The 266,061-nt window shown below is 54.0% G+C and overlaps 3 protein-coding genes and 2 long non-coding RNA genes across 7 annotated transcripts; 1 reads left to right on the top strand and 4 right to left on the bottom strand.

The window, feature by feature from the left end:
- Window positions 1–47,212: 47,212 nt before the first annotated feature.
- LOC123599884 lies at window positions 47,213–49,638 on the bottom strand. The gene is made up of 3 exons (XR_006713336.1): window positions 49,464–49,638; window positions 47,810–48,842; window positions 47,213–47,778 (listed from the first exon to the last, which is right to left on the bottom strand). It is a non-coding gene; the product is annotated as an uncharacterized LOC123599884 (long non-coding RNA).
- A 52,457-nt stretch (window positions 49,639–102,095) lies between these two features.
- LOC123599885 lies at window positions 102,096–125,776 on the bottom strand. Its single transcript, XR_006713337.1, has 5 exons — window positions 125,246–125,776; window positions 121,075–121,190; window positions 115,857–116,219; window positions 102,781–102,933; window positions 102,096–102,667 (listed from the first exon to the last, which is right to left on the bottom strand). It is a non-coding gene; the product is annotated as an uncharacterized LOC123599885 (long non-coding RNA).
- A 21,140-nt stretch (window positions 125,777–146,916) lies between these two features.
- NDUFA10 (NADH:ubiquinone oxidoreductase subunit A10) lies at window positions 146,917–198,468 on the bottom strand. 3 transcript variants are annotated; one of them, XR_006713338.1, is made up of 11 exons: window positions 198,315–198,448; window positions 194,774–194,942; window positions 193,830–194,045; window positions 191,391–191,477; window positions 188,289–188,410; window positions 186,985–187,064; window positions 181,646–181,700; window positions 180,004–180,089; window positions 171,612–171,720; window positions 156,515–156,756; window positions 146,917–147,314 (listed from the first exon to the last, which is right to left on the bottom strand). XR_006713338.1 is itself a non-coding variant. In XM_045482346.1 (10 exons), exons 1-10 carry the CDS (start codon window positions 198,381–198,383, stop codon window positions 147,246–147,248), a joined length of 1,062 nt encoding a protein of 353 aa, XP_045338302.1. In that variant the 5' UTR covers window positions 198,384–198,468; the 3' UTR covers window positions 146,917–147,245. The 3 variants fall into 3 exon arrangements, 2 of the variants coding, with proteins under 2 accessions (XP_045338302.1, XP_045338303.1); XM_045482346.1 differs by lacking the exon at window positions 156,515–156,756 and having other exon boundaries at window positions 198,315–198,468; XM_045482347.1 differs by lacking the exons at window positions 156,515–156,756; window positions 171,612–171,720.
- Window positions 198,469–209,235: 10,767 nt separating this feature from the next.
- LOC123599887 (olfactory receptor 6B2-like) lies at window positions 209,236–211,161 on the bottom strand. The gene is given in 2 exon segments (XM_045482348.1): window positions 209,236–210,480; window positions 210,483–211,161. Coding segments are annotated over 2 exon segments (918 nt in total). The 3' UTR covers window positions 209,236–210,241.
- Window positions 211,162–260,462: 49,301 nt separating this feature from the next.
- Window positions 260,463–263,428, top strand: LOC123599889 (olfactory receptor 12-like). The gene is given in 3 exon segments (XM_045482349.1): window positions 260,463–260,819; window positions 260,822–260,954; window positions 260,956–263,428. Coding segments are annotated over 3 exon segments (894 nt in total). The 5' UTR covers window positions 260,463–260,569; the 3' UTR covers window positions 261,467–263,428.
- The last annotated feature ends 2,633 nt before the right edge of the window (window positions 263,429–266,061 follow it).

Consider the following 266,061-nt stretch of genomic DNA (forward strand, 5'->3'; position numbering starts at 1 on the left):
CAGCCTGCTCTCCAGCATGGGGGGCCCCGTGTGCTGCTGGCCTGGAACCACAGGAGCTCCGAGGGACGTGGCCCCTGCCTGCTGTTAGACAGATGCCTGGAGACACGGCCTCCTGCCCTGCGGCCAGCAGAACGTCGGGCAGAGGTGGTGGGTGGCCCAGGCTGGGGATACGTGGGAGAGGCAGGCACGTGGCACAGTGGAGACATCGTGCCCCACATTTTTTTTAATGTTTATTTATTTTTGAGAGAGACAGAGCATGAGCAGGGGAGAAGCAGAGAGAGAGGGAGACACAGAATCTGAAGCAGGCTCCAGGCTCCGAGCTGTCAGCACAGAGCCCGACGCGGGGCTCGAACTCACGGACCGCGAGACCATGACCTGAGCCGAAGTCCGACACTCAACCGACGGAGCCACCCAGGTGCTGTTCGTGGCCTACATTTTTAACGGACACAAGGGAGGGTGGGAGCCCCGCAGCATCCACGCTGTGGATCAGCTCTCAGGGACAAGAGTGCAGGGGCCCAAGGACAGGGCCTGGCGGCCTAGCCAGGGACGTGGTGACACCCGCGTGGTTGCTGGGAGCCGCCACACGGTGTCTCAAGAGGGTAGGAGGCTGGGGACTGCCTTCGGGACTCACCGCCCACCACACAGACGCGCATCCTTGTCACCCTGTCTTTTGCATCCCTTAGGAAGTGGCCCTCCCTCCCCCGTACGTACAGAAGCTGTCCTTAGGGGGCGTTAAGGTAGAAGGACAGTGATGGTCTCATGAGGCGCTGGACCCCGAACCCGAGACTCGGAGCCACAGCGGCACTCCCGGGTCAGCGGCTGAGCGGGACCCCCGGCCCCCACTCCCCCATCATCTCTAGGCTGCCGCCCAGTGTTGTGCATCCTGCTTGGCCTTCCCACTCTGCACCCCTCCCTGACTGCTGCAGCCTGGCCCCCCCTCCCGGCGCCCAGCCCCTGTGAGCCTGAGCACGAGCCCGCTGTCGATCGACCGTCCTGGGCTGGTCACACATGGCTGTGCGTGTGGCCAAGCCCGGCTCCCAGGCGACCCCCGGTGCCAGGTGGGGCCCCGTTCCCACTCAGCTCTGCGAGGCTGGGGCTGCCCGGAGGCTCCCACGGTGCCTGCTGCAGGGACCTCGCCAGGGAGGACGTCCCCCCCGGAGTTCCTCTGTCTGGCCGCTCCCACCACCTCCCCTCTGCGGAGGGCTGACCCCCCCCCCCACCTCATCCCGGCTCCCCTGGAGGAGACGTGGGCGGCGTGGGGCTTGCAGGGGGGGAGCCCGAGCCCGAGCCCGAGGCTGGATCAGCAGGGAGCTCCTTCCCCAGGAGACAGGTGGGCGTGCAGGTGTTTGCCCCGAGGGACTTGGCTGGAAGGAGCCGCTGAGAGGGGAGGCTAATTGGCGTCTCCCGCCCCCTGCAGGAGTTCTCTGGTGCGGGGGCCTGGTGAGAGGTTGCGCGTTCCGACGACGGGTCCTGGCTGGAGCCCGTTGTTGGCTGGCCCATCGGCGGAGCGCGGGAAAACAACCGCTGCTGAGATCGGCCCCATTGTTCCTCAACCGTCTCTGGGAATGGCTCAATCCTGCCCCGCCTGCCAACTGTGTGGGCACCCATGCCACCTCCCCACTGCCAGGAGAGGCCGAGGCAGGCAGAGGCCAGGGGAGACGTCAGCGGCCTCGAGCTCAGGGCACGCCCACGGCCCACGGCAGTTACAGCAGGTGCCTTACGAAGGCTTCCCTGCAGCGCCCCTTGAGTGCAGGTGGGACTTGGGGACGCCCCCCCCCACCCCGGGGAGAGGTCCTTCTGCACTCCAAGGGTCTGGAGTCCCCACACGAGCTGCGGGGACAACTGAGCAGAGGGCACCCGAGAGGCGAGGAGCAAGGGAAGGTATATCCACCGTCGTGGATCCTCTGTTCTGTGGCCTCAGAATAAACCTGAGCTCGAGTGGGGGGAGGCAGCTGCCAGCATAGGTGGGGGGGTGGGGTACTAGACTTGGGGCTATCTCCGTCAGCAGCGGCCCCTCGAGAGACCTGGGTCCCCTCCTAACACCAGGCACAGAGGTGTTGGCCCCAGCATTTTCCCTGGATGGCTGCACGGCCCGCTGCCTGGCTCCTGGATGAGGTCATCTGTCTGGGCCTTGCATAGGGTCACCTGCCTTGGTCTTGGATGGGGCCACCTGTCTAGATCCTGGATGAGGTCCCCTACCTCTGTCCTGTATATGGAACCACTTACCTGGGTCCTGGACATGGGGTCAATTACATAGGTCCTGGCCGGGGCCACCTGCGTGGGTCCTAGATGGGGCTACCTACCCGGGTCTTGCGTAGGGCCACCTGCTGGGCCCTTGGGCCACTACGCTTCTGTTGGCTGTCCAATGACCAGGTTCTCCCACAGCTTGCTCTGACGGGTACCCCCGTCCTGAGCCCAGAGACATGTTTGACACACATGGGACCTCTCAGCATCAGGTAACCATCCACTCCGTGGTCAGGTCACCCGGTGACAGGTCACAGGTCTCCGTGCAAGGGCCTGCCCCTCCAGCTCTCCCGGACCCTGGGTCGAGCTCTGATCCAGAGGGCAGGGCTGCCCCAGGACTCGGGGCTGGTCGAGCCCGACCCCGTGGGTGACACGGAATGCTAGAGCCGGGCCCCAACCTGTCCCGGAGCTGGGCCAGGCGCGCTGCTCTATCTAAAGAACTAAGCGGTGATGCTGGGCCTGGGGGTTTGGAATGGAGAGAGCTCATCTCAGGGCTTGTCCCGGTGGGCGTGATTCCAGCTTCTCTTTGGGGGGCCCTCCTCTTGGGACGTGGGGGTATCTGGTCATCTGGACGGGCTCGGGGAGCCCAACTGTGGGCCAGCCATGCTAATGAGGGACGCACGACAGAGTCAGCGTGGCCCCCGCGTCAGGCAGCTGGCAACCCTCTGTGCTCGGGAGAGGAGACAGAAGTGCACCCGGGACAGTCAACGCGGTCAGCCGCCGGGTGTGTGGGAGCTAAAGGAGGTCTGGAAGGGCACCTGACCCCATCAGAGGGATGAGAGGGCTCCCTGAGGGAGGTGACCCTCACGGGAGGGCCTGCCCATGAAGCTGTTCTGATTCTGTCCCTGCCCTGACCCCACAGCCTTCTGACCGCATCCATCAGTCCCCTGAGTTGGGCTCATGCCCCGCGGGCCGCGCTCGGCTCTCCCTGTGCGGGAGGGGTCCAGTCTCTGCGCTTGTAGGACTGAGCCCACGGGGTGATGGGCATGTGGGGGCCCAGGGTGGGGGCTCCCAGGTAGAGCCGGCTCTCGGGACCAAGGCCGAGGCTGAGGCGATTCTGCGGCCTCTGGTGACTTCTGCAACCACCTGTCCCCACCGCCCCCTGTCCCCTTTGGGGGCAGCCCCAGCCATGGGATCCAAACTGTGAGCCATGAGCAGGAGGCTTGTCGTGGGACACCGCGGGTGGGGGGCAGGGGGGTGGCCTGGGGAGAAACCGTGTCTTCAATGCGTCCCTGCGCTTCTCCGTCTGACCCTGTAAACACTGACAAGACTCTCCTGTGTCCTGCCCACATGGGCCTCTTTGCCCAGGTCCAATCAGCCAGTCTGTGTCCCAGGGCACCGGAGGGCCATCTTTCCTGAAAGGCGTGGGCATCTCCTCCACCAGCACGGACCGCGGTCCGCAACGAGGCAGTGTCTGTGTTCTCCAGTCGCTGTGTGACCTGGGGCGATTGCCCTGAGCTGTCCGGGCTGCAATTTCTTCTTCTGTGAAATGGGCGTAATAATACTTTCCACCAGATGCGATCTGTAAAGTGGCTGGTGTGACGTCTGGGGCTTCATCAGTGCCTGAAAACGTAGATAACGTCCTTGTAATTATTCCCCACCTCTCTTCTCTCCCATGTGTATATCTTGTCTGGTCCTGCCCCACGGTCACTCTGTGTTGACTGTGGCTAAAGACCCCAGTTGCCCGGAGTCTGCCAAGCCCAATGGCCCCTCCGCCACCCCCCCCCACCCACCACTGGCGCCTGGAGACCCGGCTCTGGTCCTGCTGGTCCCTCTGCCCCCCGAGCCCCTCTACCCGTGTCCTGCCTGTCCTTCTAGCCCACTGCCAACGTCGACACCTCCGTGGGCCCTCTTACGTAGCCGTCTCCCTCCGGACGGGGGTCGCCTCCCACATCTGGATGCCCACGTGGTCTGTCCTTCCCACGCTGCTCGCCAGCAGATTTGCATCATGGCGCATCACACCCATGATGTGAGTCCCACGAAATCACGTCTGAGTCATCCTTGAATCAGCAGCGAGGCTTTCCCACAGGGGGGCAGGCGGGGGGCGTCTCTGGGACAATCTGCCAGTGGAAGCCGGGAAGGAGGGGGACAGGAAGGCTGGTCCTCCAGGTGGCGTGGGGCCTTCGCTCGGGCAATGGCGAGCATCTCCTGGGGCGCAGGGGTGGGGGGCCCCCTCACCAGGCACCTGTTTGTTTGTATTCTGGCTCATGGCCGAGTCCGCGGCCACAGGGTCATCAGTGCAAGTGCTGCCGTGAGGCTCTGGCGGCCGCTGGGACCCGCGTCCCTGTGCCAGGAAACCCTCCCGGCCCGTGCCGGGCGGGGGCCCCGTGCCCTCCAGGGCCAAGGCCGCTCAGCAGGAAGAGCGGCACATCTGTCCCTTTCCAGGTGTCTGGTTGTCATCAGTGGGCAAAGGCCTGGACCCAGCCTCTCTCGTCCCCCGCCGCGCACCCAGACTTGGCCCCTGGGGCAAAGGGCGTGTCCTGCTTAGTGCTGACATGACTTCCTGTGTGACTGCGGCCGTATCAGCGAATCTCTCTGAGCTTCGGTTTCTCCTGGAGGCAGTTGGGGCCGGATCAGAGGGGACACCATGCAGTGCGTGCAGTTTTGGAAATCACAGTGACCCTTGAGCTGCCCCCGAGCCTTCCTGGCTGGGGCAGGGACAGGCAGGGTGTCTGGGCCCCCAGGTGGAGGGACCCCGAGGAAGTCGAGGCAGGTGCTGAGCCTGGTCCCTGGCTGCAGGGGGAGAGGGGTCGTGAGCAGAGGCGAAGTCGGCGGCTTCCGCAGGCCTGGGGACCAGAGCCCGCCTGCTCCTCCGAGCCTCCTCTCAGCTCCCGGAGTGGAGGCAAAGCCGTGGCCACTTTACAGACGGGGCCGAGTGGGGTGGTCCGCCGTGACATGGGCTGGGACCCAACTCCCTGTGGCTCCCTGTGGGCTCACAGCCTGCCCTGCCCCGGCCTGGCCGGCTCTCCCCGGGGGAGGGGGGACCCTGTCCCCTTCCCCTCTTCAGGGAGCACGGACGGGCCGGCAGGCGGGTGGCCCGCACGGCAGTGTGGACAGAGTCCAGTCCCCGCAGGATGCTTAGAGCAGCATCCCTGGCCTCCAACTCCCTGCCAGGCTCTCCAGAATCAGCCCCAAACGGCCCCCCCACGAGCTGGGGGTCAGCCCCGACAGGTGGTTTCCCCTGTCTCGGGTGCCTGGTGTTCGGCCGGCCCCTCTGTCTGTGGGGAGTGGCTGGTTTACGAGGCTTGGAGGGAGCCGTCGTCACGTGAGGGATGTGTGCAGCCACGGGGGGGACACGCACAAGCCTCCATCCCACCAGAAAGGCGCGGCACCAGGGCGATGCCCCCAAGTCACTCCTGCCTCATCCAAGAAATAAAACATACTTTCGGGGACCTGGCAGCAGCGAGATGAGAAGATTGTGCCTCTCCCCTCCCGGCCGCTCAGGCTGTGCGCTGTAGGCGGCTGGAGTTGGGCTGGGGTCTTGGCTGCACCCCGGGCCTGGGCCACGCTCCCGGCTGCCTGGGGAGGCCACGTCCAGCCCACCATGTCCGTGGGTGGCATGAGGTCCCCAGTGTTCTCCTGGGTGGCCGAGGGGTTTCGGGTCTTTGCAGGAGCCTCTGACGAGGAAGCCTCCGCAGGGCTCCAACGGGGCGGATGGCGGGAAGGCAGTGGGCGGCGGGCGGCGGGCGGCTGTCCCTGTGGGACTCTAGGGACGATGCATCCAGTTGTCGGGGGGGTGGATCTCTGCTCGGCCATGTTGCGCTTGAGGTCGGGGTGCCCTTCATCCTGGGCCCTAGGAGAGGCACCTGTCAGTGATGCCAGGGACGGGTGGGATCCCCCACAGGCGGGCGCCCCCCCCTGCCGAGAGCTTCCCGCCCCAGCGTCCAGGGTGGAGACGTCTGCTTGGCCAACAGGCAACGTTGAAGAGCACCCATCTTCAGGGAGGAAGTGTGATACCATGCGAAGCAAGCCGACGTGGCCACGCTGCCATCCCGAGGAGCGGGCATCTACAGGTGGTGAGGGGATCCAGGGGCAGGAGAATGGAGACCGCTGCCTTTGGACCCAAGCAAGGACTCCTGAGCACCTCCTTCCCCCCTCCCGCCAGGCCTCGGGGCTCAGCCTCCCTCCCCAGCCCAGCAGCACCCGGCAGTGAGCAGAGGGGCGTCCCCCCCCCCCCCCGCAGTGCGTGTGCCCAGCGCGCCCAGCCCCCCGGGCTCACTTAGTGATGGCTCCTGAGGGATCAAGTCCCCGTGGAAAACCTGCCTGCCGAGGTCCGTCTTCTCTCTGTCTCTGTCCCCGTGTCCCCCGATCTCCTTTGCACCAAGCAGGACACCACCTCTGGCTCCACCCCCTTGTCCTGCGTGGTCCCGCTCTGTGGAGGTCCACCTCGTGCTGACTTCCAGAACCGTCTTCTGGCTCCTCGGCTAGTCTGGTCCTGACGGGCGGCCATCCACCCAGGGAGACCCAGCAGAGGCCTTTCACGTGGGGCGGGCAGTGCTAAGTTGGAGGGGTCTCTCTGAGAGCCCCCCAGATGGGATGGGAGGGTTCTCTCTGAGAGGGCCCCCAGATGGGATGGGAGGGGCCCAGCTCTTCTCTGAGGGGCGCCCTGGGTGGGGCCCGGCCCAGCCCCCCAGCTTGTCCTTATCGGGATTCCCCCCGAGCCCCTCGTTCTGACCGCCCTGCAGTCTTCTCCTGCCCACGCGGTGGCAACCAGGCCCGCGTGTGCCTCCGTATGCAGGTCTCTAGTCAGGTGCCCTTCGCCCCTGGTCTCGTCAGCCCCGCTGCATTTGTCTGCCCCGTCGGTTTGTGGGCCTGCCCACGGGACAGACCCCGCGCCTGCCCCAGGGACAGCGGGCTCCCGCACCTGGACGGTGGGAATCTGGGGACTCCTGAGTTAACTGCCAAGGGCTCCGGGAATCCCGGGGGGCTCGCGTGAACCACACGTCCATCCGGGGCTGGTGCCCCCACCGGCCCGACTCTGAGAGGTGGTCCCGGCCTCTGGGCCACTTTGGGGTCTCTCGGAAGCCAGCTCTGCCAAGCCGAGCCTGCAATGGCTCCTCCTGTCGGGGGGCCCCTCCCCCGCCCCGGTGACACAGGCCTGTCCCCTCCTGCTTCTCAGCCCAGTGCAGACCAGCCTCACTCTGCTGGAGCCACCAGAGAGCAGGGGGACGTGCACGCGGGGAAGCAGAGAGCCTCGCACCTGCTGCCCTACGGCCCACGCTCAAGCCCCGCCTGGCCCGCACCGGGGGTCTCTGTCCTTAGTCCCAAGCCTACTCTTTCTGTCCTTGATCTGTGTTTTCCCAAGACTGGTCCTTGGGAAAATGACCTGTCCTGTCCAGAATGGGCCTTCCGTGCCAGGTAGCAACTCTGCCCTCAGGCTCACGCCAGCACGAGCGTGGGGGAGGTGGCGACCCTCGCAGGGGCTGCTGCAGGGCCTGGGAGACAGGGGCTCGGGCAGACCAGGCCACTCTGCTGGGCGCGCCCCGTCCGGCACCAGCCTGGCCACCGGGGGGGCCTCCTTCCAGGGGGAGGGAGCTCGGACCCCCAGCGGGCCTCTGTGTCGGCGTCCGGAAGGCACCTCCGTCCCTGTGCACTGGCGGGATGAGGACGGTGCTCACACGCACCCACAGTCACGCGCACGCTCATGTATACACATACACACGCACTCGCTCACACGCACGTTCACACTCGCACACGCTTACACACCACACGCTTCCGTACGCCCACCCACACACTCATCGGCCGACACACCCACGCACCCTCACCTCTTCTAAGAACAAACAGTCATCTTCAGGAACAGTGCGGATTAAATCCATATTTAAGAGGAATTTCCTCAAGAAGACATAATCCGCCAAGATGCCATCCCACCCCAGGAAGACAGCCGCTTACCTCATTATGCAGAGCAATTTAGCTCCTTGCTGACGAGAGCTTTTCTGCCGCAGAGTATAATATTTGCTTTCCCTTCACATAAGCAAAAGCCCATTACGGTTATTTTCCCAAGACAAAGAACTGTATGTCCTTGAAAGGTGAGTTGAGCCACCGCCTCTAGAAAGTCAGAAAACTCACCATTTGTGGTCGCCAACTTTGAGGACGCTGGGATCTGACCTCAGCCGGCAGCCCCAAGTGGTGGGTTTGGTGCCTCCACTCAGGGACTCCAAAGGCAGGGTCTCTGTCCTGGCGTCCACGTCCGGGCTGCAGGGCTGCCGTGGAGGGACGCGTGGCGATGTTTGAAGAGCCGGCAGATTTTCTGATCATTTTCGCGACTATTTCCAGCTGAGGCTTTGAGTCTGGAGGCGAGGTAAGCGAAAAAACAAAGAAACCAAAACAGGCGAAATGGTTTCCGCACGACAGTCACAGAAGAGATCAAGATGGCCTCTGTTACCGAAACCGACTCGTAAAACTAAACGTTCGCTTACCTTATGACCCAGGATTTCCACCAAAGCGCCGGGCAAGATGTTCCACAGCTGTGTTACAGGAGCCGAGCACTGGCCCCAGTCCAGTTAGCCATCAACAGACGGAAGGCAGATCACGTTCTGCGGGACGCCCGTCCAACGCGGTACGACTCAGCTGCACACAGAAGAGTCGTGCGCACACGCAGAACAGTGAGGCATTCTCTGAAACGAGCCTGAGTGGGACGAGCCCCGCATGACAGAGCACACACTGCCCAATCCCGTGTGTGTTAAGCCCTAGAGCCGGTAAAACTGACCGGCGGAGGACAAATCGGAGAAGGGGCCGCCTCTGGGGGTCCGGTGAGGTTCAGCCGTGAGGGAGGGGTCAGGGAGAACTTTCTGGGGGATGGCCATGCTCTGTGTCTTGTGGCGGTTGGGTTCCACCAGTCCAGGGTTTGTCAAGGCTCGTCGAATGGCACACTGCGGGATGCCGCGGAGGAAAACGCGTAGCTGTAAATACCTACGTGAGAAAAGAAGAAGGACCTCAAATCAATAACCCGACTTTCCATCGGATGGAACCGGGAGGAAGGAGAGCACACTGAACCCTGAGCCGGAGGAGGAAGGGGACAGAGTGACTGGAGCAGGAGCACAACAGCAACGCCAGAAGTCGGCTCTTGGAGAAAGTGGGCAGACGAGTCTTCAGCCAGACCAGCTAAGAAGAAAAGAGATACTCATTTCACTATCTGTAGAACTTGCCCAAAAACCCATAACCAGTCATTGAGCTCCGGGTAATGCTAATCATGCAAAAATCCTCGGGAGATGGGGACTGAGGTCTGTTCTTATTTCAAGGTGCATAAACTAGAAGACGGGTTGATGAAGGGAGAGACAGACAGACGGGCAGGTTGGTACGTGATGATGCGGGTACAGCGGCTGGGTTTCTTCTGGATGTTCGTTACGACATGCTCTCACTGCTTCTGTTTGTTTGCAAAACTTCGCAAAAACCTTTGGAGGCGTGACTGTCAACCTATCACCCCGCCCCTGGTACCTTCCCGGCTCCGGAATGTGCTTCCTGCCCTGGACGTCTCCTCCTTCTACGCCACCCTGAGTGTCCACAACCGTGGGCAGGTCGCTGGTCCAGGTGCCAGGACCGGGCCGGTAAAACAGACATCACCGGGCTCTGTGCTCGGGGAGGTTGGGGTGAGGAGAGACGCACGGGACAGGACCAGTCAAGCTGCGTGCGGGGTTAGGTGGCCGATGACCAGAGCGTGTCTACTTGGACATTTCAGAAGAGTGGGGGATTCGGTGTCGGCTGGCAGGTCAGCTCTCCTCGAAGCCCCTCCCCGGCCACTCGTCGGAGCCTCCCCCACCCCGCGAGCCGAGGTGGTGTCCCGGAGAACAATCCTTTCGCTCCTACGGGGCACGCAGCAGGTGTCCCAGAGAGAGCGGTATGACCCCTCTTACGGGAGGGGCGGGGCAGAAGGAACATTGAGAGAAGCGTTGTGTCAGAGGTGAGGCCCGTCTCTAAGTCAGCGGTGTGGGCTGGGAGGGGTGGGTGCTGGGGGAGGCACGCGGTCGCTGGTGTCTGACCCCACTCGGGACAGATGCCCAGACCCCGCGTAGCCAAGCTAAGGGATTCGGCAGGTCTTCTTGGAGCGTGGGTGCCGAGGTGGCCACAGCTCCAGTGAAGACATCTTGGGGGACAGGGGCCTGACCCCGGCCCGCCCGTCACAGGGGGACCCTGCAGGAGCAGGTCAAATGCGCCCCTACTCCAAGACGCACGCGGGCCAGAATGAGCCCCAGGGGGACGGCCTGGAGGGCAAAGCCTGCTTCAAGGCCCGGCCTAGGGCCTCGGGCGCCTGCTTACTTAAGGCCTTTCTGGTGCCGCTCTGGTTTGGTGCAGACTGGCCTAATAGACCACCCATAGTAACAATGGCCAGAAAGTATCGCTTGTCGAAGTAAATGAATTCAGCAGAGGCGTCAGGGGCTCAGCAGCTGCCCACCTGCTGGGGGGGGGGGGGGCCACACCTGTTCACCAACCCACGGGAGTGTGCTGTGCCAGCCACGGCTAGACCGCACGGGGCCGCGGTCAGGGGGTGCGAGCGGGGCTCTGTACAGGTGCGTGCTTTCTTCCTTTGGGGTGGACTCTCTCTACTTCTATGTGTTTGAAGACTTCATCACACCAAGTCTAAGAAACAGGGTTTGAGGGGAGCCGAGAAAGTGCCCCCCAGCCGCAGGAGCAGGAGCGGGTGATGAGTGCTCCCCAGGCCAGAAGGAAGAACGCATAGCTGTTGGGAAATCACCCTGTGTAGACGGCCTACGCGAGTGAGCAGGGAGCCTGTCCCGTTCCCAGGTCAATGGCAGCGACACTGCAGACCGAACAGGCACTGCCGGCGGGCGTGGGAGCTCAGGGACGGTGCCGTCCCCACGCCAGGCGCTCCTGCCCAGGGTCACGCTGATGGACCGCGGTAGACGGAGGCCTGAGCAGGGCGGACACGCCGGGACGGGAACCCGCCAGACGGGGTGTCCGGACAGAGCCTTGTGGAAGTCTCCTTGGAGGGAGGGGCTGGGGGGGCAGAGGCTGAGGCCACAGGGGAGGGCTCGGAGGTCTGAGTTCCTCCCGCAGGGACCCACGGTGCCACCGTCCTCCCGCCCGGGCCTGGAGAGATGCATTCATGGCTACCAGAGTTTCGGCTTAAAAATGTGAAGCTCTTCTAACAGAAGACAGGTCGAAAGTGACAGAGACCACAGAGGACACACCAGGTCTTTCTTGCCGTAGAAAGACCAGGCCTGGCCAGGATTGTTCTCATTCAGGGGGAATCACTAGTCAGCAAGTAAGCCAGCCCTAGAGACACCGACAGGCATCTAAGAATTAAAGAAAAACCATACTTAAAACAAAGTTTCTTTGGAAAGCAGAGGACATATTTTTAAGTCTGTGCCATCTCGTCCCAAAATTTAGGAAGACACAGGCAATCCTGAAGAGAGAGGTCGTCCGATGCTCTGGGGGGTGATGGCTAGACAAAAGACGTAATAAAAGCAAAAATTATAGGAAACAAAGTGACTATCAGGCACAAAAACAGTTTGATAAGGCGGAAAACCAAACCAGCGATGTGCATAATAACCTGGGGAAGCACTTTCGGCATCCAGAAGACAGGGACACGGAGGAGAAAGTGGTGAGGTGTCATACATACGGAGGGCAAGGAAAGGAGCCTTGGAGTTAAGCTCTACATATGCGAAAGAGTCCTCAAGAAAAGGCAACGTGAAAATTAAAAACAAGCAGCAAAGGTTCAAGTGGGATAAAAAAAAATCTATCCAGAGGAAGAGAAAACCCGAATTTGTAGGGTTTTCTGAATATCACACAATTAAATAAAAGTTATCCCCTAGCTACAAACAGGGACATTTTAAAAATTCAGATATGAAGCAAGCCACAAAAGAAGGAATCCACAGAAGGGAAAACACCTTTTCGATTCAGATTTCTCCTCCACTGTGGTGAATTGAAGAAAACGGCAGCTTATTGATTTGAAAGAGCTCTTTATATTTTAAGGCTAACTACAACCTGGCATGTTGTAGTTATTTTCCTCACTTGCCTGTTGCCAATATTTTCCTCACTTGCTTATTGTCTTTTGGGTGGGCTTTTTTTTTTTTGCGAGGAAAATTTTAATTTTTTATGTAGTCATAATCTCTTCCTTTAGTGTTATGTTCAGAAATATCTTTAACCATGCGTAGTGGATTTAAAATATTCACCATATTCCTTTTGGGGTTGTTTGCGGCCTCTTTAAGTTTTTAAATTACACTACATGAGCATACTCTTATGGTAAAAACTACAAACAATATGGGAACCCCCTTTCCTCTTCCTGCCGGGCTCTGCCTTTCGCTTTCCCACGAGCGAAAACACCAGCTACTTAGTACGTGTTCCGTCAGAGCTTTTCCGCGTGCCGATGTACACGTATCTGTAGGTAGAGTTCCGGAATCACTGTGCATGCACAGGAGAGTGCTTTTATGTAATGGACGCCTGCTGAATGCGTTGTTCCATAGTTAGCACTTTTACTCAGTGTTGCGTCCTGGGCTGTTTCCCCGTCCACGCACACCTACCTCCCGTATTTGCTGTAGCTTCTGCACAGCGTTTCAGAGTGTGGATGGCTGGAGTGCATTCACCCGCCTCCTGACTGGTGGGTATTTATTCACTTTTTTTTATTAAAAACTTTCTTTAATGTTTATTTTTGAGAGAGAGACAGAGTGTGAGCAGGGGAGGGGCAGAGAGAGAGAGGAAGACACAGAATCCGAAGTGGGCTCCAGGCTCCGAGCTGTCAGCACAGAGCCCGACGTGGGGCTCGAACTTACAGACCGTGGAGATCGTGACCTGAGCCAAGTCAGGTCCTCAACAGACGGGACCACCCAGGCGCCCTTGCATGGTTCCCTGTACCAATTGTCCATGCGTCTCCTTTGTCCGTTCACTTTTTTTTTTATTTTTATTTTTGTTTATCCTTTGTCCATTTTAAATTTATGTTTGTCTTTGACGTATCGCTTTTTGGGAGCCTGTTATACTTTACAGCTACTTATACTGTGTCTATCATTTAAGCTGCAAATATTTTCTCGCAGTTTGTCACTTCCTGTTTCATTCTAGTGACAGGGGATTTCATTACATTGAACTTTCAAAATTCCAGGTGATCAAAAATTTCCCGCCTTTTCCTTTATGGTTTAGGGATTCCAGATGGACGTCTTCCCTCAAGCTTACACGACGTTCTCTTCTGTTCTTTTGATGGGGCATCACCTTCCGTGCCTAGACTAGTGCGGAGATGGGGTGGCGCTTTTCCATGTGGATGTCCCCTTTCAGGAGGATGTCAGCTCATTGATCGCTTATCAACTGTTTCGATATACTCATTTTTGCCCTTTATTAAATTTCATATATACAGGGGATTCGGTCCACTGACATATTTGTTTATGACCGTGCCGATAACAAACGTTTTATATAACCGATTATACATCAGTCTGTGTTGAACACATATATAAGCGCATATACACACATAATTTATGTGTGACTATAGATATATGAAAATCTGTGTGTATTCTATGTGCATATGTGTGTACATACACAATCTAAGTATATCTGTATGCCCGGAAAACAGATTGGAAGAATATAATCATGGTTTTCTGGGAAGCGATGATCATATGTAATATAAATATAATGTAATCGTGTGTATTTATATACTATCTGCATCCATACAAATGTACATCCTCACACCTGGCATGCATTTGAACACAGCAGACAGGGCTGACACCAGCAGTGCTGTGACTTGGGGGCCCAGGAGGCTGTGTGCCCTGGGACTGCAGGGGCCAAGCCGGGGGGCTCGCGGGGGTTACAGTTACGCCTTAGGACTTGTCATGGGACAGAATGTCCAACGATTTCAGCGTTCCTGCACACAGCACAGCCAGAAGACTCTCCAAGTGGACCTTCTAGGATATCCTTGCAAGATCACAGGAGTCCTGCCATCTGGAACCTTCCCTCCCGGGCCTTCAGCTCCCCAAGGGACACCTGAACAGGAGCCCGAATGCCAACTCATAAGATCAAAGGCGACCTTGGGTGGGTGTATGACCTCCTAGTTCACGTGGTCAGGGAGTAGCGGGAGAAGATTAGACGCTGGGCCCTCTGCCCTGGCACCTGTCCCAGATGCGCGTTCTCCTTGCTCCAAAAACTGTTTGCGTGCATGGCATCATTTTCCTCGGTGTCGGTACAGTGAGGGCTGACCTGAGAACGATCGTGTTTTGACCAGGACAGCGACGGTGACCACATCTGATATTTATTCAGTCTCACGCTGTTCCATGCACATTCCAGCTGTTCCCAGCCGCAGGAAGCCACCTCACCCTCCTCCCACCTGGCAGAGAAGTCTGTTTAGATCACGTGTGCTCCATCCGTCCTCCCCACGGCCTCCCTTCAAGGAGGCTGACCCTGAGCGATCAGGCTTGGACTCAGTTATGACCAAGAGACAGCAGAGTGGGGAGGAGCCAGTCAGAGGACCCCGGGAAGGACTCCCTCACTTTTCAGAAGCATCAGGTACAATTTGAGCCTTAATAGGATAACTTGAATGGATTATAGCACTTCAAATGTATTTAAATCTGGGAGTTTATAATACCAAAAAAAATGCAACCGTAAGTGGTCAATGTTGGCTGCTACTGGAGAACCTTCTCATTATTCTGAACAGTGGTAAATAAACCATACAAATGAAGCATTTATCCTCCCTTCTCTGTGCAAACTGTCCCTCGGGGCAACCGAATTGTCATTATGGGGTGGTTTGTGGAAATGTGCCGGCTGATAAAGAAAGAAGGACCGATAAAGTCAGTGTGGGGTTGTCTAGCCCCTAAGGAAGGAGCAGGTCAAGACAACTGACCGTCAACGGCTGCTCACCCGAGAGAGAGAGAGAGAGAGAGAGAGAGAGGGATTGGAAGCCAGGTGTCTCTGGAAGCAGGGAGCCACATCACCTGGAAGCGTGGCACCGAGAACACCCGCTGGAGCCTTTGGCTCGAAGTACCATGGTTCAGGGACTACAGGGGGCGGAGGAACGGGTTGAATGACACCCTGAGAGTGTAATGGGCAAAAATCAGTGATTCCAGCACAGAGCCCGGGGGAAAGTAACAGAGGAAGGTCAGTTTCTTATTTAATTCTCCCCCAACTGTGATGCAGGAGAAAACTGAGGTTTACAGAAGTTAGGGCTACTTGAGGTTGGTGATCTAGAAGTGGCAAAACCCAGAACCAGCCCTGTCGAGACTCCTTGTCCAGGGGTGGCTGTGATTGGGCCCCAAAGAGCCTGCTTCTGTGGAGACCGCCAAGGTCGGGCCCACACCCACCGTAGAGGTCATTGTCACGATTACCCCAAATCTCCCAGGGTAACAAGGCACACAGGATTGTATGTTTGTCATGCTCCCTATCTCCATACACCCCAAGGCACTCACTGTCCCCACAGAGCTGGAGAATTAAAGGAAATTTCTTAATTCTCTCCCGTTGGAGCCACGACTGAATCTCCTAAACCCTCCAGAGAAGGCCTCGCGTCCTGTTCACTCCATGTGGGGTGTGTGTCTGTGTGTGTGTGTGTGTAAAACTGCCCCGTTCTTGCCTGAAAAGATCAGGGAACAGCAAGCATCAGCCAGACAGCCGTGCGCCAAACCTTTGATTCACCGATACGGCCATTCCTTCAAGTATGTGCCAGGCCCTGTTCTAAGCCTGAGGGACAGGACAGAAGACACCTTTGTGGGCAGTGGTCAGCCTGCCGTGCCAGCTCCCCTCACTACTCACCTTGGGCTCTCCCTGCTACCCCCGGCCCCCAGAGATCAGCTCCAGGAGACCCCATAGGCCGAGGGGCAGAGGTGGGGGTCACCGTCACTGAGTACATTGGTCCCTCCTGCCAGAGCTCAGTCTCGTTCTCCGCCGAGACACCAACGCGGCCGTACGTTTCAGTCTACGTGTTTTCTCGTCTCTGCCTCAGTCAGTCAGGAGTGACGACCCTAGGTTGGCCACAGATGGGAGAATTTCCAGAAAACCTGATGAAACCCTGCAGCATCACCTTATCTGCAGCTGTGTGAATGTTCCATGGAAAACGGGCATCAACCGAGTGCCAAGAAACAGAACACGGATGGACGGAGCTAGACCACGGGCACGGCTCAGCTCCACGGGCCATGAGGGGGCGCAGGCTTGGCTCCCCACTTCCTTCTAGACGTCTGCTCTGAACACCCCTGCTTCATGGGGGACGACCAGTCCCCGTTTGACCTCATTTGCCGTTTTGAGGTCTGAGAACGCACGTGGAGGTCAGCTCCGTCCGGATTCTCAATCCGCTGACACCCAACATCGTTGCGATTGTGGGACCGGGGCCTGAGGGCGGTGGGGACACGGTTTCCGCAGATGTGGACCAGGGGGCTGATGAGAACCCATGGGCGGGACTTGAGCCCGACTCCTACAAACGCTTTGGGATGACAGCCGGTTACCCAGCCTGGCCCTGAACAGCCCTGCCTGCGGGCCGCAGAGGGGCTGCGGGGGTGTGAAGATGGCCCTTCAGGGCTTGAGTCTCCAGTCTGGCCAAGCTGGGCCGCCGTGGCGGGGCTCACGAGGAGACTCCGTGCGTGTGCCCTGCAGAGAAGGCCCTTCCTCCCAGCCAGCTGGCCGCTTGGGCCTGGGAGCCATCAAAGCATCTCCCCATCTTCCTGCTCTGCTGGATGGGATCCCAAGCCCTCGGGGGAGGCTGGGGTCCCAGGAGAGCCCCCCACCCAAGCTCGAGCTCAGCCCCGGGGAGCTGGAGCCATGGAAAACTCGTCCAGAGAGACGACGGGCCCGCGGCGGCAAGAAGGCCTCCAGGGGAAGCCCTGCATCCCAGAGAGCTCAGAGGTGGCGCTGCCCGGGGCTGTGGGGTGCTGGGGTGCCACCACAGAGCAGGGATTTGGGGAGCAGGCAGGCTTCTCTTCCCAGAAAGCACACGGACGGGTTTCTCCAGCCCCGTGCTCCACTTCCACGGCAACGACGACCAAGTCTCCCTGCCACCTTGGGAGGTCCGGGGAGCTAGAACGTGGTCCCTGAACGAGAACCCCAGCATCTCTCAGAACGGCGCCAGCGCTGAGCTCTGGGCTGGCGTGTGGCCTGACTGCGAGCTGCCTGCCCCCCTGCTCTCGGCACCGTGGACGACTGTCGCATGAGGACTGCACTCCGGGCTGGCCAAGGCACGAGGCCGTCTGTGGGCCCCACAGGAACGACGAGGGGAGGAGCTCTGGGGAGCCACCGGGGTGACGTCCCTCCAGCCCCCTGGCCTCCCTCATCTCCACCGCAGGCGGTCCCGAGCCACTGGCGCCCTGTGCCCCCCCGGGCCCACCCAGCTCCCACCTGGGCACCACCCGGCCTCCCGGCCCTGCTGCCGCTTCCTCTGCTCTCCTTCCCAGCTGCCCCTCTGCATGCCGCGGGATGGGGCCTTCGAACCCAGCCTGGCGTGGTTCCCACGAGCGCCTCACTCACCGGCTCCCGTCCCTCTGGACCAGGCAGATCATCCGTCCTCCCGGGAGCACCACCCGTCCCCGCCACCGGCCCTGCCTTGCGGCCCATTCATTTGCAGGCACCTTGGAAGAGTCCTGGGATGCCCAGCCCCCACCCGGACACCTGCACCCTGGAGGGAACCCCCAGGGCCTGGCCTGGCCTCCTCTGTGCAGCCTCCCGGGGCTGTGGGAGACGTCTCACGGATGCAGGAACCCCGTGTGCATGGTCCCCGTGAGCAAGGCTGTTTTCCCTCACCCCACCCTCGCTTTTCCCACACAGAGTCCAGCCCCCTACGCATTCTGGAGCTGGCCCACAAGCGCTGGTTGTTCCCATCCTGGTCCCGGGTCTCTGCACTTTACCAACAAGACCTGATGCCGGGAGACGGCGTGAGCTGCCCAAGGCTTTTCCCAGGGAGAGCGTCCTGGGGACACAGCCACACCTCCGCCATGTGGGCGTGGACAGGCCGGGGGTCAGCTCCTGCGTGGCCGTGTCTGCCGGGTGGGTGTGTGCGGGCCTGGAACCACACACGTGTGGTCCCCAGGATGCTCTCCGTGAGCCTCCGAGGTTCCCTGCAAACCCTGTTATCCTCCCCACGTCCCTCCCCCTCCCCCGGCCGGGGGACCTTCGCCAGGACCTGGGCAGGAGATGGGAGTCTGCTGCTCAGTCCCTCGACACGGCCGAGAGCTCAGCCCGAGGACGGAGGCTGCACGCCCAGAGCCGCAAGTGAGTGAGACCAAGAGCGCGTCCATGCACACGAGCCGGGCCCGGGGACCCCGACCTCCTTCTGCGTCCTTGAGGGCACCCTGGCCTCTTCAGGACGCTCACTCGTGCTGGGCCTTGTCAAAAGCATTTCACACGTGACCCCAGGTAGTCCTCGCCGCGGCCGTAGACAAGGTTCCGGTCCAGACCAGAGACGTGACGCCTGGGGACTCATGGACCCGTCGTGACAGCACGTCCTGCTCCTGTCACAGCTGAAATGTGGCCGGGGCACAGGGGCAGCCGCCGCGGGATCCCACGATGGAGCCCCGGGGAGGCTGGGGGTCCCCGGCCAGAGGTGGAGCCCTCCCCAGCAGTGAGCGTGCGGCTCCACAGTCACTGTGAGCCTCCGGGTCTGTGGCAGATGTCACCCCAGGGGCCCCGGGCCAGGCAGGGTGTCAGCAGGGCCCCCAGAGCGGGAAGTCAGTTGCATTTTGGGCAGGGAGGGGTCTCTGAGGGCAGCACCGGAGCCTCGGCCCTGTACTACCGCCGGGCCCCTGTTGAGAGCTCCCACAAGTGCCCGCGTATCCCGGGCCTGACCTGGCCCATCCCGACCCGAGGCCGTCCGTACGGTCAGCACGTGCTGTGTGGAGGGTGGGCAGAATTGGCAGTGGGACTGACCACGGTGGCCGAGCCGAGGCACGGCGCCAAGCAGCCTGGGAGGCGGTGAGGAAGTCTCCGGGGAGTGCGGGACCTTCGGCTCCGCCGGGAGGAGCGGGCTGCTTGGGCAGAGGGATGGCTCCCCGACCCCCGCCCCAGCCAGATGAGGTCTGTGGGCCGCCCAAGAGCCCACCTCCTTCCCGGGCCCCCGGAGACCACGACAGGAGCCTGCGGACCCCGGGCTCCACACTGCGGGGGCGACACTCGGGAAGCCGCCCGCTTTGAGCGGCTCCCGGGTCAAGTGGCCGAGAGTGGACGGAAGCTCGCTGTCTGCCCGGTGAAATCAGTTAACTTAACACACATGCCATCCGGCATCTGCAGAAGAAATCGCAAAAGCCGCCAGTGGGTTTCAAAAACTGAACCCTACACGTCGTGAACAGAGCAGGAGATGGGAAGACTCAGGAGAGAAAGGCACCGAGGTCCTGTGTGCGTGTTTGCTCACCGAGGGCAGGCCAAGGGGCGGGACGCCCGGAAAAGGGACCTAACAGCGGGGCGGGAGCCCCCACGGGTCCTCGGGGAGTTCTCTGGGCTGGGGAGCTCGTGCTCCTGCTCAGCCCCTCGTGCTGTGAGAGTTTGGGCATGTTGCAGCACCTCTCTGGGCCTCTGGACCCCAAGGTGAGGGTTCAGTTAAGAATCCAGCCCCTTCAAGGTGGGGGGCAGGGCCTAGAAAAGGCAGGTGTCGGCCAACTTCCCTGAACGCGGTGCAGCAGCCCAAATGGTGTGGCGGGTCCAGGCCCCACGCGGCCGCTTACCCTGCGCGTAGCCACGGCCGGGGCGGTATTCTCACTGAGTTTGCAAGTGGGCCCTGAAGGGTGGGGCAGGCTCACCCTTCCTGCCCAGATGCACCTTTGCTCCACTGTGACAGCAGTGAGCTGTCCACGGTGTGTCCACTGTGACCGTCACTGTATCCCCCTCCGTCTGGGCGTTTCCAGTGCCGCGGCCACCCGGGTCCCGTTTCCCGGGCAGCCTTCTCTACCGTAACGAACACCCACCCGGTGGCTCCAGAGTGGCTCCCGGCTCCCGCAGAGCATCCGTGTCGCGTCTGAAGACAGCGAGTGGGCCAGGTGGGCCCTGGGCCGTCCACGCCCCAGCATCCCCCCGTCACACGTGCCTACAATCTCCTCCTGCCGCTGCAGGGACACAAACCAATGTGCCACATGCTTACACAGAACGCGCGCTGGAGGGGAATCTGCCTCCAGAGCGTCCCTGCAGTTTGGGGTTAGGGAGAATCTCTGCTTCCTCAGAAGCGTCTGCCCATCTGCGCTGGGAGCAAGGAAGGCATCAATCATCAGTGACCTCATCCCCTCCTTGATAAAATATGCATTATTCCTCTTTCCCTTCTAAGACATCTCGAGGGGCCCGCGGCGGCTGGCTGCTGCTTATTCCAGGCCAAGCAGGAGGCGGAGGTGGGCCAGCCCAGCAGCCCCAGGCGCGCACTCCCTGCCCAGGCCCTTGACCCGCCAACCCCTCCCAGCCTCTGGTCTAGCCCCTCCAGGGCCTTCTCCCGCCACCCGTCTGGGTGGCTGTCCCGTCAGGACCCGCTGCTGCCTCCTGTCTGTCTCTTCGTGCTGCCACCACGTAGGTGCACGTTTGATTTGCTGCACACCTGTTGTCTTTCTGCACCAACACACGCTCGGCCCCTTGTAAGAGCGCGATATTTGTCAAATGAACTGGTCAGCGAAGGTACCAAGCGGTGGGCCAGGTGCTTGATATACGTTGTTTTATGTGCCTCGACATTTCTAAGATAAGTATAATTATCACTGTTTTACAGCTAAAAAATTAGGTTCATTGAAATTAACAGCCCAAAGCTGGAATTTCAAACCCAAATATGGTCTGTATGAGGCATTTTGTCCCCAGATGCCCTAGATGTAGCACAGGAAGGAACGGTGCTCAGATGTCGACCTCGGTCAGCTTAAGGAGCAGATGTCCAGTGACCAGGCCAGGATGGGATCTTCACGTCAGGAGCAACTACTCCCTCTTGTTCAATCCCAGGACGCCTGGTCTGTGCTGCCCTTTGACCTTTCCTAGTGCAGTTTCTTACATCATTTGTGACTGTTTTCTAGGCCTCCTGCACAATCTCAGCTGCTGGGGGCAGAGGCCACATCTGAGTCGTGCTCACAGTATCCAGGCAGAAGGATTTTCTCCACCCCACACAATTCTGTATTGAGATAATTGCATGTGTCACATTATTGTAGGAATTACTTGTCGTCATGTCTGTCTCCCTACTAGAATGTGAGCTCCTGGTGGTCAGAAGTCGTATCTTATTCTCCTGTTTTTTCTGAATCCAGCATAGGCGTAACTGAAGTAAGGCTTCCGTAAATGTTGGATGTATGGATGATGGGTGGATGGATGGATAGGTGGGTGGGTAGAGGGATGGGTGAATGGATGGTTAGTTGGATGAGTAGATGAGTGGTGGGTGGGGGGGATAGAGGGATATATGGATAGATGGATGGATAATTGGTAGGTGGGTAGATGGATGGATAGATTGATAGACGGGCAGGTGGACAGATGGATAGATGGATGGATAGGTAGATAATTCGTGGTTGGGTAGATGGATGGATGCATAGGAGGATAGATGGGGGGATTGATGGATGGATTCATGGATGGATGGATGGATGGATGGATGGAGGATGGATGGATGGACAGATGGAGGGGTGGGAGGATGGGTGGGTGGGTGGATGGATGGATAGATTGATAGACGGGTAGGTGGACAGATGGATAGATGGATGGATAGGTAGATAATTCGTGGTTGGGTAGATGGATGGATGCATGGGAGGATAGATGGGGGGATTGATAGATGGATTCATGGATGGATGGATAGATGGATGGATGGATGGATGGATGGATGTACAGATGGAGGGGTGGGAGGATGGGTGGGTGGGTGGATGGATGGATTGATAGATGGGTAGGTGGACAGATGGATAGATGGATGGATATGTAGATAATTCATGGTTGGGTAGATGGATGGATGCATGGGAGAATAGATGGAGGATTGATAGATTCATGGATGGATGGATGGATGGATGGAGGGGTGGGTGGATGGATGGATGATGGATGGATGGACAGATGGAGGGGTGGGTGGATGGGTGGATGGATGGATAGATTGATAGATGGGCAGGTGGACAGATGGATAGATGGATGGATAGGTAGATAATTCGTGGTTGGATAGATTGATGGATGCATGGGAGGATAGATGGGGGGATTGATGGATGGATTTATGGATGGATGGATGGATGGATGGATGGATAGATAGATGGATGGATGGACAGATGGAGGGGTGAGTGGATGGGTGGGTGGGTGGGTGGATGGATAGACTGATAGACGGGTAGGTGGACAGATGGATAGATGGATGGATAGGTAGATAATTCGTGGTTGGGTAGATGGATGGACGCATAGGAGGATAGATGGGGGGATTGATGGATGGATGGATGGATGGATGTACAGATGGAGGGGTGGGAGGATGGGTGGGTGGGTGGATGGATGGATTGATAGATGGGTAGGTGGACAGATGGATAGATGGATGGATATGTAGATAATTCATGGTTGGGTAGATGGATGGATGCATGGGAGAATAGATGGAGGATTGATAGATTCATGGATGGATGGATGGATGGATGGAGGGGTGGGTGGATGGATGGATGATGGATGGATGGACAGATGGAGGGGTGGGTGGATGGGTGGATGGATGGATAGATTGATAGATGGGCAGGTGGACAGATGGATAGATGGATGGATAGGTAGATAATTCGTGGTTGGATAGATTGATGGATGCATGGGAGGATAGATGGGGGGATTGATGGATGGATTTATGGATGGATGGATGGATGGATGGATAGATGGATGGATGGACAGATGGAGGGGTGAGTGGATGGGTGGGTGGGTGGGTGGATGGATAGACTGATAGACGGGTAGGTGGACAGATGGATAGATGGATGGATAGGTAGATAATTCGTGGTTGGGTAGATGGATGGACGCATAGGAGGATAGATGGGGGGATTGATGGATGGATGGATGGATGGATGGACAGATGGAGGGGTGGGAGGATGGGTGGGTGGGTGGATGGATGGATAGATTGATAGACGGGTAGGTGGACAGATGGATAGATGGATGGATATGTAGATAATTCGTGGTTGGGTAGATGGATGGATGCATGGGAGGATAGATGGGGGGATTGATAGATAGATTCATGGATGGATGGACAGATGGAGGAGTGGGTGGATGGGTGGATGGGTGGGTGGGTGGATGGATGGATAGATTGATAGATGGGTAGGTAGACAGATGGATAGATGGATAGATAGGTAGATAATTTGTGATTGGGTAGATGGATGGATGCATGGGAGGATAGATGGGGGACTGATGGATGGATTCACGGATGGATGGATGGATGGAAGGAGGGAGGGATGGAAGTCAGGCATGCTCATATGTTTGTGATTATGCTCTTTTCTCAAGGTTTTTTTTTTTTTAATTTTTTAATGGCTATTTATTTTTGAAGGAGAGAGAGACAGAGTGTGAGCAAGGGAGGGAGAGAGAGAGAAGGGAAGACAGAATCCGAAGCAGGCAGGCTCCGAGCCGTCAGCACAGAGCCCGATGTGGGGTTCAAACCAATGAGCTGCAAGATCATGACCTGAGCTGAAGTCAGATGCTTAACTGACCGAAGTCAGATGCCACCTAGGTGCCCCTCAAGGGTTTTTGCTTTTTTTTTTAAGAGATACTTGGGGATGTGAGTATCTATGAACATAGCCAACTGCCACCATCAGTAAGTAGAGAATCTTTCCCAGCTGGGGTCAAAGACGGATGTGACAGCAGGAGAAGGGCTGAAGAGAAGCAATGTTGCTAGCCTTCAAGATGGAGAAAGGGGGCCACAAGCTAAAAGGTGTGTGCAGGTTCTAGAAAGTGGAGAAGACAAGGCAGTGGATCCACCCCTGGAGTCTCCACCAAGAACACATCCCTGCAGACACCTTGATTTTAGTCCAGTGAGATCCATGTGGGACTTCTGACGAACAGAACTATGGGATGGTAAATGTGTACTATACTAGCCACCAAGTTTGTGATAATTTGTTACAGCAGAAATGAGAAGCTAATACAGGGGTTTGCTATTAGAGAGGCAGGCCAATTGTTCAGGGGACGTCTCGAGCCCCCAGAGAGCAGGCCGTTTCCTCCAAAGGGCACTTCTAGACTAGTGATCACAACCAACAAGAAGGGAGTGAGCATTGATCCTGGGTCAACTCGTCCCACAGGTGTGGACACCACGCTTCCAAAGCACTCTAACGCGTGCTGTGGTTCATCCAGCCCCATCACCTTCCCGCGAGGTTTGGCCATGTGGCCTCTGAACAGGGCCCTGTGGCCCAAGAGCAGGGCTGTTGAGCCCCTCCACGGCCCAGGACATGGGGCCCCACGCAGCTGAGACTCACTCGAGGACATGTCACCAGCCAGAGGCCATGTGGCTTCCTTTGATGGCCTCTACCCTGATTGATCTAAGTACAAACGGTCAATTGAACATATGCCATGACATGAACCCCTGGGTGTGGTTTTCAGGCCTGCTGGGATTCCCTCGATCATCCGCCTGGCTGAAAATATGGGGCCCAAGGCCAGCCCTCAGAGGTGGCTGACGCTTCTGTCCCGGCCACTCCCTGGGAGCTGCACCGCGGACACGTGTCCACAGGCCAGTCCTAACTCTCCTACGTGAGCTTCACCCAAGGTCACACCCCGTCACCCGTTCCCTGGATGCTCCAACAGGAGCTACACCCAGAGCGGCACCAAGACTCAAGCGGCTGGTGGTTCAAGCATGACAAGTGTCAGCACACCGAATACCTACCATTCGCAGCGACTGCGCGGCCTCGCTGGGGGGGCAGGGCGTTCGCATCCCGTTCACCAATGGAGGCGTAGGTGTTGAAAAGTCTTAGGCCTCTGCCAGCTACAGTTTCCTGGTGGCTTGCCGATTATTGGCTGTGCACGTGCGTGTGTCTGTGCCTGCGTGTGTGCACGTGCACATGTGTGTTTGTGTGTGTGCACCTGTGTGTGTGTGCCTGTGCCTATGTACATGTGCGTGTGTGTGCATGTGCACTTGTGTGCGTGTGTGTGTGCATGTGTACCTGTGCGCGTGTGTCCACGAGCCTCTGTGTGTGCGTGTGCACCTGTGCTCCACCTCTCTCACTGCTGACTCTGCCGTGGTCGATGGCTGTCACTGTGTCCCGATAATCGCGCAGAGAGGAGGGGGGCAGGCAGAGACAAGCACCTGGGTGACACAGCCTCGTCACCCGGGTCTCGCCCCCGACACAGACGCGCGTCCTCAGCCTGTGTCCCTCCACATGTGTCTCTGTCAGCTAGACAGCGTTGTCCTCTGAGCGTGAGTGTTCAGTTGACAAGAGCCTCGTGCTCGGGTCTCGGTGCTGTTCTTTACTCTCTCGGCATCCGCGTCCGCGATCGCACCTGTGTGTACTTTACTGGTTCCGACCCCTGCACGGCGCCCCGAGCGTGTGCCCACGAGCTTCGATGATGCGCGCTCCTGGGGACGGGTACCCAGCACGGGCCCCGGGGACAGCTCCAGCTCCCGCTGTTTGAGTGTCGTTGGCTGACTCCTCCTGTGTGCCCTCTGGGTCTGCACTCACCCCCGGCCCCCACCCCTCTAGGGGCACTCAGGCACGAGGCACTCCAGGTAGTTCTGAGGTGGGGACCGAATTTACACCCCGTGTGAGTTCCTGGTGCTGCCATAACAAAGGATCAAAAACTCAGTGGCTTAAGAATAACAGAAAAGCATTCTATCACAGCTCCAGGGCCAGAAGTCCCAAATCAGCATGTCGGCAGGGCCGTTTTCTGCTGAGGCCGTGCGGGAGAATGTTCCAGGCCTCTGCCCAGGTTCTGGTGGCTGTTGATAATCCTTGGCCTTTCTTGGCTCATGAACGCATCACCCAGACCTCTGCCCATCTTCACACGTCATTCACTCTGTGTGTGTATCTGTGTCGGGTCCAAATTTCCCTGTTTTATACGGACAAGGTCATGTGGGATTAGAGCCCACCCTCATGACCTCCTCTTAACTTGACCATCAGGAAAGACCTTATTCCCAAATAAGATCACCTTCACAGGTACTGGGGTCAGGACTTCACCAGCCACTGAGGACACAATTCAGCCCATGATAGGGTCTGCTCTCCCTCTGCCTGGTTCTTCTATTTTATTTAGAAGTTGACTTAGAGGTGCCTGGGTGGCTCAGTCAGTTAAGGGTCTGACTTCTGCTCAGGTCATAATCTCACAGTTCATGAGTTCAAGCCCCACATCGGGCTCTACTCTGACAGTGTGGAGCCTGCTTGGGATTCTGTCTCCCTCTCTCTCTGCCCCTCCCCCACTTGTTCACATGCTCTCTCTCTTTCTCTCTCTCTCTCTCTCTCTCAAATAAATAAACTTAAAAAAAGTAAAGTTGGTCTATGGTAATTCTACTTTTATTTTTTTGAGGAACCTCCATACTATTCTCCAGAACAGCTGCACCAGTTTGCATTCCCACCAACGGCGCACGAGGGTTCCCCTCTCTCTGCGTTCTCGCCAACACCTGTTGTTTCCTGTGTTGTTGATCTTGGCCACTCTGACAGGTGTGAGGTGGCATCATGGTTCGGATTTGTACTTCCCTGATGGTGAGTGATGTTGAGCATCTTTTCATGCGTCTGTTGGCTGCCTGGATGTCTTCTTTGGAGAAATGTCTATTCGTGTCTTGTGCCCATTTTAAATTGGATTGGTCGACTTTGGGGCGTTGAATTGTATCAGTTCATTGTTTATTTTGGATACTATCACCTTATCGGGTATGTCGTTTGCAAATAACTTCTCCCATTCCATAGGTTGTCTGTTTTAGTTTGTTGACTGTTCCTTCACTGTGCAGAAGGCTTTTAACGTTTATTTATTTTTGAGAGACAGAGAGAGACAGAGCATGAGAGGGGGAGGGGCAGATAGACAGGGAGGCACAGAATCCGAAGCAGGCTCCAGGCTCTGAGCCGTCAGCGCAGACCCCGACGCGGGGCTCGAACCCACAGACCACAAGATCATGACCTGAGCCGAAGTCGGACGCCCAAACGACTGAGCCACCCAGGTGCCCCTAGAAGGCTTTTATTTTTATGTAGTCCCAGCAGTTTATTTTTGCTTTTTTTCCCCTTGCCTCAGGAGACATATGGAGAAAACTGTTTCTGTGGCCAATGTCAGAGAAATCACCGCCTGTGCCCTCTCCTAGGATTTCGGTGGTTCCACATTTAGATCTTTAATCCACTTTGGGTGTATTTTTGTGTATGGTGTAAGAAAGTGGTCCAGGTTCATTTCTTTGCATATGATTCAGTAATTCTACTACTGGGCATTCGCCCACAGAGTATGAAAACCCTAATTCAAAAAGATACATGCGCCTCTGTTTCCGGCAACATCATTTACGATGGCCAAATTGTGGAAGCAGCCCAAATGTCCATCGACTGATGAGCGGATAAAGCGGTGCACACACACATACGCACACGCTGGGATATTATTCAGCCATAAAAAAGAGACCTTGTCGTTTGCGGCAACACGGATGGATCCAGAGGGTGTAATGCTAAGCGAAATGAGTCAGAGAGAGACAAACACCGTAGGATCTCACTCATAGGTGGAACTTAAGACACAAGGCAAAGACAAAAAAGAGACAAACAAAAGTCCAGACTCTTCGATTTGGAGAACAAACTGGTGGTTGCCAGAGGGGAGGTGGGGCCCCCGTGAACCAGATCCCGGGGAAACAGGGCGCAGTCCTCATGATGAGAAATGAGCCGACCTGTTCGATCTCCACATTGTACTCCTGAAACTGATAGAACTGCGTGCTCACGATCGCTCGATAAGAAAATAAATAAATGAAGTTGAGTTAGGGCTGTTTCTTGCAAAGGAGAAAATGGGGAAAAGAATGAAATAGAAACTGTGGATGCATAGGAGGATCTTCGAGGCCTCTGGAAATGACTGGAAGGGTTTCCCGAGAGGTCAGCGCTGGCCCGTGGCAGCTGGGCCAGAAACACGCTGGGCGTTGTGCCCCTCAGGTGTCCTCGGGGAAGCTGCTCAGGTCCCTCAGAGAAGCTCCTGCCGGGCCTCAGGGCCATACCACCCCCCACCCCCACCCCCTGAACACTCAGGAGGATTTAGAGGCAGGGTCAGGGCAGCGGGAGGAGGCGGGCACGGTATCGGCACACCAGCCCGCCTGCTGCCGAGGCGCCTGGCCTGGGTCTGTGGCCCCGCAGCTGGGGCCCCGCTCCCGCCCTGAGCTCGGCAGACATGCTCCCGGTCACCTGCAAGGCTGGACGACGCTGGGTCGCCCCAGCCCTGTGATCCCGTCCACAAAGAGCAGAGCTGGTCTGCTTCCTGCGGGCGGAAGATCCCGGGGAACCCGGGCCGGGTCCTGGGCCCGGCCTGCACAGCCCGCTCCCCACCCCTGAGTCAGTGGGGGGTCTGTCTCCCTGGGGAAGCCGAGCCCCAGCCCCAGCCCTCCTCCTTCCCAGGGAAGCACGGAGCCAGCGGGAGGGACTTGCTGTGCTCACGCGCCACCCGCTTGGTTACCACACTGCTGAGACAGCGCTGTGTCTACGGAGAGGGGCCAGAAGGTGCATCCGACCTGCCCAGGCTCCAGCCAGAGGCCAGGCCACATCCATCCTGCACACAGAGCGGGCTCCTCCCACCCCGAGCAGGGAACCCAGGACGGGACCCACCCCTGCCTGGAGCCTGGGCTGCGCACCTGCCCTCAGGCTTATTTCAGAGATTCTGTGGCAGCCGCTGAGCCCCCCCACCTCGCCCCCAGACTCTCAGGGCCTCTGCAAACCCTGCTGTGCACACAAGTCCTCACGTCTCCGGGGAGACCCGACTTTTCAACCCGGCCGACACCGTGTCCTGAGCCAGCTCACAGCAGAACGCGCTCCTGTCCACAGGGCCCCGGGAAACTGGAACAGCCGCTATTTTTAACACAAAACCACTTCCTGTTGCCATGACAACCCGATTCTAAAAGTAGAAACGCCACACACTGCGGGGTAGACGCCGTGGCAAGAGCTGCTCCAACTGCCTCAGTCGGTTCCGGGTGGGGACTGGCCTGGGGTCACTGCCCCGTGTGGCCAGCCCGCGGTACTCAGGCCCACCCCCACCCCTGGGATGGACGGTGCCACCAGGCCCGCCTCCGACCACAGGCTGGGGGGGGGGGGTCACCGGTCACGGCCTCGGGCCTTGCAGCCCTCACCCCTATGCCGCTGGGTCAACCTGGGGTGATGTCTGCACCTCTCAGACGCACGTGGCCCCCTCCCTCCTCCTGAGGCCTTCTGGATTCCTCCTGGGCAACCCTTCCCCTTCCTCCCTGGGAGTCCTGAACCCGCCCCTTACCAAGGTCACCCCGGAGGGTCCCCCTCCAGGCTCCATGCACCGCACCACCATTGCCCGGAGGAAAAGCCCGAGGAGCCCGAGCTCTGCTCTGCACCTGACCTCTGCCCTCCCCATGACCTCTGCCCGCACTGTGACCTCTGCTCTCCCCGTGACCTCTGCCCTCCCCGTTGCCTACTTGGGTGAGGCTCAGAAAGGCTCCGCCCACAATGACTGCTCATCTAGCTTTTTTAAGTTTCGCACAGTAACGTGTGTGCGTGTGTGTGTGTGCGTGTGTGTGTGAGGTTCTATAAATTTCAGCAGACGAACGTATACGTTTATGGAACCACCATCACAGGTTGTGGACACCACCCCACCCCATCGCCCCATAGAAGCGCCTGGTGGTTCTGCCTCATGGCCACACCTTCGCCCGCCACTGACCCCTGGGGACCACTGACTGCCCTGCCATCACCACAGCGGTGTCCTTCTGAGAACGGCTCGTCGACGGAATCCCACGGCGTGGCGCGTGTGGAAGCTGGCCTCCTTCACTCAGCATCAGGCCTCTGGGGTCCCTCCGCGCGTTGTGTATCAGCGGTTAGTTCTTTTTATCGTGGAGCGGTCTTCCGGGATACGGGTGCCCCCGGGTTTCCTGCCCGTTCGGCTATGAACGGACGTGGAGATTTTCAGTTTTTAGTGGTAACGAACAGAACCGTTAGCACAGGTGTACGTGAACGTAGTCATTTATCCGGGGGCAAATACCCCCGAGCAGGATTGTTGAGTCGTCGGGTAAGTATATGGTTAATTTTCTAAGCCACCGTCCACAGCGGTGGACCCTTTGGCGCTCCGCCTGCTGGGTGTGACCCCGTCGCCCTGCATCCCGGCCGGCACGTGGAGACACCACACCCACCCCATTCTAACAGGTGCATCTGGCCGTGCCGCCAGGACCGTCCCCGGTTTTTAAGCACCGTGCTTTCTTCGGAATGACAGACCCTTTCGTTCAACGGGTGCCCCATCCCCTAATGGATGGCAATTTTATATCATTTGTACAATTTTAGCCAGCTAAGGGGGGGCCGAGGCCTGTGTTTTAGAGGGGATCCATCCAGGGTGCTCAGCACACGTGACTGTCGCACGCTTTGTAGACTCCTGGAGGGGTCGGCCAGGGTTACCAACAACAGCCACACGAAGGACAACGAAACTCACGTTTAGCAAGCGTGTCCCCGTGGCCTGGCGCCCACACTGCTTCCTGGCGTCGTCTAGCATCGTGCGGCGGGCGCTGTCGCGGCCCCGCTCTTCTGCTGAGACCCGTGATGTTACGAGATCGTATGAGGAGGCCGTCAGAAAGCGTACAGGCAAAAATACGCAGAGAGAAAAGTGTAACAGCAGATAATCATCGACGGTTAATGACGTTATTCTTCTGGTTCTTGTGATGCTTGCCCAGCTTTTGAGGTATGACAACCGGTTGCAATTTTTTTTCATTCTACAATGTTGATTTATTTATTTTGAGAGAGACAACGAGCACACACGTACGAGCAGGGGAGGGGCAGGGAGAGACAGAGAGAGAGGGAGAGAGGGAATCCCAAGCAGACTCAACACCACGAGCTCAGAGTCCCATGTGGGGCTGGGACCCACGAACCCCGAGATCAGGAGCTGAGCCGAAGTCAGATGCTTAACCAACTGAGCCACCCAGGCGCCCCTCTTTATTTTTTTTAATACTGTTCCTTTTCTTCTGTTGTCAATGTTTTAATTTTTTAAGTTTATTGGTTTATTTTGAGAGAGAGAGAGTATGAGCAGGGGAGGGGCAGAGAGAGGGGGAGAGAGAATCCCAAGCAGGCTCCACACCGTCAGCACCGAGCCCCACGTCGGGCTCAACCCCGCAGGACGTGAGATCAAGACCTGAGCTGAAATCAAGAGCTGGACACAACCGACTGAGCCACCCAGGAGCCCCAGTTTTTTCTCATTCTAAACAAATACTTACTTTTGTATCTAAATTTGTATTTGCAATTTTTCTCTCTTTTCCTTAGAGGGCTCCCACGGTTGTCCGATCTTCAAGCCCCGCACAGCTGGGGCGCAAGATCTGTCTCCCCTGCTCCAGAGGGAGGGTGCAGGTCTAGGAGGCAGACGATGGTGGGAGGGCCCAGCACGGCCTCTGGACCACGCGTGCGGGGACAAGGCCCACGGGCCCACCCAGCATGAGCGGCAGCGGGAAGTGGCTCCTGGCAGACCGCTGGGGATGACGTCCTCCCAGAGGGACTGGGGGTGGTTCCCTCGAGTCCCCACAAACGTGCCTTCGCTTCATTCCCTTGCCTCCTGGGAGCACTTCGGCCAGCGTCGTGGAGTTGGATGTGAGCCCTTCTGCGGAGATCAGGGACAGAAGCATCGTGTGGCATTTGAGAGCCCATGTGCCAAGCCAGCCAGCATCAGAAGAGGGTCTCCCGGAATCTCCGCGTGTTCCTGGACACACCTTCCCCGCGCCCACCCTCTTCACGGTCACAGGTGTCACCGTCACGGCTGGGGCAGCAGATCCCGGCCAGGCTGTGACGCCGCAAGGCAAGTGTCCTGAGCTGAATCTGCTGTTGTTTGGGTGCTCTCTGGCACTTACCTGATTTATGGTCACCAGTCCCCCAGGGCGGGGGGTGCACCTGCACCGGGGGGGCCTCCCCTGCCTCCTGCAGCACATTCGCAAGTGTCCACCTCGGGCAGCACACTGGGGGCCCCTGGCCACAGCCGCCCAACGCTTCGCAGCAAACCTGCACATTCCTAGTGCCCACGACAATGGCAACCAGACTGCGCTCACAAGTCTGTGATTCGGGTGGGGAGGTGTGGGGCGGCCCCCCGCCCCGTGCCCTGGAAGGGGGGGTGTGGGGCCACCTGCGGGCTTGCTCACTCGCACGTCGGGGCTGATGCTCCCGTGCGCGGGAACTTGGCTGGGCTTAGCTGTCCATCGGCCGGGACTTCCTCACAACATGGCGGCTGGGCGGCGAGTGTGTCCGGAGAGAAACATAAGCCAAGGGGGAACCGCCTGGTCCTGGAAGTCACGCAGAGTCGCCTCCATCGCAGGCTCCCCGGGGAGCTGGCCACCAGATCTCATGTCTCAGGAACAGAGGAAGGAGACCCCACCTCTCCACGGGGCCTGGAAAATTCCGGAAGGACTGGAGCCCTTCTGCGGGAAAACACCGACCGGCCACGAGGCCCGTGTGTCAGTCTGGGTGCCCCCCGGCCCCTCACTGGGGGCTCTCACAGCTGGCGATGCACACAGGACACCATCCGGGATGTGGGCTGGAGCCGCCCAAGATCCTTTCTCGGGGAGCACCGGCCCCGGTGTCGCTCTGCCTCCTGAGGGCTACGGCCTGGCCTGGTGCTCCCTGCACGGTGTCCTTGTCTCCACGAGGGTGCACAAGGCCCACCCAGTCCCAGCTGACTGACGGGAAAGCGCGCAGTTCCCCGATTGTCTCCCGCACGCAGGGAGCGGCCTCGGGTGTGTGCAGGGTCACGAACCCCACGTGGCCGCTGCTCCAGATCCCCGCTGTCCCGGTGGAGGGAACCAGATTCACACGTGTCCCCTGCTCTTGTCCCTCTGACTCCCCTTCCTTGCCCCTCTGGTGTCCAGCAGGCGGTGAACAGGGCACTGCTCTGCTCGTGGAAGCAGCGATCTCCTCCTCTCCAGACTTCCTGGGTTTGCGCCCAAAACCCTAGGCCCTGAGTCGGAGACCCTCCCCCGAGGCTCAGTCTTCACCGTCGGCTCACCCTCATGACATCACCTGCCAGGTTGTGAGCTGCCCTCTGGAGAGGCCCCCGTGGTCAGGACTGAGCCGGCTGTGACCACGGTCAGTTAGGAAATCAGGGGCCGGTGGCGCTGAGGACCTGAACTCTACCAACGGCCGCGTGAACGCGCCTGGAGGCGGACGGTCCCGCGTCCTCCCGTGAAACCAAAGCCCCGGCTGGCGGCTCAGCTACAGTCTCGTGGACCGCAAGGGACAGCGGCTCCCAAGTGCCCCCAGATTTCTGTGGGATAACAAAACGTCTGTCTTCTTGGCCGCTAAGTTTGGGGGTAACTTGTTTGCAGCAGTAGATAACTGTCCCATCCACCTGCCGATTGCGGAGGACCGCCCCCACCCGGCGGGGGGAGCCACAGGAAGGAAGGCTTCCTGCCGACCCCACCGCCAAGGTGGACAGTCCGTGGGCAGGAAGCGGTCCACGGCCGCACGCCGCGGGGACGCGCTGGTTCCGGCACACCCCGTTCCCCTCCTTGGCGACGGTGGCTGTGGGGTGGCTGCGGAGGGGGGTGCCTGGGTCACACGAGAGCCTTCTCGTGTAGCGAGCAAATCTGCATGGGTGGTGGTGGGTGCTGACTGTGTGCTGGGTCTCAGATGCAGCCGTGGTCCCCGGGCATTTCTCTGGCCCCAGAAAGATGCCCGCTGTGGTCCTCGTGTGTGAGTGCCCGCCAGCTGCTTGGCCCTTCTCAGCTGTGCCCGGCAAGCGTCCGCTGCTTCTCGTCGGTCAGCGCCGTGTCACTTGGCAACTCGAGGCTGACTCCCCAGGGGGAGGAGGAGGCCTTCCCGGCTGATTTCCCCACAGACACCCCGTTGCACAGTTCGTCCTGTCGCACACACCTCCTGTCTGCCGACATCTTACCCCCTCCTCCAGGCAGCACGCCTGATTTCCAGTCGGTGCTCAGACCTTGACTGCGTCTGTGACGCTGGCCAGTCTTCATTTCTTCTCTGGGTTCTACCTCCTCAGGGATAAAACCCGGCCGTGGGGTAATCTGAGGTCCCTTCCAAGTCTGATCGTAATGTGATATGTGTGTGATATTCTCACGTACGAGGAGACCTGGGTGGAATCTGTTCCAAGGGCTGGCGGAAAACCTTAGAAATTTCAAGATCCTTGTAGAAACGGAAACGGAAAAGCAGCAGAATGAATATGAGAAGTTTCAAAACATAGATTATTTCCAGGAGCAAGAACACAGTGTGGATGAAATCCCTCTATTTTTATCAGAACAGCCACTAGGAAAGGCTCGAGGTGAGGTTGTGCGTGGAAATCCCTGCGGCTGCGGGGCCCGTCAGATGGCAGAGGCGGGAAGAGTGTGGCGGACGAAGGGCCGTATGTCAGCGACAAGAGCTCGCCAGCACGAGACCGCCCTGCCGGCTGCCTTGTGATCAGCGAGAGTTTCTCTGCGGCCAGATGACAGATTCCTGGGGAAGGAGGATCTGGGGGAGGAGCCCCGGCTGGCACACGTGATTTGCACTCCTCCTCTTCCACACCAGGGAGCCCCTGGGACCCGGCAGGAGATCCCGACCCCGAGGGCGAGCACCCCGCGGTCCCCTAGAGCCCCCACCCCGCCCCCGGAAGTCGCCCGACTCCCAGATGGGCCGGCTCCCGGGAAGCCTCACTTTCCAGGTCTGTGCAGGGCGTTCTGCTTTGTGCCGTGTTTCTGCACACAATTTCGTGTGACCCTGACCGCGGCTCCTGGGAGGGTACGGCCCATTTCTCTGAAGACCCTGGACGACTGCCCACCTGGGCCGTCGAAGGAGCCCCGTGGGGGTCCCGCCGGACGTGGCAGTAAGGGAAGGGGTGAGGCTCCCCCCCTCGCACGCTCGGTAGCCACGCTGACCTCGGCGCCAGCCCTGACGTGCTCTCGGGGACCCGGGGCAGACCGGAGTGACCCGGCGGGTGACGAGGCAAGTGCAGCCACCCGCTCTGCGATTCCAGGAAACCGGAGGCGCTCTGGGGACCTGCTGGCGCACCGTGTCCGTGGGGACACGTGGGGCCCTCACCCCTGTCCAGAGAGGCCCTCACAATTAATGCCTTCTTTCTCCTGTGCGACGGCCTCTTTCTTAGAGGCTCCGAGGGCTGAAACAGATCCAGTGTCACTCAGGACTGGGGAGGGTCCAGGGCTGGAAATGAGGGACCCGTGGCTCCTGTCCACTGCCTGGTGGGGATGAGGAGGCCCCGCCCCGCCGTAGGTCACATGTGCCGCTGTGGGGGTGGGGGTGGGGAGGGGCAAGAGGGCTGACGTTAGCCAGCCTTGGAAGGTGGGGGCGTGAATGGGACCTTGGGCTGTGCCACAATGTCAGAGACAAGGTGCGGCCTCGAGCGAGCCAGGCCGCCCCATCGAGGGGGGAGCACGGTCCCCAAGCCATCTTCTGCACGAGGACACCAAGCTCAGCATGTGCAGGGGCTCAGGAGCTCGTTCTCCAGGCCTCGGGGCCAGCGTCCCCTCCAGGGCTTCTGGGACCCAAGCCTCCTCTGGCTCGGGGACCCACAGCCCTGTTCTCCTGCCAGAGGCCAATCCTCCCACCGACCTGGTCCTCCTGATCTGCCCCTCCCCGCCTCATACCCCGGGTCCCCAAGAGTAAGGCCTTTCTTCCCTCCTCCCTGAGACGGCTGAGCAGATGGCCCCCTGGCCCCTCTCCGTTCCCTGCCCCCACCCCTCTTCCCTTCCTCTGTCTCTGTCTCCATGTCTCTCTGTCTCTCTCTCCATGTCTGCATCTCTCTCTCTATGTCTCTGTCTCTGTCTCTGATGTTTGGCTAACCCCTATCCTGTTGTCACTTGAATCCACCAAAATCAGGGCTGATGTGACCCTAGAACACCTTGTGTCCCCACTTCCCACGTACAGGCTCATCTAACGTTTATCGAGTGCCTTCTGCATGCCCGTTCGGTGTCTTCGCTGGCGCCAGGGCAGCCGACCACGCTGGACCGAGTCACGGCATGCGGGCAGGTCCACGCCCCAGGCCACGTTCAGCTGCTCGCGGATGAGTGTCAACAGGTGTGTCGAGGCAGGTGTGCTGGGCGTGGCAGGTGTGAACGGGGCTGCGAATGGAGGCGTGACGAGCCGTCCACCGGTTTGGCCGCCTCGTTGGGCCAAGGGGCAGGTCCTCCAGGCCACGCCGTCTGGCCTGCTTGCTGCCCTCGGCTGGAGACCGCAGGCCCTCCGCGACCGTGGAGGACGGGGTGTCTGTCACCCCCGCGCACAGGACCCCGTGTCCTGGCCCTCTGCGCTCGTCACGGCACACTGTCCCGTCAAGGTGAGTCCGGGCGGGTCTGGGAGGCATCCCAGGGCAGGGCCGTGCCGGGTTCGTCTCTGGGCGACCCTCCAGGCACGTCGTACGTTCTCGAACCTTGCGTTCCAGCAGCAGCCACCTGGAGGGTCTAACTCTGGGCCACACGAGAGCCGCAACGTCACCGGATGGGGTAGCCAGCTTAGCGCTTGTGATCCACGCGGGAGCACAGCTCGCGCTTGGCGCAGACGGTCTACTGTGATCCACGCGGGAGCACAGCTCGCTCTTGGAGGCACCTGCTACCACAGGGCCCAGGGAACACGGCCGCTTCCCCTGGAGACAGGCACTGCCCGGCGCGGCCGCAACCCCCCCCCCCCGCCCGCCCCTCCCTGTGGCTATCCCTCCTCCCTCCTCCCTCCCCCCCTACATGGTTGCCTCCAACTTCCCTTCTCTTCCGGGCGTCTCATCTGCTGGGGGCGCCAGTTCAGGCGGAAGGAAAGGAGGACAGATGCTGGAGGTGACACTTTCTTGGCAATCCCAAGAGAAGACAGGAATTTGGACTCACGAGCAAAGCTGTGCGCAAGGGAAGATTCCCGCCCGGCGGGTCAGAGTTTGGGTCTGACGGGGGCTCGCCCTGAGACAGTGTGCACGCCCAGGTCACGGCGTGGGGGCCTGGACCGAGCCCGTCCTTGCCCACGCCCCACGAGCTGGGTGCCCGTGTGTGCACGCGGGTTTGGCTTCGCGTTGGCCATTGGCAGAGATAAACCAAAAGGGTGTTGCCAAAAGCAAACCGTAGCAGATATTGTCTGCGGGGGAGGGAGGTTTCAAATGAATCCGAATCAATTAATCTTACCCCAACACCCTTTGTGGCTGAATATTCATATCACACGTGCGTGGTGGGGGATGCAAACTGTCCCCCCTACACTCACCTGCCACGTGCCAGGGAAACGTGGCACCCGTGTCTCTCCATCCCGGCCTGGGTCTTGCTCGAGAGGCCCCGGCCACGGGGCGGAGGTCTGTCTGACATCAGCATCGAGATTTGCTCATTGGGTCGAAGTGCAAGCTCTCCGGCTTCACCCCGCCCCCACCCGTGGCCCCGTGCCTCGTGGCCACGGTGGCCGGGGAGGTGTGAAGGCTGGAGTTTCCCGGCCTCTGGCCGGGGTCCCTGGGCGGGGCCAGCATCCCTGCCGGAGCAGTGGCCAGTGTGACCTGTGCTCAGCTCCCTCCTAAACACTGGCTGCTGTTCACATCTCATGCCTTCAGCCTCCGGGGCCGCTGGGTTTGCCCCCTCTGCGTCTGCGTAGGCCTGTGATGGAGCGCGGGTAGCCAGGTATCCTTGCCCAGGGCTCCGGCTTGCTCGGCCACACTGACGACAGCCCGCGCTCCGTCGTCACACTGGCCTCACGCGCCCCAACACGCAGCCGCATCTCTGACGTGCCATTCGCCCGCTGGAGGCTTATTGCGACGGACGCCGTCAGGGAAACCGCAGCTGGGGAGGCACAAGCCCATCGGCGTAGCCGACACGGGCTCTGAGGCCATAGATGGTGGGGAAGATGCCACTGAGCAGACAGACGCCACGCGTGGGATGACCCGGGTGGGCGCCCTCAAACCCGTGGACGCCAGCCACAGCGTGGGAGTGGCAGCCCGGGAGACCCCCCTCCCGGCCCCACGTCAGGCTCCCGAGAGTGGCAGCCTTCGAGGCCCATAACTGCAGGGCACACGGCCCTCTGGAGACCCCTCCCACGCCTGCCAGATGGAGAAACCGAGGCAGAGCAGAGACAGAGCCTGCCGGCTGACCGGCCGGCCAGGACCGTTTCCGCCGAAGGCGGGTTCTGACGCCAGCAGCATTTAGATTTATTTAAGTGTAGTTCGCATGCCACAAAACCCACCATCGTCACCTACAATTCCTTGGTCTTGAGGAAATTCTCAGATTTGCAAAGGCCTCGTCACGTGCTCCAGTTTTATGACATTTCCATCACCCCCCAAACCCGCCTGCAGCCGGCCGAGGTCAGCCCCGGCGCCCCTGACCGCTTGGGTCTCCCCCGGCGCCCTCGGGGCCGGAGCGACATCACCACACGCTCTGCCGGCCATCGCGAGGGCCTCGCACTCGGGGTCCAGAGCCTGCCTTCCCCACCTCGGAAGGCGGTGGTCTCGGGGCACACGGCCCGCAGGCAGAGGACCGTGCCGTTAGGAGGTCTGTAATGAGCGCCATTACACGTTTGTCCCGCCCCCGAGCACAGCAGCAGGCACCCGTGTCCTGCCGGGCTGCCGAATCCTGCCGAGCAGCAAATAAATCGCAAACACCGCCACCCGCGGGAAGACGCGGGGAAATCTTCATGTGGGTGCAGCAGCCTTCGTGCCGGGAAACGCGGCTGTCTGGATCGCAGGTGGGACTCGGGGCGCGCCACACCAGTGCCAGCCAGGGGACGGAGGCCCGGCTGAGCCCTTGCCCCGCGCGTGGTCCTGGCAGGCCCCCTCGGAGCACAGAGCGCAGGGGCGGGGTCCAGGCACTCTGGTCGCTGGCCGCCTCCACGCCGTCTACCTGCGGAGGAAGGCCGCTGTCCTCATGGCGCCCCGGGGATCACATCCCACAGCAAAGGGGGAGCGCGGATATTGGCCTTTGCGGGCTCCGGCCGTGGCCGTGGCAGACAGGTGCACGCTGCTGCTTTCCCGAGCCCCGCGCGCTGAATCAGCATCTTCCCGAGCTCCCACTTCAGGCGGTGGGACAGCAGGTGTTATGATCCAGCTGGAGACACCTCGGCCTCTCTCCAAGTTCAGGTGCCCCTGAAAGGCAGCCTGGAGCCCAGGTGACCTCCCCTGGAAGTGAACTGAGTCATCCGGCCCCCAGAGAGAGGCTGAGAAAGACTTGGTCCACTGGGGGCCTCGGGCCCCGCCCCCGGGGTCACCGCCTGGCCTGTCACGTGATCACCCAGGTCGCAGCGGCACCTCAGTGATGTCTGGTCAGCTAACCCCTGGAGGTGGAACCGGTGACCTCCGGCTCGGACGGAGCTCCGCCTCCGGGCTCTCTCCCCATTGCCCCTGCCCTCGGCCCGTAGATCTCCTGGTACTTAGGGCCCTGAGACGCTCAGACGCCCTCAGAGGCGGGCGGGGGCTTTCTCCACCGCCCAGCCCCGCAGGTGGGAGCCAACAGAGCCAATGTTACCGGATCTACACGTGCACACTAGGACACACTGAGGGATCCCGCGTGCCGGAGAGCTTCCCCGGGCCTGGCGTCAGCCGAAAAGGCTTTGGCAAAGGCCAGCGCCATTCTGAGCTCCGTCCCTGTTGGAAGCGTGCGCGTCAGCCGTCCCGTTTCCTGCAGCTCCTGGGATATGGATGATGCAGAGCCTTGCTGATCAAAGGCACCCGAGAAGCATCAGCTGAGTTTTTGAGACTTCGCTAACTGCAGATTCGAAATGGAACACAGAAGCCTTGCGCTGCTTTTTCCCGCGACAATATGTACTCAAAGTACAAGTTTTCACAATTTCCGAAAACAGTCGGCCTTCCCTACCTGTAAAGGAGGACCAGAGTAATTATGACGTCACGTGATGAATTAGATCTATAAAATTGATCACAAAAATACAGCTGCACAAATCAATAATAAAAATTTGAGAACCACCCTGCAGAAAGTAGCTGGTTCCCCCATACAGAGAACCATGGACTACGGAGTCTGCCCGGAAGGGGTGTGGCCGGGATGGCGGGGCTGTTGACGCACAGGTCTCACCCAGAGGGCCACCCAGCTCCAGCTAATTTTGTCCCATGCAACAGTGAGCCCCGTGTGGCTGGACCTTCTGATTTGTCAAGCCAGAATTTCCAAATGTATTAAATGTTCTCAGCCAGTATAAACTTGTAGAAATAATGATCGGAAATGTATCTAAAGTTCAGAGCTGGGAGACAAAGCCACCCGCTTGTGACTTTGCTCAACATAAATAACACAGACAACACCATACCTCCTGTGCACCCTCCACCCTGGGCCCCTGGGCTGCCTCCCCATCACACAGGTCACCCCGACCTCTCTCCCTCTATGACTTCCTCCCCCGCGCACATTCCAGAACCAGACGAGCCTTCCACAGATCACACAACCTATCCTCAGATCCTGTTTTGCCCCAGAGACCCACAGCCGGGCACCAGGAGCCAGGAAGCACCTAGTTCCCGGGCAGAGATTCACGTGTCTATGACAGAGGTACCCAGGGGTCAAACCATCCATGACGTCTAGGGGTTCATTCCCAGGCTGGCTCCAGAAGCAAGGAAGAGGGCCACCTGGAATTTCCAGAAAGAGGAAGAGAGTATCATTTCATGGGCGTGAGCTGAACCACGGAAATACTGTGTTGTTAGGGTGATTGGTAGGAGTGAAGGAGCCGTTGTCTTTCTTGTGTGGTGATGTATTTGCCGGGGCTCAAGGGCTCCAGGGGCTGAGTGCGGGCCCTGCAGTCAAACCATGCGAGTTCAAACCTCACTCCATGTGGCTTATCAGTTACACGAACAGTCCGTGCCTCTATAGCCCAAAGACCACTGTTTATTTATAGTGTATCCATCTATAAAATGGACCTTATGCTAATATTTATCCTACGACCGTTAGGAGGATTAATCAGCACACGTAAGGTTTTTAGAATGCTGCCTGGCACAGAAGACCGTCCACGAAGCTTGGCTGCCACTCTCGTTACCGCGATCGCTCTTTCCAATCGAGGTCCCCAGGAGACGGACGCACGCAGGGACCACAGCAGAGGGACGCTTCATCGCCTGGGCCCTGGCCCCAACGCTCCCACTGCAGGACGAGCTGGCGAAACGAGCCGCGGCCTGTGTGAACCTAGAAGCCCCACCTCACACCAGGTCCCACCTCACTGGGCAGACGCGAGGGCAGGATGTCAGGGGGCAGCTGCCCCGGAGCCCACCAAGAGAAGGCATCGAGGCGGCCCTGAGCCCCAGCCCCGTACCAAGGAAAGCGGTGACCTCACAGTGCCAGCACGCAGATCCAGGGGGTAGGCCTCCCCCGACCCCAGAAAGCCCTCCGCACAATGACATGGCCCAGACTGATGATTAGGGAACGGGGAGAGAGGCAGCTGGCAGCTAGGACCGTGGGGCCACCTGCCCAAAGCCTGCACCCCAGACCACCGAGCGGTCACCAAACCCTGGCACAGCCACACTTCCCACGCCCTTGAGATCAGCAGTGGCCACGGGGCTCGTTCTGGCCAACGAGCGTGAGCAGAGTGAGAGCCTCCTCCCACAACTGCTGGTAACAGCCCGCGCTGGAAGCCAGGCACGAAGATGGACGAGACTTCACCAGCTTGGGAGCCTGACTGCCTGCGTGGAACGTGGGACCCGTCACCACTGCCCGGGCCGTGCGGGGCGTGCATTGCATCTCATTGTGACGAGCCACCGAGGTTTCTGGATTTTCCTTGACAGCAGCCTGAGTGACACGACCTCGGCCCAGGAGAGCCGGTTCAGCCTCCTAGCTGAAGGGTGTGGACGCACAGCTCAGGTGCACTTCTGCGGGTGATCCCTGCGGCCCTGTGCCTCTGTTTCTCCACCTGGGAAATGGGGATGAGAGTCGTCTCTGCCCTCATGAGAGCTGGCAGGAGGATGGGGGTTTGGACCCGTGCTGTGTTTACTCCGCGCAGGGCCCAGAGCCATGCTCCGTGGGGCGTCCCGAGGGCGGACCCCACACACAGCCGTGGGATAGGGCCCGCTGGCCCAGCTGGGGGTGTAGAGACCCCCCCGGGTCTGGCCCATTGTTGTTTTTCCTCTGGCTCACGGCCCGTCTGCCCGACTTAGTAGGAACCCCAAGGTCACCTTCTCCACTTGCCCCAGAGCCCCTTGCCTCAGTCCCGAAGGGCCCCCCACTCTGGATCATTCGTGTATGTGGGCGGGGGTCTGCCCACCATCACCCCCGTTCTGCCCCCACGCAGGGGAGCGCTGTGACCCTCACCCTTCACAGCCCGAAGACCCCTGCACACTGGAGCAGGGTTCAGGGACAGGAGGTCTGGCTCGGGGTTGGGTGGTTCACCTGCCAGAGGCAAGCTCCTGGTTGAGCCCTTGGCTGTGGGGAAGAACTGGCTGGCCCTGGGAGGGGCCGTCTCTCCCCCGGGAAGGTTTGTAAGGTGTGCGACATCAGAGGAAGGGCAAGGATGGAGGTCAGGTGTGGGCCGTGATGCTGGGGGGCGGGGCTGGGGTGCTGGGCGCAGGGACCCCCACTTGCTCACCCAGTCGTGCACACGGCCTGGTTTCTGCGGGCCCTTGAGCACAGAGTGTCTGTGACCCCGTGGGATGGGCCACGACGCTGTCACGGCAGGGTGACGCTGAGGGAGAGGGGCGGCTCGGTCCCAGTTCCGGAACACGAATGGCCCAATGGTGCGGGGGTGCTGCACTCACCAGTTTTGACCTTGGCTTTCCCACCTGCAAGGTGAGTGTTCAGCAAGGTTTTCTCAGAAGTGTCTTGTGGTTTAAGCAGGCCTGCTCTAGAGCTTGTGGGCCACAGGTGGGTGCTTGAAATGTGTCCGCTCACGGAGTGAGATGCCCCCCTGGGGGCTCCAGGGAGACTCCCTCCCAGGTCCCCCCCGCCGGGCTCCCAGGGCCCCTGGGCTGTGCGGAATCGCTCCACCTCTGCGCCCTCCCCTCTCCTTCCGTGGACACTGGCCCTTCCCTGTGAGGCCCACCCTAAATCCAGGCTGATTTGAGCTCAAGATCCTTGGCTAATTACATCTGCAAAGACCCTGTTTTCAAACAAGGTCCGTTCTGAGGTTCCCGGAAGACGCTGTTCAGCCCAAGACAGTAAGTAGCCTGTGACCCTAAAGAAGCAGCAGCGGTCACTTCAGGAGGCAGGCATAGAGGTGGTGACTCCGGAAGATTCTGCCTTAGCCCGTGGAACTGGGGAGATGGGGGGCAGCCTGTCATCTGGGCGTGGGAAGACAGAGGCGGACCACCCTCAGCAGGGAACGGGCAGGGAGAAACCCTGCAGGGGGAGTGACCACAGGGCCGGGCATCAGGACGGAGGAGCCGGGTCTGGGCACGCGACGGAGCTGGCACGTGATACAGTCTGAAGCCGGTCCGTATCCTGATGTGGACGAGCTCCACGGAATCAGGAGGAGGACTGTGCTGGCCCCAGATCCGGGACCGTCTCTGGCGAGAGCCTTCCCCGTTACTCGATCTCTGAAGTCAGTCTCTCGGGTGTTCGTGGACGGACGCCCCTTCCAACCTCTCCAGCCGCGGTGCCTGAACGCTCCTGCCTCTCTTCCCGCACAGATGTTTTCAGGGGGCCCGGCCGCGTTCCCCCCACAGCAGAACACGACACCTGCCCCCAGGAGAAGAGCCCTTCAACCACTCGACTCTGAAGAGGGGTCCCTCTGGGAGGGAAAGGGGTCCCGCAGAGGCTCCCAGAACAGCAGGGCTGAAGGCGCCCGCCCGCGGGCCTCAACCACAGGCCTCGCTGGACGCACGTGGAACAGATGCGGGTGTCTCTGAACTCAAAACCCACCAGCCCCGTCTCGAAATTGGTACCATGTCAGGAAACCAGAAAGTCACATCGCCCGGCGGGGGCCAGTTTGGGTTTCCTCCAGCCGCCCCTGCAGGGACAAGGCCGAGAAGCTGTTACCACCTCGCCAAGTGCACATGCCTACTATCATCCTCCGACGGTGACACGAGGACACGGAGTCTGCCCGAGACTTGCCCAGGCGTCTCTCTCCATTCTCCCTCCAGCGCTCTGGCCGCCGGTGCCTCTCCTAATGGGAGGACTTTCCTTTATTGCCAACGGCTGACCAGGTTGAGCTCGACACGATTTCAACGTCCTAGTGAAGTCCCGGAAGATGAGCTAAAATCAACTCGGGCAGCAGCAGAGAGGGGGGCTCGGGGGGCAGCTGGGGTGCGGGGTCCTGCTTGTGAGCACGGCCCTGAAGCCACCTCCCCGCTCACAAGCCCCTGTGGACGCTCCGGCCTGGGTCACCTGCAGAGAGGAGTCACAGCATCTTTACATTTTCTCTGCTTCCTGCGTGGCCTCCAACCCCCTCGGACCCAAGTCTGCTCTTCTGGGCCTTTCCTGTGCAGACGCCCTGAAACGTCTGAATGGACAAACCCGGGACGACCCAACACTTGGAAGAAGGGAGCGAGGGGATAGCGCTGGGGGCAGGGGTCTGACTGATGCCAGAGCGTGGTCACGGCCACACAAACTATTTGGGCCTCCCGGTCACTCAATAAGACTGTGCCCTAAGCGATGCATTCCACTTCTTTCCAGAAGAGCCGCCCCTCTTGTTTTGCTTGGGGAGATGAAAACCTGCCTGATGGGAGTTCCGCGTCCTCGGCTGTGGGATGGGCTTGGGGATGTGGACAGACGGCCAGGGAGGAGCCCTGTGCCCCCTTCTGTCCCCATGCCCGGCCTGGAGTGTTCCAGAAGCAGCGCCCTCCACTCTGCCTGCCGTCACCGGATGTCACCTGCCTTACACCCACTTTATCGCTAGGAGAGTATGTTACCACTGTCTTCTCTGTCTTAATGCCATGAGGGCCGGGGAGGAGAGGAGCGGGGGGGCTGGGTGCAGCCTTCATCAGGCCCGTCCAAATGTCCCCCCTGGTCTCAGCTGTGCACCAGGACGCCCGGGGGACCGTGTTAGTGTTGACTCAGGCTGGAGAAACATCCTCCTGTCCCAGGGAGACGTAGGGGTGAGCAGGCAGCATACCTCGGCCACAGAGAGGCTGGGGCGGCCCCCGCACGGCACACCCTGGCCCCGGGGCTCCTCTTGGGAGCTGAGGCCCATGCAGGCTCTGTGGCAAAGGGGTGACAGAAGTGCCCTCCGACCACTGCCAGGATTAGGGTCAGATCCACCTCAGCTACGGGTGCCCGGGAACGCGGGCACTCCTCTGGGCCTCGGTTTCCTCATTTCAAGCGGAGGATACAGACGTTGAGTTGACACGCTCGAAGAAGTTTCTGCTGCGTCCTGCTCGTGGTATTTCCTGAACAAATGCTTGTGGAACAAATGAATGAGCTAAGAACGGCGGCCGTGGAGGGAGGCCCGAGCGCACGCAGAGCGCCCGTGGGGTTTGCATAGCCGGTCTAAACGGATTAGGTTCAGAACCGGCAAGGGCAGCACGGGAGACGCCCCAGGGCTGTGTTTGACCCGGAAAATCAGCAGCCTGGTAGAGATGAGCCTCTTTGGAGCTTAATGGGCCCTCGGGGAGGCTTGGGGTGCGGTGCAGAGAAGGGGCCAGCCCCACCGTGACCACCAGGGGGCCATCAGGAAGAACCCTACCAACCAGCACCTGCTGGGCCTGCACACGTCACCCCTTCCCCATGGCCCTGGGAGGGAGGGGAGCCACAGCCTCCCGGCTTGCAGACGAGGAGCTGAGGCCCAGACGGGAAAAGGGCCCGTCCCTGAGGGCAGAGGACAGCCCCGGACATGGACTCCGGCCTCCGACTCACGGCCAAGCTCCGGTCCCCCAGCCAGGGCTCCCTCCTCCCCTCTGGGGAACGGGACGGCCGATCACGTTCCGAATGCACTTCCAGACCTGTGGCCCCAGGGCCCACTTGGGACGCTCCATGCCAGACCTTGGGCGTGACGGGGACGCTCGATCCCAGGAGGCAGCTTATCTTCAGCCTGAGACCCCTGAGCCCACGGAGGGATGCTGGTCTGCTCGGCCTGGCGGGCGGCCTGCAGGGAAACAGCCCTCCAGGTTCCATGTCTTCGACTACGTCCTATGCCTGCAGCCCCCATCAACCAATCACCACTCCTGACTTAGCTGAGCCTCCAGCCCCCGATGGGGCCCCCTGAGTATTCCGTGGGGAAGGAGGTTGGGCCCCCGCTCCGACGTGCACACCCTACCTTGGGGTAGACTTCCCAGCTCTGCGGTCCCCAGACCCGGCCCGAGCCAGCTCTCACCCACCACGAAGGGCACCTGAACACGGTCCCTGGAGCCGGTGAGGGCTCAAACGGCAGTGACCATCACCATTGGCCCGTGCCTGGCGGCCTACTTGAGGCCTGCCTTGCCCCCTCGACTCCGTTAAAGGGCCGGACGCTGGGTCTGCACCCCCGGGGCCCCCCGGCACCGGTGGACACTCAGTGCTCTTTGCAAAAACGCTGCTTCGGTGAAGCAGCGACGTTCTGGGGTAAGCCTAAAACTTTGTCCGTCTGTCTTTGTCTTAGATCTCCTTCAAAAGTATCCGGGATACCAGACAACTGAAGTCATATAAAGGTACGCGTTGGGGACACCAGAAAGCACCCAATATGTATCCTGCAGGCAGGAAACAGAGCAGAGATTCGAGCCACGGGCCGGTTAGCCACACAGCACACGGAGGTCTGGGCTCCCAGACACTCACTGCCCCCGAGCCCACGCAGCTCCCCACGCAGCCCTGAGCCCGGCTCCTCGGCCAGACGAGTGGATGGGTCCCGCAGGGCTGAGGGTCCTGGCAGAGGCCCGGCCACCAGAGAGTTTCTGGCCCGAAGAGGGCTGGGAGTGTGGGTGAGGCGAGGCTGCCCAGGCTGGCTGTGCCGTGCTGTAAGTCGCCTCCAGGAGCCTGGACGGAACGCATTTCTCGTGCCGAGGGGACTCCCGATGGGCCTTCCTTCTGAGGTTAAAAGGAGGAGGAGAACTGCTTTCTTGGGGGTTTGAGAGAGGAGGAGAAAGTGAGCCGTGGGGTGAGTCTTGGTTACAGTTGGGCCCCCTTGGCAGCCGTCAGCCCCAGCGGCAGCCCTCTGGAATGGTGGGAGAGCCCTAGCGGCTCGAAGCCCGAGGGGCCGGGTTCAGGGCCGGGGACCCAGCCTCTCTGTGTGCAGGCCCCGGGCCACGTGGTTTCCAGAGCTGGCATGTGGCTCCTCACAGCGGCCAGAGTGAGCTGCCCCCGCCCCCGCCACCGAGGGGCCCTCGCAGAGTCCAGGCCGGCGGGGACAGAGGACGAAGCCCGTAGGAGGCTGTCTTCCGGGGACAGAGCAAGGCTGGCTCCTGGTAGGTGACCTCAGAGGAGGGGACGGGGTAGAAGCGGGGCTCCCAAACCCGCCGAGAATGAAGGGAGGGTCATAGCGCCACTGACACTTCGTGCATCCAACGGCGGTTCTGAGCGTCCACACTGGCCTGGGCAGCCCCAACGCTGGGGCCAGGGCAGGGGGTAGAGTGAGTGCGAGGCGGCAGGAACCCCGGGGTCTGCGGCTCCGGGCAGCGGCAAGGTGGGTGGGGGGACCGGACGGGCACAGCCTCGGTGGCCTCTCCACCCCAGGGCACAGCAGGACGAGGGGCTGCCCGGACCTCCTCCTGGGCCAGGGGGCAGAGGCTGGGACCGGCCTCCCCGGGAGCAAAGCAGGGACAGCGCCGGCGAGGTCAGCAGGCGGGGACGCGGTTCCCACGTGGACGCGACCGGACGTCAGACGACCCGCCTTCGCTCATCCCTTTGTCCTCACACCTTCCTGGAGGAAAATGACCAGCACCCGACAGACCCTCTCCTGCAGCAGACCCAGGCGCCCGGAACCTCTCCTGTAGCAGACGTGTTGTCCAGCGAGAAACCTGCTAAGTTAGTTCAGGGAGAATCCCCCACCCTGCTCAGCTAGCAAATGCCTCGCCCCTCCATCCCCCCCACCCCCCCACCCCCGCCCCTTGTGACGTCTGATGGCCTGGCCTGATCCTGCCTGAGATCCCGTCAAGCCAGTTAGCCAGGACTACCCTGCTCTGGTGTTTCCTCTAGCAGTTACTGCCTCAACCCCAGACCTGCTCCTTGGCTATAAATCCGGATCCACCTGCCCCTGCTTGCTCTGTCCTGAGCACTCTTTCCCCTCCTGCAATATTCCTGAATAAAACCTGTTTCACTGTCCAGCTCTGGGTTCTACTTAAAGCCCCTCTTGGGGACGGTACACAGGCTCTCACATCCGCAATGTGGTGCCGTGATCAGTGTTAGCTGCTGTCCCGACGGCCACTGGGTGACCCAGGCGCTCGTGCCCTGGCCTGTGGCCCTTGCTGCAGACTGTGAGAGGCCCAGGGACAGCGGCTGCCAGACCGGGGAAACATCTCAAGGTGGGGTGAGTGGTGTCCCCCAAAGATATGTTTAAATCCTAGCCCCCCTACCTGGAGACGTGGCCTTATTTGGAAGCAGGGTCTTGGCAGATGTCATCAGGGTCATTAAGTTGAGGTCATTCTGGAGTAGGGGGCCCTGAAGCCACCGCAAGTGTCCTTACAAGGGGACAGAGAGGACATCTGAAGACAGACCCACACAGAAGAAGCCACAAAGATGAGTCAGAGACCCCAGTGAGGCATCCACAAGCCAGGACGCCGGAGTGGCTGGGAGGGCAGGTGACAGATTCTCCCTTGGAGCCTCCAGAGGAACCGGCCCAGCAGACGCCTCCACTGTAGACTTCTGGGCTCCCGAACAGTGACAGCACAAACTTCTGTAGTTCGAAGCCCCCCAGTGTGTGGTAATTTGTCAGGAAGCCCCTGAACACTGACACTCGTGTGGGGAAATAGTGGCTGAGGGCGCTGCTGGAGAGATCAACAGTTTAAGACCCTTGCTCCTGTGGAGAGAACGCCAACAATTCATTCAATTCAGCATTTGGTAATATCTTTCAAATTTGCCACAAATCCTTTCAGCACAAAAAGCTTTAAAAAGTGTACAATTACTGAAAAATTCTACCTCATTTGTCTCTCAGTTAACTGCATAAAATGTATGTCGACATTTTATCACTGTGGGACCTTGGTAGTAAGCCTGAACTCATGAAAATTAGGAGACACAAATCTCCTGAAAAGATGTCAGCATCTACTTTAAAACCTAAGCTGTAATTCATATAAAACTGTGGCCAAAAATCATAACATAGCACGCAGATACAAAAGGTGGGTTTGTGTATACTAAGAAGCATGACTTTTCATTTAGGTCCATTGGTTTTTCTTCTAATTTTTTTTAATGTTTATTTATTTTTGAGAGAGACAGAGACAGAGCGTGAGCAGGGGAGGGGCAGAGAGAGAGGGAGGCACAGGATCCGAAGCAGGCTCCAGGCTCCGAGCTGCCGGCACAGAGCCCGATGGGGGGCCCAAACCCACAAACCGTGAGATTATGACCTGAGCTAAAGTCGGACGCCCAACCGACTGAGCCACCCAGGTGCCCCCGCTGGTTTTGCTTCTAAATTCATTTTGCTTACCGTAAACTCTAGGCTCCAGCATGCGTGCAGGGCGAGTGGGGCAGGAACCGTGCCTGGCGGCTGGGCTGGCAGAGGACAGCCCTACAGATGATCTAAGGAGCACCATCAGATCCTACTGACAGCAAACCTCATGTGTGCATTCCAACACAGGATTCCAGTTTTTTTAAAAAATGGAATTCCTAGAAGCAAAGAAAAGCCTTGAGAAATTCATCCTTTCCTTTTTAAAAAAAAAAAAATTTTTTTAACGTTTATTTATTTTTGAGACAGAGAGAGACAGAGCATGAACGGGGGAGGGGCAAGAGAGAAGGAGACACAGAATCAGAAGCAGGCTCCAGGCTCTGAGCCATCAGCCCAGAGCCCGACGCGGGGCTCGAACTCACAGACCGCGAGATCGTGACCTGAGCCGAAGTCGGACGCTTAACCGACTGAGCCACCCAGGTGCCCCGAAATTCATCCTTTTCAAAAGTAAACATTTATTATTGTGAATACAATTCAGTCAAGGAGTTCAACGTTGAAATAAAGCTAGTCGTTTGAAATGATGACAGTTTGGTGGGAAAGTAATGTTCTTGCTAAATTAAGGAGCTTAGGGATAGGAACCTGGTGTCAGTTACAGTGCAAATGTAATTCATAATTTTGTCCAATGAGCTATGATAATCTACCAACTGTAATGGAAGCTACAACCATCAGATTTTATAGTATTACAAATACATATATGAAATATGTATATGCATATATACACACAGAGTTAGAATAACTAGACTATAAAATTCTTGTGGTTAAGCTGATGTTGAATAAGAATATACCTATCACAGCAGCACATTTTTTCTCTCTTTGGTACCTACCATGAATCTGAGTTTAGAAATACATGAGGGGCTCCTGGGTGGCTCAGTCAGTTAAGTGTCCAACACTTGGTTTTGGCTCAGGTCATGATCTCACTGAGCCCCGAGTCAGGCTCGAGAGCCTGCTTGGGATTCTCTCTCTCCCTCTCTCCCTGCTGCTCCCCCACCTATGTGTGTGGACTTTTTCTCTCTCAGAATAAATAAGTAAATAAATAGAAATACATGAGTTCTGCAGGATCTGAATGCCCTATAATGCTATTAATGACCCTTCGTTTTTTAAAAAAATGATATTTTGAAATATTTAGAGTATTAACCAAAGAGATTGTCAAGGAACTCTAGCTTCTGAAGATTTTATGAAGTACAATTATTCAAAACAAAGCCATAGGAAGGCACTGAAACTTAGCTGTAAAAAAAAAAAAGTAAAGGGAGTTTCATTTTGATCATGTAGCTAAAATAAATAAATAAAATAGTAGCTTTTATTGCTCTGATTCTCCTGCCAACAGTAATTGTAAAACTTAAAAAATCAGTTTATAATGAGCTTTTTCAAGGTACTGGAGAGAAACAAAATCAGCAAGAAGCCAGAAGGCAGACAATTCCTGACATAAAAAAAAAAAAAAAAGGAAGCTAGAAAATGTAAACTCTTTGGAGAAACTGGGAAATCTACCTACTGGATTTAAAAATATCTTGGACACTGCAGAGGACAGGTAAGTTAATAGAAAATCCCCACGATGGAACAGAGAAATAAAAGAAAAAAGTAAAACACAGAATATGAGAGCCATAGAATAATAGTAAGTAGTCTAATGGAAGTTGAATGGCAGTAAAATTATATTTTTAAGTGAAAGGTGGGGTGTGGGGGGAGGGAATCCTGCCAACCTAAAAATCTATATACATAAATCTTTCCAAAGTAAAGGTAAAAATTATGACATTTTCAGAGAAACAAAAGCAACGAGCATTCATTGCCAGCAGACCCATACTTCAAGAAATACTAAAAGAAGCACTTCAGACTGAAAGAAAACAATCTGAGCTAGAAATAGGAACTGAGAAAAAAAAGTCAGAGGAAGCACAAATACTGTGTGTAAATACTTGAGAATAGTAACTGTCTAAAACAACAAATGTCGTAGACTATGAGTCTGGAGTTCTCGCTTGTCCAGTAAGAGAGTGGACGCAGAATTGAATACAAGAGAAGCTAATGTCCAGGAGGAGACAAGAGCCCTGAACAGGGGTTTCATCTCCATATTTGCTGAGCTCACAAGATCTTACACACATGGTGAACATGGAGAAAACAATCAGACAGCAATCACTAACTTGAGCGTGTAAGAAGCAAAGGGTCTGGGGGGCAAGTGGATTTTGTGATCAAAGCACAACCGTATATTGACATCAGATGGAAAGTAATTTCCTGCAGGTGAGAGAACAAGTTTCTCGTGACCCCATTTCAATATCTCGCTAGCTAACCTCTGGCGCTTTCACCCCGTGGTGGTGGCCTTCCGCCCTAAGCTTTTTTCTATCCCATTTATATAAGTAGAATCTATTTCCCCACAAACAATAACTTCCATGTTTCTCAGGCTTTGAAACGGGACAGCAGCAAAAGGGACGGGGTTGGAGGAGGGACACTGGGTAAATGGAGTTACATTCCTGCAAGAGTCTCCTGTTGTCCCTCTGGAACTAAGATTTGCAGAAGATTGACTGGGGACACGTGTGAAGGACAAAGGAGCAGGGGACAAGGGCTCTCAAATCATGATGATGTTTTGACCCTCTAAGAGATGGGAAGCGGAGGACTGGGTAGGAGGAGGCTCGATTGTGGCACAGCCCAGCCACTGGGGCCCCCAGTCTAGACCACCTGTCAAAGGAATCCTGTGCCCAGGAAGGAGGTGGTATTGCTCTCTTCCAAGTGCCATTATTGGCTGAGAGCCCCTGCGTGGAAGACCGTGACCTCGGCTGGATACTGGACACTTCCCCACACCTTCCCTGCAGCAGGGTCTCTGGAACCCCCAGGACACCTCACGGATGCCATGATTGATTGCTTTGGATGTGGCAAAAGTTCTACTTCAGGGTGGACTGTGATAAACTAAGGATGCATATTACAATCTTTAGACAACCTCTAAAATGAGAAGACAAAAATGTCGTCTAAATATCCATAAAATAGAATAATAAAAAGCACTTGATTAATAATATTTTTCAATGCAGTGAGGGGTGCCTGCCTGGGTAGCTTAGTCAGTTGAGCATCCAACTCTTGATTTCAGCTCAGGTCATGATCCCAGTGCTGTGGGATCAAGTCCTGCACTTGGCTCTGCACTGACAGCGTGGAGCCTGCTTGGGATTCTCTCTCTCCCCGCTCTCTCTGCCCCTCCCCCACTCGTGCTCTCTGCTCTCTCAAAATAAATAAATGAATAAACTTAAATAAATAAATAAATAAATAAATACAGTGAAAAGGAATAAAGGGGCAAAAGAGACGGGACATAACAAGCATCAAGATTAAAATCAATTTGTTCAGTAATTCCATTAAATGTAAATGGGCCAAAGGCAAAGAAAGTCCTGAGCCATTAAACTGATAAGAGCACCAACCATGTATTGGATTTAGTGCTGAAATTCCATATGCTGTGATTTGGTGTATTTCAATTTGTGGGAAAATCTTTTCAGGAAACACTCGTTTTTAATTGGATAAATTTAACTCCATACCAGAATGGGATTCTGTTGAGAAGTCGCACAATTTTGCAGCACGTAAATATGGTGAAACGTTCAAATGAATCATGAATACAATTGCTTCGACAAGTCTTATGTTATAATTATATTTGCCAAAGAAACGTACCCTGAAAGGAGGCATAGAATACCTATGACAACATCTGGCCTGAAATATTGACACACTTATGAAAAAACAGAATTAAGATTAGCCTTCCTTTAGCAGAACCATTCTGAGCTTACTTAAACCTCAGCGTTGATAGAATATTTCCTCCATTAAAGCATAAGGTGATCTACACAGAAAAGTCCACTGAAGAGTCTACAATTTAAAATTTATGGACGACAAAATCAGAAGAAGACTGCATTTTTATGACGGGATGAAGAGATAAAAGAGAAAAGATAACATGAAAAGAGAAGGGGCTAGCAGGGAATTGCACGGTACCGAATGCATGTCAAGGATAATGTCCTTATGACATTAGGTTACCATTCAGATAACCAATGTGCAGAGGTTTTATTTTGCTTTAACGAACACACACGTGTTATTTTTGACAAGAGTTTTACTTCTGAAACTTATTTATTGACAGAACTATCTTAGAGATCCAGCAATGCAATGTTTAATTATTCTGTTGGCCACTACATCAATATTTCAGAATTTCCATATTTTCATCATTTTTAGCCCCCCTTCACTCTCAGCGCTGCTTTCGCGTGATGGCCCCTAGAGGCCCAGCAGCCACAGCTCCACTGAAAGTTGGGGTGATGGTGGTGGTCTGGGCGAGCCAGTGTGCGTCGCCGTGGCAGGGTGTCTCTCTCAGGGACAGTGGCACGCATTTACGGGAAGCAAGCTAGGAATGAAATCAGGATGACTGCGGGGCACGTGGTAGGTTGGAAGAAGGTACCCGAGGAAGACTTCAGGCGAAGTGCAGATCCCAGCAGTCCCCTCAGGGCACTGGCTCCTTTGGAACGGTCAGCACAGTCAGGCAGGGTGCCAAGCTGTCACAGAGGAAGGCAGCCTGGTTGGTAGCAAGGACGCAAGGCGGTGACACCTGGGACCTCGTCTACTGTACAAGACATTTCCTCATTATCTAAACCCAGCGCCTCGAGGAATTCATAAAGAAGGTGGGTCACAGATGAAGAGATACACTGTCAAGAATCTGAGATGCCGAAGGTCACCGTTCATCTTGGCCCCGGCAAGTCCCTCTGTGGCCTGGGAGGCCTCGTGGTTGATGGGGCCCTTCCTGCCCTCACCCTCCGCAGACTGAACGCAGATGTCAGCGCTGAACTGCACGGCGACTCAGGCGTCCAGATCCGGCAAATGGGAATGCATTAAGATAATTTAGTTAAATTCCCACGTTTCATCGAAGTGGTGGGTGGAGCGTCTGAGCCCAGCCCCCCCACCCCTCTCCCCTTCTGACAAACCTCGTAAGCGTCGGGGAAAAGCGGGAACGCTTCAACAGGGCTCCCTTTTCCCATGAGGAGTCGTAGGCTCTGCTGGCTTATGTTTATTCTAGATGAATAGAGCAATTGTTGTAAAATGTAGGCTAAGGAAATAAGCTGGCGAGGTTTAATAAGAGGGAACATATTAGCCAGAGTCAAGCATTGTGTGTTCCAGCTACTTTATTCTAATCACCGTGCTTCCGTGTTGCTAGTAAAGGAATTGCCTAGATCAACAGTGTCCTAAATTAACCGAACATGACAGCTGGACTCCCTTCCCTCTGCAGACGCTCGCCGAGACCAGCGTGGGCTCCGGGTGGGGGTGCTGGGGGGAGCAAGTGTTGGGGTTCCCGGGGGGGAATCTTGAAACTCCCTCTGAGGCCGTGTGGCCCAGGGTGACGAGCCATTTTCCTGGGTCTCCGTCTCCTTCCGCAGAGTCACAAAGACATCAAAGGGACGCTTTCCATAGAGCATGAGGACAGTCCCCAATACCTGGTGACGGGCCAACTAGCACAGCTCCTGTGCGCCCCCAGAAAGTATTCATGGAGCGGGTGTAAGGCCCACCCCGTGGAAGTGGACACCCCACTTGGAAAGGCTCACACGGCCTAGAGAAAGGTGATACGGGAAGGCCAAGACCGGCTCTGGGGGCCAGATTCTCGCGGAAGCTTCCCGGCCGGCCTCCGGGGCCAGAGTCCAGCCCACAGGCCTCCCAGAGTGACTTCTTTTTCAGAAGAGAAAACCACTGTCACGTTTTTGGACTTTCTACAGCTGCAGACTTTAGGAGAGGCAGATCATGCTGAATCACACCTGCCCGGGTCCAGCCCCGGGGCACCGTGCCGCGGGTCTGACAGCGGGGGGCTGTGGCCCCTGGTCCCGGCCCCGAGTCCCGGACTGTACCTCTCACGCTGCCCCAGCCACCTGGCCCAGGCTTCGCTCATCTCTGTGGACAGCACGGGGCTTTGGAAGCTCTTTGTGACTCCTTCCTGTCTGGAAAGTGAGGGGACCACAATAGAGTGACCTCTGAAGTGCCCCGGTCAAATTGCAGGGAGGCAGCATCCTGGGGTGGAAGGTAGTCACAGTGGGGCCACTGTTCCTCTAGCCACCTTTCCTCTGGGGGCGCGACCACACCCCAGCTTTGAGGGGCAGGACCCTGGACTCAGCTGGACGGGGCTGACTTCAGGCGGGCTCGCTGCAGAAAGAGAATGACGGATGAGGCCCGTCCTGGAGAAGGGTAGGTGAGTGCAGAGTGAGCTTCCGGCAACGTGTGTCCACAGGCACGAAGGGGCAGGCCCGGCGTCCTCCGGGCTGACGGCAGGACCTGGTTCCACACTGTACCTTTTACACCTTTGTGCCCCCTGGCACCTTGTTTAGGAAAACTCCTTACGTTATAAATAGAGACTCGTAGAATTTGTTCACCTTGTGGCAGCTGGGGCCAGGCGTTCACAGGCTCACAGGCTATCGGATCCTGAAGGAGAGCTGGGACCCGCTGGGTACCACGTCCCACCCAAGGCGACAGTCCCCTCGTGCTCTCACTGACCCCCCCATAGCAAAGAGCTCGGCCGCGGCCCACACTCAACCCTCGGAAACACATCCACGTCGAGAACCACTGAGTCCGCGGCTCAGGCAGCTGACGAGTCCTGTCGATGTGCCCGCTCTCCAAGGACAGACCCGTTTCAGGCCGTTCACACGTGGGAATCGTGGGGTGGGATCCTGACAGGCTGTGGTCAAACTACCACAAAAGGTTTATGGCTACCTTTGTGGTTCCTCCCCAGTAAGAACTCTCCACTGTACGAGCTTACTCTGGCTGTTTCTCGTACCTACGGGGGGGGGGGGGGGGGGGGGGGGGGAGACAGTATTGATTTCTGTAAAAGGCACAAGGCACCAGGAAGCAGCTGGGAAGTCTGCCCAGGCACGTTGACAGCGGGCTTCGTGAATGAAGACAAAGCCGGGTCCTCGCAAAGGGACATTTCCGAGGGCCGCGAATCAGAGCTAGAATCTGTCCGGGCCCCAGCCCTGGACAGTGACAAGGCTGCTGAACCAGAGCCCCCACACTCCTCATCGCGTGTGCCCATAACCGTGGCCAGTACTAAGTCGTCTGTAGGCAGAAACTGAACATAACAGGAGCCTGCTGTTTGGGCAAACCTAGACGTGGTCTTTTCGAGGAGCGTGCCTCTGTTTTCCTATTGTGTACCCGAATGCCAGCAGCACTGTGCGGCATAAATGTTACATAAGGTCTCTCAAAAGAAAGAGAGACAGAAAGAGAGGGAGAAAGACAGGGAGAAAGAGAGAAAGGAAGAGAGAAGTCAGGCCTGTGAAGAACTATTACCGAGAACAGCAAGAGGTATTATTCACTATTAGCCACTTAATTCGAAGGATTAGGGCCCGCGCAGAATTCCACACAGGCAGTGAACACTGCCTAATTAAAAACTCTTTTATAAACTGCACCATTAACGCCGCTATGGCTACTGATCTGGAGCGTTTCCATTACGGAACACCATTATCGGCCCTAAGAAGCTTCTCTGGAACATGATCCGGAGTTCATAAACCCAGCAAGGACCCGCGCTCCCAGCTCCAGCCAATTTCCCAAGTGCTGCGCAAAATACAATGCGGGGTGTGCTTCCTTACCCCCAGATTGGTGGTTGCTGTTCCGTTGACAGGGATTGAATACACCGCAGAGCGAGCTCGCGTGGCGGGGGGGGGGGGGGCGGATGTGAGGAACCAGCTTTGGCTGGAGAACGAGACCCCAGAGGCCCAGCCTCCAGCCCCCTTATGTGCAGGGGTGGGGGCCGTGCGCTGCGGAGGGCGCGCACGGGGCCTCTGGAGCACAGCTGTCCCTCACGGTGCCGGGGCAGACCCCACCTTTCAGGAGGGCCCAGGAGCCTCTGCGTTGAGCCGCTGAAGGCCCGGCTCTCCCAGTGGTTCCTCAACCAGGGCTGCCATGAATAACACAGACGAGAGAGCCAGGCCTCACGTGTTGGGACACACTTCTGTCCCTCCCCAGGGAGGGAGCCCCAGGCGCAGGTAGCAGACAGCCTCGGCATCTCTCAGCCTCTCGTTCCTTTGTGTAGCACCAGTGGCCTGTCTGGAAGCCGAGTCCGGGCGCGGCTCAGCCAGGTCAGCCCAGCTCTGCTCCTCACCTCCTCCAGCAGAAGCCCACACCCCCCGCGGCTGCTCCTCACCCCTGTCTGCATTGGTCCTGGGCTGGGTTCCTTCAGCGGGGAGTTTCTGTGCCTGGAGCCCGAGACGTGAGCTTGTACGGACCCCTGGGTCAACCGGGCAGCTTAGTCAAATCAGCCAGTCCGAGCAAATACACAAGGGAGTGAGACCCGAGGCCAGCCATCCTCGAATGACCAAGCGGGGATCCGAGGAGGCTGTGCCACCGTAACTTGCCAGCTCAAGGACAAGGAGGGGCCACCTTCTCCCTGGCACTCTACCCCAGCCCCGCCTCGGGGAGTGCCCCTCCATTGGTTGAGGCAGCTACTCCTTCTGGCCCCGGCCCCACGGGTAAGTGCAACGCCAGGGCCCTCTCCGCACTAGGCTTGCAACATTATCTGACTGTTCAAATCGCTGCGTTTTCTCAGAGCAGTGTGCTAATGGAATGACATCATCTTGTCTCCAGACCATGCTTTTAATCACAAGTTTCCCGGAATATCTGCAGTTACATAACCATAACCCCCAAATGGCCCTTGGCCTCTTTTATTATTTTAAACACACTCTTCTATTGAAGTTTAACTTCCATATGGAAAAGTACCAAATTGGAAGCCTGTGGCTGGTTGGATTTTTCATCAAGTGGACATACCTCTGTTAGCCACGTCCAGATAAAGAAACAGAGCATGCTTGGGCCCTTCCTGGTCGTCTCTTGTCCCTCCTTCCCCAGAGAAAATGTTCTCCCTATTTTCACACCATCTACAACACCTGCCTGACTTGTACTTTATATGACTGGAAAGGTACAGTGTATTCTTTTGGGTCTGACACCTTTGCTCACCATCAGGTTTGTAAGATTCATCCCTGGGATGGAGTGTACCAGCACCTCATTCATTTTTATTGCTGTCCGAAACTTAATCAGATGTCATAATGTATCCATCCTACTATTGGTGGGAGCTTCTTTCCTGTGCGTATGTCTGTATGTCTACGTGCACACATGTGGGAGTTTCTGCTGGGTATCTACCCAAGAGGCTAATTTCTGGGATTGAGGATATGAGCATGTCCCCTGCAGCAGGGACCCCTAATGCTTTGTCTAGTACGTGTGCCAACTTGTGCTCCACATCCCTGCCAACTTCGGTACTCACCATTTTTCGTCTTGTCTCTCCATCACACAGTGCTCTTGCTTTGTCTGTCCCGTAGCTGAGGCTGAGCACGTTATCTGTGACTATTTGGGTGCCATTGTTGTGAATAGCCTGTTCAAGCGTCTCGCCCATTTTTCTGTTGGGCTTTCTTTTTCTCATTGATATAAAGGAGTACTTCATATGCTCTGGATTTGAGTCATGGGTTATGTGTACTGCAGATATTGTTTCCCACCCTCTGATCTTTAAAACTACGGTTCTATTGTTTTGTTTCTATTTTCTTCAACTTTTGCGACCTTTTCTCTTCTCTTTCACCTTTCTTAGTATTGGTTTTCTTTTTAATTTCATTCTTTCTTCTATCAGCTCCTTAGCTGTACATTCTATTTGTTGCTCTATTTGAGATACTCTATTTGTTCTCTCAGGCTTAGAGTTAAAAAATGTAGCCTTCACTTATAAAATTATAAAATAAAGTAATATTTTCAACACAATGCAAAGACCTGAGAATTCTCAGATCCCATTTATTTCCATAGTTTAATTCTACATCCATTTTAATCTCACAGGAAATGATTATAATTGTTGTAAACATGTGGTACTCACTTAGACTGACCCATGCTTTTACATTTTTATTCCACCCTTCATTTCTGTGCTTTCATCTGGGATCATTTTCCTCCTACTGGAAGAATTCCTTTTTACAATCCTCTTAGTTCATGTGTTTTGATCACAAGTTCTCCTAGACTTTATTTGAAGTTGTCTCTGTTTTACCTTTATTTTTAGAGGATGTTTTCACTGAGCATAGAATTCTAGGTTGGCGATTATTTTCTTTTAGAACTTGAAAGACAGCATTCAATTGTCTTCTGACTTCTATTTTCTTTCCGTTGAGAAAGAAGCTGTCAGGTTTATTTCTCCGAAAATAATGTAACTTCCTCACTACCAACAACGGTTTCTTGTTTTTCTCATTTTTAAAAACTGTGATAAAATACACACAACATAAAATTGACCATCTTAACCATTTTGAAGTGTGTAGTGCAGCAATATGAAACATTCACGTTGTCCCACAACACTTTCATCTGCAAAACTGAAGCTCCATCCTCACTGAGCTCCTTACTCTTTTCCCCCCTGTCTCTGGTGCCCACCATTCCACTTCCCGCCTCTATGGATTTGGCTCCTCTAGAGACCTCACACACGTGCATTCATACAACATTTTTCCTTTTGTGTCTGGCTTATTTCACTGAGCATAATGTCCTCATGGTTTAGCCATGTGGTAGCTTGCGTCAGAATTTCCTGTCTTCTCAAAGCTGAATAACATTCCATTGTATTTTTTTTTCCTTCTTTCTTTTAATTTAAATTTTAGAGAGTTAACATACTGTGAAATATTGGTTTAAAAAGGGGCATTCAGTGATTCACCACTTACATACAACACCCGGTTTTCAGCCCAACAAGTGCCCCCCTGATACCCATCACCCATCTAGTTTCCCCCCCACCCACCTCCCCCCCATCAATCCTCAATTTTCTCTCTATCATTTAGAGTCTCTCACGGTTTGTTTCCCTCTCTTTTCTTTCCTCCCTTCCCATATATTCATCTGTTTTGTTTCTTAAATTTCATATATGAGTGAAATATTATGGTATTTTTCTTTCTCTGGTTGACTTATTTCACTTAGCATAATACACTCTAGCTCCACCAACGTCTTTGCAAATGGCAAGGTTTCATTCTTTTTGATGGCTGAGTAATATTCCATTGTGTATATATGCCACATCTTCTTTATCCATTCATCAGTTGATGAACATTTGGGCTCTCTTCATAGTTTCACTACTGCTGTTAATGCTGCTATCAATATTGGGGTGCATGTACCCCTTCGAAACTGTAGTTTTGTATCCTTTGTGTAAATGCCTAAAAGTGCAATTGCTAGAACATAGGGTAGTTCTATTTTTAGTTTCTTAAGGAAACTCCATGCTGTTCTCCAGAGTGGCTGCACCAGTTTGCATTCCCACCAACACTACAAGAGGATTCCGTTTTCTCCACATCCTCACCAACACCCGTTGTTTCCATGCTGTTGATTTTAGACATTCTGACAGGTGTGAGGTGGTATCTCATTGTGGTTTTGATTTGTATCTCCCTGATGATGAGCAATGTTGAACATCTTTTCATGTGTCTGTTGGCCATCTGGATGTCATCTTTGGAGAAATGTCTGTTCATGTCTTCTGTCCATTTTAAATTGGATTATTTGATTTTGGGGTATTTAATTGTGTCAGTTCTTTGTATATTTTGGATACTAACCCTTTATCAGATATGCCATTTGCAAATAACTTCTCCCATCCCATAGGTCGTCTTTTTTAGTTTTGTTAATTGTTTTCTTCACTGTGCAGAAGCTTTTCATCTTGATAAAGTCCCAAGGGTTCATAATTTGTATTCATATACTGTATTTTTCTTATCCATTCATCTTTCAATGGATGCCTGGGTTCCATGTTTTAGCTATTGTGAATACTACTGCTAGGAACAATAATACTACAAGTATCTCTTTGTGACCCTTTTTTCAATACTGGGGTATATACCCAGGAGCAGGATTGCTGGGTCATATAGTAAATGTATACGTCATTTTTTAAGGAACTGCTCGACTGTTTTCTATAGCTGCTGCACCATTTTACTTTCCTACCAACCATGCACAAGGGTTCCAATTTCTCCACATCCTTGCCCAAAATATTTATTTTCCGTTTTTGTTTTTGGCATTAAAAAAAAAAAAATAGCTATCCTCACAGGTGTGAAGTAATCTAAGTTTCTTTTAATATTTTCTTGTGGTCCTTGGTTTTCAATAGTTTTGCTATGTATGCTTAGTTGTGCCTTTCTTTTTATTTAGTCCACTTGGGGTTTGTAACATTACTTGGTTCTGTGACCTGATGCTTTTAGTGTTTGGGAAATTCTCAGCCAGTGTGTCTGTAAAAGTGTTCTGCCCCATCTCCCCCTCCTCTGGGACTCTGGCTGTGTGCGTATTAGACTTTTTCGCCACCTCCCATATGTCTTTTTTTTTGCTTTTCTCATCCTTTTGCCTCTCAGTGCCTTGTTCTGGCCGTTTTCTACGGGCCCATCTTCCAGTTCACTCATTTCTTTCATTGTGTCCAATTTACTGTAAGACCCCTTGAATGGTTTCTCAATTTAGTGATTTTATTTTCCAGTTCCAGCACTTCTGTTTTATTCTTTTGCATTAAAAAAAAAAAGAGGAAAGTCTGTGATAGCTCCTATATCTGCATCTTCTCCAGATCTGTTTCCATCAGTTGTTTTTCTTGCTTGGATTGTAGTCATTTAGCATGGTCTCTGGCATGTCTGGTAATTTTTGATTACACGTTTGACATTATGTATGAGCTATTTGAGGCACAGTTTGGGGTTCTGGATTACATTATCATCCTCCAAAGAGACTTTTGTTGGCCTCTGGTGGTTAGTTAATGGGGAGGGAAGTTTGCCTAACCCCACTTGGAGGTGAGCTGAGTGGGTCTCCGGGAAAATGGATCTATCGGCTTTGGCTGAGTGCTGAGGTTTCGGCCACACTCTTCCTCTCTGGGAAACACTTTACTAACTGCTCGCACCCTATGGGCTTTCTGGTGCTTCAGCCACTCAGTGGGGCATTCTGCTCAGTTGTCAGTTTTGGGGGCCAGTGTTGGTGAGTGCTGAAATACAGGAAGAAGAGCCAAGTGTTGGGCTTATTTCTGTGGGATTTTCTTCTATCCAAGATCCTGACCTCTCAATTACGCTGTACCTTGGCATCTCTATGGTATGTTTAAACTGATTTTTAAAATGTGTTTTATCCAGGGGCACCTGGGTGGCTCAGTCGGTTGGGTGACCAATTTCGGCTCAGGTCGTGATCTCGAGGTTTGTGAGTTCAGGTCCCATGTTGGGCTCTGTGCTGACAGCTCAGAGCTGGAGCCTGCTTTGCATTCTGGGTCTCCCTCTCTTCCTCATGCTCTGTCTCTCAAAAATAAATAAACGTTAAAAAAATAAAATAAAATAAAATAAAATAAAATAAAATAAAATGTGTTTTTTTTTTTCAACGTTTATTTATTTTCGGGACAGAGAGAGACAGAGCATGAACGGGGGAGGGGCAGAGAGAGAGGGAAACACAGAATCAGAAACAGGCTCCGGGCTCTGAGCCATCAGCCCAGAGCCTGATGCGGGGCTCGAACTCACGGACCGCGAGATCGTGACCTGGCTGAAGTCGGACGCTTAACCGACTGCGCCACCCAGGCGCCCCAAAATAAAATAAAATGTGTTTTATCCAGATCTTTATGAATGGTTCTCAGTGGCAGAGGTGAAGATAGTTCACCATTATAGAAAGTGAATGTTTTCCCTTTGACCTTTCAAGGCCTATTCTGGCATAGGTGGGCAATAAAAGTAAACTTTGTTCCTTCTTCCTTTCTTCCCAAGCTAGCGGATTGCCAGACCATGAATGGCAAATATTTGTTGAGCCTATTTTACAAGGTACAAGAGGTAAAGCAAATGACTCCTTTCTAGGCTTTTCCCATGGAGCTTTCAGAGCAGTAGGAAGAAGGGTGAATGCTTTTTGACAATTTAAGGACAGTTTTAGGTTACATAATTTTGTTCTGTTAAATGGGCAACAATAAAACCAAGTGATAATCCGTTTAAAAAACTAAGCCCAATTCGTGGCACGGAGCTGGTGCTCAATCAGTGTCACTTATTCGTGTTGACTTCCTGCCCCCCCCTCTGAGCTTGGCCCTTCTGTCTGCCATCTTCAGATGCTATTCTGAGAAAGTGGAATTAAGTAAGTCTCAACCCATTCTTCAGACCGTCACAGAGAGTTGAAATATGAGCCGTAGCCAAGAGCAAAGAAGGTCCAGAGTGTACATGTCTCAAAGTTCTCTTCCTTCTCCCTTTTGAAAAGTCATAAGAAACCACGTTTGTCAAAAACCCAGAAGAGTTACGCTGGACCCAGACTTTCTTTCTCTGCTTTCCTCCTCGACTTGAAATATAATAATGAATACACAAAATGAAATATGTCAAGAATGCTTTTTTCACAGATAAATTGCAAAAAAAAAAAACCCATATATATATATATATATATATATATATATATAGGGAAGGGAAATCTACAGATTGAAAAGACTTAAAAAGCATCAAGTAATCACACTGTGTTAACCTTATCTGGATTCTGATTCAAACAATATATAAAAAGAATAAATTGACATTGATGAGGCAATTGAAAATTTGAACACTGACTTGATATGTGATAGTAAGAAATTTTTTAACCTAACCACAAAACCATTATCAAGCCTGAAGATGAGTTCTTATCTTTTAGAAATATATGCAGAGACATTTACATAAGATATAATGTCTTGGATTTGCTCCTAAATAATAAGGAGGAAAGAGGAAGCAGGAGGAGGTTTAGATCAAAAAAAAAAAAAAGATTGGCCATGGCCGACACTTGAAGCTGGGTGTTGGGTATGTGAGGGTGCGTTATAGTATTCTTTGTGGCTTTTGTATATATTTGAAATGTTACACAATAAAAAGCTAAAAATATGCCAAGAATAAACAAGTCTATCTGTGATATCTGTCTTTGGATCGGCGACCACTTCGCCTTATCTCTTGTGTTTTCATTCTTTGAATTTCCCAACAATTAACTTCTGCACTAACTCCCTGTGGAGAGCACTAAGTCTGCTGACGTTGACTCAGATAATCAAAGTCCTTGTTTCATTTCCCTCTTTTCCCATTAAGAGAAGGAGTCTTTCCTCCCAACAGGCTCCCCGCACCTCAGAAGTCAAGGAAGACACAGCGACGCTTCTCCTGTTTCCCAAAGAGGCAGGATTTCGTGGAGTCCCCAGACAATCGCTAAGCAGCCAACCATTAGGGATGTTAAGCCGAGCGCTGGAGCTGGCAAAGCAGCCCTGGCTTCTGGGAGGAGTGGGGAACAAAATAAATTTTATGTCTGGAGTTCCAATTTCTGCTGTAAAGGTGTTCTCATAGGGAAAAACCCTAACCCTAACCTGCCCTCCCTCACTTACTGGAGACAGCACAGCTGGGGGCTGCTCAGTAGGGGGAGCACGGAGCTGAAGGCCAAGTTCGGAGGCTCACTTAGCCAGCAGCCTGTGGAACGCACTTAATCTGCCTAACCATCAATGTCCTCCTTTGGAAAGTGAAGCTAACATTCTTCCCCTGCCTTCTTCCTTAGAGCAAGCTAAGGTCAGAGGTGAGAAATCCCAGGAACAAATACAGAGACCTTCAGAGCAAAGCATCATACAGAGGGGAGGGACGGTTGCGGGGAGTCTAGAAGCTCTGAGTAGGTACGAGTTGTGCGTGAGAAACACGGGCTTGCTTAGATGGAAGAACTCAACTGCGATCTAAGAAGCTTTTGGCATCAGAGTCTTTCCAAGGTGGGACTTGGGAAGAGCATACCCTTCACCCAACAGAGGAAGCCAAGCTTGGGCACTTCTGCCTCAATCTCCGCCACCCTCTGAGACAGGAGTCCCACAAGCAGGGCTCGTTGTGCTGACACCCCCACCCCCACCCTGCATTGTTCTGTAGTCCGGTGATGACATCTCAATCCCGGTGGGCTGACACATGACCCAGCCAACACTTGGACCCAACTGTCACCAGACTCAGCTACAAGGAGACTGGATAGAAACGCAGTCCTCGGGCTACCCTGGCAGGCACGTCATTTCCGCCCGAATGCAAGAGCCTCTTCACGGTGGGCCCGTTGGGTGTGCAGCTGACTCAGAAGCCAGTGAGGCACTGTCGTGCTTTAGGCAGCAAAATCCCCCCATCTATTTCCATCCCAGGCCCCTGCCTGTGGAAATGATCCACAAGAAGGAAGCGAGGCACCTGCATCTGACTCAACCTTTAAATCTCCCCGAGGAAGAACTCCCATAAAAGCCTCGGGAACCGGGGATACTGGTCTACCAGGGGGCTTTCTGTCGTCTGCAGCCGTGATCACTGAGATGAGAAGCAGAGGCACAAAGAGAAAAAAGGAACGGGGAGCAGACATCGCCCCAGGCAGTTCCTGCCTCAGAAGGGCAGCCTGTGGGGGATCTGCAGGGGGTGCGGGAGACCCCCAGCCGCAGCCACGCTCTGTGCGTGAGCCACCTCCCCGGCCAGGCCAGTCTCCTCATGCCTACTACCCCCACGCCAGCTCCATTCTCTGTTCCGCCTCGTGGCTGGGAGGGACGTGGGCAGCAGGTGTATGGAGGTGCCTCCTGGGAGTGGGAAGCTGGCAGGAGGAAGGGTTGGACGCGGAAGCAACTCGGGGCTTCTGGGGCTTCTTCTGCTCTCTGGCAAGAGGATAATCGTAAATTTTCAAGTTATCGGGGAGTAGATCCCATTCTTCCTGCGAGATGGCTGAGGGGTGGGGGTGCCGTCCGGCTGGGGGGTGGGGCTGGCCCCTTCGTCTGCTCCAGATGAACGCCTGCGGACAAGCAGATGCTGGCTGTGGGGCTGGGACAGGGAGAGAGCCCCCCCCACCCCATGCCTGGGGGGAGGGGGCTCCTTGGAGAACCCGGCTGGATGAACGCAATTCTGCAGCTCGCGTGATGACTGTGTCACCACCAGATGCAGAGGAAAAGCTTGCTCAAAAAGAACGCGCGTGTGAGTATATATAGCAGGGAGTCGGCGCGCAACAGGATGAAGGCAGCGCTTAGAAGGCATCTGCCCTGCGCTCTCAGCTCAATTCAAGGAACTCTGGTGACAGGTGAGGAGAGACGACAGAGTGACAGCCGGGGACGAGCAGACTGTCCGAGGAGCCGGCGAGGGGGGCGGACGTGCTGCCCTAGAGCTGCCGCACAGAGCCCGGGGCACGGGGGCGCCAAGCCCAGGCCGCCTCGAGATGCCCCAGGGCGGGGAAGGCGACCGGATGAAGGCGGGACGTCGGCCGAAAGGACGGCCACTCTCGCGGGCGACACGGGATGGGACGGGCCCCGGACAGTCACCCGCCCGCTCTGAGCAGGAGCGGGGCCTCGGCCTGGCCGTCAGGAGAGGTCCTGCCCGGTCCTGGGGACAAACAGGAAATGACCCCGACACCCGCATGCACACTGTGCCCTCGTTTCCGGAAGCTTAAAGCAAGGAACGGGCCCCAGAGCCACTGGGCCTGCCCGGTGAGCGGAGCCTCTGGCCCGTCTTCTCCCCAGGATGGTGTCCAGCCCCTTCCCGCCCCCATGAATTGCTCTCATCGTTACAAAGAACTATATAGCTCTAAGGCTGGGCTCCAGCTGCTGCAAAACGCGACAGACAACCCCCGGATACACCCCAACCCTGGCGCACACCTGTGCGTGGGCCCGCTGTGCCTTTCCCCAGGACGCCCGCTTCCCCACTCTGCCGCCCAGGGAGCTCCCTCTCATCCTCTGCCGTCCCCTCCAAGGACACCTCCTCCGCGAAGCCCTGCCCGATGCCCCCGGGCCCTTCCCCACCTGCGCTGCGCTCTGCGATCCGCACACGCGGCACCCAGCACGCGCACTGCCTTCCGCTGGCTGCCGCGGTGGCCCCAGGGAGGAGCCGGGCCGGGTCTCAGCCGCAGCTGCACCTTCGTCGCAATTCTTAGCACGATCGGGAGGCACCCACGTGATGACCTCCCAGACTCCAGCTGGCGGGCCGGCACCTGGCCCCCGGAGTCTCCCCCCTGGATATCAGTGCTCTCCCACAAGACTCTGCACCATCCCCGTCCGGCAGCCGCGGTGCAGCCACATTTGAAGCGGCGAAGGGGACCTACGGCGTGCGGCGTGCCGCGGGGAAAGGGGACAGATGGCCTTGTCGTCCGCGGGGAAGGAAAGCAAGTTAAAGACGCTGAGGGCAGAAAACCCTGAACTGTGGCCACCCTTCCCCAGGGAGGGACGCTTGTCAGCGCCGATGACAAGGGCTGGTCAAGGAGGCAGCACTGGTCAGCAGAGCCTTCGGGGGTGCAGTCCAGGTTCGGAGCGTACGAAATACCTTGAGGCTTGGGAGGCGAGGGTGATTCGTGCAGGCGACAGGTGTGTCCCAGCGAAGGCCGGATGGCTCGGAGGGGCAGCCTGCCCGCACGCACCCTTGTGCCCGCCCCGTCCCCAGAAGCCGCGTTGCAGGGGCCCGCGCGAGCGAGAGCGCCATCCAAGGACGTGGCTGGGACACGGTGATGCTGCGGGGTGTCCACGTGGGGGCCTGCTGCCTACTCTGAGCCTCAGTTTCCCTCCCTGCAAAACACAAGGACTTCCAGAACGTCCACGATTCGACTCTCATTTCTGCTCAGCCCTTCATCTGCTTCAGATGAAGGAACCGGGGCCCCGCGGCTCACCGGGCCTTGCGGGAGGCGGGGGCGGGGCCGGGCAGGGCATCCGCCCGAAGCGCAGAAGAGACAGGGCTTCGTGAGGGGTGACAGGAGGAGGTGAGGGCGCCGTGCAGGTCTCCCCGGGGCCCGTGCACCTGCCGGTGCCCCGTCCGACTGTGGCTGAGACTGAGGAGGGGCTGAGGAGGCCGCGAGGGCCTGGGCCGGGAGCGCGTGCCTCCTCCCCGGACGGCGCTGGTGTCTGTACCCACGCACTCCCGCGGAGGGACGCCCCTAGCAGCCGGGTCACTCACACAGCTGCCGCGTGACCGCTGACCAGCATGAGGTCAATGACAGCCTGTGTAGGACAGAAGGCAGGACAACACAGCTGAGGTCTCTGGGTGGGGCCCAAGGGGCGTCGTGGAGCTTTGCCCTCATCACTGCGGTCTGCAAGTTGCCCGGGGACTCTGACCGGCGGCAAAGACGACTCTGGGATGTGCCTCCTGAGGCCTGTTTGCCTGTTACACCTGCTTCCCGGGAGCACGGGGCCCAGGGCCCAGGATGCACGCTGGCCTGCAGGCAGGGCTGAGCCGGGGTGGCGGGGGGGGGGGGGGACCCGGCCAGCGCTGCAACAGCAGATGGTCGGGGACTGTCCCTCCTCCTCCGTCAGCCCCTCCCTCTGCACAGACCTCAGGCCAGCAGGCCCTCGGGGCCCATCTCGCCAGCAGAGAGAGGGAAGCCATGGCACATTTCTCCGTTTCACCCTGGAAAGGACTCTGGAACGCGCGGGGACTTTGTGCTGCGTCCGGGCCAGCCTGTCCCTGCCGCTGGGCCCTCCACGCCAGGCCCGGCGCCCAGGCCTTGGGGAGGCCCTGCCGGTCTCTCTGAGCCCCGCCACGTCTCACCACCGCCCTCCTGGCGCCTCCGAGGGTCTGATCACAGGGGTGCGCTGCTTTGAACGCCAGAGCCCAAGAAGCAGATGAAGGGGCCACCGCGTCCCAGGCCTGGCGGCTCAGAGCCACCAGACGCGGCTCCAAATCCCTCCAGGGCTCGATAAACGCTCTGCACATCTTCAGACACACTGCCTGGGGTCGGGGGGGGGGATGTGGGCCTCCCACACCCAGCCCTGCGCTTATCTCCGAGAAAGGGTTCTTTACTTCGGTAGAAATGGTACGTGCCCTAAGTGAGAAAAACATAAAGCAGCCCAACAAGTGGAAAGTAGGAATCCTCAACTGCCTGGACACGACTGGCCTGGCTGGGCTTGCCTGGGCGCACCACCCACATGGGTCCGCCGTGGGCCAGGGAGCGGCCCGTGGCAGGCGCAGCGGGGAGCACTTGAGACCCCCTTCTTTCCCAAACACGCTCGAGGCAGATGCCTCGTCAGGGTGGCCGGGAAGGGCTGCTGGTCTGCGAAATTCAAGCTTCCGGTTTCACGTAAACTGGGACATGGTGCGCGCGTCGTGCTGAAATCAGTGTTTTCCATCAACAGCAGTGTCAGAAATAGGGCGGCACCTACAAATTGCACGTACGTATCGCCTTTAATTATGGTCGTTCCGATGTGTTTGTCGCAGCCTGCTCAGCCGAGCCCCGGGAATGGCCACTCCTGCTTTCTGTTGCTTTCCTTTTTTCTTCTTCACTTTGTTTTAGAAACGAGATCCTGAGAGTGTCGTCCTGCAGCCTCCCTTTGACCGTGTGGAATCATCGCCTTTACACCAATATCCCGCGAGCCGGAGACAATATCCCGCATTAGGATACCTGTTCCCAAACTGTCTTCTAGAGAATTCTAATTTAAGACCCCTGCGAGCCATGCAGGAACATTCTCCAACACAGAGATTTTTCAGTCTTTACAGTATTCCTGCATCCAGACATTTATTATAGTGTGAACATCTACGGTTCTCTCCTACACAATTCATCATCGGCTGTTTCCACTTCTTTCGTGTGTGTCTGTGCTCCTGTGCATATGCTCGTGAACCACTTCTCTTACTGGGAAAGCTTTCATGAGAGCCTGAGCCGGGGAGGGGCAGAGAGAGGGAGACACAGAATCCGAAGCAGGCTCCAGGCTCCGAGCTATCAGCACAGAGCCCGACTCGAGGCTCGAACCCACGGACCGTGAGATCATGACCTGAACCGAAGTCGGATGCTCAACCAGCTGAGCCACCCAGGCACCCCTGTTGCCTGATTTTCTTACAAATATGCTCACCTACTGGGCTTTGTCTGTCGGTGTGCAGAAAAGAGTCCCCCGGATTCTTAGTTTGCCTTTGACCTCATGAGAGATGAGCCTCCTGTTTTATACTTTGTGTAGGTCCAGCTGTCATACATTCCATTAGGATTTCTAGAGCTGGGGACACACAAAACCAGACCCTTCCAGCATCGTTTGGTTCTAGAACATTTGCATTTAAGGTTTTGCTGTTAATTCCCTGGTGGATACAGATGTATACGTTTCTGAAGACGTAGGACTCAAACTGTCTTCTGTTTCCATGTTCCAAGCGATTTGCCCCAAAACATGTTAATGAAACATAAACCTGATCCTTCTCACTTGGTCTGAAAAGCCACCTCCCCACTCAGAGCCGGTCCATCTGTCTGCCCGGCCCTGCACACCCACACCTGGTTTCAATGCCCAGTGCTTTAAGGACAGTTTACTGCCTGACAGGTCTCCTCTGACGTGGCTCTCCTCTAGAATTGTTCTGGTTGGTTTGAGGCCTATGGGTTTTCTTCCCCTTTCTCCCTTTTGGGGAGCAATCTATGAACTTACAAAGACATGATTTTACTTGGTCATCGGAAAAATAAATACAGAAATAAATGACCAGGAACAGAGTGTCTTCTGGTCTGCCCTCTGCTCCCCAACACCAGGCCTGAGGGTGGCCGTGAACCCCAGGAGATGAGCCCTGGGGACAGACGCTCTGTTCCCCACCCATAAGCAGAAACATTTGAAACTGAAGCATTTATCGGCGACTCTTCTTTTCAGACTTTGCTATGAGGCATCTCCTACCTAAGACACACCTGTCCTTGGTCCCAGGTCTGTGGTCTCGGGTCTGGGCAGGGTCTCCCGATGTGGCTCCCCCGCTCCTTCCCTCTCCCTAGGCTCCAGCTGCCAGCCCTTGAATGTATCGTTTCTTGCATTTGCCGCCCATGGAGGCAGGGGGCAGCATTGAGCCAGGACTGTGGCCCATCCCTCCTTCCCAGAGGATGGCCCTACCTTCTCTCTGCCCTCCCTGCCATTCCCTGACCTGCCGTTGGATGGAAGGTTGACTTGAGGAAGGCGGCACTCTGCGTGTTGGGGTCTCACATTTGGTGTTTGGAGCAGTTAATCTATTGCTGTGCAACTAATCACCCGACACTTTGTGGTTCACACGACAGTATATTGTCATCTCTCACAGTGATGTGGGCTGCTGGGCTCAAGTGGGAAGTCGTCGCTGGGAGACCCTCAGGAGGTTGCAGGTGGATGGCGGCAGAGTAACCTGCAGGTGCTACTGAGCTAGATGTCCGAGATGACCACTTCATCACATGGTGGTCCCCTCGGCAGGATGCTGGAGCAAGAACAATGGGGGTGGGGGTGGGGATGGGGGGCCTCTGGGTTCTCTCTCGTACCCATAGAGTGCCTGGAGGCTGCAAAGTTCAAGTAGGGGCTGCCTGGTGCCTGTGGTGCCCACGACCCCTGTGTCATGGCCTTGGAGGCACTAACCAAAGTCCCAATATAAAGCTTGGCACTGAAGGAGGAGGGCTTCTCTGACGGGAAAACAGACCTGGACAAAGTAGGTGGCAGCAGTAGCCTTGGATTTCTGACATCGCTCTGGGAGGAAGGGGGAAGGCATTGTGGGAAATTACTAGATATCAGTCTCCTCACCAGCCTTAGTGAGTGGGAGAATATTAAAATTATATATTATGTTTCTTGTACATGAGTGTCAGGAGCAACGAATACCTGTAACCATTTTAAGTTCCTATAAGCCACAGAAACATCATTGAGGATGGATGGATGGATAATAGATGGATGGATGGATGGATGGATGGATGGATTGGTGGATGGATGAGTGGATGAGTGGATGGATGGATGGATGGGTGGACGGACAGTTGTATAAATGGATGGATGGATGGATGGATGGACGGACAGACAGATGGACAGATGGATGGATGGATGGATGGAGAGTTGGATAAATGGATGGATGGATGGATGGATGGATGGACGGATTGGTGGATGGATGGATGGATGGATTGGTGGATGGATGAGTGGATGGATGGATGGACAGTTGGATAAATGGATGGATGGATAGATGGATGGACAGACAGATGGATGGATGGATGGATGGATGGATGGATGGAAAGTTGGATAAATGGATGGATGGATGGATGGATGGATGGATGGATTGGTGGATGGATGAGTGGATGAGTGGATGAGTGGATGGATGGATGGAGAGTTGGATAAATGGATGGATGGGTGGATGGATGGATGGATGGATGGACGGATGGATGGAAAAATGACATCTAAGAACATGACCTCACTTCTGAGTATGAGTTTTCTCATCTTAAAAATGAGAATGTGGAGGCACCTGGGTGGCTAAGTAGGTTGAGTGTCTGACTCTTGATTTTGGCTCAGGTCATGATCCCAGGGTCCTGAGATCCAAACCTGAATTGGGCTCCACCCTCAGTGTGGAGCCTGCTTAAGTTCTCTCTCTCCCTCTCTCTCTCTGCCTGTCCCTCGCTCCTACTCTCTCTCTCTCTCTCTCTCTCTCTCAAATAAACAAAAAATCTTTTAAAAATGAGAATGTGATCTGCTCACTGTCTTATGGCAAAGTCACACTGAAAATGCACATGTCCTGATGCTTGGAACAAAACAGTGTCAATAAATCTTCACTTCTCCGCTTTGCTCCTCCATGACTCTTTTGGTCACATAGAATCGATGGCCTCCCGCTCCACAACATGTGCCCTCGGAGCAACCCGGTAACTTCTTGCACCCTGAAGACCAGTATTTGCAAGACTAGTCTGTGTCTTCAGTTTCCGGGGGTAGAACCTTCTTTCCTGACCCACAGGTCTGTGCATGGGGCCGTGTGAGTCCAGTGAAACCCAGTGAACTGGAGATCAGTCAAGTGCAAGTTTGGTTATTTTGTCCTGCAGCTTGTCCTGTAGGCTGGATATTTGTCTGAATGCTTTGGCCCTGGAAAGTAAGGTGATCTAACTTGGGCAGAGTCCCTGCTAGCTGCCTGTGGGAGATCGACACAAACACACGGTTCCAGGAGACTTTTCCCTCGTTGAGTATCATGTTGCCTTGCATCAGGGTTCCTGGTGATTATGCAAAACAGGTGAAGGGAGCAAACATGTTTTAAACACAAATAGAGACCAAATGAACGTAAGGGCCCTAATAGGATTGTAGCTCATCTGGTGTTAGCCAAGGCCGTTTGAGAAGCTACCAAGCCATGGAAGCTTCTGAAGCCTCCTTAACTCTTCCTCGTGCTCTAGAGCAGAACGTGTCAGGATGCAGCATGCTCTCGAGTCCCTGGGGCTTGTTAACAGGGGAACTCTGACTCAGGATGTCGGGTAGGGCCTGAGAGTCTATGTGCATTTCTCACAAGCTCCCAGGTAAAACTGACGGTGGTGTTCCTGGGCTACACAGCAGGGTCTAGAGGGGCCACGCCCAGGATCTCCATCACCCACATGGGTGGCAGGGCTGTGAGAAGGACCCTCGGACAATTGTTGGTAGCACATTCCTGGTCCTGATCGAATTGGCTCTTGCTCCGTTCTCCCCCTCACTCCCTGCCCCTCCCCTCCGCTCCTGAGTCTGCTCCCTCTTTCTCTTCTCTCGTCCAGTTACCGCGCTCCACTCGGAGTTCGCTGAGACACCGTGTCACTGAAGCACATCCACTACTGCCCGGAGGACGACCCCAGGGCCACGCCACTACTCGAAGCCCACGGAGCACCGAGTCAGAAGGGAGCCTGGCCGTGGTCCAGCCCTGAGTGTGTGCAAGTGTGGACCACTATCAGGCCCGCATGGCGTGGTCTTGGAGCTCGTGCATGCACAGCTGAGCTGGGAAGTTCTGTCTTCTCTCTCAGAGTAGGCGCGACCCTTGCGGAAGAGAATCCAGCCCTGGACAGTGGTTAAAGCTGTAAAAACACACTTTATTCGGGACTATTGCAACCGGGGAAAAGAGACCTCAGGATAGGGCTGGGCTCAACTCCAAATACAGCAAAGACCAGCGGGAATTTATAGCCAAGGAGCAGGGCAGGGTCCACAGATGGAAAATTACTAATCCTGGCTCAACCGACCTGACAGGATTCTTGCCGAAGGCAAGCCAGGGAGATCAGACATCACCTGGCGTGGGGCAGGGGGACGGGGACCTACTCAGAAATCTGAAGGCAGGGGCTTGGGGAAGCTGACTTAGCAAGGTTCTTGCTAAAACTGGATTCACAAGGAAGGACACAGTTGGTCCCAGAAGGTTTGGGAGCCTGAATGAAGCTTAGTTGACCACCCAAGGCGGCCAAACTCACGAACAAAGAAGAGAGCCCGAGGAGGCCAGACACAAACGCATGCGGTGGTCAATAATTTTGAAGTCAGCAGTGGTTGGATTTCACCCCTTTCAGATGTTAAAGGGGCAATTGCAGGCCTACTGTGCGCCCCTCCCAGACACACCCCGCTCAGTGTTATGCGGGACAAAGACCCCCCGCTGGCCCACAGTGACCCTTCCGTCTTGTCGGTAGAGACAGGAGGTTCTCAGAGAGAGCAGACCTTCTCTCCCTTCTTTCTCTCCAGTCCCAGAAGCCAAACTCAGTTCAGAAGGAACAAACACACAGCCAGAGCCCCAGCAACCTGCCTGAGCTGAGCAGTGAGGCCACCATGCTGCCCTCGTCCCCCTCTGTCTGTGCCAGTGGTCCCCAGTCTCCTCCCAGCCTGCGGGGAGCACCCAGCCTCCGCGGGCCCCTTGCACCCGTCTGTGGCCTCTGCACAGAGACACAGCTCGGCCCTCGGAGCAGACGCAGAGGCTGCAGCGACGAGTCATGTGGATCTGGGCAGAGGCTCCGTGCTAAGGAGAATTGGCATCCGTAGGTGCTTTGAAGTGGAATCAAGGAATTTCTGATGTGAGGAAAAAGCCGAGCGCTGTAGAATTTGGAAGAGGAAAGACTTTTCTCAGATCTGCTGGCAGCGGCAGCCTAATCCGGTCAGAAATGAACTATAAATGGCTTCTCTCTTTTAGACAGAGGGGGTTTCCACTTCGCCGTGGCGGTCCGCGATCCCCACCCCGCGCTGCAAGGGAGTTCAATCACTGCTGTTAAAACAGTGTAGACCTGGCTTCTGCCCCAATGCCACCCTGCAGCGGGAAGGTGGCCCAGCTCATGTGGGGGGGCAAGGGCCCCGGCACCACCTGGGGAATCCACCCGGTCGGTCCCCTGTCTGTCCCGATAGACATTCAAAGTGCTTGAGTCCCCGCCTCCCACAGTGAAGTGACTGGGCTGGAAAGTACCAGCTGTGACTCTCGGTGGCCAAGGAGTGAGTGGCTGGGCCTCGCTGAGCCCGACCTTTGCGTAAAACGAAGAGGCCGGAGCGGATGATGGCAGGAGCCCCGTTAGCACGAACACCTTAAACCACGGGGCAGACTTTTTTTCCTAATGCCTTTCTAATTCGTTGTACTGACTATGCTGTCTTTAATATGAGTTTTTTTTTTTTAATTTTTTAAAGTTTTATTTATATTGAGAGAGCGAGAGAGAGCAGTGCAGGTGGGAGGGAGGCAGAGAGAGAGGATCCTCAGCAGGCTCAGCGTTGCCAGCGTGGCGCCCAACCCGGGGCTCGAACTCAAGCACCGTGAGATCGTGATCTGAGCCGAAGCTGGACGCTGGACCAGCGGAGCCACCCAGGCGCCCCTGATACAGGTTTCGACGCTGCGCCATCCTTGGGACGTGACACACACAGGAACTCGTGAGGTCGTTTGCTCCGACCCTAGACTGTCCTGCGTTAGAAGGCACGCAGGCCCTGTGTTTGCTGAGTTCAGCTTCTCTGCACTCTTTTTATGACTATGATTAATCACAGAAGCAGCTCCCAGATGTTCCTGCTTCAAAGAGCCTTGCTCCTTCCTGGGACCGCTGTGGAACTTCAGGAAACCAGGCAAGTGGGTGTGTGTCCACTGTGTGCCAGAAAGGAGGGAGCGGGCTCCGGGCGGGGGTCTGAAGGACCCTCCCTGGGTGACGCGCCTGAGTTGAGAGCATCCAGACCCTTGCTTCTGTCTTGCTTCTCAGCAAGTGCCTTGGGCGGCTCCCGCAGTCTTGACCAAACCCCAGACCCGGGCTCAAACAACAGACATTCATTTCTCAGAGTCCTGAGGCCGGAGTCCAGGATGCGGGTCCTGGGGAGACTCTCGTCCTGGCCCACAGACGGTCTTCTCACTGTGGGTGCTCGTGGCCTTTCTGGGGGGCTCGGATGCAGAGAGAGGCGGAGGGAGACAGAGACAGAGGGAGAGATCCCTCTCTTCCTCTTCTTACCAGGACACCCATCCCACCGGGGGGCGGGGGGCAGGGGGCGCATCACCCTAATCACCTCCGGAGGGCCCTGCTTCCTGGAGCCATCACTTGGGGGACTCCAACATATGAATTTTCAGGGAGACACTAATATTCGGTCGGTAACAGTGATGTTAATAGAAACAGATACTACAGAATGGCAACACGTCTGCTCTCGTACCCTTCGCTCCCTCACCTCGGGTAATTACAAATATTCCCATAGGTCACTTCCAGAAATTCAACTCAAAGCAGAGACCAATTCCATCCCAAACACACACACACACACGCACACACACACACGCACACTCTCCGCCGTAGAGATTCCAAGATTCGGATTGTGATGCTCGGTTTGACTCCTTCACATACGACCTTTAGCAGCCCCGACAGCAACACCTGAGAGGGGGCAGGAGTGGGAACGTTCACCGATCGAGAGTCTATCGTAAATCCTGCTGCCAATGGCACAGAGACACCCACAGCCACCTCTGTTCTCACCCCTTGCTTGACCTCACCCCTTGCTTGTCCAAACCTGGCGTCCCCTCCTTCCCTGCAAACACGTCATTTCCCACTCCACCCCTCCCTCACAGATGATGTCACCGTGCAGGACTCATGCGGGTCCGCGACACCCCTCCCGCCCTCCCTCCCGTTCCGCCACGTGGAGCACCGAGGGCTTTACCTCCTCCGTCCAGCGCCGGTATCTGCCCCTCCCCCACTGCCCCCACGCCCCCCCCCCGGTGGTCTTCTCTGACCGACGTTTCAAAGACCCACCTCCCCTCCATCACCCCCGTGCCACCCACACTGCCTCCTCCTCGGCACGGCCCTCAGCTGTTCACTTGCTTGTGACCGAGTCACTGGGACCCAGGCTCCGTCAGAGCAGGGTACGGTCTGCTCCGTTCCCGGGGCTCACCAGCTCCTAGGACGGTGTCACGCATGTGGTAGGTGCTCAACACATTTTAAATTAGTTCGTTTACTGCCCGCTCTCTGAGCCACTACAGGTCCCTCGGCAGGATAACTCCCAACCCCCAGGAAGGCCCCTCGTTGAGGACCACGTGTCTCCGTCCGTGGCGTCGCAGCCCTGGGGTCTGGCGGGGGCTCTGAGGTAGACCGCGGACGTGACGTTGGAGGTCCGGCTGTCCCCCCGGAGGCCCCCGCCAACTAGGTGGAGACCGAGGGCAGGCCCGTGTGTGAGGACAGCGCGGGGCTCCTTGTGGACACCAACCGTCTCCAGGAGGTTCTGGCAGAGCTGAGCCGTAACCAGGGCTGGGACGACGGGAGGACCTTGTCCGCGGGCACCTTCGCCGGCCAGGTCTGTGTCACCGGCCCGACGGGTAAGCAGGGCGGTTTCCTTCCAATCAGGGGAAGAAGGGGACAGCAGGGGAGGCCGGAGGGCCGCGCCCAGGCCCCACTGCCATCAGGTCCCGTCCAGGGTCCCCGTGGACAGAAGGTGTCCTTCCTTCAAATGGGCCTCCTGAGGCCCAGAGCGTTTTAACTAGGCAGGCATGGACCCGAAGGGCCTTCTGATCCGGCCGAGGGCCCCTCCTCTCACAGGCAGGCGGCGTCCTTCTTGCAGGCTCACACGCAAACTTCAGCGGGGGCCTCGCACCTCGCTGAGCTCCCCGTCTGCAGGCAGCAGGCCGCCAGCCGGTGCCCCCTTGCCCCGGCCCCGCACCCTGACGTGTGCCGCCACGTTCTGGGCAGCGGTGGCCACTGAGGGGCCGCGGGGGCCGCGCAGGCCTGTCCCCCACCCAGAAGGGACGCGTGCTTCCCGCCTGTCATCGAGACGTTCCCGCGTGGGAACGTTTTCCAGAAAGCCGAGATTACAGCCTCGCTGGTTATGTTCTCTGCACGGCATCTCCAGGGGGCCGTCACGGTAAATAGGTCCACACACAGCGCAGCCTCCCAGACCTTCCAAGCCATGGCTGCTGCAGGGGCTCGGGCCATTTTAGGGGCGGGACGGACCCTGAAGTCCAGGTCCGTCCCCATTGGTGAGGGCTGTCCGCGCGTCAGCCCCCGCGGCAGAAGGACAACGTTCGGCAAACTGGCGTGGAAGTTCTCAAAACAAAACTTCTTAGTTAATGCAGCCTGTCACCATGACAACCAAACAGCACAGAAACAAACCGTTAGCGCACGGATTTATTTCTGTGGAAGGTTTAGCTAATGCCATTCCAGAGGTGTATTATTTTCCACTTTCAGTTCTAATAAAAAAAAAAACTAATTTAAAATCCAGCATGAGAGCACAGTCTGGCACAAACATCCACACACAAAAGAAAAGCCCCAGGTGCATGCAGGCCCACACGTGGGCGTGCGGGCCCAGCGACCGGCCCCGCACGGTCATCCGCGGACACGCGGGCGCACGGCACCAGGCTCGCGCGTGGGGGGCAGAACGCGTTTCCAGGCCCCGCGGCAGAGGCCGCGCAGGCGCACGAGGCGCACAGCTGTGCCCTGCACTTGGCCGTGCTCCTGGACGAGTCTTGGCTGTGAGTCAGGTCCTGGTCCAGGGACGCCAGCCCGGTGGCAGGGACCCTTCTGGCCCCATCCCGGGAAACACGTGGCCGTGCGGGATCTCCCCAGGTCTCCCCCGGGAAGCAAGGAGGGGCTTCAGGGAGCAGCACCCCCGGCCCCCACCCCCGCCTGCGTTCGGCATTCCGAGGTTTCTCCCGGGGCCCGGAGCAGGCGGGCAGAGGCCATCTTGTCCCCACGCTGCCACCGCCATGGCCCTCCGTCAACTCTGCCAGGCTTCTCCCCCCAGGGACACCTTCTCCCGCTGCCGCGGCCCCCTCGTCCCTCTTCCTCCGCTCAGTTTGGGTGTCACCGTCCTGTGCGTTGCTTGTCTAGGTCGGGGCCCGTGCTGGGACCTGACTGCGCGGTGGGAGCTCCGGGACTGCAGCTCTGTGTCTCCAGCGCAGAGCAGCGGGGCCCAGACTCAGGGTGCGCTGCCTCAGAGATCAGACCACCAGAAGGGAGAGTCCGACATGCCTCCCGGGTACCCAGGAGGGGGCTGGCGAAGACGCCAGCAAAGTGAATGAACCCGAGGTGATGGCAACCCGGCAAATCACCCCGAGTGCCGTGAAGGCTCGACAGCCGGCAGATTTCACCGGGACCAGAGGGTGGGGGTCCGGCCGTGTCACCTTGGAGTGTCCCCGCGAAGGGACAAAGGTGCTGATGCAGACAGGCCTTGGAGGCACCAGGATGGCTTTTGCCACAGCCAAGGACGGGACCACTGGGACCCAGGGCAGCGGGAGTCAGGAGCAGTGTGAGGTTGGTGATGAGGTCCGTGCCCCACCCGCGTCTGACTCGGGCCTTGACTGTGAACAGAACACGAACAATAGCGCATTGTGTTCCGGAGGAAGAAGACAAATGTGTCAATGTTTTTACGAGCCTGCGTCTAACCGAGGGCCTGTGAAGCAGGAGTGATTACAATGGGATGTCATGGGAGCCTTCTCCAGGCACTGGCACACACGTCCCGCCAGCTTTCGCGGGGCAGGGGCTCTTCGCCCAAAGGAAAGAGAGACAGGGAGCGCGGTACTCGGTCACCGGGCCGCTGGCAGGCGGGCTGCGGTGTGGGTCCTTGCCTCCAGTGCTGGAGCCCGAGCTCTGGCCTGGAGGGGTGGGCATGGGGAGGAGACAGTGCCCAGCACCCCAGCCCTCGCCCGGACAGCCTCGGGCAGATCCGGGGCTCTGGAGGCCGCCTGACGTGTCAGGGCCTGGCCTGACACAGGTGATGCTCAGACAGCAGGTTCTCAACTGGCCGGAACAGATGGACCAGCCCCTCTCTCTCCTCCCCCCACCAAGCCCAAGGTCCAGGAACGTGCTAGACCAAGCCCAAGGTCCAGGAACGCCCGTGCCTCTGGATCTGAGGCCTCACGGGGCCGGGAGAGTGCGGGGTAAGGCTGCCTGTCCCCAGATCCACCCCCTCACCAGCAAGGGGGGCTGGCATGGCCCCTGGACGCAAGAACAGCCAGGTCTGGTTTCCATCATCCCTCCTTCCTCCTCTGAGCTGGCCTGTGGGCCACCCAAGGGCACCGCTGGGCCAGGAAAGCCTCAGGACTCAGCCAGTCTGGGTGAGGGTGGGAGACGGATGCAGGAGCCCCGAGCACCCACCCACACCACTGTCTGAACAGGAAGAAGCCATAAGCAGAGGCAGGTGAGACCTTGGTACCCCCAAGGCTGGGCTGCCTTGGAGAGTAGGAGAAACAGAAGAATCTGGAACAGAGCTCCCCTCCTGGGCAAGCAAGGGCCCCACCCAAGGTGAAAATCTGGGATCCAGAGCTGACAGTGGAAGGCAGCAGATTTACAGCAAAGAGGTGGAAAGTCCACACCCAGATGGGGGTGGTTCGGGGAGGGAAGCATCATGCAGGTCCCGAGGCTGGGAGAGGACAAGAGACAAGCCCCGAGCGGGGAGAAGAAAGAGATTCAGGGAGAGCCTGAGGCTAACAAGGCCAGAGGGAGCGCCAGGACAGCGAGCCCCTGGCACAGGAAAGGTGAAGTCAAAGAGATTAAAGGGATAATCAAGGAGGGATGGTCCTTAAGAAGCTAGAGGAGGGTACTCAGGGTGCAGGGGAAGGGGTTGCCCTTTACCCTAAGTGGAGAAGGAGATAAACACAAGATGATGTACAGATGCGGGAAAGGCTCTCCTTGGGGCTGCAGGAAGGTGGGGAGGGATCTTAAGGAAGAGGTTCTGTGGTTCAGAGAAGTGTAGAGCCTGGGCATCTGCCGAGAGTGACGGAAGGTGCGATGTGAGGACCGTGAGCAGAGAGGAAAAGCCTACAGTCACCGTTGAGGGATGTGCAGGCCCCGGACGGGGAGTCCTGTGCACCTGGGGTGGCAGCTGTGATGGGAGCCCCTCATTAGGGGTCCCAAAGGATTGTATTTGCATTGTCCCCTGCAGTCTGAAGGTATGAGTGGAGAAGGGACTATTGCCTATGGGTAGACGAGGGGACCGTTGGACACGGGGGGGGGGGGGGGGGTGGGGTGGGGAGGGCGGGGAGCGCTGGGTCCAGCCTTCACTGGTAATCCGTCAAGCACCAGCCCAGGAACCCTGGGGAAGGGACATACTAGGGATGTTGGTGGATAAAGAGGAGCACTGTGGGTAAGAACCTGGATAAAGCCAGTAGTGAAGGTTGGAGGTCACAAGAGATCTTGAGAAATTGATGGATAAGACCACGTAAGTTACTCTATGACTTACGCCGTTCTTAGAGGAGCAACCTCCACCAACCAGGTGTTCCCGGGAGGCGGCCTCACCCCTACATGCCCTATGAGGCTTTGTTCTGTCCAAGAGCGAGCGATTATTCATAAACCATAGAGTCATCTTCACCGTATGAAAGAACGGAATTAGCCACAAACTAGACCAGCTGTGGTCCAGAGCGATTATCCAAGGATAACGCCGTGCCACGTTCTCAGGAATGGCCACGACATGCAGACTGCTGGGCTGTTTCCAGTTCAACGTTCATATCACTGGTAGGAATAACACAAAATAAAACCAACAACGACTGAGGCCGCACACAGTTAAAGTGGTTATGGAGGAAAACATTGAATGGAAAGTTATTGCTGACATTGGAGACGATGAACTTAACCAGCAAAGAAGAGCGTTGATGGAAGGAAGCAATAGAAAAGAAAGTATCAGAATGCAAAAATACTTGCTAAGATTTTAAGGATTGAGACTGACAAAATAAAAAATTTTTAACGGAATCGAAATCTGTGCAAATTATCCAAGAAATTGGGCTTTGTAGACATGACAGCCACAGAAGAAAAGTCATTAGAGCAGAAGATACAGTGGTTGGATTCAGGCAAGGGTAAAAAACGCAAACAACAAAGAACACCACAGAAATGGCTGAGTCGGATCATTACTGGGAAATAAACATGGAACCAATTTGGTGAATTGCACCGTGTAGAAAATTGACCCAGGAACTAAACCAGCTTCGCGGAATTAGCCTCCAAAAACACTTCCTCGATAAATGTCAACAGCTCTTGGCATAATTCCGATTAATACGATGGTTCGTGAAACTTGGAGTAAAAACTCTTTCAGGGTGAAAATGTCTACTGGGCCAAAATGGTGAGGCCCAAACCGTTGACCTACAGAGGGACCTTCACCGGTGTGGCGGGCCAGGCCATCCCATCCCAGTGACCAGGGCCAGTCCACGTGCACATGGGAATCTGGCACAGCCTAGCATAGCCCTTTGCAGAGACGTAATATTCGGGCTGTGCAAGGAAGAAAGCTCTCTTTCTTTCTTCTAGATCACAAGCCATGAGAATCCAGACTTAGGGCTTCAAGAGGCCACCTTGGCAGCCAGGTGGAGACACCCATTTGAAGAACAAAGTCAATCCGAGTTGAGAAAGAGAGAAGGCAAGAAGTCAGGAGAGGTGGGAAATATAGAAAGAACTGACTGCTTCCCCTGACGCCTGGCTCCAGCCATTCCTGAGGCCATCAGTTTCTGCATTTACCCGGTAGGTGAGCCACTACTTTAGGTCGGGTCCCCCATCAGCTGCGACCCGATGAGCCTTCATAGGACAAGAATTGACCTCTCGGTCAGGTCACAAAGCAGGTGTCAGAAGTATAGGAAGGACTGAGCGGGCCAGAAGGTTTGAGGTTGTGGTCTAGACCACAGAGACTAAAATTTCAGAGCTAGAGCCATTCTGGGTGATAACCAAGATACTGCTCATGTTCACGGGCATGTCTGGTTAAGTGATGGTGAGAGTCAGTGACTTCTAGAAGGTTCAGGTTTCTGAAGCTCAGAGGGAGGATATGTGACCCAATTAGGCTTCCAAATCATGTGGAAAGGTGTCTTTGTATTTGTGCGGGGAGATGACAAGCCTCCAAAGTTCCCGAGGAATGGGGGCGGGGTTGGCCAGAAGGTCTGTAGATGACCACTAGGAAGGGTAAAGGGTGGCCCACTCAGGTGTCATGAGCCTCAAAGCCAAGGAAGTCCCCTGCGTGGGGACTGTGTGTCAGAGTTTTACAAAAATCAGATTTGCCTACTCACGCGAGTTGAACTGTACCCCCACCTCCAAGTTCATACTTGCAAGTCTTAGCTCCCAGCACCTCAGAATGTGACAGCCACTGCCTGGCATCTTGGGTTCCCAGGGTGGCCTGAGGTGATGGGGATGACCCCGTGGCACCTGTCGGGATGAGGGGGCCAGGAAAGGGGACTGACAGCCTGCCGGGTGGGGGGCTGGGGAACGAGACCGGATGGGGGGAGGAGAGGAACAAGGGAGCCCTGGACCCTCAGTCCGTTGGCCACGAACCCTCTCCCGTGCACCCTCGGGGGGTTCCCATCCCCCCTCCTGGTGACACGCCACGTGCCGCCCGTGCCCCAGAACCAGCAGACACGCCCACCTCACACACCCTCAAGCTCAGAATAAAACCCAGACCTCCCCCTGCGCTTCGGTCTGGGAAGACCCAGCCGGCCCCTGGCCTCCCCTTCGGTCGCTGCCCACTCGGCCTCGCCCGCCCAGCACCTTCCTTCCAAGAGCTGGTGGAGGGGAGGTCTGGCTCCCAGCTCCTACGGGTCTCTGCAGCTCCGGACAAATCACCCAGGGCTCTCAAATGGCATTTTCATCTGTGAAACGGAGAGCCGGGGACGCCCTGAGGTCGGCCCGGAACGTGCCCACCGCCCGGGGGCACCGCCCTTCCCTGTGGGTGCGCTTGTCTGCCACCAGCGTGGGTCCTGCCTGCAGAGGTTCAGGGGTTTGCTGCCGGGCACGGCCAGGCTGCAGGATCTGGGCACCGGCGAGGCCCGGCCCGAGGAAGCCGAGAGGGGTTCAGTTCTCTCCTTCCCCCACAAGGTCCCCGCCTTGGGGGCTCTCGGGCTCCCACCAGGCTCCCTGTCCTCGGTCTGCACCCCCTCTGGGAAGCCTGGGTCCCTTGTCCCCGGAAAGCCAGACCAGCAGGCAGAGAGTAAATACTTGTGGACAACCCACGCTCAGGGACGCTTGTGCGCTGCGTTTTATTTTGGAACCTGAGCGTACTTCATTTCTGGCAGGACTGCCCAGATAATTCATCACCCAAGACAACTCTCATTTTCATTTAGCCAGAAATAAAAGGTGTCCCCAAGTCGCTGGCTGTAAAATGGGACTGATGTCGCGCGGGGTGAAAGGAGAGGAGGGAGTCGGCGCTCTTCGGCGCTTCTGGGACGGGTAGGCTTGCTGGCGACCTTGTCCCGCCTTAAAAACTCTCCCTCTTCCTGCCAGAGAAAGCCCAGGGATGAGAAATGTGTTCCACTAGGAAAAAGTGGTGTGGATTACGTTGTTTTTACCGAGAGCCTGAAACCCGAGCTGGTCAGCTGGCCTCCCCTCCCGGAGTCCCCGAGTCCCCGAGTCCCCGGGCCACAGGCGTTGCTGCCAGACTTCTGGCTGCTTCTGAACACAGATTTTCATCTGTCTGCTGGCACAGGGCGGCCTGTCCCCACCACCTGAGGGACACGTGCTATCGCTGCGGCGGCTGCCTGGGGAAGGAGGCCCCCTCCCGCCAGTCCGCTCACAGGCGAACCGGGGACGCCCAGGGTGGGGAGCGGATTCATCCGGAACCAGCAGTGCTCCAAGGACACCCCAGTATTGCCGGCCCCCAGGATGTCCTGCCAACCACAGGCGACGTCAGTGTGTTCGCTGGAAGCCCGGCTGGACAGGTGGACCCAGGCCTGTAACAGCGCCATTCTGGGGAAGGCACAGCGAGGGGTGGCTCCAGGTCGGGGCCCGGAGGTCACACGGGGGTCGGGCCCAGGGGCTGCCATCTGGAACACGTGGCTTCCAAGAGCACCCTGGGTCGCTGTCCCTGCCAGCAGGAAGGGAGGGAGGAAGGGCACAGGCAGTGGGGTCTTCCCGGGCCAGCTCTGGAGGAATCCCAAACTGCTCTCACACATTCCATTGGCCAGAACTCAGGGCCATGGCAGGCCCTGACTGCACAGGATGCTGGGAAGTGTAGTCCCTTAGCGCATAGGCTGCTGGGAAGTGTAGTCCCTAACACCATGGGCTGCTGGGAAGCGTAGTCCCTGGCAGCTTGGGGTATAGGGAAGTGCGGTCCAGCTCCGAGCGGGGGCTGTGGGGCTGCCATCGGCACTTTGCCAAAGAGGAGCGCCTGGCTTGGGACAGGGGAGGAGGCCAAATAAGGACAAGATGAGAGCGGCCAGGACACTCATCCTGAAAAAGGGAACTCGAGTGCAAGTGCATCATCAGGTATTTGAAAGTCTGAAGCAACTTGACTCTGCAAGTCCAAAGGGAAGGGGAGAAAACGGGTAGAATGCGCAGATCGCTATTTGGAGGTTCCATAAGAAACGACAGCCAAGAAGCAGGTTCTCCCAGAGTGCAGCAGGGTCTCGTGGTGTGGACGGAGCCCACGGGCCACCAAGCACCCAGGCCCACGACCCAGCACATCCCTCCTTCCTTTTCTTAATCCACGCTGTTTTGTCCTTCTCCAAGAATCGCTGTTCCTAGATCTCTGACCAAAAGCGGCCGCAGGCCCGGAGCCACCAGCCCGGGGCCCGCGACCCGTCTGTGTCTCAGCTCAGCGAGTACCTTGAACACAACGGACTAGCTGGGGAGGGGGCGCTCATTGAGGGCCAGCCCCCTGTCTTTGGAACAAACCAGAAGGAGCACAAAGCTGTATCTGCAAGCCACTGTAAGCGTAGAAAAAAGCACCGCGTACGTATATTGTTACAGGCAAACTTCTCCCCACGATGTTCACGGGTGTGACCCGGGAAGGCGGGCCGCGCCTGAGTGACAGAGGCGGCTGAGCCCCCAGGCAGCCGCAGCCCCGCGCAGGCAGAGGCGGCCTCTCTCAGGGGCACAGAGTCCCGCCCTCTCAGCAAAGATGACAATCCCCGCAAGGCTTTGGGGTTGCCGCTGAGTGGCCAGTGCTCTGCAGCTTTCGGGCTGGACCGGGCGTCCGCGGAGCTGGCCGGCCCGGGGCCACCGCACGGCAGAGGCGGGCGGCCCACAAAGCGGCTCCAGGGAACCAGCACCCCACTCCAGAAGAGCTCAGCCTCGAAGGTCCACGCTGCCCTGGCAGCCCCGCCCTCCCTGGGCCCACTTCCCTTAATGTCACAAGGGAGTGGCTTCGATGCCTGTCCCCACCACGCGGGGCCACCTGAGGGTCAAACGCGAGGCAGGATGAGATCTCCGCAGTTATTGCAGGATTAAACATGTCCCCGATTCGGGGTCACCGTCAGCTCCAGCCGGGCAAGCCTGCCTGGTGCTTACTGCAAAGGGGCCATCGTAATTCCAGGGCGTTTTACTCCGTGGGTAAATTTATCTTTAAAACCAACTCTAAAATCTCCTAATTCTACAGAAAATCACAGAAGCGCCCTCCCCAAACCCCAGACGAGTCCCCGAGACCGGCTGCCTGCAGATGGGTCGCAGAACCAGGCCGGCCCGGACGCAGACCCCCTCCCGCAGCGAGGCCCCGCCCGTCCTCCTGGGCACGGACGCCATCCACCTGGCAGGGACCTCGGCTGCCCGCTGGACCCGATTCGCGGTCAGGAGCACACCTGATAGGTAGCCAGGCTGCTGAGGCCGCAGGATGGGTCTCTGCATCCGAGAGCAGCTGGGGGACCCCCCCCCCAGCCCCCCGGCGCCTCGGCGCCCCCCTCCTGTGTCTGCCAGCCTCAGCTGCTCCAGCAGAATTGCTGGCCTGGTTCGTTTTATCTCTCCCCGTGCAGAACACACATTCCTGAGTGTGCGCTTTAATCCAGAGACTCCAAAGGGCAACAGGGCTGTTTATCCAGACCTCGGTCTCCTTAAGCCATTGTTTGGTGTAGCCTGGTTTTCCGAACCATTTCCTATTTTCCTGCTGATACCAGGAAAACGTAAGATTTCCCTGAGGGCCGTGAGCGCTCGGAATGGCAGACAGCTGGCCTAAAGCTGGGGAAGGCCATCAGGGGATCAATGGCCCACAGGAAAAGGACGATTAGACTCCTCGGTTCGGCTGCTCTTCCTGATAATGGACCCCCTCCCGCCGTCCATCCTCCAGTGACAGATTCCTCCTGGAGGGTCAGGAACCAACACCCGCCCTCTAGGGCTGGGAGCGCCGAGGGGAGGGTCACACCCTGCCCGTCCTGGCCGGCCCCCACCCCCCCCCCTCCAGCCCTGCGGAGCAGCCCCCGGGGCCCTGGAGGGCTCTGCATGGGGGACTGAGCACGTGGCTCCCCTGGTGGCCTCATTAAATGCAGATGGCAGGTGCTGACGTGGCAGAACCAGCGGGCAGGCGCCACAGTTCGTCAGCTGCTGCTGCGCGCAGGTCACGTCCCGGGCGGCGCTCACCAGCACTGCAGGAGCCCTCATCGAAAACACGACACCTCTAGGCGTGAAGCTCTTGCATAGACACATCCGCCTTCATCATCCCGCGAGGGAGGCAGAAATGCTTCCTTGTCGCAACTGAGGGAATAAGCACGGAAGTCAGCGGCTGAAAGTCAAACCCAGGTCATTGATTCATTCGACAAACATCTCGAGCACCTACTACCTGCCCGGCACTGGGACGCGCCGTGGGCCAAGTCAGGCCCCGCCCGGTTCGTGGCTTAGCGGGGAGCCAGACGTGCTCACCTGCGCACCGGCTAAAGGAGAGTGAGGGCAGCGAGCTCCAGAAAGGGGCCGGACAGAGCATCTGGGGCGGGGGCACCTGCTCCCAGAAACAGAGCGGGTTCCCGTGTGAGTCGTCGTGGCCACGTGTCCATCCTTGCCACGCCGGCATCGCGGGCAGGGGCCACAGACCTCGGGCCAGCCCGCAGGGCCGTGGGCCCCACCATCCGCCGGAGAGCAGCTCTGGGGTTCTGCCTCGGGCGCGCTGGGGCCTCTGGACATCCAAAACCAGACGGCCGTTCTCAAGCTTTTTGGAGTATTTCCCCCGCCCCCCAAAAAGTTAACATGTGTAAGATTCACTCTAACCAACCGAAATTCATCAATAGTAGCATCTGGATAGAAGTCTTCCAGAAAGGTGCATAAAAGGAGGGTTAATCAGATGGCAGCTGGGGGAGTGAGGTGGTCCTGGGCCAGCCGCAGGGACGAGGAGACCCAAGAGCCTTCACCAAACCGCCAGCCCCCGGGGCATCTCACCCTGATGACCTCATCGGACCTTGATCATCTGCAAAGAACCTATTTCCAAATAAGGTCACCCTCACAGGTACAGGAGTTAGGGCTTCAACATTTCTGGGGACACAGCTCAGCCCATGAGAGTCTACAATGGGGGATAGTAGCAGGGGGCTCAGGACCGTGGTGGGGATCTCGGAGCTGGGCCCTCCTCGTGCTGAGAGCAGGGGTGTGGGCGAGCCCCGCAGGGCTGACTTCTCCCGTGACTGGCCCTGGGAACTCAGGGGACTCAGCCGCCAGGCGACTGCATGGCCTGGACACTGGCCTGGGATTCCAGAGTGCACGCCCGCTCCGTGGCTGCAGGACTCGGGGCCCCGGGGCCCTCCCTGTCCTGGCAGGCCGGGTTCCCTGCTTTTGCGAAGTCAGAGTGTGGACCTGAGGCCCCTGGGTCAGTTCTAGTTTCCACGCTCATGACCCTGTGGTGTAGGAGGAAAAAAGGAAAGTAAGTCCAGGCGGCTTAGTTTGCACGCAGGAGCCAGGGTGGGTGTGAGATGCCATTTAGTCCAGTGATGGCACTGGGGCTGGGAGGTGTCACCATAAGGCCACCATAGGTCCAGATCATAGATCCCATGGCCTCCAAAGACCTGGTCCCCAGGAAGCCTCGCGGTCCCCGGGACGGGACTAGCTACAGGCAGGGAGGGGGCCCAGCCAGGGGCTCCATGACCTGATGGTGAGCTCCTGGCCTCGTGTCAGGCAAGACGCCGGTGCCCACGGCAAGGGGTCTGCACTGGCGGAAAGTCAGGGCCAGCGGGACAGAGTAGCCAGGGAGCAGCTCCTAAATCAACCTCCAAACACACAGCTGCCATGTTCCAGAAGAGGACAGGAGGCCAGAGAGAGACACTGACTGCTGGGTCATGAGGCTGGTCCTGCTCGGGCACAACCAGAAATAGCTCTTCCATGGAGTCTGGAAACACAGGGCAACCCCTGGGCTTACTCAGGAGTGGATCACAGGCCTCACCTAGAAGGCACATCACCTCCAGGGAAACATCACCTCCAGGGGGACATCCCTTCAAGGAGGAAATAACCTCCAGGGGGCATCACCTACAGGGGACATTACTTCCAGGGGAACATCACCTGAGAGGGACATCATCTCAAGGAGGAAATCAACTCCAAGGGGCATCACCTCTATGGGGACATCACCTCTAAGGGAACATCACTGCCAGGGGAACATCACCTCCAGGGGAACATCACCTCCAGAAGGACATCACCTCCAGGAAACATCATCTCCAGGGAACATCACCTCCAGGGGACATCACCTCCAGGGGACAATCACCTCCAGGGGAACATCACCTCCAGGGAAACATTACATCCAGGGGGACATCACTTCAAGGAGGAAATCACCTCCAGGGGACATCACCTCCAGGAGGAAAGCACCTCCAAGGGAATATCACCTCCAGGGAAACATCACCTCCAGAGGGATATCACCTCAAGGAAGAAATCAACTCCAAGGGGCATCACCTCCAGGGAAACATCACATCCAGGGGGACATCACTTCAAGGAGGAAATCACCTCCAGGGGGCATCACCTACAGAGGACATTACTTCCAGGGGAACATCACCTCCAGAGGGACATCATCTCAAGGAGGAAATCAACTCCAAGGGGCATCACCTCCAGGGGACCATCACCTCCAGGGGAACATCACCTCCAGGGAAACATCACCTCCAGGAGGACATCACCTCCAGGAGGAAATCACCTCCAGGAGACATTACTTCCAGGGAAACATCACCTCCAGGGGGATATTACCCCAAGTAGGAAATCACCTTCAGGTGACATCACCTCCAAAGGATCATCACCTCCAGGGAAACATCACCTCCAGAGGGACATCATCTCAGGAGGAAATCACCTCCAAGAGGCATCACCTCGAGGAGGACATCACCTCCAGGGGGACATCACCTCCAGGGGGACATCACCACCAGGGGAACATCACCTCCAGGGGGACATTACCCCAAGTAGGAAATGACCTCCAGGTGATATCACCTCCAGAGGATCATCACCTCCAAGGAAACATCACCTTCAGGGGGACATCACTTCAAGGAGGAAATCACCTCCGGGGGGGATCACCTACAGGGGACATCACTTCCAGGGGAACATCACCTCCAGGGGAATATCACCTCCAGGGAACATCACCTCCAGGGGACATCACCTCCAGGGGAACATCACCTCCAGGAGAACATCACCTTCACGGGCATCACCTCCAGGTGACATCACCTCCAGGGAACATCACCTCCAGGGGCATCCCTGGGGTGGTGCCACCTGATATAGACCACAAGCTGCATTTGTGGCATTTGGGCAAAATGATCCTTTGTCTTCAAACATCAGTAATTCTCTTATGCTAAAATGTGCCCTGAATTATGACAAAACTGTACTGTTGTCCTTGACTCTGAATCTGACCTTTCCTGTCCTCACAGGCCTTAGAAAGTTCTCCCCTCTCCTAGGGTGATTGTATGTATTCAGCAAAGGTGAACAGGGAAGCAACGAATAGACTCCCTGTCTTCCCCATTGTGTTGCCTCTGGCTGCATCCCTCCACTCCTCACCCCTCCTCTGCAGGTGCACCTTGCCTTCCTCCACCCCCACCCCTCCTCTCCAGGTGCACCCTGCATCCCTCCACCCCCACCTCTCCTCTGCAGGTGCACCCTGTACCCCTCCTCTCCAGGTGCACCCTGCATCCTGCCATCCCCTCTGTCACTTGCTCTCTGCATCCCCTGTGCCCATCTGTTTTCTCTGCCTCACATGTCTCTACCTCCCCTGATCTTGCTGACGAGCCAGTGAAGACGGCCCTGCTTCCAGCATCAACAGCAAGAGTGATGAGGGCGCCTTTGTCTGCCTCTCTCACGGAGTCCTGACTCTGGAGACATCTGGACACAGCTGGAGCAGCTGGAGTAGGTAAAGGACTGATGGATGACTTGTCAGGTTGGACAGGGAAACAAATGAACATGGAGGGAAGGGATGAATGCACTCCTCTGTCTCCTCATCAAACCTGGGCTCATGCTCACCTGTGTGGGGTATTATGCTTCAGGGTGGCCCACAAACAGAACGAATCTGTGGGAAGGAGGGTGTCTCCGCACCTGTCCCTGCACCCATGTCCACAGCACAGCCCACTCGAGCCACTAGAAGTAGCTGTCAGCCATAACCAGAGCAAGAATGCTCTTTCGTGCATACACCATGCTCAAGCAACACAATGGAAAGGGGTTAGGGAGGTATGCTTACGTTGTAATTTTTGAGAAGAGATCATTGACAGAGAAATTACTCCAATGCATTGCTGAGAATGAATGCACTGCTGAAGAGGTTCTGTGCACACAGCCTTCTGCTTTTCAGCAGGGTCCCCAACCCCATGCATCCCATGAAGAGATTCTCCACTGGGTCAGCAGGGTCCCCAACTCCATGCGTCCCATGAAGAGATTCTCCACTGGGTCAGCAGGTCCCCACCCCATGTGTCCCACGAAGAGATTCTCCACTGGGTCAGGAGGGTCCCCAACCCCATGTGTCCCACGAAGAGATTCTCCACTGGGTCAGCAGGTCCCCAATCCCATGCGTCCCACGAAGAGATTCTCCACTGGGTCAGGAGGTCCCCAACCCCACGCATCCCATGAAAAGATTCTCCACTGGGTCAGCAGGGTCGCCAACCCCATGTGTCCCATGAAGAGATTCTCCACCAGGTCAGCAGGGTCCCCAACCCCATGCGTCCCACGAAGAGATTCTCCACTGGGTCAGCAGGTCCCCAACCCCATGCGTCCCACGAAGAGATTCTCCACTGGGTCAGCAGGTCCCCAATCCCATGCATCCCACGAAGAGATTCTCCACTGGGTCAGGAGGTCCCCAACCCCACGCATCCCATGAAAAGATTGTCCACTGGGTCAGCAGGGTCGCCAACCCCATGTGTCCCATGAAGAGATTCTCCACCGGGTCAGCAGGGTCCCCAACCCCATGCGTCCCACGAAGAGATTCTCCACCGGGTCAGCAGGGTCCCCAACCCCATGCGTCCCACGAAGAGATTCTCCACCGGGTCAGCAGGGTCCCCAACCCCATGCGTCCCACGAAGAGATTCTCCACTGGGTCAGCAGGTCCCCAATCCCATGCATCCCATGAAAAGATTCTCCACCGGGTCAGCAGGGTCGCCAACCCCATGTGTCCCACGAAGAGATTCTCCACCAGGTCAGCAGGGTCCCCAACCCCATGTGTCCCACGAAGAGATTCTCCACCGGGTCAGCAGGGTCCCCACCCCATGTGTCCCACGAAGAGATCCTCCACTGGGTCAGCAGGTCCCCACCCCATGTGTCCCACGAAGGGATTCTCCACAGGGTCAGGAGGTCCCCAACCCCACGCATCCCATGAAAAGATTCTCCACTGGGTCAGCAGGGTCGCCAACCCCATGCGTCCCATGAAGGGATTCTCCACCGGGTCAGGAGAGTCCCCAACCCCATGTGTCCCATGAAGAGATTCTCCACCGGGTCAGCAGGGTCCCCAACCCCATGCGTCCCACGAAGAGATTCTCCACCGAGTCAGCAGGGTCACCAACCCCATGCGTCCCACGAAGAGATTCTCCACCGGGTCAGCAGGGTCCCCAACCCCATGCGTCCCACGAAGAGATTCTCCACCGGGTCAGCAGGGTCCCCACCCCATGTGTCCCACGAAGAGATTCTCCACTGGGTCAGCAGGTCCCCACCCCATGTGTCCCACGAAGAGAGTCTCCACTGGGTCAGGAGGGTCCCCAACCCCATGTGTCCCACGAAGGGATTCTCCACTGGGTCAGCAGGGTCCCCAACCCCATGCGTCCCATGAAGAGATTCTCTACCGGGTCAGGAGGCAGGTGAGACCCCGTGTTCTTAGGAGGAGTACACTCTTACCCTGCTTAGCCGATCTCAAAAATCTGAATCCTCCTTTCCAGATACTCATTCTCACAGCCTCCTTTGCAGCAAGAGATGGAGATATGACATCCCTTTGCCCAACAACATGCAAGCAGAGACTGCAGGCAGACTTCTGGGAAAGTTTTTCCCTCCTAATAAGAAGTACAGATCCAAGACTAGACTTCCCTGGCGCTAGTCTTCTCCTTTCTTCCTGTCTGGGAATGTCGATGCGATTCCTGGACTATTCCTGCCAACTATGTAGCATAGGCAGGAGGTCAGAGAAGCTTTCACAGCAGGAAGATAGAAAAATTCTGGATCCCTGATAATGCTACTGAGTTGCTGGACTCATCTTGAGAATACCTAACCCTGGAATTCTTGTCAACACCATGATAAATATCCTGATGATTCACATCATGATGCTGGATTTTCTGCTCCTTGCAGCTGTAAGCATCCTAACTGATGCCTCATTTATATGTTTTCACCCACTGGGGAGCCAGAACTCCTATCCCTGCCTTTCAGTCTTAGGACTTCTCCCTGCAGGTGTCAACAGAGGGCACATAGGGAACCTGGACTTCTACCCCCACATGGAAGTAATGAGACAGTGCCCCCACTTTCCCCCAAGTGTCACAGGAAGTCAGCTAAAACAAAAGATTTAAGTGAGATACAGAGTTTCTCACATAATACAAAAACTGCCCAGATTTCAACTGAAAATCCCTTGTCATACTAAGACCTAGGAACATCTAAAACTGAATGAAACAGGAAAAGCAAAATATGCCAACAATGAGATGACAGAGAAATCAGAATTATTCAATAAGGATTTTTTTTTAATTTTGTAAAAACATTTCTTCCTTTTTTTGAGACAGAGAAAGACAGAGACAGAGACAGAGTGTGAGCAGGGGAGGAGTAGAGAAAGAGGGAGGCACAGAATCCGAAGCAGGCTCCAGGCTCTAAGCAGTCAGCACAGAGCCCGATGCAGAGCTGGAACTCATGAACAGTGAGATCATGACCTGAGCTGAAGTCTGACGCTTTGCCAACTGAGCCACCCAGGCGCCCCATTCAAATAGGATTCCAAAGTAACCATCATGAAAATGTTTCAACAAGCAATTAAAAATGTGCTTAAAATAGGGGTGCCTGGGTGGTTTAGTTGTTTGGCATCTGACTCTTGATCTCCACTCAGGTCTTGATCTCAGGGTCATGAGTTAAAGCCCCACGTTGGGCTCTGCACTGGGTGTGAAGTCTACTTAAAAAGAAAACTGCTTGAAATACACAAAAGAATAGAAAGACAGTACAGCAAACAAAATAGGAAGTCTCAAAAATGAAATATAAAATGTAAAGAACTAAATGTAAATTTTAGAACTTAAAAATACAATAACTAACTTTTTTCAAAAAAATCAGTGATGGGCTCAACAGAAAAATAAAGGAGATAGAGGAAAAATAAGTGAAGTGGAAAACAGAATAATAGGAAGCACCAATCTGAACACTAGGAAGAAAATGGAATGAAAAATAATAATAATAATAGAGCCTCAGGGACCTGTGGGACTCTAACAAAAGATCGAATACTTGTGCCATCAGAGTCCCAGAAAGAGAAGAAAAAGAGGGTGGGACCAAAAAAAAACCCCAACAAACAAACAAACAACAACAAAAAGAAACAAACAAAACAAACAAACAAACAAACAAACAAACAAAAACACTTTAAGAAATAATGGCCAAGGGGTATCAGGATGGCTCAGTTGGTTAAGCATCCAACTTCCATCCAGTTCATGACCTCGCAGTTCGTGAGTTCGAACTCTGCATAAGGTTCTGTGCTGACAGCTAGAAGCCTGGAGCCTCTTCGGATTCTGTGTCTCCCTCTCTCTCTGCCCCTCCCCTGCTCATGCTGTCTGTCTGTCTCTCTCTCAAAAATAAAAATAAACAAAATAGTTTTAAAAAAAAGAAAAAAAAAAGAATGTCCAAAACCTTCCCAACTTTATTTTTTTTTTAATTTTTAATTTTTTAATTTTTTTTTTTGAGAGAGACACAGAGCAGGGGAAGAGCAGAGAGAGAGGGAGACACAGAATATGAACCAGGCTCCAGCCTCCAAGTTGTCAGCACAGAGCTCGATGCAGGGCCCGAACTCACAGACTGTGAGACCACGGCCTGAGCCAAAGTTGGACGCCCAACCAACTGAGCCACCCAGGTGCCCCCAAAACTTCCCAACTTTAGCAAAGGACACAAACTCCCAGATTCAAGAGGCTGAACAAACCCCAAACAGAATAAACCACAAATAATCCATACAAAGACACATCATAATCTAACTTACAAAAACTAAACACAAATTAAAAAATGTGATATCTGCTGGTCAGAAACAAAGCATTACCTTCAAGGGGAAAAGCATCCACAAGACAGTGATTTTCTCATTAGAAATCACTGGAGAACAGAAAAAAAAAATGTGGCAAAACGTTTTTCGTGTGCCAAAAGAAAAAAATCTGCCAACCCAGAGTCCTATGTCCAGAAAAAAATAGCCTTTAGGGATGAAGGGGAAATCAAGATATTCTCAGATGAAGAAAAAGATGGGAGTTTATCAGCAAGCAGATTAACCCTGAAAGAATGACTAAACAAAATCCTTTAAAGAGGAAGAAGAAGATAAAAGAGGGAAATCAGGAAGGAAGAGAAAACATATAAGCAAAAAAAAAAAAAAAAAAAAAAAGGGTTAAGTGTAAATGCAATTCTTCCTGAGTTTTCTAAATTAAGGTTGGCAATGCAAGCAAAAGTTATAACTGTCTGATATGGCTTTAAATCTATACAGAGGAAATATTTAAGATAACTGTATTATAAATGGAGAGGATAAAGGGATGTAAAGGGAGACAAGTTTTCTTCATTTAACTCAAACTGGCAAACTAATGCCACCAGTAGGCTGAAATAAGTTATGTGCGCATAATATAACATGTAAAGCAGCCACTGAAAAAGCTATACAAACATATACACTGAAAAACCTATAGATAAATCAAAATGGAATGGTAAAAGTGTCAAGTAACCCACTGAAATACAGAAGAAACCAAAAATAAAAAACAAAACAGACAGAAAACAAAGATTTAAATGGAACCACAGCCTTCACATATCAATAATTACATTAAACGCAAATGGTCTCTGCACCAATTACAAGACAGAGATTGGAAGAGTGGATAAAAAATCAGGACCCAACTACAAGATGACTATAAGAAATTCACTTCTATATAATGATGTAGAAAGTTTGAAAGTAAAATAATGAAAAAAGTGTATCATCCAAACATTAATCAAAGGTAAGCAGAAATGGCTACATAAATATTACCTAAAGTGGATTTCAAAGCAAAGAAAAATACAGAAACAGAGAGGGACATCACATAAAAATAAAAGGCAAATCCATCAAAAAGACATAGGAATATTAAATATGTATACACCCAGCCAGAACAGAGCTGTGTAACATAAGAAACAAAAACTGATAGAAATGAAAGAAGACAAACCCTAAATTAGAAGTAGAGACTTAAAAAACTACAACAACTTGACAAAAGTCAGCCAAGATTTCGAAGAACTCACAACACATAATCAACAGATACAACAGATATTTAGATCGCTCCACTCAACAACAGCAGAATATGTACTCACTTCAAGTACCAAAGGATCAGACAGCCAGATAGACCACATCCTGTGCCACAAGACAAACCTCACCAAATTTAAAAGAATTCATCATACAGAGCATGTTCTCTGACCATAATGGAATCAAATCAAAGATCAACAGTAGAAGGATAATAGGAAATTCTCCAAACAACTGGAAACTGAACAACACTCCAAAGTAATCCATGGGTCTAAAATGGAATCTCAAGGGAAATTAAAAAAAAAAAAAAAATACATCGACCTAAATGAAAATTAAAATACAACATATCAATATTTGTGGGAAAGAGCTAAAAGCATTATTGAAAGGGAATTTATAGCAATAAATGCATACATTAGAAAAGAAGAAAAGTCTCAAGTCAATAACCTGACGTCCTACATCAAGAAGCTAGAAAACAGAGAGCAAAATAAACCCATGGCAACCAAGAGGAAGGAAATAATAAGGAGCAGAAATCAATAAAGTCAAAACCAGAAAGCAGAGAAAAATAAAAGAGATTTTTTGAAAGGTGAAAAATATGACAAATCTCCGGGAAGTCTGATCTGTGGTACACAGAATAATGGTCCCCTCAAAATGTCTACATCTTAATCCTTAGAGCCTGTGAATATGCTCATTTACATGGCAAAGAGGAATTAAGTTTGCAGATGGAATGCAGGTTGTTAACACATGACCTTAAAATGGATAGGAAATATACATCAAGTATGTAACATTCCAAAGAAAACTAGACTGGCTATATTAATATCACATAAAAAAGACTTTTAGAGAATAGAAAATCATCGGTGAAAAAGAGAAATATTTCATAACCATAATTTCACAAGTTAAACCATCGAAAGGAGAGAAAAATCTTAAATATGTCTAATAACAGAGCTCAAGATTCATAAAACAAAAAATGCTCAAACTAAACAGAAACAGAAAATTCCACCATTTCAGTCAGGATTTCAATACTCCTGTCCAATAATTAATAGAACAAGCATGACAGCCCTCCAGCCGGTCTAAAGGGTTAACTTGTTCAAGGTAACACACTCCTTGCTTCATGACTTAAAGCCCTTGATCTGTAACAGAATTAATTTACTTTTTTTGAGATTTGCATACTACTGGCCTTGGGGAATAAAACACCAGAGCATCCCCAGGCCACAGAGGCCTGCAGGTCTATTGACACCCCCTTAGCTTTCTGATTAGCCCAATGATCTTTTAGAATTTTTTTTCTTTTTTAAGGTCACACAAATGACTTTACTGACCTCCTTTTTCACACCTGTAGACCTTGCCCTCCTTTGTAGAAAGAACAGAGTATTCCTGTACAACCTCTCCTGGGCACCAAGGAACAAGACCTTGTACGACCTCTGAGCACAGAGATAATTCTGTAGCTGGCATCGCTGAGTCTGCACATAATCAAGAAATGTCACAGACGACTGCACTCCCTTAACTGGTTAAACCCCTTAAAAAGTCTCTGAGTCAGACTGAGACCTGGGATTTGGCCTTTGGACAAGAGTCTGCCTTCTCCCCAAGTGGAGAAGTTTTCATGTTAAAATCATCTCTTGACTATTGGCCTTTCGAGTGACAGGCAGCTGAACGTGGGTGTCTCTAACACAAGTACACTGAAAATCAGTAAGGATAAAAAGGCCTGAGTAAATATATAAACCAATATTACCTATTTGACACTTACAGAACAGTCCACTCAATGAAAGCAGAATACGTATTGTTTTTATTGTACATGGAATATTTATCTAGAGAGATCATTAAAATTTCCCAATATTTTAAAAACTATTCAAATCATGCAAGTATGATTTCTGATCACAATGAACTGAGACCAGAATCCTACACCCTCCCCACAAAATCTTAAAAATCTCCAAATATTAGGAAGTGAACACGGACTTTTAAATAAACATTGGGTCAAAGAAAAAAAATCACAAGTAAAATTAGAAAATATCACGAACTGGATAAAAATGAAAACATAAAATATCAACATTTATAGAGCACACCTAATGCTTCACTTAGAGGGAAATCTATAGCATTAAATGTATGAAGAATAATCAATTAATGATCAAAATTTCCATTCTGAAGATCATGAAAAATAGCAAAATTAATCTCTAAGGAAGTATAAAAAAGGAATTAAAAATAAAATCAGGCATCCGTGCGATCAACAAAAACATAAAAATTGAGGCAATAAACAAATCAAAAAGTTGATTCTGGGGCACCTGAGTGTCTCGGTTGAGCATCCAACTTCGGCTCAGGTCATGATCTTGTGGTTTGTGATTTGAGCCCTACATCAGGCTCACTGCTATCAGACTGTCACCGCAGAGCCTGCTTCAGATCCTCCGTCCCCCTCTCTTTGCCCCTCCTCCTCTTGCACTCTCCCAAAAATAAATAAGTATTTTTTTTAAAAACTTGATTCTATGAAAATATAAATAAACATGGTAAACATCTATCGAGATTATCTGGTGGAAAGGGGAAGTCACGAGTTGTATACATAAGGAAGGAATGAATGGGGAGACATCACTACAGACTCTACAGATATTGAAATGAATACTATGAGCAACTTTATGCCAATATATTTGATAACTCGGAGGACATGGGGAAAGTCCTTGAAAGACAAAAACTGCCAAAACTTACTCAAGAGGAAATATATAATAGAAATAGTCCTATGTCTCAATTTGGTGAGAACTGCCTTCCCTCCTTCCATGTCTTAATTCCACAGGCTTCAAGGAGGACACATGTGGTGCCCTCCTCTCTAGAGCTGTGGTGCTATTTCTTGCTGGTGCTCCCTTCTACTCAGGCCACTTGTCCAGCAGCTTTAGCCGCTTAGCACCCAGCACCAATCCACCCCCTCCTTCTGCCTGCTGTTCAAGATGCAAGGTCAGGGGCCCTTAATGTTTTGAGAATGTTCTCTAGCCTTCAAGGAAACAGAAGTGTGTTTAAAAGATCATATTTGGACAAACCCATAGGTTCTAGAAATTCAGACAGTTCTCAAGGTTGATGCTGACTTCCTCTCTTAAAAGCATCCAGGTGGGGCGCCTGGGTGGCACAGTCGGTTAAGCGTCCGACTTCAGCCAGGTCACGATCTCGCGGTCCGTGAGTTCGAGCCCCGCGTCGGGCTCTGGGCTGATGGCTCAGAGCCTGGAGCCTGTTTCCTATTCTGTGTCTCCCTCTCTCTCTGCCCCTCGCCCGTTCATGCTCTGTCTCTCTCTGTCCCAAAAATAAATAAACGTTGAAAAAAAAAAATTAAAAAAAAAAAAAAAAAGCATCCAGGTGTCATTTCTTTTTTGCATTTTTAAAATTTTTTTAGTGTTTATTTATTCTTGACAGAGAGAGAGTGTGTGTATGTGAGCAGGGGAGGGTCAGGGCGAGAGGGAGACACAGAATCAGAAGCAGGCTTCAGGCTCCCAGCTGTCAGCAGAGCCCGATGGGGGGCTAGAGCTCACTGACCATGGGATCATGACCCAAGCCGAGGTTGGATGCTTAACCGACTGAGCCACCCAGGCGCCCCCAGGTCTCATTCTTAACTTGAGTGTAATGAGTCATATATGCTTCAGTCCTACCCTATACTCTCAGGAGCTCAGGTCCTTTCTCTGGGTGGCCCAGCCCATCAATGATCTGAAAGTCCTCCTGGGACAGAGGGGAGGAAATGATATCATGGTGAACGTGTCAGTCACTTGATGGGGCATCTAACCCTGCTGGTGACTCTGGTTGACCTTCATCCCTTCCCCAGATCCTGCTTTCACACCCTTCAAGTTCTTGCTCAAATGTCTTCTCTCTGCTCCTCTTCTTGAAATGTCCTTCCACGTGGTCACCTGTCAGTGCTCCCATGGCAGTCCCTGTTGCATGGTGTTACTGCCTTGGGGTGGTTGCGAGCATCTAATACGATTAAGTACAAACACCACAAGGCGTAGCACTTGGCATATGGTATGTGCCCCTAACCAGCTCTTATTCACTCCTTCACCAAATGTATCTGCACCCAAGGGTTACACGGGCCTCAGGGGGTTACAGTGGGCAGGAAGGAGAAGGCAATCTCCATGGGATTTACCATGTGTTCATGCAGACAGGTTGTCCCCCTGCTAATATATGTGTTTCTGGAAGCCATGGCATTGCCTTAATGATCTCTATACACTAGCCAAAGAGTGAATATTTCTTGGATATAAAACAAATGGGGGGGGGGGGATGAAAAAGAAACGCACTTTTGGAAATGAATTTCATCTGGAGAGAAGTCATCAAAGATGGTGAGAAAAGAAAAAAAAAATCTTGGTAATTTTAAGTAAGAATGAACAAGGTTTCACTAAACATCAAATGAAAGAGGCCCAGGAAAGCGTTGGAAAGGCCCCTGGGCCTCGTCCCTCCTGTCAGTGGCTGGCATGGTTGTGCAGGGGGGTGGTCAGAGCCTCAGGCAGCGGCCTCCCAGCAAGGGCAGTCACTGCCCTTTGCCTCCTGCCCCTCTCTGGGGTGGCCCTCAAGAGTCCCGGCCCCTTCCCACACTTCTCCTGCTGCTGTGCTGCAACTTTAGGGGACACGGATTTCATCCCTTCTGTTGCCAACACCTTCTGAGAAGAGGCACCTCATTCTTTCCTCGCCGCCCCCCATGACCCGGGTCACAGAGGCACGTACGTGACAGGACCAGCCGACAGCAGAGCAGGGCAATACTTAAATAAGAGTTTCAGAGAAGCACAGAGAGTCTTCCCTCATGACGGTGACAAAGCACAGTTGACCTTGAACAACACAAGGGTGAGGGGTGCCTACCCCTCACGGTTGACCACAGAGAACTTTGAATTCCCCAGACTTTAACTACAAGTAGCCTACCATTGACCAGAAGCCTTACTGATGCCATAAGCAGCTGATTGATCCGTATTTTGTACACTTGTATGCCTTGTATACTGTATTCTCACAACACAGTCAGCCAGAGAAAAGAAAATGTTTTTAAGAAGTCACAGGGGAGAGAAAATGCATTTAGTGTGTACTGCAAAAAAGCCACGGGTAAGTGGACACAAGCAGTTCAACCTGCATTGCTCGAGGCTCATCTGCCACAGTCGAGATGCTGGAACACAGCAGCACGCTCAGTAAGTGGTCACAGCGCTTCCCACCATCTTGAGAGGTCGCGGACTCATCCAGCCATCCAGCAAGTCTGTGTTGTGTGCCTACTGTGCGCCAGACCCCATGGGCGGCTCCGGGATGCACGTTCCGGCCGGAGGAGGCCTGTCTGTCAGTAAGTGAGTGCCGATGTTGTCACCCGGGTCCTACTTAGAGGCAAGGAGCCCAGAACACGGAAGAAGAAAGACAGGTGCACGTGAAACAGGATGTCAACTGCCACGGCGCTGGTTTCGTGTGTCTTCTGCCCAGACGCGTAGCTGGTGGCTGAGGGTGTGACACAGCACAGAGAGGGCGCGGTGCTGTCAGGGGGAAGGTGCACAGGGGTCCCCAGCGAGCTGGGAGAGGCTGTCGGACGGCGGGAGCCAGGCCGAGCCTGAGACAGCAGCCGCCCAGAGTGGGGACAGCCGGCAGCAGCCAGTCTGACGGTGGCCCAACCTTCAGGCAAAGGGGGAAGTGTTTGCCTCCTCAACACAGCGGCCCGGGGTGCAGACTTGATGTCCCCGCTGGTGCCCGGTGTCCTGGATTCTGTGCCCAAACAGCTCTTGTGCGACCAAATATGCAGCCAAATGAGCCCCAGGCAGCCTCGTTTGCTGGTTCCTTGTGTAATATAAATATGGTAGTTCCAAGATCCTGGAGTTGCATGAAATGTCATGTTTCTTTCCTGCTTTAAATAAAATAAACACTGTTTGAAATGCCCTGTCCCTCCTCTTGGGGGGCCAGGAACCCAGGGGAGTCCCTGCTCCCATGACACATACACTCATGCCCCACACCCACTGGCAAAGACACTCTCCTCGACTGAACTTGAGCCAGGCTGCTCTGAGATCTGGTCACGGTGCAGGGGAGACAGAGATGGACGTCCGTGGACCCAGAGCCCCCACGATGCTGGCGGGACATTGCCAGCAGCTGTATTTCCTCCACTGGAGACACCTGTGAAGAATGAAGATGCGTCCAGGGAGGCCGAGTGACGGATGACACAGGAGAGGTCAGGGGTCGATGCAGGTCGCTAACCAGCATGAACACGCCAAGTCACAGCAGCGGCCGTCTCACACACCGCGGCCCTGAAAACCGCCACCTCCTTTCCCAAGAAGGGGCAGCTGTTCAGGAGCCAAAGCAAAATCCCAACCACTGGACTGTGTCACGTCTACGGGAGGACAGGGGGGTCCTGTTACGTTTTGCTCTGCGCCTTGTGTCCGGGCTCTGAGAGTATGTGGCACAAAGCAAGTGCGACCACGCGCCTCCTGGAGGCGGAGTGCAGGGCCACACGGGCGGGATGTGGCACGTGCGGGTGGTGGAGCGAGGGACGCAGGATGCGGGAGGGCGTTCAGCTGGGGACACGGGACTCGAGCCTCCCCGTCAGTGTTTCTCAAACTAGGTTCCAGCGAACACCGCCCTTCCCGCGCCGGGCTCTCGGGGTCAGCCCGCCAGTGGCCCCCGTCCCAGCGGCAGCTTCGTGGTGGAGGACAGCCTCCTGGGGACGCTCCCGAAACTTCGCCACGGGGCTGCCTGTGGCCCCAGAGAGGGTGCCAGGGTCTCCTGGGGCAGGAGACAGGGGCTCCGGAATCAGAAAGAAAGTGAAGGACAGGCTGCCAACTCACCCAAACTTCCAGCCCTGAGGGGGTCTTAGCGGGTGACGAATAGAACCTCCAACTTGTTTATGGCCACAGTTGTGCTACACAGTCAAGTGACTAAAAACTTGAGATTTTATTTTATTTTACATTTTTTAATGTTTATTTATTTTTGAGAGAGGGAGAGAGAGACAGAGAGAGAGAGAGAGACTGCAAGTGGGAGAGGGGCAGAGAGAGAGGGAGACACAGAATCCGAAGCAGGCTCCAGGCTCTGAGGTGTCGGCACAGAGCCCGACGCGGGGCTCGAACTCATGAACCGTGAGATCACGACCTGAGCCGAAGTCGGTCGCTCAACCGACTGAGCCACCCAGACGCCCCTGCAATAAAGATTTTTTTGAAAACGGGCATTTTCCACAGCAGGGAGCCCCCGACCGAGCTCCTGACCGAGCTTTGGCACGCAGGGGGGCCTGGTGACCTAGTTCGTCAGCAGGAAGAAGCTCGGGAACACGGAGAGAGAGCGGGTCTCAGGGGGCCCTCTGGACGGTGACCCAAAGGGGTTCCAAGGACACATTGATGCGGCTGAGTTAAACATAAAGAAAACACCCAAATGTGTGTGGGATTAATGGACGCGCCAGAACAGTCCATGCCCTTAAAGATCACGCGGGGAAGTCACCGCCCTGGGAACGCTTCGCCACAGCAGAAAATCACAGAAGCGGGAGACAGAACCCTTTCGATCCAGCCCGCCCATGGAACAAGGTGTCGCTGACCTGGGCTCCCTCCTTCCCTCACCCTGGCCTCACAGCAGAGGGCCGGTCCTTCCCCAGATTCCAGAACGGGGGGAAGAAACTGCCTAGGGGCCTGGGGCCCCACCCCAGGACTCCCCGACATGCATATGCCCATTGACGTGCCCAGAGATATGTCTACACCAAGCACTGCCCACGCAGCCTCAAAGCAGAAGTGACTTGCCTCCAAGTTGTCCCCATCCTCCAAGGAGGCTTCTGAAGACCCAAAACCACAGCACGACACTCTCCTCTCTGCTAAAGTTAATTCTGGTTTTTCTCTTAGTTTTACTGCCATGAAGTGATTAATCAATGTCTCAAACCTCTCAGATTATAATTTTTAGATAATGTTCTACAACTGCGGAGTATTTAAATAACTCTCGCATGAGATTCTTACATTTTATCCTATTTATAAGTACTGTAATTACACTATCTTTATTATTGCCAATAAATTCACTAAAATAACCCAGACACACAGCCGGATTTTTGTCTTCTAAAATAAATTCAACTTTTTTCCTCCTTTGGTTTTATTGCTATTACTAAGTGTTTACACCATGTTTTAGAGACCTGGTAAGATTATAATTTCAGGGTAGTGTTTTATGTGTTCGTTCCACACATGTGAATCTTATTAGTAAATGGCTCCCATCTCACGTGATTTCTAGACGGAGCAAATCGAACATTCCTGTCACTCTATTCAACACGTCTCTTCTATGGATCCAGAAACTGCGATATTTGGGCTCTCTCGCAGAAAGCAATTTCCTCTCGTTTGGTGTCACTGCTGTGGTTAGGGGACCATCGCTCAGGTTGACGCTGGACAGGCCCTGGGACAGCGACGTGTGCGCGGAGCTTCCGTGGCAGAGAATTTCCGAGCGCCCCGTCCCTTCCCGGGTCCTGGACCGGAGGACGGGGTGTGGATGCGGCCGGCTCTCAGGGCCCCGAACAGGAACTTGGGTGTGGACGGACAGATGGATTCGCTCTAGTTAGGAGACCGATAGGTTCAACTCACTAAATTTAAGTTAAAAAAGTTTGGGGAACACCGTTACGACAGGCCGTGGTTTCCTTCAACACTCACGGTGTGAGCGTGTCGGCTCCGGGAGGCCGGCCCTGTGGACGCGGCTGCCTCCCCACCCTGGCCCCGGGAACCAGGTCCCGACAAGGATCTCCTGCTCGCCTGTGAGTTTTCCTCCACGGGCAGCCCGTCCTCACCCAGGGTCCCCCTGCCCCACTCTGACCCTGGTCAGCGTCTCAGGACCCGGCTCCCCAGAGCTCACTTTGGGGGTTCCCACAGACGAGATGGGCCCATGGGCACATCCGACGGGGACCTGAGCCCAGCAGTGACCCCGAGGGCACGGGGCGGGGCTCGATCTCCTGCAGCCAACCTCCCCGGGCCTTCTGCAGGGAGACAGCCCGAACCCCGCTGACTATTTCCAGGCATGGTGACCAGGATTCAAAACACCGGGTCTGGCTTGTTTCTTTTTCAAAATATATGCCAATATTTCTACATCTGGCTGAGACGGAATAACAGGAACTAGTTACCCTCTGGTCTGAACCAAGAAAACACCGGACAAAACAGGAAAGGGCTTTCTTGGAGACGCTGGCCGTGAGGAAATGAAGGACATTATGCCGCAGGATGGGAACAAAGCCCAGCTGAGCCCCCCGCCCCCCGGTGCCGGCTCACCGCCCGGGGACAAGGGACCCGGCCTGGAGTGTGGGGAGCTCGATAAGACAGACCCAGGACAGGGGAGCGCTGAGCAGGACACGCATCTGAGGAGAGCAGTAGTCACGTGACTACGAAACTCCGTGGCCCCCGACGAGGTAAAGCACACAACATCTGGATCCAGTGAAATGCCACCAGGCGTGCCACGAAGCAGGGAAGTGTGACCCATTAGGACAAGTTGATTGAGACAGGGTGACGTGACGCAGATGAATGTGTTGGTAGACAGGACATTGTGGCCCCCGTCATAACTTGACCCCGTGCGTTCCAGGAGGGAGGGGGAGATGCGCACCTTAAACAGGGTGGAGAGAGGCCGGAAGGACCCAGATCAGAGGCCCAGAGACGAGAACTGTGAGTCTCATATGGAAAGTGGCTGGAGGGGATCAACGGAAGGTCCGACCTCGCAGATGGACTTGAACTTGCTGAATTTGAAGGCGGCGTGAGGAAACAGGGAGATCAAAACACTAAACCAAGGAGCACAGACTGCATGATTCCACTGACACACGGTTCTTGGACGTGACAGCACAGAAGCGCCCCCCGCCCTTATCTGCAGGGGATGCTTCCAAGTCCCCCAGCAGATGCCCGAAGCCGGGGACAGCACCAAACCCTCCAGAGACTGTTCTCTTCCACATACGCACCTGCGGTGAAGTGTACTTTAAACTCAGGCACCGTACGAAATTAGCAATAACTAATAATAGGGCAATTATAACCATGCACTATAATTAAAGGCACGTGAAGGTGGTCTCTCTCTTCTCGAAATGTCTTCTTGCCCTGCACTCGCCCCTCCTCCTGGGAGGCTGGGAGGTGACGGAATGCCCACACGGTGAGGTGGGCCAGTGACGAGGGCTTGTGATGCAGGATCATCTGCTCCGGGACCACGGCTGAGCGCCGGTCACTGAGACCACAGTTAAGGGGGGGGGGGGGGGGGACTGCTGCACTGCACAGTGACAGAACGGTGTCATCACGCACCTGGGGGTGGCGGGGATGGGCAGGCGTGGGCGGAAGGGGCCTCAGAGGAGCATGAGCGACTCCGGGGAGTAGGACAGGTTCAATATCCTGATTGAGGGGCAGGCTTCGTGGGAGCAAGCACACGTCCACCTGACGAATTGTAAATACGAATTTAAAAACATTAAAACATTAAAAACATTAAAACGTGGTGTAGGTCAACCGCAGCCCGATACAGCTGGTAAATGTGCAAGAGAGAGAGAGAGAATACATGAAAGGCTGCTCAGCCACGTTAGCCAGAGGCCCGTCTGGGCGGACTCGCCATCAGTGGTTTTCATTCCCTTCTTTTTGCATCTGGTTTTGCTAACTTTGCAACCATGCGTTTGTGCTGCTTTTTGTATGATTACCTGTTGCTGCGTATTAAATAATCACAATTTAGTAGCTCGGCCAACGCTTGCTTCACTGGCCCACGGTTCTGTGGGGCAGGAGTCAGCACGGCGTGACCGGGTTCTCTGCTCGGGGTCTCACGAAGCCGGAACCGACGCGTGACCAGGCTGTGTCCCCTGCGGGCAGCTCTGGGGAAGAACCATCTCGTTCTCTTGACCTGTGGAGGCTGCCCGCACCCCCTGCTTGGTGGCCCTCAGGCCGGCGGCATCACGCGACCATCTGCAGGCCAGCAGGACCATACGCGCTCTCTGATCCAACCTCCCCGCTCAGACGTAAAAGGCTCCAGCGACTGGGCCGGGCCCACCCAAACGACCTCCCTTTGGTTGACGTCCAAGTGCACTGGCCCGCAGCCTGAATTATACTCACGAAGTCCTCTTGGCCGTGTGAAGCGTCCACAGATGTGCCCTTGCCCCATTGCACGAGGAAAAGTGTCCCAGGCAGCCGCCCCACGCGGGGAAATGTCGGGGCCCCTTTAGAATCCTGTCCTCCATAATTGGGTAAAAGGGTTAACTTTTCTGTAAGATGAAAGGGACACAACTGAGCTGCGGTCTTGCCCAGGACGTGAGAACGAGTGGGGCCCTCAAGGCAGAGCCGGGGGTGGTGGGGGGCAGGCTGCAGAGAGGAGGGCGGCCCTCCGGCTCCTCACCCTCCCCGGGCCGTGCGGTTTTCGGCCCCGGGGGGGGCCACACGCCTGACGCTGAGCCAGGAGCTGGGTGAACGGCCGTTAGTTCCCATCGCTTCGTCCGCTGTCCCCTGGGCCTCGGTCACCACCCCGGGGGGGGGCCGTGGGCCCCTGGCGCAGCCGCAGGGCTCGGAGGAACAGCAGAGCTCTTTCGGGCCTTGCCCTGGACCCGCAAACCCCAATCCTTCCAAAAGCCGTTCCTCGTCGGCACCTCACGCGGCACCTTCACCACACGACCATTTGTCAGGACGGCGCAAGGGGGGGCGGTCCCTGCAGGGCAGCGGGGGGACGTCCTCGGAAGCCCTCCTCCCCCCAGCCCGCCCAGAGCGCACGCCTCACGGCCCTGGTACGGGGGCACCGTCAGGGTCCCCTGGCCCACGCCCGAGGCTCTGAGGGGGAGGCGACTGCCTGTGTGCGCATGTCCCCCCGCTGCCCACAGTGGGTCCCCGGCGCCCTCACCATGAAGAGAGCACGTCTGGAACCTGGCTCTGTGCTCCCTCCTTCCAGAAGGACCAAGAGTGTCGGCCCCGGTGCTTTTCCCATGACCCCCATGCAACCGGATGTGGAACCTGCCGGAACACGGCCTCCAAGGGCAGCAGTTCTGCTGCCTCAGGTGGAGTTACAACCTGGTCCTCGTGCTCCACGACCAGGCTCCGCCCAGAGACCCCGGCGCCGCCCCTCGGGCTCCCCGAGCCTCTCCCCTCCGTGTGACAGCCCCCGGGCCCCCCCACCGCCGTGTCCCAGGCCCATCTGTGCCCAGCGCAGCGCATCCTTGCAGGAAGATCACTCACATATCCGTGACAGGGAAGCGGGTGACACATGGAGAGGCGTTCACATCACACCCGGACGCCCGTGCTGTCCACAGAGCAGACAGAGAGGCCGCCTGGGCCGGGCCCGGAGCCCCGGGAGAGCCCTGCCCTGCTCGCCAGGTCCCTCTTCCCGGGGGGCTTGCCCCGGGGTCCCAGGGTCTGTCCGGGGCTGCGGCCGAGGGACGGATGCACTCTGTTCTGTCTTCGCAGGCTGCGTGTTTTCACGTGTTTCCCCTTCAGCGTCTCATTGTTTTCCTCCCAGACCCAGCGGAGCACCACGTCGGGGGGGCCGGGGGCGGAGAGACCGTATCTCTGTTTGTTTGGGTCGACAGAGCATTTTCTTTTCTTGTTCAACACTGTTCAGATTTCCAGATTGTTTTCCACCTCTCGATGGTATCTGGGCCGCGGCCAACAGAAACACACGCGTGCGCCCGCGGCCGAGGCAGGAGCGCAGAGGCAGAGGCCTACGGCTCTTGTTACGTTAGCTTCTCCGGGGCAGATCTGTGTCCATTAATCACGACCAGGCAGGCCCGACTTCCCTGAAGCCAGCCCCCCGGGGTGGGGGTGGGGGGGTAAGTGCCACCAGCCCAGAGTGAATTTCTGGGAGCCAATGCCAGCGTTCTCCCGCAACGGCCAAGCGGGCAGCAACAAACCAGCGGACTCGAGAGGGAAGGCCACGCTCGCGGATGGCGGCAGCTCCCAGTTCTCTGAAGCATCGGGTCGGGAGGCGGGTAGCACGCAGCCCCGATTCCCCGTGGTCCGTGAGGGTGACCGTGCCCAGCTACGGGGAGCCCCGCATCCCACCCGACGCCTGGCCCGGCAGGCCGTACATGCTGGGAGGGGACGCTCCTGTGGTCGCTCTGCCCCCATCACCCCACGACCCCGAGAAGGCCAGGACACATCTTGGAGACCCTCCGCTGCCAGTCTGGCTGATTTGGGTGTGGGCACACAGGTGAGGGTCACTACTGTCCTCAGTCGTGTGTGTGTGAAATATTTTGTAACTGGAAAGGAAGTCGCCTGTGAGTCTTTGGACCTCGGGTGCACCGTTGGAGAGCAGCTCCCCAGGGACCGAGGTCCTGGCGTTTCCCAGCAGGTGAGAGGGGACTCCGGGGCCAGAGAACTCCCTGGCACCCGCGGGATGTCCGCAAAGCTCAGGGCTAACTGGAGGAGGACAGGGCAGCGTGTGTGTGAGGGGGGGCTGCTGTTCTGGAAGCCTGAGACACCCCCCCCCCACCCCGCCCCGCAACTTGCATTAGCAGGGAGCCGGGTCGAGGCCACGCGGCTCTGGGCAGAGCTGAGGGACAGAGAGAGGCTGATCGCAACAAGGGCCAGCGGAGATGTCCACCTGTGGAGGCGCTGACTGTGCTCGTGGACCTGAGCAGCACCTGCTGTCCCCTGACACCCAGAACCACCAGCGTGCCCGGTGACCGGACTTTGGCTCCCCTCCCGCGTGGCACCTCCTCATGACACCATGCTCCGAGTCCTGGTTTTCTTGGCGAAAACAGAGGTGGACAGATGAGAAGACCTCTAGGTCCCTCCTCTCCCAGGCTGTGGCTTCCTGTGCGACACAGGTGTGACGCATGCAGGACCCACAGGACACCGGCAGGGGACCCTCAGCGTGGCGTGCAAATCCCCCCCGAGGGCATCTCTGTGGGACCAGCAGCCCACAGGCCCCCCGGGCATGACAACTCACCGAAGCGGCTCCCCGTGGGGCAGGTCGTGCCTGGCCGCCAGCCCTGAGCCAGTGTCCCGGGTGCCACGGGCATCCCCCCCCCCCACCACGTTCCCCGCCCAGTTCGCCAGGGCCACCAGTCAGCTGGGAGCTCAGACCCTTCCCGCCTCTTCCCGGCTGGCTGCCCGGCCCCACTCAGGGCCCCACGCCCCCTGGAGGTGGTGGCCACACAGCAGGGTCATGGGAGGGTGCTGGAGGCTAGAGAACCCTGGCTCCCGCGTGGACAGCGGCATCGAGAGGGGAGGGGTGCTAAGCTGGAGAAGAGTCCACAGAGCGGGGGAGGTTCTAAGACCGGGGTGCGCCACCTGCCCAGCCAGGCTGTGAAGCCACCGCCAGGCCGAGCAGCCGCCCCTCCCTCCGGCCGAGTGCGCGCTGCGTGAGCGGCCCGTCACCACGCGGGAGACTGAAAAGAAACCACTGTGTTTCTTCGTCAAATCAGAAGAAAGTCCCTTCAAAACTGCTGCACCCAGTGCTCGCTCCTGGCAGCCCAGGCGCAGGGGACGTGGCCAGCACCCCGGTGTCGGGCTCCCCTTCCCTGCGCACCCACCGAGCCCCACCCCCTGCACCCTGTGGACGGCGCTGCCGTGTCAACGACTCTGGCCGCTGGGCCACGGAGAGAAGAGGCACAGGGACCCAGAAGCCCAGAGGAGCCGGCCCCCGACCTCCCCCACCTCCTACCGCCGCGGGACGGAGAGATGCCAGAGACCGGAGCGGCCGGGCCACGGCCGGGCTGAGCGTCTGTGCGGGGACAGGGGTCCGGGAGGGTGCGCTCCGCCACAGTGCATGCACCTGGGAGTAAAACCCCCGTTGCCGAGCCGTCTCGTGGCTGCGATGCGGGCCTGGCCCAGCGGGGCGGCGCCCAGGCGGCGGGGGCCTGGAGCCGGGCCCCCCGCTCCCCACTGGCTGTAGAGCCCCAAGCAGAGCATCCTGCGTCCACGAACCTCAGCTTGTGCTTCTGGAAAGGCAGGCAGCGTGAAAACCAGATGAGAAAACGTGCACGAGGGACCCGGGGCTTCAAACTCACCCCAGGCGTCGGCAGACCGGCAGGTGACGTAGGAGCTTTCAAAGTGCGGGACTCGGAGTCAGGCAAGACACCCAGGTGGCAGGGCAGGGGTGCCTCCAAGCTCCTGTGACCCCCTCTGTGAACGGGGGTGAGATGCCGACCTGGGAACACGGCCACTTTCGAGACACGCTGCAGAGCCGGGATGCAAACGCGTCGAGACTAAAATGATGGAAATGGGTGCATCACTCAGAGGCAGACGCGGGAAGGCTGGAGTGGCCGCCCCGGTGGCAAACGCAATAGACGGGCCAAATATACTGCTGGGGGTCAGCGGGACGCTGTGCAACCATCCGCGAGGAAGAGACAATTGCAGAGCACCCACCAGCACATCTCCAGGATCCGTGGAGCAAAAGGGGCAGGAATGGGAGCACGAGAGACCTTTCGACAACCACGGCGGGAGCCTTCAACACCCCCCGCGGCCCACAACAGATGTGGCCAGGACACCGTCACCGGGAAATAGACCCAAGCGCACAGAAAACCTGCCAGCCTTCCACGGGGCGCCCCACCGACCACAGGAGACACCTTTCGTGAGCACACACGGAACGTTCTCTGGCACAGACCACGTGCTGGCCGCAAATAAACCCCCATCGCGAGAAAGGACGGAAACAGCGCTGTGTTCTGTGACCGACACGAAACGGTAACCAAACCGGGAAGCTCGCAGCGACGTGTTAGACGACACGCCCTAAATAGTAAATAACTAAGGAGTCCAAGGATAAATCAGAAAGTAAGCCTCGGAATACTTCGAGATAAAACAAAAACGAGACCCAACAGGCCTGCACGTGCATGGTGTGGCTAAGCGTTGCTAGAAGGACACTCATGCGCTAAGTGACTGCGTTAAAAAAGAACTATCTCGGGACGCCTGGGTGGCTCAGTCCGTTAAGCGTCTGACTCTTGATCTCGGCTCAGGTCGTGATCTCACGGTTCATCAGTTCAAGCCTGGAGCTGGGCTCTGCGCTGACAGTGCTGAGCCTGCTTGGGATTCTCTCTCCCTCTCTCTCTGCCCCTCCCCTGCTCGTGCTCTCTCTCAAAATAAACTTAAAAATAAAATAAAATAAAATAAAATCGTAAAAAAGGAAGAGATCTACCTCAAGTCTTTCTGACTTGCCATCTGATGACACCGGAAAAAGCAAGCACAATAATGTCAAGGAAGCAGAGGGAAAGAGCTCGTAGAAATTCGAATGGAAGTTAATGAAAGAGAGAATGAAAAAAAAAAAAAATACAGAAGAATCCATGAAACCAAAGCCGGTTCCTTGGAAAGTTCAATAAAGCGACGACCCGTTAGCCAGCCTGACCAAGGAGAAAAGAGAGGAGACTCCAAACTACTAAAATCAGAAAGGAAAAGAGGCAGCACCACCACCCACCTCACAGTAACACAAAGGGTTGTAAAGGAAAGGGCGTGTTGGTGACGATGGCGGCGCCGGGAGGCTGGCGCTCTGCGGGTGGGAATGCGACCGGAGCAGCCGCTGTGACGCCCGTCAGCCCCTCGGTGAATCAGAGCTACCGCGTGGCGCAGCGACCACTCCTGGGTAGACGCTCGACAGAAGTGAAAACGCGGCCACGCGAACAGTTGTGCACGGACACTCAGATCAACAGGTGGAACCGACCCCCGACGCCCATCAACTGATGCCCGTGAGAGCCACACGTGGCACAGCCACACAGAGGGGCGTGTCGTAGACTCTAAGTCCAAAGTTCTCTTTTGGCCAGCAAAAGAGCGGACGGACGCAGGATTCAGAGATGGCTACTGTTCGGGAAAAAGACAAGAGCCCGGAATAAGGCTCCTTGCCCCGTCTTTATTCAGATCAGAAGGCTTGCAAACGCGATGGGCGTGTACAAAGAGACAAAGAAACCAGGAACGTTAACTCGTGGATGTGAGGGGGAAAGGGGGATTTCGAAGACATACAGCGTTTGGGGCTTGGGTCAACATAAAACAAAATCCAGGCGCCGGGCAGATGGGTAGATGGTTGTTAACAGCGGACAGGAGGCGCCGTGCCTGTTTGCCTTTGCCGGCCTAGGGCAGGGTTGACAAGACATCTTTTCTTTTGTTAACCATCTCGGCTCAGGGCTGCTTTGCCTAAAGCGCAGCGGTCCAAAGTCCAATTCACCAATTTACCGAACCTGGCCCTATTCTCCTATGAAAGCAGCTTTCTGCTCTAGTACCAAATTTGGGGTGCTTTCACCCTGAATATCTAATCTTGTTATTCCTGTGTATCGGGCACCTTTGTGCCATTTATCTTTCAGGTCTTGGTCTCTCTCTCTCTGTTTTTGGGGGCTCAGCACCCCCTCCCTACTCTCGGGGTGTCTTTGCACCCCCTATTCTTGGGAGTGGCAACCCGGTTTACCCAAACTCGGGTGTGCGCATTATATTGACTTCGTATTTCTTTGTGCCTTGTTAACCCACTGGTGTAAGCCCGGGGGGTTCCTAAGCTTATCCCCCACAGGGCGTTATTCGGCCACGATGAGGGAAGACGTGCTGACACCTGCTACAGCCCGGATGGACCTTAAACACACGCTCGGTGAGAGAAGAAGACATGAAGGAAAGGTCCAGAACAGGCAAAAGTGCGCAGACACAAAGTGCATCAGCCATGACTCAGGGTGGGGGGCGGGAGGGGATACCGAGCGTGAGTGCTAAGGGCCGGGGTTTCCTTCTGGGTGCACGAGAGGTTTTAAAACTCACCACGGTGACGGCTGCACGTATCTGTGAATATACTAAAAACCACCGAATTGCACACTTAGAAATAAAACGACAAAAAATGTCAGCCCGACGAACACAGCAAAGCACAAATGGGAAAATCGTTCGTGCCTGCAGAGATGAGAAGAGCCTGCTGAGAGTGCTACAGGGCGACAAGGACGCCAGGAAGTGACTCAGAAGCGCGAGCCCAGGTGGCCGGACTTCGGCTCCAAGAAGGGTTAGCCTGAGAAAGAACAAAACGAACGCGTAGCCGTCCCGCCCGAGGCCCGGCCGAGCCCGGCTCCACGGGACCCCGCCAAGCGTCTGACCCAGCCTCTCACCGGCCTTGCGTGAGGGGATCCCCAGCCCCAGGGTCCCAGTTCCACTGGACTCTGGGGCGGCGGTCGGAGTCCCAGCTGTGTCCACACTGCGGTCCACCCTACTGGTCACCCTGTCCCCAAGCAGGAGCGGGAGACGGCAGGCTCTGGGCGCCCGCCCTCCCGAGTGGGGTCTAGATCAGACAGCAGCTCAGGAGCCTACCTATGCGAATCATGCCCAGTGCCCGTGGGCTGGGGCCTGCCTCGAGCTCATCTCGTCCAAAACATCAGACGGATTTCCAAAAAACAGTGGTGGAGACGCAGGCGTGGCCTGGGGCCGGGTCTCCCCGCCGTGGGCACCGGAGATCAAGTTCACATTTCCCTGGGACGAAACACTGAAAAGGCAGCAGGGTGGAGCCCAAAGGGAGCCTGCTGACCACACCCCGAGGTCAGACACTCCCGTGTCCCAGCCAGCGTGGGCACAACCGGGGTGGTGGGGAAGGCCTGCCCTGGGCCGGCCCTGTTTTCCGAGGCGCCCACCAGCAGTGGGCAGAGCACGAAGACGGCCCGGAGACAGTGGGCAGAGGATTCCCACCCGGGGAATGATGCTGCTGCCGATGAAGGCTACGCGGATAGTCTTAGGCCACGAAGTAAAACGGGTAACTCGCCATCGCCACAAGAGCTAATTCGGGAGCTAAATAACCACTGTCGCTGTTAGAAAAGTGATCTAGAACCCAAGATGGCGCTCCATTGGTATAAGCAGAGTGAAGGGCCTTCCGCGCCGAGAGGCCAATTGACACGATCCCCGGACGGGCATTTTAACGTCAGCGAACCCGCAGGAAACGGGAGATGTTGGAAGTGGCTGAGAATGACACAGGGGGTGGGCAAGAGACCGCTGGGGATAAAGAGGGCAGGCGGCAGGTCGCCTCGGTCAGCTGGAGGACAAGTGGGTGTGCGTTTTACTTCAGATACTATCCGGCGTCTGCTACGATCGCACACGGCTGCACTGAAGTAAAGCGAGCAAAGGAGGAGGGAAGCCGGGGGGACAGTCCTCTGTTGTCCCCGGCACTCGCGAACGGCTCGTGCAGGTGTGTCTAAACACCTGGCCTCACTTGCCGGCTCGTTGCCTTACCTTCTGTCCCTGCTGGCTCCAACTGCCTGTCTCTTTAGGGCAGGGCTTTTACCAATTGCTAAGCTGGTCCGGGACACATCAGCGGGGACAGAATTTGTGAAGTTTCCATTTAATGTTTGAATCGATTGTGGCTCATGAATACATACGCCTAATATCTTTGGAGACACCCTCCCTCCAACGCAAGCTGCGACTGAGGAAAGCTGTTCCCTCGCGGTCGGTCCTCACAGGGAGACACTGATCAAAACGCAGCTCTCGGGGGACGGCCCAGGACCCCCGGGATTGTGCACAAGTATCTGTGTTCGTTGTATCTTCACATGAATCGGAACTCCAGCTAGCCAACGTTCCCGATAGTCTTTTGTGTACCTGAAAAAAAAAAAAGTTTGGCCAAGAGAAAACCCAAAACCAAATGCATCGCACTTCGTATGAAACTGTTCGCTGTCCAAGTTGGGTGTCACACATTGTGACATGGGCCCTTCGGATCCAAGCTGCCTCGCAGGAGGTCCTGCCCTCCCTCTGGAGCCAGCGCTCAGCTTCTCCGCCTACCACACAAGGTGGGCCAGTTGAGCGGTCAGCAGGGCCCAGGATGCACGTAGACTGTCCAGTGGTTGGAAGGTGCCGGAAGGAGGAGGCAGGTGGGCCCCAGAGATTCAGCCGAGAAGCATCTCGTCCAGACACAAGCCGGTAGTTGGCTCTGTTCCTGGTTTGTCACCCACCATCAGGGTCTCTGTCCTTCACTGCTTGGCACGCCTGCATTCTGCGACAGGACAGCCCTTCTCCGGTGGCCCGAGTCATCCCTACCTGGTTCTGCTAAAGACGACTTTCCTCTAACAGCACCTGTAATCAACATTTTGGTGTTGGGTTTGTGGGAAAGTTAATGGCTGGAAGGAAATGAAAATTCTTCTGTTTCTGTTTTAAAAGTAGTCTGAACCAGGTCACGATCTCGCAGTCTGTGAGTTCGAGCCCCGCGTCGGGCTCTGGGCTGATGGCTCAGAGCCTGGAGCCTGTTTCTGATTCTGTGTCTCCCTCTCTCTCTGCCCCTCCCCCGTTCATGCTCTGTCTCTCTCTGTCCCAAAAATAAATAAACGTTGAAAAAAAAAAAAAAATTTAAAAAAAAAAAAAAAAAAAAAAAAAAAAGTAGTCTGAAGCAGTTACAAGATTTTATGTTGCCTGGTGGTGTATCAGTTGGGACTTTTGGCTGCACGTAACAGAATGACCCTGCGATAGTTTAAGCAGAAAAGCAAATTTATGCTGAGGCTGCTGGGACAGCTTGTGAGCACGGGGCTGGGAGGGGTGGAATCAGGGAAGGGAGACGGCTTTCCCCTTCATCTGCTTGACCCCGGCCCCCGGAGCCACGCGATGGTCAAGTTCTCAGTTCTGCCCCCCACCCAAATTCCGACTTCTCCTTCTGGGCTCTGGCGCACAATTCCAAGGGGGGACCGGGATCCTGGCAGACATCAGATGACACAGTCCATTAGGGTAATTCCAGGAGGGCTTAACAAAGAGACCAGTTACTAACGTGCGGGCAGGGAGAGGGTAAGGGAACCACAAGGGACCAGAAGACAGGAGGCAGCCTCTGGGGGCTGTGACCTCAGCGGGGACACAGCCAGAGACGGGGAGCCAGCAGGAACGGTAGGTATCCTGACTCCTGGCCCCCCTCCTCCCCATCTCCTGCTGCGCTCCCCAACAGGCCAAACGCAGGGCGGGGAGCGGAAGTCCCAGGGGGACCCCCAGGGGGAGGCAGGCTGATGTTGGCCACAGTGGCCCGCTTGCCAGCACAGAACGCGGGTGGGCAAAGCCCTGCCTCACCTGTCTGGTATCGGGAGTATCCGCACAAGAAGACCCTGATTGGCCCAGCTTGGATCACGTGTCCATCCCTGAGCCAATCGGCTGAGACCAGGAGAAGCGTCAAGTGTGCCAATATGGCAGCCCCCACGTGAAGGAGGATGCAGGGGTGGAGCGGGTGGCACCTGCGGAGAACGAGCAAGCCGCGCCAAGTGCCCCCGCCCCACGCCTCTCTTGATAACGTCACGACTGCCTCACAGCACGGCCGAAACGCGCGGGCCACCGACCCCCAAGCGCGGTGCCCTCGTCCACGCTGAATATGGGGCGGGGATGTTCCGGAGACACCCCAAATTCGGCAGGTCCCTAGTGTCTTCCGTCAGCGTAGCCCTGGGCTCTGCAGGAGCGGAGGGCTGGTCTCTGCGGAGCCCGTTAGGCGGGGTCTGAGCCGTAGTGGGGGAGGAGGGGGCAGAGGGCTGGGGGCGGGGGCCGCTGAGCCCGGGGGTGGGGCCTGAGCCTGGGGGGGCGGGGGGAGCTGAGCCGGGGGTGGGGTTTGGGCCCAGGGGGCGGGGTCTGAGCCTGGGGGCGGGGGAAACCGAGCCAGGGGCGGGTCTGAACCTGGGAGGCAGGGGGACCTGAGCCCGGGGGTGGGGTTTGGGCCCAGAGGGCGGGGTCTGAGCCTGGGGGCGGGGGGAGCAGAGTGGGGGTTGGGGGGCGGTCTGAGCCTGCGGGCGAGGTCTGAACCTGGGAGGCGGGTGGAGCTGAGCTCAGGGGTGGGGTTTGAGCCCGGGGGGCGGGGTCTGAGCCCGGGGGTTGGTGGGTAGCCCGCGGGATGGGGGCTGAGTTTAAGGGGTTGGGGGGTTGAGCCGGGGGAGGGGGCTGGGGTTGTGCACGTGGAGTCAGGGTGTTGTTTGGCGCTTAATAGCCCTGGCTTTGGAAGATAACTGGGAGGAGTCCAAGAGGGATCCAGTATCTAGGCCCCAAAGATGCTTTCTGAAGCCCCAGTTTTGTTCTGTTACTCTGCTGATGAGCCTCGGCCCCGGTGAGCAGTCCCTCCCTGGGAGCTGGAACCGGGCCGGGCTCCCTGGTCTGAACCCTCCAGGCTGCTCAAGAAGGCAGCAGGGTTGAAAACCGCATGCAGGCGCCATCCTGGGGGCCCTCCTTTGGTGCAAAGGTACTCAAAATGATGAACACGGGTTCCCGTGGCCAGAGTGTCATCACTTCATGACATCTGGGCTCCACAGTCCTCTCCTAGATCAGAGACCTCTGCTGCCATCAGTCCTCCCAGGTGTCGTGGGGAGGGGAGGGGAGAGGAGGCCAACCAACCGAAGCCTGAGCCTTGCCTTCCAACCCCCTACTCCTCCCCATCTGCCATCCTCCCCCTCCTCTTTCCCCTCCCCGTGCCAGCACGCGGAGCCCGGAAAGGTTGGTCCCCCCAGAGACACCCCGAGGGAGCCATCTCAGACGCTGCATTTTTCCTCTGCTCCCCTCCCCCTGGCTGGATTTCTAGAACTAGGAGCTGATGCTGCAGACTAGGGGAGCTTTGCTCCCGGTGAACTTGAACCCCGGGGGTGTCTAACCCCCAAAGAGATCAGGCCCTAATAGGTGCACCAAGGGGGCAGGTGGCCAACATCAGGACCAAAGACTTCCCTCCTTCACTCCCTTCTCTCTGCACGTGGAGCTCGTGGGCATTTCTCGTGACTCACTCCTGCTGGCTAGCGACATTTCGGCATGTGCAAGACTCGAACCAGGCGCGCCCCCGCAGATCAGGTGAGAGGTCTGCGAAAAGAACAGGAGTCCTCGTGAGCGAGCGCAGCTGACATTTATTCTACGCTGGTCATTTGCCCTCTCTCCAGGTGGGGGCGGACCATGAGGATCCCCTTTCACAGAAAGCAGCAGCAGACCGGACACGGCAGGAGAACCCGGCGGGCCTGGCCCCTGGAGGTGGCTGGCAGATGGTAACTTTCGTTCTGGAGAAAGCAAGTCTCCAAACTCACCAAGGTCAGCTGGAGAGGCTGGTGGGCCTCAGAGCCCAGACATCTAACCACCCGGCCACCTTGCCCCATCCCCGCGGGGCAGAGAAGGCTCCGGGGCCTCGGATGCCACATAAGGGAGAAGCCCATGTTTTGGGGGGAGGTGGGGGGAGGTGTGCACCGGGGTCACGCCAACGCCAGCCGGCACAGGCTTCCGGTGTCTTCTTGGCTCTGGAGGAAGGAGGCAATGAGGGGGCAGTGAGGGATTCGGCCTGAACCCCAGGCGCAGACGCAGCAGAGGAACTCGGATCTCATGCTGAACGTTTCTGTGCTCACATTTCGGAAAAATAAATACTGTGTTCACCCAAAGCCCTCACTGTGGCCTTCTCCACCAGGCTCTTCAAGCCTGAATGGGGTGGGGGGGGGGCACTGCGACTCATAAGATGGGTCAGGAAGTCAATCGGGTGGCTCACAGCTAGCGTTTTCTTCCTAACGAGTAGAACAGACTGGAACATAACGACACAGAAGATGCCAGATTGCGCAGTCCAGAGCGGGGGCTGTCCCGTGAAGAGACTTTTCTGTCACGCACATGTACACAGAGCACGGGTACATGGGGCGGGGTCATGCTTTGTGACACACTGTGTGAATGTCCTTGCTCTGTCAAGAGCGGCTTCGGGGGCCACAGAGGATGTGACTGAGCCAGCTGCACGTGGCCAGGCGTTCCCTGGTGTGGACCGATGCCTCGGGAGTCGAACCTGGAGGCACCCTGGGGGCGAACCCCTGGAAACAGGCAGGACCCCTGGGGAGGGCTCTGGGGTCCCCTGAGGCAGATCTGACTGAGTTTAGCCCAAAGTCAGACACGGCCCAAGCCCAGCCAATGCTGGGGTGCAGCTGGTCATTCCATTCAGTCTAAACAACGTTCTCCCAGGGCAGTCACGTGCCTGTTTTATACGCGGGGAAGCCGAGGCCCAGCGTTGAGAGGCGTGGCAATCAGCAGCAGTGGGACTGGAGAGCACCCTCTCAGCTGACCCGGGCCACTCTCGTCTCATCGGAGCTATGACGAATCTCTGGAAAAGCGGGCTTCCCGAGGACGCCTTGAACCCCGCGATGTGCTTTCCGGGAACGCAGTAACTAGGGACCCACGCTCTTTCTTGTGCCCGAAACACGGAGCAGGGAGACACCTGTGAAACTTGTCTGGAGATGCCCCGGAAGGGTGTTGGCCACGTCGGTCCCGCACGCCCCGCGACCACCTGTGACCAGGCAGTGCTAGAGCCTTCTGGATCGAGACTCCCAGATTGAAGGTGAGCTCCGCAAGGCCACGGATAAGAAGCACATCTTTCAAAGAGGACCACACAGGGCCCTGTTTAGAAATAAAGAAGAGAATCTGCGAGCACTTCACAAGGAAGAGAACAGAAATGATTCGGCGTGCGGTCAGAAAATCACTGCGGTTTGGTCCAGGGTCTGACCTTTCTTGCTGTTCCCCGCGGTGTCCTTCCTTGCTGTCAAGCTGCCCGCGAGCCCGTCTCTCCCCTGCTCACAGATGGCCCCTTCTTAGCGAGCAGCGGCCTGTTCCTCCGAGGCCCTGCGAAAACGAGATCACGGGGGCAAGGAGGTGGGGAGACGGGTCTCTCTTTCAGACGCAGGGGCGCCAGGGTCGGGGCCGGGGTGCACTTCATGGCCTTGAAGTCCTGGGCAAACCCAGGTGGCCTTCCTGCCCCAGGGAGAGGCACTCGTCTAACCCCATTGCTCTGGGGAGCCTGCAGCCGGCGGGGCGGGGACCCGTTCCAGGGAGTCTCGATGAGAAAGCCCCAGTATCAGGAAAGCAGCAGCCGTCACCAGCCCACGGGGTAGCCTTGATGGGTGGCAGCTCTTCTCTCTGCCCAAGTGGCCCCGGCCAGCATTTCTGTAGGACCTGGGGAGGCCCTGCTGCCTTCCCACCCGGGAACGGGGTGGGACCCCAAATCTTGGCTGTGGGGCTACATTGCTTCAGCCTCCCCAGCACCCTGCCACTTGCCAACCCTCACGGTCGCCCTCACGGTTTCTGGGAAAGGTCACCCCGTTCCCGTGGCAGGTATCTATGCCCACCCCGGCCTTTGACTTCTGCTAAGGACACGAGGCTTTCGCTGGAAGGAACCTGGGGTCACAGCTGGACCACTGACTCCTGCTATGCTTTTCAGAGCGAGGTCTCCCTGTGGTCTCATCCCTACGCCCTGTGTGTGCAGGACCCTCGCTCTGATCAGGCCTCACATACCGCAGTGTGAGTCCTGGTACGGTCCTGACAGGAGGGGAAACGGAGGTCTCATCCAGGCCACGGCCGCAAGACAAGGCTCAGACTTGCACCGGGGACCCGCTGGTCAGCTCCTACCCCGCCTATGACCAGAGGATCCAGGCCCTTGAGAAAGCACCGCACACAGTGTCGGAGAGGAACACTCAGCACAGACAGGGACGGGAGCAGGTGCCCGAGGGGAGCAGGCACACGGCACACTGCCCGGCTGCCGGAGGGCTGAGGGCACAGGTCAGCTGGCGGAGGGCAAGGAGGGCAGCCAGAGGGGCAGCACAGAGCCAGGAGTCAGTGGCCTCCCCAGGGAGACTGGAAGCCTCTGGAGACGGGAGCAGGGTGGTGCCCACTCAGGGCCGCAGTGCCGGGCCACCTGGGGCCACTCCTGTCCAGGGAGGGGAGACGTGGAATGTTCCAGGTGGGTCTGTCCTCATGTCCTTAGCGGAACCACGTCTGCACCCTGCACCCCGTGCACCGGGGATCCCTGCCCCGGAAAGACACACATTACAGGGGTGCCGCTCAGGTCCGGATGGCCTCTGAGCCGTGACAGACCACGGGCTTGAAACCAGAGCAAACCGGGGAGGCCTTCGTGCAGGAAGACTGGGCCCGCTGGGGTGTGTGTGGCTCCCGGTCGCCCTCTGAGGCTGATCTTCCAACGTGGCCGAGGCCACCTTACTAGGCCCAGGCTGCTCCTCCTCTGATGCAGGCCGGAGTCCCCGGAGTGTCTGCGGGATGGGACTCCCACCCCCACCCCGGGACAGCTGCCAGCAGCAGGCCCCGAGTCCTGTCCTGCAGTGAGGGTTTCAGGGCCATACAGATACCATGCTGGGTCAGACACTCCTGGGGCCCCAGGGACACCAAACGGTGGGGATCTTGCTCTACAGGTGGGTCTCTCGAAGCTAGGACAGGCCTGACCGCAGGGCAGGTGATTTACCCTTTGCTCAGGTCTCCCTTTCCGCTCCTCCCTCCCCCCTCCTCCCTCCCCACCTCCTCCTGCTGCCCCTCTCTCCCCTCCTCCCTCTCCCCTCCTGCATCCTTCCTCCCCCCTCCTTCCCTCCTCCCCCCTCCTCCCTCCCCACCTCCTCCTGCTTCCCCTCTCTCCCCTCCTCCCTCTCCCCTCCTGCATCCTTCCTCCCCCCTCCTTCCCTCCCCCCCCTCCTCCCTCCCCACCTCCTCCTGCTTCCCCTCTCTCCCCTCCTCCCTCTCCCCTCCTGCATCCTTCCTCCCCCCTCCTTCCTCCCCCTCCTCCATCTTCCCTCCCCCCTCCTCCCTCCCCACCTCCTCCTGCTTCCCCCTCTCTCCCCTCCTCCCTCTCCCCTCCTGCATCCTTCCTCCCCCTCCTTCCCTCTTCCTCCCTCCCCTTCCTCCATCTTCCCTCCCCCCTCCTCTCCCTCCTCCCTCCCCACCTCCTCCTGCTTCCCCTCTCTCCCCTCCTCCCTCTCCCCTCCTGCATCCTTCCTCCCTCCTCCTTCCCTCCCCCCCTCCTCCCTCCCCACCTCCTCCTGCTTCCCCTCTCTCCCCTCCTCCCTCTCCCCTCCTGCATCCTTCCTCCCCCCTCCTTCCTCCCCCTCCTCCATCTTCCCTCCCCCCACCTCCCTCCCCACCTCCTCCTGCTTCCCCTCTCTCCCCTCCTCCCTCTCCCCTCCTGCATCCTTCCTCCCCCCTCCTTCCTCCCCCTCCTCCATCTTCCCTCCCCCCTCCTCCCTCCCCACCTCCTCCTGCTTCCCCTCTCTCCCCTCCTCCCTCTCCCCTCCTGCATCCTTCTTCCCCCCTCCTTCCCTCCTCCCCCTCCTCCCTCCCCACCTCCTCCTGCTTCCCCTCTCTCCCCTCCTCCCTCTCCCCTCCTGCATCCTTCCTCCCCCCTCCTTCCCTCTTCCTCCCTCCTCCCCTTCCTCCATCTTCCCTCCCCCTCCTCCCTCCCCCCTCCTCTCCCTCCTCCCTCCCACCTCCTCCTGCTTCCCCTCTCTCCCCTCCTCCCTCTCCCCTCCTGCATCCTTCCTCCCCCCTCCTTCCCTCCCCCCTCCTCCCTCCCCACCTCCTCCTGCTTCCCCTCTCTCCCCTCCTCCCTCTCCCCTCCTGCATCCTTCCTCCCCCCTCCTTTCCTCTTCCCCCCCCTCCCTCCCCTTCCTCCATCTTCCCTCCCCCCTCCTCTCCCTCCTCCCTCCCCACCTCCTCCTGCTTCCCCTCTCTCCCCTCCTCCCTCTCCCCTCCTGCATCCTTCCTCCCCCCTCCTTCCCTCTTCCCCCCTCCTCCCTCCCCTTCCTCCATCTTCCCTCCCCCCTCCTCCCTCCCCACCTCCTCCTGCTTGCCCTCTCTCCCCTCCTCCCTCTCCCCTCCTGCATCCTTCCTCCCCCCTCCTTCCCTCTTCCCCCCTCCTCCCTCCCCTTCCTCCATCTTCCCTCCCCCCTCCTCCCTCCCCACCTCCTCCTGCTTCCCCTCTCTCCCCTCCTCCCTCTCCCCTCCTGCATCCTTCCTCCCCCCTCCTTCCCTCCCCCCCTCCTCCCTCCCCACCTCCTCCTGCTTCCCCTCTCTCCCCTCCTCCCTCTCCCCTCCTGCATCCTTCCTCCCTCCTCCTTCCCTCCCCCCCTCCTCCCTCTCCACCTCCTCCTGCTTCCCCTCTCTCCCCTCCTCCCTCTCCCCTCCTGCATCCTTCCTCCCCCCTCCTTCCCTCCCCCCCTCCTCCCTCCCCACCTCCTCCTGCTTCCCCTCTCTCCCCTCCTCCCTCTCCCCTCCTGCATCCTTCCTCCCCCCTCCTTCCCTCTTCCCCCCTCCTCCCTCCCCTTCCTCCATCTTCCCTCCCCCCTCCTCCCCCTTCCGCCTCCCTCCTCCTTCCCTCCTCTTCTGCTTTCCCTCCCTTTCTTCCTTCCGTTTCTAATTTTCCCTCGATTATGAACAATCGCCCCTAACAGAGTTTGTCATGACTCGTGCTAAGTGCACTGGGTGCCCCACCCTGCCCAACCTCTTCTGTGCTCCGGAGGTGCCAGCATCTTTGGATAGTGTGGGAGCTGTTCTGAAAGGCAGCCTGGCACTTGGAGGCTTGACCTCAAAGTCTGCAAGATGTGTCTGGTGGTGAGTTGCAGCCCAGACCAGGCGAGTGGACCCCCAGGACGGAGGGGCCGTTGGGACCTCCCCACCTCCACCTTCCAGGCCAGCGGCACAGAGACCTTTGCCCCAAGCCTGGAGACCTTTCTTGAGAGAGAGTCCATGCTGCTCCTTGGACGGGATAGAATCCCCAGGGGTCACGGGGCCTTGGAAACCAGGGTGTGGGAGCAGCTGCGGGTGCCACAGTCACTTGAGCTGCTTTGGGCTTGGGGACATGAGGCTGTGAAGCCTCTCACCTTTCAACCCACACCCCTTACCTGGACTCCTGGGCTGTGTAAACCTTGAGCTTCTTCCCTGGCCTCCCATCCCATGAGCCCTGGAGCCTGTCCCGGGGCCACCTGCGGGGAGAGGCTTCCTGTCAAGCCACTCATGCCCCCCAGCCCACCTGGGAGGGGGTGCGGCCAGACAAAAGAAGCACCCTGGGGCCTGACCTGGGCGTGCGGGGGGGGGGGGGGGGGGGGGGGGGGGCAGGGACGGTGGCCTGGTATCCTGTGGCTGGTCCACACATGGGCAGCTGTTCATGAGACTTTATTGAGGGATATTTTTTAAGGGTCTCAGGTTTGACAAGAAATGCCCTTTATATTATGTCCACAACATGCTGACAACAAACCATATTGCTAATTGCATCCACCCTTTACCACCGACAGCCTGGTGTAAGTCATAGAGAAGGCTCACAGCTCTTTTTGCAACTGTGTGCTTTACCAACCTGCAAAAATTTCCTTTTAGTATTCACATATTACATATTTAATATATTAATATGCTATATTAAAATATTTAATAAATATTTAAAATAATACATATTTAACATGCAAATATGAAGTCTGTACCGATGGGACGAGGCATTACCTGGAGGGGAAAGGGACTTAAATTACAGCAGATTTCTCATCCGAAAGCCCGGAGGCCAGAAAAAAATTGGCACGATGATTTCCAAAGAAGAATTACCAGTCCCAGATTCTATACCCAGTAAAAGTAGCCCTCAGAAATAAAGCAGAAAAGAAGGGATTCTGGGAAGAAGGGGAATGAAGAGAATGTCGTCCCTATGCAGGTACCTGAGTACGTGGACACCCGCGGGCAGAAGGGGGGACATGGGACCGAGTCTCCCACCGCACACAAAATTAACTCAAAACCAGCCACAGACTTGGACGTAAAATGTCCATCTCGAAAACTCTGAGAAAACAGCACAGGAAGAAACCCTGGGGATCCAGGCGAGGGAAGGTGCTCTGAAACGTGACCCAAAGCACAATCCGTAAGAGAAAAAAACGGTAATATTGGACTTTGTGAAAATGACAAACTTCTGCTCCTGAAACCCCCGCGTGCAGGCCAGGTGACAGACGACTCACTTCCGCCCGCGTGAAGAGCCGCAATCTCAACAGTAAAAAATACAAACAGTCCAGTTAAAAAATGTGCAAGGGATGTGAGCAGACATTTGGGGGGGGGGGTGGGGGGAGAGGCCGATTAGCACGTGAAAAGACGTTCAACATCTTCAGGCACCAGGGAAATGCAAATTAAGACCCCCGTGAAGTCGAGCCCGCCCCTCCCCGGGCAGAGACTGGAGGAAGGACTGGGACCCTGGCAGAGGCGGAGAGGCGGTCTCTCCCGAGCGCAGAGCGCAGGTGGGGCGGTGGGGTGGCGGCCCTTTCGCGGGCACTTTTTGGGGTCGCTTTACCCAAACCTACAGTCAGGGTCGGATCCGACAGCCTCACGCCTGGGCACCTGGGCACGAATCCCAGAGAAGTGAAAACTATGTCCACCCACACACTTGTGTGCAAACGTTCACGGCACCTGGGGGAGGGTCCGTGCCCCCCCCCCACGCCGTGCGCTGGTTTCGCCGTGTCCTGTGCACCCACAACCGTTGCACCCTTAAAAGGAAGCCAGCAAGCAAAGCACCGTCCCCAGGTGAGCAGCGCTGGGGGCCCAGGAGACCCGGCCACGCGGCCTGGGACAGCGCCCCCCGCCCGGCTCCCCTGCAACCCCGGGCCCCGCGGAAGGGCGTCTGCGCCAGACGGCACGAGGAACAGCAAACGTGCGGGCAGACAGGCAGGCCAGGTGCCACCGGGAAGACACGACTATTCCAGAAACGGAAGAAAAATTACACCCGAGGTACTCTCCTGTGCCAGGGAAATCCGAGCGCGGCGAGTCCGCGCATCACGAGCCAAGAGAGCACAGGAGAGCCCAGAACACCGGCCGGAAAACACGGAAAAACGAAAGCGGTTCTGCTCCGCAGGGGGCCCAGTAACACCCCCTCCTGTGCGCCCGCCCCTCCCGGCGGCCCCAGGGCGCCCCCGCCCCTGAGCGGCTGCAGGGGTGCGGCGGGCCGGGCGCGCGGGCGGCCTCCCTCCCCGCCCCCGTGCGCGGCTCCCTGAGGGCGCACCGCCCCGGGGGCCGCGTCCGGGAGCCCGGCCGTCGGTTCTGCCCCTTCCTCGGGAGCCACACGGCAGCCCGGCCGCCCCCCAGGTGCGCCCCCCCCCCCCCAGCCGGGGCACGACTCTTCACCTCGGTCTGCCGCTCGGAGCCCCGGGCCCCCTCTGGGAGCGACGACAGCCACACCCCGGGTTCGGAGGTCCTGCCTGGGTCCCCGCCCCGCGGGCGCCGCCAGCCACGCCTCCAGACGCTTGGTGCCCCGGCCCCTGCCAGCCCCTGCCCCGGGGCGCCCTCCCCCGCCCCCCCCCCCGCCCCCTCCTCACGCCACTAAGGCGGTCTGGGCCACCTCTGCCCCTGCCCCTCCAGGCTCCTCCACCGGATGTCGGGGTCAGGGGTCCTGCTGGTCTGCTCGTTGTACCCCGGACGCCTCCCCCCCAACCGAGTCAGGGACCCCAGGCCCCCCGCACCCTGGGTGCCTTTCCCTGAGGATGGGGTCAGGGGAACCGCCCACCTGCATTCACTCTCGGTTGCGCCGCCCCCCTCCCCCCCCCCCCCCCAACGTGCTGCCCCCTGGGTGGTGGGGGGTGGGGAGGTCTCCCCACTCCTCATAAAGGCGCAGAGAGCATCCACTCTGAGCATCCCCCCTGGATGAAGCAGGTGTGAAGCAGGGAAGACGGGGCTGGCGGGAGGTGGGGGGCTGCCCGGGGCCGCAGGAGGACGCGGCCAGATGACCACCACCTGCCCCGGAGTCGGGAGTCGGGAGGAGGGATCGGGAGAGACAACGGATGGACGCCTGGGCCCTGGGGGGTGGGGGTGACTCAGGGGAGACCGGGGCCTTCAGGAGGGCACCTGTGCAGACACCAGGTCCCCCCTCCGCCGCCTCGCCCTGCTCTCACGCGTCCCCCTCCCCGGGGCCTGAGGAAGAAGCGACCCGCGACCGCAGTTTCCCCGTCTGGAAACAGCACTTAACTGACAGCGATTCTCCTTCCTGTTAGAAGGTGCTCCTCCCTCAGTGTATCTCCCCCCGGTTCCTGCCCTCCACCCGCAGGTTCCCCCATCTTCTGGAAGGCTCCCCCAGCCCTCCCACCAACCGACCGACCGCAGGGGCCTTGGGGAGGGAAACCACCAGGTTCCACCCACTCCGTGGCCGTTTATAGTGGCCGCCCAGGGCCTGGCACGCGGTAGGTGCTGGGGGCACAGTGTCATGCTGTCACAGGCCAGTGTCTCTTCTCCCTTTCCAGCTGGGCCTGCAGCGGCTCTCCCCCCCCCCCCCCCCCCCCCGGGCCTTCCTCGGGCCATCCTCGGGAGCCAGAGCCCTATCCCAACACCAAACCCTCCTCCTGAACTGCCACTCCCCCTGCTGCCTCCCCTCTCCCCCACTTCCACATCCTGCCGACCGCGTGAAGGACCCGGCCGGCCACCCGCCCTTGGATGGTGGCCTGGATCGTGGGCCCACAGGCAGACGGGGGTGGGGGGGGGGCGGCCGTGCCCGGCCCTGGTGCTCCCTTTACAGCTGCCCTCCCTTGGGGTGGGGGAGGGGACGGGCGAGCCGGGCCCCTCCTCCACTCGCCCTGGCCTTCCACCACCCCCCCCAGACTTGGCCTTTCCCTCCATCTTTAGTCCGGCCCCTCTTTCCAAGGCTATCTTCCGTGGGTTCTATCCTCAGCCCCCTGACCTACGGGAAGACCCCTAGTGTCCCGGCCAGCTCCTCCCCGGGTCCCTTCCTGTGGTGGTGGAGGCCCCAGGGGTCCCGGCCGTTCCCACCTGGTCGCTGGCGGCGTGGCCTCCCCCAGCCGGGTGAAGGGGTCTGGCAGTTGTTGCGGGGGGGGGGGGGGCGGGGGGGGTGAGGCGCCGAGTGGAGGGGGGCGGTCTTCACCGGGGCCTCTGTTTCCAGGCCTGCGCCACCCACAAGCTCCCTTGCTTCCCAGGCCAGGCCAGATACTCCAACCCCGGTGCCTGGGATCTCGTGCGTAACCCCGGGTCAGCTCGGGTGCCACGTGGGCCAGGCGGCTGTACCCACAGTTCAACCAGACACTGACGCCGGTGCTGCCGTGAAGGTATCTGGCAAGTGTGGTTAGCACCCACCATCAGCAGCCTTTGAGCAGTGATCGCCTTCTGTTACGTGGGTGGGCCTCGTCCAATCAGTTGAAGGCCTTCAGGAAAACGCAAGGTTTCCTGGAGGAAAGGAAGCCGGCCTTAAGACTGTGGCAACAAGTCCCGCCCGGATTCCCAGCCTCGCCAGCCTGCCGTGCGGATCTCAGACTCGACCGCTGAACGGTTGTGTGAGCCAGTCCCGTAAAACTTAAATCTCTCTGGGTCTCTCTGTCTCTGGGGAACCCACGCTTGATTCGTTCAACGAGTGGAAACAGCTGCTGCATGCGGGCTCCTGCTGGGTCCTGGGACGACAAGAGGAGACACTGAGCAGACCCCCTGCGGGTCGGAAGCCCACAGCGCCAGGAGGAAGAGGAGGAGCGGGGTGGCAGGTGCCTCCCCTCAGCTCGCAGTCCCCTCACAGGTGCCTGTGGCCAGGGAGGGGACGGGTGACCCGAGGCAAGGGAGGAGCCCTTCATGGCGCGCCACATCTCTCCCTGCCCCAGATTCGGACCCAGAGACCCCAGGCATCTCCTGTTCCTTGTATCCCCGGGCCCCACCCGTTAGGGAAACTCTCCACCCGTTAGGGAAACTGGAGACCGTCGCATCCAACCTGGTTACAACCCACACACCACGGGGTGAGAGACCCCACAAAGCCCCGGGATCCTGGGGGTGTGCCGAAACCAGCCAGAGATGCCCTGGCCCCTGCCGCCCCGCACCGCCAGGCGGGCCCCCTGCCGGACTGGCAGGGTGGCGGGCAGGGGGCACAGCATAGCTGGAGGGGACTTCAGGCACCCTGCAGCGACAGGTGACCCCGGCGGGTCAGAACCGGGGCCCCGGGACCAGTTTCGGCTCACGCCTGCCACGGGCTCTGCCACACTCCCCCGCTGGGCCTGGTGGTAACCCATTCATTTCCTAATACCCCTGGTCTGACGCCTGTTCCCCCCCCCCCCCACAGCGTCACACCCACCCACAGGACAGACCCTCTGAGACCGGGGTTGGGGGAAAACGTGGGCCCGCGGCAGCTGCTGAGGGCCCACAGAGGAGAGAGCCACATTTGCGGCCAAACCAGAGATTAGGTGCCCTTACCTGCCAAAGACGGGCAATTACGCCTTCCACTCTCAAAGGGATTAGTCGGTCTGGGTGGATCGCTAAGGAGCGGGTTTACAGAAGTGCCCACTTGTGGGCGGCCCCCTCTGTGAACCTGGCTGTTTCCTGCTCCCTCAAACACGCTGTGTGCCCTCTAAAGGGGGCTAAACATACATCCTCCCCTCTCTGTACGAGCACCAGACAGCTTACTCAGGGATCACTTCTGATGAGCGTTTTAACAGCTCCTCGGCTGCGCGCCGGGCCCTTCTGCCTCCTCGCAGAGCAGAGTGAATCCAGAGAAGGGCACGGCCGCTGGGCTACCAGGCTGGAGCCAGAGCTCGGACGCCGGGTCACGCTCCCACCGCCTCCCGGACCCGCCTGGGCCCCGCTCTTGCGCCAGCGCGAGCGGGCGGCGGGACTCAGGCGTCGCCACGCGGGGCTTGGGGCTCCTCCAAACACCGGGGGGAAGCGGCCCTCTGCCGGCCACGTGGGAGGCTCGTGTGGCTGGGATCCCAGGTGCCCCCCCCCCCAACCGCGGGGTGCCTGTTCTCCGTTGGAGCTCGCGTCACGTGACAACGCTCGGTGACGGCAGGACCTCCGTCGAAGTGCTCTCTCCCTGAGCCTCCCTCTCCCCTGCAGTTTGCACCACCAGGGCAGCGGGAGGGTCAGAAGACAGAGATGGGAGCGGCCGTGGCCTGGAAGCCTGGCAGGTGCCCCCATACCACAGGGCACCCACTCCCCGGACGGGGGCCCCAGGACGCCGCCCTCCGCGAGGGGCCGCCTGCTGAGGGTCTCCTTGGGCCGCCGGGTGCTGTGGGCTCACTGCCGTTTCACCCTGGCCGTCTCCTGTGTCCCCTCCTGTGACCCGGGATGTGACCTGCGCTCTCTGACCTCCCCTCGGGGTCGGCCCTCAAGTCCCGCTCACCTGCTCCATCTAGCACTGGGATTTTAAGTTTTCTTTGGTGTTTTCAAGGACTGTTCTAGAACAATATCTGGAACACTCCTCCCAGGAAAGGACTCCCGGGGTGGGTCTCTAGAGCTCGCCCCAGTTGTCACTCTGAATTCACGGTGCACATGCAATGGGTAAACCAGCAAACAGCCCACCCTGTGCAGGGGCGAAGGAGCCACAGCGTTTTGTCAAAGTACGCCCGCGGCCGAGGCCAAAGCTGCACCTCCGGCGACCAGGACAGTCGGGGAGACCTGTGTCACCAAGGAGGGCCTGGGGCCCCAACATCAGGCGTCAGACCGGTCACCGCTCCGCTCCGAACCCTCCACGGGCTGCCCCTCAAAGTGCGCAGGTCCAAACCCGCGGCCCTGGGGGCCCTGCTGCCCCTGTGACCTCTGCGCTTTCTGAGCACACACGTGTTTCCACCCCAGGGCCTCGAGCCTGCTGTTCCTCCCCTGGAAGGCCGGCCCCACCTCTGCCCGGGCACCTCTTCCCCATGGCCGGCCGAGGGCCCCCTCCGTCCTCCCGCCCGGCCCAGCCCTGCCCCTCGAGGCCCTGCTGGCCTGTCTGTTCCTCTGCTTGCCACTGTGGGGTCTCCTGGTCGCCCTAACAAGGCACCACAGCTGGCCTCAAATGGCAGACGCTTGCCCTCTCCGTCTGGGGGACACAAGCCCAAAGCCGAGGGGCCGTGAGGACCGGCTCCTTCTGAGGCCGCGAGGGAGAGTGAAGAAGGTCTTTCTTTGGGATCTGTTTCCAAAAGGGAGACTCTGCTCAAAGCATGCAATTGATTTCATGAATCCATTTGTCCCCGTCTACACCGTCGGTGACCCCACCCTACACTCTGGAAGCTTCCTTCAGTGGGGAAGGCAGGCCCGTGGTCAAACAGCTGCGGCAGCGGGAGCGTCCTCGGCAGGTGTGGTGCAGGGGCTGCGAGGGCGGCGGGGCGGCGGGGGTGGGGCGGGGGGCGGGTGCCCGGTCCTGTGGCCACACTGCTCCGGGGCCAACAACAGATCAGGAAGTAGTCTCCCCTCAGGTCCCTCCAGATCTCCAAGCTCTAGCCCCCCCCCGGGGCACGGGGTGGCCAGACAGTCCTCACTGGGGAAGAGGCGGGGAGGGCGGGGGCTGCGGGGGAGGACGGCCACCACAGGGACCGGGGTGGGGGATGCTCCAGCCGCTGAGCCCTCATCGCCTGGCCCGGGGAGGGGGGCGCCCCCAGTGCCGGCGGGTCTGTAACTCCCGTGGGAGCAGGTGGGTGCGCTCACGGATGCCATGCTGGGCGCGTCCCGAATGCCAGCGACAGAGAAATGCGGGGAGGAGGGATGCGGCAGGGACCCGAGGCCGGGAGCCCAGGAGGCACCTTTGCCGCCGTCTCCCGCCTCTGGGCCCTGGTCCCCGTGGTGTCCCCTGGACCTGGCCTTCTCACGACCATCCCCCGCCCCCAGAGCGTGCCCTCTCCCCCCCGGGGGTGCTGGGCTCCCACCTGGGAACCTGTGCACCACCGCGTCCTGTGCGCGTCCTTGCACGCCCTCCCCGACCTCGGTGTGTCCTCCTCCGCGCGGACCTGTCCTCCCAACCCTCCCTGCGCTCACCCCGGGCCAGGCGCCTCCGAGCAGGGCTGTCGTGTGATCCTGTGAGGTCAGAGCCCACAGCCGCCAAACACTCTGGGGACTGAGCTGTAAGTGTGACCCCAGTGGAGAAACGCTGCCCTGACGTGGCGCAGGGTAGGAAGACCGCGAACCGGGGACGGAACGAGACAGCCGTCTCCCTCGATGCCCTGGACCCCGCTGCCCACGGGGACACGAGTGGCCACTCCGTACTCGTCCTGCCACGTGGGACTGACGCGCTCCCTCCTTCCCCGTTTGTCCCCATCGGTTGGCTCACGGCACCCACATTTTCCCGCAGAATCACCGATGACCTCACTGCACAGGTGTCCCCCGCCCCTGGCACTCCTGACGGGACCCTGTCTCCTGACGGGAGGGACCCTGTTACTTTCAGAGACATCCGGCGTTGCTGTAGCTGCAAATCGCCCCACGAAAAAGGGAAATGTCGACACCTGCTCACTGGGCTCCGAGGGGCTGACTCGGCAGTGCGTTCCTGCAGCCCTGAAAATGCTGACTGTGGGTCCAGACTCCATTCTTCTGTTCATGAGGGTGCGGGGAGGGAGAGGGAGGGGGGACTGTGCTAGGGAGGAGGAGGGAAAGGAGAGGGAGGGGGAGGAGAGGGAGGGGAGAAGGAGGGAAGAGGGAGGGGGAGGGGTTGGGGTACTAGGAACTGGGAGGGAGAGGAGAGGGGTGAGAGGAAGGAGGGGAGAGGGAGGGGAGAAGGAGGGGAGACGGAGGTGGGGGGAAGAAGGGGAGAGGGAGAGGGGGGTGGGGGGAAGCAGGGGAGAGGGAGAGGGGGGTGGGGGGAGGGAGGAGAGAGGCAGCAGGGAGGGAAGGAGAGGGATAGGAGTGAATAAATACAGGCAGGATGATTTTGGTGGGAGCAGCAGAACTCTCCCACACACACCCACTCGAGGAGGAAGTTTCCAGAACCCAGGCTCTGCCCGTGTCTCTGCTGGTTTTCTTCCTGGTTGCAGCCCGGCCGCGCCTGCCGACGTGAGGATGTCCACAGGCAGAGGTGGGGGTCTGGCCCGGTGCCTCCCGGGGAGTGAGGGAGCCCTCCCAGAGCCTTCAGGGCCAGCGGGGTCACGTGCCCCAGCGGGGTCACGAGGGCAGGGACAGAGCAGGGCACCTCAGCCCAGACCGCCGCTGTGATCTAGGGGAGCAGTGGTAGCGCACGAACCCTTAACCGTGTTTTCGGAACTCAGCTTTTAACAACTTTATGGACACATGAATCACCCAAAAATTCACCACTTTAAGGGCGCGCGCGGTGTGATAGGTTTTGGTCGAGGGACGGGGCCGTGGCCGTCAGCGCGATCCCACTGTGCGCCGCTTCGGTGGCCCCGCTCCCCTCCCCCACCAGGCTCCTCTCCGTCCTGGCCGTGGACCCCGCACGGGGCACGCTGTCTGACCGGCCTCCCCCGCGGAGCGCCTGCTCTCCGGGGCCCGTCCACGCCGCAGGGGGGTCGCCACGTCCGTCCGTCCACTCCGCCGAGGACGGGTATTTTTGGGGTGTTCCCGCTTCTGCCCGCAGTGAACGGCACCGCCGCCAATGTGTGCGGACGCGGCTTTTCACGCCTCCTGGGCAGACGCCTGGGAGAGGGACGCGGTCACGCGGCTGTTCCAGGTCCGCCTTCTGGAGGATGCGCCGCGTGCTTCCAGAACGGCATTCCCACCAGCAGTGCAGGAGGGCTCTGGGCTGCACGCACAGTAACCCCCCCCCCAGCCCCCGCCCCTGCCCCCGTGCCCGGACACCTGTCCCCGCCTGCCTTTTGCAGTAAGTCACCGTGGGGCAAGCCGGCCGACGGTGACTGCAAGGAACTGTGACAAACCCCGGAGCTGCTCACGGCACCCAGTTCCCCACATGGTCCCCGGAGGGACCGTCCGGGCCGCGGGTAAAGTCCCGGGGGGCAGCCCACATGGCCAGGGGCTTCTGCCTCGTGTCCCCTGCTTCCCAGCCTTCCGTACCAGGTCCCGGAGGAGCCCCGGAACTGTCTCTGTCCCCGGGTGCTGCGTGCAGCCGGGGTAGCTGCAGAGAGACCGTGCCCGGCCTCAGGTGTGACCCGGCCGCCCAGGTGCCCCCAGGCCCCTACGTCTGCTCTCGGGCCTCGGTTTCCGCACCTGGAAAGTGGGGGAAACCCGAGGGCAGGCCTGGCGCCCCGCGCCCGCGTTTGCCACTGACGTGACACAGTGCCCTCCGGCCACACCGCCTAGACCGGCCAGAACCACAGGGCTTGTGGGGGTCGGGGGCACACGGGGGGGGGCGGGGGGGAGCTGTGCGTGCCTCTGTGACTCGCGTCGCGCTCCAGTCGCTGAAGAAGAGCCCGCATTCGTGTGCAGCGGAACACGTCCCCGCCCGGGGACCCCGGCGGGCACGGGGCCCCTCCTGGACACTCTGCTCAGCGCGACTCACACGGTGGCGCGCCCGGTCCCCGCACGGAGGCCCCGTGCCAGTCCTATGCAGGGGGCGGCTGGGAGCGGAGGCCGGCCGCGTGGGGCCTGTCGGCAGGGATGAGAGCTGCCCAAACGGCACAGAGGAGGCAGAACCGCGGACGTGCGTTCCGGCAGCCGTCGGGAAGTGCGCGTGAGCCGCTCAAACACACAAACAGGGCGTCACGCGGGTGGCAGTGTCTCTCCTTGACCGCTTGGTTCCCGTTGGGCCATAAAGCTGGGAGAAATTTGCTCGGTGGAAAGACTTTGCCAGGCAGACGGCTAATGGTTTCAGGACATCGGTAACTGCAAGCTGGATGTCAGGTCTCCAGAAGGGGCTCCTGAGGCCTGTGGGCAGTTAGGACCCCGGCTGACGGGACACCGTCCCCCCCGGGGGAATCATCAGAGCCTCACTGGCCTCACCGGCTCCCGGCCGAGTGGGAACAGAGGTGGCCGATCGGGGTCCGTAGCCTTTCGGCCTCGGCGGGCCCCAGACAGACGCCCCGGCATCCTCTGGCAACTTACCGAGGAGGTGATTTACTGACTCCGGCCCAGCGGGGCGACAGCCGGCACGTGTGTGTGGCTTGGGGGAGGAGGCGTGCAGCCCTCTACGGGGTGACAACACATAGACATGAACTAGTGAAGTTCACATCCGGGGAAGTGACGCTGCTACGTTCACAGGCGTCCCCGGGTGGCCGTTCACTTTTTCCAGTGTTTCTGCCGTTGCTTAAAGCGTTTCTGTTTGTCCCTGCATCTCTAAGAGGAAAAAAAAATCACATTTTGATGGGGTGTAAACGCTGTATGAGTTCATTATTAAGGATCAGAGCCGTGCAGAAAAATGCAAGAAATGGTCGAAGGTATTTGTAACGTCCACGATTTCCACAACAGAAAAGGGATTTCTCTGTGTCAACAAGAAACGGACGGGTCTCTCGGCCAGGACGGAGCGGATGATGCAGCCAGAGAGGCGCAGAAGAAGCCCCAGAGTCGAGACCGTGAAGCAAAGGCGCCAACGGATTCGCACACACAAAACCACGAACAGAGACCAGGCCTTCCCTGTGGCTCCACCCGGCAGCGGCCGCGGGGGCCTCACGGAACCGGCGGGGGTGCAGACAGGAGCCTCGGTTCTGCTGAGAAGCCTGCCCTCTGCGGGGAGAGCTGGCCAGGGGCAGCCTCCGGGTCACCGCGGCCCGCTCGGGGATCCAGCCTGCGCCGGGATGGGGGGGACAGACTGATGGAGCCCCCCCCTCCCCCGCCATCCGCAGCAGCGGTGCAGATGAGCCGGTGAGCTTCTCCAAGCTTCTCCTGTCGGGGGGCCAGGCGCTAAATCCTTGGGCCAGACGGGCCCTCCGGCAGCTCTCCGAGTCGGCCCCGCAGGGCAAAGGCGGCCACAGACCACGGGCCCACGGATGCGAGGCAGCCGCGCCCCGGTGAGGCTCCACTGGTGGGAACAGGCCGCGAGCTGGCCCGTGGGCCACCGTTGCCAAGCCCCCGACCTAAAACGCCGCGAGTCCCCACGGCCGGGGAAGCGGGGCTGCCGGGCTCCAGGGTCTCACCCCGGGGCTCCTCTGCCGTGGCCTCCGGGGACAGTCCACGGGGACACCACACACGTACACACGCCACGTGTGCACACTTTTTCCTGCTCCGTTTGTTGGAAGCACCTCTTCAAGAACTCCGGTTATCCTCATGTCGGCTTGTCTTGTCTATTAATACGGATTAGTTTGTGAAGTTCTTCATAAAAACCTACTCGTTAAATCTCCTGTCTCACCGTCATTTGCTCTAATCATCGAGGCCTTTCCTTTGCAAAGCTGCTTGGGAAGCCGGAGCGCCGGTCGCCACGGCGAGAGAGCCCCAGACTCGACGGGAAAATGCACCTGAGAGTGCGCGCGCCTGGAGCCGCGGCGGCCACGGGGTTTTCCCCGAGCGGTCGTCACTCATACGGGACGGGAGGGAATTTTCTGACGGGCTCCCCATGTTTCCCACGAAGGGGGCGGTAGCCCTGCGCACTCCCAGCGGGCTGTGAAAACTCGTGGGCTGAGCCATGACCACTGGAGAGCTGGCCCCGCCTCGGGGCTCCCGGATGCCAGGGCTCCAGGCAGCTTCTCAGGACTGGACCGATCAAACCCAGAAGCCCCTCCTGGAGGAGGAGGACTCGACGGCTCCAGAAAAGGGACTTGGGAGTTGGGAAGTCCCTGTGCCCACCCCCTTCCCCCTCCCTTCCCATCCCCCCACCACTTACAGGCCCCTCACCCAGGCCCTGGCACCCCTCTCCCAAGCCCCTCTTCTCCAAATGCACTAGTGGAGATGTGTGAGATCACTGAGGTTCCTGGGCACACAGCGTCCGCCAGGGGCCTGACTTCGGGCTGGGCCCCGTGCCCTCCGCCTGGCCCGGAGGGACCTCCTCTGTCGGGTGCTGGGGCAGCGACTGCTCACAGAGACTCCGGAAGGCTCAGGCACGGAAGGAACAGCTGGGGGAGATGGGGGTAAACTCAGCCGTCTCCCACGGCCCCCGACCCCTGTGAACGGGCCGCCCCCAGAGCGGGCGACCCCAGCCCATCGATGCCTCCAGGTTGCCAGCCTGGTAAAGGGGTGGACACGGGAGCCGCCCTCCGGCCAGCCAGACCCAGGCTCCCGAGGAAAGACAGGAGGAGTGGGAGACCCAAGCCCCCCTGCCTGGCAGCGCCCCGAGGCCCACGCCTGTCCCGGGAGAGGGTCCCGCCACACCTGTGGGTGGGGGGGGGGTTCCGCGTGGGGGGCTTCAGCCATCAAGAGACAGGATCTGCCATCCAGCAGAAGCTTGGGGCTTCCAAAAAAGAGACCACACTCCAGGCGGCTCCACGGTCCCCTGGCGGGCCCGGGGCCACACTCTGTCCGTCTGTCAGGCCCTCACACCTGTCGCCCCGCTCCCCATGCCCGAGGCCATGCTGACTTCTTGAAGGAAGCGTCCCCAAGCTGGGTTTGCCCGCTGCTCTGGGCTCAGAGCGGCTCTGAGGGTGTCCCCCCTCGCAACCCCCCTCCCCCCCGTTGCGCGCCCAGAGCCTCCGGGAACACCTGCCTGGGCCACGGTTCCCCGGGACCTGGGGCAGATCCTGAGACGGCTCCCGTGGAGGCCCGAACCTTCTCTATGGAGCGGGGCATGGGTGACGGAACCGCAGACCTGTGCACCCCTCCTCCGCAAAGCCAAGTCTGTCTTCTCCGAGCACTGGGACCGGAGCCCTGGGCCCTGCCGGCCCCCAGGCGGGTTTGATGCCCCGGTGATGACAGCCGCTCAAGGTCACCTGCTCCTCGGATAAATGCCAGTCACTCTGCAGCACTAGGTCACTCTGCTCACAAAACCACGAAAACCACGCTGTCACGACCCCCCTTCTGCGGCAGAAACACAGGCTCACGGACGGAGCAGCCGCCACTGAGTGACCTGAACCTCAGCCGCCCTCGGCCAGCTGGCAGGCTCTCCCGCTTTCCGGGAGCCGCCGGCACAGAAGGCGGTGGACGGGGGACCCGGGGGTCACGAGCAGAGCTCTGCCCTCCGCCACCACGGCGGGAGGGAGGTGGACACGTGAGTAGAGCAGGGCTTCTGAGGGGGTCCCGAAGGGGAAGAGGAAGGCCTTGCCCCCCTGCCCCTGCTGTGGGGTCAGCCCCCGCCGTGTCTGTGCAGCGTCCGCAGGCGGGCCGCGCCTCCCGAAGGCGTGAACACCCATCCAAAGTGGCTGTGGGCTCCGTGGGCGCTCCCCTGGCTGTCCCCAGAGAGGCTGTGCGCTCGAAGGGCCCCTCGGGTGGCGAGAGCCCTCAGCCAGCGGAACCAGAGGTCCGTGGGGCATCCGGCAAGACCACACTCGCGCCCTCCGTCTGGTTCTCGGGAAAGGCAGAGCAAGGTCCCTGCAGGTGCCGGGGTCAGACAGCCCCGTACCCGGACCCTCGTACTTCCTCACTGTGTCTCTGGACGCGGGCGTAACGTCCCTGAAGCTCAGGGCTGTCAGGGGTGAAGGGGCCCCCATGAGGGGCCAGCGCCGTCCAAGGTGGAGGAGGCCGGGCAGGAGGCCACACCCAGACCGCCCTCGGGGCGCCAGGAACCCAGGCCAGCGGGGGAGGGGCCGCCGGGGCTTCCGTGCTCATTTGCAGGGAGGGGTCCACACACCCAGACCAAAGCAGGGGGGCGGCCCACTGGGAGGGGTCTGCCACATGCACGGTGCCCGGAGTTGGTGGGCGCCCTTCCCGCTGCGGCGCCCGGGGCCCTCCCGCTGCCGTCCAGGCAGCCTCCTGGGGCCGGGGCAGGAGGCTGGCGGGCGGTCTCTGCGGAGTTGCCAGCCACAGACCCTCCTGGTCCAGCTCGCGGGCACACGAGCCGTCCAGTGACCCACCGAGACGGGCCCACGACAGACGCCAGCACAGGCCCCGCTTTCCTAGTCGGTAGGGACGGGCCGAGGGTGGAGGTCAGGGTGGGGAGGCCTGTGGGCAGCAGAGGCCCAGACACGGGGAAGGCTGCGTGCGGGCCGTGGGGTGGCGGGAGGCGGGTGCCTGGGGAGCACGGTGGGGGCCGGAGGAAGCCGCGATCAGGGGCGCTCACCTACAGGTCCTGCCCCGAGTCCCGCGAGGCGAGAGGGGCTCTGACCACGGGCTGCACCGGGTGCAGGCAGGGCCCTCCTGGCTTCCCCTCACTTCCGTTACGAGACGGGGTGGCCCGACGTCACTTTGTCCCGGGTGAGCCCTGGGATGGAGACACAGAGCAACCGCTCCGCAGGAGGAGGCGGGACTGAGTCACACGGCAGTGAGGGGGCGGGGGGCGGGGGGGAGCCCGCCAGCAGCTGCCGGGACAGCGAAGTGCCGTCGGTAACATGAAGCCCCGTCTCCTCGGAGGGCCTCCTGGCCGGGCCCCGCAGGAGGTGACACACGAGGTACAGAGACGGCCCCGGCAGACCCACAGGCCTTCCAGGGGCCCCATCTTGGGCGCCTGCAGCAGACAGATGGCAGCCCCCTGAGGCCCTGACTGCCGGACCGGTGACTGCGTGACCTCAGGCGGCACAAGGGCTTACTTGGCAGGTAAGGATGTCGGGGTGGGAACGGTCCCGACACTCTGCAGGGCGACGTCATCACAAGGGTCCTTACGAGAGACAGAGGACACGTGGGGACAGAAGCAGGGCTCGGCCAGGGCTCGGGGGTCCAAGAGCCAAGGGGCCGAGGCCAGGAAGCAGGGTCCCTCCGAGCCTCCGGAAGGTTCCAGCGGGCAGCACCGTGAGCTCCACAGCCGGTGCAGGCCCACGGCGGCTGGTTCCAGCCCTCGGGGAGCTCGCGGAGTGGACGATGGTCCCGCCCGGGGAGGTGTGCACGGCTCGCCCCAGGGGTCAGTTTGGCGAGGGCACCAGGCACAGTGCACGCAGGGGGCGCTGGGGCGGGGGCTGGCTGTCACAGGCACACGTCTGAGCCCACGCCGAGAGCCTGGCTGGTGCGCTCACCCCCTCGTGCAGCGCCCACGGCCCCGCGTGCCCCTCCACCCTGTCAGCTTCCAGAAACCAACCACCTTCCGAACAGGAGGCGGCGCTGGCCTCTAAAAAGCAGGGAGGCCGTACCCGCGGGGACACAGCACGCCAGCACACGCTTCGGGGCCTGCAAACACGGAGCTCGCTCCGCCAACCGGACGCCCCGGCATCTCCGGGGAGGCGCGCCGAGGCCAGCTCCTGTCCGATCACTGCAGGGAAAGCCACTTCTTTCTCTGTCCCCCCGTGTCCCCGCACCGTCCCCGAGGGGCACGCCTCGGCTCCAGTGAGGCTCACGGACGACCAGCTGTCAGCGCAGAGGACACCTAGGGACCGAAGCCCCATTTCAAGGAGGGCAAGAGAAGCCCGGGTCACTGACCCTTCAGTGTTGCCGTGAACGGCGGTGGCTGCGGGGACGCCCGCTAGATGATGCCGCTAGATGAGCAAACGTAACATTTGCCGGAAGAGAGAAAGGGGCGAACGTTAAAAGAAAAAAAAAAAAAAGGTCTGGGGTCTTCGCAGTTACTTCCGACCAGGTAACGATCATCCGATTGTTGTTTTCGTAGCTGCACATGAAGTTCACAGCTGGGAACAGCCGGCAGGCGCAGGCCCACCCTCTGCACTCAGCGCTCAGCGCCAGGGGGAGTGGCTAGCGGACTCTGAGTACCACACAGCGCGGCCCTCTCCCTTCCACCTCCTCCCGCCGCGGACAGCAGCGCCTGCCTCAGACAAATGGCTCATTTTGCCAGCTCTTTGCGCTGGGACTGGCAGCCAGCTGGAGTTCTTTCTGCATCTAAATTACACCCTCTCAGCAAGACTGTTTCCCCCTCGCGGGAGGGGCTCGTTTTAATTTCGGCTTTGGCCGGTGTGTAGCAAGCTCGTTTCGCTTTTCATTTGAACAGATACGAGTCTATTACGTTTGTCCACTGAGAAAGCAGGCTGCATATTAAGGGCACAAATACTACGGACGGGAAATACACGGACACCCGCCATCGGGCACGTCTTAGCAACATGCTGGGGGCCGCGTGGCCAATCCCCCCGCCCCCCCCCGTTCCTTCTGCAGAACGGGAAGGCGGAGAAGGGCTGCGGGGCCTCCGAGCGCGCCCGAGCGCAGGGCAGCACCAGTGCGGGTGTTCAGGCCGAGAGACAGCGGAGAGGTCATGTCAACGTGACCAGAAGAGTGCTGTCCCACGGCCACACTAGGACACACTCTGTCCTCCTCCTCAAGGTCCAGCCCGCTGCCCTCTCCCAAAGGTGCTCTGAGGCACAGCAGCTGGGGCGGGGGGCGGGGGGAGAACTACCCATCTACTCAGAACCCTGGCCCTCCAGGTGTCCCACAAGGCGTGGCCCTCACATCCGGCACGGTTCTGTGCCGACTCCACTAGAGGGCCTGCCGGGGCTCCGGGAGATGACCAAGAACTGTGCCCTTAGGGCCCCGGGCTCTTAGGGAGGGGGCGGTCAACAGCTCTGAGCCCGGGGCCAGGTGCACAAGACTCTGGCCCCGGACACGACTGCTGCCCCGGCCTTGACTCCTCGGTGGCGAGGGCGGGAGGCGGGCAGGCAGCAGGACCGTGTGGGGCGGAGAAACCCCAGGGGCAGACGCTGCAGTGGCCCCGGAGCTGCCCCCGGTGCAGGGTTGGGGGCTGGTCCGCTGCCCGGAGTCAGGTTCAGAAGGGGAGGGAGCAGAAGGGCAACCCGACCTCAGGTCAGCGTCCGGAGTTACTCCCCGAGCCCCAACACCAGGACTAGCCCGGGAGCCCAGCCGCGGATGCGCTGCCCACTGGGCCCCCGCAGAGCCCCCGACCGGCTGACGACGGGCCGTCCACGGCATCACAGGCGAGGTGCACACGCGCCCGACAAAACACCGCCTCTCCACCGCGCACGGGTGGCGGCGTCTCTAAGGCGAGGGCCCGTGAGCAGCCAGCACGGACAGGAGTCCAGGCCGAGCTCGGCCCTGATGTGAAACCAAGTCACGGGCTGCTTCCAAATCAGGAAATCCCACAGGGGCGTCTGCCAACCTCCCCCGGGTTTCCGTCCGCAGAGGAGGCTTGGACACTTTATTTGCTGTTCACCGGCCTGTTCGCAGGAGAGGAGACGCCAGAAGCGAACCGGGTCCTCGCTCAGCACAAGGGCCGGCAGGGCGCGCGCAGCCCGCGGGGCCAGACGCGGACTCCACCCCGGGGCCCGTCCGACACCACGTCCATCGTGGTGCGAGGCCTGGGCCCCCGCTTCACCTCGTGCGGCTAGGATACCAAGATTAAAACGATCCTTCGGGCTCCCGAATTTTACAGAAGGGTTCAGGTCGTGCCCTCTGTGCTGCGACGTTCAGAGACACGTGGTGCCTTTCGCCTGAGCGTCTTTCAGAGTCAGAGGGAGCGGGCGTCCTGTGCCAGTGACCCTCCCCTCCAGGAGTGCGGGCGGCACAGCAGGTGTCCCTCTCCTGCGCCCTGACAGAACAGGGCTCGCCAGGAGCGGGGAAGCGCCTATGCCAGCCTGCTTCTGGCAGGAGCGATGCTGGACCCCGGCTCTCCGGAGGGAGCTCCTGGCTGGAAAGGACCCCGCTCTCCCTCCAGCTTGCGCCTCCGCCCTACCGTCCCTGCTCCCGCGCCCCGGATCTCCCCGCCAGGCCTCCAGCCCCCCCTCCCCGACACACTCTCCTCTGAGACTGTGTCCCCATGGCGTCCCATCCGGATCCACCAGAACAGCCACACGCCCCGCGCCCCCCGAAGCCACGCTGCTCTTCTCCGGAAGCTGAGTCGGGCGCCCCAGGGTCGGGCCCGACCTGCTGGGCCAATGCACTTGCCCCGCCGCTGGGCCCCACGGCCGTGATCACTTCAGCACGTCCGGGGCTACGGTGTGGCGGCCGGGACGCAGGCTCCGTGGGCCTCCACTGCGAGTGGGTTCATTACCACACTAAATATACAGAGGAAGATGCCTTTGTGGAAACTACAGGAGGGATTTTGGAAACAGTCGCTGGGCACAGCCTCATTAAAAAAATTAATTCCCCGAAACTACATAGCACTGAACAGACTGCTTCCCAGAATGCAACTGCAGGGTGGGTCTAACCTCGAAGCTACACATTAACTCTGGAAGGAACACTTAGGAAAATCTGCCACCGTTCTTATTAAAACCATTTTTTAATTAAGAATTTCAAGTCAATAGTATAGGCCAACAAAACATATGCACGCATTTAAAGAAAAGAGTTGACTGTGTCTCATCGGCTTCCTGTTGGAACAGCCCTAACTTGAGCTGCCTCCGGTGACTTCGGGCCAGTGGTGGTGGCAGGCCAGACGACCACATCTTGCACGGAGTGTTAGGCTCTTTGGGGCTTCTGGGGAGGAGTTTCTAACGGGTGCAGCCCAGCAGAGTCCAGGTGGGGGTCCCCGACACAACGGGGCACCAGAATCAGCCCAGGCAGGCACTGGGAGGGCTGAGGGTGAGGGCCACTCACGTCGTGGACACGTTCCCGCAAAGTGCCCTTCCCCTTGTGAAACCCGGACGGTACGAGATGCTCCCTCTCGATGGGGGTGACTGCTGCAGATCTCTGCCTCCGTTTTCGGGCTCCTGATTTTCCTAAAGCAAAGCCTCAGGTCCCCAGCTTTTATTTCCACCCAGGTCTAAAACCTCGAATTACTTGGGTACATTCTTCCATTCATCGGGTCCTGACCAGCCAGCCTACACAGCCTTCCCTGTGCAAGCCCAAATGCGTGACAGTCATCGTGGCTTTCTCTCCACCCCCACCCTGCCAGCCCCCCACGTCCTGCAGATCTGCCCCAGTGTGAGCACGGACTGTGCCTTCCTACGAGGAAGCAGCTGCCGGCTGGCCCCTTTGTTCTGACGTGTGTACCGCTAACGACAAGCAATCCAGAAATGGGCAACTGGGAGACAGGACCCAGAAGGACCCCAAGCCAAGTCAGGAGCCGGCAGGCTTTGGGGAAAAATGGGACTCTGGACAAACACAGCGGCTTTTGGCGAGGAAGACACGAGTTTCCTTTGTCTCTGAAACGGAAGCACAACGTGACCGGGGGCTTCTGGCACACCTGCGTCCCCTCCCCTGCTGCTCCGGCCACACACGTGTGCAGGAGCAGGGCTGGCGGAGGTAGCGGCTGCAGAGAGGACGCGAGGAGTATCTCTGACCCCCTTTAAGAAGCTCAGTGTTCGCAACCTTCTGCTTATAAGAGCCGGTAGAACAGGCAAGTCCTTGAGAGAAAAAGCAGCACTTTTTCCGTAACACAAAACTCTCCCATCCGCGCACACGCCCGTAAGAAAAACTGCAGACAAAACCACGTTGCTGCAACACCTAGGCCCTGGTCCCCAAAGCAGCAAATATTCCGACACGGGGTATTTAAAACACAGGGTTTTATCTCAACTCTGGGGTTTTCGGGGGCGGTAAGCATCTTTTGTGAAACGAAATGATGGGGTGCTCTGAAGTCAGGAGATCCTACAGGGGCGTCTGCCAACCTCCCCCGGGTTTCCGTCCGGAGAGGAGGCTTGGACACCGTTTATTTGCTGTTCTCTGGCCTGTTCACAGGAGAGGAGACGCCAGAAGCGAACCGGGTCCTCGCTCAGCACAACGCCCCGGTGCGCGGGCCGGCAGGGCACGCACAGCCCGCGGGGCCAGACGCGGACTCCGGCCGGTGCTGTCACACGAGCTGGGAAGGGCACGTCGCGTGTGGAGAGCCGGCTCCCACCCAAGCCTGACCGCACAGCGGACCCCGCCACCAGCTGGGGATGCGGCGCGTGATGCGGAGGCCGACGTGGTGAGCGGGCTCGTTACGGCCCAGACACCAGGGACAGCCAAGATAGTTAAAGATGTTTTTCTTTTCCTTCCTCCTCTCCTTAATGGTCTGTGAGGCACTTCGTCCAGAAAACGCTCCACTACTGGCCCCGTACCCTTCAGAGCGGCGACGAAGGCGGCGTTTCTCAGGGAACCGCGAAGCTTCAACACTGAGGTCTGACTCCAAGTCACATGCTGCTGGGAAACTTTATTTTCAGTTGTTAACCCCCTCCCACCCCCATAAAAGGGAAGGTGGGAAGGGGAAAGGAAGGAAAGAGAAGAGGTGAGGGAGCAGGGGAGGAGGGGAGGGGAAGAAGAGGCGAGGTGTGAGGAGGGAGGGAGAGGAAAGCAGAGAAGGGGAGGGGAGGGAGAGGGGTAGATGGAGGGAGGGAGGGAGGAGGAGGGGAGAGATGAGGGGAAGAGAGAGGCAGGGAGGGGAAGTGAGGGGAAAGGAGGGAAGGGAAAAGAAGGAAGAAACGGAGGGGAGCAGGAGGGGAAGGAGGGGGGAAGGGCGGGAGAGCAGACCTCTGGCCACCAGGCCCAAAGAGCACTGCCCAGGCTGCAGTCCCGGGACGGCAGGCCGTGTGCCCGCCGAGCACCCGAGGGGTGGGCAGGGCTGGACGGGCGGGAGGGGTGCCAGGAGCTGGACGTTAACTTGCACGCCGCGTCAGTCTCCCACGTCTCCAAGGTGGCAGGTGGCCGGGGTGCAGCTCCGAGGAGGGAGCCCACGACTTGCACCTGCCCCACGGCGGCCCTGACGCGCGCAACTCTACAACAAGCGTGCAAGTTTTGCACGTCTCAGTGGAGTGGGATTTTCCCTTTCTGTGTTCGTTTCTGAACACAACACAGAGTTCGTTGCTTTGCTTTCGGAGGAGTTACAACGATGGTCCTCCTGTGTGTCTCCTGACGTGTCTTTTAGAAGAAACAGGTGGTTCTAGAAGCAGGCGGCGATTTCTTCCCTGCCTGTTTCCTGTGCCCCCCGCAGTAGCCAGACGGCCGGTCAGACGGCTAAGTGCCTCAGGGGCCCTCTCTGTCCTCACCTCTGACTGAATAAACCAAATGCATCAAAGCTCACGGTCGGTGAAGTGCAGGCAGACACGTGTGTGCACGTACACATATGTGACGTGTGCGTGTGCAGACGTGTGACGGAGGCAAATGCCACGGAAACAGTTTTATTTTTATTTCCCGAAGTGTGAAGACAGGTACAAAATCTGCATGACACTGAACACAGCTGCAATGAAAGGGAATTCTTCTAGAAACATCTAGTAACATCCAGTCTTTAATAGCAGATTTATTTCCCCGGTGATCATTCCCAAAGCTACAAGATTCCCGCCTTCCAAACACTAGAGGCTCCCGGTCCCCCAGCAGCTACACTACAGGCGGCCTGGTTCTGGCTCACCCACCCCTCCCCCCGAGTAAGCTGCAGGGACCCCACGAGTGAGGCAGACCGGAAGTGTCCTCGTCATCGCGATGCAGGCCACGGAGGGGGGTCCGTCACTTCAGCCAGATCCACTTGTCACCCACGTCCGCGTTGTACCCGGGGCAGTACTTGCGTCCTGGCAGCTGTGGGAGGGAAAGCCACGGTCACATGCTTTACAAGGAACACGGAGCCCCCGGCTCACCCGCCCGAGAGCTTGTTCGACTCCGAGCTTCCTCAGCAGGACCAGGGGGCCCGCCCCATGATGGGTGCTACTCCAAGGGGAGTCACACAGGCCCCCGGTGAGAGCTCGGCCGGCTGACATGCTCCGGCAACCAGCAGACTGGGGGCGGCCTCTGGCCTGGCTTTGACGGCCATGATTTAATAACACGGTGACACTGCAAAACCTGCCAATGAAATCACACCTCCGGGGGGACACAGTCTGGACCAGCACACTCTCGTGAGTCCTCGGGTGAGGCTAACGCGGGGCCCTCCGCCCTCCGCCACCTATGTGGGCAGGTTAAGGAAGCGGGTGAACTGTCAGGCCCGACCTCAGTGGGAACCTCCAGGAGCAGGGGTGGGGGAGCGGCTGGACCCAGGAGGGCTGTTTGTCAGGGGAGCAACGGGGCCGGGAGGAGGGAGGTCTCCTGCCGGCCCGCCCGCCGCACACCCGAGGGAAGTCAGGGGCACAGACGGGGGATGCAGGGCAGAGAGACCGTGCCACGCAGACGCGAGCCCAGCCCCGCGGGCAGAGGAGTCGGCATCGAGACCAGGGCTCGCCGGCCCTGAGTGGCTGCAAAAGGCAGCACCAGCCACAGGGTGGCCTCGCGATGGAGCGGCGTGTGGCTCACCCAGACCCGAGGGACGCGCTGCGCAGGCCGGGAAACACTCAGATACAGCACGTTTTTCAAGTTACGTAAATGGGAACAAAATGCTGAATTTTCTTTTTCATGTTTTCACATCGATGTGGAAAGATCTGTACACGCTACATGCAAAACTCTTCCAAATTTTGCACATAGTACTAAAGTATTAAAAAATAAATAAACCACAGGCACCTGGGTGGCTCAGTTGGTTAAGTGTCTGACTCTTGGTTTTAGCTCAGGTCATAATGTCACAGTTTGGGAGTTCGAGCCTGACACGCTATCGGCATGGGGCCTGCCTGGGATTCTCTCTTCCTCTCTCTCTGCCCCTCCTCTGATCACTCTCACGCTCAAAATAAACTTACAAAAATAAAATAAAATAAATCAGTCTTTCCTTTATCCTGATCAGCAAAAGGCATCCACCTGCAGCCACAGCGAGGGGAACCACTGAGGGGCATGTGGGCAGCGTGTCCGTGAAGGCCCTGAACGCCACTCCCAAGGCCAGACAGCCCTGACGACCAGCTCTGGGGCCCCCAACCCATGTTCTCTCCTGGCTACTGGAGCCTCAGGTTTGCGGGGGGATTCTGTAGCGGGCGGCGGAGGTCCGGCCACCGGGGCACTGGCGGGAGGGGTGAGCAGGGAGCTGGCACACAGGTAGAGGAGACAAGCGTGGGCCATCTCTACTTTCAGGCCCGGGGTACCCTGCCAATGGGGCCCTACCCAGGTGCCACGAGCACTCCGGGAACACAAGAGGAAAACAAAGGACAAGACCCAGCTCTCCAGGAGTTGAGAGTCTCGGGGGCAGACTGGCAAGGGAGCACACGTGACACGCCCACAGCCCACAGCGGCACTGTGGGCCAGCCCAGCGCGGAGAACGGGGGACACCCCGGGGAGAGGCGGGCGCCCGGGGCCGCTGTGCGAGCTACGGGACTCGGAAGTGGCAGGAAGAGGTGAGCTCTTCTGCTCTCTGACTCTGACAGGCACTTGGGCGTAAGGTAGTCGCTGGGCCGGAACAGGTGCAGGGAGTGCCACGGGCGAGGGCCGCAGGGACCGACGCCGTTCTGGCCTCCTTGGGCCCGAAGGGCTCAAGGTCCTGGGTAAATAGAGGGGAGCAGGGGGAGGACAGGCGATGTCCCCGGGGCAGGGGGCCCCAGCCGGGCTGTGGACACCGCACGGGAGCAGCCCCGGGCACCTCGTGGAGATGGTGTGGGGCCCTGGAAGGCTGGGTCCGAGGCTCCAGAGACAGGGCCGTGCAGAGATCCGCGGGCAGGCCCCCGCCACCCAGTGGGCGGCCCACTGAGAGCAAGAACAAGGAGGGAGGGCAGGCCGGGCGCCATCCGGAAACACCCAGCAAACGGCCGCCCGGGCACCAAGCCGCAGCGGGAAAGGAGACGGCCTCTCTCTGAGCACCGCCGCAGCGCCACAGGCGAACACCACAGCGCTGGCGCCTCCGCGCAAGAGCACCGAGGCTCTGACCCGCCCGACCCCGCGGCAAACCCGCGCGGCTGAGCCCCGGGTTTCTGAGGTCAAGGTGTCCTTCGTGCTGGCGTCTGCCACACGGGCCCTCATGGCAGCACCTGCGGAGGACAGGCTGGGCAGGCGACGGCTGGCTCTGTCCTCCTCTTCGCAAATCCAGTTTCCCACCGCGGAGCAAATAAAAACTAGCAGAACGTCAAACCTGCTGAGTCCGGCCAGTATCTGCTAACTGCCTCGTGAAGCCTGCTCCCTGGACATCTCAGGGCGCGGTTTCACTGGCCTTTGATTCCAGATCCTCAGGGTCCCTTTCCAGTGCATGTAAGCCAACAGAGACCCCAGGGAGGGTTTCCATTCGGAACATTTCACTCCGCGGGAGCACAAGATAAGCTGCTTACACGTTACTTCATAGCTGCGTCTGCTCATTTAAATAGACCTGCAAACCAGCAGAACCCAGTTCACATTCGTCATGTGAGAAAACACAGCCCCGCAGGGGCACCGCTCAGGAACCGACACCAGAGCGACACCTCCCCGGGCCCGGCCACCCCTTAGCGCACACAGGCTTGTAGGTGCGCATCCCTGGACGAGGGCCACCCCCTCAGTGACGGGGCCGCTAGCCGGGCTACTCTGTAGACAGGAGCTGCCCAGCGCCTCCCGAGTATAAGCCTCCAGCCTGTACAGGACAAATGACCACCTATCTTCCTCAAGCCGCTGATGTTCCGGTTTGTTTTCTGGTTCTCCCAGCTGAACTTACTTCTGGTCTTAGTTTGTTCTTCATGCACGGGAAAATATCTTAGAAGAAATTTTGACTAGCGGAAGGCCCCCTCTTCACTCTGAAAACATCCCATGAAGCGTTACATGTGAAGTGTGCGGGGGCCACCTGCTGACCGGGCCTGAGGACCGCTGCGTGTGCACGGGGCGAGGGAGGAAGGAAGACGACCTAGGAACTCAAGCCTTCAGCGCTCCCTCTCCGAAATTCCACGTGGGACATGTGAGCTGAGGCTAATCTTGCACACACCTGTCCTCTGAAGTCACGGTGCTGTGCCGGTTTAATACTCTCAGGAATTTGTTTCCCCACCTTTTCCATTTACCATTAAAAATCAAAAAGTTTAGGGGCGCCTGAGGGTGGGGCTCAGTCGGTTAAGCATCCGATTTGATCTCGGCTCAGGCCATGATCTCCAGGTTCCTGAGATCAAGCCCCACGTCAGGCCCTGCGCTGACAGCGCAGAACCTGCTTGGAATCCTCTGTCCCTGCCCCTCTCCTGCTCATGTGTGCACGCGGGCTCTCTCTCTCTCAAAATAAACAAACGTTAAAAAAAAAAATCAAAAAGTGAATTTCCTTAAGAAAACACTGCAGCAAACCACAAACACAAACTCTTCCAGAAAAGTGGCCAAGCTGCCTGGTGCCCGATATTGTGGTGAGCCGGCCCACCCCTGGGGCTCTCCGTGATGAGTGGGCTCAGTGCCCCCGTAAACCTGGCGATCGGGGCTGGGCACTGGGAAGAGCCATGAACAAGCAGGAGGCTTGGGTGAGTGGCACAGAGCAGGCACTGATGTCCTGGAGGAGGCAGAAGGGTGGCCTTCCACCCGAGCTCCCCCTGGGCAGCCCTCCTCGGGGTGTCGGGGGGCACACAGCCTCGCAGCCCAGAGACCGAGGACGTGGGCATCCGGGGCTGTCCGCAGCTCAGTGGTTTCCTCCCCAGGCCCAGGTCTTGTTCCCACTGGCATCATCTTGATTGGCACGGAAAAGACACGAATACCAAAGTACGTATTTGCAAAATCATTCCCGATTTCCCCAAATGATTTAATTGTGCAAAATCTGCGTGTCAGAGGGTCGTGTGTAATTTAAACTAACATTTATAACGGTGGGAACTGTGAGATCCCTGACCCTCCTGGCAAACAGCACACGACAGCTTACTGGACAGCCCCCTCCCACACACACACATGCACGCTCGCACACACACATATGCACACACAAGGCACGTACACACATGCACCCGCACGCATACACTTGCACGCACACGCGTACGCACAAACGCATGCATATACGCATACAGGCACACGCACGCACACAGGCACAAAAGCACGCACACACGCATGCACTGCTAGCACACAACCCCTGGAAGGGGACGTTCAAAAGAAACTTCTCACAGGCTGCCTCTTAGGGGCCCAGGGGCCGGGGGCCAAAGAAGGAGAGCTGAGCTAACTGCACACTCCACGCCTCCTGAAGCTCATAGCACACGCAGTCCTTTCTCTTTTCTCTCTAAAAGAAAGGCTAAGGAGCCCAGGGACAAACAGCCGGAGTGTGCACGGGACAAGGATCCGAACCCACGTCTTCTGGCTCGGACTCCATTCCCACTCACTAGGCCGCCGGCCACAACTGCCTCCCGTGTGCAGCCCGTGGGCCAACCTGCTCCGTGAGGCTTTCCTGGAGAGAAACCATCTTCGACGCGTGCCTCCAGGTTTCCGTGTTTCAGGTACACTTGTCGAAGGGGGGCTGCTCACTCGAGGGCAAATAAACGGTGAGCAGACGGATGCTGACACGGCACTCGGAAGGCGCGGAAGCCGCCGGCCCGGATCGTGACGCCGCGGCTTGCCCCGCGGGGGCGATTCTAAGCTTCCACGTGTCCTCGTGCGCTTAACACAGGCTGCTGGCCCAGTGCCGGGGACGGCCTAGTGCCGGGACCCGAAGACCACCTCCAGCCTGACGACTGTGCTCGGGGAAAACACGGTTTGGCTGGAAGTCGGTCATGCCGCTTGTCTGCAGACTGACTGTGGTGCCTCTCTGCCCAGAGAGGGGCCGGGTGAGCGGCCGTATGTGCCCAGGAGAGGGGGGCAGTGGGGGTACGTGCCCAAGGGAGGGGCCGGGTGAGGGGCCCGGGGAGCAGCCGTATGTGCTCTGCCACTGTGGATGGACCACGTGAGAGCCACCAGACCAATCCACACCAGGACAGACAGGTCAGGGTGGCTAGCATCTGTGGGCGGAGAGCTAGAAGGGAGGCCCCGGGCAAGGAAAGAGGCTCATCGCAGTGACCCACTGGGTCTGCGGCTGGGCACGTCCGTGCACGCGTGAGATGACGGTCCCGGAGGCAGGCAGAGGGCCACCCGAGGGAAAGAGCATTTCTGGGGGCTGCAAGGTGCTCCCCTCAGGCCGTGAGTGACTGAGCTCCAGGCAGCCAAGGCCCCCCACGCCCACGTATCGGGCTAATCCTTCCCTAGAAGTCAGGCTACCTGAGACTCACCAAGAAGCTAAGCTTGTTACACTGATTTGCAGTTACCTCCGGCTGGCGGAGTAAACGTTCTAACACTCTTCAGAGGAATAAAACAAAATCTAGTACTCAAAAACGTAGAACTAACAACACAGAGCAACCACTGAAAAGTCTCCAGACACATGAAGGGAAAATGTAACTTGGGGCGCCTGGTGGCTCAGTCGGTTGAGTGTCTGAATCTTGGTTGCGGCTCAGGTTGTGATCTCCCGGTTTGTGAGTTCAAGCCCCGTATCGGGCTCTGTGCTGGCAAGGTGGAGTCTGCTTGGAATTCTCTCTCTCCTTCTCTCTGCCCCTTCCCCGCTTGCTCTCTCTCAAATATAAACATAAAAAAGAAGGAAGGAAGGAAGGAAGGAAGGAAGGAAGGAAGGAAGGAAGGAAGGAAGAAAACATAACCTGTAACCAGGGGAAAACATATTAGGGGCAAAAACAAATCAGGCTCAGAGACAATGACGATGACGGATTAGGAAACAAGACCGTTAAAACAGCTATTGTAAAAATATTCAACCTGCTCAAGGAATTAAATGAAAAATGAAAATAATGAGAAAACTAGAAAACATAAAAAGAAACAAATAAAAATCCTAGGGTTAAAAGAAAATAGGGTTTCTGAAATAAGAGTCCACCTGACGGGGGTGGTGGTCACAGCAGCGTGCGGCTCAGACGTCCCCACCGCCCCCACGCCGACCCTGTGGTCCACCGCCCCATTCGCAGCGAGGCCACGCCCCGGTGAGGCGCTCGGCCCTCAGCTCAGAGCCACAGAGGGTCCAGGCCAGCCCGTCTGTGGGGGCCGTGGGACTCTCCCTCGTCCACCCGGCCAGGCCCATCCTGCACGGCTGCTACACCACGCTCCTCCCGTCCCTCTCCGGTCACGGACGGCACGCAGCGGAGGACTAAAGGCTCCCCCTGCACCTCGCATCTCTCCCCTTCACTCCTCACGGGTGTCTCCCAACAGTCTGGGCAATTTAATCCCATCTTGGCTTCTGTTCCTCGGAGGACCCGAACGAACACCAGGGAACTGCCAGCGCGTCTCACACGCACGAGGAAACGGGGAACTGAAAGTAAGGCACAGAGACAAAAAGGCCCAACACAGAATCTCGGTGACCTCTGGGTCACCGTCAAGTGGGACAACGTCTGTGCACGGAGCCCCCAGAAGGGGTGAGAGACAACACCCGGGGCAACAGGGCCCAAGCGGGACACGACAGATCGCAGAGGCGCGTCGCGACGAAGTGGCTGGGAAGCGGTGACAGAGACAGAGAGCAAGAGACACAAGGGCCGCGGGCAAGCGGGACCTCACACTCGTCCACGGAAGCCGTGCGGCCAGGATCCACGGGGCCTCGGCGGGTCGGGGGGGACGCGCGCCAACCCGGGATTCTTCTCCGGGCGCCCGTGTCTGGGAAAGTGTAGCCGAAGCTGGTTCTTCTCTTCCTTCAAGCAAGAGCTCACAGGACGCGCTGCCCGCAGACCCGTGCCATAAGCACCAGCGACGGAGGCGGCTCAGGCCACACGAGAGAGCCGCCAGACGGAAGCCTGGGACCGCAGAGCGCGAGCGCGCCAGAGAAGGGAGCGACGGGGCGGGTGGCAGGTCACGAAGAACCTCTCACTTGTTTCACAGAGAACTGACCGTTTGAAGCTGAGACAACAACAACAGGTCACGAGGCTGCCGACACGGGTGACGTGAAAGGCAGGGGAGCAACCCGGCAGAGGCGGGAGGAGCTGGGCGGGAGGCGCCCCCGTGAGGCGCCTGCGTTCCGCGTGGCCTGGCAGGGCAGGACGGGCCGCTCACGTGGCGAGGGACAGGCGTGCGCTGGAGCGGCCCGGAGCGGTCATTAACGCGAGACGGGTGTAGCGTTTGAGTCAACAGCGGAAATAAAACAGAAGTACTTGACCGTTATCAACCAAGCCAAAAGCAGCAGGAAGAGAGAAAACGATGCGAATCCGACCCTCACTTGCGACAGCGACGAGACGACGCGTGGCGCGGGAGAGCAGGTTCCCAGCAGGAAGAGACCTCGCCTCTCCCCAGGGGCTCACTGCGCGGCCCTCTCTGGGCCAGGCTCTGGCTCCTGCAGCCCTGCTTCCCCCCCCTTCCCCCTTCCCCCAGGCCTGCTCCATCACCACCTCCCGGGAAGGAAGTGCCCCGGCCCCCGTCTGTGACAGAGACTGGAACACTGGTGCTCGGGGAACAGAGCCGGCCCCACCTCCCGCACAGGCACCTCCCCGAGGGAGCAGCTGACGACTGGCCGTCCGGGCCTCTGCCTCTTCTTTGCTCCTGCTCTTCTGGGGTGCCTCCCCGGGCCGCTCTTCCTCCCCGGCTCCTGCCCCTCTCTCCACGAGCCCTCCCTGTCCCCTGGGAGCCCCTGCACCTGTCCGCAGACCCTCCTCCTGGCACTCATCTCAAAGCGACGCCCAGGGCAGTCACCGGCCTACTTATCGACGCCAGCGACGGTCACCAAGTCCTGCTGCCGGCACCGCCTCACACGTCCCGACGCCACGAGGGGCAGGCGGGCGCCGTCCCTACTTGACAAGATGTTACGTGACCTGCCCGAGCCACCGGGCTGCAAGCGGCAGGCTAGAACCGCGGGTCTCAAGTCCAGGATCATGTTCTGGGACACCGGGAGCGGGTTAGCAGACAGGAAGTCCTTCCCGCTGCTAACTCTGGAAAATGATATAATAGCTTTGTCTCTCTCGACCACATGCTGCCTTTCCTGAGTTTTACCAAATGCCATTCACTCCCTCCGATTTTCTGTTTATCGGCCAGTCCTGGTGCATCATGCTGTGCCGCTCAAGTTTCTAGAATAGAGACGCCTGGGCATGTGTCGGGGCACGGTCCCCGCTCCACGCTGGCCTGGGAGGGTGGACGCCCAGGCTTTGCCACCTCCTCTTGTGTTTCCTGCAGAGTCCGGTCGGGGACCCTGGCTCTCAGCGGTCACCACAGGGCGCTCACTGAGGCTCACCGTCTCTCAGCGGCTCTCCAGAGAACTAGAACGCAGGCAGGAGGAATTCTGGCCTCAAATCCTTTGCTGCATTACTGTCGGGAGGTGAATTTTTTTAAAAGGATCAAATGAAGCCCCCCTTGTATTGGACCCGCCTCACCCCACAAGAGCCGGGACGTGGGTTATACCGGCTAGGACGGACTCTGCTCTTTCCAGATGCTCTGCCGGCTCACTAAGTCTGGAGTGACCCCGGGACTCCACCTGCCGATCTCTGTTTCCCGTTATTATGTAGACATGCTAATGGACCCCAAGAATTTTTCATTAATTTCAAAGACGTGGTAGAAATTATTAAGTAGAGGCACTTCTCTGATGTGCAATCTCCCTGATCTTCCATTACTGCTAAGCATAAATCAAGGGTGAAACTCCGAAGTCAACTCCCCCCTCAAAATCTCGTTGTATCAAAGACAATTTCCAAAAGCCGTCTTTTAAAGAACGAATGCCTTCTGTCTTTAGCACAAACACCACCGCCCGCTACAAACACATCCACATCCGCTGCCAGGAGCACCACAGACTCGTGTGTTTGCAAGGACTCACGCAAGCAGTGAGTGGAAAAGGCCCTAACTCAAGCACTCGCTTAAATACCTGAAAACAGTGTTCTTTCTAGAAACCCAAAAACAAAAGTATCGACCGAGCGCACCGCCAAGTCCGGGCACCCGGGCTTCGTCAGGCTGCGTGCTAAGGCGTCTCCCCGTGACCTGCCACCAGCAGAGCCTCCGATAACACGTGACAATCCGCAGTTTCACTCAGGGGAAAGCACCTGGCGAAAAGCCCGCCTCGTGCACTAGCGGTCTTCTCCGGGGGACACGTGTTATCCTCACACGCGGGACTCGAGGTCACGGGGCACACGGACCGATGCGGAGGCTCGGGGACGCGCTCTCCAGGCAGCGTGTGCAGGGGCACTCGCAGCGCACGTCTCGGCGCGTCTTCCCGCCCCGACGGGCGAAGGGCAGGCTGAAGAGCGCTCTACGCGCTCAACTAAACCACGTCCACGCTGAGAATCCGCACTTGGACACAAACACACGTAGCAGATTAAGTTCTAACTGAGGCTTACGCGCCGAGAGGAAGCGCAGGACAAGTAAACGTCTGCACCTCTCCTCCCGAGCGTGTTCACGTGAACGGACGCCACGGCTCCTGGTCACTGCACGTCCGTCTTTATCAAAGGGAATCTCACAGGAGCGAGAGCACGCGGTGTTAGCAGGCTGGAGTGACGGACCGTCTCTGTTCTGAAACATGGTCACTCGGTGCTGCGGTGAAGACAACTTGAGAGAGTGGAGAAATAAAAACAGCAGGAGAGGAAGCAGAAGACCGTTGTCCTAGCAACTGTCTTGGAACAATCGGATTGGTGGAGGGAGTGCCGTATCTTAATAGCATCTGGCCTCCCTAAATTGAAAAGACACTGAATCGGTAAAGTGGAAACCAATTCACAGCTTGTCTGCCCTAAGGAAGGGCTGCACGGAAATAAAAAGTGACCCAACACCGTGTCTGAAAAATGACTTTCAAAAGTTAGCAGGCTGCTTCGCACACACCAGCACCCCCCGAGCAGGCCCCGGCCGTACCAAGTACCGAAGGGGGCCGGGTGAACAGAAAGAGCACGGATGGATATTCTCAGACTCCAGGCACGTGGGCCCCTCTGCAAATATCACTTCGGGAGAAACTGGAGACAGGCAGTCACCCGAGTGTGGCAGGCACCTGAAAGGACCCGGACCCCAGCCAGCAACAGGGCTGAGCAAACGCCGAGGTCACAGGATCAACAAAACCAGACAAAAACTAAAAAATCCTATTCCTGTGAAATCTCAGGTCTGTCTTCACTAGTCCGCACCCCCAGGTCACGACACAGCTAAGCCGGAAATGCTCACGCACACACGCCTGCACGCCAGCCACCCGGCGGCCCCCGTGTGGCTGCTGTGCCCAAAGGGCTGGCTGACGGGACACAGCCCCAGTGCGTCCTCCGGGAACCTCCGCCCCCAACGGCAGATAACCTCTGTGCCAGGCGGTTCGTTTACAAATGGGAATAACGACAACGCTGCCTTCCTGGGGCAGCAGCACGGGGCCTCGCCCACAGCTCACAACTGGCCGCCCTCGTACTGCAGCCTCCCCGTCAGCCCTCTCAGCTCTCACCCCTGCCCCGGGACCCTCCTGCCTGCACCCCAGCCGTCCCCTCAGAGCCCCTCTCCTTCTCACTGCCAACCACCAGGAGGGCGCCGAGGCCCTCGGAGGGTCCGGGCCCTGCTGCGTCCCCGCTGTCTGCCAACAGAAGGCCCTCGCCAGCCAGGACGGCGTCTTCCGAACCATCACCCCAGACTTCCGCCCTTGACGGCCTTCCTTAGGAGGGTGCCACCAGAGCTGATCTCTGAGCCCCGCCTTTCCCGAAAGGTGAGTCTAAAACTCACCTCAGAGGCTTTCTTGTAGACAGTGAGTAATCCCAAGTGAAGCCCGCGGTTCAGCATAAAGGACCGACGAAAGTCCTTTCTACCTCTTCTTGTCCTCACCTGCAGCTGGACGGAGCCTGTCGGGCCCCGCGCCCCCCGCAGGCAGGTCCTCTACTGGGCCAGCGGCCCACCGGCAGGGGTCTCTGGCGCGAAAGGGCCTCACCCACCAGATCTCACGAAGTGGTGTCCACTCCCGCTCAGGGCGACCGCTCCTGCAGGCGCTGGGGGCCGCCTGCGCACTGTGCCCACGGCCCTGAGGGCGGCCACACCTGCTCGGCGGGCCGGCGACCCCTTCTGCACCCCTGCAGTCTCTGCCCACCTGCTGCGCCCACCCTCCGGTACCTTCTCCCTCACTTCCTGCTGGCTCTTGCCCTTGTGTTACAAAAACGCTGAGATCTCGGCCTCTCGAGATAAAACAAAACACGGGACAGCCCACTGCCACCACTCTGCCCAAACTCTCGGTCGAGGGCCAGCAGCCCGCACCACCCCGACCTTCCCACGGCACCCACACAGGCGCCGTGCCCTCGGCCGCGGGGGCTTCTCCGCTTCACCAGCCCTCCTCCCCCGCCCCTCCTCCCGCGGCGGCTCCCGTTGGCCCAGGCCCCGGGCCCACACGCTGCGGGGAAGGGGCAGCTCCTCCGGGGGCCATGGTACTTCCCCTGCCCCCCACCCTCCGAGGGGAACGGGTCATTACTTCAAACAGCCACGCCGATGGTACTTGTCGCTGCAACTGCAGACTTCGATCGAGCGTTATGAAAACAGAAAGTGTGAGCCTGAAAAGGAGAACGGGGCTGAAATGCTTTGGCTGAGTGGCCAGAACACAGCGTGGGAGCAGGCGCAGGAGCTCGGGGGGGGCGAACCCTGTGCCCCCACTGTGCCCCCAGTGGTCCTCGTGCTTCACAAAGCTGGGCGGACTTGCTTCCACGAGCGTCCCCTAGGATGGCCTGACCGACAGGCAGTCACACGAGAGCGCCACTCCGGCACGCAGAGGGGACAGGCGTCCTCAGCTGGTCCTGGAAAGTTCTCTAGAGAGACGCCTTTTCTGGGTTCACTCGGTTAACACAGGACCCATTAATAAGTGTGCCCGAGGCCCCCCAATGAAGCCCGCTGTCGAAACAAGCAGCTGTGTGTGTCCTACGAACGCCCGGCTGGCACGTCAGCGCCAACCCGCTTCAGAGCACGAGTCCCAGTGTTGTCTCTACCTGCACCCGGCACCACACCCACTACGCGGCTCGAAGACGCCACGCCCAGCGCCTGCCCCCCCGGTCACGGCCCCCCCGACCCCTCTCCTGCGCTTGAACCCTTCAACAACAGCGTCTTTCCCTGTAAACCTGTAGCGGGGAAGGGGGCCCTCGGGTAAGGGCACGTGAGCCAGGCCCCACCACGTCTCACCCAGACTCCTCCCACACCCCCCTTCCCTGCCCCCACTCGAGGGCCAACGCATCAAGCGGAGCGATCCTTCCCGCGCGTAATACAGACGCGATCACCCTCGAAACACCGTGCTGGCTTCCGGTCTCACCAACACGTCAGGCCCGTCTCCACAGCACGGCCCCAGCCCCCTCCGACCCTGCCCTGCTACCTTCCCACCTCACCTCCAGCTCCGCCTGCCGCCCCACCGGCTCCGCTTCACGGGCGGGGGCTCCGTGCCCAGCCTGCAGGTGCAGGGGCCACCTGCCCGTGCGGGCTCCCTCTCTCAGCGCAGCTCCCACCGGACACAGCTTCGTCTCTGCCCCGCGGCACTCAGACGCCCTGCTACACACGTGTTTATCGTCTGTCCCGCCTTCCCCCAACCAGGATGCAGGCTCCTTGCGAGCAAGCTTTTGTTCTAGTCCCAGATGTGGCCCCGACGCTTACAACGGTGCCCGGAACAATAAATATTTGCCGAGCGGTAAGCGAGTGAGTGTAAAATGATGACGGTCTGGGGGGAGGGACGGCAGCCAGCGTCAGGGGTGAGCCGTCACCGCTCACAGTATCTTTGTGCTCCCGAGATGCCCGAGGGCACCCTCTGCCTGGGATTCTCGGATGATAACAGAAGACGGAGCTCCTTCACCAGCCAGGTCTCCCTTCTATGCCCTGCGGGTCGGGCACTGAATGAGTCCTGTCCTGGGGGTTCACCAGGCAAACACCCGTTGAGCACAGAGAGACACGGAGCTTCCGACTCAGACGCCCCGGAGCACGGACACGGGAAGCACCGGCACCAAAGCCGGCGTTCAGATCCCGTGGGAACCCAGCGGCTTTCCATTTCCAGCAAGGCAACAGCCCCAACGCCAGGAGAAAGCTCTTGACGTAAAACCTCTGGAAATGCTTTAAATGCACTGCTGAGCTCCGCAAGCAACAACAGGGGCTGAAAGCGAAGAGCAGACAGGAAGGCAGGATGGCGGGCTGTGGCCTCCTTGCCCCGGGGACATTTGGAGAGCCGCCCAGAGACAACAGGCAGGGCCGCGGGGCCGTGTGGGAAGGGGATTCTTTACGGACGCGCAGCACAGCTCCCGGGCGGCCACGGTCAGTCCTCACCCTGGCGTGGGAGCCCGGAGTCCCCGCACAGTCCCGGCTGCCCCGAGGAACGGAATGTTCGGGGCATACTCACACCAAAAGAGTAGCTGTTGCTTACCTGAATTCAAACTGAAGTGGGCATCTTGTATTTAGGAGGGGCTCTCACTGAACGCCCACAGATATATGCCCAAAGAGCATGAACTTCGCGTCCAAAGTCTCCAAACACAGAAGGGAATAAGCCACCAAGGGTCAGAATCAGAGCACACGAGAAATGACCAAGTCTGACGCTCTTCCAGACCTGACGTTACCACGTGCGGGATACAAGGAACTATGTATTTGAGACGCTTCAAGAAAGAGAAGCCAATGAAACCATAAGCAAGAAATAACATCCTGTCAATGAGATTCAGAAAGCGCTGGCAGAAGCAAAAAGAGACTTAAACACAGACCCAGAAAAGCAAAGACAGAGAGAGAAGAAGGACCCTCAGAGGGAGAGGGGACCACAGCACTTAACTAAAAACAAAAGGTCGGCGCCCTGCTCCCGCTTCCAATAACCTCCTACCACAAGCCCCAGCAAGTTCAGGGTCTGGCGTGAAATACGCGCAGCGTGTACTGGGGCTGCGATGCGCAGAGCTCGGCCCTCCTCCAGCTCCTCACGTCTCTACAAGCACAGGGCACACGCTTTGCGAGGTCCTCATGAAACCAGGATTGTGACCTTGGTAACTTCATCACCTTTACCACCTGAATCAGAATCATGCCAACTTGTCATGCCGTCGAGGCACTTTGGCTGAAACACATTTTCAACACTGAAACTAGTTTTCCCTGGAAAATGAGAAAATGGCCGGCAGGGTGGTGGGCTTCTGAGGGTCCTCCCGCAACGGCCCCCACCCCAGCAACTCACGTGTCCCAGGACATACGTGGCCACAGGACGCCCCCGGCTCTGACACCAAGCAATTCCTCCTCCTGAAGGAAACAACTCTCATGCGTCCCCACCCTGCTGTCCTCCAGGCAGCAGACCACGCGGTGCCTCGGGTGTCCCGGGGAGGACCGGCCTCACCTGCTGCTCCCTCAGGCATTTCTAGAAAGCAGTTCTGCAGCCTGGCCAGGGACCCCTCCTGGAACCACCAATCTCTCCAGTCCTACGACAGCTGCGGGAGAAATCAGCAGCAGGGGCTTTGCCGCTCCTCCCCAGATGCCCCGCCATGTGCTGTCCAAGGGACACCTGGGAAGAACTGATGCCCAGGTCTTCAACGTCCAGACGAAGTACTCTGCCAACGAGGACAACGGTCACCGGCATTTACGTTCTATCTCAATTCAATCCATCGTTGTTGGTTTTGTGTTTTGTTTTTCTAAGTAGGCTCACACCCAGTGTGGAAGCCCAACACGGGGCTTGAACCCGTGACCCTGAGATCAAGACTGAACTGAGATCAAGAGTCGGACTCTTAACCGACTGAGCCCCCCAGGTGCCCAAACTGATCACTGCTTGAAAATCAAGCAACCGAATTTCCTTCAAAAACATCAGGATCCCTCTAAATGTTCACACGATTCCTACTCAGTGGACAGATGTAAAGTGTGCGGTGTGCATGGAGACTGTAGAAAGGGAGCGTGCGCATCTGCGTGGCCTCGGCTAGGGGGTCAAGGCCGACACCAGCAGGGAGGAGGCAGGTTTACGATCCGTGAAGGGATGGAACCGGTGCTTCGCCTCTGCAGGCTCTCTCCCCCAGAACACAAACACCGGCTCACCCTGAGAAAAAGGGCAGACACACTCCAACACCTGACCGGTCCTCCTCGGAACCGTCACGAGGACTAACGGAGATCTGACCCACCGTCACGGCCAAATGGAGCTTTTGGAGACACGGCAACTTACTGTCACACGGTGTCCTGGATGGGATCCCGGAACAGGAACATGGCATTAGGGCAGAAGTGAGGAAATCGAGGAAGGTATGGAGGTACGAGTGCTGGCTGATGCACCGTGACAACACGCCTCGCGAACATGACGTCAGCACGGGAAACTGGGGGCGGGGGCGTGAGAACTCCCCCGCGCCTTCACGATGTTTCTGTAAATCTAAAACTGGTCTAAAAAATGGGAGTCATTTTTTAAAATGCTTACAAACTTTAAAAATCAATTAAAACGTCCAGCATTTCTCAACATTTAATTAGTATCATAAGTCTGGGGCTCCTGGGCAGCTCAGTCGGTTAAGCGTCTGACTTTGGCTCAGATCATGATCTCACGGTTTGTGGATTCGAGCCCCGCGTCAGGCTCTGTGCTGACAGCTCAGAGCCTGGAACGTGCTTCAGATTCTGTGTCTCCCTCTCTCTCTTGTCCCTCCCCTGCTCACGCTCTGTCTCTTTCTCTCTCTCTCAAAATAAACATTAAAAAAACCCATTAAAACTGTAAGTCCAATATAGCAGATTCTCTTAATACTCACAAATTAAATAACACGCAAAACACAACAACAATAAAAAACTGCCAGATTCCGCCACCACGTCTCTGGTTAAAATGGCTGTCACATCCAGCTCCTGGTGGACCAGTGAGGACAACATGCCCCTCCTGAGCCACCACGAGAGACAGGCAACATGAGGGAAATACCTGAGCGAAGGCACCAAGGTGGGAGGCTCCAGGTCCCAGCGAAGAAAGGGGAAAAGGCGAGTTGCCTGGTCTCCACACGCCTCCCTCCCAGGGCTCGCCTGCTCTCAAAGGCGGTTGCTGGGAGGCTGAGGGCACCAGGGGAGGGGACGGTGGGCACAGTACGGTGGGTCAGGACCCACCACAGAGCAAGGGCCCCACTGAACGCACTCCCATCGGCAAGGGCAAAGGGGGAACACGGCAGACCCTCACAAGCCTAAGCGCAGCACCAACGGGCGGTTTCTCAATGGACTCGGGGACCCGGCCCTACTTTAGGTGCCAGGGGACAGCACCTACGTCCTCTCCAGAGTAAGGTAACACCACCAGAGCTCTGAGCTATCTTTGATGGCTGGAACGTAAAGAAAAAACAAGGCACACCAAAAATAAGACTGAACGACCAAAAACGAAGGGACGGAGAGAACCAGGCAGTGTAGACAGATCTAAAACAGGAAAACGAAGGGACGGAGAGAACCAGGCAGTGTAGACAGATCTAAAACAGGAAAACGAAGGGACGGAGAGAACCAGGCAGTGTAGACAGATCTAAAACAGGAAAACGAAGGGACGGAGAGAACCAGGCAGTGTAGACAGATCTAAAACAGGTGCAGGTAGTGCGGTTACCTGGTATGTTCAAGAAATCGGGTAACAAAATGATTTCAGCAAATAACTTGAAATTAAAAAAATGGAAATTCTAGAGTCAAGAAGGACTACGATTAAAATTAAAAACACAGACAGGAAATGCAGATTTAGAGGCAGGCTGGGAAGAGCTGAAAAGACTAGTAACTGGGGGGACGGACAAGAAGAACACGCCCAGGCTCCTAGAGAAAACAGGGTACGGAAAACAGAGAAGAGTGTGAGGGCACGGAACGTGCGGAAAAGGCCCACGGGGCTAACTGGGGCCCCAGAAGGGGGCAGACAGGGAGTGGGGCACGGGCCACACCGCAGACGCACCAGCAGACCTTTTCCAGACAACGTTAGGAACCTCGAGCCAAGCAGAGACCGAAGTGGAGATGTGCGTGGCGGGGGCACCGGCAGGGGCTGGGGATGGCAGTGGTGACGGTGGCAGACAGGCACGGCAGGACACCAGTCACACACAATGGTCAGCTCGGGAAGCACAGAGACCGAAGCCGTGCGAGCCCAGCTCCTTGCTCCGTGAGGGCCTACGAGTGGGGGGCGAGGAGGACGGACCCCGCAGGGCTGCTATGGGCCCAGAGTCGCCGGCACCCGGGACGGGAGGAGAGTGAAGCACAGGCATGCGGGCGAACACGGGGGTCCCGGGAGCCCCCCAGCCTGTGTCCCCTGTGGCACAGCCAAATAAGTGAGTGCACAGGGACAGGAGAAAGCACTCGCACACAGTGGAGCGCTAACCAGCACTGGAGGAAGAGTGACAGCATTAGCAGGTGACCATTTGGCAACCGTCACGTTAGTAACTGAGCCACGGAAATCGGCGGATGTTAGAGCCACCGGGTGAGAGTCTGATGACGAAATGGACGTTTACGAAGCTCCAAAGTGCTTTCCCGGAAAACATTTATATAAGTTACAGGGAGTAAGAGACTGACGGTGAACACATCATCTCCGCCAAGTGATCAAAGTCGACGTACGTGGGGAGGGGGCCCACGGGAACTGCGCCGTCTGAGAAGACGTGACGAATCCTGGGACGTCCCTACAAGAAGGCACACAACTGAAACCTGGTTCCGGGGAAACCAAACGGAGGGGCATGCAAAAACCGCCTGTCCCGTCACCTCAAAAAGTGTCCCAGAAAGCCTGAGGGACGGATCCGATTCACGCCCTAATCACATGCAGGCCATGAGCCTGCGCCGGGTCTTTCCGCTCGCAAGAGCATCGCTCTCAGAGGCACAACGGTCACCCTCAAAGGGGTCTCTGCGTCAGAGGCGGAAAGACGCGAGCGCTCACCTCCTGGTGTGGAGAGCGGCACGCTGGTTGTGAAGGAGTACGTCCTCGTTTGCAAGAATTACACGCCAAAGCCACGGTTCTGTCCTTACAGCAGATTCCTGGGCCGCGCCCCCAGAAGCCCCGTCCAGTAGGCCCGGCGTGGGGCCCGAGAACCTGCATTCCTAAGGAGAGCCAGCGATGCTGGTGCAGGGACCACACTGGAAACCTCTGCGCGAAGCGTTTGCAGCTGAGACGCCGTCGTGTGGAGCACGGGCACGGGTTCAGCGCGAGTTAGTTTTCTATTCCTGCTATTTCTGGAAGTTCAACACATCCCGAAATGAAAGGGGAGATGAAACGAAGATCATAAAGACCATTTTAAACTCAGCGAGAGGATTTTCTGTCAGCCATGACTCTTCAGGCAGGACAAGGACACGGAGCGAGAGCACGGAGAGCGGGGCCCTGGGCAGACCCGCGGGAGCGCCGGCCACAGAAAGCGGTGACCGGAGCGTCGCGGGGGCTGACGGCACACCGACGAGCGGGCAGTCGGACAGGGGATGACAGCGGCAGGAGAGCCAAGGGCCGGGCAAAGGGAGGAAAAGCCCCGGGGCCCCCGTCCCGGCCAGGAGGTCTAGTTCACCGTGGACCCCACTGAGTCCAGGACACATACTTCGCCACCAGGCTGGCTACTAACAGCTAAGAGAATGAGAGCCAGGAAGCAAACAGAGGGAGGAAATGGAATGAAAACGAACAAAACCCTGAATCCGAAAGAAGGCAAGAAAGGAAAAAAATCAAAAGCAGGTGAGAAACACACAAAACCCCAAGTGAGAGGCACCCCTCAGACACGGCAGCGGCACGAGACGCGAGCGGGTACACCTTCCCCGCACGGACCGCACGGGCTGAAGCACACGTGTTTCCAGGTGCGCAGCGCCATCGTGGGTCCGCACAGAGAGCGACAAGCACACAACACGGGGGACGCGTGACGACACAGGCTCGGAGCGCGTGAGACACAACCCCAGGCCCGACAGACGTGACGCCTCGCCAACAGGGGCACACTTCCACGCACCTCGCACGGCACGCCAGCACGGAGGACGGCGACGCGAGTCCTGCCGTGACACGCGTCACCGCGGGATGCCAGCGGGACGCCGCGCACAGCACGGGGAAGGGGCACTCTCCTCCGGGACTGCGAAACGTCACCAGATTGACCAAATGCTGAGCCGAAAAGTGAGCCTCAGTCACATCCAAGGATTGGAATGATAAAAAGTATGTTTTGGATTACAGTGGAATTAAGCCAGAAATCAGGAACAAAAAGATAGTTAGAAAGATCCCAACTGCTTTTAAATGATCCAGTAGAACTCAAATGAGTTACTGGTGTACACAGAAGTCAGATTAAAATCAGAAAACATTCTGAGTTAATGCCAGGGAAAACCCCACACAGAGACTTAAGAGCTCAAATTAAGCCAGGTGTGGGGGCAACGTGTCCAGCCTTACACATACCTGTTCAAGAGCAAGACAGGCTGAAAAATCAGTGACCCATCTGTTCATCATAAAAAGTTTGAGAGACAGCAAATAGAAGAGAAAAAAAATCGGCGAACCAGACTGTACAACGGACGATACCAAACAAACCGTTCCTTGGATGCTGAGCTCCTTCCAAGAGCGAAGGAGGAGAGAGACCCAGGACTGGCCACAGGGCTGAGGACGGGGCTGGCGGTCACCCTCCAGCCCACTCGAGTTAAAAGCATAAAAGAGAACATTGTAAACAACTTCACACCAAGAAATTAGGAAATCTAAATGAAATGGGGGCCAATTCTGTGATAAATACAACTTCCAAAACCGAACCCAAGAAGGGACAAGATACTGAGTATTCCGTGTCTATCAAAGCAACTGAAGCCAAAATCGGGAATTTTCCAACAGAGCCCCACCAGTCAACCCAGGCACCTGCTAAAGGAAGCCGTGACGCGCCCCTTCTGCAAACTCTTGCAGAGAACAAAAAATGAAGGTGCCGCCTCAACTCCGTGTCATGTGTCAGCGTGACCCCGACAACACCTGAGGACGATCATCACAAGAAAACTACAATCTGTCAGGAACACAGGTACAAAAGTCCTAAATCAAGTACGTGAGTTGGGTTCAGCTCCACATGAAGAGGTTAATACACACAAAAGGGGGACTGATTCCACCAGACCGAGATCTGTGTCCCACTAGAAAATCAACCGGTAAGATTGAGCTCACGAACAAAAAAAGGAGAAAAGCATCGTCTGGGGCAGACACAGGTGATCAGACTCGACACCCACACAGGACGGAAATTCAACTACTAGTCAAATGGAACTTCCTTCAGCTCCTAGGGGAGAATATCTACCGCTAACCCACAGCAGCATAACCCCTACTGGTGAATTACTGATGTCAGAAACATCAGCCACTGTCACAGCGCCTACTTGCCCATGAACCAGAGATCCATCCAGCCCATCAAGGCAAGGGGAAACAGGTGGCATAAAGGTTAGAAAGAAGCGACGCTGCCGTTACCTGCTGGCACGCGTTTTCCTTTTTCTTTTCCCACGCTGGGACTTTTAAGTGTTGCCCACAACTGTCATTACAAAGGCTGGGGCCGCGGGTCAACCGGAAGCCTCCTTGCTTTGAGCAGCGTCTCACCACAGCGGTGAGCAAAGCCACTCAGGGGTCCCATCCACCGCAAGGACACCCCCCGCGCCATCCATGGCGCGGCAGAGGGGTCCGCCCATGCTCCACAGCGGGGCACTGCCCTGCCCACCCCCCACACGGGATGACGCGAGTCTCGTGTGTTCTGGATGCCAGTCCTGCTTTGCTGGGATAATCCAGCTGTTTCTCACTTACACAAGGAAACGTAAAGCTCCACTTTATTGTTTATATTTATTTTTTAAGAGAGACAGAAAGAGTGAACGCAAGTGCTAAAGGAGCAGAGGGAGGATCTTAAGCAGGCTCCACGCTCACGACCATGACATCATGACCTGAGCCTAAATCAAGAGACGGACGCTCGACCGACGGAGCCACCCAGGCGCCCCAAAGCTACACTTTGTTAACAGACGTGTATCAACAGAAAAATTCCTACAGGCGCTACCAATCCCCACTTGTAAGAATAACTAACGGAATAAAACACATACTCAACGTACACTCCGTGAAAACGGTGACGCAGTTTGGTTTTCTGCTGCCCCCTCAACCCCTCGACCTCACTCTCTTCCTCTACCTGTGCTCACCACCCGCGAGCTCCACTAGCTCCGCGACTCCAAACGTCAACCACACGCTGACCACCCCGAAACGTGTACTTACAAGTCCCACTTACTTGCAAACTGCAAACTCACTGCACGCAAGCTATTCAACGTCTCTTCATGGGGATCGTAAGCATCTCAAACACCCCCAACGACCCATCCTTCATCCTTCACGGAAACCTGTGTCTCTCTTTTGCCAACATCCGCCGGTTCCAACTCAAGTTCTAGTTCCTGAGGCCACCGACCTAGCGAACAGCTTACTTCTCTCTTTCCAATACAAAATTTCAACAGACTGTTGGTTCTACCCATAATAATGGCCACTTTTTGAAACCCGTGCGAGGACCACCCTGGTCTGAGCTAATGCTACCTCTCCGTCTATCTTCCTATTAAGCCTCCTAACTAGCCTCTCTGCTTCCGTCCATACCCCTACTCAATCTACTCTCAAATCTGACACCACCATATTCCCATTACAAAATATGCAATTTTCCTCCTGCACCTTCTTCCACTGGCCCAGGAGGCCTCTCTTTGGCCTCCCCCGTCTCTTTACCACTTTCCCCTCCCTGCCCCTGCTCCAGCCTCGGCACTGTGCTGGAAGCGCTGAGCCTCACCTCTGCATCTGCCCGTCTCCCCTCCCGGGCCTTTCCCCCAGCACCCACCCCTGCTCCTCTCACCTCCTGCAGCTCTCCGCTCACAGGCCACCTTCTCAGTGTGGCCTCTGGGAGCAAGACCCAGGCTTTCCAAATCCAGCCGCCACCTGGCAAGGCTCTGCCCTGCCCTCTTCTGGGAACTCAGGTTTCTACACAGCACCTGCCACCATTTAACAAACTCTCAGTTTTACTTTCTAGGTCCTTCCACCCTGACGTCAGCTCCACGAGGGCAGGGGCTCTTGCCCATCCTGTGCACTGCGATGGTCCCCCGCACATACCCGGAAAGCACGCGGCGGACTGGATAACTGAGGACCAAAGGCAGTGAACGTGCGGGAGGATGAGGTGAAAACGCCTGACGCCTATGGAACGTTAAGCCAGCAGAGCGCGGCACAGCCACGCAGCTCACCGGAGGCCCCTGCCCTGCTCCAGCCACAGCTGCGTGCCCAATCTATTGCTTACATTTAGAAAAACTGAATGCCCTTTGTCACGGTAAGTTTAAAGAGGAAACCGTATCGGTAATTCAAGTGGAAAGCCAGTACCACCCACCATAAACGAGAGAGCACAACAAGAAACCATAAAAAAGGGCTTACTGCTAAATTCTGCCCACGTATCAGTGACGGCAAAGTCTCTGAGCCTGCGGCCCACTGCTTTCTTGTTTAAAAGTGAGGTCATCAAGGGGCAGCTGGGTGGCTCAGGCGATTAAGTGTCCGACTTCGGCTCAGGTCACCATCTCCCGGTTCGTGAGTTCGAGCCCCACGTCGGGCTCTGTGCCGACAGCTCAGAGCCTGGAGCTGCTTCCGAGTCTGTGTCCTCTCTCTCTCTGCCCTAACCCCACTAGCGCTTTGTTTCTCTCTCAAAAATAAAATGTTAAAAAAAAAATGAAAAAAAATTTTTTAAAGTGAGGTCATCAAAAGTAACAGAAATGTTACAGACACGTTATCAGTAAATCAACACGCTCACACAATCAGATGAATTTTTTTAAAAATTTAAAAGGGCAAAAATTTCTCACTAGATAACTTAATACCCATCTGGTTTTAAATTTCCTGTGCGTGCACCCCCTTCAAGCCCACAGCGCCAGTGGTATGGACCAGGAGACGACACCAGGGAGACGGTGGACACCCTTGGGGCTCCAGTGGGGGACGAGGCTCCCTGGAAGCCAGAGGGAGCGTGTCCCAGGGTGGTCTGGCGGGGTCCCAGGCAAGGGGAGCCAAGGCGGGGCCGGAGGGGCGGGGCCGGAGGGGGCGGGGCCAGGTTTTGCATGCACACCTGCAGCTCTGGCAACATGGGAGAGAACCCAGGGAGATAGAGAGGAAGCCACGGTGCCAATCCGAGCACAGCGCCGGCTGCCTGGAAGGTGGGAGTCGTGAGGACACAGAACAAAAGGAGGCCGCCTGTGCCCTGGGCTCCGCAGGACCTGGAGAGCCATCAGCTGCAGAGCGGAGCCACCAGCAAGTACAGGCTCTCACACCTGTGCAAGAGCCACGACGGAGGCAGCAGGGAGGAGCCAGCCCGGCCCCCACGGCCCCCACGGCCCCCACGGCCCCCCAGAGCTACACGCACTTAGGTGCTACGACACTCCGAAGAGACGTGCAAACGTACTAAGCGTGGGCACTGCTGAGTGACAGCTGCGTGGGTTTACTGCGTACTTCCCCAAATCTCCACACTGAATAAACTCACTTTCAAAACAACCAAAAGTACTTAAAGAAAATGCCAAGTATCCCAAGTAAGACAGTGAGCAATGGGATATACTCGGACACCCGATCGGCGCGTCAAGCAATGCGCTAGCATTCTAGAGATGCAGAAATACCTAAGATTTCAACTGAGCTAAATGCTGGCTGCTTGGCCTGAAGAGCTAATTTGAATACAATCATTTCACACATTTGCCAATAACAAACCCAGTGACAGCGGGTGTAGACACAATCCTGCTCTTATTCTCGATCCCACGTCAGGATCCCCAGGGGAGGCTCCCCTCACCCGCCGGCGTCTAGAACACAACTGGTTTAAGTGTCCTCTAGGTTCGTGGGATTTTGCCAACGATTCTCCAAACCGTTCTGAAAACAAGTGACTCACTACCAAGGTACGGAAAGCAGATAAGATCCCAAACCCAGTTGGAGCCCCCGAGCTTGGCCTCACGCCCGCCCCGTGGGCCTCCTGCACAAACACGCCTTCGTCCTCCACAGACACGTGTCCCATGAGGGGTAAGGCGGCACCCCAAGGAAAATCTGACACTGGAGAAACGTAGACAAGGGCTAAAGAGGAGACAACGTTTCCACATCAAGAGAAACTGCTGCCCAGGAAGGCCGCGTGCCACACGCGCTCCCCAGGGTGGCTCACTGCCCACGGCCGGGGCCGTCCGAGGAGCCTCACCGGCTCTGGACGGGGTGAGGAGGGGAGGAGAATTACTTCAAGGGAAGGGAAGCTCTTTCACTAAAACCAACACGCAAAAAAACCAACAAAAGCCACTCTTTGGAGAAGTGACCTTGGTACAGTCGTGGGGGCCCAGCAAGCAGCCAGCGCTCCTGGTTCAAAATCTCACCTCTGTGAATTTCTGGAAGATGCGGTCACTCTGGTGAGCTCCGATCGTGATTTCTGGGAGATAGATGGGAATGGTCGTGTAATTCAGCACCTCCAGCTTATTCTGAACCCTACGAAATAAGACAAACACAGATCACGCTAAACCGTAAAATAAAGACACAAGCCGTAAGGCTTTTCAAAACACCCACGTTACAAAAATCACACGTGCAAATAAACGCCATCCGTCCCAGCATCCCTCTGGGAGCCAACTTTCACCTCAGAGACCATGTGGTCTGTGTGCAGCTGCTCTTCTGAAATGACCTTCAGAACCTGAGGGCGAGTCTTCCAAAAGGCTCAAAGGCCACAGAGGACGGCCTTTCGGGAATGGAGGAGGTGTGGGAGACACATAAAAGGAGCCACGGTGTGCTTTAGACACAGGAATGGCCCAAAGAAAAAAACTAAACCCAACGCCATGTGTAACAGGGCCGTGCAGTGTGCCCTTGTTAAAAGCGTGCACAATTCGTGAATCCCGAGGGAAAGGCGGCAAGGAAGTCCAGTTCCCCCAAATTCCCCACGCAGCGTCCTCCTTCTCTGCCTGAGAGACTCCAGGAGAGCAAGGCCATGGGCAGGTCCGGAGCACGTGGTGGGGAGCCACACGCAGGACGGCCAGGCGCACCCTTGCCTATAAAGGTCTAACGCTCCTTGTTTCGCTATTTTATTTTGCGAAAACATCTACATTGTGTTGTAACCGCTTATTTCAAATTAAACTCAGTCTGAATATGACCACTGTCCTTGAAGGCGAAAAGCATTTTGAGGGCTTTTAGGAAGAAACACTTAAATTAAGTCTCCTTTCTGAAGGGTTCAAAACAAGGAAATAATTATTTTAAATGACCACTTTCCCATTAATGAGTTATAATGGCAGAAGACGTTTCTGTCCATAATGGCCCAAATGGAAGTTCTTCAAATGCATCTGGCTTTCAGCTACTTTGTGATAAAGAGTCCAGGCCCATGTAAACCCAAGGCCTGGGCACCCTGGCACCCGGGGCACACCGCCACCGCCAGAACAACCCAATTCGAACCCCGAGCCCAGCGCCCCCAGGCCCTCCCCTGTGGAGGACCACACACCCCGACAACCCGCGGCAGGTTGGACGTGGACGGTGGGAAAAGGCAGCGCCTGAGTGTCACCAGTACAAACTGTGTCACTCAGACACGGACTAATAATGACTCAACGGCAAACATTACCCGAGGGGTCTTCCTAAGTGTATTTACGTGGACATCCACTGATCGTGTAAGTGGCCACAACAGACACGCTCGGAGGAGAGCTATTTCTTACCTCTCCCAGGGAGCTGCTCACAGAACGTGTGGCCTTGTGAGCACGTGCAGATAACGCCCAAGTACACATCTCTTTATTTTTCACACAAGTGGAATTATTCTTACTTTTTATTTTACAAGGATAATTTTTAAAGTGACCTCACAATAAACAATTTACACTAAAAATGAAATTAGTATTTTTAAATGCTACCAGATATCAAGGTGGAGTTTGATTGGGTTTTCTCAGTAAGTTCCAAAAACCTGAAACATTCTGGAGACCCTGAAAGACCTTCCTGGCCCGGGAGCTGGTCCGCAGCACACAGAGCGACAGTGCCATCTAGGCTCCGTCGGGCCGAAGGAGAGCTTACACGAAAGCCCCCAAAACGGTGTCTCTTTGAGCAAACACGCTTCCAACTGGTTTGGAACATTAAAAAAAATACCACCTGCCGCTGTTCTCACTGAAACGTGGCTAAGCGCCTGTCCACTTGTCGCCGTGAGCTTAAAGGGGGCCCGTTACGAAGAGCCCACGGTGTCACGTCTCCACCAAACGCCAGGAGTCGTAACCTCCAATCAACCACAGATTCACTCCAGATGGAAGAGAAGTGAGGCACGGGAAACCTTTTATGACCCAGGGAGCAAAAAGCGGAGACAGAAAACATTCTGTTCACAAAGCACTTAGTCTAATTGAAGAGAATTCAAAAACTGGCTGAGGATAATATAACCTCTTAACATCACGAGCCAAAGTGCCCGAAGAAGCAAGAGCGTACCCGAGCCTGGTTTACAACGCAAGATGCTATGCCACGTACTCTACAAGAGTGAGGCAGGAAAAGAGAGAAAAAATGAACCGTAGATAATGTTTTATGACTCGAACTGTTTCCCAGTCAACAGAATGTCTGCCCTTGCTCCTAAAACATGTCCAAAGGGTAGTGGTTAGTCCCTCCCAAACCGCAAAGTTCTGTCCGACGCTACACTTCTGATACCAAACTCATACCCCACAGTCTCTGTAACTGAAACTTCCTACCACGAGGACCTTCTCCTAGAGTCACAGGAAACAGAAGTCTCATGAGGAAGCAAACTGGGGGGGCGGGACGGCCCCGGCTCTGGGGAAGCAGGGCCCTGCACACGTGGAGCCATGCCTGGTGACCAGGGTCTCGAGCATGGGAATGAAAGCAGCAGAGGCAGGTGCCGGTAGGTTACGGACCACGCACTTGAACACAGAATGCCATCAAGGTTGAGAAAGACAGTGGCGGTCCCTCGGCATAAGCATACACACACGTAATTGTACACCAGCATCCGTAACTGGCGTGGAACAAAAATGCTCTAAACCAGTAATCTGGTCATGTTCTAGACAAAATGGGCGTAACTGGTTAAGTGGCATGTTTATGGTACTTAACTCAGAAAATTGGTCGTAATTTTCACTGGAGTCTCCCAAATTAAGAAATGATGCTCAAATGAAAATAAACAGTTACCATGGTACACTGTGATGAGATATCCGGGCGTCAGGGGCAGGGGGACAATAAACTGGGAGGAGAGGACAGGCCATTTTTAGTAAAATAAATGAAAACAGTTAATTGAATGCTATCATCTGTAAACTTGAAGGGAATTACTGAATCCTTCTCTGCTCCAATAACAACATAACTAAATAACTACTAAAATTATGGTCTTAAGACATCAATTTTGGACACAGTCTAGAATCAAATTAACACACATTCCAGATAACGTTTAGACAGTGGCACTGTGGGGGCGCCTGGGCGGCTCAGTCAGTTAAGCATCCGACTCTTGATTTTGGCTCAGGTCATGATCTCACGATTCAGGGGGTTGGTTAACTCCTGCGTCGGGCTCTGTGCTGACAGCGCAGAGCCTGCTTAGGATTCTCTTCCTGCCTCTCCCCTGCTCATTCTCTCAAAATAAGTAAGTGAAGTTAAAAAGAAAATGACACTGTTTATCAGTGGAACAAGTCAAAAGGCCCTAGCACATCACCAGCCACAGGGGGTGGGGACACCGGGACAGCCACCTGCCCTCACGTGCTATTTCACGTCTGTGTCCAGCAGTAGCCAACACTAAAAAGAATCACATAGAAATCCACAAGCTAGCACGTGGCTGTTACAGTCTGAAGTTAAGAGAAGGTACTCAGGGGTGGAGGGAAAAGGTGGCTACAGCCAGGCTCAGAAGAAGGCTAGGACTCGTAGATAATTACCGGGCCGGTGGGGGAGACAGCAGATTCAGGAAGAGGCAGAAGGACGTCAATAGGACCCTGAACTGATTCCCAGAAACTAAATGTGGATTCGTGACAAGACAAAGATAAGCCACCGAAGGACTCTGAGGAAAGGGAATGCAGGGTCACGGTGACATTTTCATGAAAATTAACCTGCTAGGCGTGTGCACACGGGACAAGCAGTGGGAAGAAATAACTAAGCACAGCATGAAGATCAAGAACGAAGGGGCAAACCGCCAAGGCAGCAGGAGTCACAAGAGAAAAGGGCAGGGAGAGAAACCACTGGAGACAGCGCAGACCCTAGCACATCCCTTAGGGTACGGCGGGGGCGAGGCAGCCGGCCAGGAAAAGGAGGGTCCAAGCGGGATGCCGGCTGCAGAGGTGACGGCCCCACCGGGATCCAAGCCTGAGCCACCGGGCGGAGGGAAGGCAGCACGGTCTGTGCACACGACCGCGGGCGGGGTCGCGCCAGCCCATCCACGCCCCGGTCGCCTCGGGGGGCGGGCCAGACCCCTGTACAGCGAGGAGGGCCCCACCGGGCATGAGTGCGCTGGAATCGGAAAGCGCTTCCGGAACACCGTCCGGACACAGTGCTGACACCGTAAGTGCGATTCAGGCTCACGCCTCGAGGCCTCAGACCTACACGGAGACGCCAGGCAGCAGCTGAGAGAAAGGACACTGCGTTTCCAGCAAGGCCCCGAATGACGTAGGAGGCAAGTGACCTCGTTGAGGTAAATGTACAAAAACACCTGAATATACAACCATCTCGACACAGAAACTCAACCAGAGTTTTCAAAACCTGAGACTGCAGTGTTTAGCTCCAAGTAAAAAGCTTGAAAGTCCCCACTCTCATCCGCACAACAAATACCCCTGACAACCAACCACCTGCTCTGGAAGAAGAGCAAAGGTGCGCCGGGGGGTGCTGGTGCGTGGCAACGGTGCCATCTGGGTGGTGGGGAGCAGAGGGGAGCACCCCGCCGAGGCCCCCGTCCCGCCGCTCCCCCGCCCCTGCACTCCTGTGGCCGCGGACCTGGTCACCCCTCACCGGCCCACAGACCCACAGGCAGAGAAGCCACGGGGATGTGGATGAACCGCCCGTTCTCCCTGACATCTCCAGAACATTCCATCCACACTGTGCTCACACTCGACCGGAGCACGAATCCAGACAGGAACGTTCCTGAGCACACAAAAGGCCTTCGCAGAAATCGGTGTGTTCTCAGACCACAAGTGCACGCACAGCAGAGGGAGGCTGCCAGCACCGAGTGCACGTGGGAGATCTGACGTCGAGCGTCCAGGCCTCTGCCCCAGGAGAGCAGGGAAAAGACGACCGAAGCCTTGAAGGAAGCAGAGTAAAAAGAGAATAATAAAGGCTAGAGCAGAAATCAGACTGAAAGCAGACAACAGAGAAATTCAAGAAAACAAAAAGCTGGTTCTTTGAAAAGATCAATAAACGTGAAGAGAAAATTCACCAACGACAAACAGGCACCCGAAATACAAGCTGTTTGAAGTTCAGGGTTCATAAAATGCAAAATAAAGCAACCACTTGTCTCTGGCGTCAAAATCACAAGTGTCCGCTGTCTGCTCGAACGACGCGGTCCGTCCGGGACCCTGGGGGATGGTCGAGCGTGCGGCCCGGCTCGCCTTTTCTGGAGAACGGTTCTGCGAGGGAGAGCTGTAAGCTGTGTTCACACGACCTCACCCGGTCCCTCCGCCTTCACACCCGGTGTGGAACAGACACACGTGCAACGTGCTTGCTGACTACGAACAGGAAGGGATCGAAGCAACCCGAAAATCAAAATTAAAGAAACGGTAAGTGGATTAGGGCAGCATCTCAGGAACTGACCAACTTTACTTGTAAACCCAGACAGTAAGTACTTCAGGCTCTGAGGGCTTCAAAGAGTTTCTGTAGCATAAACCAGTTTTCTCTCACGATCCTTTAAAAATGTAAGAACGATTCTTGGCAGCTGAGGGCTGGATTTGGCCCACAGGCCACAGTTTGCCAACCGCTGACTTGTATCTCCATCAAACGGTTCAAACAGCATCCCCAAGCAGCCATCAAGAAATCAAATTTTTAAGTTTTCACTAAGAGAGGGACGTGCTTACGATGTTAAAATCTAGAACACAAAGACACATACGAGGTAACTTGTATTTAGAAACAGGAGCTCACACATTTACAGCCTGCCGTCCACGGTCAGGAATCACAGGTGATCCTGGACTTGGGCCTCCTCCCTCTCTATGGTGAGTGGTGTGGCTCCCACCCCCGACCCGCTGGGGCTGACGGTCATTTCCGTGTTCCTCACCTGCCTCATCACCCGAGTCGAAGTTCTCACCACGACCCTCATTCACTTCTGTACGCTCCCGGCTCTCCTGCCCTCTCTCCCACTCACCCCCAGACCCCGACCCTGTTGGAATCCAGGGTCCTACAGCCCGGGGACGGCCGCAGCAGCCGGGAAAGCCCTCTCTCCGCTCGGTGTCAGGGCCGCTGCCCCACCAGCCGCACACAGCACGTTTCTCTCAGGTCCTCCCGACGGTCTTCCCCACACCGAGGCTGAGACATTTCCTCCCTCCTCAAACCTCCATTGTGTCCCCCTGCGCCCCGCACCCTCACTGGCACTCACAGCCGCTGGCCCACTTCCCATCTCACCACGAAGACGGGGCGGCCGGCAGAGAGCTTCCACAGGCCCAGGGCACATCCCCGCTCGCCCTGAGCCACGCGAGGAGCACAGACCGCCACGGAGCGCTAGGCCTCGCCTTCGGTGGCCACTCCCAGCCTTCCCCCAGGGAGCCTCCTTCCCTGTCCCTGTCAACCCCACCCCTACAACCACGGGATCTTTCCCAGGAGCTGCTACTTTTTCCATCTGAAGCACAAAACAAGAAAAAACAAAAACCATTAAAAGTTACCTTACTCGTAATACCTAAGTCAGTAGCTTCACACGAGAAGCAATCCCACCTCAAGCACAGGATGTGAACAGCTGATGGCACCCTTCCACGTGTGCCGACGCTGGGCTGCATCCAGCTATCAGACAGAAGAAACCGCAACCCAGCAAACTACCCGGCACACACGGGAAGGTCTGGCGCTCGGGCCCAGCTCCGCGGGAGCAAGTCCGATGGGCAGACTGGTCACCGGGGCAGGACGGGTGCTACGCATGGGCTCAACACTGAGACCGGCGCTCCTCAAAACTGATGTGGCCCTGCCACTGTGTGTGCCAGCGTGCCACAGCAAGGCCAGTGCTGAGCCCCCAGCGTAGCTCGTCCTGGGGGACAAAACAGGGAAGTCGGTAACATGGGGTCCCCCCATCATGGCGGGCAGCCAGTGGCCCTCACAAGAAACTTCCACTTGCTGGGTTCAGATTTGCCTTCCCGCCCGAGACGCTTCTGTGAGAAGCCCGGTTCACGTGCGCGTGGAATCCCTTCTGCTGTCATAAACAGAGCATGCCTGGGAGCTCTGTTTCCAAACAGCGCCCCGAGGCCGGGGCACTGAACCCTACGCACCAAGGTACGATGGGATTTACATGGGCCTTTTGCCTGGAGGTCAGGCCTTGAGTAGCTGCTAAGGCAGAAGGTGCCAGTGCCCCAAAAAGCACTGGGCACTGATGTCCAATGGGCTTTGTGGGCAGAGATCCTGCGCACGTGTTACTGGCTTTTCCTGAACAAAGTAGCACCTTTGGCACGTCCCTCATGGCAGGGAGGGAGCATCGAAAGCCGGGGCGTGGACGGCTCCAGATTGGCCATGGTTCTTCCTCACTGCCCAGCCGTGCACCTGCTAACTCCCTGTGACCCTGGCCGTGAGTACAACTCCATACAGAGACTCCTGAGTCTTTGCAGTGAGTTTCCAAGTGTGCAGTCGGGCTTAGGGAGCCTTAAAACACATGGTGTACTGGGTTGAATAGTGCCCCCCCCAAATTCATGTCCGCTCGGAACCTGTGAGCGTGATCTTATTTGGAAAGAGCCTTTGCAGAGATTAAGTTAACATGTGATCCCAGGGCACTGGCACGGATCCTCCTCCCGTGACTGGTGAACTGACAGGAAGGGAGAAATGTAGGCAAGACACAGACGCACAGGGAGGAACGTCACGTGAAGACAGAGGCAGGGTGGGAGTGACGCAGACACCTGCCCAGGAAAGCCCGGGATGGCCGGAGGCCACCAGAAGCTGAAGGGCGGGAAGGAGTCTTCCCAGAACCCGCAGAGGAGGGCGCCCTGGCAGCAACCTGGACTCTGGACTTCCGGGCTCCAGAACCGGGAGAAGCAGCCTCCGTTGTGTGCAGCGCCCCCAGTGGGTGGTGTCTCGCTACAGCAGCCCCAGGGCACTCACAGGGTCATCTGCAGCACGTGGCCCTGACCGAGGAACTCATGCCGTGGCACGGAAATGCGACAACGGCTCCACGCACGTGACATCTGCGGTCTTGACACAGCTGGCCTGACCTGAAGGGCTGGTCCCCTGAGGACGCCAGGGCGCCCGCAGGAGAAGGCCCTCTGCTGTGTGTCCGCGAGGGTCGGGCTGTCTGGCAAGCTGAGCGGTGGCGGGACGCACGGCCGCGTCCCCACCATCCTCTGCCTGGAGCCGGAGGACAAAGTGCCCACCGGAGACGAAAGCAAGACTGCTTTTGACTCTAAATCGTCTACACCTGGCTCAGGGCTCGGCACACGGAAGCAGCAAAGGATCTGCCGAGTCGATATTGGCCATCAATTAATTAACTGTCCGACTCGGGGGCGGAAGAGCCTGTTTGAAGGAAAAAGGAAATACGCCTCGTTCCTGGAGGCACAGTTAGCATCTAACTTGAAACAGAACTCCTTCACGTTCCGTCAGTTTCTACCGCGGGCCGTGGACTATTCTCAAAGACCCAGCCCCGCGCCCCGTCTGGGTGGTCCCCAACAGCGTGGGACTCACAGCATCCGCAGGTGGTGAAGAGTCCGGTCATCCTGCTCCAGCCACGGCCCCTTGTTGTACTTGAGGTACTCGATGTCCTCCACCACCTACGACACAAACGATTCCAAGCCTGACGCAGAGGCCCACTTTGGAAATTTAAACGAGGTCACGTTTTAATACATTGCAAGCCACAAACACCTAGCAGGAAAAATCCCCATGGAAGTCAAAAAGAAAGGAAGTTGGACAGACAGCCTTCGGTGAAGAAATGGGACTGAGCGCTGACCCTCAGTGTGCGCGCCCGGCCCGCTGACACGTGGGTGGCGCAGAAATGGCACGTCGGGCCGGGAGACGAGGCGCGGGACAAAGAAAGCCTCAAGACGGGGGAAGCAGTGATCATGACAGACTCCCCCGCCCCAGGGACTTCGTTCTAGAAGACAAGACCTGGCCACTGGAAGCAACAAAAGGACAAGAAAATTAATCCATTTCCTGAAGAGACCCAACAATCTGTGTTCCCAGCCTCCACACCCTCAGTCTGCACTCTGATCTCCCAGAGGGGCAACCTTTCCAGATGCACTTTTCCCCAAAACACACCACACCCGGGGTCCTCTCTTGAGCCTCAGGAACTTGGGTACTTCCAATTATGAAGTGAAAGCATGGCACGGTCTTAGGAGCAAATGCAACCTTCTGCTCGGACACGTGGCATCTGATGGGTCCGTCAGGCGTAAAACCGCCTACGACAAACACAGCCGCCTCCCAGGGACAAAAGTCAACAGAACTCAGGCAGTCCAAGCGGAGTGGGCCACGTGCAGTCCTTGGAGCTGGCCCGGAGCTGCATTCGGATGCGGCCCCAGGCCCTAAGGGAGCGTCCCCCTCTCCGTGGACAAGACCTCACTCCATAACCCTCTCCTCCTCTCGTGCCCAGAGCCGACCGGGCCCGCGGTCTCTGCAGCGGTCAACTCCACGGTACTGTCTGATGTCACCACCTGTACCTCAGCCCCAGACCGTAAAACCTGTTCTTCCAGAATTTTTGTACCTTTTGTTTTGCCTTTTAGTATTTTATGATTAACTTCTAAAACACGGGACCTTCTTTTTGCCTAATGGATGATCAACTGCTTCAACACCATTTAAGAAATAATAATTTTCTTCTACCTCACGTTTTGTTTTCCCTTAAGGCACTGCCTTTGCCAAAGCCTCACATGCACGCGCACGCACACGCACACGCAACTGCTTCTCTACTCCCTGCTCTGCTCCATTGAGCCGTTTATCAATTCTTGTGTTAATGCCACATGGCTTTCATTACCATCGTTTTGTAATATGTTTTTGTTATTTGGGAAGGCAAATGTTCCTGCATTATTTTTTTCCACTGTTTTTGGTTATCACTCATTAAGTTCTCATTGCACTGAGATTGACCCGAATTTTTAAAAATGCACTTACTAATGTATTTTCTACAATTTTAAGATCCTAGAAACTAAGTTATTCAAATAAAAATCAAAATCTCATGACCAGGGGAGTGAGATACGCTGGCTCAGTACCTCTTTTAAAAACCTTATGAAATATAGACATTTCTAAGACTGGTGGGAGCTGAACTGATTATCTGATTTATAAGAACCCTACACATGAAACAAATTTAAGAATAATCACAAACTTTCAGCCGATTGCTTACCTTTTCCGCATCTTGAGCTTCCCTTGCACTATACTGTAAAACCTCACACTTCTCACTGCAAGAAAAAACAAGATGGAATTCAACGTAAATTTTCCAAGCTTACGTGAATGCACAAATGAATACGTTAAAAACTATCACCACAAACACAGGGTAGGGTGATACGCTGGGCACGTGCTGGCTCACGTGGTCTGAACGGCTAAGGAGGACCCACTAGCAGCAGAAACGTGCTCTAGGCTGGACAGCGGGTGCGTCTCCTGACTTCCCTTCTGACGATCTTACCCCCACCCCACAGGCGCCAGGACCAGTGGCGAAGGGGGACGGGGTCCATGGGTCACCTCCACGGGTTTCGCTACAGGACAGGACGAAGGCGCCCGGGGCCTCACTGAGGCGTGGGCACAGAGAGTGGCCATGTGGTGGAGGAGGCAGGACAGGTTACTTGAGCTGCTAGAAGCTAGGAGACAAACCGGCCCTCTGGATAACCTTTATCAGCCCAGGCCCGCAGCAGGGCAGAGCAGCTCACTCCCCTGGTCCCTGGCCTGAGTCTGGACACTGGAAAGTCACAACTGGATCCCAGACGGGGACAGCGCCATTTCCAGCACTTCTGCCTATCCCCCCGCCACACTGACTGCCACCTGGACGGCCAGCTGCCCAGCCAGGAGACGACTGGACCGCCACAAGCCACAGATGGGAAGTCTGCCCCCACCGCCACCTCCAGACCAGCCAGTGGGAGACCTGACGCCCCAACCCCGGCCAGAGGCCAGCAAGGCCGCCCAGACCAGAGGTCCACTGGACGGCCCGTCACCACAGGAATGCCTCACCCCCATCCAGCAAAGGGGACAGCAGGATGTCAAGGACAGACTGCTACTTCCCAAGGATCATCTGCGCAGCGTAAACGCGGCCATTCTCTCTTTCGACGTCTACACCACAGCACCCTCCCGCTGACAGAGAGTCCAAGAACGTACGAGCTACGCTCAAACTGAAATCCACGTGCGACCCTCCACAACGGCATCGAACGTCCCCAACTGCTGGCCACCTTCGACAGGTCACCGGTGTAATGAGCAGAGTTAGTGCAGGGAAGGCGTCTGTATTCGCATCGTTACTGTGGACTCACATTCATTCCAAGTGTAAGAAAAAACTCCCCAAGCACTGAAATTGCAGGTAAGCCTGCATGGCGCACTCCAAGACGTCCTCCAACGCGATAAGCGTTTCTCGCTGCAACGAGGTCACTGCGTTTCCTGTATCGCCACGAAGACGGGCGCAACGGTCAGAAACCATAAGCAGATTGCTAATGAGCCCACAGAGCTAGAAACACAGCCTCGGTGCACTGGCCGTTGTGGCTGGAGGGAGAGCGGCCCCCAAGCGGAGAACCCGACGCACGCAGCCCCTCCTCAGGGGCCCGCGGCCTCTCACTGTCACTACGAGGAGAAAGGCACGCAGAGGGGAGTCCTTTCCCTCGACAAGTCCCACGAGTCAAAATTAAACCAAGTGCGTAGGAGACAGAGGTTGCCACCTCCCCTGGATGAGGAAGGGAGGGCGGCTGGCACGGAAACAACACGGCTCCTCCTCACACGGCGACACGGTCTGGCGTCCTCGACCTAGCTGTCGCGAGCGTGCGCGGGAGACATCAGGAACACGGTGACACGTACTTTCGACACACTAACTGAGCCCACCTCTTAAGTCCCCGCTGGCGGCAGACACCGTGTGGGGCGTACACGGTGACAGAGACAGGGTCCCCGCCCGTGCGGAACTGGCGACTCCAGAGGGTCAACGGAAAATGGCTCGCAGAGCCGATTTCATAACCTAACATCGCCGTCTTTCGTGTGACTCCACACACCGGACATTTATTCTCCGCGTGTCTAGAACGAGCGGCGTCCCGTGCCAGACGCCTCAGTAACAGAGCGACAGATGGCAGAGGATCCTGCCGTCGGGTCCTGCCCGCCCCTCGTTCCCACTGGCCTGTGAAGGGAGGCTGAACCAAGAGGGTGGCCGAGATCTCAGAGATTCGGAGACACCCTCAAGGCCTGTGGAGCGAACTCACGTCCGGCGGACCCCCGCAGGCCCCCCCCGTCTCGGGAACCGCTGTGCCTCCCGTGACACCAGCGGTCACGGCAACATTTACAAACAGAGCAGCGTAAAGGCCTCCTCATGAGCGTGTGAAGCCAAGCCACGGTGCAAACTCATTTCCGACACGTTTCATAATCAAGGTAAGGAGGACAAAACACAGGCCTTCCAATGATTTTAAGCATAAATGTTCTCAAAGCCAGAAAACGTATTCCTGTGGTGGGTAGCTGTGCCTCCTGGCGAGAGCTGCAAGGCTCCCCACGCTTTCATGGTCAACACGTAAGAACACGGCGAAGCGTCGCGTGCCTGCTCGGGAGAGGAGAGCTGACGGGACAGCCAGCCCGGACGGCAGTTGCCCTCAAGTCAGGTAAACCCACTCTGCTTCAAATACGGACATTCGAGCTAAAAAAAATTTCTCTTAAACGATTTTGATTTCGCTGCTTAATTACTGATACTTTAACAATGTTCTCTTCCAAGGTGAGTCACTGTAAATACATAATATTGAACCAAATGACTTCGAATAAACATGCCCGGGAAACCTAAAATCGTTCCTGTGGGAAGACACCTCCTGAACTCTTGTGGGAAATAAGTTTAGGAATTCCCCGAGCTTGCAGCTTTGCGTTAACAAGGTTTAGGACTAAAGCATCGGAGATTAGGTCAACAGGGCAAAGCACTCCCAGCAGAGGACGAGAACGGAAAGCTGCTTTCACAGGACGGAAGGTCCAGAATAGGTAAACACGTAAACAGGCTACAGACCACGGAGCAGGGTGAAACTGCCCGGAGCTAATTTGCAAAAAAAGTGTCGTGTTGACCCTGAGGTAGCATGCTCTATCTGTCTTATGCCCTAGGCAAGTTTGCTCGGGCAGCCATGATTTTGACCCAGACCCCTAACACCACATAGCTTCGACACACACGAGTTGACGATCGCCGTTTCGTTCTCTTTCTGTACGTCCATCACGTTTGCGAGCCTTCTGATCCTAATAAATATGGAGCGAGGACCCTTCCTCAAGACTCGCATCCTCCCGGACATTAGCCTCTCTCGCATTTAATTCTGCGTCCGCTCCCTTGCTGGACAAGAGAGAACTCCAGACTCTGAGTCTGTGACAAATTCTAAGTCACGAACGCTTAGACGCTTTAGATAAGCTACTTGTCATAAGCTGCTTAAAGTTTTACATAAAACTTGTGGTGCCAGTCAAGGTCCAGTGAATTTCTAAGAGAACACCTTGGGGGTCACGTACGTCCCTCGCTGCACTGTGACCTGAGCCTGTGAACACTTAACATAAGGCAGACTGCACAGAAAACCTCACGTACGTGTTCACTGTGACGAATGGCCTCCAACTTAAGTGGGTCCCATAAACCCACATGGCTTGAGCCAGGACAATGCACAGGCCGTATCTGTTCAGAAGACGGGGCACACAGACATCACAGCAGGACCAAGAGGTAGAGCTCGTCCCCCCAGAGCGTGGCTCTCTGTTTCTCATTGGGGGTGGCACTGTCCTACCCAGACTTAGCGAAGGCCCCGAGGCCCCAGGTCAGGTCCCAAGAACACAGCCCTGCCCACCAGAGCGCCTCACCTCAGCGCGGCTGGCTCCCGAGGTCCCTGAGTGCCACGCTGGGGCCCCTCGGTGAGGCGGGAAGCACCCCGACCTGCGTCTCGGAAAGTGGACCGTGGGCAAGGACGCCAGGGAGGAGGAGCGGTCGCCGGCGGGCCTGGGACAGCGCTTGTGACGCCGTGTGTAAACTCAGCGTGCTGGCCCAAGGCACGTGCGCCGTGTGCCTCGGTGGCTTCCTGCGGCTCCGGGTCCGTGACCGAGATGGGTAAAAACCCACCCCGAGGAACCGTTATGCTAGCACCGGGCGACGACGTGCAAACCCCGTGAGCGATCCACGAGGCCCGCACAGCCCGACGCCGAACGGCTGCCCAGGCCCGGGAGGGTGTGTGCTCTGCTCTGCTCTGCCCCGGGCTCTGGCGCCACCGGAGGGAAGCGGCACCTGCCTGGACCCGGGAGGGGCGCACGTGAGCTGTCGAGCGTGGCACGGGCGGCCCCAGGAGGGGGTCCCAGGACAAAGCAAGTACGGGTAGCCAGACCACGCCGTGGACACTTAGGGGGCGGCCGGACACACTTTGTGATCTGGAAGCCCTCAAGAAGACGGTCTTCAAAATAACCACCGAGTGAAAGGAAATCTCCTCCCGACTGCAGCAGGATTCAGGCATTATGAGCTGAAGTTCTACGGGAAAATCTGAGGGGAACAACTGGGGCCAGGACTGCCGTTCTCAGTCGTTTTGCAGCCGAAGATGTTCCAGAGGCATTTCCGGAACCGACGCGCTGCGGTCCACCGTCTCCCTCTGCCTCTTCACACACCTCCACATGTTGCCCTGGCGCAGGTTTACAAAACTGAGGTGTTTCTGCACCTCTGGTCTTACAAATAGAGCAGCAGGACGGGACGAAGGGGGCCCGCAGCTCAACCCTCTGTACCGCTGCTAGCAAGGAGCCTGTCACAAGACGGCAGCGGCAGTAAGCATCCATGGTCACGTTTAAAAAAATTAGTTTTCAACTTAAAAACCAAATTTTTCTTCCAAAGTTACCATAGTTTTTAGTCACAATTTTATACTCTGAAATCTTAAAGGCATGAGATTTTTAGGTACCAAGAGGGTTAAGTTTCAGAAAGTTTAAGAAATACTGCTAGGAACCTTCCGTGAAAGCATCCAACAACCTAATTCTGGCGGGACGCGAGGGAGGCCCACGACCACACGAGGATGGGCCACATGGAGGGGGCGGAAACACATTCGCTTTGCGCCTTCAGGAAAGGAAGAGAACAGGAGAAGAGAGAGAAACAGGAGGGTTTGGTGGGATTTCATTGAATCCAAATGACCTTTCAGAAGAACTCTTAGAACCCGTAGGGATTGTTTATCCTCCTGAATTTTCTGTACCAGCAGGGGGCACTGCCGAGCAATCCTGGGTAGACATGCACTTCCAGCTGCCAGCTCAGGTGTCAGAGGAGTCCTCTGATGCTCACACCCTATCGTGAAACACAGCAAGGGTCTGCTTCCGGCTTCCCGTGATTCCAGAAGTAAAACAAAGAAGATGGACGAAACAAGCAAGCCAAGAAACAACAAGACCCGACCAGATCAAGCTGGAACGTGTGCTGTCCTGCCTCCTCGCAAACCTCAGCGCACAATGTGCCGCACAACACCCACCGTGGTGAGAGTGAACCCCCCAGGCTGCGGCGCACAGGGAGCCGCGTGTGAAGACGTGTGAATCGTGCGCCTGGCTCACCTCATCTCAGGCAGGAAGGTTTTCTTGTAGGCGTTCTCGATGTCCTGCAGATAGGCCGAGGTGACCTTCATTTCGTGTGGCTAAGCAAAAGAAGAAAAAAACAAGCGTGAAACATTGAGGCGTCTCTTTCTTTTACTTGTGCACGTGTAAAACGTGAAAACAAGCAACAAACACGGTTTTCTGGGAGCAACTTGTGGGTGTCGTAGGGACGACAGGAAAGGGGCCTCGGTATCGGTCAGGATTAACCTGTTTGCCCAGGGAACCCACGGCATGACCTTGCACAGGCCTTCAGACGCGTGCTTCGAACAGGCTCAGAAAGAACACGGTGTGCGTGTGTGCACACACACTGGGCCTGGCTCGCCCGCTCTGCTGCGCACCCAAGACGAGAGGACCAGCCCACCTCTCCCCTACCCCCTCACCCCCCTCTCCGCCACCCGCTCCCTCCGTCCTTCTCGCTTCCCCGCCGCTCACACACCCAGCCCGCTCCCACTTCTCCACCTCTCACCCCCCTATCACCTCCAAGTGTGCTAAGCCAAATTCAGAAACTGAAAACTCCAATCACGAGCAGCAAGCTTCAGAATTTAAGACCTCTTCCAGTTCAGCCACGCTGCGGTCAAGTCACATCGCTGTTCCCTGGTTTCTTCGTGGCATTTACCTCCGCCTGATACACTGCCTACGCGTCCCCCTCACACAACTCTACACTGTCACCACGTGTCAGGAACAAATACCCTAAGTGGGAGCAGTGCTTCCCAAGAACCAGTCCTAAGGGCGGCGACGGTCTTCACGACCTCCGTCCCCCGCATCACGCCCACGCGGCCGGTGGGCGCCTTCAGTCTGCAGTGTCCAGGCCACCTAACCGAGTCTCGCCCAGCGCCACATGCGTGGACCTCGCTGCTCAGCCGCTGCAGGCTCAGCAGGCAGGAACACAGGGACAGGGCTCAACGGGAGTGAAGCACTGAGAGATGTTGAAGTGACACTCGGTCTGCCCAGACACCGGGGCACGGAGACCCCGCGAGAGAACAGAAAGGTGCAGGGCACAGGGAAGGGGTCAGGACACTGACCCGGCCTCACAGCATGCTTTAGGGGACAGGGGACGACAGAGAGATGGGGCCAGGGACCGCGGGGCTCCGGTGGAGAGCAGGGACTGCGCCGGGACCCCCCTCCACCCACCACACGAGGGCCCACCCTCCGGGGGCTCCGCTGTGGGTGCCGCCCGGCTCTGTGAAGGAAGGTGGCGACTCAGCAAAGTGCCGCGAGCACTGGCACGCAAAACGAGCGGGGTCTTGAATTTAAGAGCTGGTTACGTTTCCTTTCTTCTGAATCCGACTCTGGATCTCCGGAACCGGCACGTCGATGTAGATGACCACGTGGGGAGGCAGGTACTCAGAGGCGGTGACCTTCTTCACCTCGTTGTAGTGCTCCACACCTGCCACACACGAGCGGGACACGTCTGTCACCCGCGGGTGTCCACATCGTGGACGTCTCGTACATACTTTACTTTTCAAAAAACTCAACTGAAAAGCATCTGATTACACACGTACTCGGGTTCAACCTACTTCAGTAAATTTAATCGGCTACGCAGACCGACCTTCTGAAGCAGATTTAGTAACGAGAGAACAAAGCAGCAAGAGTGAAGACTGGGGGAAACCCTCCTGAAGCTGTCGCTGTACCGAGCAAGCCGTACGCACAACAGCCACGCACAGCCGGCGATGCCGAACCCCATCCGCGCCGTTTCCAAGAACACCGCGCACCCGGACGTCCTCGGGCGCACAATGACGCCACGGGAAAGGCAGCCAGAGCACAGTCTGGGTCGCTGGAACGAAACCACCACCCTCACCCGCCACAGCAGCAATGTCAAGAAACGACCATCTGCAGATTTTCACATGGTAGAAACTTCCAGAAGCGATCACACGAAGAGCCACAGAAAGACAACTACTTTGCTGTAAAGAAAAACTGGGGCGCCTGGGTGGCTCAGTCGGTTAAGCGTCCGACTTCGGCTCGGGTCATGATCTCACGGTCCGTGAGTTCGAGCCCCGCGTCGGGCTCTGTGCTGACTGCTCAGAGCCTGGAGCCCGTTTTGGATTCTGTGTCTCCCTCTCTCTCTGCCCCTCCCCTGTTCATGCTCTGTCTCTGTCTCAAAAATAAATAAACATTAAAAAAATTAAAAAAAAAAAAAAAAAAAAAGTCCCGGTGACCACTGCTAGCGACACCTGCTTTGGGGGCGATTCAGGCGGACCTCTGACCCAAGGTCACAAGGGTCTGGGCCGGAGGGACAGGCTATGACGGTGGTGCACTCCAAGTAAGTGAACCAGCCTCACGGGACTGTGGGCACCGTTCTAACACTCGGCCTCATCCCGGCTTCCTGTCTGGTCTTGCCCACCCCCAGGCAAGACGTCCGTCCTCCCGCTTCCTCCGCCAAGTGCCCCTCCTTGGGCGTGTTCTGGGAGTCCCCACGGCTGAGGGGACCCCACCCCTGGCTGTGCGTGTGCCGTCCACCCCAAAGGAATCTGTTCTCCCAGCCCAACACAGAACTGACTCTCACGAAAGCCACTGCCCCCCACCCCGGGTCACTTCTCTGCTCCCGTCCCACGAGATCCCACATACTTGGTGACGACCGTGCCCCTGCCACCCTCACCGACTCCGTTTGGGTGCGATTCCGCAGCGGGCTTCCCTCCCCAGAGAGCCGGAAGCCAGCCCCAAGGACCCTGGCCTCGGTCCTCACTCCCTCTCCCGACTCTCCCGGGACAAGCGCATCCTCTGTCCGCGTCAATCCCCCAGACCGCGTCTGGGACACGCAACCACCTGGCCACCTCAGGGGTCCCCAGCTCACACGCCCGTGTGGGACACCCGCACCTCGGCCCACTGCCGCACCCCGTCCTCTTCACGTGGCAAGGAGCCTGCTGAGCCCAGTTACTCCCGACCTCCTCCTCACAAGGCCTATCGCCGGGCCTGCCCCTGCCCCGCCCTGCCCCGCCCTGCCCCACCAGGTCCGCGCCCTGCCCGCTGTGGTGTCGGTGTGCCATCCTGCTCTGACATCCCTACCTCTGGCCTCCTGTCCTTGGATGTCCCCTCACCGAACACGTACTTCGACGTTCGTACCCCTCAGACGAACGAACGCAATGCAACCACATCCTTCCCACACCCGACACCGTGGGTGGCTCCTTGCCACTTTCAGGAAACAGCCAAGCCCCCCCGCCAGGGCACGAGCCTCCCCTCCTCCCGCCCTACCTGCCTCTCCTGGGCCGTCCTCCGCCCGTGCTGGCCTCCCTGCCACGCTGCACCTCGCTCACCCGCTGCCCTGCTGCCAGCCTGCTCCGGGCTCACCCAGGACGCCGTCCCGGACTGCACCCCGTCTCCCAGCCAGAGTTCTGGGTGCTTCCACAGGGTCCCGGAGTAACAGCGTCCATGTTGCTTCAATGCCGGCCCCGCCCTGGCCAGGACGGCAGGAGCTTCCCTGTCTCCTCGCCCCAGATCCCCGACGCCTAAAACGAAGCCCGGCACGCAGCCCACGTCCCAGAAAGGCTGTCTGACTGCCCGCAGCTGCTGCTCGGATAGCCTGTGAGGTCCGTGGCCAGAAGCAAGGGCGCCGCGGCCCCTCCCGCGAGCACGGGCGGGCACCCCGACCGCCGGGCGCCTCCATCCCAGGTCGTCTCCTGGCCTGCTTCGCTCTCCACAGTCACTCACCGAGCGCTCTCGCTCTGCCCTCCAGGCGTGAGCCACCACCGCTCCAGCCAGCCGAGCGCTCAGGTGGACACGGCCACAGGCAGACGGCACAGGCTGTCCCGGCCCCGCCCTGGCGCACTCCTACTCACACGTCCTGGCCCCACCCTGACGTGGTTCCATAACCGCTCAGTCAGGCCACCTGGAACCAAGAGGCCTTCACTCCTGTCCGTCTGCCACCGTCAGACCTTCCACAACACCCTACCGGAGCTACCGTCCCTGGACGCGGCAGACCAGCACCACGTCAGACAGAGGGAAAGGATGACGGTGTCGCTGGCATGCAGGTGCAGCCACAAGAAAAAGAAGGCATCCCGATTATGAACAAGATAATACACTAAAAAACCGGCCAGTTCAGGGAAATTAAACCACAGATCAGAGAAAGTGGCTGCGGTATCCTGCAAGACCGGAGAGGGTCGGGGCAGCTCAGGAAGGTTGGGCGGAATCCGGGAGCTGAGCTGTTCAAGGATCCAGAACGCTTCCCTGTTTCCAGTGGAGATGGGAATTTAGGAGGAAAAGCGGGTGGAAGGAACCCGCTTTCTTCCTGTGGAAATTTAACAAGTCCTAGCTTCTATCCGTCTGCCTAACAGACGTGCACGGCAGGAGCAGGGACCGCGTGGGGAGTCTACCAGAGCCTTCACGAAGCTACGCGGCGTGTCCAGGAAGGCCTGAGCGCAACGCCGACTCACACTGCTTCCGGATGAATCCTTGGTTATACATCGCGTCCAAGAAAACAAAGTCGCTGAAGATGGAACGTTCCAATACGACACCTTGTCCTGGTTAAAAACAGGGAAACAAGATTCAAAGTTCAGACACATAAAAAACCCAAGGCCCCGGAAACGAGTAATTTCACTTTACAAAGAGGCAAGTTCTCTACCATAACGTTCAAACGTACGTATGTGTGCTCGTAAGTGAGAGACTGTTTTCAAGAACTAGAACATTTCTGGTTCGGGCAACGTAACATTCATCTCATTCCGCCGGCTGCAGCAGAAACCCCCAGTTACGAGGAAGGTGCTTCACAGCTTCCGTAGCTTTCCCACCCCACCTGCTCACTGCAATCCCGACACACCCCGACGGCTCTGCCAGACCCCAGCGGCACCCGCCACTCTCTCCCCGTGCCCAGTTCATCAGCAAACCACCGGCGTCCTCCCAAGCACATCCAGAACCTGACCTTTCCGCCACAGCTGCCTCCCTGCAGCCAGGCCTCCTCACTGCTGGCAAGGTTCCCGCCCCCGCCACCAAGTAGGTCCTGCCTCCGTGCTCGCTCCCGGCTGCTCTCACAGCAACACAGGGGCATTTGCAAAACTCAAGCCAGACTGCGTTACTCCTCCGCTCAAATCTGCTAGTGGCTTCCTCTCTCCTCCAGAGGAAAACCCATCTTGCCCACGCAACTTCTCTGACCTCATCCCTTCCACTTCCGGCCTCACTCACTGCACTCCTGTCACAGGGGCCTCCTGTGACTACAGCCACTCCGAGCACCGGTCCCCCCGGGCTCAGCCCTGCTGTGCCAGGATAGAGGCCTTCCCCAACCTTCCCACCTGCAAGCAGGGCCCCGGCCCCACGGCAAACCCCTCCTCAGCTTCTCACGACCTGATGTGGCACTGAACTCCCCCACATTTACTGTTCATCTCTCCAGGAAAACGTAAGCTCCGGGAGGGTGCGGGCTTCACTTTCTGAACCCTGGCTCCTAGAATGCACCTCACGCAACGGGCACTCGCAAAACACTTAACGGTTAGTACAACACAGAGAGAGGCGAGTAAGTTTTTGTTTAAAGTGATTCTTCTTAACTTTAAGAAAGGGAGAGTCCCAAGAGGTGAAGTATGTTTCAGAAAGAATCTGGAATGAGCCAAGTGTCAGCGTTAATCCCAAGCCACCAACCAGTTCCCGTGAGCCAGGTCCTGGTACAGAACGTCACGAGGTGACCGCATCTTTTCTTAGAAGCAGCACCAACGAAAATCAGGGCTTCCGTTCATAGAAGGAAAAGTACCACTAAGGACGTTCTGAACACCCAAGACAAAAACTAGACTCCTCTGTAACCGTTTCGGTCAAGAGCGAATCCTGCACCTCCTGGCCTGTGTCGTATACGTGGACCCCTCCTGGCAGTGATTCCCAAATGCCGCTTTGCAAACCAGTTCCGTCAGTCACCTGGGGTCCCCGTCAAACATGCTGTACCTCCTCGTCCTCACACCCCACGAAGCAGACCCTCCAGGCGGCAGCTGAGCGGTCTGTAAATGGCTCACCAGGTAACTGGCGACCGGGCGTGGCCATCACTGCCGTAAGAGGCGGACACAAGGCTCGTACAACCTGCACCCCCTCCTCTCACGTGCACACACGTCATCTCCACCTGTGAACTCAGCACCGCCAAGGCTTGGGAGCTATGCCCAAGCACCCCGGCGTCTGTTACCGATTCTTAGGGCACGCTGGGGTAGGGGCCGAGCGTCACCCACGCTGCTGGTGCCCAGGATAACGCAGTCCCTCCTGGATTGGACCCTGCTCTGTGCTGACTTTATGTCCTGAGCCCTGCTGCTGGTCTCCCAGACTCCAAACGGGACCCGACCCAACATACAGTCCTCGTCCATTTCTTGCCGGCTTCCGGTGACGTCCAGAAACACACCCCCCTTCCAATCGTCCGGGCCCCGGGGGCCTTGCGTGTTCTGCCTCCACCACCGCCGCACCTCCTCCAGGTTTAGCTGCTCCCCAGCGGACCGATGGCAGAGCCCAGCCCATCTCTGGGCCCTAGGGACGAGCTTACTTTGTGCGTCACATCTCTGTGTGACTCACAGCTCCGTCTGCGGGAGTCTGACTCCACTTCCTCACGGCCCTTTAGAGGCTCTCGCTTTCTTCCACGGCTCTGATACATTTCACTGCCACGCCTACACCGGCGGCACAGAAATCCCACCCCATCCATACCCCTTGCTCCAGCACGCAGAAATGAAACACAATTCGGGGCCTTTCATTCCAAAGCAACAGCAGCGTGGGTCTCGGGGAATTTGTGATCCTGTTAAAAAACCAGAACCTGCTCCCGCAAACGCCCTTAAAGAAAAGCTCTGCTTCGTGGCAGTCTACAACGGCGATTCCAGAAGGGGTTCACGTGCAGGACACGCCCGAGCGCCGTCCGGACGCCATACCTGTGCTCAGCAAGTGCTCCAGGGCGTCCGCGTACTGCAGGAGGCGGCTGGCGTACAGCCAGGACTGCAGGCGGTAGCTGTTGCCGTCGTTACTTCTCGGGTCCTCGTAAAACTTCTCCACGCTGCAGCTGCCGCTAAGCTCCACGTCCAGGGGCCTCCCGTCTCCCGTCGCGCTGTCCACGTAGTGGATCCCGGCTTCGGGGAAGTGCTTCAAGCCTGAGAAGAAGCAATGTGATGCGAACGCCTCCCCCGCCATCGGCGGGCAGCAGGGACTCACAGAAAGAAAGCCCCATCTGAATACAGGGTGGAGGCCGGTGGCACAGGACCCGGGGCAAGTTACCCTCACAGCTGCGTCCACACAGGACACTAAAGACGACATGTCCAGAGCACTCGTGGAAGACAAGCATGTCAGCGAAAGGGCCGGCCTACAGTGTGTCCCTGGTACCCTCGCGGGAGTTCCTCCCGAAAAGGAGAGCGGCCCACGACCACGGGGAGCCCCCAACGTGCGACTGGGCACCAGCCCGTCAGCTACCACGGGAAGTACGCCCGCATCTTCACCGGGAGTCAGGAGATGTGGTTCGGGTCCCGGCTCCGCACTCACCAGCTGCGCGACAGCAGCCCCCTCCGGAGCTCACCCGTCTGCAAGCGACAGCAGTGATCAGGGCCCCACCCCGGAGGACCGTCACAGAGCTCGGGTGACACCGCTCACGTGAACGTGCTCTGCTGACATTACCAAGAAAAAGTTCCAACGCAAACTGACAGCCAGTATGGATTTAAAAATCTTCCCAAATCCGAAAGATTAAAAATAGCTTTTAGTGTATTTTAAACATGTAAGATACCTACCTCGGGCCCAATTCCACCCAGTCTATATGAAAGGAAAATCAAACTCAAACAAGCAACGATGCACCTGAGAGAAAGGAACTCCACGTGACATACATCCGTACCTAGTTTCTCTGCTATTTGTTTTGCAAGCTCGCCTTTTCCAGAACATATATTGCCGTCTACAGTTATCACTCTGCTGTATTCTGTGAATTTTTTGGTTGTTCTTTCGCCGAGTATGTATGCCAAAGGGCCATACTGTAGCCTGCACTGGGCGCCTGTATGAATTCCTTCCTGGAAAACACAACAGCATGACGTGAGTGAGCATTCCACTTCCCACAGGCACCAGCAGCTATTAGGTAAAAATGCCAAGAAGACCTCTGGTGATAAAAATACCAACATCTATCCGACTTTGGCTCAGGTCATGACCTCACAGTTCCTGAGTTCAAGCCCCATGTTGGGCTCTGTGCTGACAGCTCAGAGCCTGGAGCCTGCTTCGGATTCCGTGTCTCCCTCTCTCTCTCAAAAATAAACAAACGTTAAAAAAAAAAAAAAAAAAAGAAAAAAACAACCCAACACCTAGGGGCACCTGGGTGGCTCAGTAAGTTAAGTATCCAGCTCTTGGTTTCGACTCAGGTCATGATCTCATGGTCTGTGGGATGGAACTGTTTCAAAACTCTGCACGGACAGTGCAGAGCCTGCTTGGGATTCTCTCTCTCCCTTAGCTCTCTGCCCCTCCCCCCGCTCATGCACGCTCTCTCAAAATAAATAAACTTGAAAAAAAGCCAACATCTACATTTTTATTACCTAGTTATTTAATTACCGGTCTCCCTGCCCCACCCCCCCAGCGTAAGTTCATAAGTACAGGGGGGTTGTTGGTTTTGTTCACTGTTAAATCCTCAGGGCCTGGAACAGTGCCTGAAACAGAATATGCTTACCACGTTCAATATAAGTTGGATGGATGGATGGAAGGATGGAAGGAAGGAAGGAAGAAAGGCAGGGAGGAGGAGGCGAAGGGAAGACAGGAGTAAGGGAACAGAGCATTTTTCTAGTCCAGATTCCTGTCCTGAGCTCTGGACCTGGTTACCTGCCTTTAAACAGTTCCATCCAGAAGTCCTGAAGGTATCTGACAACTAACAGGCTTAAAACTGAAATTTAACATCCATACCCTAACCCCCAAATCTGCTTTCCTTCCCAAGTTCCCTATCCGCTACCCACCAAGCAAAACCAAGCAAACACGGGATCACCTTGGATATCCTCCTCCTCCTTCCAACCCTACAGGCACTCACAAAATCCTATTGACCTTAACTCTTAAACCTGTCAGGAGTGAACTGTCCTGCCCCTGTCCCCACTGCACTGACTGTGCAGACATCTTCACATCTCTCACCTACAGCGCAACATGTCGTCTCCTGTCTCCAACACACCCGTTCTCTGCTCAAAAGCCACATGATCTACTCTCCACAGCACACAATGCATGCTCACAGAAAGTAACACAATCAAAAGGCAAGCAACTAAGAAAATCCTTAGTGTATAGAAAAGTTGTATAGATCAATAAGGAATAGTGACAGAATAAGGAAGACTAGGAACTCACAGCTTATTTTTAAAGTATTAAAAATAACCAAAAACTGTATGAAAAAATGTTCATTCACTTAGTTATTCATTCAACAAGTATTTACTAGGAGCCCACACGATGCAGTGTCTAGACAACTGGGGATGTGGATATGAGCAAAAGGTTCCACAGGACAACAAAACAGAGAAGAAGTTACAGCTGACCCTTGAACAGTACAGGAGTTTGTGGTGCCGACACCCCCCCCCCCCCATGCAGTTGAAAATCCACGTACAACTTCTGACTCCCTAAAAACTTGACTATTAATAGCCTACTGTTGACTAGAAGCCTTACCGGTAACACAGAAAGTTGATGAACACACACTTTGTACATGTATCATACACCGTATTCTTAAATTAAGCAAGCTAGAAATTACCAAGAAAATCATAAGGAAAAGAAACTACATTCACAACACTGCACTTATAAAAAAAAAAAAAATCGCAAATAAGCGGACCCACGCAGTTCAGACCTGTGTTGTTCAGGACTCAACTGTCAACAGCATATGAAGTGCTGTGGAGGGCAGCATGGCACATGGGCCGGGCTGTGTGTTACAACAGGTGGCTACGGAGCCTCTGAAGAAAGAGTAACATTTGAGCAAAGACTGGAAGGTGCTGAGGGAACTGGCCAAGTGGACATGTGGAAGAGGGTCTTTCAGGCAGAGGAAACTGTTCACACAAATGTCCGGAGGCCAGAGTGCTGCAAAGCCAGCAGGGCCAGGCTCGCCTATGCCAAGTGGACCAGGCAACAGCAGAGGAGATGATAAGGAGATGTTGATCATATTGTACCTTGAACCCTAGACATTAATCACCCCTCCTCCAGGCTACGTATGAGCCATGCGCAAACTGTTTCCATTTGCGTCCACAACTTGAACATAGCACCGATGTGGCACAAAGCGGGCGCACGGTAATGTCTGGTCAAGCAATCAGCCATTTCCCGACTTCAAAATCTTTAGGAAGTGCTTTTTTATAGGGTTACAGTAGTACTCTCTACAATTTCCCATCCTCAGTCCCGTTTACTGCTCTCTAGAATCATACGGAGTAACTGATCTTTCATGACACATTTCCCATTCCTTTGCGTATTCAGGTAACAAGGTGTGTACCCTTTTCATCTTACTCATTTTTCTCCCACTTACTGAAGTTCATCTATGTCCGCTGTAGAAAGTACCAGGAAGTGAACGGTTATGGGGGGGGGGGGGGGAGCAATCTGTCTAGTGCATGTACTGCAACAAAATAGCAAAATATCACCTCCTTTATTCTGGGTCCCTCACTTCCACTATCACAATTCCCAGGACACCAGATATTAAAAAGATAATCACTTTTCTTTGGCGGCCTGAGTTATGGCCTAAAAACACGCATATGACTTTGATAAGACAGCTGCACTGTTCTAAAATCCTCTCATCAAAATCTTTAGCAAGGAGGTCAAGCAAGTCCCTTTACAATTTGACACCAATGTAGATCCAGCCCTTAGCAAGCAAAGACGCTACTCTGCGACCACAGTTGCAAAAGAAAGTTCCCTAAGGTTGCCGGCCTCAGTTCTTTTGCTTCCTTGGTTCTCTCTGCGTCAACGTCATCCCACCGTTCTCAGCCATAGGAAGTCCTAATCCCTTCAGATCTAACCGAACGCCTTCTCTTCGCTTTCTGCTCCACAGTCACATCCCCGCGGCGCCCAGCAAGGGCTGGGCCCCAACTGGGCTTCACCGAGCAGCGGTGGATGCCGCTTAATTAGTGGATGAGGAGCGCGGGCCCCGGGCTCTCCTAGGCTCGGCCGCACCTGCTCGTGCGCCCGTCGTCTGGCCGCACCGGGGCACCTGCAGGCTGGCCTCCCACGCCAAGGCGGCCCGGCGGCCGAGTCACCTCCGCTCCCCTCCAAGCCTTGTGCTTGGAGCTCAGGTGACACGGCCTGAAGAAGCTCCCGGTCCCCAGCAAACCTGCCCGCGACTCAGGACCGAATACTCCGGGGGCCGCGGGTGTCCCCCCGAGAGTGACCCCGGCAGCCGCGGCCCCGGAGTCGGCGCCGGAGGACAGGCTGGCACCTCCCCCCGCCCGCCGCTTGCCGCTCACCACGCGCTGGACGACCGCCGCCAGGCCCCGCGCCGCCGCGGGGAGCCCTCTCAGCAGCCTCAAGGCCATGGCTCCGCGGTCCGCACCGGCTCAAGGACCCGAGGGGACGCGGTCGCGGCGGGGTCCTCTTCCACGGCCGGCGCGCCGCCGTGACGTCACGGCCGGGGTGCCCGCGCGACGCCTGTCAGGAGCGTCCGGGCGCGAGGCGCAGGCGCAGGGCGACGGGTGTGGGCTCCCGCTGGACGGCCGCCCCGGCTGGGCTTCCCCTGCGCCTGCGCCTCGCTCGGCCTTCGCAGGGTCCGGCCGCCCAACCTGGGCCTGCGGCTGCGACGGAGACGCTGGAGAGCGTCGGCGGGACTCCGCCGGGGTCCCGAGGCCGCCCCGGCGCTGGCAGATGCTGCGCCCGGGACTCCCCCCTCCCGCCCGCGGCCCCGAGGCCGGCCCGGGCGGACCTGCAAATCACCTGGGTCTCCCCGCTCCCCCTCCCCCCCCCCCCCGGAGCCGGAAGCCCGTCCGAGGCCGGGAAGGTGGCCCGGGACTGGGGCGGGGCAGGGAGAGGGGCTGCGGGCGGACCTGGCCGCCCCAGGGCCCTTTCCGGCGTCCTCGTCCTCCAGGCCGGGCCCCGAGGGACCCCGGGTCTGGCAGGGCGTGCGGCACCTCGGACGACACTGGAACACGCGCGCGCTGTGGGTGCTCCATCACCGCAGTCCTTTCGAGGGTCCGGGTGCTCGCCTCCCCGGTTAGCACGAGTTGACTTCCACGTGAGATGTCTTTCCCGCCTGCCGTTCGGAAAGGTGTCCGAATCTCCCATCTCTCGGGCTTGTTCTCAACACCCGGACGTTTCTATCGTTTAACCTCCTCTCGGCTTCGGCTTTTCGGAACGATCGTGGAATTGCATGCCCGAGTGGGAATGCCGTTGTGAACACGAAGGTCGGCCAGTGGACGCTTCTCCGATGCGAGAATCCTGCTTATCCACAGTGCAGAGTCCTACTCCGCAAAGCCAGAACGTCTGCCTTAGGAGATCGGGGATAGGCCCTGAAACCTGTTTCACAAGCGGATTCTGATGTCAGTGGCCGGCACCGAGAGAAATACTGTTCTAAACCCTGCGTTTTCTGAGAGCGGGCGCCACGATCACATCCTACCTCCACGGTGTCCCCGGCCCCAAGCAGAGCCCCTGACACATTGCACACGCACCTCCAGTAAGCAGGTGTGACCAGGGAGCCCTAAGTCCTCCAGCCCCAGGGAGTCACCAAGGTGTCCCATCACTCTGGGGAGCCCACTGCCCTTTCCAAGGTGTCGCCATTCTGGGCGGTGAGGGGGCCTCTCTCTGTCAGCTTTTCTCATCTTTGTTATCTGTCCCGTTGTCATCTTGCCTCCAGAACTCCCATTCGCTGGGATCTTTCCTAGCCTGACCCCAGACGAAGACACATGCTTTATGTTATTTTCCAAGATAAAGTTCTTGTGTGAACAACTTGTACTGACCGCAGAGGGAGAAAGGGAGAGAGACCACAGTCCAGTCGGAAACAAAGTCAGGTTAAGTTAAATATCAGACACCACTGCCCCGAAGCTCTTCACACATCCCTGCCAGGTGAACCATGGTCAGGCCTCCCAGCGCCCGCCCACCCACCCCCCGGCTCTGTTCTGGGTGTCAAGGCGCTTTCCAGACCTGGCCTCCTCTCGTCTCCTCCCTGGTACCTCCTCCAGGACTGGACCCTGAGACAGAAAGACAAGAGACATTCTACTGGACACAGCTCTGAACACAGACATTTGTGAGGAATATTGAATTGAAGTAAGGGATGTTACATATAACTGCTTTTTTAAAACCAAAATTTATTTAAACAGATCTTGTAACTAGAGTAAGTTAAGCTCTTGGTACGCAAATAGTATGTTTTGAGTGTCCCTGGTTGTGAGCCCTTCGTGAACACCCTGTTACGGGACCTTGATAGCCAGCTACAACCGATACTGTCCTTCCCTGTCCTGAAACACTGGGAAAGGAAACCGTGCACTCAGGAAATTCATTTCCAAATGAGCCCCATTTATAAATACCCTGCAAGTTATAATTCTGTCCAGCTTCAGTTGGAGCGATTGTATGATCACTACAACAGTGAAACCAAATGAGAGAAGATTCAATATTGGTTCATAAGGAAAAAGCGATGTTTCTGGATCAATAGGAGATACTTGCACCATCCTGAGATCACATCACTTGTGAGGCTTTACTGGTAAGATTCACATTTATGTAATGTACACTTAGAAAAGGCTCTGCCCCAAATGATAAGCTTTCAAGTCTCCGTTTGAGATACTGTATGATACCTGATGTGTTAGTACTAACTAGCATCATAAATCCAGTGATGGAAACCTCGCAGTAACGGAGAAGTTTAGTGCATGTACCTGGCTGCAGGTAGGGCTTGACCTACATTCAATCACGATTCTTGTGTCACTTCTGACTTCTGCTTCCCTGGAAACTTGCGTCCCCACGAAAACCCATACATGGATGTTGGTCACAGCTTTATTATAATAGCCAGATGCTGGCCAGTGAAACAGACCATGACAGGTGCACACCGCGGAATGCTGTCGGCATTGACACAAGAGAACAAACCAGGAATCACACTATGTGGAAAATAACTTCCGAGAAAGTTCAACATTGGTGCGTCTCTCCCAACAACACCACACGATCTTTTTTTTTTTAATTAATTAATTTATTTTGAGAGAGAGGGAGAGACAGAGTGTGTGTGCACACGTGAGCGGGAGAAGGGCAGAGAGAGAATCCCAAGAAGGCTGTCCTGTCCTGTCAGCACAGAGCCCGACGAGGGGCTCGATCTCATGCATCGTGAGGTCATGACCTGAGCTGAAATCAATAGACGCTTAAGCGACTGAACTCCCAGGCGCCCCAGCACCACACAGTGTTGACAACCGTGGCTCCAGACTAAGTCTCAAAGTTGGCAGGCTAATTTCTCCGCGTCCATTCTCCCTTGAAATTGTTTTAGCTGGTCCGCTTCCATTGCCTTTTTGTGAACATTTAAGGGCAATCCTCTCTATGAGCAGAAACTCCTGCTGCGATTCTGATGGTAATTGTGTCAAACCCCCATAGCAGTTTGGGGAGATTTTGCCTCTTTGCCGAGTCTTCCTTACCCGTGCCCAGCAGATGCCCCCATTTATTTGCATCCTCTCTGGTTCCTTCCACCAGCACGCCACGCTTTTCAGCATGTAAGTTCTGCCTTTAAAAACTGTTGAGTGCCTTTAAATGGAATTTTAAATTTTGGTTCCCTCGTGTTTGTTGCCAGAGCATAAGAACACAACTGATTGTTGTACGCTTAGTTTGTATCCTGTGGCCTTGCCGAATACACCACTAGTTCTGGAAGATGTCGTATAGATGCCTTGGGACTTCCTATGTAGACAATTACGTCATCCGTAAACAGGAACAGCGTTATTTTCGTTCTTTGCAGGCTGAATGCTGTTTGCCTCTTTTCCTGTCCTGGCTGCACCGGCTGCCACTTGGGGCTCTGTGTGGGACAGCAGCCGTGGGAGCCTGCCCCCTCGAATTCCCAGGGGAAAGCATTCAGCTTGGGGTTGAGTGTAACGCTAACTCCAGGAGGTTTGTTACTTCTCGTTATGAAGCTGGTGCGGCTCCCTGGGGTTCCTTGCTTCCTGAGAACTGTTCCCGTGAACGGATGCTAGACATTGTCAAGCAGTTTTCCTGCATCTATTGATAACAGCATGACTTCTGCTCCTGCCTGTTAATATGATGGATCTCAGTATTGGCTTTTGACTGTTGAACCAGCCTTGTATCCCTGAGCTAAACCCCACACGGTCATGTGTCATGCTTTTTGTATATTGCTGAATCCTATTTGCAAACATTTTCAAAGAGTTTTTTTTTCACGTATATTCATGACAGAGATGGTCTGTGTTTTCAGTCTGCACCGTGTTTGCAAGGTTATGGCATCAGGATAATACTGGATTCATAAAACCATCTGGGAAGTGTTCCTCTGTTACTCTCCCCATCACTTCCTGTTGGTGCACTCCTGACTGCCCCTTTGTCAGCGATGCTGGACTCACCTGCGGTATCGGAGGGACTGTCCAACAACGCAGAGGAAGAATGAGCCCCTGGGCTGGGACTCCTGCTTCCAGCAAAGCTGTCCTTCAGATGTAAAAGGGGAAACGGACAGACTCTGTTTCCAGCCGGCCCCCGCCCCTAAGGTCTGGCTAAAGGAGCCCTCCAAACAGAGAGAAAACGGTAACAAGAGGAGGCTGGGGGCTTCGGAAAGAAGGGAGGACCGTGGCATGGGGGAAATGGGGGTAAATATAATAGACCCTCCTTCACCTCAGGAGTTTCTCAGATCACATTGGATGGTTGAGGCAAAAACTGTAACATCATTTGGTGCGGTGTTTAATGTATGTGGAGGAAACACTCAAACAAGCACATTTAGAAATTGGGGGGGGGGTGGTGGTGCAAGGACTTCAGTGACAGTAGCATTTCGCTCTCCCACCGGAAATGATAAAGAAGTGATATGACAGGTTAAGTCACGAGCACTTGCTGTGATATCTAGAGCAACCGCTAAGGAAACCACACGATATAGAACCGTACTGCCCAAAACATCACCTCAGAAGTAAGCTGAATTGTTATTATTATATTACAGCTAAATCAAGATGGCTCTCTAAAAGAATGTAAAACTTTCCAACCAGAAGGTAAGAAAAAAGGAGCAAAGGAAAGAAAGAAAGAAAAAAAACCAGACATCAGCCCTAATAATGATTTGCTAACCTAAATTATCCAAATTGAATTTGTAATTTAGGGGGCACCTGGGTGGCTCAGGCGGTTGAGTGTCTTGACTTTGGCTCAGGTCGTGATCTCACGGTCCGTGAGTTCAAGCCCCGCGTTGGGCTCTGTGCTGACAGCTCAGGGCCTGGAGCCTGCTTTGGATTCCGTCTCTCTCTCTCTCTCTCTCTCTCTCTCTCTCTCTCTCTCTCTCTGCCTCTCCCCTGCTCATGCTCTGTCTCTCTCTGTCAAAAATAAATAAACATTAAAAAAAATTAAAAATTTCCCCCACCTCCCAAAAAAAGAGAAATTGCCAGGCTCTCTCGTTCACTGGAGAATTCAGCCAAACATTTAAAGATTTAACTGTATATAGTCTCCTCCGGAAAATAGAAGAGGGAACACCCCCCAGCCCCCAGTCTGTGGTACCCAGACAAAGCACATACACAAAAAGTGGGGGAAAAAACCAGTTAGACCAATATCTCTCATGATCTTAGACACAAACATCCTCATCAAATGTTAGCATATTGAATACCGTACAGCAATATGTATAGTGAAGACACCACCACCATGGGATCTGTTTAAAGGCTGGAAGGCTGATGTGATATTCAAAAATCGATCACTGCGATTCCCCTTAACAGATAAGGAAAACCAGTGATCAAAACATCTGCAGTAGAAGAAGCATTTGACAAAATATGACACTGATAGATGTTTTTTTAATTTTTTTTTTTACTGTTTATTTATTTTTGAGACAGAGAGAGACACAGCGTGAGCAGGGGAGGGGCAGAGAGTGGGGAGACACAGAATCCGAAGAAGGCTCCAGGCTCCGAGCTGTTGGCACAGAGCCCGACACGGGGCTCGAACCCACGAACCGTGAGATCATGACCCGAGCTGAAGTCGGACGCTCAACCGACTGAGCCCCCCAGGCGCCCCCAGAACATCTATGTACAAACCATACAGCTGACATCACACTTCCTGGGAAGATACCTGCTCTCCCCGTTCGTTCAGCAGAGCCTTGGAAGTCCTAAACAATACAGCAAGGTAGGAATAAAAAGGATATGAAAGGCATACGATTGGAAAGGAAGACTGCCTTTATTCATAGATCGCACGACTGGCTATGTAGAAAATCCAGAGCCAGACACCAAAACATGTCCCTAGAAGTAACAAATGACGGCTGCAAGGTTGCAGGTTACAAGGTCAACACAAAATCTGCATATTCCTATATACTAACAACAAGTGGAAGCTGAAACCTAAAAATGCAATAGCGTCAATAATTTCTCCAGAATAAAAGTGTAATACTTAGGGATACTCTAGCAAAGCACGTCCAGGATCTGTACGCTGGGAACAGACCACCAGAGAAAGAAGTCAGAGAAAACATCAATCGTCAGAGACATTTGCTGCGGTTCGCGGACTCTAAGACTCAGCAAAGCGATAATGGCGGTTCTCCTCTAAATGGTCTGTACGTTTAATGCACTTCCCAACAAAATCCCATCAAGATTTTTTTGTGCACATGAAGAAGCTTATTATAAAATTTATAAGGAAACATACAGGCCCTTCAATCATTTCGAAAAAGAAGAAGAAAGTGGGAGGAGCCAATCATCCCCGCAATGTTAGGGATTCACCAATTAGCTACGTTTCTCAAGACCCTGTGGTCTCGGTGGAGGGACAGACACACAGATCCACGTAACAAAACAGAGGATCATAAACAAACCAACACAAATATCCTCAACCCATACTTGACACGGGTACAAATGCAATTCAGCGAAGGAAGGGGGGCTTCTTACACAACGGTGTTGCAGAAGTCGGACATCCATGGGCCCAAAAAACTGAACGTGGATGTGCCCCTCACCCCACACGCGAAAATTAACTCAAAATGATCACGGAGGTAAATGTACACCTACGAAGTCATAGACACTAGTGATAGAATTACCTTCAGGACCGAGGACCAGGGAAGGACTTCTTGGACTTGACCTCAAGAGCGTGATGCACGGAAGGGAAAGGTGGTTCATGGAACCCCGCAAAATCAAAAAGGTTTGTTCCGTCGGGGACCCTACGCGGACGGAAGGGCAGCGGCAGAGGGGGAGAAGAGGCGCGCAGCCTGACAAAGGCCTTGCGTTCGGGGCCCGTAAGGAACTCTCAAAGCTGAACATTCAGAAACAGCCCAGCTAGAAAACGGGGAAAAGATGTGAACAGACACTAACCGTTAGAGGACACACGATGGCCACCAAGCACGCGAGAAGACGTTCCGCATCGCTAGCCGTCGGAAAAAGGCAAATTAAAGCCCGAGGAGGCGCCGCCGCGCACTTGCCGGAGGGGCGGAGTGAGACACGGCCGTGACCCCCGCGCTGGAGGAGACGCAGCACCTGGTCACGCGGTCGCCGCCGGCGGGACGGGAAGCGGCGAGGCTGCTCTGCTGGAGAGTCGGCAGGTGCCTTTGGCGCTAAAAACGGGCTGAGATCCAACCCGGCCCTTGGTCTGCGGAGAAGTGAAAACAGGTTCACAGAGAGACTTGTGCTTGACTGTTTACCGCACGCAGCCAGCCGCTGGGGCCCCCCCGCTTGTCCTTCCGCGCTGGGGCACCCCTGCTACAGAGCACTGGTCGGCAATAAAAACAGACTGTGGGTGGACCGCAGGGGAATCAGGCTGAACGGGAAAAGCCGATCTCAAAAGATCACGCACGGTGTGATTCCGTTTGTATAACATCCTTGAAGGCACAGTTACAGAGATGGAACAGATCAGAGCTCGCCAGAGGCCAGGGCATGGAGTGTGCCCCCTGTGGTGACGGAAACATTCCACATCCTAGAAGGTGGCAGTCCACGAAGCGACACAGGCAAGAAAACTACAGAGGTACACGTGTGTGTGCACACACGCGTGCACACACGCACACACACACACAGATGAGTGCACGTAGGATTGGTGGGAACCCAGATACCTTCTGTGGATTGCGCTGAAGTCAGTGCCCTGCTAGTCACGCTGAACTTGTCGCACAAGATGGTGTCATCAGGGAAGCCTGAGCGAAGGATGCAGAGAGCCTCCCTCTATGTCTCCTTGCGACCTCCTGTAAATCTATAATTATTTCAAAAAGAAAGTTCTAGGGGCGCCTGGGTAGCTGAGTCAGTTAAGCGTCTGACTTTGGCTCGGGTCATGATCTCACGGCTCATGAGTTCAAGCCCCGTGTCAGGCTCTGTGCTTACTGCTCAGAGCCTGGAGCCTGCTTTGGATTCTGCGTCTCCCTCTCTCTCTGCCTCTCCCCTACTTGTGCTCTGTCTCTCTCTGTCTCTCAAAAATAAATAAACATTAAAAAAAATTTTTTAAAGGAAGTTCTAAAAATTGTGTTCTAGGTGCCAGCAACAAAGGAATAGAGATTAAATTTTTTTTAATTGAAAAAGTAAAAATTTTTAAAGTTACCATTTGTGTTAGTTTAAAAAACCCGAAACTCAAATATGCCCAGAAAGATGTGAAAGATGAATACACTGAAAATGACAAACAGTATTGAGAAGTTGTAAGTGAATAGAGGGGTGTGCCTTGCTCTTGGATTAAGAGTCTCAAAATTCTAAAGATGACAGTTCTCTCCAGATCAATCTATAGATTCAGTATAATCCCAATAAAAATCCAACAAATTTTTATTTTGTTGAAATTGACAAGCTGATTCTCAAATATGTATCCCCCACCACCCATTTGGGAAGGGCTAAAGATAACCAAGGCAATCTTGAAAAACAAGAACAAAGATGCTGGACTTACTACCAGACGTCAAGATTTTAAAAAGCTATAGTAACTACAACTGCATGGCATCAGTGCAGGAATAGACACATAGACAAGTGGAACAGAATTAGGAATCCAAAAAGAGAGGAGGATGGACAGACAGGGAGATGGATGGATGGGTGAATGGATGAATGGATAGATAGGTGATAGATAGATAGATAGATAGATAGATAGATAGATAGACAGATAGATAATAGATAGATGATAGATAGATAGATAGATAGATAGATAGATAGATGATAGATAGATAGATGATAGATGATTGACAGATAGATGATACATAGATGATAGATGATAGATAGATGATAGATATATAATAGATAATAGATATATTATAATAGATGATAGATGATTGACAGATAGATGATAGATAGATAATAGATGATTGATAGAAAGATAGATGATAGATAGATAATAGATAGATGATAGATAGATAGATGATAGATAATAGATAGATAGATAGATGATGGATAATAGATAGATGATAGATGATAGATAGACGATAGATAATAGATGATAGATAGATAGATAGATAGGTAATAGATAATAGATAGATAGGTAGATAGATAGCTAATAGATAGATGATTGATAGAAAGATAGATGATAGATGATAGATAGATGATAGATAGATAGATAGATAATAGATAATAGATAGATATATAGATAGATGATAGATAGATGATAGATAGATAGATAGATAGATAGATAGATAGATAGATAGGTGATAGATAGATAATAGATAGATGATAGATAGATAGATGATAGATAGATAATAGATAGATGATAGATAATAGATAATAGATGATAGATAGATAATAGATAATAGATATATAATAGATAATAGATATATAGATAGATGATAGGTGATAGATAATAGATAGATGATAGATAGATAGATAGATAGATAGATAGATGATAGATAATAGATAGATGATAGATAGATGATAGATGATAGATAGATAATAGCTGATTGATAGAAAGATGGATGATCGATAGATAATAGATGATAGATAGATGATAGATAAATAATAGATGATCGATAGATAATAGATAGATGATAGATAGATAGATAGATGATAGATAGATAGATGATAGATGATTGACAGATAGATGATACATAGATGATAGATGATAGATAGATGATAGATATATAATAGATAATAGATATATAGATAGATGATAGATAGATAATAGATGATTGATAGAAAGATAGATGATAGATAGATAATAGATAGATGATAGATAGATAGATGATAGATAATAGATAGATAGATGATGGATAATAGATAGATGATAGATGATGGATAATAGATAGATGATAGATGATAGATAGACGATAGATAATAGATGATAGATAGATAGATAGGTAATAGACAATAGATAGATAGATAGATAGATAGATAACTAATAGATAGATGATTGATAGAAAGATAGATGATAGATGATAGATAGATGATAGATAGATAGATAGATAGATAATAGATAGATATATAGATAGATGATAGATAGATACATAGATAGATAGATAGATAGATGATAGATAATAGATAGATGATAGATAGATAGATGATAGATAGATAATAGATAGATGATAGATGATAGGTAGATAATAGATAGATAGATAATAGATATATAATAGATAATAGATATATAGATAGATGATAGGTGATAGATAATAGATAGATGATAGATAGATAGATAGATAGATAGATAGATGATAGATAATAGATAGATGATAGATAGATAGATAGATAGATAGATGATAGATGATAGATAGATAGATAATAGCTGATTGATAAAGATGGATGATCGATAGATAATAGATAGATGATAGATGATAGATAAATAATAGATGATCGATAGATAATAGATAGATGATAGATAGATAGATAGATAGATAGATGATAGATAATAGATTGATAGAAAGATAGATGATAGATAAATGACAGATGATAGTTGATTGATAGATAGATAATAGATAGATAGATGATAGATGATAGCTGATAGATTGATGATAGATAATAGATGATTGATAGAAAGATAGATGATAGATAATAGATACATAGATAGATGATAGATATATAATAGATATATATAGATAGATGATTGATAGATAATAGATAATAGATGATAGATAGATAGATAATTTGGTTTATGGAAAGGGTGACAGTACAGGGGGGAAGACATGGTCTTCTCAATAAATGGCAAGTGCCGGACACCTGGGTGGCTCAGGCGGTTGAGCGTCCAACTTCGGCCCAGGTCATGATCTCACGGTTCGTGATTTAAGCCCCGCGTCAGGCTCTGAGTGCTGACAGCTCGGAGCCCGGAGCCCGCTTCGGATTCTGTGTCTCCCTCTCTCTGCCCCTAACCCACTCACGTTCTGTCTCTGTCTCTCTCAAAAATAAATAAACATTAAAAAAAATGTTTTTAATGGCAGGTGCTGAGTCAATTTGATATCCAGATAGAAAAGCAGGAACTTTAGCCGGTATCACATACCATAAATTAAAATCCACTTCAGGTGGGTTGTAAATCTAAACATGAAAATTTAAACAATAAAGCTCCTAGAATTAAACAGGGGAATATCTTTATGGCTTGGAACAGGCAAGCATTTCTTAAGTGGGAAGTAACTTGACTGTAAAGGGAGCAAGCGGACAAACTGGACGTGAAAATAAAGCAGGTCCTCCTTATTGGAAGACACCGTAAGAGAAGGAAAAGGCAAACCCAGAAACCCAGAAACTAGGACATTTTTGCAATAAATGCATCGACGGAGGCACGTGCCCAGAACGCGGAAGAATGCCCGCACGTTGAAAAGAAGCAGCGAGTAGATACGCGCCTAGGGGAAGACGTGGTGAGGGGCACCTGGGCAGGTGCACCTCCAGGACAGCCGACCGCTAACCTCACGGGGACACTGCGTTTGTCACTGGGGAACGACAGACTGAAGTACAGTGAGATCCCAGCATGACCCCAGGAGAGTGAATGTATATTAATGAGAAGAAATGACCCAGAATGCTCGCAGGGGCACTGCCCGTAAGAGACAGCATCTACAGCACCGTCCACGCAGTCAATGCATAGGTGTGCTGTGATACGTTTATGCAAGGCGATATTACAGGCGATCCGCACGAGTCACTGCTACATGCAAAAACACAAAGGATTCACCCAAGCGTCCTAGCGGATGAAAGGAACCTACCGGCATCTTCATGACTGCGTTCATAAAAAGCTCAAAAATACCAAACCGCCTGCTGTCCTTTCGTGAAAACGAAAGCAGATGAAGCTTTATGATTTGTGCACGGTTCTGCAGTTTGCTAAATTTCACTTGCAAATGGACTGTCGAAAGCATAAAGTGCGACATGAGATAGCATTTTGTTATCACTGTGCATGAGACTTTAGGACATCTGATTGTCCTACTGTGAAAATCGACCTAGCCCAAGACCTTTTTCAAGGCAGCCTTAAATTCTTTGTTCCTCAGGCAGTAGATCAAGGGGTTGATTATTGGGGTGAGGACCGTGTACACAGCAGAGACGAGCTTGTTGGAGCTCCGGGAGTCAATGGCCTGGGGCCGGACGTACATGAAAAGCAAGGCCGTATAGAAGATGGTGACCACGGTGAGGTGGGACGCACAGGTGGAGAAGGCCCTCCAGCGGCCAGTGGCCGAGGGATGCGCAGGACGGCCAGGGCGATGTGCCCGTACGACAGCACGGTGGCCACGAGCGGCAGCACCAGGATGACGAAGGCCAGGACGAAGTCCACCAGCTCTGCGGTCGAGAAGTCTGTGCAGGCCAGTTTGAGGATGGGGGAGATGTCACAGAAGAAGTGGTTCAGGACGTCGGAGCCACAGAACGTGGCGCTGGAGATAAAGTACACCTTGATCACGGAGACGGAGAAGCCGCACGCGAAGGAGAAGGCCACCAGCCGGACGCAGAGCCCCGTGGTCACGATGGCGTGGTAGCGCAGGGGGTGGCAGATGGCCACGTGGCGGTCGTAGGCCATGGAGGCCAGGAGCACGCACTCGGTGCACACCGAGGAGCTGAAGAAATAGAGCTGGGTCATGCATCCGACAAAGGAGATGCGCTTCCGCTGCAGGAGGAAACCGTCCAGCATCTTGGGGACGATGGCAGACACGTAGCAGATCTCCAGGGCGGACAGGGCGCCCAGGAAGTAGTACATGGGCCTGTGCAGGGAGGAGCTGCTCCGGACGGCGAGCAGGACGGCCAGGTTCTCCGCCAGGACGAAGAGGTAGGTGAGCAGGAAAAGGAGGAACAGCACAGGCTGCAGCCCAGGGGCCGTGGGGAAGCCCAGCAGGACGAACGTGCTGACCGTGCTGCCGTTCTGTCCCCTCATTCCTGTGTGCCGGGAGCCCAGGCCTGCAAAACACCATCGTTCCAGGGTGAGGGGCCGCGGGGCCACTCGGGAGAAGGCAGAGCTCCCCCCGCAGGAGAGGTTCAGCCCCAAGAGCGGATGCCGCGCTCCACGCGCAGCTGGGGGAACAGAAACAGTCCCCACGTGAAGCCTTTCCCATCACGAGGTTCCCGGTGTTCTTGGGGCCGGTCACGCTAAGGAGGGGGCCCTGCAGTGCCCGCCCACGTCGTCCCCCCTGTCCCACAGGGTGTCGTTTCCCTACAACCTGGAGTTCTCCAAAGACTCTAATCCCAGTAAGGAGATCCACAGTTCTCTGCAGCCAGGGTTGCGCCACGGTCGCCTGGTCCGCCGTTCGTCATCTCGCACCTTCCCCCTAAATCAGTAGATACCGAACATTCCGCCTGCTTTCAGAGTTGACTTTATAAGAGGAAGGGACACCAGCAGGGCTCATGGGATGGTGGGATAAGGTGCCCCAGGTTAGCCAGACCCCAGACCTAGGCACACCCACGGGGCTGGGGGTCTTAGGGGGCAGCAGGCATCTCCCAGGCTGAGAGGGAAAGCGGTCACATGTCTATCTTTGTGCCATCGCAAAACCCCTAAAAGTACGACAAAGCAGTAAAAAGATAAAAACCCGTAACATCGAGACAGCAAAAGAGACCAGGAGGGGAATATCAGCAAGGGATAGATTTCCACCCAACTCTGGAAGGAAGAAAGCAGATGGCAGAAAGTGGCCGGGGCAGCAAGAGTAGAGGAATCTAGAATCTTCTCAAGGGCCTGTATCTTCCCAGCACCTGACAGGTGTGATGGGAGGAGGTGGAGGCAGTGAAAACAGGGCTCCTACATGCAGTCTGCTTCCAGAAAAGTCTAGTGGCTGCCCTTGCACAGCTCTCCCCATCCCCTGTGTGGGTCCCCAGAGCCGGCCTTGATGGGACAAAGGACCACGTCACCCTCATCACCCTCATCACGAACCAAGTATTGTAACATGAAACACGTCCCACCATCGTCACCAGGGCCCTAGGAAAACAAGGCTGACATCTCCAGGTTCAGATGAAGTCAGACCCAAATCGAAATGCTCACGGGCTTACCCGACACCGAGGCAGAACCAGGATGCAAGCCGGGTCCTCCGTCCCCACGGCTGCAGCCCCTCCCCCCGGAGAGCAGCAAGAGAGAAAACAAAGCCATCTGGTCCTGGGTCAGAAGTCCGGAGTTGTCAAGAGCGAAGACGGAGTTGCCTTCTGACACGAGACCCTAATAGTTTACATGAACCGAGATCACAAAATAAAAATATTTTTCAGAAGGAAGAGGCAGACGATGCCCTTTAAGGAAGGAATGCTGGCTACATAAGCTTTGTCACATCTGTGCTGGAACACTGTGTGGTCACTGACAAGAAGGGACACGTCTCTCCGTAGGTACGGAGTGATTCCGAGATACACAGTTACATTTTCTAGATATTCTTAGCAGCGTGTACAATGCGCCTCCCCTGGTGTAAGTAAGGGCACATACGTGAGCGGAGCGTGTGTGACGGTCACACGGGGGACTGGTGTGCCCGCTGCCCCAGGAGGGGGGAAGCAGGTGGCTGGGACACAGAGGTGGAGGGACACAGTGTAGACTTTTGCTGCTTTTTTCATTTTGTTTCCTGTAAATGTATTACTTATTCAAAACAGTGATCTATTACCTATTTTTGAATTCTCAAATTCTCCTTTAAAAAGAAAGTGTTACGGGCTGGATTAAACATTCAGCAAGTAGGTGTTTCCCTAAGCCACAGTTCTACATCCATACAGAAAACCCACAGACTGAACGGGTCACTGGGAGCAAAACGTATCAGACAAGGTGTCGTGTGCCTCTAACGTGGCAAAACCCTCAAATCCGGGATCGCACAGCATCGTGGCGAAAACAAGGAGGTTGAGTGAAAAACCACAGAATCACAACAAAAGCATCGGTCCTCCCAAAATAATAGAGTAATTAAAACACAGAAAAGAAACCCCAGACACGTCATGGAAATACAGCTGACCCTTGCACAACATGGGGTGAGGGGGGCTGACGCCTGTGCAGTCGAAAATCCACATTAGAACTTCTGACACCCCAAAAACCTAGCTACGATGGACCACTGGTGACTGGGAGCCTTGCCAATAACACGAACAGTTGATGAACACGTATTTTGTATGTTGTATGTATTACATACCGTATTCTTACGATAGAGTCAGCTGGAGAAAAGATGCTATTAAGAAAATCATTAGGAAGAGAAGGTACATTTACAGAACTGTAGTGTATTTATGGGAAAAAAAAAATCCACATATAAGTGGACCCATGCGATTCAAACTTGTGTTGTTCAAAGGTCAACCGTACATTAATGGCATCTGTCAGGGCACGAATAAGTGGGTCCATTATTAAGAATCTAAATAACGAACACGAAGTTAACAGATCTTTAGAGAAAAATGCATAGGAAATACCAGGTCAGGGCCTGGCTTGCAGTGAGCACTTCATAAATGGTGGTAGTAACGTGCACAGGAGCTGAATTCATGAAATATAATAAAACAGTTCTCCCGTCCATATACTGGTTAAACCCAAATATAAACCATAATGGAGCCCAGGGGGACACCGTGTAAAGAGAGCCCCCAGCCTCGCGCACACGTTCCTGATGTCTGGGGTGCCCCCGGCCCACCCTCAGCTCTGGCTGGTCCTGCTGTGGGGCCCATCACCCCACACCCCCCCCCTCCGCCCCCTGCATGGAGGCTCTACTCCCTCTGTTTGCCTCTGCCTGCCACCCTGGTCTCTGGCAACCTCACTTCCCCAGGCAGGAGCTGCCCCCTCGCTCACCAGTGGCCCGGCCACAAGTACGGTTGTGGGACCCAAAGGGGGGGTCCCCGAACCTTAGGGGAGTGGACGGAGACGTGAAGCCCAGGACGGATAGGAGTGGCAGCCCATGCAGCTCGGCCAAAAGTGCCGAGGGAGAGGTGGGGACCCCCCAGACAGCTGCTCCCCTCGCCTCTCCTCCTGGTCCTCAAATCCCAGAGACTTCTCTTCGAAAATGCAGAAATAGAGAAACGCTCTGATGCAGAAGTTGGGGAGGACAGAAGGCCACGCGCCTGGCGTCTGGAGTATGTCGCCAGACCCCTGCACGTGGGAGAGGAGAAAGTGCTGATGAAGTCGACTTACCTGCGGAGCGTGTGGGAGCGATACAGCCCAGAGGACGCGGCGACGACAGGAACATGAGCCCGGTTCTCTGACTAGGAGGGCCGGAGAGAGCGGGCAGTATGGCTTGGGGGGTACTCGTTGTCGCTGCAAACGAGCAGGACTCACACGAGTGTGGCGGCTGGCCGGGGGCGTGGGAGGTTGTAACAGGGTGGGGTGCCGGCAACCCCAGGTCGCAGGAGAGACCGGTTTTGGAAATTCAAGGAAAAAGAATCCTAAAGGCATCTAGACAGAATAAAATAACTTTTATAAAATGGAAGATCGGCGGGGTTAGCTTTACTTTTCCCCAGGTCACTGGAGCCCAGAAAACAATGGAAAAACCCAAACACATGCCTGGGACAGCCGGTCGACCCGGCAGAGGGACAGAGGGTGCGGGCGAGAATGCTGTGTCCAGGCCATCGCACGAGGCGTTCTCCACACAAGCCAGTTCTGAACGTGGGGCTGACCCACCCTTCCTCCACATGCAGCTCACGTGTCACAGCTGTCCACCTGCGAGTGGCGACCCCTGCCACAGCTCTCCGCACACAGAGACGGGCGGGGAAGGAGAGCCAACATACACACACACAGCACGGCACTTCCCCCGGCAGCCGCGGTCAACACAGTTACAGAACCAAATGCGAATGTCAGTCCTTGTGGACCGAAAAGATATATAAAGCAGAATAATAGCCACGGTTCCTTGGAAAAAAGAGACAGAAACTGGGTTGACGCACATCAGGGAAAACCCAAGAGAGGCAATGATTATAATGGGGAAAAACTGTGTTATTTGCCTTGTTTTTCAGAGCAGGACACCAAATGAGTGTGTCTCGTTATTTATGTTTATTTTTGAGAGAGAGAGAGAGAGAGAAAGAGAGACAGAGCATGAGCGGGGGAGGGGCAGAGAGAGAGGGAGACAGAATCCGAAGCAGGCTCCAGGCTCCAAGCTGCCAGCACAGAGCCCGACGCGGGGCTCAAACCCACAAGCTGTGAGATCATGACCTGAGCCGAAGTCGGACGATCTACCGACTGAGCCACCCAGGCGCCCCGGGTGTGCCTCATTCTTGGAGTTTATAATGAGAAGTAAAGGAAAAACCAAGAGAGCGCACAAATAAAGTGTGACAGTGACAGGAAAAGAAATGCATCAGTCGTGACAATAAACGTAAACGTAATAAAATTTGGCAAAAGGAGAGGACTCTCTGTGTATGAGAAAGGAATCAGCTTGTGTACTCTGCAGAATGAAACACCCGGGAAGGTTGAAGTTACAGGCGTAGCTCAGGCATGTCAAACAAACAAGGAGGAGACAGGATTTCAGAATTAATACCTAGTCAGGTAACATTCAGGACCTCGAATGGTCGGTCCTATTTACGGCCCTCGTAGCACACAGTATGACATCAACACAGAGTCAGCAGTGAGGTAGCCAGAAGGAGGGAGGCAGCAGGCCTCAGCACACGCCACCGACACCTCGACAGAACCTGCACGGCAAGACGGCAAGAGGGAGTGAGGATTGAACGTCAGACCTACAGGCTGATTTGAGAGCTATTGGTTCAGTGCCTTGGAAAAAGGGAACTGCCCACAGAGAATGTGGAAAAAATAATCCAAAATAACATGAAAAATGCACGATATCTCCAAAGCAGACATCATGGTTTCCCCAATTTCTTAAAAGCGATGGGACAAAAATTGAGATTAGTTAACGTCAGACTAAATGCGACTCCAAGCGCGTGGAAAAGAAGGGAGCACCCCGCTAGGGGACTCCTACGGCAGTGAGGAGATCAGAGCCGCAGTCACAGCCCGTGCAGAAAAGAATGCCGACTACATTGCGCGTGTCCAACGCGGCCAGGCTCTGCGCATGGGCGACTTTGTGCTTCCAAGTGCTTTCATTTTTTTAGTCGGAAAGAAGGGAAAAAATAAATACGTGGTCACCTGAAAAAGTCAGAAAATGCATTAAGCCAATCTGAGGACAAGCAGAGGAAAGAAAAGGGAACGGAAGCTATTTTAATCAGGAAGAAGCATAGAACTGAGCCATAGAGGCAAGAACTGGCCCAGAGGCAGCCTCGGGGTGGCGGACAGGGACAGACAAACCCCAGCTAGTCTAATAAACGGGGAATACAGGCACCGTTTTAATGATGAGAGAAAGGACCCCCCGCAGACAGAGATTCCACAAGGCTGATCAGCCGTGTCTCTGAAGTCCCTGTCGTGTGACCACCGTGTGGTGCCCCCCCCCCCCCCCACAGCTTCCCGGCTCCTGAAAGCAGCTGTGGAACAGTAAAGGTCCGAGTCTGGAGCAGAGACGCGACCTTCCGAGAGACCTGAAACAGAGAACTCCCCGTGATCACAATAGAACTTTGGGAGTTGCCGGAATGGTTTCGAAGATGCTCCTTCCCTGCCCGAATCTCCAGTTCTGTGGGGGGCTGGGCTTTGCCGTGTTCTGTAAACCATCACGGGCAGGGGAAGCGCTTCCCAACCCGCCGTATGGAGTCGAAGCTTCCTGATACCACGAAAACCCGGCCAGCACTGCACAAAAGGAAAGCTGATGTCCACGATCTAAATTTTGTGTTTAGTATAGTTACAAAATTCCAATGAACTGCCAGCAAATGGAGCCCAAAAATATATTTAAAAGGCACATGCCACACCCTGATCGTGATTTGTTTCCGGGCTGCAAGGGGGGATCACGGGCAGCAAATCTATTCCAGCGATCACAGCCACAGCCCAGCCGATGCTGAAAAGCTTTGATGGAAACCTCTTCCATTTTCTATACACTTGTCACCCCAGAGAAGTGATTTGATTTAGTGTGATTAATAATCCCCGTCTCAGCCAACAGCCTACCCCATCCCGGCAGCCACAGACGAGAGTCTCGGAGGCAGCCGGGTCCTCGTGAAAACCGCCACAGGGTAAACAACATGTCACCGCCCGCTCCGCCAAGGGGGTAAAGAAACAGACAAAACTGTCACTGTTGCACGTAAGGTGGCTAGAAAACCCAGGACAAATTGATTTCAAAATTTCACTCAATTATCACTGAAACCTCACCAAATCTTACTTTTCTTAAAACAGGACAAAATGATTCTTAAAATCGTCTGAAAATACGAACAGATGGGAAGGGCCGTGTAGGAAAATCGGACCGTAAAAGCACAGAATTCTGGAAGATGTGGGGCAACATGGCTGTGCACCGCTGTGTGCCCTCAATGGGCAGGACCCTCTGGCCCACGCGGGAGCCCCTGCCTCCCTCCACGGGCGGCACCTGTCGGCTCCCCGGCTACTGATGCAGGGGTGTGGCATTGATGGTAGGCATGCCGGAACCTGCTCCTGGCACTCCCCCGGCGCTCACCTCTGACCCTCCTCTTGGGCCCCTTCTCTCCTTTCTGTTGGCTCTGCTGGGACTTTGTGTCTTACAGGAAAAAAGAAGCCTCCTCTTTTACATAAATGCTCACCTCCTGCCACGGCCTGGTTCCTGCCTCCCCCACCCCCCGCCACCGACCTGCCGCCTCGATTCTGGCCCCATGCACCCTGATGTGCCTGTCCTGCAGATGCCAGGGACACACCTGTCACTAGTTTCCGTGTTTCACTCCCTGCACCTTCTTCCGCACTTGGCAGTGTGGCCCCAGCCTTGTGTTCTCACTGTCCACGCTCAGAGCAAACACCCAGCCCGCATCTTCAAGGGTCACTGACGCCCCTCAGTCCTCCCTTGTCTGTCTGCAGACTCCACCCGGGCGTCCGGCCATCCACAGGCCGCCTGCACTGGCCACGGCGTTGACATCCGTCTCGGGTTCTCTGTCCCAGGAAATGGCAGCACGGTCCTCCCCGCTGTCCAGGCCAGAAACCGAGCTTCTGCTCCCCCCTTCCCTGCCGTCAGCTAAGCGGGCATGAGTCCTACCCCCTATGCATCCTGAATGTTCCCAGAACCCATTCTCGTCTCCACACTGCGGGCTTCCTCCACTCCCTGCCCCCGTCCAGGCTCCGTGTCCCCAACCTGAATTACTGCTGCCGCCTCCAACTTCATGCGGTCTTTCCCGCCGCTGACCGGTCCGTTGTCCGCATGGCAGTCCGCATGTCCCGCCGTCCCGTGGGCGTCCTTCCCATCAATGCCACACCCTCAGGCACGCCCTGGGGAGTCACTGCCCAGCCTCCAGAGCAGCTCGCTGACCAAGTGCCCTGCTGTCCCGTCCCCGGGAAGGACCTGGTCCAGCCGCCACCTCCTCCTAGGGAGCCCACCTCGTCCCTCAAGCCCCCAGCACTGCCGCTAGATGCCCCAGAAGTGGGGAATTCCAGGGTGGCTTCCAGCCATCTGCCTTCCTTAGGCTTTGGGTACGGACGGAAGGGCACAATCTCGGAAAGAGAGGAAGATGGGGTGTGTGGTTTTGGATGTGCTGGATTTGAGGCTTCTGTGGACCGGCCTGTGCGGGCCTCCCGAGGAGCCCGTGGTGCCCGGACTCAGGGAGAGGCGCAGGGCGTGAGGAAGAGGCTCGCCCTTTATTCATCCGTCCTGTATCCCGACCGCCTACTATGTGGTCGTCACCGCTTCAAGGCAGCCCGGATAAATCGGGAGAGAAAACAGTCTAAACCTTCTGCGTTTGCGAAGGCAGACAAGACGGACGATAATGCTGACCATCGAGGTAACTCCTGAGCAGGCAGGGGGATGGGGGCAGAGGGGTCGGGGTGGGCACGGCCGGGGCGGTGAGAAGGCGACTCTGGGGCACAGTCTGGAAGGAGGTGGGTGCCAGCCGCGTGGCTGTCGTGGGGTCACGGTGGGCGTGTCTGGAGCTCCTGGGGGGCAGCATGGGACTGAACAGAGCAAGAATCTAAACACCGGCCCTTCAACAAGGGTCCTCTGGAAGGTGATTCTGGAAGGTGATCCGGGGCAGGTCAGGGAGGGCGTCAGGGCCGCGTGCTTGGGCCCCCAGGCACGAGCCATTCGGGGAAGAGTCCGCAGGGCAGAGGGAGCAGACAGAGGTCTGGGGGCTTCGAGTCTGCGAACGTGCCCCCTCCCTCTCCACGCCCCTCCCTGAATCCCAGACCTGCGGAGTCACCCCCTGACCTGATGAGTGGGGTTGGGGGCTCTGTCCCACTGCTACTTTAGGAGTTTGTCCCGGATTCGAGCTTGGCACGGGCGTTCAGCCCTCATTACCGGTTAGGGCTGGACCCGCCCGAGGCCACCGCTCAGGTGCACTGGTCACAGCACGCCTGGGGCAGCGCCAGGGAAACGGTCCCGCGTCACCTCCCCTGACCCTTAGCCCACCTGGCCGGGCAGAGCGTTTAAGGGACGCGACTCTCGGCGTTTCTTTCGCACTTCTCGCAGCTCCCAAGTTTCCCAATTTTAAAGCGAACGTGTGCACTTCTGGCCCCGTCAAAGACGGGGTAAGCGGAGGTCTGATGACTGAGAGGCGGACGTGGGGGCGGTGCAGGGGAGACTGAGCAGGGGAGGCGAGGGGCAGGAGGGCAGGTGGGCAGGGCAGTCCTCCCCTGAAGCTGGGGCCCATCAGCACCCCGACTGGGGGCAAAGGCAGGGGGGAGGCGGGGCTCTGAAGGAGCCCCAGCTGCCACCCTGCCTCTCCCACCGGCCAGGTCCCCCGGCTCTGGCTTTGCTGGGACCTGGCTTTGTTGACAGCCACAGAAAAGGTGGCCCCTTCTGAAATGCGTTCAGCAGACCACGGGCTCCTTACAAGGACCAAGGGGACAGAGGGGGACAGGCAGGGCAGGCTGAGGCGCCGGAGGGCAGAGCGCTGGCGTCACCTGTGTGGTGTCCACTTGGGGCTGCTGACCAGGCAGGCCCGGGGCGTGTCTCCGATCCTGGAGCGGGCAGGCGGGCACCACCGCGGGAGGGGCAGGAAAGCAGCCGGCGGACACAGCAGAACGTGGCCCTCGGTGGCGGATTTCTGAGCTCAGAGGGAGATGGGGGTGCTGGAGACACAGGGTGGGTGTGAGGCGGGCGTGGGCACACCCGGGCGCTGCGGGACGAAGTCCCCACACCGCCCGCTCAGGGGCCAGGGGCCGGTGCCGGTGAGGGGCTCGGCCTCCCTCCAGCCCCCCGCCCTTGAGGCACCAGGTCCAGAGGCCACCCAGACGGCCAGCTCGCTGACAGGGAGGGTGTCGGGGGGACCTACTAGGGCAGCTGCAGGTGTCACTGGCCGCCCTGCTCCCTGACACCCTGAGTGGGCAGCCCCTGGCGACACCTGGCCAGACCCTGAGTGACTGCCGGTATAAAGGAGGTGCCAGGGCGAAGGGGCTGTTGGCTGCCTTCCCCCTGATGCACAGATGTGGGGACCCCAGGGTCCAATTACCGTGCCACGGAGACGTGACTGCCCCACACTGCCAATTAGCTCAGAACCTCATGTCCGCGGGCCCCTGGGCCCAGATGACGGCCTCTGGCTGAGGGGCAGAGCCTGTCCGAACGTCCCCCACGTGCTGTCCAGGGTCCAGGCCTCTGGACCAAACATCCTCCCCTGTCCACTCAGTCTCTGGCCACACAGCACTGTCCCCACCAGGGCCTCCGGCACCCCTCCCTTCAGGGATGGGGGTGCAGGTCCCGCTTGGGGACAGAGGACTCTTCTGGATGCAGTGACCATGGCCTGGTCCAGGGAGAGGGACTCTGGGAGACTCTGCTTCACCTTATTATTCACAAGGGGACAGAGAGCTTCAAGCGCTGGCCTAAGACAAGAACTTTTCCCGCAAATATAACCAACCCAACAGCACAGACCAGTCTAAGCCAAAAGAGGTCTGTCTTGTAAACCTTTCCCAAGGCAGCGGAAGACACGGGAGCCGTCGAGGGGGCCCGGGGTCCTAAGAGTCAGGGAGCTCAGGCACAGGGGAGGACGCAGTGGCAGCGTGTGTCTTATAAACAAATATTCCAGCTCACCCACATTTCCCCTCCTCTCAGGAGAGCAGCCAATAGAAAGGACAAAGGATGGGGTGCCTGGGGGGGCTCAGGGGTTGAGCACCGGACTCCAGCTCAGGTCATGATCTCGAAGTTTGTGGGTTTGAGCCCCATGTTGGGCTCTGTGCGGACAGCGCGGAGCCTGCTTGGGATCCTCTCCCTCTGTCTCTGCACCCCCCCCCCGCTTTCTCTCTAAATATTAAATAAACATTAAAAAAGAAAGAGAGAGAGAGAAAGAAAGAGAGGAAGGAAGGAAGGAAGGAAGGAAGGAAGGAAGGAAGGAAGGAAGAAAAGGATGGCCCAGTCACAAAACAGGCAGATGGGTAGACACTTCATCAAGGAAGATAAAGGGATGACCACCAAGAACTAGAAAACTGTGGCCATGAGCGTCAGGAAAATGCAGATCAGACCCGCAGACACACCTGCACGCCGTCAGAATGGCTAAAATAAAATCAGGGCCTCACCCGGGGCCGGGGAGCGTGCGGGCAAGGGGATCCCGCCCTCTGCAGCTTGGGTGCGAGACGGTCCTGCCCGGCCGGAAGACAGCTTAGCGCTTCCTTACAATGTTATAAAGTGACAGGTCTGTTCCCACGGCAACCGGGACGCGTTTACGGCGGCTGTGTCCATAATCGCCGGAAGCTGGAGACGACCCAGAGCCCTTCGACAAGTGAACGGATAAGCAAGCGGCCGTGCTCCCGTCCGCTGGCATCCTATGCGGCAACACGGTGTGCACGAAACCCACATTTGCGGGTGCCTGCTGTCCACTTGCGTATCTTACGGTTTCGGTTCGCATTTCCCTAATCGCTGGTAAAACTGGGCCCCATTCAGACACTTGCGGGCCAATCAGCTGTCCACCTTGGGACGCAAGGAGGATACAAGTCATTTCCTTGTTTTAATTGGGTTCACTGTACTTTTGTCACTGATCTGTAGCAATTCCTTACCTCACTGACTTCGTCAGATGTCTTTTTGGAGCTTGTACGTATTCCAAGTACGTTCTCCCGGCCTGTGTCTTGCCTGTTCACCCTCTCACTAATTCCTTGTGGTGCACAGAAGCAACCCCACCCCGGGCACCGACTTGTCTGGGCGTGCACCCCTTCCCCACCCGGTCCGTGGGGCTCACACCAAAGTGACCCATCCCTACATCCTGGGAGAAGTATTAACCAATCCGAGCCTCTACGCCATGGGTGGTTATCACATCCCTTTGCCCTGACGGACCCACAGGAACCCAGAATTAAGAAAACCAGCTCCTGGCATTGCCTTGGAAATTCAGTGTTGGGTAGACGTGTGACCTGAGTTGGTCTCACTAATAGGGAGTTAACGGTCCGTTAACGGTCTCATTGGTTCATTTGTTCCTTTAGGCCGGCACTTTGTAACATCCTGTTTAAGAGACGTCTGCCTTCTCAGAAGCTGTAAAGACATCTGCCATGTCTTGTCTCAAAGGCTGGCTGGATCCCCTTGATGCATAAACTTTCCCACCTTGGGCAGAGAGAGTAGGTTCGGCCTCTGAGCTAGTCCACATTGCTGGTAGCAAGACCGTGGTCCCGCAAGGGTCTCCCCTCACGTGGGTGGGGACACGCAGGTGCAGAGCCAGGGGTCGGGCCAGCAGCCTTCCCCACCAGCTCCAAGGTTTCCAGATGGGATGGAGGCCCAACCCACCCCATCAGCCCTTACAAATTCTGGCATAACAACTTCAAGCACATTTCCAGTTCCTGTCCTTACCTCTCATGCCTCCAGTCACCCAGCCCTGCTTCCCGGACCACCACCCAGTAGGGAAAAGGGAAGCTGAGAAATGCATCTTCCCCAACCCCTCTCCCCGTGACTCCCCAGCAAAGGTGGGGGGGGTCTACCTAGTGGAGACCCTCTCTTGGCGTCCCTCATTTTGAGTGTGAGCCCACACTCACGAAGGCGTGTGAGCCAACCCCTAATGTCCTTTATCCTCCACCATTGCCTGATCCAGTCCTGTCAAACCACCACTCTGAGCGCAAACACAGGTCCGTGTGATGTGTTTTCTCTCTGTCCCTTGTGGACACTATGGGCTGTAAGAAATGTACTCTGGGGCCCAAATGGGTACAGCATCTTCCTCCAGTCCTTCTACACCATCTTGGGCATTTTCATCCACCATTGGTGTGCAAAGAGCTTGGTCCGAGTAAGCGTCTGCTCCTCTCAGGGCCCCTCTGAAGGCTCCGGGAGTGACGGGCAGCAGGCCATCGGGGTCCTGGGGTGACGGGCGGTGGGCCGTCGTGGTCTGCTTGCCCCACAACCATCTGCAGTCAGTTCTGCTCAGCATTTTGCGCCTTGGAGGGCGTGAGAGGGATATGTTGACGGTCAGCCCATCTCTGCACTGCTGCAGCCCCATGTCCACTCGTCCCATGGGCCCCACTGGCCCCTCCAGTGAACACACCAGGATATCCATTTGGTTTGCAATCGCCCTCCGACCCTGGAGGGATTCTTGTGACGGGCACTGACATGCCCCACTTTCATGGGCCCCCAGGTCACCGTAGAGATTTCTGTAGAACTGTGCCCTGCACAGTTAATTAGCCCAGTGCCCCCATCACCCGTCTGCTGGCCACACAGCCCATGAGAGAGTAAACACCCAAACACGGATCTTTCTTGTTCAGTCCTTCCATCCCTGCAAAGAAAGTGGCATGTTCTGCAGCCTGCGGAGCAGACTGGTTCTCACCTTCCTCAATCAGGGCTTTTCCATCAGTTGGTCAAAGGGTGGCTGAACTTTGAAACAGGATGCTGTCTGCCCACCTTGAACTAAACCTAATCGGCTCATGGCCGGCCAATAAAGAGGCGCTCGCAGGACCCTGGCCATGTGGCTGTAGGATCTGGAATCTCATCAGGTGGCTCTAAAGCCACAGAGGAAGAGGCTCCCTGCTCCTGAATGCGAGGCCCTCCTCGCGTTCCCCGGACAACGTGCTCCGGAATAACCATTTCCATTCCGTCGTGGAACTCTTCTGGGCACTGCTCTTCTTACCAGTGTTTCTCTGGCACCACCTAAGATATTATGGGTATTTCGGGTTTCGAGTTTGTTTTGTATCCTCAGTCTTAGCTCTCAGCTAATGCCACTATCACCCTAGTTATTGTCTCTCAGAAGGCATACACCATATCGCGGTATCTGGAAACGTTCTGGTCCCAAGTTCCAGTGTTTGCCGCTAGGCGGCACTCACGGGCTTTAGCCGTGAGCTCCTTTGGGAGAGTGTGAGCCGCAGATCCTTCCAGAATCATGTGTGACTGAATCATTAGGGCCAAGGGCAACCACCGAGCTACTGGTTTTTTGGAATTCAGACACAGCATACTGTTGTCCAGACCCCTCTTCAAAAATGGATGGTCTCCTTTTGGATATGCATAGAAGTTAGCAATACTCCCTGATATGTGATGTGCAGCCTCCCGCATCCAAACAGTTCAGCAAAATCCCAGGAATAGAATCAATGTCCAGAATCAGTTGCCTTTCTATACATCAGTAATGAAGCAGCAGAAAGGGATCTCAAAGAATTGATCCCATTTACAATTGCACCAAAACCCATAAGATATCTAATAATAAACCTAACCGAAGAGGTAAAAGATCTGTATGCTGAAAACCTTAGAAAGCTTATGAAAGAAATTGGGGAAGACACAAAGAAATGGAAAAACATTCCATGCTCCTGGATCGGAAGAACAAATATTGTTAAAATGTCGATACTACCTAAAGCAACCTACATATTCAACGCAACTCCTATCAAAATGACATCAGCATTCTTCACAGACCTAGAACAAACAATCCCAAGATTTGTATGGAACCAGAACCGACCCCAAATGGCCAAAGTAGTGTTGAAAAAGAAAGCCAAAGCTGGAGGCATCACAATTCCGGACTTCAAGCTGTATTGCAAAGCTGTAATCATCAAGACAGTGTGGTATTGGCACGAAAACAGTAACACCATTCTTTTAAATATTAGCCATTCTAGTGACTGTGGGAGGTATTTTATTGTGGTTTTAATTTGCATTTCTTTAATTACTGATAATGTTGAACATCTTTTCATGTGCTTATTGGCACTCCTTATGGGTCGAGAACTGAAGGACCTGAGGTTTTACCAGCTTATAAGCGAACAGTTAGGTCCGCCGTGGTTTCATGGAGGCTGGCAGAAAACACGAGGCTCCTGGATCAGAGACAAAGACTTTCATTACTCTTGACACAGCAGGCAGAGTGATTTTTTTTTTACTTGCATCAGTTTCCCCTTGTCCACTCTCCAGTACCACAGGGATGATATTGAGCGGCCCAGGTGGATATCGCGTCCAAACTGAGTTTCTACCTCTACCACGAAACTACTAAGACCCCAATCTTTCAGAAGGGGCTGCGGGTAAACTTGCCCAGGTTCCACACCACACAAAGCTGCCTTTATCATTTTAAAATCTCTCTTTTTTTATTGAATTGCTTAAATTACACTTACCGGATACTAGGATAACTACACAAGATTTCTTTCGTTTAACTTTACATGATGTACATTTTCCCCTCACTCTTGCTTTCATCTTTTCTGTATCCTTACATTTATGGTAGATCTCTTGTAAAAAGCATATAGGGTTTTTATTTAGCCAATCTGATAATTTGAGTCTTTTAAATAGAGTGTTTAGTCCACTCACGTTTAATGTAAATGATAACATTTCTTTGACATCTATTGCCGGTTTTTCATTTGACCCCCGTTTGTGTTTACTTTTCTCTACTTGCCATTGAATGAATTAAATTTTCAGTTTTTCATTTTTACTTTTACCGCATTATTACATACTCCTTAACTACTATTTTTTTCTTTATTCAGTGCAAGCCAAAGTGCATTATTCTCTTTTCGTCACTTCATGAAAACTACCACATCTTTAAAAGTCTAAATTCATTTAGTCTCTCCCAACTTCTCCAAAATTCTGCATAAATCTTAATGTCTACATGCTGTACTCTTATTCAATACAACCCAAAATAAGTAATATTTATCCTCCCACTTACACTTCCGTTACTCTTCATCGATTTCTATATTTTGATGTTTCCATCTGGGATCATTTAAAGGAACTGACGTTTGAATGGTATTGGTCTGGTACATGGCTCTATTTACTTAAGACTTTCTGAATTTCCTTTCTCAAGGTTTTACAGTTTCTAGTGCAGACATCTTGTACGTTTACTAAACGTACTCCTTATTTTTGATGATTGTATTCTAAATGACTTTCAAATTTTTTATTTTCCTGTTATTTGTTGCTAGTGTATAGGAAAATGGTTAATTTTGCATATGTATATCTTATGGCCTAACCAAGCTCACTTATTCAATTGAACAGCTGGATTGTAGATTCCTGAATATTTGTATACACGGAAACTCATGCTATTTGTGAATAAGCATTTTAATGATTTCTTCTTCATTTTCTGTGTCTTCTATTTCTATGCCTTGTCGTCTTGACCTTGCTAAAACCTCTAGCACAGTGTTAAATGAAAGCAGTGAGAGCAGATATCCCTGCCTCATTCCCAATCTTAGGGGAAAACATTTCATTTTTTGCCATCACGTATAATCTTAGCTATAAGTTTAAAGATGCCCTTTTCAGCTCAAGTGAGTATTCCTACTTTCTGAGATATTAACTCTGAGTGGGTGTTGATTTTTTTGGTCAAAGATTTATTTTTATGCATTTATTGAGAAGACCATACATTTTCCCCTTTTTATTCTGTTAATATGGTGAATTAAAGTAGTGAATTTTTTAATGTTCTCTAATCTTGAATTCATGGAATAAATCCTATTTGATCATGATTTGATACTTTTTGTATTTCCGGATATTTTATCTAATAAGTTTTTTTAATTTTTTTTAAGTTTATTTATTTTTGAGAAAGAGAGAGAGACAGACCATGAGTGGACGAGGGGCAGAGAGAGGGAGACGCAGAATGTGAAGCAGGCTCCAGGCTCTGAGCTGTCAACACAGAGCCTGACGCGGGGCTCGAACTCATGAGCAGTGAGATCATGTCCCGAGCCAAAGTTGGACGCTCAACCGACTGACCCACCCAGGCATCTCTTGTCTAATATTTTTAGAAACTTCTCTGAGTATGTTAATGAGGGATTAGTCTGCAGTCTTCTTTTCTATTTATGTCTTCTTTATGTTTTGATAGCAATTTCTGTGAAACCATAGAATTTTCTTTGTAGGAAGATTTTTGTTTTCAAATTCTATTATTTAATTGAAATAGGACTACTGAGATTTTCTATTATGCCTTGTGTCAGATTTGATAAGGTGAATCTTTAAGTATGTGGACTTCTCATCTAAATTGTCAAATTTGTTGGCACAATATTCTTACAATTCCAAACATCTTCAAGAATAGCTGTCACTGATACAGTAAAATAGATGCATAGATAAATGTATATATATATGTATATTTAGACAGATAAAAATATAGATGCATATATATAGAAAATATATTTATTTTACTTTTTTAAATTGCCTTAATAAAAAAATAACATTTTTTGCCACATCTAGAAGTCCTGCTGTAAATGAAAGCAATATTATTGTTGATTATAAGCTCAGAAGCTAGAAAGTTTATATTACATTGGGAAAAATAAATAAATTACAGCTTGAGACCATCAGCTCTCATTGGAATAACTGTGTATTCCTTGGAGGAGAATCTCTGCTAGCTGGAGAAAATTCAGTGGTGGCTTGGAGAAGACTGTCCCATGAGGGAAAAGAACAAGAGAGAGTGGGGGGCGGTTATACCTCGAAAAGCTGGGAGTTCAACTGTAGCTAAGACATTGAAGAATGGAAATTCATGGGATCATTCATGGAAGAACAGGCACAGCAGATGATCAGCTGGTCTCAGGGGTTCCAGGGCTCAGGGATGTTCTCACAACTTCCTGACTCTGCTTTCCTCTGCCCATGACCTTTTTTGGCCAGAGTCTTTGTCTACACAACAGAAGACAGCTGCCAACACATTCCATGCTCCACATCTCTTATTTCACCTCTCTGGGGAGTTGTGAGTTACTCTTCTGGTCTGTCTAAAGATGTTTTATTTATTTTTAATTTTCTTTTTGAGAGAGAGAGAGTGAAGCAAGTGGGGAGAGGGCACAGAGAGAGGGAGAGAGAAAATCCCAAGCAGGCTCCATACTCAGCATGGAGCCCTACACAGGGCTCTATGCCATGACCCTAGTGTCACAACCTGAGCCAAAATCAAGAGTCAGATGCTCAACCGACTGATCAACCCAAACGCCCCTGTCTAAGGCTGTTTTTTAAAATCCTGGGGAAGACTTCTGATAGTCCCAACTTCTCCTCAGTGCCTTCCCCCAACAAAACAAGGGTGAGCAGGATCCTGAACATGTGAGAGAGTGACAGCATGCATTCAAAGCGCACACTCATGGGTGCATGTTTTCAACAAGGAAAGGCATGCCAAACTGAGGAACATGGGTGAGTGCCGCCAAGTGTCCAGGTAGCTTCCTTGGAAACTACTTTCTATCAACTTTAAATGTTAGGTTCCTGGGACTTGGAAGACGAGAGAGCCCTACTGGAACAGCTCCCTTTCTAAACAACGTGATACGAATCTAACCACGCAGGTCACATTAGGTTTGGCTGCAGAGTCTTTGAGTTTGGAAGCTAATGGCAGGACGGAAATTGTTGGCAGTTCAACCTGTGTTGGGCTGAGAATTTCACAGTCAGGGATGTTTGGAGAGAGCTTTTACTTTACTTGGCCTATGTTCCCCCTTCCTTCTCCAAAAAGGAAAATGCTAATTAAACGCTCATCAGTCTTTGCAGTGGATATTTATTTGAGGAGAAAGATACTGGCCCCATATGCCAGAGCTCAGGAAACCACTAAGCAAAGGAGACAGGCATCTTGCAATTCTTGGACAAGCACAGCAAAACTGAGTGAACAGCACTTTCAAAACAATTCTTCCTTTTTAAAGGTTATTGATTTAGAAATTAGACGTGTGTTTTTTTAAAACTTTTTATTTTTTTATTTTTTTTATTTTTTTTATTTTTGGGACAGAGAGAGACAGAGCATGAATGGGGGAGGGGCAGAGAGAGAGGGAGACACAGAATCGGAAACAGGCTCCAGGCTCTGAGCCATCAGCCCAGAGCCTGACGCGGGGCTCGAACTCACGGACCGCGAGATCGTGACCTGGCTGAAGTCGGACACTTAACCGACTGCGCCACCCAGGCGCCCCTATACGTGTGTTTTAAAAACAAAGGCAACTTTGTGTACTTTATCTCAAGCATTTGCTCCATTTACACTTAATATAACTAAGTGCATGTTCTTTTCTAAGTGTCCCACATTAGTATCATGTTTTCTATCTATTCCCTTTCATCTTTATTTCTCTGTTTCTCTCTTCTTCTCTTTTGGGTAAAGTGTGCATTTTTTAGTGTTTCATTTTGAAGTCCATATGGATATTTTAGCTCTACTTCTTTGGTTAGTGTCGTAGACAGAATAACAGTGATGTTTTCCACATGATGCACCGCCCCCCCCCCCCCCCCCCCCCCCCCCCCGCCGCAACTGTGCCCACATCCTAATTCCCAGGATCTGTGAATATTACCTTATACTGCAAAGGGACTTTGCAGATCTGATTAAGATAAGGATCTCTTTTGATAGGGAGATTATCCTGGATTATCTGCGTGGGTCCCACATAATCACTAGGATGCTTAGATGCTTAAAAGATAGAAGGAGAGGAAGATTACTGATTAGAGGCATAGATCAGAGTGTCACCAGCAGGAGCCACGAAGCATAAGCCACAGATGCCAGTGACCTCCAGAAGCAGGAAGAGGCAAGGCATTGATTCTTTCCTGGAGTCTCCAGAGGGAGCACGGCATTTGTACTCCTTGATTTTATCCCCGTCAGACCGATTTTGGATGTCTGACTTCCAAATCATAAGACAATAGTTTTATGTTGGTTCAAGCCACTAAGGGTATGTTAATTTGTTACAGCAGCAACAGGAAACTAATATGGTTAGCTTCAGGGATTATTCTAGAAATTGAAACATGTCTCTTTAATATGGCATATCTATCTCCAATTAATCCCACCCTATTACATAAGCAGTATGCACACTCCATCTGTCTGACTCCATTCACTCCCCTCCTGAACGTCTTGCTCTCGTTATCTTATATTTTCTAAGACTCGGCTTTATCTTTCCCATATGCTCACTCTTACTCTTTCAGCCATCTCTATTCCTTCCCTGAAGACTCAGGGTTCTATATCATTTCATTTTCTTTCTGCCAGGAGATATTCTTTTAGAATTTCTCATAGTGCAGGTCTGCAGACTCCCAAATTATCTCAGCTTCCCTCTGCCTGAGAACGTCTTCATTTCCTCATTCATTTTGAAAGATAGCTTTGCTGGATATAGAATTTTACACCGACAGTGTTTTCCTTTCGACAACTTGAAGATGCAGTTCCACTGTCTTTAGAACCTGTCTTTTACAAGAAGCCAGATAAACGTTTGCCGTCATTCCAACTATGTTATGTGTCTTTTCTCTCTGTCTGATGCTGTCAGATCTGCTGTTGGTTTTTGTTTTTCAGCAGTTTCACTGGGGTGTATCGAAGTGGGGTGTGAGCCAGTCTGGCTGCAACTGGGCAAGCTGTGGGTCCTGTGGCAGCTTTAGTTTGATCCACTTCCCCACGAGCTTTAAATGGTTTAAGGGGGGCGCCTGGGTGGCTCAGTCGGTTAAGTGGCCGACTTCGGCTCAGGTCATGATCTCACGGTCCGTGAGTTCGAGCCCCACGTCGGGCTCTGTGCTGACGGCTCGGAGCCTGGAGCCTGTTTCGGATTCTGTGTCTCCCTCTCTCTGACCCTCCCCCGTTCATGCTCTGTCTCTCCCTATCTCAAAAATAAATAAACGTTAAAAAAAATCATTTAAATGTTTTTTTTTTTTTTTAATTTTTTTTTCAACGTTTATTTATTTTTGGGACAGAGAGAGACAGAGCATGAACGGGGGAGGGGCAGAGAGAGAGGGAGACACAGAATCGGAAACAGGCTCCAGGCTCCGAGCCATCAGCCCAGAGCCTGACGCGGGGCTCGAACTCACGGACCGCGAGATCGTGACCTGGCTGAAGTCGGACGCTTAACCGACTGCGCCACCCAGGCGCCCTTATTTAAATGGTTTAAGGGTGGTAGTGGCATGTAGGGGCGAGATCTCGGGGGCCGCACTCGGCGCCTTCTTTAGAAACTGCGGGAAGTCTCCTCCCGCTTTATACCATAGCTCCCAGGATTCCGGGTTATGGAGGACTTTTCTCTTTGTTCTCCGGTCACATGCCTGTTTTCTGTGCCACAAGAGAGAGCTTCAGTGGCATTCACTGCCACCTGTTAGGGTCGTTGGCTGGGTCTGAAAGGTGAACTCACAAAGATTAACAGGAGAAAAGCAGACAGACTTTATAGAATTTTTACATGGGAACCTTCACGACAGAAAGAAGACTCACACATGTGCCCAGAGCCTGCAGCTTTTATACATGTAGACAGTAAAGGAAACGCGAAATTTGTGGAGATTTGGGCAAATGTAAATGGTGAAAAAGTAAGTAGGAAGATAAGGGTGTTTTTAACGAGGTTTGTTTGTACAGATTTCTTGGCCCCTGATTCCTCACCTCTGGTGAAAAGAATGTCTTCCCTCCTCCTGCTACAGGGAGGGAAACTCACACATGGATGTCTTCTGACCTGTTTCAGGGGAGAAGGGTGAGGAGGGGCTATCAGAGACCTTCCTGCTTTTGCCATTAAAACAACAAATCCTTCAGGGGCACCTGTGGGGCTCAGTCGGTTGAGCGTCCAACTTTGGCTCAGGTCACGATCTCGCAGTGTGAGTTCAAGCCCCGCGTCGGGCTCTGTGCTGACAGCTCAGAGCCTGGAGCCTGCTTCGGATTCTGTGTCTCCCTCTCTCTCCACCCCTCCCCCACTCACAATCAGTCTATCAAAAAATGAATAAACATTAAAAAAATTTTTAAAAATCCTTCAGCTTAGCCTCAGCAATCAGATAACAAAAAGAAATAAAAGGCATCCAAATCAGCAAGGCAGAAGCCAAACTTGCAGTATTTCCAGATGACATGATACTCTATGTAGAAAATCCAAAAGACTCCACCAAAAAATTGCCAGAACTGATACATGAATTCAGCAAAGTCACAAGATATAAAGTCAATGTGCAGAAATCTGTTGCATTTCTATACACCAATAATGCAGCAGCAGAAAAATAAATTAAAAAATCGATCCCATTTGTAATTGCATCAAAAGCAGTGAGATACCTAGAAATAAATCAGAGGCAAAAGATCTGTACTCTGAAAACTACTGAACACTTATGAAAGAAATTGAAGAGGACGTAAGGAAATGGAAAAGCATTCCATGTTCATGGATTGGGAGAACAAATATTATTAAAATGTCTATGCTACCCAAAGCAATCTACACATTTAATGCAATTCCTATCAAAATACCACCAACATTTTTCACAGAGCTAGAACAAACAATCCTAAAATTTGCATGGAGCCACAAAAGACCCCAAATAGCCAAAGTAATTCTGAAAAAGGAAAACAGAACTAGAGGCATCATGATTCTGGATTTCAAGCTACACTACGAAGCTATAGTCCTCGAGTCAGTATGGTACTAGCACAAGATCAGGTACAGAGATCAATGGAACAGAATAGAAAACCCAGAAATTGGCCCACAACTATATGGTCAACTAATCTTTGACAAAGCAGGAAAGAATGGAAAAAAAGAGTCTCTTCAACAAACGGTGTTGGGGAAATTGGACAGCAACGTGCAGTAGAATGAAACTGTAGCACTTTCTTGCACCATACATAAAAATAACTTCCCAATGGATGCAAGACCGAAATGTGAGATAAGAAACCATCAGAATCCTGGAGAAGAACATGGGCAGTGACCTCTTTGACCTTTGCCATAGAGACTTCTTAGTTGGCATGTCTCCAGAGAGAAGGGAAATAAAAGCAAAAATGAACTATTGGGACCTCATAAAGATAAAAAGCTTCTGCACAGTGAAGGTAACAATCAGCAACACTAAAAGGTAGCCTATGGAATGGGAGAAAATATTTGCAAATGACATATCGGATAGAGGGTTAGTATCCAAAATCTATAAAGAACTTAACAAACTCAACACCCCCAAAAAAATAACCCAGTTAAGAAATGAGCAGAAGACATGAATAGACACTTTTTGAAAGAAGACATCCAGATGGCTAACAGGCACATGAAAAGATGCTCAACATCACTCATTATCAGGGAAATACAAATCAAAACCACAATGAGATACCATCTGACACCTGTCAGAATGGCTAAAATTACAAGAAATAGGTGTTGGTGAGGATGAGGAGAAAGGGGAACCCTCTTGCATTGTTGGTGGGAATGCAAACTGGTGCAGCCACTCTGGAGAACAGTATGGAGGTTCCTCAGAAAACTAAAACTAGAACTACCTTACGACCCAGCAATTGCATAACTAGGTATTTACCCAAAGGACACAAAAATACAGATTTGAAGGGGTACTGCACCCCAACATTTGTAGCAACATTATCAACAATAGCCAAGCTATGGAACGTCCGTCGACTGATGAATGGATATTCTGCCATCAAATTATTATTCAGCCATCAAAAAGAATGAAATCCTGCCATTTGCAATGACAGGGATGGGGCTAGAACGTATCCTGCTAAGTGAAATAAGTCATCAAAGAAAGCGAAATACTGTGTGATTTCACTCAAATGTGGAATTTAAGAAACAAAACAGATGAGCACATGGGAGGCGGGAGAATGAGAGAGGGAAGCAAACTATAAGAGACTCTTTTTTTAATGTTTATTTAGTTTTGAGAGAGAGAGAAAGAGAGAGAGAGAGAGAGAGAGAGAGAGAGAGACAGAGAGAGAACGTGCATGCAAGGAAGAGAGGGGCAGAGAGAGAGGAGGACAGAGGATCCAAAACAGGTTCCACGCTGACAGCAGAGAGCCTGTTATGGAGCTCAAACCTGTGAACCGCGAAATCATGACCTGAGCTGAAGACGGATGCCACCGAGGCCACTCAGGCTCCCCAAGCCATCAGGGACTCTTAAGGATAGAGAACAAACTGAGGGTTGATGGAGGAGGAGAGTGGGGGATGGGCTAGATGGGTGATTGGTACTAAGGAGAGCACTTGTGATGAGCACTGGGTGTTGTATGTAAGTGATGGATCACTGAATTCTACTCCTGAAACCAACATTGCACTGTATGTTAACTAAGTAAAATTTAAATAAAAATTTAAAAAAATTAAAAAATCCTCCAGCGAAGGATACTTAATGTGCCAAGGTGCTCTGCAGGGCAGAGTGCTGTGGTCCATTCTGGGAATGTCAGCAATGACTTGGAGGGGTTTCTCTTAGTTTCCCTGCCCCGCCCTCGGCCTTTCCTAGCTGCAACACAAAAGAATCTGCAGAGTTCAAGTTGAGCTGCACACTCTGAGCTTCTGTGGCCAAGAGCCATGAGTGCCTCTTGATGGGTTCCTCTGAGCAACTCCCCACTGCCCCACACACATACATCCCTTTGCAGGACCGATGTCTCTCAACTCGTTCTCTGCCCACCCCTCGCCCATTGCCATCTGGCCCCTGCAGCAGGTGAAGACCCCTGACTACAAATTTCCAGATGGCTGCAACTCCACTTTAGTGGGACCAGGTTCCATTTTCCCATGCCAGCGAGATGAGAGGACTAAAAGTTCAGGGAAAGCTTGCCTGTGTGCTCCTCCCCCAACGCAACCCTGCAATGGATTCCTTTTCCTTACAGAGTTATGCCAAGGACGTGAACAGCTGTGGAATTTTTTTATCCTATGAGATGTTTGGCACCTAGGTTTTGTTTGGTCCTCAAGCCCACTGAGGAGTGTTTTCAATTACGTTTTTACCTTGAGATAACTGTGGGTTGGCATGTCGCCGTAAGAAATTATACACAGGGTTTATAGTTCTAAGTTTTCCATTTAGGCTCATGATCCATTTGTGGTCATTTTTATATAAGGTGGGAAATTCAGGTGGAGTTGTTTTGCTGATCTGTTTGCTTTTCTCTCTGGATGTCCGATGGCTCCAGCTCCACTTGTTGAAAGGCTATCTTCACTCCACTGAATTGCTTTTGCCCCCTTTTCAATAATCAGTTGGTCATGTCAGCATGGGCATATTCCTGGGGCTTTGGAGAACTGGCATTATTTTTTCTCTAAATGTTCGATAAAATTGACCAGCTAAGGCAGTTAGGCCTGGGCCTTTTTTGTGTGTGGCAAAAAGTAAAGTTACTAATTTAACTTATTTACTTGTAGTAGGTCTATCCAGATTTTACATTTTTTTTTCTTGAGTCCACTTGGTAATTTGTGACTTTCTGGGAAATTGTCCATTTTATTGAAGCTTTCAAATTTTTAGCATCAAGTTGTTTATGGTACTTCCTTATAATCCTTTTGATTTCTGAAGGGCCCATGCTAATTGACCCCATTTCACTCCCACTTTTTATGAACTATGTATCCCCTCTCATCTTGTTTGTTTGTTAGGCTATCTAAAGGTCTTACAATTTCATTGATCTTTTCCAAGAGCCAGCTTTTGGTTTAACTGATTTTCTCTGTCATTGTTCTGCTGTGTAGTCCACCAATTTCCACTCTAATCTTTATTATTTCCTTCCTCCTGTTTACCTTTGGCTAAATTTGCTTTCTTTTTTCTCCCCCAGATTTTTAAAGTAGAAGTTTAGGACTTTTTATCTGAGATCTTTCTTCTTTTCTAAGACAGGCATTTAAAGCTATAAATTTACCTATAAGTACTTTTTTAGCTGCATCCAATAAATTTTGATAAGCTGTGTTTTCATTTTCACTGAGTTCAAAATGCTTTCTAATTTATCTTGCAACAAATTCTCTTTTGACACATGGACTATTTATAACTATGTTGTTAATTTCCATATACTTGTGGATTTCCCAATTTTTATTCTGTTATTCATTTCTAATTTACTTCTAATATGGTCAGAGAATGTATTTTGTATGATCTCAATTCTTTTACATTTACTAAGACTTTTTTTATGGCTTAGCATTGGTGTATCCTGAAGAATGTTCCATGTGGGCTTGAAAAGAATATGCACTCTGTGATTAGGTGGAGTGTTTTATAAATGTCTGTTAGGTCAAGTTGGTTGATAGTGTTGTTCAAGTCTTTTCTATCTTTGCTTAATTGTTTGTCCATTTGTCCTATCAATTATTGAGAATATTAAAATCTCCAACTATTATTGTTGAGCTATGTCTCCTACAATTCTATCATTCTTAGTTTCATGTGTTTGGGGCTCAATTCTTAGGTATGTTTATATTTATAATTGCTGTATCTTACTGTTGAATTAACCCATCTATTGGTATAGAATCTTCTTTATATGTAGTAAGAATGTTCATTTTAAAGTCTTTTTTGTTTGATATTAGTATAGCTAATCCAGCTCTCCTTTGTTTTCTGTTTGTATGTTTCATCTTTTTTCCATTTTTAAATTTTTAATCCATTTGTGTCTTTGAATGTAAAGGGTGTCTTATATAGACAGTACATTCATTAGATCCTGTGTTTAAAAAACCCATTCTACTAATCTTTGCTTTTTGTTTGATCTATTACATTTAGTGTAATTACCAATATGGTAGAATTTATGCTTACTATTGGGCCATTAATTTTCTTTTTTTCTTTTTTTAATGTTTATTTATTTATTTTGGGGGGGGGTAGATAACGTGGGGGGGAGGGGCAGAGAGAGAGGGAGAGAAAAAAATCCCAAGCAGGCTTCACACTTTTAGCACAGAGTCCAACACAGGGCTTGAACAATGGGATCATGACCTGAGCTGAAATCAAAAGTTGGATTCTTAACCAACTGAGCCACCCAGGTGCTCTGGGACATTGGTTTTCTGTATGTCTTTTTTTTTTTTTTTTTTTTTTTGGCTCCTCTATCACTCCATTTTTTTTTCCTTTATGTTTATAAATATTTTCTAGTGTACCCTTTTAGTTCCTTCTCTTTAGTATGTTTTCAGAGTAATTTTCTTAGTGGCTCCCATGGTAATTTAGATTAACATCTTAAGTTAGAATAACACAGTTGGGTAAATACTGATTTAATTTCAATAGCATATAGAACCTTTATTACAATATAGTTCCCTTCCTATAGTTCCCTACTACTGTCACACAAATTATATTTTTGTATGTTATAAGCCAATCAACAGTTTTATAATTACTGTTTTATGCAGTTATATTTTAAATTAAGAGAAAAAAGCGTTATCATACATTTATATTGTCCTTATATTTACTTATGTAATTACCTTTACTAGTACTCTTTATTTCTTCATGATTTCAATTACCATCTAGTGTTCTTTCTTTTCAACCAGAAAGACACTTTTTAGTATTTCTCGTAGAGGCCAGTGACATTATTTTTTTCAATCTGGAAATGTCTTATTCTTCATTTTTGAAGAATATTCAAAGTATCCTTATTGATCGCTATATATTGACTCTTGGTCAATGAGCCTTTCTTTCAGCAGTTTGATGATGTCATCCCACTAATTTCTGACTTCCACATTTTCTGATGTCAGGTTTTTTTATAACAATTTTTTTTTAGTGTTTATTTTTGAGAGAGAGAGAGAGAGAGACAGAGCATGAGAAGGGGAGGGGCAGAGAGAGGGAGATAGAGAATCCGAAGCAGGCTCAAGGCTCTGAACTGTCAACACAGAGCCCCACACAGGCTTAAACTCAGAACCTCGAGATCATAACCTCAGCCAAAGTCAGAGTCTTAACCAACTGAGCCACCCAGGTGCCCCAGAGAGAGAAACAGGATCCAAAGCAGGCTCTGTCCTGTCAGCACAGAGCCCAACGCAAGGCTTGAACTCAGGAACCATGAGACCATGACCTGAGCTGAAATCAAGATTCAGATGGTTAACCAACTGAGCCACCCAGGTGCCCCTGGTGTCAGCTGTTAATCTGATCGAGGATTCATTTTATGTGATAAATTATTTTTAATCTTCCTTCTTTCAATGTTTTCTTTTCGTCTTTGACTTCCGACCCTTTGACCATGATGTTTTTAGATGGGGATATCTTCAGATTTATGTACTGGAATTCATTGAGCTTCCACTATGTACAGATTAATGTTTTCATCCAGTTTGGGACATTTTCCACCATTATTTTTTCAAATCTTTTCTCAGCTCCATTCTCTGTCTTTTCTCCTCCTGGGATTCTACTATGTGTATGATGGTATGCTTGATAATGTCCCACAGGTCTCTGAAGCTCTGCTCATTTTTAGTCATTCTTTTTCTGTTCCTCAGACTGAATGACCTCTATTGTCTTATCTTCAAGTTCACTGAGTTTTTCTTCTTCCAGTTGATTCTTTCTCCTACAGTTAGGCTCCTCTAGTGAAGTTTCATTACAGTTATTATACTTTCTATCTTAGAATTTCTATTTGAAAAATAGATAATTTATATATATAAAGTATAAACATATATTAAAATATATTAAAATTATATATTATATATTAAATATACATTAAAATTATAAATAAATATATATAATTTTTTTTCCTCTATTGGTATTTTCTATTTGATAAAACACAGTTGTCATACTTTACTTGAATTCTTTAAATATGATTTCCTTCTGTTCCTTGAATATATTTGCAAAAACTGAATGTTTTTTGTATGTAATTATATGTAAATATATTTACAAAATAATGTAAATATATTTGCAAAAACATGAATGTTTGTCTAGTAAGCCAACCATCTAGTCCCATTAAGGACAGTTTCAATTGACTGCCTTATTTTTGAATGTGGCCATACTTTCCTCTTTCTTTGGGTGTTTCATAATTTTTCATTGATAAATTAACAATTTGGATAATATAACAATGCAATACTTGCTCAGACTAACTTAATAGTCAATGATTGCTCAGGTTTTCTTAAATGTCTTCAGCTAGTAAATCTTCCAACCCGTGCTAAGATCTGTCTGTGTTGAGGCACTCCTTCAAAGCTCAGGCAACTGACACATCTCATCTGTCTTAGCCTTCACTTCCTGCTTGTGCAGAACCTCAAGACCACTGACGAGTGACCGGGGCCCTCTAATCGTCCTTGGGCATGCACACGGCCATATGATGAATACAGCCTTATAGGACCCCAGTGATATGTGTGAGCTTTTCAAACCCCTCCCCCCGCCAGACCTCTTATTCCCCAGGTCTTCCTTTTAGATTTTGACTGAGCACTTCTTTATCCCAGCAATGCTGGTACTGCAGTCTGGCATCTGCTTCATTGCTGGTGATGCCAATGATTCTCTGGGGGTAGAACTGGACTCTAGGTCAGACCAAACAGCTCCCACGTGAATGTGGCTTTTCCAGGAGATGGCAGATTGGGGGAAACAGTGACACTGCTCTAGGGACAAGGTTTTTTGACAACCTGTAAAATCACTCTTCCCCTTCTGGTATCTGCAAGGCTGCCTTTCAAGGCTACCAACCCATGGTGGCCAGAAAGGGGAGACTGGGAGAAGCCCAGGTCAATATGACATAGCCTTTGCTGTTCTTATCAAGGTTCAGTAATTTTTCTTTAATAAAATTGTTGCTGTATTCCATTTATCAGGACTTGGTTATATGGCCACACACATTGCAAGAGAGGATGAAAATTACTGTCTTTATTCTGAGCGATCATAATAAGGATAATAATAAGGATTCTATTATAATATAATAAAAGGAATTGGATGTTGAAAGGCATTATCAGTCTTCTTCAAAGAGTATATGTCCCCCTTCTTTTGTTCATGAGTATTTTCTAGATGTTTCCCTTCATGTGTTGTTGGTCACAACTAGACTAGCTGTGAGACACTAAGAAAGCTAATATCTGGTATTTTCAGTCTGTTATGGGGGGGGGTAGCTATGCAAACAGGCAGCTAACAGAGAAAATGGCTGTTCGTCAAGGCAAAACATATAAGAGACCATTACTTTTAAAATAAATGTTAACATCTGGCTGAAAAAATGCCTATTTATTACTCTTTTTCATGCCTATTTAGTATTCTTTGTTACTTTTGCACCTTCTTCTGCTTGCTTTCTGAATTTCTACAGCAAGTCAGATCCCATATTGTCTAGGTCTCATATCCTTCCTTCATGAAAGGATGGGGTTTGACCAAATGAGATTTTGGGTAGTTCCACGTTCTTCCACTCTGGATCCATGAGATACTGAACTATTTAAAACCCAGTGTTTTGAGAGTTTTGACAGGTAAGAAGCCTTTGTGTGAGGACGGGTTGCTCAGCAGGACAGATGGATTGTGAGACTTAACTTTGGACGTGTTGGTTTGGCAAATACCTTAGAAGATGCAGCTTGCCAAGCTGGCTCACTAGAGGCTGGGGTCAGGAGACCGTATTCATTATGATATGCAGTTTGATCAGATGGGCTTCCTGGGAGCTAGTTGGGAGCCACACCAGGCTCATTAGGATCCTAGGTTATTAGGCTGAGCTCTCCAGAGGGTTGAATCCCTACTCTCCCTGCCTCAGAATTCACATTGTCTGGGGGCCTTTCCTTGCCAAACTACATTCCTGTTTAATTAGCTCATTAGAAACTCTTTAATGAGGCAAGAGTTGTAAGATTGTTAGCAGTAGAGTCTGTTTGTGTTAAGGCAGAGCCCAGAGGAGTATGTAGCTTCAGGATTAAGAGAAAAATAGATCCTGGTATTATCAGTAAATAGCCCAAGGTGATGGCTAAACCCTAAATAGGGTTACATAGAGGGCAAATGGAAAAGGGCAGGTTTGTATGGAATTGGTGCTGGATGTGTGTTCAGAAAACCTGGGCTGGACTCCTAGTTCAATCACTAGCAGTAGGCTCTCTAGAAGGACATTAAATATTGCTAGGCACCATTAATATTTGATGCAGTGTTGTTAGAATGTATTTAAATAAGCACGCGGATGCATTTTAACTGCATAGCATAGTATAGGAAAAGGTCAGTTAACATTATTTTTGTAATATGTATTTTAATATGGTATCTAAACACACAAGTACTAGCATATCATTTGACTATTGAATATATTCAAAATATATTCAAAGACATATTTAATATATATTCAAATATAAATATATTCAAATGATATGCCAGTCTCATGTGTTCAGAAATTTTAAAATCCCTTTTCTGTCCTTTGAATCTTTTTGGACCCTTTCTTTATAGAATACGATTAATTAACTTGAAAGTTAATGAAACTTCATAATAAAAATTCAAATACTTGGCTGACATATGGTGTCAATTATTACATTGTTATACACATTAAAGCTGTATTGGATCAAGATGGCTGAATAAGAAATGTAATCACTCTACAATAATCCTGAAAATCAGAAATAATGTCATCATTGATCAGGCATTTTAAAGAATTACTTAAAAAAGGAAAAGATTTGGGCACCTGGGTGGTTCAGTCTGTTAAGCATTCGACTTTGGCTCAGGTCATGATCTCGTGGTTTGTCGCAGGGAGTATGGCCAGAGTCGCAAAAGATGAGTCCACAAACAAAATACAGTTAAGTGAAGGTCCTCATACTCGAGTCGGAATGAGACCCCGACTCCAGAATGAAACTTCTTTTTATTAGGATAATTGCTAAAGACTATGTGCGTAAAGTCAGCTAAGCAAGTGTGTTAATCAATCTAATGGTTTAGCATTTCAAGGTTGAATTTTGAGTTAGTTGGTTTCTTTTTTTTTTTTTTTTTTTAATTTTTTTTTTTCAACGTTTATTTATTTTTGGGACAGAGAGAGACAGAGCATGAACGGGGGAGGGGCAGAGAGAGAGGGAGACACAGAATCAGAAACAGGCTCCAGGCTCTGAGCCATCAGCCCAGAGCCCCGCGGAGCCCGACGCGGGGCTCGAACTCACGGACCGCGAGATCATGACCTGGCTGAAGTCGGACGCTTAACCAACTGCGCCACCCAGGCGCCCCGAGTTAATTGGTTTCTATAACACTAGGAAGGGTCGGGTGTGAAGAAGGATCCGGCCCTGGACAATGTTAATGGCTCTAGGCGTTCCTTAGGAGCCGCAGCCATGTTCAGCTGTGTTAACATGTCCTAAGGCCTTGCACCTTCTCCAGCCCTTCCTTTTTGAAGTCTTTTCCTTTGATGCTTCTCTCCTGCATCTCCCACAGTGGTTCATGAGTTCAAGCCCCTCCTCAGGCTCTGTGCTGATAGCTTGAAGCCTGGAGCCTGCTTCAGATTCTGTGTCTCCCCCTCTCTCTCTGCCCCTCCCCTGCTCATGCTCTGTCTGTCTGTCTCTCTCAAGAATAAACATTAAAAATAATTTTTTTAAAAAGGAAAAGATCTGTGGAGTAACCAATACAATACAGTGTAAATCAAAACCTCCAGATATGCAGGAGAAGACTGCTATGGAGATAGAAATGGTTGGTATGAAATCAAGTAGATTTAGATGCAAGTAGCAGAAAATGACTTCAGTGCATTCATCGGTGATTAAGTTGAGAGCTACTTCTGAACCAATCTAGACCAACCAGTCTCTCCTTAATCTTCACAGGGTGCATTATCAGGGAATTTGTCCACATGGTAAAAGTGCTATTTTGTGGGTAATAGAGCTACAGAGGAATGGCTACGTATAAGTAGACACAGACCCCAGTAGAAAAGATTCTGGTATATTCTGTTTATCAAGGAAACAATGAGATAGGTGTATGTGATGTGCTCCCACAAAATAAATGGTTCAAAGAAAGAGAAAAGCGATAAAAGAAGTCATGGTGAAAAATAAAAATGTAAAATGTATTTTTAAGCCTCATGACTGTTGATACAGGATGTAACGCAATGTTTATTTTTAAAGTAGAATCTAGTTCTAAAATGCTAAATGATGTTAATTTAGAGAGATGTGTTATGAGAAAGACTATACTACTGCTCTTTGTTCCTTGAGGAAGGAAATTCTGATTCCCTCTAGACATTAATACAAAATATAACTTTAGCAGGTGTATTAAAAAATGTAAGAGTAGATACTAAAAGAATAGAAATAAATGTGCAATTTCCAAATACTGAGAGTAAAAGTGGAAGAAAAAATATTAGTAATTTGTACAGAAACTAGTAAGAAAAAAAGGTAAAAAAAAAACAAATGGCCAGCACATAATATAAGAAAATACATGAGTTTTAAGTTTAAATATATCAAAAATTACAACAAAGATAAATGTAATAAATTAACTTTTTCAGAGGAAATGGCTCTCAGAATGGTAAGGGAAACACACTACTTTTTTTTTGATGCTTTATACGTAAGACACAATCTAAAACAAAGTGACACTGGAGGTTCAAAACGAAAAGAATGGAAAATGATACAACAGGAATTCTGTTCTGGCAATGGCAGAAAAGTATTTCAGATACACCCTCTTGTTGAAATATAAAATATTTTTAAAATATTTAAAAATTTTCTGGAAGCACTAGACACCAACTAGTGCAGGAAGAAATTGGGGACCAAAATTGGAATGCAGATGAAGCCAAGACATGTGGGATTAAAATTTGTCAGGGCTTCTCCCTTGAGGAAGTTGTCAACTACTAAGGTTGATGCTGAGATGCTAAGATGTGACTGGCAGATTCATGGGGCTGGGGGAGCAAAAATTGGCAATGAATAGGAGGGAGTATGAATGGCAACATCCTAGAAGTAGCAGTAAACTTCACATAGACCAGCTTTCACAAGGTCTCACACCATCTTCCAGATCCAAATTTTCTTAGAGTCTAATTGAATTAATGTGGTCAGGGTTTGTTCGTCTGGCTTCTGAGTACAAGCAAAAGAAAATCCTCTTAGAGGAGAGTTGACATCATCCAGAGCCTCAAATCACCCCTGCATTTAAAAATATCTATTATCCAGCATGTAATCAAAAGTAACCAGCCACTCAGAAAAACAAGATAAAACAAAACTAAAAAGCAGGCATTAGAAGTAGATCCACAAGAGATCTCAGACACGAACTTTAAAATAAGTATGTTCAAGGAATTAAAAACAATAAATTTAAAAATAAAATAACTGCTATCAAGAATACAATGGATAGGATTAACAACAGATTAGATATAGCTGGAGAGAGAATTAGTAAACTGGAATATAGGTCAAAAGAAAATATTCATATTTATAAGCACGAAAAGACAAAAGCACAAATACTGGAAAAGTAATAAGAGACACAGGGGATATGGTAATAAGCCTGAACATACATATGATTGAAGTCCTCAAATGAAGAAGTGAAGGAATGAGCAGGGACCAATATTAGAATAAATAATAGACGAGTTTTCCAAGAATTATGAAACATCAAATAGGATATTTATTTAAACACACACACACATACACACACACACACACACACACACACACACACACACATTGTAGTTAGGTATGTCACAGTTGACATGAAAAATTGAAAGGAATCCACAGAAAAAAGTCTTATCTTCATAAACAGGTAAGTGTGTTATCAATGGAAACAATGGAAGTCATTTCAAGAAATTGGCAGAAGATTACATTTGACCCAAAGAAAGTAGAAAGGAATATATAACTATAAGAGCAAAAAAATTAATTAGGAAATAAATACTCAGTGTTGAGGCCAATAAAGTTAAAAATGTGTTCTTTATAAAGGCTAATGAAAGTGATATAAACATAGCAAGATGGATAGAGACAAGAGAGAAAGCCATCAATAACCAAAAATGGGAATGAGAGGAGAAGTCACGCAGAGCCCACAAATATTAAAAAGATGACAAGGGATATTATGAACAACTTTAAGCCAAATGAAAATTTAGATGCATAGGATGAATATTCCTATAGCAATGCAACTTTACCAAAGCCAACGTAAAATGAAATTTAAAAGCTGAATGATAATTACATATAGATTAAAGACATTGACTCTGAAATTACAAACTTTCAACATGGAAATATTTAGACACAGAAAGTTCTGTTAGTGATTTTTCCAAGTATATAAGAAAGACGCATGGTCATGTCTTTTCAGAAAAAATAAATAGAAGGAACACTGATGAACTCATTTTTTAAGGGCAACAAAACCTTGATTCCTGAATCTGATGAGGACATTACACAATTACAGACCCTCTTCCATAATAAATATAGATGGAAAGTTTTCCCAAACAAACAAAAACCTTTCAAACAAAAGGCTAATTGTAAATAGACAGATAGCATTCATTACAACTAATTCATATATTTCAGAAATACAAGGTTTATTAAATACTTAAAGACTAATTGATGTAACCTAACTCATGAACGAAATGAAGAAGAATATACATATAATACAAGCATTTGATGAAATTCAACATCCTATTTTTGCACACTTTTAGCAAACCAGGAATAGAAGGAAACTTCCTTACCATCATAAAGGACATCTTCTAAAAACTTACAGCTAATTTCACACTTAAATAATAAACTGTTAAAAGTATTTCCTCTAAAACTGCAAACAAGTCAATGACACAATAGCCTTTGTCTCACTCCTTAACATTGTGTTGAGCTACAAGCCCATGGACCTAAAAACTCAATAAAAATGTAAATTAAAGGCCCAGTGAAACAGAACTTAGAAAAGAATTAAACTTGCAATTTGCAGGCAACATGATTATGCTCATAGATCAGAAAAATTTAATAAACATTTTTAAGTATAACATTTTTAGAGAATGCTGAATAAGACCTAAGTATACAACTCAATGAATTTTGAAAGTGTGAACACACCTGTATAACCCACTACCTAGCAAAAAGAAACAGTAATACTCAATCCAGAAACCCTCTATTCCTTTATATCTCCAATGGTAATAATTGTTTTAACTTCTAATGCTAAAGATTAATTTTGTCCGCTCTGAATTTATATAAATGGAATTACATACTAGGTAATCTTTTATATCTGCCTTCCTTTGTTCATTATTATATTTGTGATGTTAATACATGCTGCTGCTTATAGAAATAGATCATTCACTTTTCATTACCAAAGATTATTCCAATGTGTTATTAATAATATTGAGAAGGATGTAAAGTCCTCACACAAAATGTGAATGCCCTGCATTCTCTATCAAAAGAGAGAAAATGTAAGGTTTGAATAAAATAAAATCCAACTATACACTAAGGTACAAGAAACATAATTAAAATGATAAAGAACTGTTGAAGATAATGTTATGAGCAATTTGATGGCAGCTAAGTGCACAAAAAAGCAGAAGGATTGTTAATAGCTGACAAGGTCAAATTTAACAATAAATTTTTTGAACAGGATAAAGATTTAATTAAGCAATGAAAACAGGTAAATTTACACATATCATATAACTGTCATAAATGTGTACACACTAAAAATGGATTTAAATAAATAAAGTAAAGGCTGCTAGAAATGTTAGGAGAGATTCTTAAAGAATGGGACAGATCTAGAAGTCAAAATGTAAGCAAAGACAAATAAAATAAGAGACCAGTCAACAAAATTCTTCAATATATTTACAAAAACCTTAGATCCCTTGAATAAAAACATGTTGGGTTTATTTTGTTTGTTCATAGAATGTTTCCAAAATATATCGTGGTTTGGCTATAAATTAAAATTAAAAATAATATTTTTTACCAGGTTCTTGGGTCATATACAATAAAATTAAAAATATTTATTAAAAGGAACCAAAAATTGAGTCAAAGAGGAAAATCAAACAAGACATCATAATTTATCTGGAAAGCAATAATATAAGACAACTTTCTATTAACTTTGGATTTACTTTGAACTTTTTCTAATTCTTTGAGATATACAACAGAATTGTTTATTTGAGATGTTTCTTATTTCTTAATATAGGTGTTTATTGTTGTAAAATTCCCTTTTAGAACTGCATTTGCTGCATCCCATATGTTTTTATATGTTGTATTTCCATTTTCATTTGTCTCAATATATATATTTCTTTTTATCTTTTGATTTCTGTTTTGATCCATAGGTCATCCAGTAGTGTGTTGTTTTATTTCCATGTGTGTGAATTATCCTTTCATGTAATTAATTTCTTCTTGTAATTATTTTCTAGTTTCAAACCACTATGGTCAGAATAGGTGCCTGCTATTTCAATCTTCTTAAGTTTATTAAGATGTGTTTTATGTCCTAACATGTGGTCTATCCTGGAGAATGTTTCATATTCACTTGAAAAGAATTTATTCTGCTGCTGTTGGATAGAATGTTCTATAAATGTCTAAGTCCATCAGGTCTGACATGTAGTTTAAGTCCAGTGTTTCCTTATCGGCTTGGACAATTCTGGCTTTCTGTCTGGACAATCTATTGAAAGTGAAATCCCCACTATTATTGTATTGCTGACTATGTATTCTTTCAGATCTGTTAGTACTTGCTTTATGTATCTAGGAGCTCGTATATTGCATGCATATTTTTAAATGTTATATCCTCTTACTGGATTGATCTTTTTATTATTATATAATGACCTTTATCTTATTACAGTCTTTGGCTTAAAGTCTATTTTTTTTTTTTCTGAAATAAGTAGAGGTACCACTGTTTTCTTTCAGTTTCCATTTGCATGGACTAATTTTTCCATCCCTTCACTTTCAGTCTGTGTGTGCCCTTAAAACTGAAGTGAGTCTTGTGTAGGCAGCATATAGTTATGTCATATTCTTTTTATTCATTCAGACACTCTGTGTATTTTTACTTGAGAGTTTAGAACATTTACATTTGGAGTTATTATTTATAGCTATAGGTGATATGTTTCCTGGCTACTTTGCAATTCCTTTGTTCCTTTCTTCTTTATCTCTTCCTGTGTGAATGATATTTTTCTGTTGTGGTATAGTTCGATTCCTGTCTCTTTCTCTGTTGTGTGTCTGCTATAGGTTTTTGCTTTGTGGTTATAACAAGGCTTACATTTAACATCTTATACTTATAAGAGTATATTTTAAGCTGATAACAAGTTAACTTTGAATGCATGCTATAGCTTTCATTTTTATTCTCCTCCACCTACATTTTATGTTGGTGATGTCAAAATTTACATTTCTACCTTGTGTATCTATTAAGAATTTATTGTAGTCATAGTTATTTTAAATACTTTTGTCTTTTAACCTTCAAACTAAATTTATATGTAATTTACCTACCACCATCACCATCAGGGTATTCTAGAATTAACTAACGTATTTATATTATCAGTAAGATTTATACTTTCATTTTTTTTCCTGTTACTAATTAACATTCTTTCATTTTAGCTTGAAGAAGTCCCTTTAACATCTCTTGTATGGCCTGTGTAGGGATGTAGACTTCCAGCCATCCCTTATGTGGAATTCTTAAAAGTTAGAGTGCTACATGTTGAGTACAAACCTTTTGCTTCTCATGGAGAATCAGAATTGTCAGTTCTTTCCCAATCTATGTTGCAGTTGCAGGGGTGGGAACATATGGTGAGAGTGCGTTTCAGCCCTTCCTTCCCATTTCAGTGTGGGTATTTTCTCATTCACCTGATGTGTAGAAGTCACTCAGCTAGTTTCTAGATTTTATTTCAGAGAGAATTGTTCCATGTATAGCTGTAGAGTCAATGCATCCATGGGAGGAGGTGAGTTCAGAAGCCTCCTATGATACCGTTTTGGAACAGAACTCCTCTCTAGACCAAGATTCAGCCATACTTACTGAGGAAAAAAAAGAATTCTTTTCAGTGACTTTTGCCAAAAATTTAAAGTACTAATACCAATCCTTCTCAACCTCTTCCAAAAATAGAAGAGGTAATACTTCCAAATTCATTTTACAAGTTCAGAATTACATTGATATCAAAACCAGACAAGAAGACAAGAAGAAAATAAAATTATAGGCCATTATTCCTGATGAACATAGATGCAAAAATCCTCAAGAAAGTATTAGCAAACCAAATTCAAAAATACATTCAAAGGATCATGCATCATAGTCAAGTAGGATTCATTCTGGAGATGCAAGGATGGTTCAATATCTGCATATCAATCAATGTGATACATAACATGAACACAACAAGGGTGAAGATAAAATGATCATCCCAACAGATGTAAAAAAAAAAGCATTTGACAAAATTCAACATTGATTCATGATAAAAATTCTCAGCAAACTGGATATAGTACCTCAACATACTAAAGTCCATATATGACAAGCCCACAGCTAATATCATACCCAGGGGTGAAAAACTGAAAGCTTTTCCTTTATGAAAACAAAGATGCCCACTCTCACCACTTTTATTAAACATTGTATTGGAATTCCTAGCCAGAGCAATTAGACAAGAAAAATAAATAAAAGTCATCCAAATTGGGAAAAAAAGAAGTAAAACTGTTATTATTTGTAGATGGCATGATTTTGTATGTAGAAAACCTAAAGACTCCACCAAAAATCTGTTGAAACTAATAAATTTAGTAAAGTTGCAGGACACAAAATCAATAAACAAAAATCAGCTTTGTTTGTATATTCTATCAGACTATCAGAAGAGCAATTAAGAAAACAATCCCATTTAAAATTGCGTCAAAAGAATAAAATGCCTAGGAATAAATTTAAGCAAGGAGGTGAAAGACTCATACACTGAAAAATTATAAGATATTGATGATATAAATGGAAGAAAACAGATAAATGGAAAAATAGTCTGTGTTTATAGATTGGAAGAATAAATATTGTTGAAGTGTCCATACTACCCAAAGCCATCTACAGATTCAATGCAATCTCTAATAAAATTCCAGTGGCATTTTCCACAGAAAGAGAAAAATAATTCTTAAATGTGTATGGAGCCAACAAAAGACTTTGAAGAGCCATAGCAATCTTGACAAAGAATAACAAGGCTGGAGGCATTACATTTCCTGATTCCAAACCATATTACAATGTGTTAGTAATCAAAACAGTATGATATTGCCCTAAAAACAGACACGGAGATGAATGGAACAGAATAGAGAGCCCAGAAATAAACCTACACATATCTGGTCAATTAATTTATGACTACGGAACCAAGACATAAATGTAATTTAATAGATGTTAATAAAAAAATAAAACTGAAAAAAATCTTAAATATCTGGAAGTTTAAGACACACCCTTATAAGCAACTCACAGGTCAAAGAAGAAATAATACTGAAAACCCAAGCAGGCAAAACTAAATGATACTGAAAACTCTGAACATCAAAACTTAGATGATACAGCTAAAGCAATATTTATGTGTAATTCTCTAGCAATCTTCTCACTTGATAAAACACATCTACTTGCATCCTATAGTGAAAAAATTAAAGTGAAATATTAACATGGTATTTACTAAAGACTTAATACCTTTAAAATGTCCACACTACCTAAAGCTCTACAGATTCAATGCAGTACCTATCAAAATCTCAGTGTTAATATCTCATTCTCTTTTTAAGGCTGAGTAATATTCCCTTATATATCTATACCACATCTTCTTTATCCATTCATTTATGGATGGATGCTTGGGTTGCTTCCATATCTTTGCTATTATAAGTAAGGCTGCAATAAACATAGGGTATACATCTTTTCAAATTAGTGTTTTCATTTGGGGGGGACTAAATACAGTAGTAAAATTACCAGATCATATGGTAATTTCTTTTTTTTAAATTTTTTGAGGAACCTCCATACTGTTTTCCAGAGTGGCTGCACCAGTTTGCATTCCCACCAGCAGTGCAAGAAGGTTCCCCATTCTCCACATCCTGACCAACACTGGTTGTTTCTTGTGTTGTTGATTATAGCCGTTTCGACAGGTGTGAGGTGATATCTCATTGTGGATTTGATTTTAATTTCCCTGGTGATGACTGATGTTGAAAATATTTTCATGTGCCTGTTGGCCATTTGTATGTCTTCTTTGAGGAAATGTCAGTTCATGTCTTCTGCCCATATTTAATTAGATTATTTCTTTTCTCCTTTTTTATTTTTGATGTTGAGTGTATAAGTTCTTTATATATTTTGGATATTAACCCCTTGTTGGTTATATCATTTACAGAGATCTTCTCCGATTCATTGGGTTGTCTTTTTGCTTTGTTGATGGTTTCCTTTGCTGTGCAAAAGCTTCTTATTTTTGTGTAGTCCTAATAGTTTAATTTTGCTTTTGTTTCCCTTGCCAATGGAAACACATCTAGAGAGAGAGATTAAATATGATATAAACAAATGGAGAGATGGATTGGGAGAACCAATATTGTTAAAATGTCCATAATACCCCAAGCAATCTAGAGATTTAATGCAATCCCTATCAAAATGCCAACAGTATTTTTCATATAACTAAGACAAATAAACCTGTAACTTGTATGGAGGCACAAAAGACCCAGAACAGTCAAAGCAATCTTGAAAAAGAAAAACAAAACTGGAGGTATCACAATCCCAGATTTCAAAATATATTATGAAACTGTTCCTTTGTTTTGTTTGTTAAATTCTGCATATGAGTGAATCATATGGTATTCGTCTTTCTCTGTCTGACTTATTTCACTTAGCATCGTACTTTTTAGGTACACCCATGGTTGTTGCATTGGTGCAGGCACTGTGTAAAACAATATAGAGGTTCTTCAAAAAATTAAAACTAGAATTGCCATATGATCCACTAATTCCAGTACTGGGTATTTACCCCACAAAAACTAAAACACTAATTCAAAAAGATATATGCACCTCCATGTTTATTGAAGCATTATTTACAATAGCCAAGATATGGGAGCAATCTAGGGGTCTCTTGGTTAGGCACCTGGCTCTTGATTTCATCTCAGGTCATGATCTCATGGTTCATGGGATCAAGCCCCATGCTGGGCTCTGCACTGGCAGCACAGAGCCTGCATGGCATTCTCCCTCTCCTTCTCTCTCTGCTCCTCCCCTGCTCAAACTCTCTCTCTCAAAATAAATAAACAAACTTAAAAAAAGATACGGAAACAACCTAAGTGTTCACCCATAGATGAATGCATAAAGCAGATGTGTTACATGTATACAATGGAATACTAGTCAGCCATAAAAAAGATAGAAAAAGAAAAGACGGCCACTCAAGTATAGAGAACAAACTTATGGTTACCAGAGGGGAGGTAGGTGGGGGATGGGAGAAATAGGTGAAGGGGATTGTGGTGAACACCGAGTGACATATGGAATTGTTGAGTCATTATATCATTCACATGAAACTAACATATCTCAATGGCATTGTTTACAAAAATAGAAAAAACAATTTTAAAATCCATATGGAACTACAAGGGACCGTGAATAGCCAATTCAACCTTAAAAAGAAAAGAAAGCTAGAAGTATCATAGTTTTTTGTTTCAAAATATATCATAAAGGTACAATAATCAAAACAGTATGATGCTGGTGTACAGACAGATGTATAGATCAATGAACAGACTAGAGAGCCCAGATATAAATTCATGCATACATGTTCAATCGATCTTCGACATTTTGTACAAGAATACACAACAAGAACATTCTCTCCAACAACTGGTGCTGGGAAAATTAGATATATACATGCAAAAGGATGAAATTAGCCCCTTATTTTATTTTTGAAAACATTTTTTTTTACATTTATTCATTTTTGAGAGACAGAGAGAGACAGAGCACAAGCGTGGGAGGGGCAGAGAGAGAGGGAGATACAGAATCCGAAGCAGGCTCCAGGCTCCCAGCTATCAGCACAGAGCCCGACGCGGGGCTCGAACTCACGAACTGTGAGATCACGGCCTGAGCCGAAGTCGGACGCTCGACCGAGGGAGCCACCAAGACGCCCCTAGCCCTTATTTTATACCATACACCAATATAAACTCAAAATGGACAAAAGCCTTAAACACAAGACCCTGATCTTTAAAACTCCTAAAAGAAAACACAAAGAAAAACTTCACATTATTGGTCTTTGCACACCTGACAGAACAAAAAAAATAAACAAGAGGGACTCTATCAAACTAAAAAGCATCTGCCCAGCAAAGGAAACAGTCAATAGCATGAAACGGCAACCTACGGGACAGAGAACATATCTGCAAACTGCATGTCTGATAAGGGGTTCATCTCCACATGGAAGCAATTCCTACAACTCAAAATTAAAAAAAAAAAATGCTAACGATCCAATTAAAAAATGGGTTAAGCACTCGAATAGACATTTCTCTGAAGACATACAAATGGCCAATAAGTATATGGAAAAAAAATGCTCAGGTTACTCATCATCAGGGAAATAAGAATCAAAAGCACAAGGAAATGTCGTATCACACCTCTCAGGATTGCTGTTATGTGTTTTTAAGAAGACAGCAGACACTGGCGAGGATGTGGAAGAACTGGCCATGCCTGTTGGGAAGGCAAAATAGTGTGGTCTAATTGCTGGGTTGTAGGGTAGTTCCATTTTTCATCTTTGGAGGACTCTCCATACTGTTTTCCAGAGCGGCTGCCCCAGCAATTGCCCTAGTAGGTATTTATCCAAAGGTTATGAAAATGCTGACTCGAAGGGGCACATGCACCCCGATGTCAACAGCAACGCTATCAACAAAAGCCAAATTACAGAAAGAGCCCAAATGTCCATTGACTGACAAATGGATAAAGAAGCTGTGGTCCACATATATACACTGGAATATTACTTGGCTATCGAAAGAAGGAAATCTTACCATTTGCAACAACGTGAATGGAACCGGAGGGTATGATGCTAAGTGAAATAAGTCATAGACAAATATTGTAAGATTTCACTCATATGCGGAATTTAAGAAACAAAACAGATGAACATAGGGTAAGGGAAGGAAAAATAAGATAAAAACAGAGAGGGAGGCAAACCCTAAGGGACTCTTTTTTTTTTTTTTTCAACGTTTATTCATTTTTGGGACAGAGAGAGACAGAGCATGAACGGGGGAGGGGCAGAGAGAGAGGGAGACACAGAATCTCGGAAACAGGCTCCGGGCTCTGAGCCATCAGCCCGGAGCCTGATGTGGGGCTCGAACTCGCGGACCGCGAGATCGTGACCTGGCTGAAGTCGGACGCTTAACCGACTGCGCCACCCAGGCGCCCCCTTAAGGGACTCTTAAATGCAGAGAACAAACTGAGGGTTGCTGGAGGGGAGGGGCTAGACAGAGACGGGCATTGAGGAGGGCACTTGTTGGGATGAGCACTGGGTGTTGTAGGTAAGTGACGAACCACTGGGCTCTACTCCCGAAACCATTACTACACTGTATGCTAACTAACTTGAATTTAAATAAATTAATTTAAAAAAAGAAACTGAGGTTTATACATACAGTATAATACTTACAACTCAGCCTTTCAAAAGAAGGACATTTTGCAACATGGGTAAACGTGAGGACATTATGCTAAGCGAAATAAGCCAGTCACTGGAAGACAAAAATTGTATGATTCCACGTGTATGAGTTATCGACATAGTCAAGTCCGTAGAATCAGAGTGGAGTGGTGGTTGCCGGGGGTGAGGCGGTGGGGTTATTACCAGGCATAAGTTTCGGTCAAACTAGAGGAATATGCTGTAGAGATGTGCTGCACAACATTGTACCTACAATCAACAATAATATTGTGTCCTTAAATGTTTAGTAGGCAGTAGATCTTACGTTGTGTTCTTTCCAGAATAAAATTTTTAAAAATGTAAAATCCTAAACAACCATTCACATAGTTAAATGAGTGAGTTCTGGTCCCCCATACAACGGAGACGCTGAAGGAGAAAGCCAATGGCTCAGGCAACAGTTACACAGTATTCAGCAAAAAAAAAAAAAGTGCAGGCCCTGTGTGGGGTGTGATCATATTTTTGTAAAAGAAAAAAAAACAAATAGAATACACGGGCACCCCCAAGCCTCCTCCCCCGGCAGGTTTGAAAGTGGAAACACCGAGCCTCCAACAAAGGTTGGGACAGTGATTGGGGTAAACAGAGCAACATCCTTGATGTGGTCTCCACTTTCTAATCTCCTGAACTTTTCAAACGCATTTTGGTTTTATAATTTTGAAAAGAAAAGCAGTATTTCTCAAATATTATGCCCCACTGGCTCCTCCTCCAGGAACAGAAGTGTATTCAGGGTGGTCTTCTCCCACTCGTGGGGGGTGATCTGCACAGGGTCAGGCTCTGCTGGAGGGGGGGACCAACAGTAGGCACAGACCGACCCGGAAGAGAATTGTTTTCCTGATGGGTGGGTTCAGCTCACAGCGGAACAGTGCACCTGAGGTGGTGGGGAGGGGGCGGGGCTGACGGAACAGCTTAGGGCCCAGGAGTTCACACCTGTGGCCCCTGGGAGGACAAGCCACTGAGGGCCACAGGGTCTGTGCTGCTCCTCCGCTCTCCCCTCTGGGGTCCCAAGGGACTTGTGGGCTTTGGTTCCTGGCTCTGTGGGTGAGGGGGGATCAGACAAAGGGTGGTGAGAGGGGACCCGGGAGAACCGGGGGTCCCAGCGCACTGCAGAGGCCAGAAGACAAACAAACACCTAATTGGCCATTCAAGGCTCCAAGTCCCAGCTGTGCAGGTGGAGAGATCTTCCCAATCAGAAGGACGTCAAGGTGCAGGTGCCTTAATATGCTACCTGGTTGACGCAACAAGATGAGGAAGCTGAGGTGAGCGGAGACCATTCCCTCCCCCGCCTCCTGTAGCAAGACCCAGGAGCTTCCTGTAGCCCGAACATGGGGCACCCGGCCAGACTCTCACTGGCACCCCAGGTGCCCTCCCCTGCCCCGTCCCCACTCTCTCTTCATTGCACAGGAAGCCGGAGCTGAGTGAGGGAGGGTGAAAGTCCTCCGTGCCCACCGCATTACCATCCGTACAGACGTGGGTCAGGAGCTCGGGAGACCCTGGGAGAGAAGGTACCAGCCGTGTGATCTTGAATGAGTCATGACCCTCAGCTGGAAAAGGTAAGGTCAACACAGCCACCCCTCACGGCTGCCGGGGGTGAGAGGACACTGGGTGTGTAAGGGAGGCATGAGGGCTGTGGTCTACAGTAAGCACTCAGGGCCCGCTGTCAGCAGTGAAGTGTTGACCACACTCCTGCTCTGGCCAGCCCTGTCCCAGGCTTCAGGATCATTTCAACCCCCTTTAGGAACAGGTTTTTATTACAATGAGAGGATCGCAGCATCAGTCTCCTTCATGGCCTTAAATGCGTTTCTCAGGCTCAGATCGGTACCACCAGACTACTGAGCACATGCTTCTAAGTGTGGGGGACGGAAATGAATTAGACCAAGTCGGACCCTGGGGATCTCACGGCTCTGCGGGAATGCAGATGTGGAAGCAAACACCTGCAATTTGATGTGACAAGGGCAGTGAGAGGGGCGTGACCAGGTTGCTGATGGCACAGAGGAGGAAACAGTCACACCAGAGAGGTGATGGAGAACTCAGGGGAGATGTGCAAGCCGGTCACACCCACAGGGTGGACGTTCTGGGCAGAAGGAGAGAACTGGAGAATCAGCCGGGCATGATCTCTGGGTTGGAGCCGAGGTCTCCCGGCAGCCTGGGAGCAAGACCTTTCTGGGGGTCCCTTCCAGGTGACGGGGGCCCTTCAGGTGACGGGGATGCTGTCACCTCATTTGCATTAGGGAGCAATAGAATCTGAATGGAGGACTGGACGAGTCCACACAGGGAGCTCCGTGTGGGGAACAAAGCAGGGAACGGACAGGCTGGAGCTCATGGTCAAACCTCGGCAGCCAGTCAGGTGAGAGAAGGGCCTGGAGTCGACAGGAGGGGCGGAGGCAGAAATGGTGGATGGGGATTGGCAGGGCACAGCACAGCACGGAGGTTGCAGGGGAGGGTGTGGGCGGGGTCTGGGGTGGCTGGTGGTGGTGACATCCTTAGCCTGGGCGTGAGCGTGTGAACAAGCAGTTTTGAACAGGATGACCTAGGTTGTGACCATTTGGAAATATGGGTTGAGAGAGAGAGAGAGAGAGAGAGAGAGAGAAGTGTGAGTCAGACACGTAATTATCAGCTGTTCCCAAAGTGCGGTCCCCGGGCCAGCATCATCATGCTGTGCTGCTTCAGGTGTGGTCGTGTTTCCTCTCGGATGGCACGTCACCAGACAGAGACACCGCAATTCACTCCTGTCGCTTCCCGTTCATAGCTGTCGTGATCAGTGCTGCAGAGAAGTCTTATGCTGGTCTCTGCACGTGTGTGTGCATTTCTGTTGGGTAAATACCTTCGACGGGGAACGTGAAATCATAGGTCAGGCCAGGTAGCTTCAACGTCAGTAGAAAATCCAAACTTCTTGTCTTCATTTGCAATCCCTTCTGGTTTGCTCTGGACCTCGACACCACTGGTTATGGCCCGTCTGCTTAATTTAGACATTTGAGGGGGTGCACAGTAGTCCCTCATTAACGTGTGAACTTACTTTCTCCTGGGCTTAGCACGTCGTGCACATTTTCAAATGTTTGCGGCACATTTGGCTCCTCTTCTCTGTGTGTCCTTCTCCAAGTCTCTTGCCTGTATTTCTACTGGGTTGTCTTTTTGTTTGTGTAGGATGATTCATGTGTTGCGCAGACAAGCCATTTGTCCGTTCATATACAACAAGTATGTCTTCCCAAGCTGTGGGTTCCCTTCACGCTCTCTGAAGACTGTCTCGATTTTCACGCAGTTCACAAGGAATTTCCTTTATGCCTGGTAATTTTGCTCTTTGCTTAGGAAATTTGGCGGAAGCCCTCTCCCGCACTGAGGCCCTGAGGGTCTCCTGTACTGGCTTCCGGAGTCTTCCCGGCTTTGCCTTCAAATATAGATCTGCAGTCAACCTGCAATTGTTTTTTCGTGTGTGGTATGAGGTCAGAGCCCAAGCCCACTTTTAACAAACGACTTCCGGCTGTCCCAGATTTTCTCACTCTTCCATAGCACTACCCACCTGTTTGGTAAACTGGGCGTCTAGGTAAGCACTGATTTCCAGGCTCTGTTCTGTTCCATCGGCAGACGGCCTCTCCTCTGCCACCAACATTGTGTCATGACCGCTACTTACGAGTCGCTATCTGGTGGCGCAAATCCCGCCACGCTGCTTCTCTTCTCAAGAATGTCTTGGATGTACTTGGTCCTGCACATTTCAATATACATTTGAGGATCAGCTTTTTAGAGTCCACAAGTAAAAATCACTGGGATCTCCTGGAGTCGCTTCAGTGTGGGGGGATTGGCATTCGTGTTGGGAACCTGGCACATCCTTCCACGTTACTTAAATCTCCTTTGGTTTCTCTCATCAGTTTCACGCAAAAAGGTTCTACACGTATTTGGCAATGGATGGTTGTGGGTTATCGAAACGATATCACTTTTGAGTTTCCTCTTCTAGCTGTTTGCTGCAGGTCCGTGAAAATGGTGTTCATCTTACATACTGATGTTGTTACTTAGCAAGCCTTCCAAATTCACACGTTGATTTTAATAACTTACCTGTAGCTTCATGTGGATCTTCTATGTACACGATCATACCATGTGTTATCATTGGCAGTTTTTTATTCTTTCTTTCTGAGCCTTATAATCACTGTTGGCGGTCTTACCTTTCTGCATTGACTGGAATGTCCAGTACAGTGTTGAAGGGAACTGCGGAGAGGGACAACGGAAAGTTTTCAGTGTTTCATCACGGAAGACGTGTGCGGTTAGCCTCTCATAGCTACGCTTTATCAGGGCCTCTCTAATCGGATATTGATTTTCTTCCATTGCTTTCTCTGCATCTATTGAGAGGATATGATTTTCCTCTATTCTGTTATGGTGGTGACGTACATCAATTTCTGAATATTAATCTTGCATTCTTGGAATACAAACAACTTGGTTGTAGACATACTATAATTTTTATGTATTATATATATGCATATTAGATTTCATTTGGTAATTCTGCTTATATACTTATGATTGAGAAGAGAGATTTTTAAAATTTTCTTACACTGTCGTTGTCAGATTTTGGCATTAAGATTACCCATGCATCATAAAATAACATGGAACGTTGTCCGTCTTCTATTCTTTTGACGATTTTGTGTAATATTAAGGATTTTGGTAAATATGGTCAAATTTGGTAGAAGTGTCTTTCCTTTCACAAGTAAAGCCACCTGATCCTGGAATCTTTTTCATGGCAAGATTACATTTATGGATAACTATGAGCTTTCAGATCTTCTACTTTGGTGGTCAGCTTTGGTGGGTGATATTCTTCCAGTAGTTTTCCAATTTCGTCAACATTTCAAGTGTATTCACACAAAATTATTCATGACATCCTCTCAGGATCCACTCTGTGTTTTTAGGATCGTGGTGAGACCTTCCTTTCATTCCCAGCATCAGTATTTCTGCCTTCTCTCCTCATCCTTCCAGAGTCTTGTGATGCTGTCCGTCTTTTCAAATAATTACCTTCGGTATAATGTCTCTCTCCTGTTTGCTGGCTTTCTACTTAATACATTTTGTTCTTTACTTTCTTCCCTGCTATTTTCTTGGGACTTCACCCAATAATCTTTTTATTACAACATTTTCAGATGAATACTGAGCTCTCGATTTCCTGCTTTTCTTCTTTTCTAACATATGTATTTAAGCCTATACATTTCCCTTTAAACACTGACTTGGATGCATCCTAGCTACTATTTTTGTTACTTATCTTATGCAATTTTCAAATTTCAAAATTATTGTTTAGACCTGTGGCTTATTTAGAAGTTATGTTTTAAGTTAAAAAAAAACACATGAAGGTTTTAAAATGCTCTATCCGTGATTTATGTTAGGTTTACTTTAAATTGCACACAGATATATTTTGCATACCTTCAGTCCTTTGGAATTTGTTGAAAGCTGCTCAGTGTCCAGAATGTAGTCCATGTGTGAATCTGCTCTTTGTAAACCTGAAAATAGTGTGCAGGTACATTACATCCTTTGATGGCTGGATACGGAAGACGTGCCCATTTTTGCTTTGTATATATTGAGGCTCTTCTGTTAGATAGTTGCACGTTAAACATTGTTGGTTGTCTTCTTAGTGAACCAAATGTTTTGTCATCACTAGAAAGTGTCCTCTTCTCAATTACTGCTTCCTGTCTTGAAGTCTACTTTAGGATTAGTATAGCAACTCTAGTTTTCGATGTTTTTTTGCTGAAATGTTAGTTTGCTGTGTATCTTTCCATCAGTTATTTAAAAAAAAATTTTTTATAAATTTATTTATTTTTGAGACAGAGAGAGATAGAGCATGAGCAGGGAGAGGCAGAGAGAGAGGGAGACACAGAATCCAAAGCAGGCTCCAGGCTCCGAGCTGTCAGCACATGGCCTGATGTGGGTCTCAAACCCATGAACCATGAGATCATGACCTGAGCAGAAATCAAGAGTCGGACACTCTGGGGCGCCTGGGTGGCGCGGTCGGTTAAGCGTCCGACTTCAGCCAGGTCACAATCTCGCGGTCCGTGAGTTCGAGCCCCGCGTCAGGCTCTGGGCTGATGGCTCAGAGCCTGGAGCCTGTTTCCGATTCTGTGTCTCCCTCTCTCTCTGCCCCTCCCCCGTTCATGCTCTGTCTCTCTCTGTCCCAAAAATAAATAAACGTTGAAAAAAAAAAATTAAAAAAAAAAAAAAAAAAGAGTCGGACACTCAAATGACTGAGCCACCCAGGCACGCCATGTTGTCTATCTTTTCTTAACAGTCTTCAGCAAGAAGTTTAGTTTGACTTACTTAGTCTGCCAGTACAGAAGGTGTAATTCCCCTGGTGAGGCCTGAGGCTCATGCCATTGCACAGAAATGGGAACCTCCCCATGGTCTACTTTCAAGATTTTGTGCTGGAGGGATTTCAGGGTGGCCTGGAGACCCAGGCTCTGCTCTTTGCTGTTCTCCTGAACCTGTACATGGTAATTGTGATGGGGAACCTCACTATTATCATGGTCATCACCTTGGATGCCCGCCTGCACTCTTCTTCCTCATCTGTCATTGCCCCCAGTGCCCCGGCCAACTTCTCCCCACCCAAGGTCATCACCTTTGCTGTGCCACCCAGTTATTCCTCATCTCCTTACTGGTCACCACTGAAGGCTTCCTCCTGGGCGTCATGGCCTGTGACCATTTCATGGCCGTCTGCAGCCCCCTGTGCTACCCTATCACCATGTGCCACTCCCTACACTCACCTGGTGCTGGGCACCTACTGTGGAGGCTGCCTCAACTCTGTTGCACAGACCAGCCTCCCATTCTGCCTCCCATTCTGCAGCTCCAACTGCATCAACCACTTCTTCTGTGACGTGTCCCCTCTGCTCCAGCTCGCCTGTGGCAGCACAGCCATCAACGAACTTCTGTTTGGCATCTGTGGGCTCATCATTGTGGGTGTGACATTTATAGTCCTCATCTCCTATGGCTACATCACAGTGACCATCCTGAGGATGCGCTCAGGAGCTGGGAGACGCAAGGTCTTCTCCACCTGTGGCTCCCACGTGACTGTAGTGACTCTCTTTGTTGGGACTGTCTTTGTCATGTATGCCCAGCCAGGAGCCATTGAGTCCATGGAGCAGGGCAAGGTGGTCTCTGTCTTCTACACGTTGGTCATCCCAATGCTCAATCCTCTCATCTACAGTCTTCGAAACAAGGATGTGAAGGAGGCCCTGTGGAGGCTGGGCCAGAGACACATGGTCACATGAAGGATGTGCTGGTGGGAGACAGTGTCCTACAGGTTGGATGGAGACCTCAGAGAGACACTGAAATGTGAGGACCCCTTCAGACCTCTTCCACTTCCAGAAGGAATTAGATGTGTTAAGAAATTCACTCATTTACGCATTTGATCAATGTTGCTTGAAAGTGTTTAATGGACCACATGTTTACTAAGTCTGAAATGTATAGACAAATAAGGATGTTCTTCACCCCAAACTAAATGTTCAAGGAAGGAGCATAACTTGAATCACATGAATATAGAGCAATCTCTGGGCATCAAGACAGGGGTGGCATCATGGTTCTCTGGGCAATCCATGGGATTCAACAAGAAAGAAGTCAAATGATTGTGCATCTTGATCAAACTGGGAAGAAAAAAATGTTTGCATCACAGCACCTCCACTCTCCTGTCCTCCAGATGCAGGGCCTTGTTGTCTCTTGTTGGCCAGACATGAGCATTAACTAAAAGGGGCACCTGCCCCCATTTACCTCTCATCAGCCTGTCCTCAACACCATCGCCAGAGATACCTGTTTAAAACAATCATTTAATGCAAGGCCAAGGCACTCCCTATGGTGGGTTTGGCTGGAGTGGTTCAGGTCTGACTACAGGGCGTCTCTCACAGAGGAGCCAGGTTGCTGGTCTGAGGCAAATGTACTGGTTTCGTTCAGGGAAGAAGATCCCTTGAGCTCTGCTTCATGGTACCAAGCAGGGGAGACACTGTCACTAGAAAAGACGACCCAGAGCTCTAGCCAGGACATCCACCTTCCTAGTCACAGGTCGAGAGACATGAAGTACAAACAGATAGATATAATTTTTATCTATCTGCGGAAAAATGCTCAAATCACACCCAAACAGGGAGTTCCCCACCCAGGTCAAGAAAAGAAACCTACCCAGTTTCCACAACACCCCTCCTACCCCCTTCTGGTTAACGCCTATCCTGCCTCTGATGCACAGATTGGTTTTGCCTGCCGTGAACTTCCTATGAATAGAACCACACAGCGTTCCTTCTTTTGTGACTTTTTTTCCCTGCTAATATTCTCTTTGTGAGATTAATCCTTGTGACTGTATATAGTAGGAGTTTGTTAATTGTCACTAACGTATAAATTTAATTATATGGAGACACCATTATTTGTCCGTCTTACTGCTGATGAACACTTGGGTTGTTTCCATTTATTGGCTTTTTTACAAAAATGCTGCTACGAAATTCTTTTACATGTTTTGTTTTGTTTTGTTTTGTTTGTTTTGCTATGAGTAAATTCCTGTTGGGCATTCTTAGTGGACTTGCTCATCTTTTTGGATAACTCAAGTTTTCCAAAAATGTTACAGCAATCTTTGTTCCCAGAAATAGTGCACAAGAGTTCCTGTTGCTGCATATTATCACGAATAAGTCATGTTGTCTGTCTCACCAATTTTAACCATTCTGGTGGGCATGAAGCCACCATGATATGTGGCCAACGGGCTGACCAGATTACCATATAATTAGCAGCAATTTGGATGTCCTTTTTGGGGAAGTATATATGCTTTGCTCATTTCTTACACTGTACTGTTTTTCTTTTTCATAGTGATAGTAGAATTTTTTTTCTATATTCTGGATAGGAGCCCTTTATCAGTTTTAGGATTTGCAAATATCTTCGCCCTCTTTGTAGCTTCCACATTTGTACTTGTATTGATTAAAAAAAATTTTTTTTTGATAATCAGAAGTTCTTAAATTTACTCAGTAAAGTTAATTTACCAACCATTTCCTTCATGGTTACTTTATCCTATGGCATGTTTAAAGAACTATTGCCCATACTAGATCAAAAAGATATTTCTCTATGTTATCTAGTAGAAGTTTTCTTCCTTTGTCTTTTATATTAGTATCTATAATCCACATGGAGTTAACTTTTTTGTGGTTTTTGTGATGTAGGGGTTATTTCGGGTTTTTTTTTCCATATGGTTATCCTACTGACCTTTTTTTTTTTTAACGTTTATTTATTTTTGAGACAGAGAGAGACAGAGCATGAACGGGGGAGGGTCAGAGAGAGGGAGACACAGAATCTGAAACAGGCTCCAGGCTCTGAGCTGTCAGCACAGAGCCCGACGCGGGGCTCTAACTCACGGACCGCGAGATTATGACCTGAGCCGAAGTCGGCCGCTTAACCGACTGAGCCACCCAGGCACCCCCCTACTGACCTTTTTAATATACATACACATATACGTTTTTCCCCCACTATGTAGTGTCACCTTTGTCATAAACCAAGTGTCCCTATATACAGAAGTTGGTGTGTTTCTAGAGTCTTATTCTGTCTCGTCATGCTATTTATCTATTCTTGTCCTATTTTATAATGTATTGTTTCATGTTTAAAAAGTAAAATATCATAAGCTCTTCAATATATATGAAAATAACAAATGATGTGCAATATCTTTAGAAATATAATTTTAAATGCTATTGAAATATAGAAAAGAACTGAGTAGGGTGCCTGGGTGGCTCAGTCGGTTGAGCATCCAACTTCAGCTCAGGTCATGATCTCACTCCATGAGTTCAAGCCCCACATCAGGCTCACTGCTGTCACTTTGGATCCTCTGGCCCCCTCACTCTCTTCCCCTCCCCCACTCACACTCTCTCTCTCAAAAATAAATATTAAAAAAAAAGAACTGAGTAAATGGAGAACTATACTATGTTCATGGATAAGAAGTTTTAACATAAATATTCTTATGCAATATAGCCAATATACTCAATGCTGTCTTAATCCTAACATGATTTTTTTTTATAGTACTGGACAAGTGATTCTACAATTTCTACATGGAAACTAACTATAAGAATAACCAAACCTACATGAAAAATTAGAGCAAAGAGAAGGAATATGCCTTTCTTACCTAGAACTCTCCCACAATCAAGAGCACACCAGGTTCAATCATGAATGCACCCTAGGCAGAGGCCCTGACATTTCTGGCTCTCAGTCCATTAACCTTTTCCATGCTCTCCCTGCCCACCATGGCTTCTCTGCAAATAACTGTTCCAGCCTCAGACCAAGCAGTTTATCAGGGCCCCTGGAAAGGGCTTCTAACTGTGCCTCAGCCTCAGGCTCAGGAGGGGTGATCCTTATGGTGAGGCTAATAAGACCAAACCCAGAGAAGTCTGGCCATGTTGGCACTCTCTCTGGACAATCACAGTCCCCCCCTTGTTCCAGGAAGCCAGTGCTCCTCTTGTAACAAGTCTGCAACAGTACCTAGAATGAACCTCCTTCCTAGTTTGCTGGCTACACCTCATCTTGTTTCCCTCTGCCCTACCCCCCCACCCCCACAGTCCCTGCATCCAACTCCAGGTCAAATCTACGTACTTTTCTGCATGTCTTCTCCCCACTGTGGATACTCCTAGCAATGCATCTCCCATGTTACATGAATGGTAACTGTGTGTGTGTGTGTGTGTGTGTGTGTGTGTGTGTGTGTGTGTATGCATGCACATGCACTTTCCTCAAGGACTGAGATCACATCTCAGTTGTCTCTGTAGCCCTGTTCCTGGCACCTGGTGGATGCTGAAGGTTGGCCGAACCGAAATGAGTTACCCAAACTGCCTCGCCATCAGCAGAGTAGGTCATCATGAATTTTGCTAAAAACGTGGGGCCATCAGGCACTTCCATCTTTACCTCCTTCCTCTATCTTCTGGGATGAATCGTCCCTAACCTGCTGAAGACTCAACCCTATGCTGGGTGTGGGCTCCTTCAGGACTCCCTGTCAACAAGCATTGTCCCTCTACTTAATTTTGACCTTTCTTCCTTCCTGATTCATTCTCTTCAGGCTTCAAAGGTGTGCAAAGACCTCTTGTCCCTCCCTTTAGCCCAGACATCTCTGTGGCCTGCTTATATCTCTCACTCACTCCCCATGAACGTTTTTTAAACTCATACTCTGCACTCACTGTCTCTGCCTGTGCTGTCCTCCATCCCTTTGCAATCATGCCTCTGCACCCAGCACTGCATCTAATTGCTGGCAATGGTGTCTCCAAGTCTGATGGACACTTTCTGGTCCTTATCAGTGATGGCCCAAGTGTAACCCTTTTCTTCTTTGAAAGCTCCTCTTCCTTTAATGTCTAGGACATGTGGCAACCTCTGTTCTTTCCAAATGCCTCAGATCATTCCTACCCAGACACTTGTGTTGGGCCCTGTCTTTCATTCCATTTAAATGCTGGTGCCCCCAGGGAGCTGCTCTTGCCCCTCTCTCCAGGGTCCACCACCTCAGAGGTCACTGTCTCCACAGGAGACAATCTCATCCCATCTCATCTATCCACACCCATAATGCACAAATACTACCTCAACAGCTCAGTGATTCTCACATATGAAAACTGCCATGAAACTATCACCCAGGTCAAGACTGAAACGTTCTCAGAACCAAAGGGGCTAATTTCTGCCTTTCCCCAGTTAATTCTCTGCTCCTAGGATGACAGCCATTCTGATCTCTAATAACATAATTTTCTCTGCTTTTGAACCTCATAAAAATGGAATTAAACACTGTGTCCTCTTTTGTCTGGCTTGTTTGGCTCAGCACAATGCCATGAAAGTCCTTCATGCTGTAGCACGTCCCAAAGGTTCACTCTTTCCCACTGCTGCACGG

This window comes from Leopardus geoffroyi, chromosome C1 (genome assembly GCF_018350155.1).
Source record: "Leopardus geoffroyi isolate Oge1 chromosome C1, O.geoffroyi_Oge1_pat1.0, whole genome shotgun sequence".
Taxonomy (NCBI): Eukaryota; Metazoa; Chordata; class Mammalia; order Carnivora; family Felidae; genus Leopardus; species Leopardus geoffroyi.

Excerpts from the sequence above, each read along its gene's own strand:
- NDUFA10 (XM_045482346.1), bottom strand. The coding sequence starts at position 198,383 with ATGGCCTTGAGGCTGCTGAGAGGGCTCCCCGCGGCGGCGCGGGGCCTG. Across the intron at positions 187,065-188,288 it reads GGATTCAGAAGAAAGGAAAC|CCACACGAAATGAAGGTCAC; the intron begins GTAACCAGCTCT and ends TCTTTTGCTTAG. Across the intron at positions 147,315-171,611 it reads TCTTCCAGAAATTCACAGAG|CTGCCAGGACGCAAGTACTG; the intron begins GTGAGATTTTGA and ends TCCCTCCCACAG.